This window comes from Microtus pennsylvanicus, chromosome 16 (genome assembly GCF_037038515.1).
Source record: "Microtus pennsylvanicus isolate mMicPen1 chromosome 16, mMicPen1.hap1, whole genome shotgun sequence".
NCBI lineage: Eukaryota > Metazoa > Chordata > Mammalia > Rodentia > Cricetidae > Microtus > Microtus pennsylvanicus.
Window position 1 is genome coordinate 136990 of NC_134594.1, and position 286277 is coordinate 423266.

Below are 286277 nucleotides of genomic sequence, written 5' to 3' on the forward strand. Positions count from 1 at the left end.
CTTAATTAGCACTTACAACTTAAATTAACCAATTTTTATCAATCTACTTTTTGACTTGCCGCATTATTATCTTTCCTCTTTACTGTCCATGTTTTCCCTCTCCATCTGACTGGTGACTTCTCACAACTCTGCCCTTCTTCCCAGCATACTTTCTGCCTGGAAAATCATGCCTATCTGTTCAACTTTTATTTAATAAATCTACGTGCCAAATATTCACAGTGTAAGAAAAGATTATTCCACAACACCTGTGTTTTCATGGGTGTCATTGACTTTCTTGGGTTAGAGTTTTCTTTCTAGTTTCTTTTATAGGGATGAATTTGTAGATATATATTGTATAAAAATGACTTTAACATAAAATATCTTGTTTTATCCAACTACGGTAATTGAAAGTATTGCTAACTGTGGTACTCTGGGCTGGAATCTGTGGTCTCTAAAAGTCTGTGTCTGTATGCCATCTGCCCTAGCCATTCTGGCTCTAAGAGTCTGTGCTGAGAAGTTAGGTATAGTTCTGCTAGGTTTGACTTTATGTCTTACTTCTTATTTTTCCCTTGCAGATTTTAATATTTTTTGTTCTGTATGTTTAGTGCTTTGATTATTATGTGGCAAGGTGATTTTCTTTTCGAGTCCAATCTAGTTCATATATGCTTCATATATCTTTATAGGCATCTCTTTCAGGTTAGGAAATTTTTCTTCTATGAGTTGTTAAAAATATTTCCAGGGCCTTTGAGCTGGAATTCTTCTCCTTCATCTATGCCTATATTTCTTAAGTTTGGTCTTTTTATATTTGCCCAAGATTTCCTGGACATTTTGTAACAGGAATGTTTCAAGTTAGCTTTTTTATTCACTTATGTATCTATTTTTTCTATTATATCTTTAAGCTGTATTCCTTTCTTTCATCTCTTGTATTCTGTTTGTGAAGACTGTGTCTGAAGTTCCTGTTTGAATTCCTAAATTTTTCATTTCCAGAATTCCCTCAAAATTTCCTCAATTTGGGTTTTCTTCATTCTATTTCTGTTTTCATATCTTGAACAGTTTTTATTAATAAATACTTTTTATCTTTCAGAAATTATTTATTTATTTTTATTTTATAAATAAAATGTACATTAGTGTTTTGCCTGCAAATATGTGTCAGTGTCAGATCCCATGGAGGTGGAGTAATGAACAGTTTTAAGCTGCCATGTTGGTGCTAGGAAGTAAACCCAGGTCTTTTGAAAGAATAGCCAGTACTCATAATGGCTGAGCCATCTCTACAGTCCTCAGTCTTGAACAATTTACTTCTAATATTTGTGGGTTTATTTTGACTTTCTTTAGGGTATTTATTTATTCCCTATGACCATCTATTTGTGTTTTCCTGGATTTATTTAGAGGGGTAGGATCTAAGGGAACATAAGGACAGGGGAACATCTACAGACAATTGAAGACAGAAGTTTCTGTTCTGCCCGGTCCTAAAAACATTCAGTCCCAAAGAAACACACAGAGGTTTATATTAATTATAAATTGTTTGGCCTATTGCTCAGGCTTATTACTAACTAGTTTTTACAACTTTAATTAACCCATAATTCTTATCTATGTTAAGTCACATGGTTTAGTGTTTTTTCTTAATAAGGCATTCTCATTTTACTTCCTCTTTGTCTTGTTGTTGATTGCATCCCTGACTTTCTTCTTTCCAGAATTCCCCTATTCTGGTTGCTTCACCTATACTTCCTGCTTAGCTACTGACCAATCAGAATTTAATTAAATCAATATGCGTGACTTAACTAAATTAAAGTTTTACAGTGTACAAGAGAATTATCCCACAGCATTTCCCTTTTTTCTTTTCCAAACAAAAACCCTGAATGTAATCTCCGTGAGTTAGCTTTTTCCTGACCATTATCCATAATAACTTGAAAAAATATGCTAACCAAAGGCAAATAGCCATAATCCACTTGGGAGGAATGTGAGCATAGTTTTCTAAGCTACTTCCTGCTGATGGGGGCACTGATAATCTTTTGAAGACCCAAAGAAAATTTAGGATTATGGTTAAGTCCTATTTGACCATAATCAAAAAATATGTGAGGCTCTTATCTGAGATTCTTCAAGGGGCTTTCTTTATTCAAACCTTATTTTTCTTAACTCAGAATGAATCTGCAGTCTCTCATTACCCATAGAAACAAAGACAAAGTCTTTATCCAAAGTAACATATATTTTAACCTAAATTTTGAAGTCCAGGCATTTTCAAAATATATAGGTTAGATTAATCCAGCAACATATACAATCAAATGTCTTTTAGCAGTTGTTGTTCCTTCCTTAGCAAACAATTCAAAGACAACACAATATCATACAGTATCCAGATTCTCTGTATATTTTCTATATTTACATTTTTTTTGCTCTATGTCTTTTCCATTTAATTTTTGGTTTTAGAAAGAGGGTTTCTCTGTGAATCTTTGACTGTCTTGGATCTCACTCTGAAGACCAGGTTGGCCTCGAACTCACATAGATCAGTCTACCTCTACCTTCGCAGTGCTGGAATTAAAGATGTGTGCCACCACACCTGACTACTCTATTTCTTTTTTCCAAGGACTTTCTCTATCCTTTTTCTTTTCTCCCCCAAGCCTATGCACATTTCTAAACATACCAAAACTGTTTAGAGGTTTTCTGCTGTCTGAATCTCTCTTTACTGTATATCTCCATCCATTTCTGAATAGATGAGCCTTTAATCTGCTAATCAATAAGTCTAAGATTAAAGTTGTAACTTTGGTGGCTGCATCCACGCCATTTCTTAGCATTTTTAGAGTCTAGTTTCATTATGGAGCTATTGGTGGAAGCTAGATTTATTGTCACAACTCTGTGGAGTTTTTAGGTCCATGACACCACCAAGAAGGCTGATATTGGCTGTTCATAAACACCATTTAAGTGTTTGTTGGCACAGATTCTTAAAAGAGCTGCAAGGTTTTTTATCACTAATGCTGAATTAGGAAGCCTCTCTTAAAGCAGCCATATTTCACTGTCGAGAAAAGTCTAAGTTCTTTTTTTTTTTAATTTTTTTAATGATTTATTTAACTATTTTATGTGCATTGGTGTGAAGGTGTCAGATCTCATGGAGCTGCATTTTCAGACAGCTGTGAGCTGCCATGTGGGTGCTGGGAATTGAACCCAGGTCCTCTGGAAGAGCAGTCAGTGCTCTTAACCACTGAGCCATCTCTCCAGCCCCCAAGTCTAAGTTCTTAAATCCTTTTAAATGCCTAATTCTGTAAGTCTTTGAAGTTTTGAAGATTATGTATCAAGCTGAAATATGTCTTTGTATATCTAGACATCCTAACAAGACTACAAGCTGGATTATTGAGCCAGTTCTAGGACATTCTCCAAAGCTACAGAGAAACCCTGTCTCGAAAAAAAAACAACGAAAAATTGACTATCTATTAATCTGCTATTTAAAATTATACATTTTTTTTAAAATGAGCTGTATAAGTATAATATCTTGTAGTGAGCCGGACAGGATCGCCATTACAAGATGGCACCGACATCCTGTCTTGTTGGAAATAAACAACTCTATATTTGGCTATGCCTTTGAGAGCTGCACATCCCCCGCTTCCCACATGCGCAGTGGATGAGGATCCTTGAGCCTATCCCGATGCGGTCTGGTGTCAGCTGTTGGTGGCAGCCAATCACAGGGCAACCCGTGTGCCAATTCCCTATTTAAGCAGCTGCCTCAGTGCCCTCGGCCTCTCTCTCTCTCTCTCTCTCTCTCTCTCTCTCTCTCTCTCTCTCTCTCGCTTTTCCCCTTAGCTTCCTGCTGTCTCTCCCCTTAGCTCCCTGCCCCCTTCGCTTCCTGCCCTCCCTTCCTGCCCCTCGTTTTCCTGCCCCTCTTGTTTCCTGCTCCCCATCAATCAAGGGCACTCCAGTAAAGCGTGATCTGAGTGGAATCCTGATGTGGTGGTCGTTCTTTCTCGCCGGTCGAGAGGTCTGCCACAATATCTTAAACAGGAGTAGAAATATACCCACTATAACAAAATCAACCTTAAATTTTTATCACTAGACCAAAATCAATACCAATGGAAAGTATTCATTTCTATATCGTATCCCCCACCTTTTTAGAAAGAGATTGACTGTAACAATTAACCATTTATACCCAACCCCTTTTAAATAAAAACAAACATTTATAAGCAAACGTTTTTAGGATTTTTGGCAGTTTTTTCTAAAGTGATTTCTGCTGTTTGTTGGACAAAGCATTTCTAGCATTAACAGATACCTTTTGGTGAGTCTTGTTCCATAAAACCACATTAGTGTGGAAGGAATGCAAAGGTTCCCATCTTTGGCAGAAATAAAAGAAGAACATCTTTTCCAAGGTAATATATGTTTATACTCAGATTTTGAAGTCAAGATACCTTTAAATATATATGTTGCTTACTTAGCAGCCCCCAGAATAAAATGTCTCAGTCAGGGAAAAAAATCAAAGAAAACACAATAATATATAATCCAAATTATTTTTGTATTTTCCATCTTTTCCTGACCCATTATGATTTTTTATTCTATTTTTCTTTAATAACCTCAGTTTAGTATTCTCAAATTATTGTTTTATCTATGACTCTGACTATCTTTTATCCTCTGTAACTTAAGCCCATGCACATTTATTATACTTACTGTGGCCCATTTAGAGACGTTTTGTCTTAATCTATCTTCACAGTGTGTCTGTAATCCTTCTCTGACCAGGAGCACTTTCTAAAATGCTAAGCAGGCGTGACAAGGACTAATACTGTAGCTTTGTCTGTTGGCTTCCCTCCATCCAACATGACAGAGGTATGTTTACCACCTCTGCAAGTCATGCTCACTGCTTCAGCCCCATGGATGTATGGGTCTATGTCACCATTAACCAACTCGTAACATCTTGCTCACAAACCACATTTAAGTGCTCTGTAGAAGGACCACCTGAAAGATCCAGAGCCATTCATGCTAACAGTATGAACAAGGAAGTTGTCTCTACCTTTTCTCTTCCCCAAATTTCCCCAGTCTTGTTGCCCCACCTATACTTTCTGTCTGACTACCGACCATTCATCATTTTATTAAACCAATATGAGTGACAAATGTTACAGTATACAAGAGCATTATCCCACAGCATACTGTGTGCTTGCTTTCTTGGCAGGAGTGGTCTGTGAGTGAGAAGAGAGCCCAGATGTTTGTCCCTTGGGTGACTCTAGATTCCTCTTCACTGACACTCAATATTATTCATCACTGTACTCCTCCTAAACTATTTAAATACTGAGGATGTAGTCAGTCAGTAGAATGCTACCTGGCACACCATAGGACCTGGGTTCTGACCTTAGCACCTTCTATGCCACAGAAATGCAGCACAGAGTATTTCATCTTAGTGATTTCAGAGGTGCAAGCTCGGGAATCAGAATTTCAGGCTCATCCTTAGTCTTAATCTGCTCAATACTCACTTGGATATCAGTAAACCTATCTATTTTCTGTTTCAAATATCTATTTCAAAACTACCACAAAATCCAAATTTTGTGTTTTATGAGCCATTATCTCATGTTTTATGAAGTCTAGTTTCCAGGAAAAAACTTTAAAAATTTGTATATGGCTTCATTTCTTTCAAAGCAAAAATAATGTTTCATAAACTAGCAATGAACTACTTGTTAACTGTGTCTTTGTTCTGAGCTGAATATAAGTTAAAAGAAAGACAACATACAAGTTTAATAGGGCACTTTAAAATAAATAAAAATTCTTCATGCATTCCTTCTTAGGTTACTAGGCCAAGTAATGTTTCTCAACCTTGATCAAATACTCCTGATTATCTTTAAAAATAAAGGCTCCAAACCATGCTCTATTCATTTCATGTGAGAAACTCTTCCTCCGTTATCTCAACCCAGCTAAAGCTTGGAAGAAAGTACATGTTTAAGGCATACAGTGATTGTATGCCAGAAGAGCAGGGACTAGAGAAAGCTAAATAAATCAAAGATAACACCTAAAAAAGAGCCAGGTGGAATTACTCGGTAGTCAAGAACATCAGCTACTCTTTCTGAGGATGAAGGGGTGGGAGTGGATTCCTAATACCTACAAAGAGAGACTCAGAACCATCTGTAACTTCAGTTTCAAAGTATACAGTACTCTCTTCTGACCTCTATAAGAATTGTATGCACGTGGTGTACAGACATATATGCAAGAAAAACATCTACCTAAAAAAAATTAATGAAGTCTTTTTTATAAAAAGAAAAACCCAATTTTCAGAAGGATGGAAATCCTTCACCTCTGGACTGGCATAACAAAATAAGGGTGCTTGGGGAAAGCCCAGTGTTTTCCCCAGCTCACCAATCCATTCCAATTCTCAGAAGTACTTTCCCTTTCTTAATAAACTGTTTGTATTTCTATTCCTAACTCATCCAATTCTTTGTCTTGGAACAAAACCTTGGAACTTCAGTTTGTGTTTTGGGACCTAGACCAAGCCTGGTATTTTTTCTTAAATTAAACATAGTTCCAGAGAAATGACCACCAGACTACAAAAATGGCCTGGAGAAAGAGTTTCTAAATTAAATTTACTTCCAGGATGGGACACTGCATTTAGACAGCTGAAGTGTAACATAAAAATACTTGAAGTTGGACCAGTACCAAAGTAGAAGTGGAGGTGCCCTACAAGAGAAATTATATATGCTGAGGAACTAGGCTCCAGTTTTGTTTCTGATACCTGTGATGTTTAATATTGATTGTCAGTTTGAACAGATCTAGAATCACCTAGGAAATAAGCTTTTAAGCATACTGGGATTTGCTTTGTTTAGCTTTGTTATATGTTTGGCAAAAGGATAGAGGAGTCTCTGAAAACAACATGGCAGGCAGAGTGCTAATCCAGAGGAAGCAATAAGTCTTATCCAACACAACTCAGTGGCCAAGATTGGTTGAAACTTCTAGAGTCTGACACTGGGTAGTTTATTTTAGGCATATTTAAGTACAGGACAATTTGGGAAAAAGTTTTCTAGTGATAACTAATACAATCCTGTGTGTACAAGAAAGTTTAAACATGATCACCTCAAAACTCTTGTAAAGTACAAATGACAGCTTCCATAAAAACAGATTATATAAATTAACTAAGAAAGCAGGCTCAGGGTAAGCAATGTTCATGATAAGGATCTAGCATGCCTTTACTATTTCTAAAAGCATACCACTGGTTTTGTGATACCTTTCACCACTGTGGTATCTCTTTCTACATATTTAAGTCACATATATCAGTCATTTCATAACTTCAGCCTGAAATGCTTCCCCTCACTCCACAGTTCTTTTTCATTAGCACATTTTGAGTAGACTCAAAATTTAACCAAGTTATTGTGAGCATTTGAAATTTTATGCTTCTAGGGTTTCAAGTAAGTATAATTTATTTACTTATGAAGCATTTCGTTTTTCCTTAATCTTTTATATAAGCATTAATGTTTAATCTAGAATCAATTATAATCTTTTCCTTGGATGCCTCAGATATTTAATATAACTACTTGATATTAGTACAGTCTTTCTTTTCTAAAATTGGTAAAAGTTGAAGCAAACTTTTCCTGAATTCTAGATGTGTATTGTTCATAGTTTACTAATGTACTGGGCTTATTATAGCAATACATTAAATGAGATAAATTAGATAAACATGCATGATTTAGTTTGTACAAAGCCTTACTGAGTGTGCTGCTTTGCTTCCTATCCTTTAACAAACAGATTTCATTCCTTTTAAACTTTGTTTTCTGGCATAAAGGTTTTTTATTATGGAGAATGATATATAATAAGTAGGGAATATGACATAATAAACTCTCATTATATGACCCAGATTTACCTTCCATTACCTTCTCTACTTCCTTCTCTGCTACCCGTAATGATATGAAGCAAAAAGATAGAAATTTGGATTATTAACATGTTCATAACTTTGTTTAAAGTCGTTAAAACAAATAAAATATGGTCAAAATCTGGTTATACTGTATTTGGACTATCAAACACTATATATAGTTCAGTTTAGCAAATAGCTGTAATATTGCTAAAGCAATATTAAGTGCTATATGGAACTTATAGGGAAATGGAATATAGTATAACAAAACCAGGTATTTGTAAAGGAAAGCAGCAAAAGATGGACTTCCACAGTGACCCACTGACTCTCCCTCCAGACCTATACTCCAGTGCTTTCCACAGACACCAATTAAGAATAGCCTCCTGTTACCAGCTCTCATTGTAGCCACTCATAACAGACTCACTCCAAGTGATCTCATAGGTCTCTCCATCTTGAGGTCTAATTTAATGGTTTCTGGGTGATGGGGCTCTGGGTTTTTATCTCAACATTTCCTGGACAGAGTGGATCAGTGCTTTGATGTTTCTAACCTGGTTTTGGTGTGAACTACAGCTTATTGCCTAAAGCCACCTTCTCTCAGTGGGGCAAACATTTGTTGGTGTCTTGAAAATTGTTGTCAACCTAAGTAAGAAGAAAACAAAAGTTTTCAAAATAAATAAAACTTAATATGGGAAAGCACAGCATTGCAAAAGAAATAATTATGACAGAAGCATATTTTAAGAGATCAAGGCAAGGGAAGGTTTTCAAAGGAAAGTGGGAATTACAAATGATCTTTTACAATATTATTGGAAAAATATATCTTCATATAGAAGAATGAAAATTGATATTTCAGATTGCTGAAGTTGATTTTCAAGTTTGGACCTCAAACTCTGCAATATTTTATAGGAAAAAAAGTAGAAAGTACACTTCTGGAGAAGTCTCACATAAGAACTTCCTGACTCCATCTGTCCAGGAAATAAGACAAACAACAAGTGGAACTTGCTGAAATCAAAAATTTTCTGTCTTTCAAGAAGAACTGTTATCAACTGAAGAAGCAGGCTACTAAATAGGGGCAGGGAATTATTGCATCTGATATAGGATGAGTATCTGCAATATGCAAAGAACTAGAAAAACAAACACCAAAAATATACCCCCCCCCGAAAAACAGCTGTAGAACTGAATAAAGAGTTCTCAGAAGAAAAAAATAACAGAGAACTTTTAAAATATTTCTTGGTCATTTGTTATTTTTTTTCTTTGGCCAACAAATGCTGTCAAAGATATAGGGAATGGAAAACACCCAGAAACTGTTGATGGAATAGAAAATTGGTACAGCCACTATGGAGAACAGTACGCAGTTCCTCCAAAAACTAAAAATATATCTATTATGCACTTCAACAATATCACTTTTATGTATATATGTTGGGAGCTGTGACCTCCCAGATCCTGAATTTATTGTAAACAACTTGTTTTCCTTTGCTCTGATACAGCTTGCAGCTGCTCTGAGCATGATACTCTCAGGAGTTCCTGATGGCAGGAGAGTAGTTTCTGGTGTTTGGCTGGGGCATGGCTATCAGTTAAGGATCCCTATATAACCTGCCCCTAGACACAATCAAGGGGGCATTCTGGCATCAAGGATGACCTGTGTCTCCATCTGCGAGTCTTTGTGAGTTTCAATCTCCAGTCCCTTGCCCGGTTCATGAACTGTATGGAAGCACATAGAGCGCAGATGGGTGTGGTGCGATATATATGTATATCAATGATGCGTGACACTAATTAATCTTAAAAATAAAAACCCAGTGTCAGATATTAGGGTGAAAGTTGAAAGATTAAAGAATCAAAGGAACAGCCATAACGACCTCTTACCTCTCTGACTCCTCAGACCAAACAGGGCTGAGCTCCCTCTTTACCACTTTCTCTCTCTGCCCATCCATATAACTTCCTGTCTCCTGTCTATAACCTCTAGACCTCTATGTTTTTTAACTGGAGACTGCATGTTGGTCGTGGCTGCCCAGACCCGAATAATCACATAGAAACTATATTAATTACAATAATGTTTGGCCTATTATCTCAGGCCTATTATTAAATAATTCTTAAATCTTAAATTAAATAATTTCTATTAATCTATGTATTACCACGAGGCTGTGACTTATTGGTAAGGTTCTGTCATCTTTCTCCTTTGCTAGCTACATGGTGTCTACTTTACTCTACCTATTTGCTTTCTCTATCTCTGTTTGGATTTCCTGCTTGGCTTTACTCTGCTAAGCAACTGACCAAAACATCTTTATTCATTAACTTACATTTTCAGAGGGTTAGAGTCCATGACCACCAGCAAAGTGACAGATTCTTACCATATCATCCCAGAGAGTGTACAGTCTCCTTGAATCTTGATTTTATCCCCATGAGATGTGTTCCAGACATGGAGCTACAAGCAAATTTGTGTTACAATCGATACTGAGTGCATGGAAATTTGTTACAATAGCCATAAAAACAATATATTTACCTAATTAGTTGTGTAGGATTCAAATAAGAGAATTAATATGATTCTACAACAGAGCTTCCCATACAGTGATCATCTAAGGAATCTGAATATTATGGCCATTTACATTTTTTTCTTTCAATATTGATCAAATTATATGTCTAACACTATTTCAAGTATTTAGGATGTAATATACAACAGGCTTGACCTAATAAAGAAGACAGCCACATAGCATGTCACTTCTCATACAAAGTACATTCTGTTTTATAAAAGTTTTTCATATTTTATGGTGCTATAACATTTGGGGAGGGAGACTTTCTGACCAGAGAAGCTTTTCTAAAGCAAGTTGACTCACAGTGGGTAGGAAAGAACTTCTCAGTGAGCAAGTTTTCATGTACTCCCAAAACCCTGTTTTATTTGATTCTCATGCACCAAGCCACTGTTTTCTCCATCCAAACTCAGCACAGGGCCAGATAATACACACAAGAACAACACTTCTCTTAAACAAACTGGTTTGTTTTTTTTTTTCAAATTCGTCAATCTGAAACTGTTTACCCTCCACTGCCAGTAAGGTCAGTGGCCTATGTTTCTCTTTACCTCTGCTCCCTTCTCGGGATCAGCTTCAGGGTTTTCCCTACATGTCCCTTTGTAGCATGCTGCCCTCTTGCTTCATGGGGAATAGGGATCATCAGTAAATTTTTCAAAACTTGAGGTGCATCACTCAATTACTTTTTACAAGCTAGGTCCTTGCACAAAGCAATATTTACGAACGTTGCAGTCTTTCACCCCACCGTAGAGTAGGAACAAGGGGAAATGGAGTCAGATATGTTGAGACCTAGAGTATTTCAACAGTTTCTCTTTTGAAGTTTGAAGTAATCAAATCTGAAGGATACATTTCTATTATTTTAAAAAAAACAGATATATTAGTCATTGGATAATTATTAGTGGCTCCTGCCTCTAATTCCATCTATCAGGAGACAAAGACAGAGGAAAGCAGAACTCAATGAGTTTGAGGCCAACTTAGTCTATACAGCACGTTTCAGGTCATTTAAGGCTACATAGTGAGACCCTGCTTAACCCCAAGAAAAATGTCTTTAGTCAGACACAGTCACCTGCCTATAATCCCAGCACTCAGGAGGCTGAGACCAAAGGCTCAACAAGAGTTCAAGGCTAGTGAGTTCCAGGCCATTCTGAATTATAGATACACTGTCTCAAAAAACAAGCAAACAAAGATACAAAAAAAAAAAACCCAATAACAAAACAAACAGATACAAGCAAAAACATCCGAGCTAGCCCATCTCAATCTTTGAGGTTTTGTTCATTGTTGATAAATCATCTGCTTTGTGTCTATATCATTCAAGGCAGCAAGCAAATGAAAATGAAAAATTAATTGAAGCTTTTCTATCATTTAAAAATTTAAAGGATCCTTCTGTTTCACATTGTGCTGTCAACCTTGGCAGCAACAAGGAAAGATTGAGCTTTCCTTCTTTTGCCTGTGAGTCCTTTGCATGCCAGATTGGATGAGCTGGGTCATGACCTCTGACTGGACAGCCAAAGAAGTATGAAGCAACCCGAGTTTTCTGAGAACTCCATCCCTAAGTAGCCATGAAATGATCGGTAGAACAGAAAACTTGGCAGCACTCACGTTGTGTGGGGCTAAGTCAGTGGACTCATAATGAAAGTCCGGCAGGTGTCCACACCAGTGATAAAATCCCAGAGTTGCACAACCTCCTCTGTTAAAGCAAGCAGGAAGGTGGTCTGACTGCTCTAAAGAGAATGTCCTGCTGTTTTGTACTAACACTCCTGTTGTCAGAGTCAAGGGCAGCCCTTGGTGGTGACTGGTCTTTTTGTAATCCCGTTAGCACACAGATTAACAGTTTTACTGGACCCACAAGAAATATGAACAGGAATATTTATTAGAGGTTCAGAGATATTTCATCCTTGCTGACAGAAATAAACCAAAGTGGGATTAGTAGGAAAGCTTGCCCCTTGATTTCAGCCGTCAGCAACTTCAGAATCTTGATGTTAAATATAGAAGAGACTCCCTCCTTTCACAATTAAGACTCTGAAAAAGGAGTCACAAAAATGATTGAAACATGTGATGTACAAATGCACTGATATCACCAAGCAGTTAACTTAGACATATGATTCTTGTTTATAACAGCAAAAGCATACCCTGGGACTGAAGTACAGACATTCTGATAGACATGCTGCTTGAGGATTGGAAAGGATTTTTTGTTTTGTTTTGCTCTACATTTTCTGAGTTTCTTATATTCCTGCTCACATTTTTTGTCTACTCAATTTGTATTGTTGTATTGTACTTTTTGAGTCTGAGGATTCCTCAACTACACAATTATCCAAAGTTTCCTTGTACATATTAATTCTGGGAAGAGATGTGTTCTGTTTAATGCTCCTGCAAACAGCTGGTTGCTTAGAGCTTCTAACTCTTCTGTAAGTGGTTCCTAAAGCTCAGAGGTTCTCCCGAACTTCTTGCCACACAGCAGCTACATGTCTTCCCATGGATAAAATAGCCTGCATAGTCAATGATTCCTCTTATACTATATATAAGAACTCACTGACACCAGGTGGATTAGTGTTTAACCATTTAATTCCATAATCACTGGGAAGGGTACTATAGTATACATCTGGAGTCCTTAACAATTACTTGATCATGTTTATTTGTTGGTTGGTAGAATTTTCAGGAAGAAGTCACTCTGAAAATGGCTATTCTGGCCATCTTATCCTCACAGTAAATATAAATATTGAGACAAATAAGATACCTGCAGGATCATTAAATGGCTTTTTTCCAATTAGAAGCACACCCTTTCCTCTAGAGAATGAACTACAAGAAGATTTCCCCTATATAGCCTATTTTGGGGGGAAAGTGTCTTTGAGAAGGAGAAGTGAATTCTGCACGATTTCAGACCTACTCCTATCTGCTCTATAGATATGAGAGGGGACTTATTCAAAGCTTTCCTTGAAAGCATCCTGAAGGAGAATTGGGGCACCATATGTTCTATAACTCAGTTTTCTGTATAAAGTTATGTAGCTAAGATTATAACTAGCTGGAACTAGGTTCAACGCTAGAGTACTTGCCTGATATGCATAAAGATGCCTAAAGTCCTATGTTCAATTCCATTAATACACACACACACACACACACACCATTATTACTAGGTTCCAGCATCATTTCAATTAATCTGGAGTCACCCTTATCCCAACATTTTTTGGTATTCATTATTTTCCCACCCTGATTTATTTCTCCCCATACTCCTTCTGACTGACATTATGTTTTTCATTTTTATGTGTTTATTGTTAGTTTCTTTTAGACGGAATGTGAGCTCCATGAAGAGAGGGCGGGAGGGAGAGAGAAATAGACAGAGAGAGAGAGAGAGAGAGAGAGAGAGAGAGAGAGAGAGAGGAAATCACTCCACTTTTCAGACTGGTCTTAAACTCCTGAGTTCAACAGATTGCCATGTGTCAGCTTCCCCAGTAACTGGGACCACAAGCACACACCATCATACCTGGGTTATTTGGTTTATGACTGACATATTTGATATTCAAACAAAATTATCAATTTTTGTTATGTTATTAATTTTTACACAGACAGTTTGGTAAAGCTTCAATGTAGAAATGTCCAGATTTCACAGAGTAAATAAAATTTCAAAATAAAATTTCTATTGGGTGCTTTTATGACATGTTAAATATCATCTTTCGTATATTTAAAACTACAAGTAAGTTTTGTTAGTCTTCTAGAATAGTAAACAGCTGCATGTTTTGGTTCATTTTATCTTAGCTTGTTAAGAACTGGCTTTGGGTGCACCCCTCGTGGTCCTGACTTCCTTGCTCATGTTCTCCCTTCTTCTGCTCCTCATTTGGATCTTAAGAGCTCAGTCCGATGCTCCAATTTGGGTCTCTGTCTCTATCTTGATCCATCGCCAGATGAAGGTTCTAAGGTGATATGCAAGATATTTATCAGTATGGCTATAGGACAGAGTCATTTCAGGTTCCCTCTCCTCAGTTGCCCAAGGTACTAGCTGGGGACATTTCCCTGGAGACCTGCGAGCCCCTCTAGAGTCAAGTCTCTTGCCAAGCCTAAGATGGCTCCCTTAATTAGGATATATATTTCTCTGCTCCTTTTTCCACCCTTCCTTTATCCCAACCATCCCATTCCCCCAAGCTCCCCTCATCCTCCTCTTCACACGTTTCTCACCCCATTTCCCCTAGCCCCCTGCCACCTCACCCCCAAGTTCCCAGTTTTTGCCTGTCAATCTTGTCTTCTTCTCATATCCAGGCGGATGACTATATGTTTTTCTTTGGGTTCACCTTCTTATTTAGCTTCTCTAGGATCACAAATTATATGCTCAATGTCCTTTATTTATGGCTAGAAACCAATTAGGAGTGAGTACATCCCATGTTCATACTTTTGGGACTGGGATACCTCACTCAGAATAGTGTTTTCTATTTCTATCCATTTGCATGCAAAATTCACGAAGTCATTGTTTTTTACCGCTGAGTGGTACTCTAATATGTATATATTCCACACTTTCTTCATCCATTCTTCCATTGAAGAGCATCTAGGTTGTTTTCAGGTTCTGGCTATTACAAATAATGTTGCTATGAACATAGCTGAACAAATGCTGAGGAGCAGAAGGAGGGAGAACATGAGCAAGGAAGTCAAGACCACAAGGGGTGCACCCACCCACTATGACAGTGGAACTGATCTATTGGGAGCTTACCAAGGCCAGCAGGACTGGGACTGAATAAGCATGGGATGAAACGGGACTTTCTGAACATGGCGGACAATCAAGGCTGATGAGAAGCCAAGGACAATGGCACTAGGTTTCGATCCTAATACATGAACTGGCTTTGTGGGAGCCTACCCTGTTTGGATGCTTACCTTCTTGGATCTGGATAGAAGTGGGAGGACCTTGGACTTCCCGCAGGGCAGGGAATCTGGATTGCTCTTCATTCTCAAGAGGGAGGGGAAATGGAGTGGGGGGAAGGGGAGAGGGGGAGGGGAATGGGAGAGGGGACGATGTGTGGGAGGAGGGGGAGGGAAATGGGAAATGGGGAGGAGGCGGAAATTTTTTTTTCAACAACTAAAAAAAAATAAACAAAAAAATTAAAAAAGAACTGGCTTTGGCCAAAATGTGGCAGTGCCTAGGATTTCTAGAAGAATAAAGAGAGCATTTAGAGATGTTGTTTGCCTTCCTGGAATTCATACAATGAAATGAAGAAAATTCAGAGTTACAAACACTGGTGAACCCAACACTAACCGATGACAATTTTTGTTATGTTATTAATTTTTACACAGACAGTTTGGTGAAGTTTCAATGTAGAAATGTCCAGATTTCACAGAGTAAATAAAATTTCAAAATAAAATCTCTATTGGGTGCTTTTATGACATGCTAAATATCATCTTTCATATATTTAAAACTACAAATAAGTTTTGTTAGTCTTCTAGAATAGTAAACAGCTGCATGTTTTGGTTCATCTTATCTTAGCTTGTTAAGAACTGGCTTTGGGTGCACCCCTCGTGGTCCTGACTTCATTTGTGTTTAGAGCAGCCTGACAACTGGGAATTTTTTTTTCCTCCCTGGTTTGCCAAAGGCAAACTGAGTTGGAAAATGTTATTTGCTCTAATGAAATGATTTACTCTTACGCAATACTAAGCTGTGTCAATCAAGCAAATAAAGAAAGAAAGCCTTATTTATAAAATTGCATGCTTCTTATTTCACTTTCTTGCATCTCAGTCTCCAAGACAGAAGAAAAATGAACCTGTTGCTGCTTGGTACTTTTCTATTTTTGAATACTCCCCTAGCCTGGACAAGAGATAAGCACTATTACATCGGAATTATTGAAGCAGTTTGGAGCTATGCTTCTGAAAATGGAGAAAAGAAACTTGTTTCAGTTGACATGTAAGTCACTACTCTTTATTATTTATGAGCCAAATTTATATTATCAACTTAAAAATGAAACTAGCAAGGAAAGTATTTGTTTAATTTGATAAACATAGAAACTACAAAATGCTGACTTGAAAACCAATACTTGTACTGGTTTTCTTTATATTCCCTAGATTTGTGACTGTGAAGCCATGCTGCTCTTCTCCTAGTGCTCCAAGGGAACTGCACTAATTTCTCCCTTGCTCCTGTGGTTGGTCATTCCCTTATCTATATTTTAAATGTATTCTACCTCTGGATGCAGAAGTTCTTCACTTAAAACTATATAAAATTTTCCTAATGGTAAAAGTAAAGTAATACATCAAACATAGAAATGAGATACAGCTTCAAGAAATATGATTCTGTCTAATACTTGTTGGGTGATTCAGGACAGTGAAGGACTGATACTAATCTCTCTCAGTTTCTGAGTCCTTATCTATAAAGTGAGACAGCAAGTACACCTCACAGGACTATTTTAAAAGTGCCTGCAAAGTTCTCAGCACAGCTCCACACAAAATGTGTGTGCACAAAATGTGCAAGAAATGATATGTTCTTACTATCATATCCTCATAGAATACCATGTAACTTCAGAGTCTTTGTGTTTAGTTGCTTTACATCAAGCAATATTCTCTATATGAAGAATAGTAGAGTCTCTCTGAAATTTAGCTAAGCTGAGACCACCAGTTTTAATATTATCTAAACATTTATCAACAAATAGAAACTTGGGATTCAAACAAATATTTACTAGACTAGCAAATGTATTAGGATGGCAAGAGAGCTCAAGTGAGCCAAATGACCAGCAGTGTCTGAGATTGTCTCTTTAAGAACAGCTCTATTATTGAGCCCAATTATGTAAGTACTGAATTATTGATTTTATTTTATTTTATATTCGGTTGAATTTTTTATGGTAAGAAAAAATGCATTACTAATGATAATATCAAATTGTCATTTTACTAACCTAGTATTGTTCAGTATGAAAAGGTTCTGAGCCAATACCTGGCCTCAGAGACACAAATAGAACTTATAATTTTTTTAAAGCCTGGTTTTGAGATAGTGTTTTCTTCCCCAAAATCAGACATATTTTTACAACTTCACTAGAAGCCTAATTTTGTGTAATTAATTGTTTTCATTAGTAAGTATGATGTAAATTATCTACTGTTTTATTTCCAAGGAAAGGAGTCAGACACACTACAAAAGAAAAGAACTGGACTGCGGCTATACCTCAGTATATGGGTTCAAAGCCATGGGTTCAGTTATCAGCAACACACACACACACACACACACACACACACACACACACACCTAAATTAATTAAACAAGGAAAAGTACTGTTCTACTCAATGCTCTACCCACCCTTGCCATTGTTTATAATAAAAAGTCAAGTCAGTCTATTGTGTAAAATCTATAATGCTCTGACCATGTTCCACTGTGGTAAACACTAAGTATAAGGAAGTAGAAGGATAAAGAGAGTTGCTAAGGACTTCAAAGGGTGATTTCTTGACTTCCAATATCTAATGGTATGTCTGCTCCAGCTAGGAAATTAAAGGAAGATAAACTTGCCTACCCCATTATTATCTAATAGGGACACTGAAGGGTGTTCAGAAGGAAAACTGGACACTTTTAGTTCAGTTTTCTTTATGATTTTACCCTCATATTATGATCCATAAGTTTTCTCCCTAATCTATATGAACATTGATTGGTGCTTCAGCAACTTTGCCCATGTGCTAAACTTTACCAGGTGAGTGTGGGAGCAATTTTTTGTGCCCTCCTTTGTCATAAATCAGCAGTGTGTGAATTAGTCCATGAAGCATCGTGAAATGTCACCAGGCATGGGTGGCTCTTCTCCTTGGTTATGGACAAAGCAAAGCAGAAACAAACAAGATGAAGACAAAACTGTGAAAGAGTCTGAAATGAGTGTCAGGTGGAGCATTAGGCTGAAGCTGGAAGAAGAAGAAGATACATTTGAGAGGCAAGAACTCCCTGTGCTATGATGGCTGCTTGGCCGCAAATGTCTGTGAGACAGAAGACACTGAACAAATATTTGTGGATATATGAAAATAAAAGAAAGCTTAGTAGAAGGCAGAAAAAATTACAGGGCATATTATAAAAACTTTTCTTGTTCCTGAGTGGATAGATTCACATGGTAGAATGAATCAGGCAACAGGATAAAATAAGAAAATGGGTCTAGGTGGACTACTAGAGTTAGTGAAATTGAAAACAAGAGCAATGTTAAAGGAGAAAAATTAATAAATTGTTTTTATTCTGTTTTTCTGGTTAGGAAACTAGACTTGCCCTTTTGGAACCAGTTCCAATGTTATTTATTTCCAATAAAGTGAAGCAGAAAATCACATCCTTATAATATAGTCAGTGCTGCCACTTCCAACAACATATAAAGATTCTAAAAACAGCAATTCTTGAAATGAGTAATTTATATTTAAATAACAAAAAAGGTATAAACATAAAAATATCTAGAATATTGTGTCCAGGTTCCATGATTAATATTAAATATGCATTGAATAATTGAATTACTGTTGTATTAAAGAGTAATAGTAATAATGACATTATCTTTTGATTACTTTTGTTTTCTAGTGACTTTTAAGAACCTATGTGTTCTTTAAACCCAAGAACAACTTATCATAAACCCTTTATAATTATTTTAACAGACTTTTGATCAGGAATTGTGACTTTCCTAAAATGCTATAAACACTGACATTTAGTTTTATAGCCTGCTGTAGGCTTGAAGGTTAAATGGTAGAATAATAATATCCTTATGAGCAAACCTAATGACTAAGAACAAACAAAAAATCAAATTCTGACCAAAGAAACAGGCAACAAACTAAGACAATACTGTCCAAAGGTACAATCAGAATTACGCTAATCTGGGTATGCCAACTACAAAATATAAAAGCGTTCATCTTTACTATTATTATATTACCAGGATAAAAGGTGACTTCCCAAATAATGTCTACTGTAAGAAAACAGAGATAATGTTTTTATACAGAAAAAAACTTGCAACAAAGGAAACATTTTACATTAAAACACAAACACATTTGGCCTGTAGCACATGCCTTTAATGCCAGCACTCTGGACACAGAGGCAGGAGGATCTGTGTGAGTTCCAGGTAAACCTGGTTCACATAGCAAGCTCCCAGACACCTAGGATTACACAAAAAGATCTTTAAAAAGAAAAAGAAAAAAAGAGAGAAAGAAAAGGGAAAAAAAGAAAAAACCACACACACACACACACACATTTACATTTTAACAAATTTACCTGGCATTCTGCCAGTCATGGATTGAGCTACCTAATCAGGTCACTGGGTGGCAAATGAATGTTATGTTTCCAGAAGCAACAATAAAACAATACATTTGATTAATTAAAGTGAAAATTTTCTGGTTAGACGTTAGTTAGCAGTTTCTGCTTGGTTGGGCCCACGCTTCACTTTACCATTTACTATCAGATATGTTCAACTTGCACTCCACAGGCCACACATAGCTTAGAGAACAGTTATGAAAGTGGCCCAACACATTTGTAGATGGCAACGTCATTGTAATGTCAAGAGCTTGGACACTCCTTTCAGGTTAAATTATGTTTTAGTTTGCTTATATAGGCACCCAAGTTGCTCTGCCAGACTCGACTGAATGGTTTCCCAAATAATTATTTTAACACTCCCTCAAAAATACTTTAAAAATAGTAAAGGACTGCATGGCTAGTGTCAGGTTCCAAAGACACCCAGGACAACTAACTCTGCTGGCCATTGACATACCAAGGCACAGAGCTCTCTCAGTACCTATGGCCCATCTCTGTTCTTCTCATCTCTCCTCCTACCCTAAACCTCTCTAGCCCAGAGACTTCCCTTCTCTTCCCCCAACTTCTATCTTCTATATAACTCTGCCACTGCCATTTCTGCCTCTCTCTCTCTCTCTCTCTCTCTCTCTCTCTCTCTCTCTCTCGGCTTACACTTGAACTCTTTGCCCTCTTAGTTCTCTTCTCTTCCTCCTCGCTCTCCCCTGCATCTCTCTCCTCTCATGGCCTGGTTCAGTCTGAACTCTTCCAGATGCCTTGGGTTGTACTCTCCCTCATATCTACACTAAGACTCTTATCCTCACACATCCCTAGGAGTATTCATATCATCAAGTTCATTCAGTGAGTTTAAGTCTTACCCAAGGTACATGAAATTTTGCCTCAAATTTTTCTTTTTAAATCTTCTGAAGAAGTACAAAATTTGACTAACAGTTATTGGAAAAATCCATTTACAGTGCCCCACTCCCTGGTTTGGCTAATTAAAAATAAGACACAAGTACATCATACAGGATAGCTTCTCTGGATACACTAATTAAACAATCTTACCTGCTATAACCATTTCCGTTTCTCCTAAGAAGGTTAGTTAACATTGGGTTCCTGTTGTGCTTGCAGAGCTTAGCTATTTTTGATGTATAATTTCACTGAAGTTTGTGCTATATGCCCCTGGGGGGAGTGAGATGTCTGTGAGTAGACCATTTTTCTGTGATTTCTGTTTGTTAAAGGCAATATTTCTGAGATATCCTGCCAAAAATTTCCTGTCCTAATCTCTACAATCTGTGGAATTTAAAGTACTGTTTGCTTGTGGCTAATGACTGTGGGCCTCTCCCAGACTACAAACACTGAATTGTGCCTATAACCTGGCTTATTGAGTAAGCAGATTTTTCCACAAGTCTTCAGGGGAGTGCTCAGCCTGGTATCCCCTTGATTTCAGTGTTGTGATGTCCCAGGCAGGCAACAGACACATGAACTGTCAGACTTATTACTCATCTGTCTGAGAGTTATAAGCAGATATTACTTCATGTTGTTATGAGATGATTTGTTATGCAGTAATGAAAATCTAATGAAGCATTTCAACAAGTGAAATCAAAATTCTTCTTTAATTTTGAGACTTTAGTAACCAAGCTAAAAATAGGCCAAAAACTACTTCAGTGAATTCTGAACTTACCAGTGGAACAGTATTATTAACTAATTATTGTAGCATTAATGATAAATTATCTGCCATTAAAAATTCTGGGAATATGGCTCAGCAGTTAAGAGTACGGGCTGCTCTTTCAGAGGACCCGGTTTTAATTCCCACTACCGACATGGCAGCTTACAACTGTTTCTAACTCCAATTCCAGGGGATATGGTACCTTCATATCAAGGCACATAAAATAAAGATAAATGAAGTATTTAAAAAAGAAAAAATTCTCAGTTCTGATTCTGACTTTACCAGAAATAACAGGAGTCACTTTTTTTTCTTTAAAAATGAAAAAGGGAGCTAAAATGGGAAGTGTGATTTCTGGGAGAGAAATCCATTTTCTATAATGAGTAGAAAGGATTATAGTTGCCAACAGGAAGGACTGAAAATAAATGTGAAGAATTTCTTTGGTTCAAAGACCAAGTATAATTAATTATTGTGGCTGAACATTTGACTGGCAAAGTTTCCACAAGCTTCTAGTAGGTGTTTGACCCTTCGTTCCCAAGCCATGAATAGTCCCTGATGTTTCTTTAAAGGATAGTATTGTACGCAAACAGACCTCCCCGAAGTTAGATATTTCTCAATTAAATAAGGGAAATTTCTCACAATGGAAGAACCAAATGGAAGAACCAGTTTGATATATATGTAAAATCTTTGAGTATATTTTAGCTTCAGATCAATTTTTATTTTAAAGGTCATTTTCATGAATACTCCATCCCTTCAAAAACTTTATCTAGAAAAAACTGGGTCACAAAGCCAAGGCAGAGCACATCCTATTTTAAAAAATGGGGACTGTAAGGGAGACATGCATAGATCTAATCCCATGGGAAGTAGAAAAAGACAAGATCTCCTGAGTAAATTGGGAGCATGGGAACCTTGGGGGAGGGTTATAAGGGAGAGGAGAAGCAGGGAGAGGAGCAGAGAAAAATGTAGAGCTCAATAAAAAATAAATAAATAAAAACCAAAGACAGTGCAGTGGGTGAGTTTTGAGAAATAGACACCTGTTACAGTGTATGGGAACGGGATAGGTCCCTGGGTGCTGTAGAATCATGTTAGGGAAAACATGCATATGGTGTTTCAATAAAGTCTTGAGGACAAGAGGGCTGCTGTAAATCTGGGACCACCAAAAGATACACATAAGCAAGGCATGGTGGATTGGTATCTCTGCTAAATATTATCAGACAGGTCTCCTAGAAATACTGTCAAACCCTGAAGACAATTTATTCTGGGGTTTAGACAAATGTGCTTGAGACTAGTTCAGGGTTCTTTTGGCTGGATGGGAAAGGTGCCATTAGCTGCAGACTGACCTTGCTCCCTGTGGGTCCTTCTTAACACAACTGACGTTTGACCTCATGGGTCTTCAGTGCTGCACAGCCTAGCTATTGTATAAGCATGTATTTATTAAGATTCCTCCTGTTCACACTAATTATGTGGCTTTGAGGCAGAGTTCACCCCAGTATTCTGATCTTTATTCATGAATTTCTTGAAATCTCCAAGTCATCTCCATTTTCTTCTTCTGCTTTGCTTTAACACAATGGAAAACACATAATAAGGTAACACAAGCAGGACACACCACAGCTAGTATTTGTAGTAGGATTTTACTGATCCACAATTGGTGTGTTTTTAATTACTTTATTTTTCTTATTTTCAGTGTAACCATCACACCAAGATGGGTTCGAAAGAACAAGAAATACAATCTCCATAATTTTTCAGTGTACAATTCTGCTTCCTTTGAGAGTCCTGGTGTTTATACAATCAGTTGTCCATATATGGTTCTCTAAAATTGTCAGCCTAGAAGCCCTTAGACAATTCAGAGAAATGTGACTCTTTTACGACCTATTTCCTGCTCACTCTTCCAAAATCCAGCCCCAGGATCACTGCCAAGTGGTGATGCATTCATCTATAAAGCTACCACATGCAGAGATCTGGTACCACGATAGTATCAGCTGAAACCAGAACTTTTTATATTTCTGTCTCATAATGCCAAGGAACTCCACTGCCTCTGCACTTGCTGCTCTCATAACCTTCAACTTTACAGGTCCCCACAAGCCCAGAGTGGCTGCCTGCACCAGAATACACTAGCCTGCTGGTTAAAAAAAATGAAGGGGCTGGGCCTGTGCACAACTCCTCTCTGACCGCAGTCAGAATCATCAAACTGAAGTCAGGAATTTATTTATACATCACCTAACGCATTACTAGATAGTTATTCAGGTTAACATTAGAAAACACGAGGTTAGAATCCTAGACTTTTGAAAATCACATTTTCAACTTCTGTAGCAATTACAAAGCCCCTAAGCAGATCCATCTTTGTCTTGAAACATGGAAAGAAATAAATCTAAACCTTGCCGATGTACTCTCAGCCCAGAGAATGTGATGAAGTTTACTTTTCAGACAGGTTTTCCTGTTCTGTGATGGTTAAGTGGAGCATGGCAAATAAAAGCTGATGGACTATAACAGAGAGCACTTGTTTGTGTAGAAACTCACCAGAGCCAGGATCTAGTTGAGTCCTTCTAAATGGTTGCATGGCACTGTTCCCAAACAAATGCCACTAAAACTAACTTTGTTTAGTATGTAAGAACCAATTTAGGTGTAAATATTAAATATACCCCCTACATATACACTTTTCTTTTTTACTTCCTTCCTAGTTTTATCTATTATATTGATATATTTAGAAGAAATTTCAAATTATTAACTAGCATTAATCAGAACATAACCATTCAATATGAAGAATCTATGGTAATGAAGAATTCAAAAATACATATGATATTTTAAATGGAAAGGTAATTTTTAAATCCATATGGATTACATATCAATTCTAGGACTTTTGAAAGAAATTAAAACAATAGATTGGACTGTGGGGCAAGTTCAATGGGTAAAGTACTTGTTGTACAAGATTTCTGATCCCCAGCATCCAGATAAAGGAGGCACAGCTGGGTAAAATGAATTGCATCACCAGAGACAGCTTCTGGACACAGATGTTGGGAAGCTCACTGGTCATCTGAAATGGGGAGCTCTAATTCATAGGGACCTTCTCTCAACAACTAAAGTAGAAAGTGGTAGAGGAAGGTTCTGAAATAGAGCTCTGGCCTCCACATCCACACCACAGGTGAGTGTGCACTCATGCACACACCCAAATGCATGCATACATACACACAAATCAATAATTTAAATGATAAAATTAATTTAGAGCCACTCAATTTTATTTCATTTCATTTTTGGCACCATGGTGTTGTAAGGTCCTCACAGGTGGTTCTCTATCATGTGTCTAATATGAAACATCTCATATATTAAAATAACAGAGTTAATCAACAGCTCTCCTCCTCATCTTTGGAGGCATTTATACAACAGGCAAAAACTGAATGTTGATGTAATCATTGATTCTCCTAAGTTCTAATATTATTTTCAGAAATGAAAGTTTCTGACGAAAGTGTCTTTTCTCTTGCAGGGAACAGTCCAATCTATATCTTCAAAGTGGCCCAGATCGTATTGGAAAAACATACAAGAAGGCCCTTTATGTTCAGTACACAGATGAGACCTTTAGGAAAACTGTAGACAAACCAGTCTGGCTAGGGTTTTTAGGCCCTATCATCAAGGCTGAAGTTGGAGATAAAGTTTATGTTCACTTAAAGAATTTTGCCTCTAGGCCCTATACTTTTCATTCACATGGGGTAACTTACTACAAAGAACATGAGGGTAAGTTCAGTGTGTGCTGTGGTTGGAGTTTCCCCTGCAGTAGGAAAACCTTTTAACTTCTAAAACTGATACCTTTAGATAGAACTTGTAACCAAACCCTTTAACACCAATCTATTATATAATGGGATTTTAACTCATCACTTTAAGTGCTTTGTTTTTTCTAGTTATATGACTTCCTGTCGTGGGAATGAGTACTGCCTAAATGAACAGATTCTGATAGTGAAAGCCACATGCTCAGATATTTAGAAATTAAATATGTCTAGAATTTGCTTTAAAATAATTTTATATGACTGACGATAAAGTTGAGTAGACTTAAAAAAACAAGAATGTCTTTCAGTCTGCCATTATTAAAGGTGGGTTTATAGGTACACTGAAAATCCACTAACACTTAGAGGAAAATAAAGTTCATTTCAACTTGCATATGTTGGAAAATTTCTAAAATTTAGTGTAAAATTTTTGTTTTCTATAAATACTACACATATACTCACAAATCAGAAGTTTCAGTTATATGAGAAGGTGGTTATTTTGCTTATTCTTTATACCATGTCTGTAAATAGAAACACGGTTTGGTTTCCCAGCCACCCAGACCCAAATAATCACACAGAAACTATATTAATTACAACACTGTTTGGCTGATGACTCAAGTGTATCTCTAACTAGCTCTTACATCTTAAATTAACCAATTTCTATTAACCTGTGTATTGCACCAAGGTTGTGGTATCCTGGTAAGGTTCTGGGTTCTGGTGTCTTTTTCCTTCTGCAGCTAAATGGCATCTGCCTAACTCTGTCTTCTTTCTCCCTGCATTCAGTTTAGTTTTCCTTTCTAGCTCTATTCTGCCCTGCCATAGGCCAAAGCAGCTTCTTTAATAACAAATGGTAATGAATATTCATAGCTTACAGAGCAGAATTCCAATTGGAAGTAGAAACTGTGCTTTGTTACCTGTACACCCAGACTCTAATATTCACACAAAACTATGTTAATTACAACACTGTTTGGGCAGTGGCTCAAGCATATTCCTAGCTAGCCTTTATATCTTAAATTAACCCATTTCTATTGTTTTATATTTTACCACGCATGGTCTGTTACCTCTTGCTTCTTGGGTGACTACATCGCATCTGCCTGACTTCTTTCCTCTATCTCTGCTTGGATTTCCCACCTTGTTATATTCTGCACTGACATAGGCCAAAGCAGCTTATTTATTAACCAATGGCAATAAAACATATTCACAGTATAGAAAGGGGGAATCCCACATCACATGATCCCCGGGTAAAAACTTTTCATTAAATTATAAAAGTTGCAATCAGCCAGGTGGTGGTGTCACACGCCTTTAATCCCAGAACTTGGGGAAACAGAGACAGGCAGATCTTTGTTAGTAACAGGCCAGCCTAGTCTAGGAAGTAAATTCCAGGACAGTCAGAGCTGTTATACTGAGAAACCCTGTCTCAAAAAACTAGATAGATAGATAGATAGATAGATAGATAGATAGATAGATAGATAGATAGATATAGATGTTAGAATCATCCTGAAATATCTACCATGTAGGACTCAATCAATTATCAAATTAGTAATAATTGTTTCTGTGAGGTTATGGAATCTCTGGTTTCTTTATCTGTGTGTACTGAAAATCCAGAGGGCACCCTCTAGGACTCACTATTCCTTCAACTGTTTTCATATGAACCCACTTTCTAACTCCATTACACTGCTTCCAGGTGCCATCTACCCTGACAACACCACCAATTTTCAAAAAGCAGATGACAAAGTGTTTCCTGGAGAACAATATTTGTATGTGCTGCATGCCAGTGAGCAAAGTCCTGTTGATGGAGACAACAATTGTGTGACGAGGATTTACCACTCCCATGTTGATGCTCCAAAAGATATTGCATCAGGACTCATAGGACCTTTAATACTCTGTAAAAAAGGTATATTTTCTTACTGCTCACAAACAGTGTGGGAGATAGTACAAGAAAGCTTGTTTTTCAATTAGTTTTATAAGTTATTCTGTATTGCAGTTGAATAGATAAATGATAAGAGTTAAAAAGAAGGAAGTAAAGTACAGGAAAGGCCTTAATGACATGAAAAAATGGAACAAACCTTTAAAGGAAAATGCCAATGAAGCTAAGATGCTTGATATCAGTTTTCTGTGGGATAGGTTTGCTGGGCATGACTTCCAATGATGGTGTTATATGGAGATACATGACTTTAATATGTCTGACTACCTCAGTGCCACTCCCTAGCAATGGCTATAGTTACCTGTATTATATTGGTAAATATGATAATATTACACTTATTCCTCACCTTGTGAAGACAGCATAACTCAAGAGATTGAAATGTAATGTGTTTTGGACAAATAGTTACCTTCAAATTCTTCTTGTGGTGGCTTGTGGCAATATGTGTGTTCTAGAAGATATGGACACATCTGAATTATAACCTTCTCAGTTTCCAAAAAAAAACATTTAATGCTTTGGTCAGTAGATATATACAAAAATATAAATGCAGTGCATGGGGGCAGGGGTATTCCCTGAGTATTTCCTTAAAGTGGAGTAGCTGGGCTAGATCTGTAGTTTGTTAAGAAAGTGAACACTAAATTTTAAAAAGAAGCTCTAATCACTTAATTTTAAAAAAGTGTTGAATCACATGCTAAAATTTCAGATCTACTAAACTACAGATTTCTATTTCAGATTCTCTAGATAAGGAAAAAGAAAAAGATATTGACCAAGAATTTGTAGTAATGTTCTCTGTGGTGGATGAAAATCTCAGCTGGTATCTAGAAGATAACATCAAAACCTTCTGTTCTGAACCAGAGAAAGTTGACAAAGACAATGAAGACTTCCAGGAAAGCAACAGGATGTACTGTAAGGTTACAAAACATATAGCAGATTAATTCTGCCAAGATTATTCTCTCACATGAATAATCCTAACCTGAGGCCCTAATAACAAAAGCGTGTTGGACATGCAATTTGATATCTGTCTGTCCCAGTTAGAGTTATTATATTGCTGTGATGAAACAGTATGACCAGAGACAAGTATGAAAAGATAGGGTTTATTTGGTTTAACACTTTCACATCACTGTCTATCATGAAGCAAGTCAGGGCAGGAACCTAAAGGGGAGGGGGTCATGCAGAGGCAGTTCTGCTTAATGTCTTGCTACTCATAGCTTGCAGAGTCTCTTTTGTGTTATTATTATTATTTTGTTTTTAGAATTTAGGACCACCAGATCAAAGCACCACCCACAATGGGCTGGGCCTTCCCACAACAATTATAAACTAAGAAAAGGACCTATAGGCTTGCCTATGGCCCTATCTTATGGAGGCAATTTCTCAATTGAGGCTCCTTCATCTTAGATGACTCTTGTAAAGGAGGCTGTGATTTCATTTCCTGGTAGCCCAGACCCAACTAATCTCATAGAAACTGTGCTAATTACAACACTGTTTGGCCAATGGCTCAAACATATTATTATCTAGGTCTTACATCTTAAATTAACCCATTTCTATTAATCTATGTATTGATACAAGGCTCTGACTTACTGGTAATATTCTGGCATCGGTGGCTACATGGTGTCTCTTCAACTCTATTATCTCTCTCTCTCTCTTTCTGTTCATATTTCTTGGCTGGCTTTAATAATTGGCTGAAACAGTTTTATTCAACAACCAATAAAAGAAACACACATAAGAAGGACACGCCACAACAGACTCTAACTTGTACCAAGGTAACACAACTAGTTAGCACACTGTCTAAATACTAGCCAGGTAAAAGTCGAATACACCAAACGTGTTTCTTAATTAAAAAGAAAAATCATCAGTTGGAATTTAATGCATATGTGTTATATGTCTTTATTTATCCTCCAAGTTTATTCTAGAAGCTATTTGAAATAGGACTTTTGAAGTAAAAATTTAAAATTAGATTTAAATTATAAATAATCCACTATCTTTAATAAAATAACTTAAACCACTAATTCTAAAAAGCACCCCCTTAACAAACAATGTTGCCCTCACCAGGACCCCTGTTCTACATCATTTAAATATTTGAGTTCACTTTGTGTCTCCTACAAATGCCTTCTGGCAGCCCATGCTTTTTCTTAATTCTCAGGGACATAAAGAATAACATTAGGTTATTTATTCCTCAGAATTATCTGGTAAATTAAGAATCTTAACATTAGTTACACCAATTTAATTTAACTTTTTAAAAATAATCTTTACTTCCAAATTAGAAAATGAAGTTATTTCCAACTTTCTATATTTGTTTTGTTTTCATCTGACATGAGGGTCTTTTTCCTACTCATTTCATCTTCTCTATTATCCTTCTAACAAAAGCAGATAGTAGAAAAATATCCTCAAATTTCTAGTCTAGATGAACATGGTTTGATACCACTGTCACATTTAGTATATTAATGATCCTTAACAATAATGTTTCTACCCATGAATTTCCTAGGATTTCCAAATTTGAAAAATGACTCTCACTTTCTTCCAAAAGTCTCAGGCCATACTGCTTTTGAATTTTCAAGTCTTCCTGCCATTTCACAAATTTATTCTTCTTTCAAATTTCTTTGAATTGTGTCCTCCAATATTAGAAATATTTTTACTTGGTGTTCTTATTGCAAAAGAAATTCATTAAATCCAAAATGTCCTAAGCAAAAAGAAGAAATTTAAATCATCTGCCTTGTACCTACATGCACAGTTAGTAACTGATTATTAAATAATTTTCAATATTTTATCTTTAACTGAGTATTCTCTATGTATGTATATGGACACATTTATATTTACACATGTGAAAACAATGTAAATACTTTATAAACATCAGAGATCAAGTAAGTTTTATTTCTAATATTGCATTAATCTTCAGTATTGTATTGGCAATGAGCCTTAGGGTAAAATAAGTTCCCATAATGAAAGAGTATGTGATTGATTAGCAATGTCTGGCATGGATATGGGGTGGGGTAATTGCAAGTGTGGCAGATGTTTTCTATACCAAATTGAATCTCTTTCTGTATCACTATCCCAAGCGCCAATGTCTATAAGGCAAAAACTCTAATATTGACTTGCAGCTATAAATGGATATACATTTGGAAGCCTTCCAGGACTCTCTATGTGTGCAGAAGACAGAGTGAAATGGTATCTTTTTGGTATGGGTAACGAAATTGACGTGCATGCAGCTTTCTTTCATGGTCAAGCACTGACCAGCAAGAACTACCGTACTGATACAATCAACCTATTCCCTGCCACCCTATTTGAAGCTTATATGGTGGCCCAGAATCCTGGAGTCTGGATGATCAGTTGCCAGAACCTGAACCACCTGAAAGGTAAATATCTTCACCTCTACTTAGCTGTCACTTGTAAAAGCAGTGTGTATTAATTACTCTACTAGTAGAAGACGGTTGAGGAAAAGCAGAATCAAACAGCTGATTAAGTAATCTGAACACGGAATTATATTAGTTTTATTTTTGTAATGCTTACATCACAATGTAATAAAACCAGGTATCCCTGGGATTTTTATTGATTTTATTGAGCTATACATTTTTTCTCTGCTTTCCCTCCCTGTCACTCATCTCCCATTCAACCCTCTCCCATGGTCCCCATGCTCCCAATTTACTTAGGAGATTTTGTTTTCCTACTTCCCATGTAGATTAGATCCATGTATGTCTCTCTTAGGTCCTCATTGATGCCTACATTCTCTGGAATTGTGATTTGTGGGCTGATTTTCTTTGCTTTATGTTTAAAAACCACTTATGAGTGAGTACATATGACAATTGTTTTTCTGGAGCTGTGTTACCTCACTCAGAATGATGTTTTCTAGCTCCATCCATTTTCCTGCAAATTTCAAGATGTCATTATTTTTTTCTGCTGTGTAGTACTCCATTGTGTAAATGTACCACATTTTCCTTATCCATTCTTCAGTCAAGAAGCATTTAGGTTGTTTCCAGGTTGTGGCTATGAGAAACAATGCTGCTATGAACATAGTTGAGCACATGTCCTTTATGGTACATTTGAGCGTCCTTTGAATATAGACCCAAAAGTAGTTACTGGGTCTTGAGGAAGGTGGTTTCATAATCTTCTAAGAAATCACCATACAGAATTCAAAGGGGCTGTACCAGTTTGCACTCCCACCAGCATTGCAGGAGTATTCCTTTTACCCCACAATATCTCCAGCATAAGTTGTCATCAGTGTTCTTGAGCTTAAGCCTGGGATATTTATAAAGTAATGAGATCTGAAAAAAAATTAATATTTGGAATATAGCAATGGCTCCTGCCATGAAAATATAGTATCACTTGTAGTTTCTCAATGCAAAAATAGAGTTCTGTAAAAGCATATTTACACATTATACTGTAAAGTAGCTTGCTTTTTTTTTACTTGTGTCAGGTAAAACTAACTGTTTTCTTTGTGATGTGTCTGTTCTTTGTCCTAGTTGGTGAATATCATTTCTGTGTCTGTAGCACAAAGTATAAGAACATTCTTAGTTCTTAAACCCTATTTGTGAAATTTTCTCCCAAGGATATTAAACTTTGAAAAACTTACCTCTTGAAGGCAATTCCCCCAAAAGACTATTATGTTATAACATCCAGCCCTCAAAATAAAAGGATGGTTTTATTAAAGTTCTAGTGGTCATGTGACATTGAATCACTGGACTCTCAAGAGGAATCCCATGACAACTGGTTTCTTACTCTGTAAACTCACATGTTTAATGTCCCTTTTTTAAATCATAAACACAATAAAAGATTTGTGTCTGTTTAAAAACAAATTTTTCATCAGTAGTCTGTTCATATGTGTTTGTCATGTTTCATTGTATCATCTCTCTTAATGAGTTCAATTTCTACCTGTCATTCATCAGCAATTGCCACAACTCACAAGAGCCTTCTCTGTGGTGTTTCAGCTGGTTTGCAGGCCTTTTTCCAAGTTCACAACTGTAACAAGCCCTCACCAGAGGCTGACACTGGGGAGAAACATGTGAGACACTATTACATTGCTGCTGAAGAGATCATCTGGGACTATGCACCTTCTGGGACAGACACCTTCACGGGAGACAACTTAACAGCCCCAGAAAGGTAGTGCCCCTCTAAAGGTCATTTCCTTTATGAGTAATGATATGAAGTGTCTATGTAGGGCTTACTGGCCATACATATTTTTCTTCAGAAAAATGTCCATATTTCTTCTTTGCCCAGTTTTGACTTGAATAATTTGTTTCTGTTGGTATTTATTTCTTAGGAGTGCTATATAGCCAGAATATTAGTTCTTCATCAGATATTCAACAGAGGTTTTTCTTCTATTGTGTAGTCTTTCACCCTCTGAATGTGTTGTCAGGGTTTCTGTATTGCCCGTTTCCGGCAGTCATTAAGTCCCAAAGAAATCACACAGAGTTCTACATTAGTTATAAACTGACTGACCCATTAGCTCAGGCTTCTTATTAACTATTATAACTTATATTGGCCCATTATTCTTGTCTATGTTAGCCACGTGGCTTTGTACCTTATTCAGCGTGGCAGTCTCATCTTGCTTCTTCTGTGGCTGGGTCAGGACTGCAGACTAGGACTTTGTTCTACCCAGAATTCTCCTGCTCTCCTTAGCGCAACTCTACTTCCTGTCGGGTTGTCCCGCCTATACTTCCTGCCTGGACACTGACCAATCAGTGTTTATTTAAAATATAATTGACAGAATACAGACCATTGTCCCACACCATAAATTGTGTCATCTGACACACACAGGTTACTGTTTGTATGTGCCTGCATTTCATAAGCTGATACATTCTTCCTTTTCTATCTGCAACTTTCCACAAAACAGAAAAGATAATATATCAAAAGTTATCAGGCACCATTTAGATGATTCAGTGGGTCACAACCAAGCCTGATAACTGAGGACCTACAAGGGAAGAAGAAGCCAGCTGATTCTTGAAAGTTGTCCTCTGATCCTTACCACTTTTACATCACAGCATACACAAAATAAATAAAAGTGGTTATTTTTTAAATGTCTTCAAGATTATATGCCATTAATCAATGCCTGTATATGTGACAGTACTGTTTCACAGAAACTCTGTTTGTGACCCATCTTTTCAAAAAAAATCCCCTTTGAAAAAGTTTAAGAAGTTTATTTTGTGTTACTCCATGTTGGATAGTTGGGCCTGGCTGTGGCCAGGTCTGTGACTCTCATAAAACACAGACTTAAGTACCAGGCAATACTGACATCCGCACAACAATTCCAAAAACAGAATCTCCAACCTAAAAGAGTCTTACAAATTTCAGATTTGTATTTTCATTTTTTTAAATTTTTTATTACTTTAAAAATAATACCAATCAAAACTCCCACTTCCTCCCCTCATTCCACTTGTCTCCCAATACACCCCCACCCCCTCCCCCCACTCCCTCCAGTTCTAAGAAAGGGCAAGGCACTCTGCCCTGTGGGAAGTCCATGGCCCTCCCCACTCCATCCATGCTGAGCAAGGTAAGCATCCAAACAGAGTAGAATCACCAAAAGCCAGTACATGCAGTGGAAACAAATCCCAGTGGCTTCTCAACCTGCCCCAACTTTCAAGCACATTCAGAGGGACCGGTTTGATCCCAGGCTCATTCATTCCCAGTGCAGCTGGACTTGGTGAGCTACCATTAGCTCGGGCATGCTATCTCAGTGGGTGAACCCCTCATGGTCCTGACTTACTTGCTCATATTCTCCCTCCTTCTGATCTTCAACTGGACCTTGGGAGCTTAGTCCAGTTCTCTGTCTGTGGGTCTCTGTCTGTGTCTCCATCTGTCACCGGACAAAGGTTCTATTGTGATATTCAAGATAGTCATCAGTTTGACTATGGGACAAGGCCAGTTTAGACACCCTCTTCTCCACTGCCCAGGGTTCTAACTGGGGTTATCTCTGTGGACTCCTGGGAACTTCTTCAGAGCCAAACCTGTTGCCAACTCCAAAATGGCTCCCTCAATTAAGATATCTCCTTCCATGCTCTCATATCTGTCCTTCATTCATCTCAACCATTCCACTCCCCCAAGCTCTTCCCAACTTCCCTTCTCTCCTCTCCCTCTTCCCTTCCCTCTACCCTCCTGCCCCCCAACTCCATGCTCCCAACTTTTTCCAGGCAATCTTGTCTGCTTCAGATTTCTAGGTGGATCTATACATGTTTTTCTTTGGATTCATCTTATTACTTAGCTTCTCTAGGATCATGAACTCATATCATCATAGGCTCAATGTCCTTTGTTTATGGTTAGAATCCACTAATGAGGGAGTACATACATATTCATAGTTTTAGGTCTGGATTATCTCACTCAGGATAGTGTTTATACTTGCATCCATTTGCATGAAAAATTCACAATGTCATTTTTTTAACACTGAGTAATACTCTAATGTATAGATGTGCCACATTTTCTTTATCCATTCTTCTGTTGAGGGGCATCTAGTTTGTATCAAGGTTCTGCCTATTTACAAATAATGCTGCTATGAATATAGTTGAACAAATGCTTTTGTAGTATGATTGGGCATCTCTTGGGCATATTCCCAAGAGTGGTATTGCTGGATCCTGAGTTAGGTTGACTCTGAATTTTCTGAGAAACTGCCACACTGATTTTCAAAGTGGTTGCATAAGTTTGCATTCCCACCAGCAAATGGATGAGTGTTCCCCTTACTCTGCATCCTGTCTAACATAGGCTATCATTGGTGTTTTTGATTTTAGCCATTCTGACAGGTGTAAGATGGTATTTCAAAGTTGTTTTGATTTGCATTTTCTTGATAGCTAAGGAAGTTGAACATATCCTTAGTATCCTTTGGCCATTTGGATCTGAGAGGTGAGTCAGTGCCCACAAGCCCAGACACCTGGATGCCCCATTATCCGTGACCTTAGAAGTAGGCCAGAACTACAGCCTACAAAATGGGAAAAGATCTTCACTAACCCCACATCAGACAGAGGTCTGATCTCCAAAATATACAAAGAACTCAAGAGTCATCAAAAGAACAAATAATCCAATAAAAAAATGGAGTACAGATGTAAACAAAGAACTCTCAACAGAGGAATCTAAAATGACTGAAAAATACTTAAGAAAATGTTCAACATCCTTAGTCATCAGAGAAATGCAAATCAAAACAACTCTGAGATTTCATCTTACACCTGTAAGAATGGCCAAGATCAAAAACACTGATGACAACGTATGCTGGAGAGGTTGTGAGGAAAAGGGAACACTTCTGCCTTGCTGGTGGGAATGCAAGGTGTTACAACTTCTTTCGATGTCAGTGTGGCGATTTCTCAAAAAATTAGGAAAGAACCTTCCCCAAGACACAGTAATACATCTTTTGGGTATATACCCAAAGGATGCTCAATCTTGCCACAAGGACATGTGCTCAAGTATGTTCATAGCAGCATTGTTTGTCATAGCGAGAACCTGGAAATAACCTAAAAGACCCTTGACCGAAGAATAGATAAGGAAAATGTGGTACATTTACACAATGGAGTGAGTACTACACCGCAGGAAAAAAAAATAACATCTTGAATTTTTCAGGAAAATGGATGGAATTAGAAAACATTATTTTGAGTGAGGTAACCCAGACACAGAAAGACGATTATCACTTGTACTCACTCATAAGTGATTTTTAAACACAAAACAAAGAAAATCAGCCCACAAATCACAATACCAGAGAATGTAGGCAACAACGAGAACCCTAAGAGAGACATATATAGATCTAATCTACATGGGAAGTAGAAAAAGACAAGATCTCCTGAGTAAATTGGGAGCATGGAGACCTTGGGGGAGGGTTGAAGGGGAAGGGTGGTAGGGAGGGGAGCAGAGAAAAATGTAGAGATCAATAAAAAAATCAATAAAAGAGATCCTATGTAAAGAGCCACCTTATTCTACCTCCACACCATAAGAAACCTTTTTTTTTTTCTTTTGGCAGTCACTCGAGGGTATTTTTTGAAGAAAGTGCTATGAGAATTGGTGGCTCTTATAAAAAAATGGTTTATCGTGAGTACACAGACGGCTCCTTCACAAACCGGAAACAGAGAGGCCCTGATGAGGAACATCTTGGAATTCTGGGTAAGTCCAAGCAGAGTACTTGGTTTTTCTTGATTTTCCCAATCTCAGTAGGAAAAGTGTCAGGACCTGCAGCATGATTTCTAGAGAGACGTCAGGTGCACAGGTACCACTTGACACATAGCAGCTCGTTACTTTGCCAAAAGCAAATTATCAGTTTCACATCGTGAAGAGATAAGGAGAACTGTGTAATGATTTAAGTAAATGACTTAGCCAAAAGCGTACTCTCTCAGAAACCAAATGTGGTCTTACTGATGACCCCGGCTGCATCTGTCCTAAAGGTTGTTCCCAGTGAGCTCTGAGATCTTTCATAAATAGAAAACAGTCTAGACTCAAGAGACAGTCTTCCTCTTTATCTACAAACTGGGTGAGTTTTGAAAGTGACTTAATTTTCTATGTTTGTTTTTTTTTTCTATAAAGTGGAGATAGAAGTGGTTTTTACTACATAAAACTTTACTAAGGGTTAGATGAGGTATTAGATATAGTAGGAATAAGATGACCTCAATAAATATCATTATGGATATTACATAAAACATTTGCATGCTAAATAGCTGTATCTTTACTCTATAATTGATAACAATACTAATTTTAGAGTTTTACATTCTAAAACAATATTATCCTTCGCACTCAAGACAATGCATCCTAAACTTACCACGACTGGGCACAAAGGACATGCAGTCCAGACTAGGGTGAAGAATGTGTAGATGCTCCAGATGCTTTTTGAGGTGTGTAGACATTATTATTAGTTTTTGTGATGGGCACGTTTTACTGACTTGAAGAAAGATAATAAACAAATTAATTTCCTTCAACTTCCATTAAAATAGTTCTTGCAGTTCTCTAAATTTTCCACATTGTAACAATAATGGACTTTTTAAACACCAAACTTTCCAACTTGCTACACACATACACCTTGTTCCTGGGATACTTGTCAGGGGACACAGCTAAAGCCAGTAACTGTTGTGCATATTCTGCATGTCACACAACAAATAAAGATAACAAATGTTCTCTTTGTCTCTAGGTCCTGTCATTTGGGCAGAAGTAGGAGACATCATTAAAGTCACATTTCATAACAAAGGAAAATATCCTCTCAGCATTCAGCCAACAGGAGTGAGATTCACTGTAGAAAATGAGGGGACATTCTATGCCCCACCTTCCCACTCTCTGAAGGGAGGTGAGTCAGAAATTCAGTCCTGAGAATGATGAATGACGAATACTGCCCATTACTTTCCAGAATTATACAAACAGCAAATAAACCTTCTTCTTATCCTTTCCAATTAGTTTACAGAAGATTGCTTTCCCTTAATTGGATAACTACTGACAATCCAATAAGAATTTAGTTGGGCTGTATCAATTATACATTTCTGAGAAACTATTGGGAGGATCGTTTTAAAAGTTCTTTTAATGTTAAACTTAGAGACTCACTTTTTGGTATTCGAAAAGTACAGAAAGCTGTAACCAAAAATATTAGTAATCTATAATTCCATAGATAATCATACACACATATACACACATGTATTTGTAATCCTCCTTTCTTTTGTGTATATATAACATACTTGTAATATGATTGAGTTTGTAGTATAAAAATATACTGGAATTATAGTTTTGTGATGTTTGCACTTATAATGTTATAAGGATTTAATTATATGATTTTAATGATATAAAATATTCAATAATGTAGATATACTCTAATACTTTGATATTGAGATTTTCAAATGAAGTTTCATGACTTTGCCATCAATTGCAATGTGACTATAGGAAGCTTATTGAGGCTTTCTAGATTCAGTTTCAAGTGAAAATTTAGATAATTTGCAAGGGATCACAGATTAAGTTTCTCTCAATTCTAGAATCACTTTCTGGTCAGTTTGGTCAGCAGAAAATGAACTGATTACCTCCAACTGCCAGGCAGCATTTGAGCTGATAGGATAGAGGAGACGATACTTGCCTTCAATATTAGTTCTTCTTGGGGGAAAAATGCACATATTCCCTCTTTGTGCACAGAATCGGGCGTTAATCCTAAAAAGAGGTTGGGGGCAGGGATGAGGCCTTCCTGAGTTTATCACACCAGTATGTCAATTGTGACAGGACAACACATGGGGAATGATATTTTAATTGGGATCAAGGGATTTAGAAGTGTATTACAAAATTTAGCCTACTCTGTGGCTCAATAGTCACATTAGAAAACACAAATGTAACCTCTCTGCTGTGACCTTTCTTGTAGGTGCGCCTCATCCTCAGGCATCTTCCCATGTGGCACCCAAAGAAACCTTTACGTATGAATGGACTGTCCCCAAAGAAATGGGACCCACTTATGCAGATCCTGTGTGTTTATCTAGAATGTATTATTCTGGTGTAGACCCCACCAAAGATTTATTCACTGGGCTTATTGGGCCAATGAAAATATGCAAGAAAGGCAGCTTACTTGCAAATGGGAGACAGGTAAGCCCAGGCTGGGGAGAGTGACAATGACTTCCAATCTGTTTTAAATTATCACTGTAAGGAGATTTCTGGTCTTTAAGGCACTGAAGATTTTACAAATGTCTTATTTTAAATTTTCCTCAGATTTATAAGCTCTTTATTATGGTTGGTTAGAGTGGTACACACTTGTAATCTCAATACTAGGCTAAGATGAGGCAGGAGGATCAAAAGTGTGAAACCATTCTGGGTCTCACAGTAAGATCATGCATTAAAGGTGTATTATGCATATTTTTCCATTAGAAATACCTCAAATTTATCAGAAATTGCATTATAGATGGAATGCATAGTATTTTGTGATAAAATTAGCAATAAGAAAATAACCGCTTGATTCATCATTATAATCATTTTATGTTGTACCTCTGAAGATAAGGGATCCTGTCAGGTGATCCAACACAGCGGTAGTTCCAGTCTTTGGGAAGCAGTGGCATAAAAATAAAGAGCTCTAGATATTCTCAGCTACTTAGAGTGCAAGGCAATTCTGGGCTACATGAGACCCTGTTTCAAACAAACAAAATTAAATAGATAGGGTCTCCTAAACTGGGCATGGAGACACATGATGGTAGCCCCAGTATTTGAGAGAGAAAAGGACCACATTTAGCCAGGTATCATGGCACATGCCTTTAATGCCAGAACTTTTGAGGCAGAGACAGGTGAGTGTCAGGCTAGCCTAGTCTGCAGAATGACTTTCAGGGCAGCAGGGGCTATATAGAAAGCCTATCTCAATAAAACAAACAAACAAGGATCACATGTAAGGCTAGTCTGGGTTACTATAGCATGACCTTTCCCACAGAGAAGAGAACAAGTATCTGCTGGTCCCAGACAGACCACTGATGGACCAAAGAAATGATCCTACCCATGTCTAGCTTGGTGAACCAGTAGCTTTACCTTTACTGGAGTTACTTCAGAAGCTCGAGTACCATAAATGTAGCTCATGTAACATTATGTAGTAACATAAATGTAAATCACCCAGAAACTCACCCTAACCTTCAAGTCGACACCTTAGTTGGCCTATTGCATTTTAATAATCATGTTGTCCACTTGAATGAATCATGAGAGAAAGACAAACAGGACTTCAGTATTCTCTTTTCGGAGAGTTCATTTGCTTTGATTCCATGGACTGATTGTCTTCAGAATGACTGGACAGTTTGTCTACTTCATTGTTCATTTTGTTTTAATTTGCCTGAATGTTGTGTGGATCCTTCTCCCAGCTTGTTGTCATGCCGTTTCCTCACTGAAGACGATCTGTGTGGATTATAGATGTCCTTACTGGTTTCAAGGATTCAGAAGTCTTTTTTCCTGATTTCATCACACAGATATTCTCACATTAGGTTTTATCAGGACAACAAAATACCCAAGACAAATAACTTAAGAGGGGTCTACTTCAGCTCTTTATTTTAGAGGGGTCAGTCACAATTAGCTAGTTCCATTCCGTTTTGAGCTATAGAGAAACAGACATGCATATGGTCAAAGAAACCTGTTCATCCTCATGAATAGGTGTGTATGAGACATTGGAAGAAAATAGGGAAGGGAGAAGGGAGGTGGGGGAGGGAGGAAAAGAGAGGGAGAGATATGCTACAATATTCATTGATATGATCTGAGTGACGTTGTCCTTTCAATTGGGCCCAAATTAAACTATCCATTACAATCCAATAATGCCATCAGCTTGGAATTAATCTGTTACCACATAGCTTTCAGGACATTTCAAATCTAAATCACACCTCTATTTGAGTAAATTATGTTTTTAATAGTTTCAATTTGTATGGACAATGTGGGCATGGAGGAAGAAGGAAATTTGAAATTTTAGATGCAAGATGCTCATGTTACCTTACTAAAGCATGAGTCCTCAATAGACACCAGTGAAAACTTTGGTGACCAAGCGGAACCTGTCATGAACCAAATATTAAAGGGGAACAGAAACTTCTGCTGAAATTCCTTAAAGTGGTTTGTACAAGAGAATTATGCATATAGAAATCTTTTGCTTTACTCACTTTATCTTCACCTGATTGTTATTTTGATTTGCAGAAGGATGTAGACAAGGAGTTCTACTTGTTTCCCACAGTGTTTGATGAGAATGAGAGTTTACTCTTGGATGATAATATCAGAATGTTCACAACTGCACCTGATCATGTGGATAAGGAAGATGAAGACTTCCAGGAGTCTAATAAGATGCACTGTGAGTACTACATCTCTTCCACCTGTCAGGCTACTTCACCAGTACATAGGTAATAGTACCAATTAAATCCAAAGTGAGCATGTTTTTTAAATTACTATTCAATAAACAATGGTGCTCTGAAGGCAATGCCTTTAATTTTAAAACAAACAAAAGCCCTCAGAATAACCAGATGTAGCAGACATGTTAATGAGACGAATGTACCTTTTAAAAAAACCATTTAGGAGGCTGGGAGGAGGCAGAAATTTTTTTTTCTTTTCAATAAAAAAATAAATGAATAAAAATAAAAAAAACATTTATTTAGGGGGTGAGGGGAAGGGAAGGAGGAAGGAAAGGAAAATAAAACAAGCCATGTTGTCTGTGGAGGTCATAGGAGAACATGCACAAATCAGTTTTCTCTTCTCAGAATTTGGGTTTTGGTGGGCTTGACAGAAAGTGCCTTTATCAGCTGAGCCATCTGGCTGGCCCTGGAATGTGTTTTAGGGATCCCTATGTCAGCAGTCTCAGCTTTGCCCCAGAGCTTGTTAGAACTACAAATTCTTGGACCCACTTTTGAGTTACTGAATTATAAACACTGCAATAAGTTCTGGGAATCTGTATTTAGCAAATCCTTTAATTGGTTCTGATGGCATGCTCAATTTGAGAATAATGGGTTATATGCTATTCTCATTTGTAACCCATTAATGACAGGCTCCTTTTATTATTTCCAGTTATCCAAAAATTTAAGCTCTTTCATTGTGATTCAAAAATATGAAGTCTGCCATCATGATTTTCACACTTGATTGCTCATCGGAATCAGCTGGCAACTTTTAAAACTCCTAACACCCAAAGAAACCTGTATCACATTTATTTAAGTGATGATGAGCATCAGATTTTCTTTTATGTTTTAGCTAATTTCTATTTGATTAGTTTTCAGAGATGATGGGCTAATTGTTCCAAAGACCCACACCATTTAGAAAGAACAATAAACATTTGCTGTAGCTGTCAGAAGTAAAAATTGTAAAGTTTCAATACAAATTCATAGTTTTTGTTATTTAGATGTTGTTTTTTGTTTGTGTTTTAAGCTAGAATGATTCTACTCACATTACCCAAAATATTTACAATATTACTTTAAATTCTACATTTTGCATTTTGGACATGACAAAATTATTTTCTTTTGGAAACAGCAGTGAGAAAAGTTTTCCTATACAAGACTGTCCCCATTTTCCAAGACGAATCGGGAAATTTTTCATGTAAAACAACGAATACATTCCCAGTGTCCTGACACCCAGGGAAAGCTGTTATTATTTACCTATGTAGTCGCTCACAAACACGACCTTTGAAAGAAGTGAGAAAATTTGCATGGAATCTCATTCCAGCTGAAAACACTGAACTCTCTAGTGTTGTAGGGACACAGCACTTCATGCTCTGTGAACTCAGACCTGCTCCTGCAGCCAGGGTCTGTTACAGCAAAGGCATTTCTGACACAGAAACAATGGGCAGACTTGACTGTGTCCTTACACTAAGAAGTAACATTAGGAATTTGTTTTCATTTAATAGGATATGTTATCTTCAACCCTTTTTCTCCTGCCCCTCCTCCAACTTTTTCAGCTATGAATGGATTCATGTATGGCAATCAGCCTGGCCTCAGCATGTGTCTAGGAGATTCTGTTGTATGGTACTTGTTCAGTGCTGGAAATGAAGCAGATATACATGGGATATACTTTTCAGGAAATACTTATCTGTCCAAGGGAGAAAGAAGAGACACTGCAAACCTCTTCCCTCATACAAGTCTGACCCTTCTTATGAGACCTGATACAGAAGGTACATTTCTCTTATTGGCTAACGTCTTAGTGTTATGATTGCTGTGATGAACCACCATGACCAAAGCAACTTGGGAAAGAAGGGTTTGTTTGGCTTACACTTCTTTATTACTGTTCATCACTAAAGGAAAATGGGACAAGAACTCAAACAGTGCACGAGCTGATGTAGACAATGTGGAGGAGTGTTGATGACTGGCTTGCTAAGCCTGCTGTCTAATAGAACCTAATATCACCAGCCCATTGATGGCACCACCCACAGTGGGCTGGAACCTCCCACATCAATCACAAATTAAGAAAATACAGCTGTATCTTATCGAGGCATGTTCTCAATTGAGGTTCCTTCCTTTCAGATGACTCTAACTTGTGTCAAACTAACATAAAACTAGCCATGACAGTAGATTTATTGGTTTTCTTTGAAAATACTATTGAAAAACATACAGAGCAATGAATTATTTCAATGCCTCCCAAACAGACCTTTTCTTAAGAGAGTAATTGGGTCACTATTGTTGAAGCACACATCAGGTGGCCCTCTTCCTATTTATAGGTGGAGCAGGAGTAGAATGTATGTAAGAACGTGTGTGTATATTTGTGTGTATGTGTGTTTTCCTTGTTTCAAACAGCAGAGTCTCTGACATGATTCCTTCTCGGTCCTTTTAAACATAACTGTGATAAAGCAGGCTAGAAGAAATGATTTCTGCATGTAAGCTTTCCTCAGTCTCTACAGCTTTGATGTGGAGTTGGCATACTGACTGCTTGCAATTGGGTGTTCTATACAATTACTGTTGCCATGCACATTTAGACACATCTGTGGGCCTTGTTAGGGGAAAGAAATTTATTCATATCATGAAAATATGCTAACTTGTTTGTGGCCTCTCTTGATTCACTGTGTGAAACTTAAGATCGGTTAACTGCATGCTCATGAAAAAAAGAAAGAGAGAAAGGTGATGGATAATAATGAGAGATATTCTCTCTTGAGACATAAGCTTTGTGCACATCTATGAGGTTCCAGGTAGATGGAATACCAGATGCCCAGAGACAGAAACACCTCACATTGGATCTTAGAAAAGTGAGAGACTTCTGTCACTAGAGAAGAAGGAGCAGTGGGTAGTGTGAGGATTAGAGCTGTGCTCCATAAATTTGAGAGATAAAAGCACTGATAAAAAAAAAAAGACAGCTGGGCATTGGTGGTGCGCACCTTTAATCCCAGCACTCAAGAGGCAGAGGCAGGTGGATCTCTGTGAGTTTGAGGCCAGACTGATCTACAAGAGCTAATTCCAGGAAAGGCTCCAAAGCCACAAAAACCTCTGTCTTGAAAAACCAAAAATAATCATAATAAATAAACTACCATCAACAAGAAAATATTGACAAGTTTTCTATTTTGCCACTCCAGGGACTTTTGATGTAGAGTGTCTTACAACAGATCACTATACAGGCGGTATGAAGCAAAAATATACTGTGAACCAGTGCAATCAGCGTTCTGAGGATCCCACGGTCTATTTGGGAGAAAGGACCTACTATGTTGCAGCAGTGGAGGTGGAATGGGACTATTCACCAAGCAGGGACTGGGAAAAGGAGCTGCATCATTTGCAAGAGCAAAAGTAACTGTCCAGTCTCAGATTCCCAAATGCTCAACTGTAATTTTAGGTTTCCATTTCATTAAAGAGTTACACTAACCCTTAGAAAAAGCAGCAACTGCATTAAGCAACAGCAATAAGCACGTCCTGAGAATCTGTGCTCATCATTTCTACTCCTCTTGGCATCCTCACAGGGTACCGTCCTTTGACCTTTCCTGATTCTGTGATGTCATTGCTTTTCCGATGGACTGTCACTCATCTTCACACTCAGCCGAAGGGAGAGCAGTAACAGTGTTGCTTATTTTCCCTTCCTGATTTTATTTCTAGTATAATAATCAGTCATTCCATATTCCTAGTTCAGCTGTATGGCTTTTAAATGCATAGCAATTCTTTCTTCTAAGACCTTAAAGGAAAATATATTTAAGGCCATTATGACACAAATGCTGTGAAAAGTTAAAAAATCAGTAAGGATAAATCCAAATAAAGAATGGCCACAGAAACATCAGAAACTTCTGTCTCAGCATCATGTGACGTCACCTGATACTTCTAGGTGTCCCTATGTTTTCTAATTTTCTCAGGCATCTCTGCAGTATCATGTAATTTCATCGTGTGGCCCCATGTGAACATGATCTGAGGGACTAGGGTTAGCTGTGGTACAGATAGATTAATGATCTGGCTAGCAGTAAATAGCTGGATAGTTTAGCTTCAGTGATGAGTGTGGTCTGAGATAGAGAGGACTAAATGTCATTTTTTTGTGTGTGATTTGGATTGTGATTTAAAGAAATCATTAGTTAACTAAAACTATAGAAACAATTGACTAGAAATATATGCTACTTCAGTTCCTATTGACTAGAAATACTGTATTAATTCCTAATTGATTGAATCTGAAGTCCATAACATGTTAGAGAGGAAAATGAGATGACATGTTTTGATCAGTGTCTCTCTTAAGGGACATAGGAACTATGGCTTCTCCAGACAGCATGGATCAAGAGGTCAGCTTAGCTAGGCAAGAAGTCCGGGCGAGGACTGAAGCTGCTCACTAGACAGTTCTCTTTGGATGACACCTCGCTATTTCTAAAGTCTATTTTTTTCTTACTTGGGTTGGAAAATAATTATAAATGAGCATAACTATTAACAAGAAATTTTAATCAAAAACTAAAACAAATAGTAACCTGCATTGATTTTTCTTTTCTAGTATTTCAAATGTATTTTTGGACAAGGAAGAATTTTATATAGGCTCAAAGTACATGAAAGTTGTGTATCGGCAATTTACTGACAACACATTCAGAGAACAGGTGCAGAGAAAAGCTGAAGATGAGCACTTGGGCATCCTAGGTAAGGTAAACAGCCCCGTTTTGCCAGTCTTGGGTTAAACAAGTGATGCCTTCAGCAACAAACATCCATGTATATAGAATGCATGTATCTAGTTCATGTATTAAAGTTATTTTTTTAAAAAAATCATCCAATAAAAAGAGAAGTTTTGTTTGCTGAAGAATACAGATATCACTTATTTCTTTCAAGAATAACATCAATTCATACACTGGTTAAATTACTTATACTTAGCCAGGCAGTAGTGGTATAAGCCTTTAATCACAGCACTTGGGAGATTGAGGCACACAGATCTCTGAATACGAGGTCAGCCTGGTCTGCAGAGTGAGTTCCAGGACAGCCAAAGCTACACAGAGAAACCTTGCCTCAAAAAAAAAAAAAGTATTTTTTTTACTTGATGCCTATAGCATTGGTGAAGTTCCTAGAAATTACCTCCTCACAAAAACCTTAACCAAATTCTCCTTGTTATCATACACCCCTTTAATAAAGAAGCTCAACTATTTATTTGAAAATTTAAGATGTAATTAATCACAAGAAAAGATATATATGGGGGTTGAAAAAACGTTTTTCCTTACAGAAAATCAGGAAAGCTGCCTTCAGGTTTTCAGGATCACAGTAAGGCAGAAAATGTAACCTGCAACCCATGAGGGGCTGAACTCCTTAGCTTTTCAGTACTTTCACAGTATCAGAATTTCCCTAGTGAGATACTTTAGAGCAGTGGTTCTCAACCTTCCTAATGCTGGGAACCTTTCCTACAGTTCCTCTTATTATGGTGACCCCCAACCATAAAATTATCTTGTTACTACTTCATTGCTGTTTTGCTACAGTTATGAATCATAAATATAAATATCTATGTTTCCTGATAGTGAAAGGGTCATTCAACCCTTAAAGGGGTCCATACCCACAGGTTGAGAACCACTGCTCTAGAGCTAATGGTATTGCTGGGGATAACACATACATGTGGCAGGAAACAGCTGCAGCTGGCTGCAGAGCAGAAGCTGGACCACAGGCTCCATCCTTCCCAGCACAACCCTTTGCTAAGAGCCTGGAAGTCTACACTAAACCTTGACAGGAAGCTGTGTGCAGCATCTCCTGGCTTGCCACCAGCTTTCCCTGTTAAATCTCTGACCCTCAGAGAGTTTTCAGGCTGCAGTGTCTCCTGGAACTCTGATAAAAAGATACACTAAGGTCTCCATATTTAGGGAAGCTTTATCTAGTGTTTTTATGTACATCCTCTGGACCAGAAATAAATCATGGATTGTAACAGCTCAAAGCCCTGGGAGGAAAAGAAGACTCCATCCTTCACAGTGAAAAGTTACCTGATTTTGCTTTTATCATTAACAAGAAATTCCAAAACAATAAACTAATTTTCCTTTCACTCCATTCAGGTCCCCAAATGCATGCAGATGTTGGAGATAAAGTAAAAATTGTCTTTAAAAACATGGCAACCAGGCCATACTCAATACATGCCCATGGGGTGAAAACAGAGAGTTCTACAGTTGTTCCAACATTGCCAGGTACTGAGAGCAGAGGGATGCATCATACAGATTTTATAGCCACTCCACAAGTGCCAACTACAAACGAGCGTTGTAAGGGATTACAAAGGTGGAGAGAGAGGATGCAGCGACCAGCCCTGTGTGCGTGATTGTGTACAAGCTTGTTTGAACCAAAACAATTTGCAGAAGGGTTGTAAAAACAAACATGGAAGTAGTAGACATTTACAAACACAGAAGAGTGAATTAGAGAGATGTTCCCTCCACTCAACTAGAATTGAAGTGGCATCTGCTACACTATGGGGTAGAATGTTCATGCACCAGTCTCTCAAACCATGTCTGTGATTTGGAATTTAAAGTTTGGGTATTTGCTTCAGTATCTGGCATATCCCAAGAGCTCAACAGATGTTTAATTAAGATAAAAGTTGAGATAGACTATGTATACTTATTTTACAGGAAAAGGATTTATTTTACAAATTTAACAGTTCCCAAACATATCAAACACAAAAAAGAGAGTATTCTGTAGAATTACTTTTATAAATTTAAGGAAAGATAGAGCAAAACCTTCTCTCTTGACCTTGTAAAAGATAAAAACAAATAATATTGAGTCAATAAAGAAGGCTATGAAAAGACTTAGATAAGAGAGTAGCTGGTGTTATTTTAGGATATTCCGTGGGGCTGGATATTGGTGAAGACTTAAACGATAAGGGAGGTGCAGCTCAGGTAATTGTGGGGTAACATTCTAGGCCATCAAGTGGGAGTATGCTTCATGTCTCTTAGAAATGGCAAGAAGCACACGGAGTGACAGAATCCGATAACAACAGAAGCAGACATAATTGGTCGAAATCAAGTGGTCTCATGGCTTCACAAGGATTCATCACTTCACTGAGGATGATAGTGAGACAGAAGCAAGAAAGAAAAAGAAGGTGAAGCTTGTTCCACAGGGCAGCATCAGTACAAAAACACCTTGAGCAAGGTGCTGAGCCAGAGATATCTGCAGAAAAAAAAGATATTAATAACACCTTCTTCAGAGTAAGAAAAGGTGGATCAATTTCTTCAAACTATGACATTAGAATGACAATCACTCTGGCTTTAGTATGGCAAGTGAATGAGAGCTGCTTAATTCCTAGTAAAGATATGATGACATAAAAAGTGCGGCTGGGTGGAGGTGGTGCATGCCATTAATCCCAGCACTTGGGAGGCAGAAGCTGGCAGTTCTCTATGAGCTTGAGGTCAGTCTGGTCTACAAAGCAAGTTCCAGGACAGTTAGGACTGTTACACAGAGAAGCCCTGTGTTAAAAAATCAAAGACCAAAACAAAAAACCCTTACTATATCTTAGAATTAAACTCCAGGGCCATCAAGATGGTTTAGTGGGTAAAGGTGCTTAGTCTGATAACTCAAGTTCCATCACCAGAACCCACATGGTTGAAAGAGAGAACTGTTACAAACTATGCCAACTTTCATGTGTCTTGTGGTACACACACACACGTACACATACACTCACTATAAGATTAAGAAACTAAATTCCTGGAAAACTTTGAGTACTATTATTTCTTGACATTTTTACTTTCTGGACCACTAGTTATCAATGTTTAATAAATAAATGTATACGCATATGAAACACGTATGTCAGATATAAGTTGAATATAATCAAACATGTAACTCTTGGTTAATTTAGGTGAAATTCGCACTTATATATGGAAAATCCCAGAGAGATCAGGTGCTGGAGCAGAGGATGCAGCTTGTATCCCATGGGCTTACTACTCAACTGTGGATCGAGTTAAGGTAAACTTTAATCATTTGTTTCATGAGGATTCTTCAGGTAGAGAGACAACTGAAAGAAGATAAAGTTAGAGTTTGCCTGTACTCCAATCTATGTCAAAATCCCAGGAAAATAAGTTACTTTGTAACCTATTCAAGTTTATATTTCTAGTTTGTTTGCTTTTAAACATAAAGTTATAATTATCTCATTCCTGCTGATTATTAATAACACTTAATAAAATTACAAACCAGAGTATTTCATTTCTGATATGAAAATATACTAAATATAAAAACTAAGATGTATGGCTTTAGAGCTCTTTATTATAACAAAAGCAATCCTGATAGACAATAAGAACTGTAGACATTGTTCAATAAAATATCACAAAGCCAAAACTCCCTCAACAACCCTCTCAAGTGAGACGGTACTCGGTTCTGTGGAACATAATCTTGATCAGGATCCCTCTGAGTAACTGACATGCCAATGCAGGTGCATGCTGGGCTTCTCCACCAGAAATTTTCAGATGTAAAAGCTAGCACCTTCTGAAAGGGACACTTCCAAAGAGGTCTTTCATCCCCGCTTCATTTTCTCTTGTAATAAAAGTAGCATAAGTGCTGCTCTATACATTCACTCAGGGCAGAACTTTGAACCACTCATCTTACCAAGATAATTTGCTCCTACAATTGCTCAGCTCACTCCTCTCCATTTTCACACTTCAGGACTTGTATTTGTCTCAGCTGCTGCCTCCCAGGCTTCAGACTTTTCCAAGACTGTCAATCAAGCAATATTACTGGACTAAGATGTAGATTTGCTATTTTTCTCTGTTCAGGGTTACTTATGACACTGCCTGAATTTCACTAATATGATACAGCCCAAAGATGATGAGACACAATCTGCCATCACTGACACCTGGCCCCACCAACCTCCTCAGATGTTAAGAGTTAATTGTGGCTTTTCACATGGGTATCCATTAGCATTGTTTCTCCATGACAATGGACAATTCCCTTGACTTCTACTCATATCTTATATTCCTATAAGAGTTCCTACAGCAAAAGGTTTTGTCTCATTCAGCCACAGATGTATAGTAACTGGCTCATCCAGATAAGCCCACAAGCTTATGAACTAAACAACCACCACTGTTCACTCAGGTAGCTCATTAGTTAAGCCATCTTTTTTTTATCTCTCTAAGTTACACATCACCCATATAATCTACTTACTATTCATCATTTCAACGTAATGATGTCAAATATGAAAATACTAAAGTTGTGGCTTCCCTTTGACTTAGGTACCCAACTAAAATCAGTCCTTCCAAAAATGCTGGAATTGTGAATAATCTCTGAAATCCTGACCAACACTTCCAAGATAACTGCAGTTTCTGCTTGTTTTCAGGATCTTTACAGTGGACTAATAGGCCCACTGATAGTTTGTCGGAAATCATACATAAAAGTATTCAACGCTAAAAAGAAAATGGAGTTTTCCCTTTTGTTTCTAATATTTGATGAGAATGAATCTTGGTACTTAGATGACAACATCAAAATATACTCTGATCACCCTGAGAAAGTAAACAAAGATGACGAGAAATTTATAGAAAGCAATAAAATGCATGGTATGAGAAACTATTCTAAGTCACATTCCTTTTCTATTCCTTTTCTATCCCTTTCAAAAAAAAATCATGTTGTAAGACTGTTTTATTTAGAAATATTGTCATGTAAAATTCTGCTCAAAATCAGAATAGGGTTATGTTTAAAATCTTTACTAATTCTTCTCTCAATTCCAAACCCTCATTCCCTTTTAAATAAATTTACAAATAGGATTAATGCTCTTCATATAAGGTAAATTGAAAAATAGCAGTGATATTGGTGAACATGGAAGATCTGTTTTCCCCAACTATAGTGAAGTAATTTCTGTTATATGGACCTAGTAATAATTCCTATGAAGCCATTAATAAGTTTAAACTATTCTGAAATGTATCAATTTTCCTCAGCTATTAATGGAAAAATGTTTGGAAATCTACAAGGCCTCACAATGCACGTAGGAGATGAAGTCAATTGGTATATGATGGGAATGGGCAATGAAGTAGACTTGCATACCGTACACTTTCATGGCCACAGCTTCCAATACAAGGTAAGAGTCACCCACAGCAGTCATTCTTGCTCTGCTTAATATGTTTTAATTTAAGCCAATACATTTCATCCATGAAAAGGGGACATTCAAACAGCATTGCAGTCTCACTGATACAACAGCCTCCTCACATCTTGGGCTCATCCTTACACTTGCAGTTTTTTTTTCTGTTTTCATAGTTCTACTCAGAAAATTCTTTCTTCCTTCCTTTCTTCCTTTCTTCCTTTCTTCCTTTCTTCCTTTCTTCCTTTCTTCCTTTCTTCCTTCCTTCCTTCCTTCCTTCCTTCCTTCCTTCCTTCCTTCCTTTCTTTCTTAAAGATTTCTGCCTCCTCCCCGCCACCGCCTCCCATTTCCCTCCCCCTCCCCCAAACAAGTCCCCCTCCCTCATCAGCCCAAAGAACAATCAGGGTTCCTTGCCCTGTGAGAAGTCCAAGGACCACCCACCTCCATCCAGGTCTAGTAAGGTGAGCATCCAAACTGTTTAGGCTCCCACAAAGCCAGTACGTGCAGTAGGATCAAAAACCGATTGCCATTGTTCTTGAGTTCTCAGTAGTCCTCATTGTCCGCTATGTTCAGCAAGTCAGGTTTTATCCCATGCTTTTTCAGACCCAGGCCAGCTGGCCTTGGTGAGTTCCCGATAGAACATCCCCATTGTCTCAGTGTGTGGGTGTACCCCTCGCGGTCCTGAGTTCCTTGCTCGTGCTCTCTCTCCTTCTGCTCCTGATTTGGACCTTGAGATTTCTGTCCAGTGCTCCAATGTGGGTCTCTGTCTCTGTCTCCTTTCATCGCTTGACGAAGGTTAATATTCAGGAGGATGCCTATATGTTTTTATTTGGGTTCTCCTTCTTATTTAGCTTTTCTAGGATCACGAATTATAGGCTCAATGTCCTTTATTTATGCAACTGACATCTGCAGAACTACCCTTTTATCTAGTGAAAGCAATGTTCCTCTTGAAGATGCTCCCCCCCCCATTTTTAAACTAATGTGCAGGCTACCAAAAAGGGCACATTGCAGAATGTCCATTTTATAATCTGTATTGTTTTCTGTACATATATCATTAATGGGTTTTCAATATTATTTTCATAGAAATATGCCAGTGACAGAGGTTGTGAATACTTGAACTGCCACTACTATTTAAATTCTTTATCAGCCTCCTTTTCTGCTTCTTATATACTCTCTTTGCCTTAGAGTTTCACAAACAAGATAAACTATGATGGATCCAAATAGAAGTGACACTACAGCTTGGCTGCTTTGTGTAGCTCAAGTCTCTGACAAAGAGGAAGCCAGAATCATGGTGTTAGACATAATAGTCCTGACTAACCAATACTCTGCTTCACAACTTCCTTGGAAGCCCAGAGTGCTGAAGTTTTAGGTGAAAACCACAGATATCACTGCATAAAATATGGAGGGGCTCGTTTTTTAAAGAGAGGTTTCTGTTTTTCTAATATTTGGAGCTGGCCAATGAAAGGCTGATAAATTAACTCTAATGTTTGTCATTTTTCTAATAAAGCACAGGGGAATCTACAGTTCTGATGTCTTTGACCTTTTCCCTGGAACATACCAAACCCTAGAAATGTTTCCGCAAACACCTGGAACGTGGTTACTCCACTGCCATGTGACTGACCATGTCCATGCTGGAATGGAAACTACCTACACTGTCTTACCAAATCAAGGTGAATATCCAGGCAGTACCTCTAGGTGTTATGAATGCAATTAAGATTCCTGATTTGTCTAAATACATCTTCCAATATGAAGTACTTGTGAACTGGCAGCCCTGGTGCCTTCTTTCTCTATCTCTAGTGTTGGGCCAGTGGAATATCACTTACTTGCTAGAATGGCATTGGCTGTCTAAGTGTACAAATGGACACTAACTCTGCACTGTCCTCACACCAAAAGCTAGTATAAAGGAACAATCACACTCGTATTTTAGTTTTTAAACAAGAAAGCAACCGTGACTTATAAATGAAGATTTAGAACTTAATTTCTTTAAGAGAAAACATTAACAATTGTTTTCTCCCACATAGAAGAAGCATAAACCAGCCCAGTGTAATTTCAGTTCTTTTTGTGTTGCCAGGACTGTTTCTAAAGGAACTAGGAAAAGCTAAAATTTAAATTCCTTATTCACATATATAAGTACATATATACACCTAGACACACACACACACACTCACTTGCATATACAGAGCACAGAAAAATATACAATCTTTTTGTGAATAAATACCAACAATAAAAGATAAAAAAGCAAAATTCTAGCAATATGGTTGAGAACTGTAGGAACAGAAATGGAAATGTAATTGGAGGAAGTTACATACAGAATATAAAATAATAGAAGCAGTACGAATGTGCTTGCATGTTTATATGTGTGTGCATGTTTGTTTGAGTGCCCATGCATGGGTATGTTTGTATGAGTGTGTGTGTGTGTTGTGGTACTCGGGCAGTAAAAGTTGTTACTGGTAATGAACAGCCACCTAAGACTCATAAAACCAAATAAACTGTTGGATTTAACCCCAATAACAAGACCAAGATAAAAAGTCAATGAGTCTGGGAAAAAGAATAAGAAAGTCTCTACATGGGTGGATCTCAACCCATGGGTCGTGAACCCGTTAGGAGGGGTCGAAAGACCCCTTCACAGGGGTCATATAAGATCATTGGAAAACAGATATTTACATTAAGCTTCATAACAGTAACAAGGTTACAAAGTAGCAATGAAAATAACTTTGATTGGGGTCACAACAACACAAGGAACTGTATTAAAGTGTTGCACCATTATGAAGGCTGAGAACCACTGCTCTAAATAAACAAGCTTGGAGGGCTAGTGAGATTGCTCAGCAGTTAGCAGCACTGGCTGCTCCTCCAGGAGATCAGAGCTCAGTTCCCAGCACCCACATGCTCTTAACCCTCTGTAACTCCAGTTCTGAAACTGTAACTCCAGTTCTAGGGACTCTAATGCCCTCTTCTTATCTCTGTGGGTACAATGCATGCAAATGGTATACCGACATACATGTCATGCAGGAAAAATAACCATACCAAAAAAAGAAAGGAAGAAAAGAAGGGAGGGAAGGAAGGAGGAAGGAAACCAAAAGAAGGGAGAAGACAGAAGGAAGAGAGAAGAAGAAACACTGAAATACTTGAAAACTTGTGTTTGTAAATGATGTAAATGTTTGGAACACTGGATGCTGCCACAGACTGGTCCTGCAAATAGAAACACTGAAGATGGGACTGGAGAGATGGCTTCAGCGGTTAAGAGCTGTTTTGCCAGAAGTCCAGAGTTCAATTTCCAGCAAACACACATTCGTTCATAACCACCTATAGTGGGATATGATCCCCTCTTCTAGCACAAAGGTATACATGCAGATAGAGCACTCAGATACATTAAAAAAATAAATTAAAAATAAAAGAAAGGGCCAAGCAGTAGTGGTGCACACCTTTAATTCCAGCACTTGGGAGGCAGTGGCAGTCAGATCTCAGTGAGTTCAAGGCCAGCTTGGTCTACAGAATGAGTTCCAAAACAGCGAGGACTGTTTCACAGAGACACTCTGTCTCAGGAAAATACACACACACACACACACACACACACACACACACACACACACACACACAAAACAAAACAAAAAACAAAAACACTGGAGAGACTTCTGTGTCTAACAAACCTGAGGGAAGAGGGAGTGGGAGTTGCTGTATAAGGAGAACATGCATTTAAAACAGAAGGAGGAATTAGACAGCAAATAACCAATAGGAAAGAAGAACATGGGAAATAATCTTTAAAAAACTGACTTTCATAAAAAGAAAAGACATTATATAGGACTGAAAGAATAATGGAAAAAGGTCTGAATTAAACACAGAAAAATACAAATCCATGCTTATCAGTCTATATTATCTTTAAATAAGTTTGATAGAGCTTTGGGGAAAGCTACTCAATTCTACAGCTCAGGAAATTATTGCCTTTCATTACACAGACAAAAGCATATAGAAATAAATAAATCTTCTGACATCATGTATCAGGTGACAAGTCTCTTCAAGGAAAAATTAATTAATTAAAAATAGTGGCTATCTTTTATGTCAAGTCTATATTTCTTTTTCCTTTGTGAAGAAACACATAAAGACCTTCTCCAACACATGTAAAAAGCACTATTGTTGAACTATGCCTACTCTGTCAGATAATCTTTAGGATACAGACTATAGTGGTAAAGCTGACTTAATTTTAAATTCCTCAAAGCTGCACTATTCTAGCTAAATAGGCAAATCTATTACAATACGATGATGAATATCTAAACACTTTCATTTGCTAAAGTAGAATTTTTTAAACTTTCTTTGGATATAATTTAAAACATAATAAAAAAAGCTGCAAAAGAATTCCCACAGACCTTGAGTTTGAGCTCATCCTGGTCTACAAGAGTTAGTTCCAGGATGGCTCCAAAGCTTCAGAAAAACTCTGACTTCGAAAAACAGAAACAAACAAACAAACAAAATCAAACAAAAACCAAGAATTAATCAAAGAAAATATTATTTTAAAAATAGAACATATGTAAAGCACTTTTAACCATATAAAACACAGCATTTTAAGTAATCATCTTAAAATTTCTTTCTCCTATAGGGACTAAGTCTGGCTGAAAGAAATGAATTGGTGATAAATGAAAGAACAGAACAGTGATTCATAACAATGTATGTGTCACTGCTGAATAAAACATGATGCTGGATTGGCTGCAAACAGTTAACACAAAGTGAAGCCATGCAACTGTTCATTTGTGAGAGAACTGGTATGACTTAAAATGGACAGATCAACATATACCATGGCCTGTATAAGTTCATTGGGTAACAGAATTGCTTCACATAGTCCATTTATACCTGCATTGTTAGGACTTTGTAAAAAAAAAAAAAGCCCCAAATAAACAAAAAATATGCCAGAAGCTGTCCTTACTACCTTCCCAGGATCACAACAAAGTTCACTGAATTGTCTCCAACTCTTGCCTTCTTAGCAATCACACTAATGAACCATGCAGCAAAGGGGTGGGAATAAGAGTACAGAAAAATAAGAAAAATAAAGACAGCAAGCTGCATTTTATAGAAATCTGAAAAAAATTGTCAAAAAAATGCTATCTGGAAATAGAGAAAGATAGAATCCAATAATATTAAATTAAAAAGATAAAATTCAGATAATAAATTAATAATAAATTAAGAAACTGCCAGTAAGAAGACTAAGTCAAGGTTCCAAGGAAATGAGAGAGCAGTTTTGCAGAGCCTTACTGGACTTACAGTTTTAGCAAGGAGCGGACCATACCACAATCTGCCAAAAAGGTTACTAAAAGGGGGCAGTGTCTAAGAGCACCTCCCATACTGAGTGGCTCCAGTTCTAGAGGACCCAATGCCCTCTTCTGGCCTCTTTGGGTACCTGGATACACACAGTGCACATACATAGACACAAAAGAAATACACATAAAAATACATTTTCAAAACAAACCAAACAAATCAAACAGTGGTGGGGAACACTTTTAATGCCAGCACTCAGGAGGCAGAGGCAGGTGGATCTCTGTTAGTTTGAGGCCAACCCGGTCTACAGAACTAGTTCCAGGATAGCCAAGGCTTTTATACAGTGAAACTCTGTCTCAAAACAAACAAACAAACAAATGAACAAACATGTGAGTTATTACAAAGAAAAACAAGAACATCATGATAGTTTTTATTTTCTCATATACTGTGGTTGAAAGAATAAGAATGCATATATAAATATATTAGAAAGAAGACCTTGCTTGAAAATATGTGAACTCAACCAGTAAAAGCCAGACAAGTACATTCATCTCATTCTGATAGAAGCATGAGTTTTAAAAGTAGCTCAAAAGCCAAGTATGCAGTCTTTCACTGGAGTGAAACATTACATCATTCTCATACTTACGGAAATAAACAAAATAGTAGCCCAAGTAGGAAAATCCGTAACAATGAGGATATTGTTTGAACAGCAAGAGAGGCAATTGCACATACTCATACTTGCGATGTATTTTCTTCCTGTTATTCTGGGGTGGACAGGATTGCCATGCTCCCAACACTGAATCCATGGTGTTTCTCACAATAGAACCCTTTGTTCAGCTTTGAAAATACCTGCATGACACTTCATACCTGGAACAATTGGGAGGTTTGCTTAGACTGAGGTTACCACAAGAGTCATAGTGAGTTCCAGGCCCACATATGATAGAGAGTAAAAAAATAAAAAATAAAACGAAACACATGTAAAGAGATCTTACATCTTGAAGATTTTTTACATTCTAGACAATTAATTGGGTCAGGTTATAGATTAAGTGAACAGCTACCATTCTTAAGGTAAGCAAGTACCATAAACACAAAACTCTTTGGGCTCATTTTATCTGGGACTGAGCACTTAAAGTAGAGTCATTATGCACTGCAAAGAATAACTTCAAGGCAGTGACTTCTTCCGGCTGCAAAACAGGAGGTAGGGCAGGAAAAAGGCTGCAGCACCATCTTCTGGAAGAACATTCAAGAAATCCCTCAGATCCAGTCCCACAGCAATAACTGACAAGGCTTCTGTTTGTGGGGAAAGAAGAATATATGAGTTACAACTAGAAGTCCATTTTCTACAAATTTGCTCTTAATTAATAATACAGAGTTTCTTCAAGTAACAAAATGCTAGAATCATAAATAAAACTCTTTAATCCACATATCGTGACTCCATACTTTCTAAAGCCTTTCATTTTGTAGTTATCTCCTGGAATGAGTTACCAATTCACTGGGAGATTGCTACATTGTTTTAATCAATTTCTACCATTTTCTAATGAGAAATATAATCACATAGATGCTGCTTTTAAAGTTGAGACTGCTGCTAGTGTATAAATATTGTTTGCTAAGACATGAATATCATTCAGGATAAAACATTTTCCTGAATAGGGTCCTCTCAATAATGAGCTTTTCATGTTATTAGTAAGCATATATCATTTGTCATGACCATATACCTTCTAAATAGTAACGTACTCAAGTAAACATTTTCAATATTAAGGAATTTAATTGGGTTGGGAATACTCAGCTGTAGAGCCCTTGTGTAGTGTATACAATTTCCTGGATTCACTCCTTGGCAACAATAAAAGAGCATGTGTAGGTAGATGGTGTGTGTGGGGGGATGCCAAACATTTTTTAAAAAGATAATTATGAATTTTATGTTTCTATTACTTCTTAGTTGGTGATGCCCTATCATAGAAACAATAACTTCAGAGAGCTGAGTAGATAGGTCAGTTGGTGTAATGCTTGCCACACAAGCTTGAGGACCTAAATTCAATCCCCAGAACCCATGTAAAAGAAAGCTAGACATTGCTGCATTCCTGTAGTCCCAGACTAGAGAAAGCAAAGACAGGTAGATCGCTGCAGCTCACTGGTCAGCCAGTTTAGCCTGACTGGTTAGCTGAGGAACAATGACCAAGACTGACCTCTGACATGTACATATAGATGCACACATTTCCTCATTCTACAAAAATGAATAAATAACAAGAATGAACTGTATTTCTGGGAAGATATTTCCTTCCTCCTCTTTACCCATACTCCAGCATCATCTCCCCTGTGTTCCTTACCCATTTGCAGGACTACTGTACAACCCCCTCTATCATCTGTCAATTTAAATCATCCTTCATACAACGGGATGGCCAGTCCACTGAGAAGTTAAAGAACTATGCAACAGGGACACATGGGAAGGACTTTTCGTTGTTCAATCAGATACACCTAGAACAGATGGGTACTCTTCAATGTACATGCTGCATGACTTTAAATATGGGGCTTGGGGCTGGAAATATGACTCAGTGGCTAAGAGCATTTGCCGTTCTTCCAGAGTACCTTAGTTTAGGTTGCCAGCACCCATGTCAGGTGTCACAAAATCCTGTAACCCCAGTTCTAGATTTGTCACCTCAGGTCTCTGAGGCCACCTGTACTCATGTGCACACACTCACATGGAGACACACATACCCCTTCTTAGGTTACCTGCGCTAATGTGCACACACCCATACACATGTGCACACACATACACACACACACCTTCTGAGGTCACCTGCCCTCATGTGCACACACACACACCCACATGTAGACACACATACACAAACATACACACATACCTTTTGAGATCAAACCCATATACAGATAAAACTATATTATTTAGAATAATAAAAATAAATCTTACAAAAAGTTACTGAGTCTTCAAAGCGAGTATCTTCATCTACAGCATACTGCTAGTTTCCAGTGTTCTTTGAGAACGATAATAGGATACTTCTCTAATATACGAGATGATCCTAATAAACAGCAACCACTAACTAGCTTACGGAATTCATATGAAACACCTAAATTGCTATTAATTTCCTATCAACCATGTTTACTTACCTAAACATAGAGACTATAAGTAGTAGCCTAGACATAAGAACTTTTACTTGGGGTAAGTACAGAGCAGTTACAAAGTTAGTAAAAATATCACCACTGTTCAATTCTCTTCTCTCACCAGTGAGGCCTTAATATAAATTATAACTCTAAGAATGAAGCCAACACTTTAAATCTGTATAGTATTTTAAAAACTTCTCCTAACTTCTCATTTGGTTTCCCTTCCTAAATCCCTTAATGTTTTTGTTTATTTAATCCAAAGAGAATATACTAACAGTTATGGTGTGTGGTTCAGTTAGAGAAAATGAAGATAAGAAAATATTAAAATAGGGGCAGAGGGTGATTGAGATGTCTCAGCAGGTAAGAAGTATGTGACCTTGTAGTGGGAGGCCGCTTGTTGGTTCCCGGGTGTTCAGCCCCAAAATAATCACACAGAAACTGTATGAATTAAATCACTGCTTGGCCCATTGGCTCTTGACTTCAATCCTCAGAACTACAAAAAGGTAGAAAAAGAGAACCAAGTCCAAAGTTGTCTTCTGACCACCACATGTGCATCATAGCATATCAACATGTGTGCACATACATGAGCAATAAATAAACAAATAAAATATAAAAATGTAGGCTGTGAATGTGGCTCAGAGGGAAAAGTACTTGCCATGAGAACACAACAACCAAGAACCTCACATAAAAATCCAGGTGTGCTTGGTCGTCCATCTGTAATTTTATTGTGTGGGAATCAGGAGACAGGGAATTCCCAGAGCAAGCTAGTCATAGTAGCAAACACAAAAGGCTTCAGATGCAAAGAGAGACCCTGTCTCAATTCGTAAGGTGGGGAGTAATCCAGGAAAATACTTGAGGTCAACATGAAATCTTTGCAGATGCCTACATATGCATGTGTGTCCAAACACCTGCACATATGTGCATACCACACATATAACTAAGCACACACAAAAATATTACTCGCCTTTATTCTACTATTCATCTATGAGATCATCTAGGAATGATCCAGAAAGAAGTAAATCAACCTGGGCAGTGGTTATGTCTGCCTTTAATTCCAGCATTCGGGAGGCAAAGGTAGGCAGGCCTCTGTGAGTTGACGGCCTGCCTGATCTACAAGAGCTAGTTCCAGGACAGGTTTCAAAGCTACAGAGAAACCCTGTTTTGAAAAACCAAAAAAAAAAACAAAAACAAAAACAAAAAAAACCCCAAAAAAAAGTAAATCTACATACTTAAAATACCCCAGTATATCTAAAATACGTTTACCAAACATTAAAAGTTAATTTCACTGTCAAAATTTTGACTTTTAAAACCTTATGTTTACAATATGTTACAATATTAGATCTTTTTAAAAATAAAAGTAGTGGGCTAGAGAAATGACTCAGTGGTTAAGAACACTGGTTGATCTTGTAGGGGACCTGGGTTTCATTCCCAGTACCCACATGGCAGCTCACTGTTGTCTGTTTCTACAATTCCATGGGAGTTGATGCACTTTTATTGGTCTCTGAGGGCAGCAGGCATACACATGATGTATATACATACACAAAGACCAAACACTCATACACCTATAAATATGCAAACAAAAATTAATTAAAATATAATAGTTCATTATTTCAAAATAATTAACAAATTTTTCCTTAAATAATCCACCTATTCACTGTCATTTCAATAGCTCTGCATTAGTGCACTGGTTCTCAACTAGGATAATTCCGTCCTCAGGTGACACCTGGCAGCATCTGGAGATACTTGTATTTGTCATAACTGGGGTGGTGGTGATACAGGTAGGAGACAAAGATGCTGACTAGCATTCTTAATGGGATGGGGAGGAACCCTTCTCAACACAGATAATTTTCCAAAGCTAAATGAAAAGTTCAAAAAATAATATCACAGTCGAAAGATTTTTCCTAAATGTCTTGTATAAGTCCCTGTCCACCATCTTCAACCTGATCTTTATGTAAGTTTACCCAATATTGTCCTCTAGAGTCAGTTAAGAACTTCTCATTAACTAACAATATTTAAAAACTGGATTGTATATGGCAGACCTAGAACTCAGTTCCAATTCCAAAGAATCTACTCCTGAGTTCTTCTCAGTGGTCTATAGCTGCCAACAGGAAGACCTCAAAGAAACGAAACTCCATCAACAAAGAGCCACAGATCCTTCCCTACAGGGGCTCAATGCTAATAAGGAGGCTGTACCACAAAAAAAGAATAAAACTCTATGCCAGCTCTTGAGATACTGCAGTCTAAATCACACAGAATATTCGGTGTTTGTTTTAGCAGTTTATGAATTATAAAAACCCAACTATTCCAAAGCTACAGAAAACTGGAATTTACATGTTCAAGGTGTAAATCGTTAAAGAACAATAAGTTTTTCAATACTTACAATTTGTTTGCTAAACTTAATTTCCTACATGAAGCAAATTGAAAAGCAAAACTTCTAAACTTCTGTGATATTTTAAATATTGGAATTTCCATGAAAATAATAAACTAAAAGTTTAGAAATGTTAACTTCATAGAACATCAGTTCTGTGGCTATAGATGATGAGTTAGAATCAAGTGTGAGGGGCAACATGAAAGCTGAAAACACTTCAGATGGCTTCTGGGACTTTTGTACCCCACTTAATATCATGGAGACAAACAAGAACTTGTCCTACTTAAAACTGAGAGTAAAATTCATAACCATCAAAAAAGAGAATTTTAGTTTTACCTTTTAAAGACGATAGATAAAGTTGGTGCTTCTCTCCACCACACTTGACTTTCTGACAGAGATCAGGCAGCAGTTTTTTCCACCACAGAACCTATTTTTAGGGCGAATGAAGACATTTTAGTATGCTGCATCTATTCCTCAGATTTCTAATGAGAGAAAGAAGGCCATGCAAGAGAGCAAAGAGGAAAATGTATCCTTTGGCCTCCTTTGGTCACGGCATCACCTCTGTTGCAACAAGAGCTTTATCAGCAGCTAGGCTTCTGATGAAACTCAAACAAAAGGGAAAGCCTTTGACTTGAGGTACACATGCACACATTTATTTTCAAGGAAAAACATAATAGATATGTCCTTTTGTCTTGGTTGGCAAAAAGAAATTTAAAAAGTGCTAAAGCTAAAACTCTATTAATTGCTAAATCAAAAACCAAATACAGGGAAGGTGTATCCCCCAGCCACACACATGTTGCCCTGCCCTTTAAGTACTCACTGATCTCATCTGGAAATAAGGGCTCTTTAAAGATGAGATAGATCATCCCCATGCATTTTAATAGCACCTAAAAGTCCTGAAAGTTCTTTGGACATACAATCCAGTAAAATTACACTAAAATTAACAGTCCTCATTTTGTAGATAAGTCAACACAATTACCCAATCTTATCATCATGGATCAAGACTAGGAACACCATCTGAAATGCATACCCAATGTTCTTCTCTCAGTTCCTGATTAGCATATGCAATGACTGCCTCCGGGCATCTCTCTAGCAATGTGTCTATGCATTGTTCATACTCTTGTAATCTTGTATGGCACAGAACATGAGCACTGAGGCCAGCAACAGTATCTTCTGAGAGCAGCTCCAGAAATGGAATAATGGAACTTACATCAAATGAAGGGCCACAAATGAGAGACTATGAACAGAAAAGTGAAATATTATGGAATGAAGCACCCCAAATTAAAATACAACATACAGCATTTTTTAAAATGATAAGATCCCACTTTGACAAAAAAAGAAAGAAAATGCAATTTTAGAGAGCAGGAATTAGCCCTGAAATACTTGTACTGAAGTGCTAAATAATCTTAAATTTAGCTCTAGTTTTTTTTTTTTTAAAAAAAGTCTGTGTAGTACAAAGCAATCATCTTTAATTAGAACTCTATCCTACGGATATGCCCAACATGTGGTCAGGGATTTATGCTCCATAATGCTTTGCATGGGTACTTGTAACACTGAAAGCCCGTGGGTGGCTGCATGTCCAACAAGAAGGAATGACATTAATAAACTATGGCACATACCTTATGGAACATCACAGAATTGCCAAAATTATATTTCCAAAGGTCAGTTAAGAAGGACAAAACTGAGTCAAAATGTCTTGAGGCAAAATTGTACACAAAGCATGACTAATGCTGTAAAATCCACACAGTGTACAAAACCTTTATAGGAAGATATTTGGCAGAGTACTGCAGTTTGAAGCAGAGATTAGCTTAACAAATGAGGAGGTGGGACAAAGCCCTGTTTTGTTTTATTTTCTTATAACATTTCCCTGTCTTTTCCAAAATTTCAATAAGAAGCATATAAAATGAGTGTACGTGTGATGGGTGTGTAGGTGTAACTGTCACTGTAACACATATGAAACTCAATGATTAACTGCCTTTATTAGTTTGGTCTGCAGCACGTCTATGAGGTAATGTCTTCATAGAACTAGAGAAGGCTCTAGTTTATTCTCTGGGACCCAGATAATAGGAGAGAACTGAGTCTCTCAAGTTTTCCTCTAAGTTAGACATATACTGTGGCATGTATCTCACTGCTCCCCCGATATAAACAGTAATTCTTTTTAAAGTGACTATTTAGAACCTAGTCATTTGCCACCTGATACACAGAAAATGACAAGCACAAGCAGTACTTCAATATTCATAGATTTACTAGTTTTTCCTTTCAAGCAACTTCACTAATTTTTACTCTTAAATTCTATAGCATTTTTTTTATTCTACCATCAAAATAATTTCTATTTTGTCTTTTCCTATTAAGAGATATAGTTATGGCTTAATTTCTTTCACTGTATCTTCTTTTGCTACAGCATCTTCTCAGAGTTACAGGACAATCTGGAACATCTACTCTACATTCTTAATCAGCATGATTATTTTATTCCAGATGTCTACCAAGGAGTGGCCAGGAAAATAAGGTTGGTATCTTTTCTTACCAAGCTGGATAATTTCCTGGCACTAAGATAGCAAAGATGAAATAAAGTAAGGCTCTTCCATTCACAGTATCTCCCAACATACAAGGAGGCACAAGTTGCTTCTCTCCTGACTCTTGATTAAACAGGATAACGGGTGTGGCAGGAAGAGGAAAAGCATGGGTACCAAACCAGAGGTGAAATGAAACTAGTCAGGGAAGCACAACATGGGTTACTTGTAAAGTTTTACTTCCTTTTAGCTATATTGCTAAGAATTTAAAAGTCAGTATAATAAGCAACACTAAGCTATACTTAATCAGGCATGCCCCAGCACCGACAGATGAAGTCTCAGCCAGGTGTAGCATCGTACCCTATACATCCAGTTGTAGTGATATTTCACTTGTATTTTAATAAATAAAACTTGCCTGGGGATCTGAAAAGTAAAAGAGCCACACTGGCCACCCTTATAGACCAGGCAGCAATAAAACACACCTTTAATCCCAGTAGATTCACTAGTTTGCCACAGAAACTAGGGAGTAGTGGTACACACCTTTAATCCCAGAACTAGAAAGGATTATAAAATGGGAGGAGACAACTCTCAGAAACAGTTTTATTCTGAGATTCCTGGAGGCAGGATCACCATTTCAGACTAAGGTCTAGATAAGAGTCGGTGGTTGGCTATCTTGCTTTTCTGACCTTCAAGTTGAACCCAATTTCTCTTTCTGAGTTTTCATTAATTATGCTACATCCAGCACTGAGATATGAAGTCTCAGCCAGGTATGTCATCACACCCTATAAACCCAGCACTGAGAGATGAAGTTCACTGTGGGCAACACTGTTCCCTGGGCAACTGGTCCTGGACTGTATCAGAAAGACAAATTAGAGAGGAACATCCATCATGGTTTCTGTTGTGTTTCCTTGACTCTAAGTGAGTTCCCTGATCGAAGGCAATGTTGCATAGAATAACTAGCAGGAAGTCCTGCCTTCAGGCTCCTGTTGAACTTCTTCCTTATCTTCCATCACTGTGATCTGGAAGTGTAAATCAAATAAACATTCTCCTGTCCTAAGTTGATTTTGGTGTTTTCATAGCAACAGGATCAAACTAGAACAGTAACCAAAAAGAAAATTGAATATATTTTTTAAAAGTGATTGTGGGATGGGTAGATGGCTGGGCAGGTAAGCAAAGCAAATATGCCACCAAAGCCTGATGACCTGAGTTTATTCTCTGGGACCCAGATAAAAGGAGCCAGGTGTGGTGGCACCATACTCTATAAACCTTTTACTGAGAGAGGCAGTATTGAGGAGCCCAGAATTTGGTGGCACCGTGAATCACACAGTGAATTTCAGGTTAACCTGCCCACAAAATGAGACACTATCTCAAATAAATAAATACTCACCAAAACTTCTATCACTGTACTAAAAATGGCCAAAGATCACTGTTACTCTGTAAAATCCTGTTGAGATTGGTTTCTTAGACATCTTCATTTTTTTTTCAGTACTAGAAATCGACTCCACCTTCCTCCTTAACACATACACTATTTATTACTTTCTCCTACCAAGATCTCTCTGCCTCAACTCTGATTTGGTAGATTTCTCTGATTCTCTATTTTTACAGGCAAGTACATGGGGAGGTGGTATAGAAGGGGTAGGAACCAGGACAACCTGGAAAGAGAGCAAGGTATTCACTAGTCAGTGTTCTCTCTAACCTATCAACAACTTTCAGATTTTATACTAATTATTACACAAATATGCCCTATAGTAACTGAGGACAACAGACAAACATACCAACCCACTGGGGGTGGGGAAATAGCCACAATTTGGAAATGCTGTCTGGTGATTCTAAACCTCCAACCTCCTAAATGGGAGCCAAAGAAAGCCTTTGGGCGCTCTGATGATCATGTTTTTATTAATGGCTGAGATTACCTGATCTATGGATAATTGAGAAAGAAGCATAACTAGGGAAAAATTTAGAAAAGTTTAATCAGTATATTTTTTATCTTTAAAAACAAAAATTCCAAGAAAAGGAAAATTGGGGACATTGTGAGAAGAGCAAATCTATGAAGCACAGGCACAGATGAGAGAAAAGAATCACATATCAATGGCATAGAATAGATTTTTAATAGAATTATCGAAAACTCCCCAAACTAAGGAAAGACACAACAATACAGATATAAGAAGCACCCAGAACACCAAATAGGACCAGAGAAGAAATTCCCCATGGAACATCAAATGAAAACACTAAATGTACAAAACAAAGAAGATGCGAGAAAAAAGCCAGAAGAGTGCAGTGCACCCAAAGACCACAGTCGCCAACAGAAGAGTGCTGTGCACCCAAAGACCACAGTCGCCAACAGAAGAGTGCTGTGCACCCAAAGACCACAGTCGCCAACAGAAGAGTGCGGTGCACCGAAAGACCACAGTCGCCAACAGAAGAGTGCGGTGCACCCAAAGACCACAGTCGCCAACAGAAGAGTGCGGTGCACTGCAAAGACCACAGTCGCCAACAGAAGAGTGCGGTGCACTCAAAGACCACAGTCGCCAACCTGACTGCTGGCAAAGCCCAGGAAAACTCTCTGCCATAAGTAAAAGAGAAAGAAAAACTTTTCATGCTATAAATAAGAGAAAAGAATTATTGTCCACCAAGCTATCCCCTAGAGAATACTAGAAGCAATACTTTGTCCTGAAGAGTATAAGTAAATTCAAGATGCCACATAAAGAAACAAATGAAGTCATATCTACAGAAACACCAAATAGGACAAATAACACAGAGGAAAAAAATAGAACAAAATGATAGCAATGAAGAAACTCTTTTCAATACTAAGTATTAGCTTTAATTTCTCAGTCAAACGAGAAAGTTTAATTGAATGGAATAAGTAAAAGAAAAAATCCATCTTTTGTTGCCTACAGGGATTTTAAATGATCACTGAATTATATCTTTGACTGTGATCATAAATGTGCTTTGAAGTTTTATCAGTAGAAATTTCACAGCATAGTACAATTACAATTTTAACGACATCACTGCTCTGTGTGTTGTGGGAGGACAAGGCCCAAAGCTACCTACTATATTTGTACACCTCATTCTCAGACAGTAGCTATAAAATGAACAAATGAGCAGCTAACATGGGAGTTTCAGTATCACACAGAACCTAAAAATAAGAGACAGTGAAAGAATCTTCTTTGGTGATAGATTGTTGTGGTTAACTAACAAATTAATGAGGCTGAACTTGTATCCTTCTGCCTCATCCTCCTCAGTGCCAAATTGCAGGCATAGGCCACCATGCTCAACTCTGGTGATTTAACAGAAGGATGTAGGCCACACAGCCTGAAGTCTGAGCCTAACAATCTAGCCTCTTGACTTTCCTTCCCTAGCCCATCCCCAACTCATCAGCTGGCTCTAAAATTAATAATAATCACGTTGACACCAATTCCAAAGTTTATATCAAGAATTTTATACTCAAAAGCGTAAAGGTATCAAGCAGAATGAAAATCCATAAAGGCCATTCATTGGGTATAAAGAAACACATGCAACACATCCTTTAGCATCTGGATGTGAAGCCACAGAGAAGAGAGCTGTGCGGACAGCACAGGCTCACAAGAGAGCTACTCGCATCAGGCCTCGGGAGTCATGGAGGGCAAGGATGGTCAATGTGCCTGATTTTATCAAAAGTATCTGTGAATTTAGAGAATCCCTAATATGAAATAGTGATTGTTATATATAGCCAGCTACAGTGACTAAACCAAACAAAAGAAAGGCAAAAGTTATATTTGGTCTTTGGACCAATAAGCAGCATTAAAAGATATACACAGCCAGACCTACCACAGCACATGCAGAAACAGTTACAGTCAGAATTCCTATACCATCAATTGTGTCCCACAATTCTTTAGAAAAATTCTCTTCTGGGGTGAGATAAACTGGCTATGTGAACATATTTTTCATAAGACAGACGGTAGTGGTAGCTTAGGTAAGAAGTTTAAATTTTGTTAGGCCACATTAAACAAAACTCAGGCTTACAAAGCATCCCTATATTTATACACTTTTATTTCTCACAGGTGTTTTCAGCCTAAAAACGAGGACAGTTGCACAGTGTCGAATCTTACCCATTTACCTGCTGTGAGACCAGCCTCTCAGCTTAGACGCCACATGTGTCCGTGATTCTAGGCAGAAGCCTATAGATTCTTGCCCCCAAAAGCTATATTCTAAATTAACAAGCCATTTGATATCACATTATATTTAAATTGTATATTATAGTATATTGCATATTTAAAAAATAAAAGAGACATTTTTTTTTACCTGTAATTTCAAAAGGTCTTCTGTGTAATTTTTATCGGCTAAGGAATCAGATGATGTTAAGACATGAACCCATGGATAGACTAAGCCATAATGACTGCAGGCATTTATCTGAAACATTACAGAAATGCATCACAAGTCAAAAATAACAGGAAAACAAACAATTTCTTCATCCACTCATTAAAATCCTATGCCACATCTCAGACTCAGTTACATACTCTCCTGGGGAAAGAAGACTTTTAGAATGTCTTTCCCTGGAAAAGGCAGCAGTTTCATTGCTTCCACACCAAATAATTCGCAATAACTATTTCCTAACATTTTGAAATTTAAAAATATTCAACAGAAGTGCTTTCTAGAAACAAAGAATAACACTGTTCTTAAGACAATTATATTCACCAGGTGTTAGGGGTGCATGCCTTTAATCCCAGCACTGAGGAGGAGAGATAGGTGGATCTCTGTGAGTTTGAGCCCACAGAGTTTGAGGTCTACAGAGCTAATTCCAGGACAGCGAGGGCTGTTACACAGAGAAATCCTGTCTCAACAACAACAACAACAACAAAAAAAAAAAAACCCATGTATTTAAAAAGAATTAAAGGTAACGGTGGAAATGAGTTTTATTTATATCGTTTTGGGGATTACAAAACATCCCTGTAAGGTCTTGATATGATCCCATTGAGTATCCTTTGTCTAAGACATGATACTGGTAACCTTTTCAGTCACTGCAGAGTAAGCACAGCAGTCACGACAACTGGGCTGAAAGAAAAAAACAGGGTAGGATGGGGAGCAAGGGCTGCTACAACTGCCCAAAACACACCTAAAGCTGAGTGTGCCCCTGACAGGAAACAGAAGCACAGTGCTGCTGCCCCTTGCCTCAGGCCTTCCAAAATTCTTCAGAGAGGCCCCCCTTTATTCAGTCCTCCACTAACAAGTACAGGTGAGATAGTGCTCTGGGAAACATCCTTCACATGCTGTGCCACTGCACGGGGGAATAGGGGACTACAGGAGCATTCATTATTTTAAGCGTGTGAAATTTGAGTTAGGGTCCCTGTGTGGACCTGGCTGGCCTGGAATTCCCTTTGTAGATCAGGCTGTCTCGGACCTTATAAACATCTACCTTCCTCTGCCTCCTGAGTAATAGGGTTAAAGGTGTGTGCCGTGACACCTGGCTTCTAGGGGGTAGTCTTTAAATTTTATTTATTTATTGTGTGTGTGTGTGTGTTTGTGTGTGCTATGGGTGTACACTTGTGGGTGCACTGAAACACATGTAGAGATTTGAAAACAACTTTCAGGAGTCAGTTCTCTCCTACTGTGAATCCCAAATATGGAGCTTAGGCCTTAGATGAAACTTGGCAGAAAGGGCCTTTACTTGATAAGCCATCTTAGCGGTCCAAGGTGATGCTCTTTAGAATGGGAAAGTATGTAAAATGTGGGTAACTTCAGGTACATTCTAAGCATTAAACACAAGGTAGAGGCTAGAAAGATAGCCTCAGTAGGCAATGTGTATATATCACAAGAATGAAGACCTGAATTTTGAGTACTAGAACCGACAAAAATGTCAGGTATGACTGTACACATTTGTAATCTCAATGGTGAGGAAGCAGAAGGGAAGATTCTTGGGGCTCTCATGTTAACTAGTACAGCCCAATTCATAGTGTGTAGGTCAATTAGAGACTTTGTTGCAAAAGAAATGCACAGAGTTCCTGAGAATAATACCTGAGAGTGACCTTTAGGCTCTGCACGCAGCATCTGATCTCTCTTTCTAGCTTTCTCAAAAATAAAATAAAACTAAGAACACATTATTGCAGCATGCAGCGTATGCATTTAAGGCACTATTTCATTATCTTACCAAATCTTCTGCTGTTCTCAGTGGTATGGTATCAGGGCATTGCCTCCTAGATATCCTCCAGATGTACTGAGTTGTAAGCTTGAAGAAGAGGTCCTGAAGAACCATGTTGGGGAGACAAGCTACAAGCTGAGCCTCCCAGAAGTCTACCAAAAGCTGAGGAATTGTGTCTTCATCCTTTCCACACAGGACCTTGAAAACAGGGTGCCTCACATAAATCCTGAGCCAGATGTGAAACAGAGCTATTGCTCCACCATGTGGTCGCGTAGCTTATAAATTTGGCTCGACTGCCATGGCAAGAGCAAAGATATAGATATATTCTAGGTTCTGTGCATGAACATTCTGCAGACACATTCTTTTAATCTGTATATTTACATTACAAACTGATTATACAGAAGTCTGTCCTCTGGAGATAGAGACAGAGACCCACATTGGAGCACTGGACTGAGCTCCCAAGGTCCAAATGAGGAGCAGAAGGAGAGAGAACATGAGCAAGGAAATCAGGACTGCGAGGGGTGCGCCCACCCACTGTGATGGTGGGCTGATCTAATGGGAACTCACCAAGGCCAGCTGTACTGGGACTGATGGATCATGTGATCAAACCGGACTCTGTGAACATGGCTGACAAGGAGGGCTGACTGAGAAGCCAAGGACAATGGCACTGGGTTTTGATTCTACTGCATATACTGGCTTTGTAAGAACCTAGTCTGTTTGGATGCTTACCTTCCTAGACCTGGATGGAGGGGGAGGACCTTGGACTTCCCACAGGACAGGGTACCCTGACTGCTCTTTGGACTGGAGAGGGAGGGGGAGAGGAGTGGGGGAGGGGGAGGGAAATGGGAGAGGAGGTGAAAATTTTTAATAATAATAATAATTATAATAATAAAAAGCACATAAAAGAAGTCTGTCCTTTCAAAGACGAATGAAATTCACTTCAGTTCTATTCTTTACTCTCCTTTGGTTTCTATCAGGTCATTCAGAGAAATTATATTTTTAACTGGACAAACCTTAAAAAAAGAATCTGCTTCTTCAATTCCAATTTTACCATTTTTCTGTAAGCCCAGGACTGAAGTCAGAAGCAATCCAGGCTGAGTTTCCTTCAAGTGAATTGCAAGCTCAGTAGGAACAATCTGTCCTTTCCAGTGTTGAATCAACAGCCGAGGTTCCAGAATGAAGCCGTACAGCAGCTTCACCTTCAGGTTCAGAAAGAAATGTTGAAATGAAGTGCACGTGACTCAGTTCACATGTATATATATGCCAATGCACACATCCGGGGAAAGTTGTTAACACTTTATTTCCATTCTTATCCTCTTGTCCCCAAAAAGGAGATTATTTGCTGTCTTATGTAAATAATTTATAGAGAACTAAACTTAGAGATATTCTATTTTGTAAAGAATTTTATATTAGGAATATATATGATTCTCAAAATTATGTAAAGAAAACTCTGATTTTCAGAATTCTACTCATTTCCAAGCAGATGCCCTGGGGCTAACTTCTTCTCATAGCAAATTGTCTCCTGGTATAATGATTTCTTTCCCCTGTTTTAGAAGACATGTTTATACTGGAAACATTTGACCAAGCAGGCAACAATAACAACAAGGCCCAGGCTCTAAAGTCACCTTGATAGTTCAAGATGACCAACTGCGCAATCAGAAACAAATAATTTCAGTTCTGGGTCTCAGGGCTCTCGTGTGTAAACACTTGTGACAACACTGATATCACACTAAACGAGAATGAAATGAAATACCCCATGCAAGCAATTTAGACTAGGCCTAGGAAACGAGTGCAAAATTATCCTTCGTCCCCATCTTTGGCCTATGTCCTAAATGACCCCTCTTTCTAAATAAATAAATAAATAACCTTTCTTCCTTTGGTGCACCATTTAAACATCCACTAGTCCATGGAGTCACTTGTGGTTTTCCTGAGTGGAGAGCATTTTTGACCTATTAGACTCCTATCATTTACAGTTAATATCCTTCTTTGTATACTAAAAAAACCTCAACACCCTATCATGCTTCCAGTGACTACACTGTCAGACCTTACACTTCCTTTGATGGTCAGCTGTGGGTACTGTGCTTATACTCTTTTGTATCAAACATAATATTCTGAATGTATGTGACACTCAGATGATGAAAGCCTCTGCTGATATTTATCAGTCATTTTTCTTTTGTTTCATTTGCCAGTCTAAAATCCCACTTAGAGTGGTCCCCATCTAATAATGTCTATTATCTATTATTAAGAAACCATGAGGTAGGCCTGGAGGTGATGGCTCATGCCTTTAATCCCAGCACTCAGGAGGCAGAGGCATGCAGCTCTCTCTGAGTTTCAGCCTAACCTTGTATACAGAGCATATTCCAGAACAGCCAGTGCATTTATACAGAAAAACCCTAACTCGAAAAGAAAAAAAAACGTAGTCATGAGGTACAAAGAAGGCAGAAGAAAGCCAAGTGCCCTGGGACCGCCTCCAATCCTCTCAGACTGTAGCCAACACCAGGCCTGGTACTCTACCTCTGAGTGGCTCTTCATTTCATTCGAGTACAGGTCAAGATCTCCCATTTTCAAGGCCACTGCTGCCTTGGTCAAGGTCACTAAGACTGTTGAAGATTCATGTGTATCCAGCTTCTTTAAATAATGCAAGGCAGTTGAAGGATCAATATTCTTCATAGAGGGACTACAGAGGACATGAGGCAGTTGCTTTGGCTCAGCCACATGAAATATCTGAGCCACTTTTGCTGCTACTTCCTTTGACAAGTATGAGCAAAGAATAAAAGGTTAGCCAATGGGAAGCAGTATAAAAAGAAAACAAGGAATGTGTGTATCTATATAAAGTCTAAGTTGTGTATATCTAAGTTGATAAAGAATAAGTTGTGATCTAGAAACAGTGTTCATGAGACAACTTGGGAAACTAGAAACGAGAGGACATGATCTATCGTCTGCAGAGATGAGAGGACATGATCTGTCTGCAGAGATGCAATAAGAAAAAATCAAGGAAAAATATATACCAATTTGTGACCAACTTTTCTAACTTCAATCACATTGGAGAAAATGTTATTATATTCAAAAGTCTACAATTTAAAAACTACAACTTAGTTCAAAAATATGCTCTAATGTAATTCAAAAGAAATTTTACTCCCCTTGAAATCTCTAAGTATATGGTATTACAATATCCAACTCTGCTTAAAACACAGAAAGGATTAAAAATAATCTATAATAATGTTTTGGACACTTAAAAAATAGGTCAAATAGAGTTAAAAAAAAACAAAGGAAGGCAGCAACTTGATTCTATCTTTCACTTCGGAAATGGATGTTACTATGGTTGGGCAGGTCCCTCAATCACAACAGATAACACCTCCATGCTAAATACTAAGGAAATAGAAGAAGGCGACCCCTAAACTTTTGTCCAAGTTATAATTCTAAAATCATTAAAGAAGAAAAGAACATATTGATTTTTTTGTTTTAGTGGGGAAAAAAGAAAAAAGTATTTTGAACTTAAGTTCTAAATACTATTTACTAAAAGAAATTATTAAATTAAAAAGTTAAAAACAGAAGCTGTAACAGTATAGGAAACTATACTCACTGCATTTAATTCTTCACCCAGGTTTTCATAAAGTGAATGGTTAATATAGAATATTAATCCTCTCTCATATTTCTGTGATTCACTGTCTTCCATCCATTCCACACGGGCCAAAACTTCAGCCAGAGACAATCCAGACATCTTATAGTATGGCAAGGCGAGGTGGGATTGCTCCGTGTCAAGCCTAAAGAGATAAATTTTAAAAGGCTTCAAATGTGCATTTGAAGTCAGCTACTTAACACAGTTAGTAAGAACACAGGTGATGCTTTCCAAAGAATGAGACACACGGTGCTTTTCCGCTGCCACTGGCAACCATATTTGATTTTATAAAGTCACTCTAATTTGCAGTTTCTTTTTTCCTGAACACAACTAAGGTGGAAAAGCAATCATTTGTCAAGTGAATTTTCATTTTAATTTTTGGTTTTTCAAGACAGGGTATCCCTGTATATCTCTGGCTCTCTTGTAATCTTGTAACTCACTCTGTAGACCAGGTGGACCTCAGTGTCAGAGATCTACCTGCCCCTGTCTCCTGAGTGCTGGCATTAAAGATGTACACCACAACCCCAACTGGCATGAATTGTAATATTTAATATGCCTCTAAAATAATGGCATTTATGGTTCAGCATAGCCTATTTCAGTCATTTATAATCACTTGCCCAAATTAAGTACACCTGTAAAACAATTGTTTAGAAAAACTTTTATATACATGGTTCTCAGAAATAAAAATCTCTATTGACCTTAGTAGTCCTTTGTGATATCAAGAGAGCACAGATTACTGATATTAAAATATCAGACTTAAGTAGGATCAAAACCCAGTGCCATTGTTCTTGGCTTCTCAGTCAGCACTCATTGTCCGCCATATTCAGAGAGTCTGGTTTGATCACATGCTCCATCAGTCCCAGTTCAGCTGGCCTTGGTGAGCTCCTATTAGATCAGCCCCAACGTCTCAGTGGGTGGGCACACCCCTTGCGGTCCTGATTTCCTTGCTCATGTTCTCCCTCCTTCTGCTCCTCGTTTGGACCTTGTACTGGCTTTGTAGGAGCCTAGTCTGTTTGGATGCTCACCTTCCTAGACCTGGATGGAGTGGGGAGGACCTTGGACTTCCCACAGGGCAGGGAACCCTGACTGCTCTTTGGACTGGAGAGGGAGGGGGAGAAGTGGGGAGAGGAAGAGGGAAATGGGAGGAGGTGGAAATTTTTAATAATAATAATAAAAGAAAAAGAAAAAATATCAGACTGCTTCAGTGACACGCCTCTGATGTGGGAGTGCTTCTTTCTATCTGTTGCTTTCATGGGTTAATTAATAAAGAAAACTGCTTGACCTGATAGGGCAGAATTTAGATAGGTGGAGTAGACCGAACAGAATGCTGGGAAGAAGGGAGGTGAGCCAGATGCGATGGAGCCAGTCGCCAGGTCAGACATGCTGAATCTTTCCCAGTAAACCACCACCTCGTGGTGCTACACAGATTATTGAAAATGGGTTAATCAAGATGTGAGAGTTAGCCAGTAAGAGGCTAGAGATAATGGGCCAGGCAGTGTTTAAAAGAATACAATTTATGTGCTGTTATTTCGAGGCATAAGCTAGCCAGGCAGCCAGGAGCTGGGTGGGAATGCAGCCTGCTGCTCCTTCTACATGCCTCCCTCAAGCTAACAGACAAGAAACAAGTACCAAAGCTATCTCAGGTCTTTTCCCTGGTCATGTGCCCCTCAAATCCTGAAAATAAATATAATATAAAATAAAGAAAATAAATAAAGTAAATAAATAAAGCCACCCTGCAAATTCAAAAGTTTGGTAATGGGTTTACTATTTATTTCTCTAACAAACTATGACACTTTCAAGACATTGATTGGGCAGATCATATTCACTTTGTATCTCTATAGCACAGTACCTGACTCTCAACATGCATTTAAGAAATGACTGTAAAATAAATGAAAAAAGTGAGCCAACTCCCAGAAATAAAAATCCTGGTAAGTACATATAAAATTCTATAACAAGGCTTAAAAGGCCTCACAGACCTGCTGTAACAGTCTCCAAGGTGCCCACAGCTTTCCTTAAAAGCTTCTAAGAGCTCTGCTTTCTCTGCAGGCTCCAGTCGACTGCTCTCCATCAGGGCAGCTCTCACTAGCAGATGAGCCTCACTAAGCAAGTGGATACAGCTCTGGGTTTTCACAGTCTTGTAGGTGTTACTGTAGTCTACCTGAAACAAGAAGAAAAATAGGTAGTGTTGCTGAAGAAAGATCACCAATTCCTCACCCTGTCCTCACTCTTAAGAACTTCATTATATTTTGCTAATAAAATTAACATATAGGTATATAAACACAAAAAGTAACTAAATATGTGGTTGCATATTATCTTTGTTTTTTATTGCTGTGATAAAGCACCACCATCCAAGGCAACTTGGGGAGGAAAGGGTTTATTTATTTGGTTTATCCATCACACAGTTCATCACTAATGAAGGCCAATGAAGAAACCTGGAGGCAGAAACTGAAATGTAGACCAGCAAGAACACTGCTTAGGCTTGGTCAGCCTGTTTTCTTGTCCTTCTCCTCCTCTTATTTTTTAGACTTACTTGTTTAATTTTATGTGTATGAATGTTTGAATGTTTTGTATGCATATATGTCTGTGTACTCTATGAATGCCTGGAGGTCAGAAGAGATGCCACATCAGATCCCCTGGAGCTGGAGTTTTGGATAGTTCGAAGACATCATGCATGGATGCTGAGAAGTGAACTTGCATTCCCTAATGTAGCAACAAGTGCTTTTAACCACTGATACATCACTGCAGCCCTCAGTACCCTCCATCTGCTTTCTTATACTATCATGGGCCACCTGCTCAAGGATGGCACTGCCCCAGGGAACATGGCCCTCCCTACAAATTTGCCTAAGGCCCCTCTGATGGAGGAATTTTCTCTAATGTGACTCCTCTTTCCAGATAACTCTCGTTTGTGTCAAGTTGGCAAAAATACTAATCTGGCCCTTTAATAGGACCTTAGCAAATCTATAGGCCAGTTTAATACAAATATGATGACAAACATTATTTTGTTAGTAGCTTAAAGCACGAAGAAATTCCAAATGATATAATAATATTGATAGTGTAGTTATCAAAAATTTGTTCCTAATTTGATAAGGTTTTGAAGATATTTGAAATAATTAACTTTTTCTTGAAAGGTCCATGACTTAACTTTTTCAAACTAAGGACAAAGTTCCCCTGTTGAGTTTCACCTTGTAACTAACAATGACATCTATTTCCATATTCATAATGGGCATACAAAAACCATCACTGGCTAACCTTCTTTATCGACATCATCAGACTTTAGGAGTCACTTTTAGATGAGATCCAACACTTTCCACGACAACGCTGATAAGTATCAGAAACAAGTCAGTCAATCCTTAACTATATTACCAAAACTGATATCACCAGTGAGGCAACAATGGTCATTACCTGCTTCCATAATTTCATATACTAGGAAAATACATTGAAAACTTACCCATCCCCTGTGACCTCAGCGGCTTCCTGAAACACAGACAGAAACTGCACAGAGCAGATCAAAAGGCAAGCCGCTACACCACTCACTGAGAGGATCCTGTAATCCCACTTTGCCCCAAAGCCACCAATCCCGCAACCTCAGTGGCTCCCTGAGACACAGACAGTGACTGCATAAAGCAGACCAAGAGGCGAGTGACCAGTCTCCCAGCTGGACAGCCCAGACTCCTAGGCAAAAGCCGGAGCCCCTCCCACGCCCATCTCAGCTCCACTAGCCAGTCAGCAGGAAAGCTTTCTGCAGGCAGGCTGCTCTACCATCCCACCATCAGACCCTATAATCTACAAGCCCCACTCTGCCGCCAAACACACCCATCCCCCAGGACCTCAGCAGCTCCCTGAGACACAGACAGCTACTGCTCCAATGGCTCCAAGAGAGGATCTCTGAGAAACAGACACCGACTGCAACTATAGGATCAAAAGGAAAAGTTACTGCCTGCACCAATTGAGGAAGAGACGGGTAAAGATGTGGTACATATACACTTTAGAGTTCTACTCAGCGGTAAAAAAAACAATGACATCTTGAATTTTGCATGCAAATGGATGGGAATAGAAAACACTTTACTGAGTGAGATAACCCAGACCTAAAGAAATGAATATTGTATGTACTCACTCATTCGTGGATTCTAGCCATAAACAAAAGATATTGAGTCTATAGTTCATGATCCTAGATAACCTAAATAAAAAGAAGGTGAACCTAAAGAAAAACATATACTTATCCTCCTGGATACTGGAAGTAGACAAGATTGCGGGGCAAAAGTTGGGAGAATGGGGGTGAGGGTAGAGTGAGGGAAGGGAAGATGGGGAGAGAGAAGGGAGAAGGGGAGGATGGGGAGAGCTTGGGGGAATGGGATGGTTGAGATGGAGGAAGGGTGGATATAGGAGCAGGGAAGAAGATATCTTAATTAAGGGAGCCATTTTAGGGTTGGCAAGAGACTTAGCTCTAAAGGGGTTCCCAGGTGTCCAAGGGAATGTTCCCAGCTAGGTCCTTGGGCAGCAGAGGAGAGTGTACCTGAACTGGCCTTCTCCCATAGCCACACTGATGAATATCTTGCATATCTCCATAGAACCTTCATCTGGCTGTGGATGGAGATAGAGACAGAGACCCACATTGGAGCACTGGAATGAGCTCCCAAGGTCCAAATGAAGAGCAGAAGGAGTGAGAACATGAGCAAGGAAGTCAAGACCTCAAGGGGTGTGCCCACCCACTGAGACGGTGGAACTGATCTAATGGGAGTTCATCAAGGCCAGCTGGACTGAGACTGAATGAGCATGTGATCAGACCAGACTCTCTGAATGTGGCTGACAATGAGGGCTGACTGAGAAGCCAATGATAATGGCACTGGGTTTTGATTCTACTGCATGTACTGGCTTTTTGGGAGCCTAGTCTGTTTGGATGCACACCTTCCTATACCTGGATGTGGTGGGGAGGGCCTTGGACTTCCCACAGGGAAGGGCACCCTGACTTCTCTTAGGTCTGGAGAGGGAAGGGGTAGGGGGAGTGGGGGGAGTGGGAGGGAAATGGGAGGGGAAGAAGTGGAAATTTTTAATAAATAAATAAATTTTAAAAATAAAAAAAAGAAAACAGAAAAAAAGAGAGATGGGTAGATGAGATGCAAGAATACATTCAACCATTAAAAGCGCAATATGGCCCCCACCAGAGCCTAGTGTTCCTACAAAAGAAAAACTTGAACATCCCAATGCAGAGGAAGCAGAAGAAAACAATCTTAAAAATCACTTTATGAAGATGTTAGAGACCTTTAAAGAGGAAATGAAAAGAAATCAATAAATCTGTCAAAGAAAGCGAAGAAAAAACAATCAAACAGGTTAAAGAAACAGTTCAAGACTTGAATATTGAAATAGAGGCAATCAAGAAAACACAAACCAAGAGAATCCTGGAAATGGAAAATCTGAGTAAACGAACATGAACTACAGATGCAAACATAACCAACAGAATGCACGAGATGGAAGAAAGATTTCAACCAATAAAGATATAACAGAGAAAACAGATTCATCTCTCAAAGAAAATAATGAAGCCAACAAAGTCATATCATATAACATCCAGAACACCATCTAGGACACCATGAAAAGACCAAACCTAAGAATAGTAGGGATATAAGAAGAAGAAGTCCAGCTCAAAGGCACAGAAAATATATTCAACAAAGTCATAGAAAAAACAATTTCCCAACCTAAAGAAGGAAATGCCTATGAAGATACAAGAAGCTTACAGAAAACCTATAATCAAAACACAAAATATACAGAATAAAAAAAGAGTATAAAGAGCTGCAAAGGAAAAAGACCATGTAACATAAAAAGGCAGACCCATCAAAATAACATCCAATTTCTCAATGGAGACTCTGAAAGCAAGGTCCTGGACAGACATTATGCAGACACTAAGAGACCATGGATGCCAAGCCAGACTACTGTTCTCAACAAAACTTTCAATCATCATAGATGAAGAAAACAAGATATTCCATGACAAAAACAAATTTAAACAATACCTATTCACAAATCCAGCCCTACAAGAAAGCACTAGAAGGAAAACGCCAACCCAAGGAATTTAGCTGTACCACAAAACTCCAACCCAGGGAAGTTAGTTATACCCACAAAAACATATAATAACAACATATATTAATATATATTATATATAACATATAATAAAACATATATAACAACAAATAATCCCACACTAGCAAATCCTAAAGACAGGAAACACACATTACCACCAAAAAAATCACAGGCATTAACAATCATAGGTCATTAATATACCTTAATATCAACGGACTCAACTTATAAAAAGACACAGGCAAACAGAATGGATAGCAAAACAAGATCTGTCCTTCTGCTGCATACAAGAAACACACCTCAACTTCAAAAACAGACATTTCCTCAGAGCAAAGGATTGGGAAAAGATTTTCCAATCAAATGGACCTAAGAATAAAACTGTTGTAGCTATCCCAATATCTAACAAAAAAAACTTCAAACTAAAAGTAATCAAGAGAAATGAAGAAAGACATTTCATATTCGTCACAGAAAAAAATCAATGAAGATGAAGTCTCAATACTGAACATCTATTTCCCAAAAACAAGGGCACCTACACATGCAAGAGAAACATTACTAAAGCTTAAATCGCACATTAAGCTGCACTCACTAATATTGGGAAACGTCAACACCCCACTCTTACAAATGAACAGGTGTGCAAGACAGAAATTAACAGAGAAATAAGGGAACTAAGAGATGTTATGACTCAAATGGGCTTAACAGACATCTACAGAACATCTCACCCAATCACAAAAGAATATCCCTTTTTCTCAACACCTCATGGAATCTTCTGTAAAACTGACCACATACTTGACAACAAAGCAAACCTCAACAGAAACAAACAAAAATGGAAAAACCTCCTGTATCTTATCATGTCACCATGCTTAAACTTAAAATTCATCAAGAATGCAAATTCCTGAAAGCTTACCAACTTATGGAAACTGAATAATGCTCAACTGAATCACTCCTGGGTCAAAGGAAAAATTAAGGCATTAAAGACTTCCAAGATTTCATCAAAAATGAAGGCACAACATACCCAAACTTATGGGACACTGTGGAAGCAGTGCTAACAGAAAAGTTCAGAGCACTAAGAGCCTACATAAAGAAGTTGGAGAAACCCCCACCCTAGCAAATTAACAGAACACCAGAAAGTTCTAGAACAAAAAGAAGCAAACTCATCCATAAGGAGAAGATATGAGGAAATAATCAAACTGAAGGCTGAAATTAATAAAATAGAAACAAAGAATCAATGAGACAAAGAGTTGGTTCTCTGAGAAAATCAGCATGATAGACAAACCCTTATCCAAACTAACCAAAAGACAGAGAGAGAATATCCAAATTAACAAAATCAGAAACAAAAAGAGGGATATAAAAACAGGCATTAAGAAAATCCAGAGAATCATCAGAAACATCAAAAACCTGTACTCCACAAATTGGAAAATGTAAAAGAAATGTACATTTTTCTATATAGGTTTCACATACCATAATTAGATCAAGACAAGATAAACAATTTTAAAAGACCTATAACCCCTAAGGGAATAGACACAGTCATTAAAAGTCTCCTAATCAAAAAAAAAAAAAGCCAGGACCAGCTGGCTTTAGTGCAGAATTCTCCCAGAATTTCAAAGAATAGCTAATTCCAATACTCCTTGAATTGTTCCACAAAACTCCTTTTATGAGGTTACAGTTACCCTTATACCCAAACCACACAAAGATGCAAAAAAAAAAAGAAAGAAAACTACAGACCAAACACTTTCATGAACATTGATGCAAAAATACTCAATAAAATATTGGCAATGGCAAACTAAATCCAAGAACACATCGCAAAAATCATTTGCCATGACCAATTAGGCTTCATCCCAGAGATGCAGGGTTGGTTCAACATATGGAAATCTGTCAATTTAATCCACCATACAACCAAACTGAAAGAAAAAATATATGATCATCCCATTAGATGCTAAAAAAAAGCCTGCAACACAAACCTACACCCCTTAGGATAAAAGTCTTGGAGATATCAGGAATACAAGGGACAACATAATAAAAGCAATTTACAGCAAGCCAACAGCTAATATCAAATTAAACAGAGAGAAACTCAAAGTGATTTCACTAAAATCAGGAACAAAAGAAGGTTGTTTACTTTCTCCATATCTATTCTAAATAGTACTTGACGTTCTAATTAGACCAATAAGACAACAGAAGGAGTCCAGGGGAATACAATTTGGAAAGAAAGAAGGCAAACTACCAACTATTGCCATTCGCAGATGATACAATAGTATACATTAGTGACCCCCAAAACTCTACTTGGGAACTCTTAAAGTTCATAAACACCTCTAGTAATATGCTGGGATACAAGATTCACTTTTAAAAAAAAAGGTAGACTGTAGCTGGGTGGTGGTGGTGCATGCCTTTAGTCCCAGCACTCGGGAGGCAGAGGCAGGCAGATCTCTGTGAGTTCCAGGCCAACCTGGTCTACAGTTCCAGGACAGGCACCAAAGCTACAGAGAAACCCTGTCTTGAAAAACCAAAAACTAAACAAACAAAAAGCCAGAATAGCTAAAACAATCCTGCACAATAAATGAACTTCTGGGGTCATCACCATCCCTGACTTCAGGCTCTACTATAGAACTGTAGTAACAAAAACAGCTTGGTATTGCCATAAAACAGACACGTCTACCAATGGAATGGAATTGAAGACCCTGAAATCAGTCCACACACCTTGAATACCTGATTTTTGATAAAGAAGCCAAATTGGTACGATGGAAAAAAGAAAGGATCTTTAACAAATTATAACTATTATAACTGGATGTCAACATGTAGAAGATTGCAAATAGATCATATCTATCACCACGCACAAAACTCAAGTTCAAGTGGACCAAGAACCCAATATAAATCCAGTTACATTGAACCTGACAGAAGAGGAAGTGGGAAGTAGCGTTCAATGCATTGATACAGGAGACCACTTCCTAAATATGACACCAGTAGCACAGACACTGAAAGGGACAATCAATAAATGGGACCTCCTAAAACTAAAAAGCTTCTGTAAGGTAAACGACATGGCAAATAAGACAAAACAACAACCTACAGAATGGTAAAAGATCTTTACCAATCCACATATGACAGAAGGCTGATCTCCAAAATATATAAACTCAAGCATACCATAAGGACACTTCCTCAGCAATGTTCATGGCAACATTATTCGTAATAGCTAGAAACTGGAAATAACCTAGATGCCCCTCAACTGAAGAAAGAATAAAGAAAATGTGGTACATTTACCGAATGAAGTATTATTCAGTTGTAAAAAACAATGACATCATATAATTTGTAGGCAAAAGGATGGAACTAGAAAAAAACATCCTGAGTGAGACTCAGAAATACAAACACGGTATGTACTCACTCATAAGTGGATATTAGATATAAAGCAAAGAATAACCAGGCTACAATTCACAATTCCAGAGAAGCTAGGTAACAATGAGGACCCTAAGATGGATATCTCTGGGATGGGGAATTAGATGAGATTTCCTGTATAACTGGGGGCAAAAGCTGTCAATAAAGGTGGGGGAAGCAGCATGTGAAATGAGGGAACAGGATGGTTGAGTGGATGGAGAGCAATGAAAGAGAGCTCTTGATAGAGAGAGCCACTATGGTGTTAGGGAAAAATTCCCAAGAATCCACAAAGATGACATCAGCCAAGACTCCTGGCAATAGTGGAGTGGGTGACAAAACTGATCTTTCCCTGCAATCCGATCTGTAAATACTCTCTCTATCATGATAGAGCCTCCATCGGATAGCTTGATGGAAACAGATGCAGAGATCCACAAGCAAGCGCCAGGCCGAGCTCTGTGAATCCAGTCAAAGAGAGGGAAAAGGGAATATATGAGCAAGGGAAATCTACAGAGACAGCTGAACCAAGCTTGTGGAAACTCATGAACTACAATCACCAGCTGTGAAGCCTCCATAGGACAGAAGTAGGTCCTCCATGAGACAGTGGTGGAGTTTGGACTATCTGGGGGTCCCGGGCAGTAGGACCAGGATCTACCCCTGGTGCATGGCCTACTGCCTATGGCGGAATGCCATGCTCAGCTTTAACTCGGGGGGGGGGATGGTCTTGGTTCTGCCCCCAACCTAATATGCCAGACTTTGCTGACTCCCTATGGGAGTCCTTACCCTTTGGGAGGAGTAGATGGAAGGTTGTCTGTGGGAGAGGTGATGGGCGGGCGGGGGGAGGGGTGAGAGGGAGAATTGTGGTTGGAATGTAAAATGAAACTTTAAAAAACTAAAAAAAATACAAGATTATCATGCAGTTTTATTTTTTAGCAGAGAATGTATAAACAGAATCTAATCATGAAAAAACACAACAAAATTATGAACATTTTCAAAATAGATAAAAGAAAAAGTAAATATGAAATTTGTATTTCCCTAAAATGTTAATGTTACAAAATAAAAGGAGAAATTACACAAATATTCTAGATTAATAAAAGCTAAGGGGATATGGTAATTAAGCATATTACCTAATCCTAGAATGGATTGTTGGGAAAGCTATTAAGCCATGGCTGAGTCAACTGACTAAACTAGGTGGGATATGAATCATGAACTAGATAGACACTGTATAAAAATTAAATTTACTGAAGCATATGGCTTACTGTGTTAATACAAGAGAGTACCTTACTATTTAAAGTCAAAAGCTGTGATATATGCAACTACTTTTCAATGGACCAGGAAAAATAACTGTGTTAGGAAAGTGTAGGAGCACACCATGAGGGCAAATCAGGAGGAATACTGACTATAGCGAGTCTGGGTGACAAATCAGGAGGAATACTGACCACAGCGAGTCTGTGTGACAGCTCTAAGGTTTTCTTTGTATTTTTCCCATTCTTACAACTTATCTAAGTTTGGCATTATTTAAATGAAATGTATTTTAATTGCCAAAGATGACTAGGGAGTTGTGAATCTTGAAACAAGACAGGAATGCCACTATAGGTCCCTCACCAAACTGCTGGTATAGACAACCTATTACACTTCAAAGAAAGAGTTTGATAGAAATAATTTTTTCAACTCCATTTCCTGGATTTCTTTGTTAGTGCTTTAGTTTGGCTTCTCTTGCTATGATAAAATACTGGCCAAAACCAACTTGGATGGAGGAAAGAGTTTATTTGGCTTAAAGCTTACAGTTTACATTGAGGGAAACAGGAAACAGGAACTGGAGCAGAAGCCGTGGGGGACACCAGTTCTGGATTTGCTCCTATGGATTGCTCAGTCTGCTTGCCTTTATCACTCAGGACCACCTGACAAGGAAATGGCATTAACAGTGGGCTAGGCCCTCTCAACTCAATGATTAATTAAGACAATACCCCACAGACCTGCCTACACAGAAATCAGATGGAGGAATCAATGAAGATTTACCCTTTCCAGATTATTTATACGTTTGTGGCAAAATAACCAGCACATAGGACTCAAAGTCAATTGCTTACATTAGCTCAGTAGACCTCTTTAAGGCGAGTATGAGTAAGGGGCCTCGGAAATGCCAGAAGCTGAGAAAACATGCTTGGCTGTCCTGATGGAGCCTGGACGCTGTCTTGATGCAGCAAACTGAATGTATAATTAACTAGATCCATTTATTTTCCTCTCTTGAGATTTCCTTAGTGAAATACAAGGGCAGAGGTTGGGCAGTAACAAGAGCCATATCTGTCTAGAACCAATCTCTTACATTCAATTTTACTCTAAATTTCTATGAAAAAGAATCAGATGTCTAAAAAGGTACCATTTCTTTGTATAGCTGAAGTGGTGCAATAGTATTCACAATATACAGGTTCCATCCGGCCTCAGCTACGGGGGAGATTCTTCTCCTAACACTGGCATCTTTTCTAGAACAGAAAAGGATCAGACTTAGGAGACAAGTTATTAATAAACTATAGTTTTCTCCTGTAAATATTGGGTACTATAAAATAATACAAATACATTACTTTCATTTAATTTTCCCTGGTATTTAGCTATTTATATAGTCAGTTTTCATAGTTCACATCACTTCCCATTTACACATTACACAGTAGTAGCACTTACTACTGTCATATACAGGTAAGCCAACTTGTTTCCAATTCTCCAAGACTAAGCCCCCCTACTTGGGGGCATGCAGACCCAACAGCTTTGACAATCCTCATGTCCGATCCCTCTTAATTGTGGTTTTCATGAGTCTAGCATGTCAGGGACCACAAAATCTTAACAGAAACGACATGTAAAGCATTCACATCACTGGGAAATGTCGAAATACATAAGTTTGAGTTGGCTTAAAGTGACATCTCTTACTTTTCTGTGTTTTTTCTTTAATATAAAATGGATTATTCTTTAATATAAAAATATAATAAGCTCTTTTATAACATAAAATGACCTTTGAATAAAAATTTAAGTACTGAAATGCCAAAGAAGAAAAGCAGGGAGAATTTTTGTGGCCAGGATTAACATTAGGCGTTCTATCTATCCCCATAATTCCACAAAGAGGGCTAATCTTTTATATGCTTATCCACAGTACAGGTGGCAGCTACTGAAACTATTTTATAATTCATTTCTTATAGAAGTTCCAAGTTAAATTATAAACAATATTTTAGAGATCATTGTATCTTTATTTTCTCTGGAAAAGCCACCAATCTGATCATTCTGAGTTTTAATTTAAAAAAATAAAACTAAGACACATACACATTACACCAGTTACACTTCATTCCAGAAACTGGCAGAAATGTGCCAGGATAGCAGAATACTTACAGAAGTCTCTTGGGTGATTCTCTTTTCTCTGAAACAGGGTCTGCCTTGGTCAGAAGTATGATGTGGTTTTTAAAATGGCAGATGGCTTTCAGTCCTATGAAAAGCTGTATCCTTAGGGCACACACATCCATACTGACAGGTGGGCAAGCCTAATGAAGGGAAAACATCAAATTTAACCAAGGAATGAAGGTATGTGAACTTCATCTTCAAAAATCCAGGCTTGGGATGTAGCTCAGTTAGCAGAGTACATGAAGCCCTGGGTTCACTCACCAGCATGGTATAATACCAGGGATAGTGACTCATACCTCAGTCAAGAGGTGGACACAGGATGATCAAAACTTCAAGGTTATAGTCAGCTACAAAGTGAATTAAGAGACTAACCTGAGATACATGGGACCTTGTCTTTAAAAACAAACCTACAAAGTCAGTCTGTTCATTTGATTAAAAAATTCTCCACCCAGTTCCTGTTCTTTAGAATACCAACCTATGAATATCAGCCATCACCTATTTTATAGATCTTTTCTGAGTTGATGACTCTAAATACAGAAAGAAGGTCTCACAGCTGGGGAAGCTACTGGAGAATAGTCCCTGAAGACCCTGTTGGAAGAGTAGCTCTGAAATTGTTACCTCAGTAAAATCTCTACTAAATGGCATCTTAGGGCTTAATCAGATGCTATAAAAGACCACACTGTAGCACATAAAGCATATATGTCTTTGCTTGTATGTTTTGCTGTCCCTCACTGTAAACCCCTTGGTTATAAACAAAGTCTTGGGCATCTAACAGCCTGAGACATGTGTTAAGTAAATTGGGAGGATCCAGGATAGTGTTCCACCTCAAAACATTAAATGAAAGAAAATGGATAAGATATGATATAGAATATGAATAGAGTAGAAGAAGCAGAATCTCCAAGGAAAGGGAGTGAAGATTGTGTATACTTTTCTTCAGTTGGGGCTGTCTCAGACTCAACAGCTCCCAAAATGTTCAGATAGCAAGTGGGTGAAATGATTGCATGCTTACTCAGTGGCATCTAGGATTTCAGAACTGGTGAGGCCATGGGGAAAGAGAGCCAGAAAGTGTGAACACCACTCCCTTCCCTCTCACACCTCCTTCAGTGCTGTGCACATTAGAGAAAAGGCACATAAAATCTATGAATCTAGTTTTCCCAGCATCTGAAAACAAACTTGAAGTCAAGTCAGCAACAGAAAATTATGGCATTAGTCAGGCAGGTGAAAAATCAACCCACTCTAGGACATTATCATTATCCAGATACCTGGTGATAGTACTGTGGTAACCACATTTCAGGCTCACTGGGCAGGATCAAACAGCAAGCTGCTATCTAATATAGCCATCATTAGCAAAAAGCACTACCCTCTACCAACAAAAGAGGCACTGAAGGCAGACATAAAGTAACCTGTAAAAACAGGGAAGAATAATTTAGGGCTGCTTGCAGAAAGCACAATAGGTACAAACATGCATTCAGTTAGTTTATACCTTAGAAGTGAAACAGCACAGGTAATGTTACGCAAATAGTGACTACATTGCTGAGAAAAAAAATGCAAGGTCACATGATCATCAAAAACTTGCCTATATTCAGTTATAATTCAAGCTTTTTTGATGTTAAAGATATTCTCACTAAAACAAAAATAAAATTATTGATCTAGCATATCAAGAAACTTTTGAGTATAAGAAATTGTTAAAGGCTTAGAAAATAAAAAATATTGTATTATGATGATAGTAAAAGAAACCACTTTCATGTATTACATTCAATTACACAGTGTTGACTGCACTGTTTTAATAGTTCTATACAACTGTTAACAAACGTGCCCATTAAAAACAAGACTATAATCTGGGTGGTGGTGGTGAATGCCTTTAATCCCAACACTAGGGAGACAGATGCAGGTAGATTTCTGTGAGCTCGAGGCCAGCCTGGTCTACAAGAGTTAGTTGCAAGACAGCTAGGACTGTTATACAGAGAAACCCTGTCTCAAAAAAAAAAAAAGTAAAACTGTATAACCAGGAATGGTAGCTCACACCTGTAATCTCATCAGCACTTGGAAAACATACACACACAGGAGGACTGATTCATGTTACAGGCCCGTCTGGAATACATAGTGAATTCCAGGTGAAATACACAATGAAAAAAAGAAAGTACCTTCAACAAATGGTGCTGGTCTAACAGGATGTTGGTATGGAGAAGAATGCAAATAGATCCATACAAAATTCAAGTCCAAGTGGATCAAAGACCTCAACATAAATCCAATTACACTGATCCTGATAGACGAGAAAGTGGTGAATAGCCTTGAAGGCATTGTCATAGGAGACACTTTCCTAAACAGAACACCAATAGAGCAGGCACTAAGATAAACAGTAAATAAATGGGACCTCGTGAAACTGAAAAGTTTCTATAAGGCAAACGACAAGGTCAAAAGGACAAAAATGGCAGCCTATAGAATGGGAAATGATTTTCACTGACTCTACATCTGAAGGCTAAGATCCAAAATGTGTAAGGAACTCAAGAAACTAGAGATCAACCAAATGAAATAATTCAATTAAAAAATAAGGTACAGATCTAAACAAAATTTTCTACAGAGGAATGGCTGAGAAACACTTATTGAAATGTTCACCATCCTTAGCCATCAGGGAGATGCATGTCAAAATTACACTGAGATTCCATCTTAACACCTGTCAACTTGGCTAAGATCAAAACCACAAATGATAGATCATAATGGCAAGGATGTGGAGAAAGGGGAACACTTCTCAATAATAGTAGGAGTGAAAACTTGTATAGTCACTTTTGAAATCAATATGGCAGTTTCACAAAAAGTTGGGAATTGGTCTACCTCAAGATACAGCTATATCACTCCTGGGCATATACTAAAAAGATAGTCCATTCTATCACAAGGACATTTGCTCAACTATGTTCACAGCAGCTTTATACATAATACCCAGAAACTGGAAACAAGCTCAACTGAAAAATAGATTTAAAAAATGTACATTTACATAATAAGAGTATTATTTAGTTGTTAAAAGCAATTGGTGTCTGTCTATTATGTGTTGCTCTTATTGGTTAATGAATAAAGAAGACTGCCTTGGCCTGTTGATAGGGCAGAACGTAGGTAGACCAAGAAAACTGGACTGAATGCTGGGAGAAGGAAGACAGAGAGGCAGACACCATGGATCTGCCATTGGAGATAGATGTGCTGATTTATGAAGAAGAGTTAATTTAATACGGAAGAGTTAGCCAATAAGAAGCTAGATGATAGGCCAAGCAATGATTTAATTAATACAGTTTCTGTGTGATTATTTCTGGCCTAAGCTTGCAGGGCAGCTGGGATCCAAACAAGTGGGCTTCATACAACAAACAATGACATCATGAAATTTTCAGGCAAATGACTGGAACTAGAAAAAAAATCATTCTGATTGAGGTAACCCAGATCCAGAAAGACAAACATGGTATATTCTCACTTTTAAGTGGATATTAGCTATAAAGTGAAAGATAATCATGCTACAATCCACAGATCCAGAAAGGCTAAGTAACAAGGAGAGCTCAAGGTGGGACACAAGGATCACTCTGGGAAAGGAAAATAGAATACATTTCATGGATGACCTGGAGAGGGAGGAACTGGAAGGAGGGGAAACTGTGGTTGAGATATATGAAAGAAGAATTAAAAAGTTTTTTTTAAAAAAGACTAAAAATAAAACAAGAAAAATAGTAATATATCATAGTTATAAACTTCCCTCTGAAACAATGATTCTTAGCCTTTCTAATGCTGTGACCCTTTAATAAAGTTTCTCATGGTAACTCCAAACCATAAAATTATTTTGTTGCTACTTCATACCTGTAATTTTGCTGCTGTTATGAACCATAATGTAAATATTTTTGGAGATAGAAGTCACAACCCATAGGTTGGAAAACACTGCTCTAAAGGTACACTGTATCTATTACTTGATGTAGAAGGTCCTTCTGTCTATGTGCTGATTTTATTGGTTAATGAATAAAGAAAATTGGCATGGCCTATAGCATGGGAGGAGAAAGGCAGACTTAGGAGAAATCATGGAGTGGCTGCCAGAGATAGACATACTGAAACATTGCTGGTAGGCCACAACCTCATGGTGATACACAGATTAATAGAGATGGGTTAAATTAAGATGTAGGGTTAGCCAATCGATGTAACTGGGACATGTGTTGATTTATAATTTCTTTTTTGTTCTGTGACTACACAACTTCATGTACCATGGGACAAGTCATTTCAGGGCAATTTGAATGCATGCCCTTGAGCTGTGGTCATTCATATTTGTCTCTGAATAAACCATTTTCTTAAAAAAAAAAAAAAAAGAAGAAGCAGTGATTTAAATAATATGGTTTCTGTGTGGTTATTTTGGATCTAAGCTAGTTGGGCATCCAGAAACCAACAAGAGGCTCTTTCCCTCCTCCTACAATTACTCATAACACTTTAAAACACACTGAAACAATCTTAAAAGCTGTCAAATCACACATCAGAAATGCTTACTAGTTTTTATTCAGAACTTCTAATTTAATAAAAGTATTAATTAGGGTTACTATTGCTATAATGAAACATCATGACCAAAAGCAAGATGGTGAGGAAAGGGTTTATTTGGGTTCCCTCCTCTCAGATGACTCTAGCCTATGTCAAGGTGACATTAAGTTAGCTAGCACAAACAATAAAGCCTTTGCAAGCATTCATGTCAACAGAAGTCAGCTCTAACCTTCATTGTAGTATCCATATGCAGGTCCTCCTCATGGGCCACTGCTGCACTGCAACGCACCGTAAAACACTGAAGGCTTTGGCTATGGAAGAAGAGAGATGGAACTAAGCAAAGAGGTGACCAAGAACCAATATACCCACCATGATGAGAAAGACTTCACCAACAAAGTAGAGATGATACTACTGTCACATGATAGTATTTTGATCTGGTTCTCAGAAAGGACAGTGTCACTGAATCCCTGAGGCATGATCGTAGACTACCTCATTCCCATGGAAAACAATCTCAAGCACCGACTGCCATGTACACCCACAGTCTTACTCATTAAGAGCCAGGCTAGCCAGGTTGGAATCAAGATCCTCACTTAACAAACAGCAAAATGCCCCTAACAGCAGCTCACAGAATAAACAGGTGATTATTAGAACAGAATTTAGAATTGGCTTCCTGACTGCTGACTACTCTAACATCTCATAATAAAACTCAACCTCGTTTATGCCATGTGACCAGCTACACCAACGTATCAAAGGTAAAATGAAAATAAAAGACACAGGATTTTTCAGAAATGCCTGTTCACTATCTTGCTTTGAAAACTAGAAAGGATTATATTGGCTGAGGCCTCTAGAGAGTATAACCAACTAGAAAGCAGGTCTCTGACTCCTCTGTCTCCTTCTACAACCCCAGAGTCATTCTGCAGAGTAAAGACACATAAGGACACTTAGAGAGCACATAAACACCTGGAAGTCATCTGTTGAAGAGATCTAAACCATAGCAATATTGATTAAAAAGCTATTTCCTCAGAAATTACACCATATCCATCTTGGAAGCAAACTAGAAACTTGGAGAAATAAACATTAGTTCTCTAAAACTAGGAGAAAAGAACAGGTGTGCCACTTACCTATAAACAGTCCCTTAATACCCTTTCCTGAATCACTCCCACAACTTGATAGACGATGAACTCATCCTCCATAGTGGCAGCTGTCAGTGTTCCAGAAGCAAAAGAAAAAGCCATCCTTAGCTTGACTTTCAAAACCTGACACTAGCTCTCTGGCATGATTCCCATCATGTGTTTATTTTTAACTTCCTCATAGTCAAAGGCTATCAGTACACACAAATGTGAAGAGTGGGAAGATTAGCTACCCTGAAACACTCCTGTCTCCACTCTACAGGACCTGGGAGAATGGAGCCTAAAAATGAGGTAAACCAAAGTCTCATGCAATTGCCATCTCTATTTAGAGCATCAATCTGTATTCTGAGGGTTATGCAAGGTCATATTAGTTCAAGCTGTAAACATTTTGAATAAGAATAGCAAGATAATGGGTAATCTGAAGTAAACCCATTCCTATTTACTACACCTGGGAGGGGCATGAAAGAACATTCCAAGAATAAACCCATGCTTAGAAGGAACTGAGATCACAAGACTCTTGTCTTGTATTCTTGAATTTTTCTTACAAGCACTCAGAATTCTTCATTCTTAGACCCTATTTAATACACTTTTACTGTTAGCATTTTTCCTTATACCAGAAAACAGTAAGGGAAGGGAGAACCCTGGATAAAGGTGGGCATCAGAATAACATACTCTTAGTAGCCTCTGGAATTCTGACACATCCACAAAATTAAAACAAAACAAAAATCAAGGTTGTATGCAGTTAACTATTGGACATTTCTGAAAACCTGGATATCAGCCTATATTGTCTTCCTTCTCCCAATTTTAAGTCCCTTGAACCACATGAGGACCTCCAACTACCAGGATCCAGCCACAGGACACTCTAAATTGGCCTGACTGTTGATCCCTGCCTCCACCCTACAGATTAAAAACCCAAGCTCAGTATTTGAAATCCAGCAATCTTTACCCTAGAAAGCTTCACCCTGAAAAGTTCCAATTCTCTCCCCAAGAAACTCTATTATATAAGCCCTACCTTCTATTCAGTTCTCACCCAAACAGAGGCAGTCACCCTCCTGGTTGTTTCCCCTACCAATAAATCTCTTGTGTGAAGTTTGTTGTACAGTGTGACTTTGTGGTATTCCTAGGCTCCTGGCTGCCAAGATGCCTTTCCATCAAAGCTGTAACCCTTACACCAAAAATGCTAACATTTTTCTTCATTCATCAGGATTCTATCTTCTAGACATAGCTTCAGACTCCATCCACCTATCTGAAATGTTCCCACACAACCTAGCCAGAAGTAATACCCCTCTTCCAAAGACACTTTGTACATCATTAAATCTTAAAATATTTCTCCAAATCTTCTAGTATTTATGCTTTTTAAATGTTTCTCTGGTCATCTCTTATACTGTTGCTTTAGGAAATTCACAATGTATGCATGGTTGCTGGTCAGAAAATCCATGGCAATCCCTCAAATATAACCTAGATACAAAAAAATGAGAAACAGAATATAAACTAGAAGATCCATCCAGAAGGGTGAGTGTGTGCCCCACCGGACCGCCGGATGCCCCGGGAAGAGAGCACAGGTACCCTCCAATCTCCTAAACTTTCTGGCCATTCAGTGGGGGCTTCTGCCGAGCTGCCGCCTTTCTCTTCTTATCCCATCTCAGCTTGCCCCCAAGAATCCCCTCCCTTCTGAGGGGTCATAGGATCCCCCAACTAAGCCTGCTTCAGGGCTGAGGGTCTAGGGACAAAGTGGTGACTGCAACTTCTGCAAGAGTTTCTTTGTTCCACTGAGCCTGCACCTAGCAAGCCTGCACTTTTGTCTGCGAGGTCCCTGGCCAGGACGTATCCCTGATCCTGTACCAGAAGATCCGTCCAGAGGGGTGAGTGTGTGCCTGACCAGCCGGCCGGCCACCCCAGTAAGGGAGCACAGGCACCCTCCAATCTGATAAACTTTCTGGCCATTCTCTCAGGCTACGTAGCCTTTCTCTTCTTATCCCATCCCAGCTTGTCCCCAAGCACACCTTTCCATCTGCGGGGTCCTTAGATCAACCACCATAGCCTACTTTAGGGTGGAGAGGAACTGAGAGACAATTCCAGTGCTGAGGGGACCTAAGAGAGGGCAGACAAAGAAAAACCCCCAAGTACACAGGTAGCCACAGCAAAGATCAGACTAAGTTGCCAAGACTTTCCTAACATCATTTGAAGGCAGAGATGGGCAGGTGCCATGCAAGAATTCCTCCAACAATCTGAAAAGCAACATGACATCACTAGAATTCAGCAGCACACAACAGGAAGACTTAAGCACCCTAATCAAGAAGAAGTAGAAGAAATAGATTTAAACATAAAATTATGAAAGTGTTAGAGACCATTAAACCAGATGTGAAAAACTTCTTTAAAGAATGGATGCAAAAGCAGGATCCAACATTCTGCTGCTTACAAGAAGCACACCTCAACCACAAAGACAGACATCTACTCAGAGTAAAGGGTTGGGAAAAGGTTTTACAATCAAATGGACCTAATAAACAAGCTGGTATGACTATACTAATATCTATCAAAATTGACTTCAAACTAAAATCAATCAGAAGAGATGGAGATGGACACTTTATACTCATAACAAGAACAATTCATCAGGATAAATTCTCAATCCTGAATATCTATGCCCCTAATATAAAAGCACCCACATATGTAAAAAAAACATTAATAGAACTCAAGGCCCACATCAAACTCCACACACTAATAGTAGGAGACTTCAATACTCCTCTTCACCAATGGATCAGTTAATCAGACAGAAACCTAACAGAGAAATAAGAGAGCTAACAGAAATAATGAATCTAATGGACGTAACAGACATCTATAGAACATTCCAGCCAAATAGGAAAGAATATACTTTCTTCTCAGCATCTCATGGAACCTTCTCGAAAATTGATCACATATGCAGTAACAAAGCAAACTTCCACAGATACAAAAAAAAAAAATTAGTAACCACCTGTGTCTTATTGGATCACCATGGAATAAAGGTAGAATTTAACAATAATTTTACTGTCAGAAAGCCTACAAACTCATGGAAACTGGAACAGTCAACTACTGAACCACCCCAGGGTCAAGGAAGAAATTAAAGTCTTCCTTGAATTCAACGAAAATAAAGACACAACATACCCAAACCTATGGGACACTATGAAAGCTAAGAGGAAAGTTCATAGCTCTAAGTGCCCACATTAAAAAAATGGAGAAAGCTCACATTAGTGACTTAACAGCACAGCTGAAAGCTCTAGAGAAAAAAAAGAAGCAGATTCACCCAGGAGGAGTAGAAGACTGGAAATAATCAAACTGAGGGCTGAAATCAATAAAATAGAAACACAGAAAACAATCTAAAGAATCAATGAGCTGGGCGATGGTGGTGCACGCCTTTAATCCCAGCACTCAGGAGGCAGAGGCAGGTGGATCTCTGTGAGTTTGAGACCAGCCTGGTCTACATGAGTTCCAGGACAGGCTCCAAAACCACAGAAACCCTGTCTCGAAAAAACCAAAAAAAAAAAAAAAAAAGAATCAATGAAACAAAGAGCTGATTCTTTGAGAAAGTCAACAAGATTGACAAACCCTTATCCAAACTAATCAAAAGGCAGAGAGAGAACATAAAAATTATCAAGATCAGAAATGAAAAGGGGGACATAACAACAGACACTGAGGAAATTCAGAGAATCATTAGGTCTTACTACAAAAGCCTACATGCCACAAAGTTAGAAAATGTAAAAGAAATGGAATTTTTTTAAGACAAATACCATATACCAATATTAAATAAGACCATGTAACAATTTAAATAGACCTATAAGTCATGAGGAAATAGAAGCTGTCATAAAAAACCTCCCAACCAAAAAAAAAGGCCAGGACCTGATGGTTTTAATGCAGAATTTTACTAGAACTTCCAAGAAGAGCTGATACCTATACTCCTTAATGTGTTTCACATAATAGAAACATAAGAGTCATTAGCAAACTCTTTTTATGAAGCTACAGTTACCCTGATTCCAAAACCACACATAGACTCAACCAAGAAAGAGATTTACAGACCAATCTCTGTATATTGTTTCTATTATATTTAGACCCTTATTATAAAGGGGTGTTGAATTTTGTCAAATGCTTTTTCAGCATCTAATAAAATGATCATATGGGTTTTTTTTCTTTCAGATTATTTATATGATGGATTACATTGATAGATTTGCGTATGTTGAACCAGCCCTGGCTCTCAGGGATGAAGCCTACTTGATCGCAATGGATAATTTTTTTGATGTGTTCTTGAATTCTGTTTGCCAGTATTTTATTAAGAATTTTTGCATCAATGTTCATGAGCGAGATTGGTCTTGGCTCTAGAGGGGTTCCCTGGTGTCCAAGGGGATGTCCCCAGCTAGGTCCTTGGGCAGCAGAGAAGAGGGTGCCTGAATTGTCCTTGCCCCACAATTACACTGATGATTATCTCGAATATCACCATAGACTCTTCATCTGGCAAAGGATGGAGATAGAGACAGAGACCCTCATTAGAGCATTGGACTGAGCTCCCAAGGTCCAAATGAAGAGCAGAAGGAGGGAGAATATGAGCAAGGAAGACAGGACAGCGAGGGGTTGGTCCACCCACTGAGACAGTGTGCTTGTTCTAATGGGAGCTCACCAAATCCAGCTGGATTCGGACTGAACGAGCATGTGATCAAACCAGACTCTGTGAATGTGGCTGACAATGGGGGCTGACTGAGAAGCTATTGATAAAGGCACTGGGACTTGTTTCTACTGCATGTACTGGCTTTTGGGGACCCTAGTCTATTTGGTTGCACAGTTCCTAGGCCTGGATGTAGGGGGGAGGGCCTTGGACTTCCCACAGGGCAGGATTCCCTGCCCTCTCTTAAGGAAGGAGGGGGAGGGCAGAGGGTAAGTGGGGGAGCGGGAGGAGAATGGGAGGTGGGGAGCAAGTGCAAATTTTTGAATGGAAAAAAAAGAAGAAACAGAATATAAAAACTGACACTACCAAGAAGATAAAAATTAAATGGCATCAAACTCCAGTTTAAGAAATCAGTTTTATTGCCGAGTGGCAGTGGTGCATGCCTTTAATCCCAGCACAAGGGACATAGAGACAGGCAGAACTCTGTGAGTTCCAGGCCAGTCTGGTATATAAGAGCTAGTTCCAGAATAGCCAGAGCCATTACACAGAGAAACCTTGTCTCAAAAAGAAGAAAAAGAAAGAAAGAAAGGAAGGAAGAAAGAAAGAGTTTAGCACCAGTTTGAAAACTTAGAGAAAAGCAGGTGAGTCAAAGACTAACAAGCAGCAATGGAGCCGTACCTTGTGATGACGTGCAGAAACTGCGGCGTGAGAACTGCTTGCTGAGCCTTCTCAGGGTACCAATAGACTGACAATAACGCAACAGATTCCACAACCGTGTACAGATAGCCCACATGAGGTAATGAGAAGAAACAGAAGAGACTCAGCAGCTCTTTTTCCTGAGACGAACCTTTTCCATCAGGAGGTAAACCTGCATTGGAAAAATGCAAGAGAGACATGCAATTTAGCCAGAAAATAAAAGGAGAGAATCAATATTGTGATTTTCCTATTCAAACTACAATTTTGATGAGACTAGACTCTTTCAGAGACTACAAGGTACTAAGGGGAAGTAGTAAGAAATGTAAAAAGGAGGAGGTAATTAGGAAAACACCATTTTGCAACAAGTGAACTAAGTTACACTCATTGATGGCTTTAATACTGTAGTGTCCACCAGGACACATGATGGGGGAAGCTTTGTTAATCAATCACCTCTAAGAAGTAAAACCTAACTTAGGCGTGGCTACCTGGAGTTCAGGAATAAAAACTGCGATGGACTAGGTGCTCACTCTCTTTGAATGACTGCTGCAGAACACAGCAGAGCTTGGACTTCCTATTCTTGTGGTGTGAGTTTCCCCTTAAAATAAGTAAAAATATAATTATTTATCTTCAAGCTGGCCTGGATATTTCACGAATCAAGTTAACATTTACAAAAGCAAGGGCTTTTCAAGAGACAGCAAAACTACTTGCACAATAATAATAATATCCTGATCAAGCCTAAATCTCCATCAACATGGTCAGTAAAACACAATTATTCGACATTTGTAACTTAATGTTTTCTAGTATTTCCAAAAAGAAAAAAGAAACAGGAATACTATCTATTAATTTAGCATATGTAAAACACTGCCATTTCAACAAACAATAAACAAAAAACAAAAGTTTTGTATATTGTTACTAAACATTCAAAATCTAGTCTGTGTTTTATATTTATAATATATCTCAGTTTCTATTAGCTATATTTCAAATGCTTAAGGGCAACTTATAGCTAATAATGTACTGAAAAGCATGAATTAAGATCTAATAACTAACTCACTTAAGAAAGTGGGTACAACAGGAACCTGATAAATGATACTGTGAAGAGTCCAATCAGCAAAATTCAGATTAGAGGAAGCTTTGCAGTAAATGTCCAATTTCATAGTACAGAAATACAAAAATAGAAAGACAAGGCTTATTCCATATAAGACACAGAAATCAATCAAGATGTATAAATCTAACCTGTTTATGTACTTCATTCAAACAAATGAACTTTTTCCTTTACAGGAAAAAATCTTTAGAAGATGAGGAAAGTGTGTACCCTGAAAAGAGACCTGATGACATTGTAAAATTTTTACATAAGAAATATTTTGAATTTGTTAAAATAAAACATACTCAGATCCTGTTTAGAGAAATATTAACAGAGAAAAGGTATAGGTGTTGAAATACTCATCAAAATAAACAAGAATGGACCGAGATATTGCCACGTGTAAGTTGTAGCCTGGGATATAGTGGTTTATGGTACCATTTTCTCACTATCAAAATAAGTTTCATATCTTTATAATCAAAGTTTTTTTCTAAAGTCTTCTTCCTCCTTCTATGATACCCATTGATACTGAAAGTCCAATTCTGCACTTTCTACACCTAGCCCAAAATCATCTCCTTTTCTTCTTTCTGGTATGCATATGAGCTCTAGTTGAACAGAACTAATCTCTACATACATGACAATGTTACAATTACATATGTTGCTTCCTCTAATAAAATACCTTACCCAATTCTTCAGCTTCTAAAACACCTACTCACCTAGGACCCAGTTCAAATATAAACCACACATATACAGTCCTTTTTCCATACAATAAATACTCCCTAGGAGCCTGCTGCAGTATTGTCATTCACGGTTCTACAACGATGGCAATGCACAAAGCAAGGTAACTTATTTCACAGAGCCCTCACATTCTAATGATAGGAGTTGGGACAGGTGAAATTACCAGGCACAAGTGAGAAGGAAGCACGGAGCATGCAATAAACCCCCTTAGGTTATTAGAGGGGGCGTTACAGGCCTGGGGAAATCAATGTGCAGGATGGCGATCCAGCTTTTAATAGCTGCCTAGCACAGGCACACAGGGGGTGGACATGGCTATGCCATACGCAGATGATAGGGTTCACGCATGTGTACAAGGGCTTATCTGAGTCATACATGGATGATGCAACCATGCACACACACATGCAATCCACAGGATGTGGATCATGTGGGAGCCATCAGGCACTTCTGCCCGAGTGCTTGTCTCTAGAACCTGGAAGTATCAGCGTTATGTGGTTGAAATCATTATATTCCACTTTTTTGTTTATTATAATAATTTGGGGAGTTTAATGGGTGGAAATGGGGTGTTGTCTCCTGTGACTGCTTCCTACTGATTTTGTGAGCATAGGAGAGTTGAGATGCTTGACCATGTCTTGGGGTAGCTGCTGATTACTTTTGTGTTTTTCCCGGCTCTGCAGAACGGGCTGGCTGGCAGCTTGGACCTTGCAAGATGCTGAAAAGGCAGAACATTATGTCTGGAAAAAATTTTAGATCCTGGTGATTAAGGGAGGAGAGTCCCAAGATGGAAGATACAGGGTTGGGGGGGGGGGGTGGAGAAGGAAATTTTCCAGGGGTTCATGAGGAATGATAAGGGAAGAATTAAATGATACTTATTCTGGGCGAGTCTGGTACATTTAGATAGGTCCTTTTGGCTCCCTGGAGCTGTGTGGAGAAGTGAGTGTCAGGGTCAGTACAGGTGAAGGCAAAGATATTTTGAGATTGAGAGCTGAGAGAAATAGAGAAAAAGGCATCCTTGAGACCTAGAACTGAGAAGTGGGAGGTTCCTGGGGGGATAGTGGAAAGGAGTGTGTAAGGGTTAGGCACTACAGGACGAAGAGGGACCACCGTGGAGTTAATGAGCCAGAGGTCTTGAACCAGGTGATAGGTTCCCTTAGGTTTTATAACAGCAAGTGTAGGAGTGTTAAAGGGAGAAGAGGTGGAGCGAAATAGCTTTTTTCTTAGAAGGTCAGAGTGCCCTAAGTGCCCTAAGGCTCTGGAGAGAGAAGGGAACTGAGCTTGGATAATGTACTTACTAGGATCTTGTAATTGGATAATGATGGGGGAATGGTGTTTAGCAACAGAAGGGTTTGGGGTGTCCCAGACTTGGGGGTTCACCTGAGAGGCTGGTAAAGGAAAAGACAAAATGGGACTGGGAGGTTGGGAAGAATAAGGAGGAGGAGGAGGGGAGTTACTGGTGAGTCTGAAGTAAGGTGAATAGAAGGAGCAAATGAAATGGATGCTCCTACTTTTGCTAAAAGATCTCTTCCCATAAGACGTACTGGGCAGGTTGACAGGAATAAAAATGAATGAGTGAGATAAATACCCCTAAAAACACAGTTAAGTGATGGGGTCTTCTGAGGTAGATAAGGCTGTCCCCCTACCCAACAACAGGGAAACTAGAGGGAGAGATAGGCCCCCAGAATTCCCTCAATACCGAGTATGTAGCTCTGGTGTTTAAGAGAAAGAGGATTGACCATCCTGATACCCATGGCTCCCTGTTACAGATGACGGTTGTGGTTGGGACAAAGGAGCCTGGGCAGCCTCACTCATCTATGGCCAGATTTAGAAGGTCAACTTGTGAATTTTCTGGGTTTGCTGTCTCCATGCCACTATGTGCATGAGGCTAATTGACTGCCCAATATCCTTCCCTATGGCATCTTGGACAAGGTCTCGTGAGACCAAGATGAAGGTTAGGGCATGCTCAGGCCCAGTGACCAGTTCTACCACATTTGAAAAATGGGTCTGGCAGTTCTTGACTCGCAGGGGGCAAGGGAACATCACAGATAGCATCAATTAGGCAATCTGCCACCTCAGCTGGTGGGAGGGCCACGGCTAGCATGTGACAGTGACTGCTCACATGGTACACCTTAAAAGCCAACTCTAAGATTTCTGCCTGCAGGGTCAAGGGGCCTTTCTCCAAAAGTCTAAGTTTAGCCTCAATGTCAGGGTAGCACTGAGGGAAAAAAAATGAGTCATGAGTAATTGTCTGCCTTCCGTGCTTTCTGGATCTAAGTGGTATTGTAACAGAGCTTTAGTGGGGTGTTCCAAAAATGCAGAAGGATTTTCCTTCGCATCTTTTATGACCTCTGAGAGCTTATTATAGTTTACTGATTTGAGGGCAGCCTTGCAGAGACCTGCCAGGAGGCAAGTCAAAAACTGGTCCCTAGCTAAAATTCCTAAGGTTCCTGCTCAGGGACCACCTCTGCCCCCGGAGGGAGTGTTGCATGTGTTTGGTGAATCTCCTCTGCATGTAGTCTGGCCTTCTCCCAAACTTGCCTGTGCTCTTCAGGAAGTAGGTTGTTAGATAGGATCATATAGTTATCATGAAAGGCGAGATTATAAGACTGGGTAATATATTGAAATTGCGTTATGAAAGTGGTAGAACTAGATGTATAGGACCATAGTTTTTGTTATATATGGGAGAGTTCTGAGAGGGAGACAGGAACGTGTACCCTAATCAATCCATCTACTTTGGTCACCTCTCACAACGGAAGAACTGCAGCCAGCTTGGCTTGGTCAGGGCTGGGTTCCATAGCAGCGTGTGAGCATGTGAGAGGAGGGGTAAACGTGGGTGCCAGAGCTGGGTGGCTGTTGCAGCTAGGCACTAAGAGGAAGAATGATCCAGTGGGGCTGATGGAGTAGTTATTGGGGGGAGAGAGAGAGCTGAAGAGCGAGTGAAGGGAGGTGGCAAGGCAGAGGGAAGTAAAGGAGTGGAAGTATCTGTCTGTTGAGGTGGGGAAGGTGTGGATTCCTTAGGGGGTCCAGAGCAGTTGCTGAAGGAACGGGAGTAGCTGCCCTCTGAGGTAAAAAAGACAGGAGTTTGTTAGCTGGGTCCAGAGCAGAAGTGGAAGTTTCTTCCGATGCAGACAGCATAGCCAGGAACATGTGAGCAGGCAAAGAACTTGCAAGGACAGAGGGCTTAGGGTTAGAGCTTAGACAGTAAAAGGCTTGGAAATAAAGACTCCTTCCATTTGCCTGTGCACTGACAATAGTTAGAACCCCCCCCCCCCCAAGATATTGAGATCAAAGGTGCAGGTGGCCACTTTAGATTGTTATCTAAATTGTAATGAGGCCATTTTTTTAGAAAAAAGATGGGCAAGTGTGGGTGTCCATCTGTAGGACATTAAGGCCTGAGGCTTAAAGGCCTCTAAAAGGCATTCCAGGGGGCTAGCTGGATTGGTGGACTTAGATGGCTTGCTACCCATAGCTGAAACCACAAAAACCCATAAAACAGCGACACCACAAGGCTTATAATGGAACGTCTCCTCCTATAGGCGGGGTGTAAATCGGTGGCAAAAACCACAGGTCCTGTAGGAGAGCATCCTCTGCCTACAGGTGAGGTGCTACAGCCTGATTGGATCTGGTCAGGGCAACTCAGAAGCCAGAGAGGCCAGAGGCTGCACTTAGCGGCCTTTCATGGTGTGGGGGGAAAAAGATAAGAAAAAGAAAAAAAGAAGAATCTAGGGACCCTGGGTCCCCAGTCGCAGGAGGACTGACCCTGAATCGTCCAAACATGATTTTAGCTAAGAGATGCAATCCAGAGATGAATGTTAGTGAAGGGCTCAACTGCGGCCTTAAAGACCATGGTTGGGGGCTGTCCCCCCATTTCTAGGAACACCAGAAGATTTCCAGAAGCTCAATGGTCAATTCCTCTGGTTCAAAGAAACAGTTAAGCTGACCAGAATGGGGAAAGCTCACCACTTGAAGCCGGTATGTGCAGAGAAATCACACTCAAGCAAATGGAACACATGGTCGCTGTGGAAAAAATACCCAGTTCCAGATGCTGACCACGGGAGAGGGGCTTGGGGAGGAGAGTCTCCTGAGACTCACAGCACTCTGGCCCGAGTGAGAAGGAAACATGGAACATGCAACAAACCCGCTTAGGAGTTTACTAGAGGGGCGTTACAGGCCTGGGGAAGTCAGTGTGCAGAGAGAGAGGAAGCCCAGCTTTTAAAAGCTGCCTAATGCATGCACACTGGGGGGTTGACGTGGCTACGTCATACGCAGATGATGGGGTTCACGCATGAGTGCAAGGGCTTAACTGAGTTATACATGGATGATGTAACCGTGCATGCGCACAAGGGCTTAGCTGAATCATAAGTGGATGATGCAATCCATAGCACATGGGTCATGTGGGGCCCTTTAGCATCCCCAGGGGCCATTAGGCACTTCTGTCAGAAGGCTTGTCTGCACCTACATGACCTCTAGAATCCAGAAGTAACAGCTTCATGAGGCTGAAATCATTATAACAGAGAACAAACAAGTAAACTAAAGTGAAGAGAAATTTTTTGATGGAGAGAGCCAAGGGTCTGAGTGATAGCTTAGCAGTTAAGAGCTCTTGATGCTCTTACAGACGCCCTGAGTTCAGCTCCAAGCAACAAAGTTGGGTGGCTCCTAACCACCTGTGACATCTTCATTGGCCTCTGGCAGTACTACACTCACATGCACAAGCCCACATTCACACACACACACACACACACACACACACACACACACACACACACAAAATTAAAATAATAGTAACTCAAACTGAGAAAACTAGGGAAATCCTCTGTGATAAGGTGACATTTGAGCTGTGCAATAAATGATGAAAATACACCACTCACATGGGATCAGAATAAAGCATATTCTAGGTCTAGGTAGAAGAAATAATAGATTTTACAGAAAAGGACGTTTGGCATATCTGAGGAAGGCAGAAAGGCTACTGTTGATGGAGAACAGTAAGCAGGTCAGGCTGAGACAAAATGAATCCAGAGGTAGGTAACATTGGCCATGGAATAATTGGACTTTTTGTTCCAGCTGTTATGGGAAGTTCACTAAATGAAAGAGTTGACCCTCTGCCTGGCTACTGGTCCTGTCTGATCTCCAGCGGTGTATCACATCCCCCTTTCCTTTACTCTGGTCCTGTCTGATCTCCAGCCGTGTATCACATCCCCCTTTCCTTTACTCTGGTCCTGTCTGATCTCCAGCCGTGTATCACATCCCCCTTTCCTTTACTCTGGTCCTGTCTGATCTCCAGCCGTGTATCACATCCCCCTTTCCTTTACTCTGCTTTGTTCTTGGCTCTTTCAGTTCCTCAAATAGACTCTCTGCCAAGCTTTGGGGCTTCCTCTACTTAGAATATTCTCTTCTCCTCCCTTTGCTGAACCAAGACTCAGGAAGCTCTTTCTTAGACACCAGCGAAAGTCGAGGTCTTTTACTACAGGCTTTGGCTACCAGGTTCCCTTCCCACAGTGTCTAACCATTTTAGTGTCTAATTTTACCAGAGGGCTCAGTTCCAAGAAGGCTGAATGGAATTGGCAGAGGAAAGGAGGAGGGAGACACGGTCTGAGGGTAAATTGGGATGGCTGCCAGCAGTGTTTATTGAAAAAAGAACACCTAATAGTTTAGCCACGGGAAAGACGGAAAGCAGACTCAATGATTCAGGGACAGAAAGCCACCAATAACTTTAGAGCATTTTTCCTGGGACAAAGGCTAGTATCTAAATGTCTATTGTTCTTCAAGGTTCAGTAACTCTACCAGGAACCCTCATCAAGGAAGGGCAACAAATTCATCCACCCAGAGATAAGAATGACTGCTTTAACCAAGTGGGAACATTCCTCAAGGCCCAGAAGAAGTGGAGACCCTGATCCAAAAGCCTGACCTTGGGAAAAGGACTTCCTCTGGGAACCAGACACTCCACTATAATTTAAGAGTATTTTCATTCCTCAAGGGGATAAGCACTAAGTTGTTTCCCAATTGTGCCCCTTTGTGTCTTAGTTTTATTGTGTGAGCCTGTTCCCCACATAAAGTCCAAAAGTGGAAGGTCCCGATAGATTGCTCTTTTCCTATTAAACCTCACGACTGAGCTCTTGCCCTTAATGGCCTCAGGCTCTGGATCTGGATTTTAGGTGTTTCATACTTGGAATCAGGAGTGTCTAGTAAATCTCTAATTTTTCTGTTCTTGGTGTAATTAGAAGGGCACAATGGGATTCATTGTTCTTTGGTGACAGGAACTTTTTTTCCCAAAGATTTTGTTGTTTTATACATTTTTGTCCTTCAAAGCTCTCATAAAATTTTCCAAGGCATAAGGAAACTCTTAGAATACTGAGAACCATTAAAAATGAAAGTAAAAAGGTGCTGGAGAAGTGTGGTCTGCAATGTCAAAATGCTGAAACTTTGTCAAGCAGCAGTGGTGGTAATGTGGTCCACACCACAATGTTGTCAGTATTTGATGAGAATCTGCTTTTACCATTAGATAACTAATTTCATAAGTGCAAGCATGTAGCCTACTTTTGTCTAGTACTCAGATCAACAAAAGTAGCTACTCAATGCTTACTTAAAAAAAAAAACCTCATAAAGACATTGGATTACAGCAACATTTATATTTTTTCAGAAACCATCTGAAGATGCTGAGCAAGTGCAGAGCCTCTGGTATCAATCTTGGTACTCACTAGAAAAAGTTTTGGGTGCCAGAGTCCAAAACAGTCCAATTAAGTCAGAATGATAATCACCAGCATTATTTTAGCCTAGAACTCAGTAACCAGATGGATGACCTTGAACTTCTGACCTTCCCTGCCTCGACCTCCCAAGTGCTGATATTGGGTGTGTATACCACCACGCCCTGTTTATTCAGTGCTAGGAATCAAACCCAGATTTTATTCACGCTAGAAAAGCACTTGGTCGACTGAGCTATATCACCCATACCAGTATTTTAAGTATAAGTAAATACAATGTACAGCAGTGTCGAAAACTAGTCCTCTGAATGAGTTTCCACTCAGACCACGTTTTCCCACTTTGCTTACAAGACCAACGCCATCCTACAAAAGTCTGTGCCATACTCAGCTGGAACCTAGATAAGACCTATCCTCCAACAGCGCTCACAAATTTCTTTTACTGGGTCCACAGACTATTTCAAAACCAAAACAAACAATCAAAGAAACAAAAGAACGGAGTTTTTTCTGGTCACACCCTCATAGTGTCTTCACTTCTCTTCACCAAAAAAATTTTGATTTCCCCAGGAAGTCTCAGCAGAAGAAGCAAATCTAATGTCTTCACACTGAACTTCCCCAAGTCCAGGCCCTTGTCAAACCTCTCTGAACTCAGCTATACTTACCTGTTTGGTGAATAGGTAGCAGCTGAAGGGAATGTAACTTGATGTTATCAGACAAGACATAGAATGAAATATCAGGAGCAAAACGTCTGTGGGTTTAAGAAGAAAAAGAGGAGAGATCTAATTTCTATACACTTTAAGCAGGTACGTAAATATTAAATGCTGGTGAATAAAAGTTGCTCTCATACCTATATAGCAGCTGCTGAACATTTAAATATTTTGCTTTTTCATCTGCTAATCCTGTGGACTCCAGTTTAACAGATATTCCAGACTGTTCACACTTTTCACCAAGAAGCTCCATGGGTTTTAGGCAGATAACAAAATCTGATTCAAGCTGTGAAGTTTCATTACTGACATCTTAAAAAATAACATTTTAGAGTTTAACAACTATAAGTACTACCAGTCACCTGAATGAATATTAGACATGGCATGTGCCTTATGTTTCTGCTGCTGTGATAAAACATTACGACCAAAAGTCACTTGGATAGGAAAGGGTTTATTGTAGTTTATAACTCAGACCATACTCCACCCCTGCTGGAGTCAGGGCAGGAACTCAGGGTAGCAGCTGATTCAGATGCTATGGAGGGGTGCTGCTGACTGGCTTGCTCCCCATGGCTTTCTCAGTCTGCTTTCTTATACACCCTACTACCACCTGCTCACAGGTGGCACCACCCACAATGGCTAGACCCTCTCACATCAATAATTTATCAATAATGCCCCCCCCCCCCCGAGAGGTTTGCCTACAAGTCAAGTCTTGTGGAGACATCATTTCACTAAAGTTCACTCTTTAAAAATTCTAGCATGAGTCAAGTTGGGGAACAACAACAACAACAAAAAAATGGCAACCAAAGCAAAGATATCTAATGTCATTTAATACCAAATACAAGACAAAAATTAGAAACTCATGTAGGCCAGGTATAGGGACTCACAACTATAATGCCTATACTCAGGATCCTGAGACAGGAGGATTCCTGATTTGAGGCAAGCCTGAACCAAGTGAGTTCGAGGTCAGTTGGAAACATATGGAGATGCTGTCTCAAAAAAAAAAAAATGTTCTTCTTAGAAACCCTCATCTAATACAGTTGCTCCATTACAGACATATAACAAATACATGTAGAAACAAAATAAGCTATGAATAGTCACAAACCCAAAGCAATGTAATAAGAACACCCAAACCTGTTAGAAAAGTGGCAAACCATAGACACTGGGGTTCTTTAGAAAGTCAAAGTCATCATTTACCTTCTGTCTGTTGCAATTGGTTGTTGGTTTTTTGTGGGTGGTGTTTAACTTTCTCTCCATTTGTAGGGTCTGACTCCAGTTTCAGGATTAAGACTTCCAAGTCAGACATGACAGCGACATATCCAACACAAACAGAAATTTCAACAGGAGTGATATTATCTATGTGTATAATTAATGAACGTTCAAAGTCCCACATTGAGAATTCCTCATTAATGATCCAATACTTCAAAGTAAATAAGACTAACTTATTTGTGCAGCCAACAAGTAGATCTCCCTTCATAGGACAACATGAAATGCATAAAGGGTCCTCAGACAGTGGAATTTCAATTATAGACATCTGGTCTCTAAAGCTTTCACAGAAGGGCGCCTCCACATTGTGCCCAACCATTCGAATGCAGACACGGGAGTTTTCAGTCCTCTTACTCCTCCAATTCATGTAAGCACGCAGGAATGTAGTTTTGTTTTTCTCTTCAATTGCTACCAGATAGTCTCCTAAAAAGGAATCAAGATTGCATTTGAATTAGAATTTGAAATTCCACTGCTTAATTTGCTGCCTGAAAATGGAATGCATAACATAAAACAACACATGGATCACCGACTGGAAGGACCAGAGATGCCCTCTAAGGAACAGAGGTATGTGTTAAGTTACAGCAGCCACTCAAGTTCATCCTCTTACTGCAGTTGGAAGCTCTATTGTCACAGCTGCAGCAATATTCATGTAACTTAGAAAATTCAGGTTTTAAAAGAATTAAGGGACTCTTGAGTTTAACAGAATTTACATTTGACATTTCCTTCCCTTTCTAGAGAAGTCACAACTCAGAAAAGTAAGAAAACTAGAGATACCAAATAAAATATAAAGCCAAGTCAATATTCTTTTAACTATTGATTATATGGCATTATTTTAACTGTAAAACTGGTTAAGTACAAAATGAATGCATGTTACCCTCCCCCATCAGTTTCACCCTTAAGGACTAACGTTCACAGTCTGGTGTGTGACCTTCCGAATACTTTCTTATAAACATGGATTACAACAAGGCTTTTTGTCTTTTTTATACATCACAACAATCTATTTAACAATATGCCATTTTTAAATTCATGTTTAACTTAATAATCACATTTTTTGTAACAATACCTGCTTTATGAATTAACAACCTCAAGCATATAGGTTAGCAAGTTTCTTTAAGGAAAAAGGTTCAAGTAACTACACAACGTAAACATAAAATAGAAATCACCTCCAATTATTTAAACAACAAATATATCTTTTCCCCCATGGTGATACACAGCTATCCACCACCCACCATCCCAACATAACATACAGACATGTGGATATCTATAAAATATGTTATAAACACATGTGCCATAAATATTTATTAGTTCACCTATTAATGTAGGGGGATTACCACTATATTTTGTAACAAATAAGCCTATATGTATATAATTTGTTTTTTGTCGGAAATTTATGTTTGGCTACAGACCAAGAGTATTTTAAGCTTTATTAGAAACTGTCAAGATACCACCATAATTAGATAATGGAAGTTCACACTGCCAGCAAAGGTATTTACACATGCCTGTTTCCTACCATCTCAGGGTAAATAGGATATATCCAGTCTCACTTCGGACTCACTACATAGACCAGGATGTCCTCAGACTTGCCATGATCCTCCTGCCCTGTCCTTCCGAGTGCTTATACCATCATACCCACCTACTTTGTGGTAATTTTAAAGTAAGGAACTATACTATGGGATTTGAGTGTATCACTGTGACTTTAATTTGCATTTCTCTGATGATTAGTGTTGTAGAGCCTCTTTTGTGTGTTTTTGGACATTTGCATGCTTTCTTCAGAGAACTGTATATTCCTTTGTTGTATATGCACTGCTAGGGATCAAACCCAGCACCTCATGTGTGCTAGGCAAGTGCTCTGTCAGTTGGCTATATACTCCAGTTCTGTTTGCTCATTACAAAAATAAATTAATGTGTTTTCCTCTCACCAAGTTAGTTTATTATATATTTTAGTCCTGTCTTTTATCAAATATATGATTTACAAATATTTTTTAAATCCTTAGGATATCTCTTTCCATATATTGGTAGAATAGATACATAAAAATCTTTAATTTTGATGATGTCCAATTCAAAATTATTCTTTGGTTGCCTATAATTTTTATATCACATTTAAGTTAGAAAATGACATTTAAAAATAAGGACATTTGTTTAGTTACAATAAAATCTTTTAACTCATATACACTATAAATATATAATGTCCACATATGAAATGAGGTGTCTGTAAGTTGTAGGTCAAGTCCATATTGTATGATTTCAGATTGATGACTGGTTCTGTAAATGCTACCATAGCACTTGCTAAACAGGCCTACTTAACAAGCCTCATTAGCCAACCTATAATGTTCTCTGTAAATCTTTACAAAAGCCCTTCAGGATAAATATCTTTCTTCCAGTTTTGTAATTCAGCACTCTGATGCTCAGAGTATTATTAACAACAACTTGCCTAAGGCAACAGTCGACAAATGATGGACCATCATTTAGTCCAAAGACTTATGCTCATGCTGATAATGGTTCTACAAGGGTTCATATAAGCTTTAAAGGGAGGGCCTAACCTAAAAAGAAATTATGTTCCTGGTACATCATTAAATATACAGGGTGAGGTGGGGGAGGGTCACTGGTTCAGTATACTTGTGCTAAAATGTTAAAGAATAACTTGTGTTGGTTCAATACATACAAGGAGAGTTGTGTGGTTTTCACTTTTTTGCCCCACCACCCACAAACACCTTATAAACACATGTCCCACAGCAGGGCCTTCAACACTGCACAGTTCACTGAGTCTCTCTCTGTCTGTTGGTTATCCTTCCTCTTCACATCATAAATGCAGCCTAAATTCTATTTCCATTATCCCTGATGATGCTAAAAGTTCAAAACTTACCTTCTAAATTGTTACCTACTTTTTCCCTATTTGATGTGGGAGTCCCTTCTGTATGCTGTCAATACCATTGGTTAATAAAGAAACTTCTTTGAGCCTATAGCACAGCAGGGCAGAACAGAGCAAGGGTGGGTGGGGGGAGGGGAGGGGACTAAACTGAATTCTGGGAGAAAGAAGGCGGAGTCAGTGAGAAGCCATGTAGCCCTGTTGGAGCCAGATGGAACTTTAGCTGGTAAGCCACAGCCACGTGGCGGTACACAGATTACTAGAAATGGGTTAAATTAAGATGTGTGGTTATTTCAGGAGTTTAGGTGACCAGAAAACAAACAAGTGGCCAAGCATCCTCATACAATACATAATGTTCTTGTAATCATTCATCATTTCAACTTGATTGAACTAAGAAAGACCTTAGAACACACCTCTGGTTATTTCTTATGAGGACATTTCCAAAAGTAACTAGATCATGAGCACTGCCCTAATGAATGAATGCATTAATTCACTGGTAAATTTAAAATCTGGAGATCTTAATATGGTGAGCGTAGAACTGTGGAAAGGAGTTTGGCTCAATAAAGGGGACATCTGGAAGGAAGATCACTGCTGAAGAGGGAGCTTCCAGAAACTCTGCTTTGCCCTAGTTCTTTCCTGTTACTGCTTCACTTCACTCTCTGGTCACCATGATGTGAGTTCTCCATAACACAGTAGACTCACACCTCTCAAACTATGAGCAACATAAATCTATATTCTTTCAAATTGTTTATGTCAATTATGTCAAACTTCAGGAACCCCAGGAGTGACTTACATAGTGTACACATTTTACAGAAGGAGAACAGCATTTAACTGATTAGGAAGTGCATCTGATGGTTTTAGCACCAAGTGTATGTTGGCGGGGTAGGGGGTGAAGCAAAACTGTCAAAAAGACATGATCTGATCACTCAATTGTATGGTGAAGGGGAAAGTTTTATTGACAATAAGAGAGAGAAAAGCTAGAAGATCTGAAAGAGTTGAGAGCAGAGAGAGAAAGAAGCAGACTAAACCCAGATGACTGGACATGGCCAGGGCTATCTGCAAGAGAGAGAATAGCAGGGGATAGGAAAATAGAGAGAGTAGTGAGAACAGCAAGAGCAGAGAATAGTGAGAATAACCAGGTTCTAAGTAGGACGAGAGCAACTGTGGTGAGGGAAGCCTGAGCTGAAAGGAGCTTAGGTTAGAGAAGGAGGTGAAGAAGGCTCAGACACCAGCATGGACTCTGAAATATGTAACGGGTACTTGTGAGTAGGGACTGAGGGATCCAAGAGGCTAGCCTGGACCTTGATATGCTGACACATACCACAGGTAAATTGGAAAACCATAGATCCCTTTTGCTGGAGGTAAGGGAGATGACTCCTTTTGAACCAGCTTCACAAGTTTCTGAGGCATGTTAGCTTTTATCTCACTGCCAGAAATACCCCTATATTCCTCATTTCTGGATATTTGGACGGCTTTTTAGAGTTTTGGAATTGGGCCTGACAGTAAGAAAAAGAAAATGCTTTGTGCTTGGGTAGAAGATCTATAAAACATTATAGTAAATATAAATACGGAAATTTTTCTGATTTTTGACAAGGGTAGATTTGCTACAGCAGAGGACACTGAGCACTAAGAATATAAATCCCCTGGTCCACGTACTGAGAATATGAACGCAAAGCCAAAGGACAAGTCAAAGGTAGGTTTTTCTGGACATAGGCACAGTCAGGAGTCAGTCTATTAATGTTTGGTCATGCATGGATTAAAAGAAGTTACACTCAAAGGTTCAACTGTGAACTGGAAGCTACCTTTGAGTTATATGGGCCGTGACGCTAATACCATCCCACATGACTCCTAAAGTTCTTTTAGGCAGCCAACTTAATTATAAAAGCATTTCTGTTCTTCAAGGTTTCGTTAATGAGGTTATCACAGTTTAGTGCTAGCCTCCTGCAGTTGGTGTGGCTCAAGTCCTTAGTACACAAGCTGGCCAAGCATTTGATATCCTCCAGAAAAACTTCACTGTGTTTCTGAAGTCCAGGAATGAGAACCTTCTTCTTCTTTTTTTTTTATTCTTATAATTTATTCTAAATAGTTCTTAGGCAGAGCTACTGCAATGGAAGGAACCCAGGAATCAACAGTAATGACAGGCAAGAAAACCACCCATCACCCATTGCTTCAAATTTTAGAATAAAACTCTCTTTAAAAGAGTAAGGCAAATTGTGTAAATATACAGCCCATGTCTTTGTTTTACACACACACACACACACACACACACACACACACACACACACACACTTAAGAATTTGCAAAAGTCAAACCATCAATAAGTAATATATAGAAGGGCTGGCTATGATCTGGAATATTTTTTGAAGGAGAGCATACCGTGAACTCCAGGGTATCATTTTCCCTCTTCTTTCTTTTGTGTGAGGTTGGAGAATTTTTACATTCATATTTTTTTAAGGGTCTGGCATAAGTTGTACCCAGCTACAGGCCTTTAATTCAAGACGTCAGCATTTCCTTGCCCCTGCAGGCTGATGCCTATGTTGAGTGTTTTTTGTTTTGCTTCGAGACAAGATTATCTGTAGCTGAGGCTAGTCTGGAACTCACTAAATAACAAAGGACTTCCTTAAACTTCTGATGCCGCCCCCCCCCCCCCCCCCCCGCCGCCTCCACCTCCCAGATGCTGAGATTACTAGTTGAACAACCTCAGAGAGGAAGCTTAGACCCAAGGCTTCAGACAAACTAGGCAAGCACTCCACCAAGGCGCTCCTGCCTATCTGTGGTTGCTATGACAACTGCACAAAGCACCTTCAGCACTTAAATGCCAGACCCGCAGCAGCCAGCGGAGAAGCTCTAGCCCCTTCCCCACCCAGCGCCCCGCCCCAAAGCCGCTCCTCACCGACTTCACTGTAGGCCATGCGCAACACCCTGCCCAGCGTGGAGAAGGAGCAGCGCAGCTGGCATGACTCTGCTCCCTGCACAGCGAACGCCTCCACCTTGCAGCCCGAAGCCACGAACAGCGCATCCAGACCGCCGCAGCAGATCTGCTCCGGCTCCCGCTGGCAGGGGACTACCTGCTGCGACCCAAATGGATGCAGGTTGTACAACTGCACCATCTCGGCAACTGAACAGCAGAGCGGCTTCCGCAAGCAAGCAAGCTGCTCCGGATCACGTGAGCGCTCTGCCCCCGCCCAGAGTTCGGCTTCTTAAAGAGGCTGTGCGGGTGGAGTTAGGTGCACAGCACTGGGCGAGTGCGGATACCTCGGGTTCTTCTCTTGAATTTTCACTTTACTGCTTCTGGCTGGGTATCTGGAAGCTTGAATGTATTTTATTGGATCATGTGCTGGTTTGTGCCTGGATCAACTTCATGGTTTTACTCTTGTTTTCCCATAGCGTAGCATTTGAGTTTCTGAAGGATGGAGCTGCAAAACCTGAAGTAGGTATATGCCTCCAAACTTAGATTGAAGAAGACATCAGAGAACAGAAAGATTTCTCATGGTCTTAGATAGGTAGGTTTAACATAGTAAAAATGGCAATTTTACCAAAAGTAATGTACAGATTCAATGCAATCCCTATCAAAACCCCAACACAATTCCTCACAGACATTGAAAGGACAATACTCAACCTCATATGTAAAAACAAAAAACTCAGGAGAGCCAAAACAACCCTATACAATAAAGGGATTTCTAGAGGCATCAACATCCCTGACTTCAAACTCTATTATGAGCTATAATAATGAAAGCAGCTTGGTACTGGATTAAAAACAGACAGGTAGACTAATGGAATCAAACTGAAGACTCTGATATTAATCTACATACCTATGAATACCTGATTTTTGACAGAGAAGCTGAAAATATAAAGTGGAAAAAAGAAAACTACAACAAATGGTGCTGGTATAACTGGAAGTCAACCTGTGGAGGGATGAAAGTAATTCCATATAAACCACCGTGCACAAAACTCAAGTCCAAAAGGATCAAAGACCTCAACATAAATCCAACTACAATGAACCCCATTGAGCAGAATGTGGGAAGTAGCCTTGAATGCATCAGCACAGGGGAATACATTCTAAATATAACACCAGTAGCACAGATGCTGAGAACAGCAATTAATACACGGGATCTACTGAAACTGAGAAGCTTCTGTAAGACAAGACACAGTCAACAAGACATAATGGCAGCCCTCAGAATGAGAAAAAAATCTTCACCAACCTCGCATCAGAGGACTAATCTCCAAAATATACAAAAGAACTCAAGAAACTAAAGACCAAAATACCAAAGAATCCAATTAAAAATGGGGTACTTATATAAACAGAATTCTCAACAGAAGAAACTCACTCAAATAGCTGAAGGATATTAAAGGAACTGTTCATCATCCTTAGCCATCAGGAAAATGCAAATAGAAACAACTTTGAAATACTATCTTACACCTGTCAGAATGACTAAGATCAAAAACACTGATGAGAGTTTATGGTAGAGAAGATGTGGAGAAAGGGGAGTGCTCTTCTATTGCTGGTGGGAGTACAAACATCTACAACTGCTTTGGAAATCAGTATGGCAAGTTCTCAGAAAATTGGGAATCAATCTACCTCAAGACCCAACCAGACCACTATCAGACATATACCCAAAGAAGGCACACTCATACCACAATGACATTTGCTCAACTGTATTCATAGAAGCATTATATGTAATAGCTTGTGCCTGGAAACAACATAGATGCCATCAACTGAAGAATGGATAAAAAAATGTGGTACATATACACAGTGGAGTACTACTCAGCAATTAAAAAACATCTTGAAATTTGCAGGCAAATTGATGAACGTGGAAAAAAATTATTCTGACTGAGGTAACCCAGATCCAGAAAGAGATATATGTTATGTATTCACTCATAAGTGGATAGTAGGCATAAAACAAACAATCCCAGAGAAAGTAGGTAACATTCATAGATCTGCCTAAAAAGGTGAAATATACATGAGCTCTTAAAACTTCCATCGATTAACTGATGGAAACAGATGCCGAAAGGCAAATCCAGAATGGTTAGTTGAGGAACTCAACACTGGACAGAGCTCACGGAATCCTATTGAAGAGAGGGAGGAGCGATAACATGAGCAAAGGTATCCAGGTGGTGATGGGGAAACCCATAGAAAACGTTGACCCGTACTAGTTGGAGCTCACTGACTCAAAACTTACAACCAGGAAACCTGCATTTTCCTGAGAAAAGCACAAATGGCCACAGCTGCCACCTCACCTTATATCAACGCTGGATCATGGTTGCCATTTTTCAGCAATAGAGTGGTAAAGTTGTCCTCTTTTATGGCTTTCTTCTACAAAGGGATGAACATTTCTTTAATCACAATAAAATAAGGTGGGGAAGGTAAATTATGTTTTCACTCGAATTTTGAGAACTCAGGATCTCGTACACACCTAATGTCAAGTTGGGAGCATAGGCCCCAGCCCCTCCCATCTATCCCAACCCCTAGGCCTGGTCTGGACTTCAAATCCCAGCAGACCAGGTCCTGACCCCTCCCTGGGGATGGGGTCAGGGCCACTCCTCAGGGTACTTAAGTGATCCCCCAAAAGAGGAACTTGTGGTCTCCCTTTCTTCCTCCCGGGGGTCTTGTTCCTGCAGCTTCCTGGTTCCCCCTCAGGGCCACCCAAGAGGGCAGATTTCCCCTTAAACCTGGATATTTCTTAATTTGGCTTGTTTTGATTTGCGTGGGCAGGGAGCAGGGAGCTCGTGTTAGAAATATTCCTAACACCTAGGTTACTTGGAACAAACACCAGGGAGTAGCAGAGGAAGGGGCAAGAGAGATAGTGGGCATCCCACTCAGGACTCCTAGGAGAGACCCTGTGAGGCACTCCATTAGATACGGCGGGCTAGGGAGAGTCGGACCTAAGGGGGCATCCTTATAGTTTTGGAGCAGTGGTTGAAAGAAGTCTTTTGTGTGGCATAGAACTTTAAGCTAGGTGGCTCACTTTAGAGGCCTCGAACTTTTCCCGCCCTTGGGTCGCAGAAAAACCCGGATGGAACATCCCGGACATTCCCATGGCCTTTGAATTGCAGCATGGGGCGGAGCTTCCTATCGTCTCATATTCTGATTGTTTAGTATTCACAGTTTCTTCGTTTCGATTGGACAATCGTAGTGCTGATCACAAACGTCACTGGCCTCTGGGCCTGTTGCTGGACTTAGCGGGTGTCGACGTCAGGGTCTCTCTCTGGGGTCGAGCCTCGCTGTTCGGGTTTGCTTCCTGGTGTCTGGGTCTCGAAACCTTGAGATTTTTCAAGCGGCTTGAGGGGTCCGGGGCGCCCAGGTACCCCGAGGTCTCCGCGCCCGGCGCCATGTCCTGGCCGTCCAAGAGGTGAAGGGCTGAGGGGGTGGGGCGGGAGGCCGGTGGCTCTGCGCTCCCCTCCCGGGCGTAGGTGCAGCTCCTGTTCCTTCTCGGGTCGCTTGTGGCTCGCGGCCAACTCGGGAATTTGCTGCCAGCACTTCGGGAAATCTTCACCGATCGTGGGGAATCCGAAGCTCTACCCAGTTGGCTACCCTCAGTGCTCTAGGCATTGTTAGGAATTTCTGTTTTAACATCTCCGAGACAGCCCGACTCTGGTGTCTCACAGTAATGTGCACAGACGTGCTAACATACAGAGGAACTGAAAGGAAAACTCGCAAAGGATAGCTCCGTGTGCTTTTAGAAGAATGACAACGTCTAGGAGGCTTCCAGCAAACTTTTAATCATCTTTAATGGTTTTCATGCCCATTCCTGCAATAATTATCCTTAAGATCGAAGTTACCTTTAAAATAACAAGCTGGTGCATAGGTTAGCTTTCTGTGATACCTGAGTTAAAATGTATTCTGTTCTGAAGGAGTAAAAGCAGTGTTATGTTGAAAATATTTTCATAGTCGAACCACCCTTCCACAGGAGGCGGGAGGCAGAGGCAGGCAGATATCTGATTTCAAGACCTGCCTGCCTGCCTGTTCTACAGAGTGAGTTTCTAGGTAAGCCAGGGCTACACAGAGAAACCCTGTCTCGAAAAACCAAAGCGAACAAACAAAAAAACAAAGCATGTAACAATAATTAGTTTTTATAAATGTTTTCTTCATTAGTTGGCATTGAAAACTTTGACATGCAACTCTAGCTTCAGGTATCACATACATTTTAATGTAATATAGTTTTCACCAGAAAAGAATTTCCAATATTTAACAGGTCAGATTATCCTGGTAGCTTTCCTCACTCAGTTCTTTTTAGGCAAGGTAATTTTTAAGTTATATTTGCCACATAACAAATAAAATGGAAGGAAGTGATTGGCCTGAAATACTATTTGATTCTGTTCTTTCAAAAAATACTTGCTTAAATCTGTGGTTTTGATGTCTGTTTTTTTAATTTTTTATTTTTATAGGGATCCTGATTGGAAGTATTTGCAGTCTGTCCAGTATGGAAGCCATGGAAATTTTCCAAGACTTTCATACCCAACTTTCTTTCCACGTTTTGAATCCCAAGACATTATCCCTCCAGATGACTTCCTAAATAGTGATGAAGAGCTAGATTGCGTTTTATTTGGAATTTTGAGAGGTCAAGTTGTTGGACTACGCTATTACACAGGAGTAGTGAGTATGAAGAGATACTAAATAAAATTGTGGTATACTTAATGGTTTTAACAGTAAATTATATTAAATGGTGATATATACAATTAATGTTTTACTTTAAGTGACTGAAATATGTCACTCAAAGGCTAGTCAGAAATACCTTTACCATCTTTGACTAATTTTTTACATTTTTGCCATGCTTACAGTATATAAAGCACTTTTGCCCACACTGTCATTGATCCTTATAATTTCCGAGGTACTCTTCCTTAATGGAAGATAGAGATGGCTAAAGAAGATCTAGATGGTTAAATGGTTTGCCCTAAGTGCGGAAAATATATGTTGAATTTAGAAAGTGACTTTGAATCCATCAGTTATTACTAAATAAGTTAATTGTTTATTTTTGGGTTCCTCCCTTTATTTTTGTAATATGAATAGCTCTTGTTCTTTTTTTCCTATGTTTCTCTTTTCTCCAAATTGAATGTGTGCGCGTGCAAACGCCCACGTATGTAAGAGAAAGAAAAAGGGACAGATTGAGAATATATATATAATTTTTTTCTGGACAGTAATCTTCATTATGGTCATCTTTGTTATTTGGATAATATTTCTAATATCTAATTTTTTACGAGAAAATTTCAAGCATAAAATCAAAATAAGATTCAGAGATTAGCAAGTATTTTCTGTATTTGCTTTATTTTTTTCTTTGGTCTTTTGTAAAAAATAGTAAATGTATCACTTTATATTAGTATAGTTCAGTATATATTTCTTTACAATGCAGTTTGGGGGCTGAAGAAATGACTCAGCAGTTAAGAGCTCTTGGCTGCTCTTAGAGAGGACTAGAGTTCTTTTCTCAGCACTCATGGCTGGCAACTCACAACTCCCTTTAACTACAGTTTCAGAGGTCTGTGCCTTCTTCTGGCACACATGGGTACTCATAATAAGCCCCCACAACATACACACATATCTAAAAATGCAACACATATTTAAAAAAATTAGTTTTTACATTTCATTTTCATTAAAAGAATTAACAATTATATATAATAAGTTATCAATAGTTGGATTCTGTTGACTATTTAAAATGTCCTTATTTTTATCAGGATTAAAACAGGGTTGATGTATTCTCTATGGCTGTTATGGACTATAAGGCTGTTACAGATTTGTGTGTCAAAAACAAGGTTTGTTTTGCGGAATCTTGTTGGTTTTGTTACTTTTCCTTTTCCCTTGTGTATTTACGTTAAAACTTGCTAAACGATTTTTTGTAGTTGTTGTTGGGGGAGTGAGTTTGAGACAGGCTTTAACTTTATAGCCTATCCTGGCCTGGAACTCACTAAGTATTCAGGTTGACCTTGAACTCATAGTAAACTCATGAAGGTCCACTTGTCTCAGCCTTCTGAGTACTTGATGGTTTCAGAACATTTTTTTCAGTATGTATAAACTGAATTAATCAGGGGATACTTTGAGGGAATTCTGTGTTTCCCATTTGTCTTGCTTTTCATTCTCTGTATTTTTTATGTGGGTACATCTCATGTTGTTTAGTAGTTGTAGGAGATGTGCTGTCCAGGAGATTACTTAGGGAAGAGCAATTATTTCTTGAGTTTTTATAAATCCATAATTTTCATTTTCTACTTGAGTGTTTGACTAAACATAAAGTGCTTGTTTCGTGTTTATTCTCTGTATCCTAATGCTGCACACACATGGTTAGTGAAGATTTTGATATCAGTAGGATTTCCTTTCCCACTTAGCTAAAATATAATTTTTTTTGCCTGATGATTAAAAGATATTATTATTATCTTAAAAGTCTAATAGTTTCATTAAGATATTTGTTCTATAAATTTGTTTCATACTATTTCAGAACAATTCTGTGATTATAATTTTAAATGCTTGCTTTATTCCAAAGCTATTTCTTCTTTAGGAACTCCATCTTCTCTCATTTACGTCCTCTCTCCGACTTGCTCTGTTTGCTGTTACCTCTATACTCTCTATATCTGCTGCTGACTCTGAATATTTTTACTATAATTTTTCATTTTTCTATTTTCCCCTATCTTTTATTTTTCTTACCATGTTTTCCCAAATACTTTGTTTATATTTGTGTTATTTTACTCCAGTCTTGGCCCTTGAAATATTTTCTTTCCTCTCGTCCTGTTAGCAATCTATGCTTTCTTCTCTGGGATCTTACTGCTCTCTGGCTCTCACATCCCTTCATGAGTTGTTATATTTCAGGTTTGCACTATTTCAAAATTTATATTGTTTTTCTAAAATTTAATTTTGTGAAGGATTAGTTATAGGTATTAATCTCATAACAGTTACTTATTTTTATCTTAGAATAATCTCTGTAACACTAGTTAACTAATAAGAATATATGCTGATTAAATATTTAGCTCATTTTCCCACAGTATTGTATTTAGGTAATGCATTCATTATTTTAAAATAGATAAAATGCATTGAATTTTCATACCATAACTTACCTTATACGTTCTATACTTTTTTCTATAAATGTACATATATGAATTGAAATCATACATTAATAAAAATAAATCCAAACAGAAAGTGGTTAGTTACACCCATTACAGTTATGCCGCCGTTGTACCTAAGGGTATTTCTTGCCACTCAGTAATTATTCCAATTTGAATAGTTCACAGCTGGCTAAGACTGTTGATAACCCACCACCACTACCACCCCCAGAAGCCTCCATAGCACCTTCCTGACCTATGAAAGCTACTCAACAGGGAATAAGTCAGGACCAACGTCATTTCTCCAGATCCTGTGGCCAGTGTGTGTGCTGTCTTCACACTGTCTTACCATAAAATTCTGGAGGGCAGCCAAGAACCAAAACAATATCATGTATTATTTTGGGAGTTTCTTGAAGGCCAGAATCCTATATCTGACACTGAACTTTAAATTTGTCAACCTAGGGTTTCAGGTATGAGCATAGTTCCCTGTGTAGAGTAACTCTAATTAAACTCTTTTACATAGAAAAACGTCTCACACACATAGTATGTATAAATATATATATATATGTGTGTGTGTGTGTGTATAATTTCTGTGTTATTTTTGTTTTCATGCATCCGTCATGTTAATTATGTCTCGCCTAACCCACCCTGTGCTCTACTCTCTCTCATCCCTCTCCCTAATTAAACTTCCTGTTATTCCTCTTTTCCTCTTCATATCACCTGACTTCTTTCTCCCACTATTAAGCACCCTTTATTGTCCCTTTCCGGTTGCCTGGATTGTGCAGACAATAAGATCCATATATGATTTAGAACATGTAATATTTGTGTCTCTGGGTCTGGATTACTTTACCCAATATAATGTTTTTCTTGACTTGCAAATCTCATTTTTCTTTATAACTAAATAAAATCCCATTTTATGCAGGTACCACATTTTCGCTCTTTATCACTTGATGGACATATAGGTTATTTCCATGTCCTAGCTGTAGTGAATAGAGTAAATAGGAACATGTATGTGTGCATGTGTCTCTGACTCAATCATTTAGGGGCACATATATCCAAAGTTTAGCTATTTGAAAAATGTAGGTAGTATTCTCTTCTTTAAGGTAGACTTACTGTACCTTTCATATCTTATAACTTATTTTTTAATAAGTTTTAGCTTCTTTTTTTCTTCCTTTTTTTTTTAGACAGGGTTTCGCGATAGCTTTGGAGCCTGTTCTGGAACTAGCTCTTGTAGACCAGGTTGGCCTTGTGGCCTTGAACTCACAGAGACCCGCCTGCCTCTGCCTCCCAAGTGCTATGGTTAAAAACATGTGCCCCCACTGCCCAGCTAAAACTTACTAGCTTCTTAATATAAATTAGAAAACTAGAGTAGAAGAATCATTTTAAAATATATACTTTAATATTTCTGGTTTGAGCTGGGCCTCTAGCTCGTTGACAGATTGCTTTGTAGTCTTTACCAAGCCTTGGGTTCAATCCCCAACATAATATAAACTGGGGGTGGTAGAACACATTGTAATCTCAGCACTCAGGAGATAGAGGCAGAATGATCAAAGTTCAGTACTGTCTTCAGTTCAAGATCGTCTCTGGCTACATAGCACATTTGAGGCCAGTTTGATACACGAGACTCTGTCTCAAGCCAGCAAACAAAATACAGAGAAAAACTAACAATAATTTATATGAATGAGTATTCTTGAAACAGTACAAGGAAATCAAACTATTACTGTTCATATTTACATTATTATTATCTTCTTATTTTTACTAGGTAAATAATAATGAGATGGTTTCTTTACAACGAGAGCCTGATAATCCCTACGATAAGAATGCGATTAAAGTAAACAATGTGAATGGAGATCAGGTTGGCCATTTAAAGCGGAATCTTGCAGCTGCCTTGGCCTTTCTCATGGACAACAAATTGGTACAAGTGGAAGGGTATGTGCTTTTAGAGTTTGTTTTAGTAATTGTGATTTTTAGTTCTCTTTGAATATATACACATTTCCTGGGCATCTGGAAGTGTCGTGGCACCATACTTTGGTGTACTTTCAGACATGTTCAATTTTCTTCTTTGACTTTCCTATCTAGCTATCAAACAGTTGTACACTTATTTTCTTATTATTACCATGGAGAAAAACAAACTTGAAATCAAACTTGCAGTTGTACTTAGCTTCCCGCCTCATACTCCTCCAGATTCTGCATGACAGGTATGCCTTACCAGAGGAACTTCTGATGGTGGGGTGTTTTTCCTGTTGTTCGAAACAGGGTTTTGCTGCTAGAGCCTGGCCTTGTACTCCCAACCCTGCCTTAGCCTCCTGTGTACTAGAATTAGAAATGGGCACCTTCATGCTTAGCTCACTTGCACATTTTAGAGTTTTCTTCATTTCTTACTGGAAATAAAATCGAGATATTCTATAATAATAATTTTCTCTCTGAATGCAGAACTTACTAAGAATTGTCTTTTGATAAATGATAGATCTGGCACATGTTGTCCATTGATTGGGACTTAGGAAGTGGCTGCCCTTTAGCGAGGGCATATTCTCTGCCAGCTTTTTCGCCATTTTGTTTCTCATTGTGAGAATTTCATTTTTCATTCTGGTTACTTGTTCTCTGTTAGTATTTGTGATCTTATTGTAAATATTTGGGATAGTTATATCCTAATCCTAATGCTTTGAATATTCATCCCACTTGATTTGGAAGATAAAATAAATGGTTAACATCGCCTTTGCTTTTTCCTTTATAAATTTTTAGTGAACATTAGATGCTAAAACTATCATGTCAGATATATGCATTATTTTGCTTATTTTGCAATCTTGCATGTAAGTTGTCTTTTGTGAACTACGTTATCCTATTATCTCAAGTTTCTTTGACATCCTTTTATAAAAACACCTTTTTTCCTGATTGTTGATTTTATTTCTTTTTCTGTTTTTCAGATTTGCTTAAATAATCCCTTTTTGTTTTAAATTTTTGTGTTTGAGTGATATATTGAATATATTCAGAATTAGTATAAAAATAACTTTCAGTTTTTCATTTTTTTCCCTTTACTATAATAGAGTAGTTCCTTTTGGTGCAAATAATGCTTTTACCATGCCTCTTCATATGACTTTTTGGGGAAAAGAAGAAAATAGAGAAGTGGTTTTAGATCAGTTGAAGAAACATGGATTTAAACTGGGTTCCACCTTGAAAGGTAAGTTTGATACTGTGAGGTTCAGGGATTGTAATTTGTCTCTTTTAGTTTGGTGGGCTAACGTAATGTCTGCAAAATACTTTAAATTATAACTCCTTTTTTAAAATCTTTTGAAGAATTGCTGACGTTTCCTTTTATATTTCTATCGAAATGATAGATTCTGAGGAATATATGAATGTGTTTATTTTGTCACTGTCTAGCCATCATAGATTACTCATACAACATGAGATAGTTAATCATATTGGTCCACCATTATATGTCCAAATCAGAACTTCATGTTTGTAATTATGGATTCATCCAAACACCAAAAAATGCACGCAAGGAGGGCCAATGTCCCCTATTTAATTTTCCCCAATATTAACCTAATTCTTTATTTTAAACATTTATTTTTAATAACGTTTTTTAACAAAAAGAATTGTTTAGTAGGGAGTGAAAAGGAATTTGCTGTTCTCTTAGAATTTATTCAAATAATATGCAGTTATTTTTAAAACGTAATTTTTTTCTTTTGTGAATGATTATTATTTAGCTTTATTTTTTTTAGCTGTAGGGATATATTTCAGTAGTAGATCATTTATATACTTTTATATTCTTTGCAGTTCTGGGACTATCCATACTAGGCAATTATTCTGACACTGAGCTACAACCCCAGGACTATGGGATTTTTAAATACTGTTTGGTATTTACATTTATTCTGGTGCTTAATTTCTTTTTATTTGCTCATTTTATTTTTTTCTTTTTGGAAACTGTAGATTTAGGATTGAGTTCGGAGAATAGTTTGGTCTCTGGAAGATCTGGACCAAGATATAATATGCCAGCTCATGTTGCGGTACAGATGACAGCTGAACAGGTAAGCTTTCTGTTGTTTGTTCATTTTTATCTTGAGTCAAGGTCTCATGTAGATTTACCTCAAAATCATTTTTGTCTTAGTTAGGGTTTCTATTGCTGTGAAGAGATACTATGACCACAGAAACTCTTAAAAAGGAAAACATTTAATTGGGAGGCTTACAGTTTAGGAGTTCAGTCCATGGTGGAACATGGTGTCATGCAGGAAGACAGGCAACTGGAAGTGGTCTCTCACTGGGCATGGCTTGAGCATGTATGAGAACGTAAAGCCCACCTCCACTATGTTACATACTCCAACACGGCCACACCTCCTACTAGTGCCTCTCTTTGGGGGCCAATTTCTTTCAAACCACCACAACTGTGTGGCTGAGAATGGCCTTGAACTCTTGGTCTCCCTGCCTCTGACTCAAATATTGGGATTAGAGGTTTGTCATCATGCCTGCCTCAGGTATGTTTTTATCTTGTACTGTATGTAAATTTTTAGTGATAAAGGTTGCTGCTTAAGAGAACAAGATAAATATGTATGAGCTGGTATTAGTGATCTTTAGTTGTGTTGTTAAAATTATAATGAAAACTACGGTAATGCATATAGAATGTAGATATTTATTTGCAAACATAATCTTAAAAAGCAGTGATAAGAATTATACTCATCCCTTTTAATTCACAGAAACGAACTATCCAATCACACACACACACACACACACACACACACACACACACACACAGCACTTTTTGTATAGAATCACTAAATATCTCATATTTTAAACAATTTCTAAATTATCTGCTATAAATATAAAAGATATGTAGTAGTTAGTCTATTGTTTAGGGAATAATGACAAGGGAAGTCTGCGTAAAGAGGCTTAGTACAGACATAAACATTGTATGACACAATATTTTTGATTAATTACATCTATGAAAAGGAGGATGGGTTTACATTTATGCAGTTATACAGATAGAAAATTATAGATACATTGTATAGGTAATATTTTTGTATTTAAATTTTCAGAATGTCCAAGTGGTAATAAAAAACACTAGACTGTGAAAAGTATTCTCACTCTTCAGTAAGATTGCAAATTCACTATTAAAAAACTTAAAATCTTTTATATTACTGGAATTATTTTGCCTAATTTGTAATCCAGGATGTTGTTAAACCAAGTTACTCTGAAAAAATGTATATGATGTTTGTTAATGTTAATATAAATAATTTGGACCATAACATTAAAACATTTTTATGACTGCCCACCAGTAGTTTTAGACTAAAGCATTCAAACATTTTATATCTGTTTATCTACTACAGGTACTCTTTTTATTTCCCAAATAAACTTTTCCTGAATGTTGACAGGACATGAGCTTGTGCACGGTGGGCAGATCGTAAGCCACTTCTATTAAGCTGGCATGTTGTTTTCTAGATGACTGCTATGTATTCATATGTTAATTTGTAAAGATATACAGTGTAAATTGCTTTAAAACTGAACTAGATCAATTTAAATGATCAGCTAAATTAGCCTAATATTGGATTTACCCTAACAGGACATTCTAATAAGTTTGCCAAAATAGTTTAAATGCTAGCAGAATCATAGAGTTCTAATGGGAGAGAGAAAATTGGCAATTTAACTTCTTTCATGTTCTAGATTCATGAAAATAAGACACAGGCAATAGTTCTCTGCCTAAACATGCAGGGTCATTTGTGCACATGTGTTAGGACTTAAACTTCACTCCTGTCCTTTCAGTATCTTTAGGATTAGGCCTTGTAGAGGGTTGGGCCAATGTTCTCTCAGCAGGCTTTATCTGTGGTCCTTTGTAGCTCTTTTGTATATTTATCTGAAATGAGTACATTTACTTCTATAGAAAAATCACCTTGTAATGCTTTTCAGTGAGTGATTTACTATCTCAGATACTTATTTTATGTATGCTTCATCATTTGACTTATTCAGTGTAAATGATTTGAAACCTATAGATTACATGTAATTTTCACTTTGTTTTTAATCAGCATTTATTATTTTTAAACTGTAGCTCAAAACGGAATTTGACAAATTATTTGAGGATTTAAAAGAAGATGCCAAAACTAATGAGATGGAGCCAGCTGAGGTACAGAACCTATATATTTTTTAAAAAAGTGGTTGTTTTGTATATAAAGTTTTATAATGACTTTGCTTTTCAAGTGTGCAATATACTTTGAGCTTAACCATATTCATAACCCATTACCTTCTCCTTTCTCTCCCGAGTATTTCCATGGAGTGTTTGTTCTGTTTTTCATGTCAGAAAGAATATGTTTGTATTATGTATATATGGATATTTGCATACACACACCCTAGGTTCCCAGTATGAGAGAAAATATGTGATGTGGGTCTGACTTTCTTTCTAGGCCTGGCCTTTACCACAAAATAATAATGATCCAGGTCCATCTATTTTTCTGTAACCCACATAAGTTTGTGCTTTAAGGCTGAATAAAACTGCACAATGCAAATATGCTTCATTTTTTCATCTCTTCATTTATTGACAAATGGCAGATTAAACTTGGAAGAGCTCACTCACAGTAGATTATATGTATATGTAGCTTTCCTAGATAACTTCATATTGATTTTGATAGTGGCTGCACTAGCTTACATTTCCACTAGCATTATAGAAAAATTCCCTTTTTCCTAAGTCCTTGTGAACATTTTTCTGTTTGTTTAAAATTATACCTGTTCTCATAACTTAGTGCATAGCTAAGGACATTGGGCACTCTTTCACATGTATATTGGCCATCTGTATTTTGCTTTTTTGGAAATGCCTGTTTTCTTTATTTCCTCATTTGTGGATAGACAGTTTCAATTTCAGAAAAGGATCCCAGAAACTCAAGAAATTATTTCTGGAACTGACTCATTGAAAACAGTTAACAGACTGCCAAGATAGTTTAGAAATTGGGGCAGTCTCTGCTAGCTGCATGTCTGTTTTAGGGTTGATATATAGAAAATATAAAGAACTTAAAAATATAAACCAATATTTCAAATGTATTGAATTATTAGCTGTCTTAGTAATTTATACATTTAATACTATAAGAAAATAACTCAGGTTCTGCATATGAAAAGGGTAAAGACTGATTATGTTTTTCTTTATGACATTGCATTTGTAGGCTATTGGAACCCCATTGCTTCCACACCAAAAACAAGCTCTGGCTTGGATGATTTCACGAGAGAACAGTAAAGAACTTCCACCATTCTGGGAACAACGAAATGACTTATATTATAACACAATAACAAATTTTTCTGTAAAGCAACGACCAGAAAATGTTCATGGAGGAATTTTAGCTGATGATATGGGTTTGGTAATTTTTTTTTTTTAACTTCAGTTAGGAAAATCTTACTTTGCAATTACCATTTTCTAAAAAGAAATTGTAAAGTGGAAAGATGGGTGCCAGTTTAGGACTGGAGTTTGCTTTCAATGTAGATGTAAGATACATATTTTTAAGTATAGGCATCTAGGAAACCAACAGATGGATCAAAGAACAAAAAATAGTTAAAAATGGGTAATAAAATACAGTAACATTAATGAGTATATAAGCGTATATTCCCAATTTTCTTTACTTACCAGAATTCAGGACAACCTACCATTCATGTGGCTTTTAAAAAGTAAATGATGGTGAGTTTAGTCTCCATCATTGCAAAAAATAGTAGAACGTAAAGAAAGGCCCAGTTATTTCAGCTGAGGAGCCTGCGCCTCATTTTGTGCTTTCAGAAAGAAAACCTTTGGTATCGGTAGTAATGTTGACAACAAGAGAGAAGCAATAGTCTCACAACCTTCTTATAACCTATTTAACTATACTGGTCTATTTGTTTCTTATTCTGCTTCTGCTGCAGACCTGCATCCTCAGCTACCAGAGAATGCAATCATCTTCAAGGACTATGCGGGTGACCCAAGAGACTTTGAGGTTATCTGGTTGGTGGGCCTACCACCAAGCTAAGCTAGAACAAGTTAGCTGTCCCTACAGGTTCCTTTCCTACTAGAATATGGATACTGGCCTCATATTATGACTTTATGTATGACCCCAGCTTCAGTGTCACTAGGTCTGCTGAGAAATTTAGAAATAGTAATAATGCAGGTTCTGAGAAGTTTGACCTGAGTCATGGACAGTTAGACAGGAGCCATGAGATGTCAGATGGTAGCACAAGAAACAAGACAGGTATCATGACAAGTTAGACTGGAGCCATGACAACAGTAATAAAGTAGACAAAGGGAGTGGGACAGGGATGGGGCAAGACCAATAGGCCTGATAAGGTAGACATGGAAGAGGACAGAAAATGGTGTTGCCAGTGCGCAGAGCAGTCTTACATGCATCACAAAAAAGTGGTAAGCGGAAGATAGAGTTAGACCCCATGGATTAGCATCTGCTCCTGGGGCTTCCCAAATAGAGTGAGGCCATGATGGGCAGTGACGCTGAAGCGACCAGGTCACTCTCCTAGCAGTGACCACCCCGCTCATAGGACTGTATTCCTGCTCATAGGACTGTATTCCTGCAGCACTGACATGACCAGGTCACTCTCCTAGCAGTGACCATCCCGCTCATAGGACTGTATTCCAGCACTGACATGACCAGGTCACTCTCCTAGCAGTGACCATCCCGCTCATAGGACTGTATTCCTGCAGCACTGACATGACCAGGTCACTCTCCTAGCAGTGACCATCCCGCTCATAGGACTGTATTCCTGCTCATAGGACTGTATTCCTGCAGCACTGACATGACCAGGTCACTCTCCTAGCAGTGACCACCCCGCTCATAGGACTGCATTCCTGCAGCACTGACATGACCAGGTCACTCTCCTAGCAGTGACCATCCCGCTCATAAGACTGCATTCCTGCAGCACTGACATGACCAGGTCACTCTCCTAGCAGTGACCATCCCGCTTATAGGACTGTATTCCTGCCATATTCCTGCCAGCACTGAGCTTCCTCACTCAGAATCTAACAGGAGGACCGAACCCTGACTCCTCTGACCCCTGGCAGTTTTCTTACCTCCTCTTTCCTTTCTTCCGTTTCTCTATCCTGCAGATAAATCTGGGCTTCATCTCTGTTAGACATGCATCCTACATATGCTCCTACATATTTAACTCTCCATTCCTTGGTGCCTTTAGTAACAGTTTTGTTTTGTGGGTTTTTTTTGTTTTTTTTTTTGGGAGGAAAGAAGATAATGTTATTTGAAATCATATTCTAGTTCAAACACTGGGTATGCATTGGAGCATAGTACATATTAGTGACTGGTTACCACAGCCATTCCTGTGGCTTTGGTCATAGAGCTCTCACTTTGAGCTCTATAACTTTACAGTATCAGGCATTAAATTAAATAGTTTTGAAATATTTAAAAGGAACAATAGATAAAATCTTAGAAGTAGCATATTTTAAAGATAACTCACATATTAGTATTCATAATAATAATAGCAGCTTTCATGAGAATGCTGTCACTGTTCAGTTGTGCAAGTTGTTTTGATGTGTAGGTGCAGAAAGTGGCAACTGACTGTCAAATTGTGGCTTTATTTGGTATGTTGGGATTGTGTTGCCTTTTTTCCTTACAGATAGTGCAAAAGTAATGTATTATTAGTTGCTTTTCTTATCTCTATGATACCATTTCTAACTTTAGAGAGGAATTTTATTTTATTTTTTGACTTTCAGTTCTAGAAGATACAGTCTGTCATGGGGAAGGTAAAGGGGCAGGAATTTAAGTGGTGGCCATTTTGTGCCTGTAGTCAAGAGGCAGACATGCATGCAGATGATAACCCCAGTCTATGGAATGGTGCCACACACAGTTAGAGTGGCTGGCCCTTCCTACCTCATTTACCTAGTCTAGAAATTTTAGTATGGACATATCTCAGAGGTTTGTCTTCCAGGAGATTGTAGTTCCTGTCAAGTTTACAATTAGTATTAATCTCATAAGTATTTTAAAAGCTCTTAAGATGATATCCTTTTAAGATGAAATACTAAAATCCAAGTATTTATTCATTAAAGGTGCTAACCACTAGACAATAATACTAACTTTATTATCATTACAGTTCGTCTGTTCATGTTGTATATTGAATGTTTTACCTGTTGCCCTTTGGAACATGCTAATGGTACATCTGCCACATATGGTGCATTTCGTCATGAGTGTTGCCCCTAAACTTATGAGCAAAGAATTACATTCTTGGCAGTTGCTTTAGTCATACTATAATGTACAAGTTTTGTAACATTTTAATGTATTACTGAAAATTGAATTAGCCCTTACAACAAATACTGTTGTTTTCCTTAAAGACAATGCCTTACACCTTACATTGATTACTTTGAACAAAATTCAGCATAGACACTCCACTCGTCATTAACAATGACAGTTGCTCATTCTTTCAAGTAAAAATAGTATATGAATATATGCAAATATGTATGTAACAACAATTAATGACAAAAGAGGCCATGAATTTGAAAGGAAGATTTGAGAGGAGAAGATGATCTGATTATAATCTCCAAAAGGGGTATGTAGCGGTGCCTGAGGGCTGACAGTAAGATTCTTCTCTGGCCTCCATACGTATGTATACACATGCACCTACACACACATAAATAATTTTGATCTTACATTCTCCTGAAAGGGTATGAGGGTACCAGACTTTGGGGACTGCTTTAAAATTACTACTTTTATTTCTGTGTTACTAACTATGAATACTACTGTTGAAAGTGATTGCCTTCATACGCATATTAGAATTTTTCATTATCTTTACTCTGAGGTTCAGTGAAAGCTGTTGATATTAGTTTCATGATAAAATGATAGTTCAATGTAGAGTGTTAATCATTCAATAAAGTGACATTTCTCTGCTGCTTATAGTCAAACATCTAGTAACTTATGTTAGAAGAAAAATGCTCTTAACTAAGTGAAATACTTATTTTTCATTAACAGTTATATTGTTTAATAATCATACATGCTGTGACTTTGACTGATACTATTTTATTACTTTAAAATATGTTTTGAAATGTTTTCTGGTTGGATTTTAGAATCTGACTATTTGTCTTTTAAAAATACTTTAAAGGGCAAAACTCTTACTGCTATTGCAGTGATTCTGACCAACTTTGCTGATGGCCAGCCTCTTCTCAGTAACAGAAGAGAGAAGAATCATCCCAGAAAGGTAAAGAAAGTGTGTGCTTGGAAGGCTGCTTTACCATAGACATTTCTATATCATTAAAGTACCTGACACCTAATTAATAATAACTGATCTTTTTGAGATGTGATTAATGGTTTTTAAACCACTCATAATGACGCTTATAGAAGTGTAAGTTTTCTTGAGGGGGTGAATGTTTTTAATCAGTACTCAAGGGGCTGAAGCAGATTTCTGAATTTGAGACCAGTCTAGTCTACAAAGTGAGTTCCAGGCCAGTCAAGGGATACATAGTAAGAGTTTAGTTCAAAACAACAGAAATAAAACAAATTAAAAAACTCCAAATATACAAATAAACAACCAAAAAGAGTATAAGTACCATATTTGTCTTAGTTCTGTTTCTGTGAAGAACACGATGACCAGGTTTACTTACCAAAAAAACCATATTAATTGGGAGGTTGTTTATAGTTTCAGAGGGTTAGTCCATTATCACCATGGTGATCATGGTGGGGAGCATGGAAGTACGCAGGCAGGCATGGCAGTGAAACAGTAGCTGAGAGTTCATTAGTGCTGGTAGATGGGAGGGAGGGACAGAGACAGAGAGACAGAGAAAGAGAGAGAGAGAGAGAGAGAGAGAGAGAGAGAGAAGAAAAGAGACATTAGAAATAAACAGATATTCCTGTTCTCAACTGAAAATCCTAAAAGCCTGAATCAGAAAACAGCACAAAGCTGCTTTCTGTATTTTACTTTTCATATACACTAGTTTTCCTTAGACCTTATTATTGAATTTTTAATTTTTTTTTTTACTTTTACTGGTATTTTAATCTGCTAGGATCTCAGATATATTTATTTGTTTGCTTTTTTGTTGATTTTGCTATGAATACTACTGCGTATCTTATTAGCTTTGGGAATTCCAGAAAAGAGAGTATGGTAAGGCAGCCTAATGGAGCTCCAGAATCTTTGTTTTAAAATTTAGTGTGGGAGCGTTTTATTCTAATGTCAATCTCATGTCATGAGTTTTTTTTTTTCCACACTAACATGTATAATTGAAAGCTTTTTTTTGTGTGCATCTGTGTGTTTGTGTTCATTTGGAAAGATTAAGGCCAACTAATTTTCACATTTTTAGTATAGTGGGAGCTTTTCCTATTTTAAGCAAATATCCATATGTACAATTATTTTTATTTTTTGTAATGTTTATACAAGATTTTCCTACCTCTCTTCCCACCCAACTTCATATTCTTTCTCTCAAAATGAAACAAAAAACATAAAAAATGGGACAAGTATGGATTGGTGCAAGAAAAAGAGTAAGAGAAGAAAAAGATACTTAAACAAATCACTGATAAAAGCACATAAAAACATGACGTGCGTTTTGTGTTAGCCAGCTGTTTCTGAGCACGGGTCCTGTCCTGCGATGTGGTTTATATATCTAATTTCACTTTCTTGGAATAAACAACTGATTTTCTTTTTCCTAACAGGAATGAATTGCAAATAGTTTCTTATGTAGGGGTGGGACTTTGTGCCTATTTTCTCTCCCCCATGCTGGGATTTTGTCTGGCTTGAATGTGTGTAGGTCTTATGTGTGCTGTCACTCTTTCTGAGTTCATAATGTGAACAGTATTGTGTCTGGAAAATGCGGTTTCCTTGGAGTTATCTGACTCTTAAGTTGTTCTGCCTACTCTTCCACATAGACTCTGACCCTTGAGGTAAGAGGTTTGAAAAAAACATCTCTTTGTCTGTTGTGCAACTCTTGGACATCAGAGAAACCACAATCCCTTCCCTGAAAGATAGATGGGTATTATCACAGAACTTTTCTTTTTGAGGCACTAATATCAGTAAAGCCACATACATTTAAAAGCATTGTTTGTCATGTCTTCAAGACATTTTTAAGTCTGATATAACAGATATATGCCCTCTAACCTACATGAAAAGTAGTATGTGTGTTTCTCCTGTTTCTTGGGAACCCTGGATGTGAGTCAGCATATGACTGAGGATCTATATCTTGCTTTTAATGCTATTTGTGTAGGCACTTTCTCTAGCAATAAACTGCTGTATATAAGCCAAAAAATAAAAGGAATGAAAAAAGAAAAAAAAAACACATCTCATTTGGAGCTGAATCCTTCAAAATCTTTCACTTCCGTATGTTTACAAGTTGTACCTGTTTATTACCATCTATTGCAAGAAGAAACTTCTCTCTAATGAGAATTGTGGAATGCACTGATCTATGAGTGTAGGAGTATGTCATTAGGAGTTGTTTTATCGCAGTGTTCATGTGTTGGAATAACAGTACTAGGTTTTCCCCTTGTCTCAGGTTCTGGGCTACTTCAGCAGTGCCAAGTATGGGCTCTGTCTCATGGAGTTACTCTAATAACATTTATACTGTCATTGTACTAGTATATTTTGTAAGTGTGTCATTATTGTAGCTTGCAGTGCTCAAAGCTAGATAATAGTGATGATTCCTTTTCTACTCTGCTAGTGTACATAGACCTTCAGCTCCACAAACACTAATCAGTAGGTGTGAAGCTTCTCATCATTTTCAGTCTTGTGATACTGGTGAAAAAAATTTAAATCTATGTATATTTTTACCTCTATTTTCATCATTTTTAAAATAGTGAGAAATCTGTCAGCATTTGTAAGTAGACTTCATTATGTAAAGCAATAAAAAAACTGGTATTCCGTTGAAGAAAATGCCTTTTTACATAGGAATACAAGGACGAGACGGTTAAACTCAGAGGAAGTAATACTAACAACGAGGCTGATGGACTAAGCACAGGTGAGTTTTAATTATGAATATGGGTGTTTTTCTCACCTAAGATAATTCTGTTTTGGGTTTTGTAATATATAAACATTTAGGGTCTATTTTTCTAAAGAATGGTGTGAGGATTGGTAATTAGAAAAGTTTTTGTCAAAGTAATTGATTGGTTATTAATATAAAACCAGTTAGAAAGGTTAGGGAAAATGTTTTTGAGAGAAAAATTTCTCCAAAGAACAATTTAAAGAAAAGAATAATATTTTGTTTTAGAACTTCATTGTATTTAAAAGCTAAAAAGAAATTAGAACCAATTCTGAAATCAAAGAAGGGAAGAGATCTGTGATGTTAGCAGTCATGACCTTTATACTTTAATTTTTGAAGCCAGATTGAAGTAGAGCAAGGCTAAAAATATTGTAGATTAGTGTGAAGAACAATAAGGGATAGAAAACATTCTTTGAGAGTAGAATTAAGTATAATTTTTGCTTTTTTATTTGGATATAGGGGTTAGAATAGTCCATAAGCTTGTGGGAGAAAATGAGAACTCAAGAATAATTACATAAGTTAGCATTCTTAAGCTTGGTAGAATACATAAGCAAGTGGGTGGTGGGTGAGAGGTAGGAAAATTGACTTATAATAGATAATGGCATCAAATTTTCATTGAAAATTAATGAAGTGCTCTGGGAAGAAAATGAGTTTGAATTTAGGCCAACAGTGGTGTATTACAGAACCTGGGAGGACTAAACAGTGATAAGGAAGAGTGCTAATATATTTGAAAATTTAGCCTCTGGGTTTGTCACTGACTATGGAAAAAGACATATTTATTGGTTCATAAAAAATTGAAGGTATATCCCAGTGGGAAAATACTAGTTTAGGAAAAATGCGGAAAGAGTACCAGGAGCTTGAAAGGAGTAAAGTTATTAAAGCTCAATGTTGATTATGGAAAATCTAAGCTTTTTGGAGAGATGGTGCTATTTTCAAACAGCTTGTTTACTCTGTGTGTTTCTTTGAAATAGAGCCTTCTAGATGTGGCGGAGAACCCGTTATTTCACATATTCAGGAGATGAATAAGTTTCTCATATCAGAAGTGTCTAGCTTTTGCCCTAAAAGGTAAAGTGTCGGGGTTTAGCTACATGGCATGTTTGCTACACTCTTCCTCTGCATTCTTGTAAGAGAAAGAGATGAGTATTATATTTCAGTTATAGTTTACTTCAAGTACATTTCCTAATTGCAGATTACTAAATTACAGTGACAGTATAGTGTTATTTTAAAAATGAAACGTAATATTACTCTATAAAAATAATTTAATTCTTAAATCATGCTGCCAACATTTTCCTGCTTTTTATTTTAAAAGTAAAGTAATATTAATCTATACAATAAGTGGTTTATTTTTAACCATCGCTACCACTTTTCCCTTATTTCTTTTCCTTTCTCTCCTCTCTCTTCCTTTCCTCCCTTCCTCCCTTCCCTCTCTTCGTTTCTTTTTTTTTTTTGGAGGGGGGGTTCAAGATGGGGTTTCTCTGTGTAGCTTTGGAGCCTGTCTGGAACTCTCACTGTAGACCAGGCTGACCTGTAACTCACAGAGATCCACCTGCCACTGCGTTACAAGTGCTGAGATTAAAGGCATACGCCACAACTGCCTGGCCACTTGGTGATTATTATTTTTTTTTTTTGACCTAGATTTTCTTGTGAAACATTAAGAGTTTTCCTTTGACTTTTGGGAATGCAGAAAGGAAGGCTTTTTGAAGGATGTGTTTGGAGGATTTAACACAGCTTTCTTTGCTTTGTTCAAAAAATTATTTGTGGAGCATTAACACAAACTAGAATCTAGGGAGAATTTGGATAAAAGATACCATTCCCGTTTGATAATACGTTGAATCTGTTGACTTTATAAATTTCATTTACCCTCTCAACTAGGTGTAGGTACCAGACTTTTGTTATATAGTGTTTTCTCCCATCAGTGTACATGGATGTGATTTTGTGTCTAAATCTCCACTAGTAATTTCTCAGCAGCAGTCACAAAATATGGTGTACTTGATGATTCTGTCATTAATTCCCTCATGAACTGAACTCAAAGTCATTATTTACTAGTTTTCTTTTTATTTAAATTTTTTTCATTTTATTATTTATTATTACACATAAGTGCATGGTTATTGTATGTCTGTGTGCCACATGCATACCCAGTGCTCAAAGAAGCCAGAAGAAGGCATCTACTCTCTTGGAACTGAAGTTACAGACCTATATGAGCTGCCACATGTGAGGAATTGAACCTAGGTCTTCTGAAGATGAACCAGTGCTCTTAATCTCTGAATTTAGCCTTATTTCCTTCTTATGTAAATGCCAAATCTTAAATCTAAACTAGTCATAAGCCTGTGTAATATAACACTGTTGGGTAGACTAGATCAGAAAAAAGGAAATAAATATATAACAAGGAAAATATGTACAAACAGCACCCAGAATATGTACTATATAGCCAATACAGACATGCTTACTTTTCAGAATGATAGTATTTTTAGGTCTTTTGTATATAGTTACATTTATACTATCTAGTTGGTTTTATTCTTATCCCCATTTTCCAAGTGAGGAAACAGACATAGTTCAGTGATTTGCATGAAGTCATAACAAGTTACTAATAAAATGAGAATTAGAATCTTGGTAGTCTAATTCCAAAGTCCTTTGTTCTTAAATGCTTACTACACAAAGTTTATGAAATAATCATATTTTCCCTTTGATAAGAGTTGGATTTTCCCCTCTTATTCCATTTGTAAAGACTCCATTTGTAAAGTGAACTTTATTGGAGAATAGGGGATGACAGAAGTCCTCAATCAGGGACATTGGAGCTAACCCTTAGTTTCTTATTTTTAGCACTTTGATCAATTGTAAATGTCTGCATTGACTTCAATCCACTGCAAAAAGAAGCTTCCCTCACTGAGATTAAGAGCATCCCAAGACTATAGATGTAAACAGATAGTTAAAAGGTAATTTGACAATATGCCATTTAGCAATACAACATTAATAGATTCTACCTTAGGGCCTTTGAACTTCCCAGCCAGAGGCTTTTGATCAAGATTATATTCCCTCTCCAGATCTACCAGTATCCACTAATTCAGCAGGGAGGAATAGGGCTCCTTGAACTCCTCCCCCATGATGACTGACTATTGAGAGGACTAGTGCAGACCCATTGAATCTCTACCTATCTCTCTAAAGCTATTTGTATATGTTCACTTGCAGACTATTTGTAGTCACTTACTGCATGCAGATGCAGACTGTCTTAGAGTGGTCACTTGTGTCTATACAGGTGACTTTCTCTATGTGGTCACATACCTAAGTATAGGTGCAGAATGTTTCTGAGCCAACACTTGTATGAGTGTAGGTAACCATCCTATCTCTACACTGTTAAATGTTTTCTTTGCTGTTTGGATTGGTGTTTTCTGGTGATAGGAGAAGCTTTGTGATATTAAGCTTCCTATGTTGGTTGATCTTTGTTTTGTTTGCCTTGTATCCAGAGGTTGTGCTTTGTGAGCATTGTAACTTAGAAATATCTGTCAGTCTGTAGACGCTAGAAAGGGATGTCAGCAGGGTTTCCAGTGGCAGGTGCCCTAGTTAACTTTTTTTTCCATTCAAAACTTTACACTTCCTCCTCTCCTCCCATTCCCCTCCCACTCCCTCACTCACCCTCCTCCCTCTACCTCCCTCCTTAAGAGAGGACAGGGAATCCTGCCCTGTGGGAAGTCCACCCCCCACCCCCCATCCAGGCCTAGGAAGCTTTGCATCCAAATAGACTAGGGTCCCAAAAAAGCCAGTACCTTCAGTAGAAACAAGTCCCTGTGCCTTTATCAATGGCTTCTCAGTCAGCCCCCATTGTCAGGCACAGTCAGAGAGTCCTGTTTGATCGCATACTCATTCAGTCCTGGTCCAGCTGGATTTGGTGAGCTCCCATTAGAACAGGCACACTGTCTCAGTGGGTGGACCAACCCCTCTCGGTCCAGACTTCCTTGCTCATCTTCTCCTTCCTTCTGCTCTTCAACTGGACCTTGGGGGCTCAGTCCGTTGCTCTGATGAGGGACTTTGTCTCTATCTCCATCCTTCGCCGGACAAAGATTCTATGGTGATATTCGAGATAATCATCAGTGTGATAGTGGAGCAAGGCCAGTTCAGGCACCCTCTACTCTGCTGCCCAAGGACCTAGTTGGGGACATCCCCGTGGACACCTGGGATTCCCTCTAAAACCACATGTCCTACTCTTAAAGAACTAGTGAATCTTAGTGTAGTCCATTGTTCAGACCCTATTTCTACTACTTAAGAACACTGTGCTCTTAGTTGGAGTCCCAACCCCCACTGAGTGATTCTTTCCTGGCTGGGTGGCCAGGGAGGAACAAGCGATTCTTCCCCCAACAAAGTGTTTTGCATTTCAGGACTCAGAATAGTCCCATGACCCTTGTCCTGGGCCATACAAAATGGAGCTTTGCATCTATTTCCGCCAAGTTGCTAGCAAAGCAAAGGTCTTTTTAAATGACTAGACTGATACCTCTGCTCCAGCCAAATACTGAATATGAATATGCGCTCCCAAATTGTTGTCTGGTTGAACTGTAAATCTTCTCAGTGATGTGACTGCTATCAGTGTACTTTCTGTAAAGGCTTATTTTTTGTTTTGTCTTTCGATTCTGCCTATCTCTGATGATTTGTACAGATGTTATACAAATTGGCTGTACATATGTCTGCCCTCCTTCCTTTCTTTTTCTTTGCTACATTATCTTGTACTGAGAGTAGGACTGTCTGAAGTTCTGTTTGTCCTAAGCTGGGGTCCTCATCCTGTCTAGTTGTTCCCAGTCCTCTTTGGAGAACAGAGAATGCCCCAATTGGTTCTTGAGTATTTTAGAATCAACTGTGGACATTCCTGTTCTGTTTATTCCTTATTTCTTTGCTGCTGAAGCTAGTGTTTTCCTGTCATCACCTCCTCTCACAGGAAAAGTGGCTCTAGCAGTCCTTGCTTTACTTCCTTGTAAATTTAACAGTCTGCATGTGGCTGTCATCTGCCGTCTCTTTTTGGTTCTAATGTTCCATCAGTGTTTTAGTTGAACTACTGAATACTGAATTCTATGTGAATGACTTTTCAAATGTAATCTTAGTGGTACTAGATTTTACAAATGCATAAGAGGAAAAAAAAACTTTTAGCATATTTGACTTTTGCTTGGCAAATCAGGGACTTTTTTGAAAGAATTTTTAAACAGTGAATTGGAGTTAAACAGCTTCTGTATTGAATGTGTTAAACATATTGCTTTACTACATTTTATTTTGTATCTTTCAATTTCAGAAGAAAAATTTCTGTTGAGCATACTGAAAGCAGTGATTCAGAGAAAATTGAAACTAGTGAACTGGCACATAAAATGAAAGGTAATACGACTTGGTTTGACTCTGTCATATATTCTGATCGCCTAGTGTGTCCAGCTTTATTTATTTATTTATTTATTTATTTATATTTTAGATAAGCTAAAAAATGCACAGTCAGATACTAAAAGTAGAGTAAAAAGTAAGTGTATATTACATCACAGTGTTTAAATAATCTGTGTGAAGATTTTAAAATGAAGCAATCATTAATTGACATCTTCTTAGTTTGAAAGGTTTTCATCAATAGTATAAAATTTGGCTGCTTTTGAACTCTTCCCTGCATTTGAACTTCTCATGAATTTATCATGTGTTAATGAATTAAGTGATTTAAATTCAATGAATAATTTCAAGTTAAAAATCTAGTGCTGAATATTTAATCCAACTTGAAACAAAACAGTCATTTTCTTCTACTTATAATATCTTGCATAAAACATTGTATTTTTATACAGGTTTGTTCAAGCATTACACACACAAATGCGTGCGCGCGCGCGCGCACACACACACACACACACACACACACACACACACACACACAAGTAATGAACAGGTTTGGAGTTCCTCTGGCAACATTCACATTAAGCACATATAAAAGAATGTTTCCTTCATTTTTATGACATTCTTTATTTTCAAGTCCTATTGTCTTTCTGGTTAGCTGAGAAATACATTTGGAAGACAGCGTATCACCATTGGACTGATGTGAGATTTGGCTGCTTCATACTGATACAGCTTTCTTTCCTGAGAGTTGAATCTGTTTGCATTTATCTGTTCCTACTTTCTCATCTTTTAAGAGAAGTCACTGCTGGGGTGTAATTACATCATATCTTTGAGCTGTAGTCCTACGTTTAGTGTCATAAATGGCATTGTTATTTACCAAATACTATTTTTATTTAATAATATAATCTTCCAAGTTGTAGAATATTGAAGGTGCTTGAGGAGGCAGAGTAAAGAATTTTATGATTCTGTGATTTTTTTTCTTCTTATCAGGATCATCTAAAGTTAAAGAAGATACAACATTTGCTCATGCACTTACTTCATCTGCCCCTGTAACAAAGAAGAAAATGTTGAAAAAGGGTCAGTAATCTAGTTTTCCACTCCCCCCACCCTGTTTTGTTCTAGTAAAGGAGCAGAGTCATTTATGATTGATTTAAAGCTTAACTTGGATGAATTTAAAGACCTAAATTTAGTATGATTATGATTTGCTTTTCATTTAAAAATGTCAATGAGCTTTATTATAATTTTATTTTATTCATAGAAAAACAACATTGCTTTATGAATATGATGGAAAAAGATAGAATTAAGGATAGATGTCTGAGAGAATTGTATCTCTGTGCCTTGGTTTCCATATACAGCACAAAATCTTATTTCTATGGCTTATTAAGCAGTCATGGAAATGCAACAAATAAAAGATTTTTGATGTTAAATGATACAAGAAGATAAAACAGTATGATGACGTAAGAGCAGACTTGCATGTGGTCTGTTTAAAAATGGTGTATTTTACCCAGAGAGGCTAGGTCACAAGAAGGGCCTAAGTGTGGACGCTTGGATTTCCCAGGGAAGGGGAAATGGAGGAGATCTGGTTCAACTAGGGGGTAGGTGGGCATAGGAATTTGAGGGATTGAGTTGGGAGGTGAGCAAAGAGGAGAGTTTTGAGAACGATGACTGGAAATGGAGGCTTTATGGAGTCCAGTAGAAGCTTGATGCAAAAGAAACTTCCATGAGTCTACAAGAATGGCTCCAGTTAAGACTCCTGGCAGCAGTGGGTGCATAACCTGAATGGGCCATCACCTGTGACAACCCAGGTTGTCATCACAGAGCCTTCCTTCATCCAGTGGCTGAGTAGGGCCGATTTATAGACATGAGTCAAACATTGGGCAGAATTTGGGAGTTCTGCTGAGGAGAGGGAGGAGGGATTATATGAGCCAGGGGGGAATCAGGGACATCAGAAACCCCCAGAAACAGCTAGTCTGGCTGATGGGAATTCACAGAATCTGAACAAACAACTAGGGGCCTGCATGGGACCAACACAGGCCCTCTGCATATATTTGACAGTTTTTAGCTTGGTTTGTTTGTCTGTTGGACGCCTGGCAATGGGAGCAGGGCTGTTGGTGCTTTTGGCTGGCTCTTGGGAACCTATTCTTCATGCTGAATTGCCTTGCCCAACCTGAATACATGAGCAGGTGCTTGTTCTTAGGGCAGCTTGATTTGCAATGTTCTGCTGATGCTCAGGGGAGGCCTACTCCTTTCTGAGAGAATATGGAGGAGGGGTAGATCAAGGTGGGGGAACATGACAGAAAGTAAGTGGAGGGAGGGGGTGGGAGGAGAGGGAGGGGCGGTATGGCCTGGATGTAAAATAAATTAATTAATAAAAAAGGTATGTTTTGAACCTGTATGGCTTAGGGGTTAAGAATACATACTACTATTTTAGAGGGCCCAGATTCAGTTCCTAACACAAATGCTTTTAACCCCAACTCCATGGGATATAGCTACTTCTTTCTGACCTCTTCAGGCATACACACACACACACACACACACACACACACACACACTTAAACACATCATATGCACACATATAATGAAACTTAAATCTAGAAAAAATTAATTAGGGAGAGAAAAATCCATCCTGAATGTAGGTAGTTCCATTCCATGGGAAGGTTCTGGACTTAGTAAGGAGAAAGGGAGCTGCACATTTATTTTTCTGTACGTCCTGACTTTGGATGTTGCTGCCTCTATAATGAGCAATATATTCTCAGTTTTAAGGCCAAATAATTTCTTTATTTGCTTTTGTAAGGTATTTTGTCACAAAACTAAGAAAAAATTGGTACTGAGGAATGGTGTTATTGCTATGCTAACCCTGACTGGTTTGTAAGCATTTAGCACTGGTTTATAGAATCAATGTGGAAGGTTTTGAAGCTACAGGCTATAGACATTCTTTAGACAAGAGACTAATGGGCCATTTTGGTGGGAATTTGGAAGATCAGAATTCTGAGAGACGTGAGAATAGTAGGGAATTGGTCCATCAGCTTTCAAAGGACTCTCTTGTGAACTGGGCTAGCGGCTTCTTGTGTTTTATTCTGGCAAAGAACCTGACTTCATTCCGTCTGTGACTTAACCGTTTAGATGTGGCAAAGCATTGATTGACTGATTATTTGGCACAGTAATTTTAAGAAAGGATAACATTTAGGCTGTGCAATGGTTACTGCTCACTGCTCTTACACAGGTTGACAGAGAAAACTGCAAGAGGGGCAAAAAGGTAAGAAAAACATGCAGCTTGGCAAGGAAGACGTAAGAATTTATAATTGAGGACAGCAGAGATAATGGAGAGAGGGACTATAATTGTTACAGAGATTAACAGCATTGAAGAAGAATTTTGCAGCTGTACTGGGATACGAGAAGTACACAGAGGGCAAGACCTTACCCATTGAAGGCTTCAGTTTGTAACAGGGCAGGTGAATTTAAAAGGAGAGCGCCAAGACACAATGCCACTAAAGGTGTTCTCTGCTCCACAGCTGCCACCCAGAGTAGTGTTTGTCAGGGTCAGCCTTAAAAGTACACAGAAGTGGTTGCAGCTTTGATCCAAGGGATCAAGCTACATTTTGAGTTACTATGTAACTTGGAAGTGTTGTCCATATGATGCATAAGGAAAGGTTCGTGGAGGCATGGCAAGGTTTCAAAAGCTGCTGAGGCTGGAAAGTGTGTGGAAGGGCCAGACATCTGAGGGAGGTGTGGGAGGCCTGTGTGGCCTTGGGTAGAGTGCAAGTCCAAGATGTTGGAGATACTACAACCTTAGGATGTTGGAGAGAAAAGCTACAGGGGCTCACAGTTAAGAAATTTGCCTGAGTTTCATAAGAACCTTTGAACTATTGAACAGTCCTGGGGCTATCAAAAAGTCTGTGAGAAATTTTAGAAATGAAATTAAATGAATTTTGAGATGAGCATGAGGGTTCAGGGGCCAGAGTGCAATGTTATGACTTAAAGTGATTTGCTTGTATGTCAAGTTGACAGGAGATGGAATTGTGATAGTTAATCTTTGTCAGTTTGCTTGGGGTTAGAATCACCATAGAAATACCCCTGGTTGTGTCTATGAAGGTGTTTCTGGGAAAGTTTAACTAAGAGGGACAACTGCTCCAATTGTCCTGTTACAGTCCTCTGATTTTTCCTGATAAATAATTACTACTTAATTATTGGCTATCTATCTATCTATCTATCTATCTATCTATCTATCTATCTATCTATCTATCTACCTACCTACCTACCTACCTACCTACCTACCTACCTACCTACCTACCTACCTACCTATCTATCTATCTATCTATCTATCTATCTATCTATCTATCTATCTATCTATCTATCTATTGTGACAGGGTTTCTCTCTGTAGCTTTGGATGCCCTGGAACTCCCTCTGTAGACCCAGACTGCCCCCAAATCATAGAGATCTGTCTTTCACCCCCCTTCACCCCGTGCCTTTTTTCTCTTTTTCAATTCTTCTGGATTTCTGTCTTCATAGATGATGATTGTTAGGACTGTATTTAGATGAATACCTCAGTATTTAAGAAAGCAGGTAAAGTCTATCAACTCCTTGTTCTTCTAGGAGCATCTGTAATGGAGGGGTTAAAGAAATGTGACACTGGAGAGAGGTCAAGAGCAACACTGATCATCTGTCCACTTTCTGTGCTGAGCAATTGGATTGTAAGTCTAATGCCTGTCTGCTTAAAGTGGAATATCATATTTGTCTGTAAGAAAGGATTGTTAGGAATACATATGACCTTCATTTCACTTTCTGTCTGTTCAGTGAATTATGTTTGCTGAACTGAGTGCTTTGTCTTTGAAGGCTTGTATGATTAACTTACTAATTGTATGATTAACCTACTAATTGCTAATGTAGACTTTGATTTGCACTTCTGTTCCTTCCATTCTTGTTCCAAGAGGGACATGTTTATAATTTAATACTCTTATCATATTTAAAAGTTGAATTTGGAAATTGTGAGAATTACACTAATAGTAACCTGTAATATAAAACAATGCACAGCATCACATGTGTTCCTGTCTGCTTGCTTTGGTCTGAATTTCTTTTCATAGATTTTTCTCACTTAATCCTCACCATTTTCAGTTTCCAGGTGACCAAATTGAGAGGTTAAATAACTTGACTAAGACCATCCAGTCAAGTACACCAGAGAGCTCAATGTGGAAAACATTTTGACCCCAGAGTTTCTTGTTTTAAGGCTAAAAAGCCCAGAAAGGCATGTTTTTTCTCCCTGCAGATTGTTTTCTTTTTTAAGAACTTTTTATTGGAATAGGATCTCTGTATGTTACTTGTAAGAAGCATTCTGTTTTATGTCCTTGCTTCATTTTATAATGAAATAGGATTATTTTGGAAGCATGTGAATGTAAATATCACTGAGTGTGAGCTTTCATTCTTGCTTTCTTCAAGGTATCTGTCTCCTGTTCTGTCCTAGCTCAGGAAGAGGAAGTCCTGCTCTTCAGGAGACAATTGCTTTAATTTGCCTTATTCCATTTCCCCACTTTGTTTCTCTGTTCTTCTCCACCATCTCTTGGTTATTCACTCTAGGTTTTTCATAAAAAAATATTCAGGTCTTCATTTGATATACTTCCTTTTGATTGTGTCTCACCTCGAAATTATTGCATTCCTTCCCTGTTATAGATAAGCTCTTGGAGGTTGATGTCTTCTTTATGCTCTTACTGCATTGGCTTCTGCTTCCAGTTGTCAGAATTGCATTGGGATATCCCAAGTGACTCATCATACCTACTCTCTTCTTTTTGATATTATATTTCTCTTTTCTTCTTAATATATATTTTTTTCTTGATTACTTCTTAGGCATTGACTTAATGCATTTCTTCTTCACATTATGTTCTGTTCCCCTCTACAGCATGACATCATTTTGTTTTGGTTTATTTATTTTAAAATAAATTATTCCTTCTCTTGACTTTTTAATGTGGGATTCCCCTCTGTATGTTGTGAATACCATTGGTTAATAAAAAAACTGGCTTGGCCTGGTAGGGTAGAGTAGAGGTAGGTGGGGATAGCTAAACTGCATGCTGGGAGAAAGAAGGTGTAGTTGGAGAAGCTATGGAGCCACTTCTAGAGACAGATATGCTGAAACTTTACCGGTAGGCCACGAGCCTCATGGTAAAATATAAAGTAATGGAGATGGGTTAATTCTAGATGTAAGAGCTAGCTAGCAATACACTTAAGTAATTGATCAAACAGTGATTTAATTAATACAGTTCTTGTGTGATTATTTTTGGAGTCTGAGCAGCTGGGAAACAAACAACTTTTGTATCATTTTTCTCTTGAGGCATATGGGTTATGGTATTTTTTCCCCCTCTCTATTTTTGTTCCAGTAAAGCTATGGTCTTTTTTTAGATGTGTGGTTTGCCTTGGCAAGAGCTATAAGTGCATGCTTAAATGGCAGGTTCAAGGTGAAACTTAGAAATACTGATAGAGAATCATAGTTCCTAAAGGTTTGGTATCTACAGTTGTATTTTTAAAATGGTCAGCTAAGGGGCATAGATCTGTGGTAGACTGCTTGCCCAGCATGGCTAGTACCACATGCAAAACAAGATGAAAATAGATTACTAGATAAATATAAAATTGGTAATCATATTTCATATTTAAAAAACCTGACAGATAAAACCATTCAAAAATTTAAAGCAATAATGGACATTTATTATTATATATTATAATAATCATATAGAACAGTGTTTGCCAACTTTCCTAATGCTGTGACTCTTTAATCTAGTTCCTCATGTTGTGGTGACCTTTAATGACAAAATTATTTTTGCTGATACTTCATAACTGTAATTTTGATATTGTTATGAATCATAATATATTTTCCAATGGTCTTAAGTGACCGCTGAGAAAGGGACATTCAATTCCCGAAGGGGTCATAACCCCCAAATTGAGAGCTTTTTTTCATTCTGAGTTTTATTCTTTTCACAAATATATATTGTTCCATTTCATTGCCACCCATTTGTTTCAGATTTTTTAATTAAAAATTCATTCTCAAATTGAATCTCTTCTCTACCAGGTTACAAAAAAATATTCTCTGTGTTTTTATCTTTATTTTAGATTCTCTCTAAGTTTTAATATTTTGGCTTTTCTATTTTATGTGTATTTCTTTATTTAATCTGTTGTTGAGTCTCATTTGCTATGGAAACTCCCTTTGGGGAAACCTTTGACCCCCATTGTTGTATGTTCTTGAGCTCCGATTTTCCCCCTCATGCTGGAGAGTTCTTTGCACTTTTTAAAATGTCACCTGGAGTCACTGTGTATAGAAAGTATTGTGAATTTCAGGTGAGCACTTCACCCCATTTCCTTCTTGAGCTCTGCTATTCTTTGTCTTTTGGGTCTCATCCTCTTTGTTCTTCTGACTTTCTGACTGCCATTGCTTGGCTTCTGACTCATATACAGTTAGTTGTTCTTAGGAGCTCTAGACTTCTGAGGCAAAGCTGGTTTACATAGCGATCCTAAAAGGAAAAAATAATTATAAAAAAACTTAATGAGATTCTTACTTACTCAGGAAGACCCAAGAATTACCAGAGTGCAGTCATCTTTGCTTTTTCTCCACTGGAGTACTATAACCTTAACTTAGAAAAAGCGTAGTGTGGTTCTTTATTGTTGGCAGGCTCAGTCCCCAAGCACTTTGTTTTTCTTATTGTACACGTTCTCTTTAAAGATACTTAAAGACATCTTCCTAGGTACATTTGTTATCTAACTGTAACTTTAAAATACATGTACACATCTCTTACTTGCACCTGTACGCCAATGTTTATGTTCTGTGCTATACTATATGTCGTCTATAGTAGTGGTTTTCAACCTGTGGATTGAGACCCCTTTGGCAAACCTGTCTCCAAAAATATTTATACTATGATTTATAACAGCACCAAAATTACAGTTATGAAGTAGCAACAAAAGTAATTTTATGATTGGGGGTCATCATAGCACGAGGGACTATGTTAAAGGGCCACAGCATTAGTAAGGCTAAGAACCACTGCTCCATAGTGACCAAATATCACAAATAATTTTCTTTCTCACTTCTTTTCTCTTTGAGTAAATTTTTCTATACTTTTATCACTCAGTTCTTCCAAGGCAGTCATCTGAAGTATAAGGACGACAACACTATCTTCTCTCTTCCTCATGGCCCATACTTAAGTCCTATGTCCTAAGCTTTCTTCCTGTTAACTTCTTTCTCTCATACATGTCCTTTTCATTATTTTCAAGCTTTTGCTATTCTGCTCTTAGAGCTTCAATTCTCACCTTTAAGAATTTGCTAGCTTTATCTCCATAGCATCTTCTTGCTAGTCCTGTCTTGTCTTTTCCTTCCCTCCCTCCCTGCCCGCTTCCTTGCTTCCTTCCTTTCTTTCTTTTCTTGCTCAAAATCATCTAAGTCTGTTGTTTACAAAGAAAGTTGTTTGACTTTTAACTTAAGATTAAAGACATGCTAGATATACCTTTCATCCAAGTGTTTGGGAGACAGAGGCAGGAAGATGATGAGTTTGAGACTAGTCTGGGCTACATAGTAATGAAATGGCTATATAAACAGACTATATAAACATTGGTAGGAAAGGCTAATTTGTGTAACATGTTTTATATGTTTATCAGTTTTACGATTTGACACAATATGATACTTATTAATGTAGTTATCGTTCACTTTAATTTTATATTGTAGAAAGACTGATTTACGATATTCCTGCTGGCACAGCTCTTTGATATACATGCTTGTTGTCTGAGGTTTCTGTCCTGCCTGGTTCCCGCAGTTGTTAAGTCCCAAAGAAATCACACAGAGGTCTACATTAGTTATAAATTGATTGGCCGAGTAGCTCATGCTTCTTATTAACTATTATAACTTATATTAGCCCATTATTCTTGTCTATGTTAACCATGGGGCTTGATACCTTTTTCGGTGAGGCAGTCACATCTTGCTTGCTCTGTGTCTGTATCATGCCTCACCTCTACTTCCTGCCTGGTTGCCCCACCTATACTACCTGCCTGGCTACTGGCCAATCAGCGTTTATTAAAAATAATAAGTGACAGGATAAAAGACCATGCTAAACTTGATACTCATCTGTTTCTTACTAAAATATCTGTAATTTTCTTTTAGGACCAATTTGGACAACATATAAAATCAGAAGTGCACTTGAATTTTTATGTTTATTATGGTCCTGACCGTATTAGAGATCCCAACTTGCTTTCAAAACAGGATATTGTTTTGACTACTTATAATATTTTAACTCATGATTATGGAGTAAGTATGCAAATAAATAAAGCTTTAAAAATATTTATTATGTTTTAAAAATTGTGTGTGTCTGTGTGATAGTGAATGTTGGTGACTTTAGAGACCCCTGTAGCTGGCATTACAGATATTTCTGAGTTACCTGATGTGGATGTTAGGAACAGAACTGGGGCCTTCTGCAGAAGCAGCAAATGCTTCTAACCACTAGCTTTACACTTACTTGAGATACTAATTTGGAAATGTATGTCATTTAGAACATTTTAGGTTAAAATTTTAAATTTGGGTTATAGCTAGTGTTTTATCACAATTTATATGCAAAAAGAACATTTTTTTTTGTTTTTTTAATGATGAGTATTATCAGTTTGAAAATAAACCTTTTGTTTATAGTAGTCATTAATTAAGTTCTCAACTCTTTTCATGAGCCTGTTATTTTCCTTAACAATTCCAGTTATTTTGGACATACTATATAGTTAAAATCTTAATCTTCTAGAAAGAACATTGCCATTTGTATAAAAGAAAGTAAGGTTGTGACATTGAAAAATTTCTTACAAGGGATGTTTTTTCTATCACTGAATCTGGTGCAAAATTGTTCTCTGTATTATACATGACTCAGTAGATCTCTGAGCTTGGAGTAGGAGCTAGCTGCTTCTTAGTGGTACTTTGAGAAACATATTTAGTATCTTGTTCTTTGGTGCTCTTAGCTGTAAAATGAATGTAATATTCTAGACTTGTGGGCTTCACTAATTGTCTTTGGAGTACTTAACAGTACCAGGTACCTAGTAAGAACTGATAGGAGAGATCAGAACTACTATTATTTAACAAACATTTAAGTATTATGTTATTTTCCTGTGCTTTTTGAAACCTCTATGTAATATGAAACCTCAATTTCAGACTAAAGATGATAGTCCATTACATAGCATAAAATGGCTAAGAGTAATTCTGGATGAAGGACATGCCATACGAAATCCAAATGCTCAACAAACAAAAGCTGTACTTGACTTAGAGGCAGAAAGAAGATGGGTATTGACAGGTAATTACAGCATTCCTTTTGTTCTTTTCTATAAATTTTATGTGTCTGTATATTCATATGTATGTGGGCATATATATGTGTGCAAGTGCACATCCAACTGGTGTGCCTTCCTGTGGAAGCTTGATAGCTGTATCAGGTACCTTTTGGATCATTCTTTACCTATTCATTGAGGCATGGTCTCTTAGTTGAATCCAGAGCTCACAATACTAATAGGCTAGCTATCCAGCCAACTTTGGGAATTCTATATTCATCCCAAGCATGGGCATTACAGGCAGGCTGCTATACACAACAGAATTTAAGTGGATTCTGTGGGTCCAACTCTAGTTCCATCATAGTTATGTCCAAGCACTTTATCTGCTGAGCTACCTCGCAGCTCTCATTTTTTTATTAGTTTTTAAATTGATGCCTAAATATATTCATAACCTTAATGTGATAATGATAGAACATTGTATCATATTCAAATTAGGGTAATTATATGTTTCCTCTTTTTTGTAGTAAAAGCATTCAAAATAATTTCTTCTAGCTTTTAGAATATGTATAGTGCATTATTTGTTTTCCTATTGTTAATCTTACTACTGTGCACTGTAACAGCAGAACTTATTTTTTCAGCCATGCTGTACCTTAATAATCATTGAGGAATCTTTTCCCTTCTTTCTCCTCCACTTTTCTTCTCAGCCTCTGGTAACCACTATTTTCTTTCAGTCTCTAAGAGGTCAATTTCATGTTTTTTTTTTTTTTTTTAAATTACGTGTGTGTGTTTAGATTAGAGGACATTGTAGATTAGGTGACAGCCTTGGTTGTTAGTCTTCACCCGTCTCTTTGCTTAAGATAGACCTTACAGCATATGCCAGATTAGCTGGTCTGTGAGCATCCAGGAATTCTCCTGTTTCTGCCTCTCACCTTGTTGTTGGATCCCTGAGTTCACAAATGCATGCTGCTATGTCTACCTTTATATGGTTCCTGAGCATTTGAGTGAATTAAAAGATCAGATAAAAAATTGACATCCGAACTTTGCTACTGTTTTTGTATACCAGTGATGACCATAGTTTTACAAAATAGTGCTACTAAAGATTATTTGCTGTTGCTCGAAGATAATCTTAATTGTCAACAATTTCCTGAAATGCGTTGCTTTACTGTGTCTGATTTTTCCAGTACTATTTTGATGGTCAAATTAAGGATTTACATAAAGAGACAGACAAAAATCTATCAAGTAAAAAACCTTTGTATCATGGATAATCCCCTTTTCTTGTTCCTCTCTTAGCTATTCTTACAATTAATTATCTTAGCATGGAGGCAATGCATTCTACCATGGCGTCCATTATGACCACTATTTTTTCTTTAAAAACTTAGAAATGAGGAGATAAAGGGTGCATAAGCATTGGAGAAACTAGGGCTGTTAATCAGCAGAGTGGTCTCCTCAATGGAAGAAATAAATACCTGTTTTCTACCAAAATGGTTGGGAGTGGATGCTGTAAATAACCTGGTGATCTTTTCTGTAGATCCAGAGCTCACCTAAATCCCTCAGAATGTTTATTCTAGACTCTCCCTCTCTAGCCCTTTCTCTTTAGCTTTGTTTCTCAGCCAATAAGAACCATCCTTACTAGAGATGTCACATGTGGTTTATAGCCTGCTGACCTCCATCTCTTTCAGAGACCACACCAGATTCTAGGTCCTTAAAGCTATAGAACCCATCTTCATGGTCACATGTATTTTGTAAAAGAGTTTCAATATACTCACTCTTTAAATTTCATTGTGCACGTGTGCGTGGGATGGTTGTTATCAGGAAACTGTTTTCCAAAATTATACTGTATTTAAATTTGTCTAAAATAAACCACCTGGTATCAGACTCCAGAAGTTTTGACCCAACACTGGCTAAGTCTTCCTGACCCAAGTTTCATTCGTACCTCACCCTGGTTGTTTTCCTGCTGGCCATGGTGCTTGCAGGGACCAACATACACCAACACCAAATTATGTGAAAAAGAAATCAAGACTGAGGAGATGGCTCAGTGGTCTGACATTACCCAGGCGATGACCTGAGTTAGTGTGTGCCTAGTATGGTGATCAATTTCTTTTTATTTTTCTTTTTTTTTTTTTTTTTTTGATTTTTCGAGACAGGGTTTCTCCGTAGCTTTTTGGTTCCTGTCCTGGAACTAGCTCTTGTAGTCCAGGATGCCCTCGAACTCACAGAGATCTGCCTGCCTCTGCCTCCCAAGTGCTGGGATTAAAGGCGTGCGCCACCACTGCCCGGCTGGTGATCAATTTCAACTACCTTTTGTCTCATTGGGCCAGGGGAATATTCTGCCTAAAGAGCTATAACTCAGTAGTAGAGTTCTTACTTAGCATGTGTGATCCCTAGCACCACAAAATCAATTTAATTTTTAAGAGTTATAATGGTTTCCTGTTTTGTTTCTTTTCTTTTTCTTTCTTTTTTTTTTAGGTACTCCTATCCAAAATTCTTTAAAGGACTTGTGGTCTCTACTGTCCTTTTTAAAGCTTAAACCATTTATTGATAGAGAATGGTGGCATAGAACAATACAACGTCCTGTTACAACAGGAGATGAGGGAGGACTTAGGTAAGTAAGTTTGTGGCAGCAGATATAGTAGCTACAGTTATTGTAAACAGTTGCCACTTCTATTACCATTTTCATTTCACTTTTAACTTTAGTCTCCAAAACACATGGGTTATCAGTGTCACTGCCTCTTAAAACCTAGTAACTTGTGTCTGGAGACACAAGATTTCTGTTCTGTGCACTTTTTCCCTCTTAGCAAAACTGAAAGGAAAGGCAGACCTTTATATTGTCATTATTTGTGACTGTTACCCCAAAGCCATCACAAAAACATTTAACAGTGATAGAAAAAGTTATATCCTTTGATGGTTCACTATGCATTATATTTTGATAACTTACAGTACTTTTTTAGAGGTATTTTGTTTGGTATATAGTATATAGCATACAGTGATCTCAAGATTTAATGAACATTGCATATGGTTGATTTGAGTGGGTACAGATAAAGGCAGAGAAAGGAACGAAAACACTGATGGGTATTTTCCCACATACTTGGCTGCCCTGTTCCTAGAGCAGTGATTGTCTCAATAGGATCTGGTACTCAATGGTGGGTCATAGTGTCAGAATAAAGGGTGGTGGTCAGCATGGAAAAAGAAATAGAGACGTAATAGAGAATTATGAAAAATACCAGAGTACATTCTCTAAGTAAAGATACATGATGTATATGTATTGAATATTTATTTCTGTTTTGGGCAGATACCATCAAAATGTTTCTGATTATGAGTTATAGTGAAAATGATTCAAAATTGAAACTCTTATCTTAGGTGTCAAAACTGGTCACACAATTCCTGAGAACTATTTCTGCTCTACTTAGACTCAGTTAAAAATTGTGTATTTTACTATTATGAGAAATATTCTAACTGGTCTCTTTTTTTAAATTTTGACACTGAGGAAAAAATAGCAAGATTACAGAGCCAAGAAAGACATTTCCCCCTCTTCTGAGTTTGCATACTTTTATTTTTCAGTTATTCACTAACTTATGAAAACTTCATTTGGATTTCATTTTATACCTGTACTTTTTATATTACATTAGATGGGATTTTTTTAACTCATGAGAACAGGATTACTTTGGATAACAGACGATAGGATCTTACTTATTCCTATCTGCACTGTATTTAATAAAGTACCTTAGACTTCATAGCAGCTGCTTAGTAAGAATGCACATATTGTACATTAAGTGGTATAATTGATAAGAAAGTAGTTGAGGAATAAGAGTGTCAATGATGACAACAAAGCCAGAAAAGCTTTGGAAAGTAAGTACATAATATAGGATTATTAGTATTGTGTTGGTACAATTTCAGTACTTTTTTGTAATAATTTTTTATTTGTAAAATATTCTTCTGAATAAAAGCCTAAATAAAGGATTAAAAACGTTTAATTTATTAAAATTATAAATCAATAAATTCTTGTTTTCTGTTCTTTTTTGCTCAACTGATTTAGAGATAGTTATATAATTACTTTTTTTTCCTTTACTTTGACTAGACGTTTACAGTCCTTAATTAAAAGTATTACACTTCGAAGAACAAAGACAAGCAAAATTAAGGGGAAACCTGTTTTGGAATTATCAGAAAGGAAAGTATTTATTCAGCATGTTTCACTTTCAGAAGAAGAGAGAAAGATTTATGAGTCTGTTAAAAATGAAGGCAAAGCTATCATTGGAAGGTATGGAAACAGATTGCCAGGTTAAATTTTTGTTTTTTTTCTTTCTTTCTTTCTTAGCTTCTTATTAGCTGAATTACAGTTTTTTAGACATTTTAGCTATAAAATCTGAAATGTATTGAAAACTATTTTCCTCCTGTGACTTATGCTTTAAATTTTTCTTTTAAAAAGTAGTTGAAATTAATGAAACAATAGTATAATTCATCATGTAATTAATTTCTTGGGCTTGCAAAAAACTAAAGCTTATATTGATTTCTGTCAGTGATGAAGAGCTTGCTCACTTCCATTTCTGAGTGTCATGGGAGTAGACACAGGGCAGCATGCTTCCAGCTTAGTTCCATACTTGTTTTCTCTTTGATAAACTCCTGAACCACAACTTACTTTGGGAGGTTTTGTTTGTTTGTTTTATTTTGTTTTGCTTTTTTGTTTTTGGGTTTTTTTGTTTTGTTTTTGTTTTTCTCTCTCTTTATCTATGATCTATCTATCTATCTATCTATCTATCTATCTATCTATCTATCTATCTATCTATCTATCTATCTCTATCAACTTTTCAGTGTAGTCTTCCCTTACTAGCCTATAAAAACAACTTTAGTACTTCCTGATTCCTTCCCTCTGCCTCCCTCACCCCCTATAAAACTTAATATTTTAAATTGCTTTATTTTATCAAAAATATAAACTCATTTTAATCAATTTTATTTCTGTATGTTAGCTACTTTTGCTTGAAATAGTTTGAGAAGAAGTTTCACTTAGCACTGCTAAGTGATTGAAACTTGGAAATCTCCTTAATTTTTTTTCTTTAGCTTTCTTATTAAATCTGCTTTGTGCCTACCTCATTAAAGTGCCTCTGTATGAAGAGTCCCCAGTTTACAGTCCTCTTTTGTCTTTGTCTAATTCTGATCTCTGTGGGCAGTTGACACCAGATAATGATGTTTCTTGAACTAGAATTATTCACCTTCTGATTCCTAATTCTTTGTGTCATCATTTCCTATTCTTAGATTTCTACACTTTGTTGTAAGTCACGCTAACATATCACCCATGTTTATAATACTACACAGAATACCAACCTACACTGAGAAAACCTTACTTTTTCATAGATGGTTGCAAATTCAAATTGTTTACTTCAAACTTTTAGCATCTTACTCTGTAGATACCCTAGCCTCACAGTGCCCTGGTTACATTTTTTAGTTCCTTCTCAAAGATTTGGGATTGGCATTAGGAAGAGAAATTAATACTGAAAATTGGTGCCTATAAGTCAGATCGTTGCTTTGATAAACCTGGCCAAGTGGTTTGTAAACCTTTGAATTTGTGAAAGGAATGTTAAGGAATTTGAAACTTGGGGCTAGAAAAGCTAGAATTGTTGTAAGCAGAGTGTAATGAGTGAGCCATTCTGGTGGGATTTGAATAAGAATGCTGAAAGAGAACGGTGGAGGCTCAGCTCCTGAAATTTCAGAAAGGAGTGAGTCACTTGGTGTGCTGTTCTTTCCTTTTGCAGCAGTAAAATCTAGTAACAAAAGCAATTTAATGGAATAGATTACTTTGGCTCACAGTTAGAAGTTACTGTCTACCACTACAGGGGAAGTCACAGTGGCAACAACTCTGGGCAACTTGTCACATTGTTGCGTCTGCATGCATAACCAATGTTTGCATTCCATTTTCTTTTCTTTCTTAAAACCAATTCAGGATCTCAGCCTGTGGATTAGTGTTTACCCACACTGAGTTTATCTTCCACACAGTTTAACCTAATCAATATAATCTCCCATACACATACCCCTATAAGCCCAGATGAAGATGTGGATTTAGTGTTTGCCCTGCTGGGTTTTTCCTTTCTATGCTACATTCCTCCCTTGGTAATGGACCTCTTTAGTCTGTGCCATTATATGCTTGAAGTATGTAACTCTTTTTTTTCATATTATAGAGGCTCATGGTTAAATTATTGCTTAGGATTGAGAAGAGACTGTGTACTTAAACTTTCAAAGTGTTAGAACTGCTAAGACTGTGGAGACTTTTGATGTTGGAGTGAATTCATTTTTTTCAAGATGTAGCTTTAATAAAACTACTGTTTTATTTGTTTTATTATAATGAAATTTGGTCATTTCGCCTTCCTTTTACTCCTTCCAAAGCTGCAAGATAATCCTCCTTCTCCCCACCCTTCGCCCATCCGCTCAGATAGGGTAAAGCTTCCCATGGGGAGTGAACAAAGTCTGGCATATCACTTTGAGACAGGACCAAGGCCCTCTCCACTATATTTAGGCTGAGCAAGATAGCCCTTCAAAAAGAATGAGCTACAAAAAGCTAGTTCACGCACTAGGCATGAATCCTGGTGCCCTGCCAGTGGCCTCACAGACTGACCCGCCATGCCACTGTCACCCACATTCAGAGGGCCCAGTTTGGTCCTATGTTGTTTGCTCCTCTGTGCGTCCAGAGTCAGTGAGCTCCCATTAGCTCGCGTAAATGGTTTCACTGGGTAGTCCCATCACGCTCCTGACCCCTTTGCTCATATTATTGCTCCTCCCTCTCTTTGACTAGACTGTGGGAGCACAGCCCCAGATGTCTACATCTACTTTGATGACAATTAAAATAGTTATCAATTTGATTATAGGGGAAAGCCAGTTCAGGCAACCTCTCCACTATTGCTTAGGGTCTTAGCTGGGGGTCATCCTTATAGGTTCCTAGGAATTTCTCTAGTGCCAAGTTTTTTGTTAACCCCATAATGACTCACTCAAGATATCTCTTTCCTTCCTCTCTCTGTTCTTTCCTCATCTCGCCATCCCTTTCCCTCCTGTTCTTCTCCCCCTACCCTTTTCTTCTCCTGCTGCCCTTCCACCCTCCCTGTTCCCCCACCCCCACACTTCCAATTTTCTCAGGAGATTTTTACCTATTTCCCCTTCCTAGGAGGATCCATGTATGTTTCTTTTAGGGTTCTCCTTGTTACCTAGTTTCTCTGGGGTTGTGACTATAGGCTGGTTATCCTTTGATTTACATCTATCTAATATCCACTTATGAGTGAGTACATACCATGTTTATCTTTCTGGGTCTGGATTACCTTACTCGGGATGTTTTTTTTTTTCCTGGTTCCATCCATTTGCATGCAGATTTCAAGACATCGTGTTTTTTAGCCATTGAGTAGTATTTCATTGTGTAACTGTCACATTTTCTTTTTCCATTCTTCAATTGAAGGCATCTAGGTTGTTTTCAGGTTCTGGCTATTACAAATAATGCTGCTGTGGAACATAGTTGAACAAAATGTCATTGTAGTATTATTGCTCATCCTTTGGTTATATGCCCAAGTGTGGTATTGCTAGGTCTTGAGGTAGGTTGATTCCCAATTTTCTGAGAAATCACCATATTGATGATTTTGCACTCCTACCAGTGGTGGAAGAGTATTCCCCTTACTCTGCATACTCTCCATCATAAGATATTGGTGTTTTTGAACTTAGTCATTCTGACTGGTGTAAGATGGTATCTCAGAATTGTTTTCATTTGCATTTCCCTGATGGCTAAGTATGTTGAGTAGTTCCTCAATTGTCTTTCAGCCATTTGAGATTCTTTTGTTGCAAATTCTGTTTAGACATATACCGTATTATTTAGTTGGATTATTTGGAATTTTGCTGTCTAATATCTTGAATTCTTTATATATTTTGGAGATCAGTCCTCTGTCTGGTGTGGGGTTGGTAAGATCTTTTCCCATTCAGTAGGCTGTCATTTCGTCTTATTGGCTGTGTCCTTTGCTTTACAGAGGTTTCTCAGTTTCAGAAGGTGCCATTTATTTATTGTTGCTTTCAGTGTCTGTGCTACTGGTGTTATATTATATGTAGGAAGTCGTCTCCTATGCCCATGTGTTCAAGTTTACTTATCATTTTCTTTTCTATGGGATTCAGTGTGACTGGTATTTATCTTGCTGTCTTTGATCCATTTGGACTTGAGTTTTGTGCATAAGGATAGATATGGATCTATTTGCATTCTTCTACCTATTGCCAGTTATGCCAGTACCATTTGTTGAGGATGTTTTCTTTTTTCCATTGTATAATTTTAGGCTCTTTGTCAAAAATCAGGTGTTCATTTGTGATTGGTTTAATATCATGGTCTTCCATTTGATTCCATTGGTCCACTTGTCTGTTTTTATGCCAATTACCAAGCTGTTTTCATTACCGTAACTCTATAATAGGGCTTGATGTCAGGAATGGTCATGCCTCCAGAAGTTACTTTATTGTACAGAAATATTTTGGCTGTCCTGGGTTTTTTTGCTTTTTGTATATTAAGTTGAATATTGCTCTGTCAAGGTCTGTGAGGTGCTGGAAATTTTGATAGGGATTGCATTGAATCTATAGCTAGCTTTTGGTAGGATTGCCATTTTTATTATGTTGATCCTACCCATACAAGAGCATAGAAAATCTTTCCATTTTCTGATATCTTCTTCAGTTTCCTTCTTCAAAGACAAAGTTCTTGTAAAACAGTTCTCTCACATCTTTGGTTGGTGTTACCCCAAGATATTTTATGTTATTTGTAGCTAATGTAAATGGTAATGTTTCTCTAGTTTCGTTCTTGGCCTTCTTATCTATTGTATGTAGGAGAGCTCCAATCTATTTATTTATTTATTTGAATGGATCTTGTATCCTGCCACATTACTGAAAGTGTTTATCAGCAGTAGAAGTTCCCTCATGGAATTTTGGGATCACTTATGTATATTATCATATCACCTGCAAATAGTGAAAGTTTGACTTTTTCCTTTTCATTTTGTATTGCCTTTATCTCCTTTTGTTGTCTTATTGCTCAGCTAGAACTTCAAGTACTATATTGAGAAGATATTGAGAAAGTGAACAGCCTTGTCTTGTTCCTGAGTTTAGTAGAATTGCTTGAGTTTCTATCCATTTAATTTGATGTTGGCTGTCAGCTTGTTGCATATTGCTTTTATAATGTTTAGATACATTCCTTTATCCCTGGTCTCTCCAAGACCTTTATCATGAAGGGGCATTGGATTTTACCTAATGCTTTTTCGGCATCTAATAAAATGATCATTTTTTTCTTTCAGTTTGTTTATATGGTGGATTACATTGATAGATTTTTACATGTTGAACTTACCCTTCATTTCTGGGATAAAGCCAACTTGATCATGGTAGATTTTTTTTTTTGATGTGTTCTTGGAATCAGTTTGCCAGTATTTTATTGAGTATTTTTACATCAATGGTTATGAGGAAAATAGTCTGTAATTCTCTTTCGTAGTTGAGTCTTTGTGTGGTTTGGGTTTCAAGGTAACTATAGCCTCATAAAAAGAGTTTGGCAATGTTCCTTCTGTTTCTATTTGTGTGGAACAATTTGAGGAATATATGTATTAGCTCTTACTTGAAGTTCCAGTAGAATTCTGCACTGAAACCATAGGACCCTGGCCTTTTTTTGGTTGGGAGACATTTGATGAATGCTTCTATTTCTTTAGGGGTAATAGGTCCATTTAAATCTCTCATCTGTCCTTTATTTAATTTTGTTATGTGGTAACTATCCAGAAAAATCGTACATTTCTTTTAGATTTTCCTATTTTGCTTAGTACACGTTTTTGAAGTATGACATAATGATTCTCTGAATTTCCACAGTGTCTGTTGTTATGTCCCCCATTTCATTTCTGATTTTGTTAATTGGGATGTTCTCTCTCTGCCTTTTGATTAGTTTGGATAAGGGTTTGTGTATCTTGTTGATTATACTTAAAGATCTAGCTCCTTTTTAATAGTTTCTTTGTAATGTTTTCTTTGTTTCTATTTTATTGATTTCACCCCACAATTTGATTGTTCCTGTTATCTACTCCTCCTGGGTGAGTCTGCATCTTTTTGTTCTAGACCTTTTAGGTGTGCTGTTATGTTGTTAGTGTGAGATTTCCCCAATTTCTTTATGTGGGCACTTAGTGCTATGAACTTTCCTCTGCTATGAACTTTCCTCTGCTTTCATAGTGTCCCATAGGTTTGGGTCCGTTTGCCTTCATTTTCATTGAATTCTAGGAAGTCTTTAATTCTTTCTTTATTTCTTCCTTGACCAAAGGGTGGTTCAATTAAGCACTGTTTAATTTCCATGTGTTTGTGGGCTTTCTTAAATCAGTGTTTTTGTTGACTTCTAACTTTAAACCATGGTGATCCAATGAGATACAGGGTGTTATTCCAATTTTTTTTATATCTATTGACGTTTGCTTTGTTAACTGAGTAGGTGGTCAATTTTAGAGAAGGTTCCATGAGGTGCTGAGAAGAAGTTATATTATTTTGTGTTTGCGTAAAATGTTCTATAGTTAAGTCCATTTGAGTCATGCCATCTGTTTTATTATTTCTCTGTTAAGTTCCTTTCTGGCAGTCCTGTCCAGTGGTGAGAGTGGGGTATGGAAGTCTTCTAATATTAGTGTGTAGGGTTTGATGTGTGATTTAAGATTTAGTAATGTTTCTTTTACAAATGTGGGTGCTCCTGTATTTGGGAGATAGATGTTCAGTATTGAGATGTCTTCTTAATGAATTTTTCCTGTGATGAGTATGGCATTCCTTTTCTACCTCTTTTGATTGATTTTAATTTCAAGTCTATTTTGATAGATATTAGGATAGCTACATCGTCTTGTTTCTTAGGTCCATTTGATTGGATAATTTTCTTTTTCCAACCCTTTACTCTGAGGTAAGTCTGTCTTTGAGGTTGAGATGTATTTCTTATATGCAGCAAAAGGATGGATCCTATTTTTATATCCATTCTCTTAGCCTGTGTCTTTTTATAGGTGACTTGAGTCCATTGATATTAAGGTATATCAAAGCAACAGTCACCAAGAATACAGAACTGGGCTTTTTGGTGGTTGTTTTTTCTTTGTTGGAGATTCTCTGAGAGGGTGAGGTTTGGAGAGAGAGGAATGGGGCTTTTGCAGGAGTTAACTGGAAGGAAGTTCAAGTTGAATAATAGCACCATTTAAATCTTTGGATTCTATGTATGTACTCTACCTTGCACATACCTTTAAAAACTTTTTTGCTCTATTTTTAGTTTTTTGTTTTATTTTCTGTGTCTTTTAAATGTCTTTCATCTGCCCTTTATTGGTATTGATTTATTTACGATTCTTCATAACTAATTTTTGTTTACTTAGTTCCTTTCCTTTCATTTGTCTTTGTCAGTAGGTTTAATGTGTCATGATTTGAATTAAATATTTCCCCATAGGCAATAGGGTGCTGTGTCTTTGTTGAAGTAGGTGTGGCCTTGCTGGAGGAAGTGTGTAACTATGGAGGTAGGCATTGAGGTCTCAGATGCTCAAGCCAGGTCCAGTGTTGAATGGAGAGAGGGATCCCTTTGTTCTGTCCTGCCTGGCTAGCTTACACCCGAAATAATCACACAGAAATTGTATTCATTAAAACACTGTCTGGCCCATTAGATATAACTTTTTTGGCTAATTTTTACATCTTAATTTAACCCATTTTCATTAATCTGTGTATTGTCACCTGACCATGGTTTACCAGCGTCCGTCCCAGGCAGGAGATCCATGGCGTCTACCACACTGCCCTTCTTTCCAGTATTTAGTTTGGTCTACTCCACCTATCTAAGTTCTGCTCTATCAAAAGGTCAAGGCAGTTTTTTTTTATTCAACCAATGAAAGCAGCACATAAACAGAAGAACCTCCTGCACCAGCCCAGTGTGGCACTCTCTTCCTTTTGTCTTCTGATCTAAATATAGAACTCTCAGCTACCTTTCCAGCACTATGTCTGCCTGCATGCCACCATGCTTTCTGCCACAACAATAGACTAAACCTCTGAACTGTAAGTCAGCCCCAATTACATATTTATAGATTCTCTTCACAGCAATGGAAACCCTAACTAAGACATAGTGTGACTCTGGCTTCCTTTGTTATAATCACGTTTGTCTTGGGTCTCTGGTGCTGACATACTACATCTTGTAAAATCTCTTTACCTTTGCCATGAACTCATAATGTTTGCTGGGACTTGTTCCATTGATGATCTTAAATCATGGTGTTGCTCACAGTCCTAATTTTTATTTTTTCTGTGGTTGTAATTTTTTTTCCCTTGAGTTTTCTTTTACTGCCTCCTTTGTTCTATGCTGGTATTCAATATTTGATTATCTTGAGTTTTTTCTGGAATAGCTGTTTGTCCAGATACATAAAGGTCCTAGCTATGTCCTAGGCCATGAAACAATACCCAGTTTTTTTATTCATAAGATTAGTGTGAATCCTTCTAGGTTTTATTGATGTTTATACAACAGAGATCAGAAAGCATTATAATTGCTTATAAAATTGAGGATTGTGCTACAGCCTCCCTTCCTCTGTGTGTGTGTGTGTGTGTATGTGTAAATTGTACTAGAAAGTTCAGTCACCATGCATACACCCTATTTCTGTTTTCACATGAGAGGTACTAATTTCTTTGTGTATACACGTCTTACTTTGAAGAAACAGCTGAGGAATGTAGTCAATGCTTATTGATATTTTCATAGCTGATTTTTTTCTTGGTTTCATAAAAGATGGGGTGGCTTTTGATTCTGTCCTCATTTAGAGATAGTGACAATGTTTGACATTTTATCTCTAGGTATTTTACTGATGGTACTGTCCTTGCACACTATGCAGATGTCTTGGGTCTTCTGCTTAGATTGAGGCAGATTTGTTGTCATATCCATCTTACAAATGGCATATCTTCCAGTGGTTCCTCTGGTAAGAAAATGTGATTGGTTCATAACATTACATTTGCTAAATATTTCACTGAGAAGGACAGATTTTTATATGACTTGAATTTGGTCTGTTACTTTGCTATGCCTTGCTTTAATTAAGATTTTTAAAAATTACATCTTTATTTTATGTGTTTGTATATGAATATGCATGGGTGCATATATGGAGGTCAGAGGACAACTTGCAAGAATCAGTTCTTTCTATACCATGTGGGTCCTGGGATTGAGTTAATGTTGTCAAGCATGGTGGCAGATGTCTTTACCTGCTCAGTCTTCTTTCTGACTCCAAAAATTTTTTTTATGAATGAAAGGAAGTGTGATGTCTTTGCAGGATTTCCAGATTATTCAAACTGATTCTTTCTCATATGTTGCTAGTGTATCAGATACTATTTTATGCTTGTGTGATGTGAGATTGCATCTTCTGAATTTTTCTTAGAATTCCAAATATATGTCATGTTTTGCAAATGCTAGAATAAAGATTAAAGACAATTAAGCAAAGTTCTTTATATAAGAGAAAATAGGCCAGGCAGTGATGGCACACATCTTTAAGGCAGGCAGATCTCTGTGAGTTCGAGGTTAGCCTAGTCTACAAGAGCTAGTTCCAGGATAGGCCCTAAAGCTACAGAAAAACCCTGTCTTAAAAAAAAAAAAGAAAAAGAAAGAAAATACTATTCTAGTTACATTACAAACAAAGTTTGCTCTACATGAATTTTTGAGCCTCTTTTTTTTTTCTTCTAGGAAATGATACACCTGAAGAACTGAGAAAGATGTTAATAGAGAAGATGAGGTTAATTCTGAGCTCTGGTTCAGATGAAGAATGTGCAATTTGCCTGGATTCATTAACGTTTCCTGTGATAACACATTGTGCACATGTGTTTTGTAAACCTTGTATTTGCCAGGTCATTCAGAGAGAGCAGGTTAGTTTTTTGTTCAGTGTGGAGTCAGTGTTTGATAGAGTGATACAACTTTCTTTGGTGTGATGAAAACCCAACCTAGTTCAGGGAATGATAATGTGTTCTAATTTCAATTTAAGATTGCACCTTTCACAGTTAATTATTTATGTTGTAATAGGTGATGTATTTATCAAAAATTAAAGTCATTACTTTTTGGGGGTACTACCTTTTAGTCAGTAAATTTCAGATCCTTGTGTTCAATTAAATACATTAATAAAATGAGACAGTGAATTTAAGTTTTATAATAGCCATACATTTTAAAAAGTAAAAAGTAACATGTTTATTTTAATTTAAAGTAAACTATTTGTTATATTTTTTCTTAAACTAATTTCAAAATATGGTGATCACCCTAATCTGGCTTAGGGACCTGTCTCAGGGATCTGATTGACACATACAGCTCTTTGCCCTGTTGAACAAAATAGGTCTAGATTCTTTTGAGGACAATGTTGGAAACTGAATGACACCTTAGGCAATCTTTCAGCTAATGCAAATTAAAAGTTTTTCAAATTGATGTATACCATGCATTTGGAAAAATGCACAAATTACCATTTTAAGCTTGATTAAGAAGTAAACAGAGCTGTATAAACTACTACTTGTACTGGAGTTCAGGTCAGGTTGATCCCAAGTAGACGTATGTGACAAAAAGCCTGAATAAAATTAGCCATAAGGAATGTAGAACTTTCTATACAATACAGAAAATTTAGAAAATTTGTATCTCTATCCTTATGACAAGTGTGGTTCACTCTTTGTTCTTTTGTATATAGCCACATGCTAAATGCCCTTTATGCAGAAATAATATACACGGAGATAATTTATTGGAATGTCCTCCAGAGGAATCGGCATGTGAGAAAAAATCCAATATGGAATGGACATCCAGTTCAAAGGTAAAGTACCCGTGTGCAAATGTTCTGTTATTTCATATTTAATGAGGGAATATCATATAATTAAAATAGTTATTCTAATTCTGCTTTAAGCCTGTCATTGGATATTATTTTGTTGCTACTGACTTGTGTTTATATTTTGTGTTAAACTTAAGTTAGAAAAGAAAGGGATTTGGATTATTATGGTATTTTTTCAGTCTCTATTCTTTTAATTTTGCCTTTTAGTTAAAGTATATAAAAACCCTTTCAATGTTGGAATTCATTCAATGAATGCTGCATTATGTGAACCTAATTAAAATTAGTGTTTGCTAATAAATTTTAAAAACTACAATATTTGGACTTACCTTACCAATTGAGATGGAATCTAATGGATACAATATATTTTTTTTTTCTAGATCAATGCTCTAATGCATGCTTTGATTGAATTACGGACAAAGAACCCCAACATAAAAAGTTTGGTTGTTTCTCAGTTTACCACTTTCCTGTCTTTAATAGAAACACCACTTAAGTAAGTTAAAGTGTTTTTTACTTCACATAGGAGGATTTTGCTCATGTGTAAAATCAAGGTTTTAATGTTTTACCAGGTTTAGTCATTTCATCTTTTTTAAATGATATTTAATGTAACCACAGAACTTCTCCTGTATATAATCTAGTATTTGATAGATGGCTAGATGCATAGTATTGCTTTATTGAGAAATGAAGGAAGGAGTGAAAGTGTAGTCTCTGGGAAAGTGCTTGGGTTTGACTGGCCTTTTACCACATTGATTTAATTAGGGAAGAATTAACTAAATTAACTAAAATGTGTTCACTATTTCATACTTTTTATAGTATAGTATTACCTATCTGTTCTTTTTTCCCCATTAGAGCCTCAGGATTCATATTTACTCGTTTAGATGGTTCCATGACTCAAAAGAAAAGAGTTGAATCAATTCAGTGTTTTCAAAATACAGAAGCAGGATCTCCCACCATAATGCTGCTGTCCTTAAAAGCAGGTGGAGTTGGCTTGAATCTTTGTGCAGCTTCTCGGGTGTTCTTAATGGATCCAGTAAGTACTTATACAGACTTTGCAAAATGTTATCCCCCACTTCCATTTCCAAACAAATACAAAAAGAAAGAAAAAGAAACAAAACCTGTTTGGTGGATGCCTTTGTAGTTACAATAAATTGTGATAAAGGTAACATTATCCTTATTTGCAGTTGAGGAAACTGGTGCACAGAAAAGTGAACAGAATTAAACAATGTGCCCAGTATCATACAGCTCTGTAAGTACAATGTACTTACAGAATTAAACAATGTGCCCTGTATCATACAGTGCTCTGTAAGTCAGATTCTGTGTTTTTAAGTCTCTTCTGAATACATAAAACATGTCTGTGAAAGTGCTTTTAAGATTCAGTAAGCAGCAAATTAATAAGTTCTCACTTAGTGTTGTATGATAGCGACATTGGGATCTGACTATGAATCAGACATAGTGGCTCCTATTGTGGTGCTGCCTCTAACTTGCCTAAACATTAGGTCAAATGCAGTTTTAAAACTCTCTCTTCTGAAACTTAGGAGTTCCTGGAGGAGATTTAAAATGTATATTTTATACATGTATTCTAGCTGATTCAGGTTCAGCTGTCCATCAACATGTTCTGGTTAGTTTTACTAGCTGATAGTGGTTGTATAATTCAGGCTGTAGAAATAAGAGAGCCACAATTTACTCTGCACTTTTTTCACAAAGACAAATAATCTGAGGTTGCATACATGTAGGAGTGTATTTTTCAGAATGTACAGAATGGACTCTTTAGATATAAGCACCATAGACTGGTTTTAATTTCTAATTTGCTCAGTATGCTATGTGGGCCAGGCAGTCCTGTATAATTTCTGTGCATTGATACATTTATGATTTATGATTTTGGCTTGCTTCTTGAAATAGCAGATTTATAAAATGGTAGCATGTAGACATTTTACTAAGATAAGAATATTAGTTATTGGGCTGGAGAGATGGCTCAGTGGTTAAGAGCATTGCCTGCTCTTCCAAAGGTCCTGAGTTCAATTCCCGGCAACCACATGGTGGCTCACAACCATCTGGAATGAGGTCTGGTGCCCTCTTCTGGCCTGCAGACATACACACAGACAGAATATTGTATACATAATAAATAAATAAATATTAAAAACAAAACAAAAAAAAAAGAATATTAGTTATTCTGGTAAGGCTTCCTAGCTTGATGCATGCGTCATGCCTTTTTTTTTTTTTTAAACTGTTTCCTTTTTGAGGATAAATTTCCCAGAGTCATGTTGTACCCACTTCCATGGGTACAAATTACGGGTAGCAGTGGTGAATATTTCCTTAGTGCTGTGGTCAAATCCAAAGTTAAAATTTATGGTTATTGTTTTAGAAATCTTGTATGCTATGTTAATACTAACTAATTCAGGTATAATCCTTTAGTCCCTGCACTTGGGAGGCATAGGCAGGCGGATCTCTGTGAGTTCAAGACCAGCCTGGTCTACAGAGAGAGTTCCAGGACAGGCTACCAAACTACAGAGAAACCCTGTTTCGAAAAACAAAACAAACAAAAACAAAACAAAAAAAACAACAAAACAACAAAAGTTTATTTTTAGAACAGAGTATAAAATTGTTTTTCTTAAGTTGGCCACTGAAGTTATGGTTTAAAAGAAGTGTCGCAATGTTTTATAACTTTTGTAGTAGATTGATTTTTACTGAACTTGCCACACTTTCCAATGTCATTTCTAACTTAAAAGCAAAAGCTAACCCCCAGAAAAATAAGATTCAACAACAAAAACTTGAAAATTTTTTACCTATTCATAGAGCATTCTCTAAATGTTGGAGTAATATTTAAATGGACATCATGAGTTACCTCCTTAATCATTACATGTGAGAATGAGTGCTGTATGATTTATATTGTGAGATAATTTAGATCTCTTTTTTAAAACTACATTTGTATTTCCAGCTTATCATTGTTCCTAAAATAAAATACAGACAATAGGAAAAATTGATTTCATCTCCTGGTATAATAACTTAAAAATATCTGTGAAATACAAGTAATTCATAAAGTTTTTAGAAAATTTTAGCTGATATGTCCTGAAATCAACTCCTATACTGGAAAATATATTACTTAAGTCATCAGCAAATTGACAGAAAAAGTATTTTTTTTCTTAGTCCCCAGGGAATTTATAAGAAAATGATACCTTAAACATGACCTCATCTACATATGATCAGCTAGTACTTACTGTGTTCCTTTACCCCCAAATACTGTTTTCAGGTTTATGTGTCATGTGTTTTGGTATGTGCCTGTGTAAGTAAGTATGTAGACCAGGGAATGATGTTGGCTGTCTTTTTCTTACTGCTCTCCATGTTACTCTCTCAAGATGGGATCTGTCATTGAACCTGAAAGTTGCATTTTGTCCAGGCTTGCTGACCAGTGAGCTAGAATCTACTTGTCTCTGTTCTCTGTCCCCCAACATTGATCCAGGCACTCGGAGTCATGCCCAGCTTCTCTGTGGATGCTGGGGATTTCAACCCAGGTCCTCATGTTTCCACAGCAAGTTCTCATACTACTGAGCCACTCCTAGCTCTTGCTTTCATTTTTAACAATCTTCAAATTTAACTTTTTTTGTAAATTTTATTATTTATATTTATGTGTGTCTGTCTTAAGTGTGCATAGCAGGTACCTGAGGAACCCAGGCAGAAAGCTTCAGATACTCTGGAGCTGGACTTAATGGTGGTTTTGGAATGTCTGAATGGGGTGTTGAGAACTGCATTCCAATCTTCTGAAAGAGCAGCAAGCACTTCAACCATTGACCTATCTCTCCAGTCCCCAAATTTAATCTTTTTATTTTGAGACAGGGTGGAGCTTGCTCTGTGGGTCTTGAACTCATAGAGAGCTGCCTGCCTCTACCTCTAAAGTGCTGGAATCAAGGGTTTGTGCCACTGTGAGGAGCAATATACTGGTTATCTTGACAGCAATGTCTTTTTTTTGAGATTATAATATATATTATATATAATACATAAATTATACACATCACATAATTATATATAATTACGATTATATCAATGATATATATAATTATATATGATAATTATGATATATATTTTAATATATTATATATAATATCATTGTTTCTTTCCCTTTCCTTCCTCTAAACCTTCTCATGTACCTTGCTCTCTTTTCAATTCATGGCCTACTTAATTAATTGTTTTATAAACATATATGTATGTGTATATTCCTAAGTGCATAAATACAATCTTCTCAGTCTGTATAATGTCATTTGGGTGTGTGTTTTCAGGAATTACAGTTTGGTACTAGATAATCCGTTGCTGTGCTCTTCCCTGAGGAAGACTATTTTTCCCACTCTCAGAATACAAAGTACTGTAGTCCTTTGTGTCTGGTTGGAACCTCTTGGTCTTTCCTCATACATATTAGCATGTTAGAAGCTATACCCATAAAGTCTCACCACATGACTACCTGTATCATTTTGAAGCCATTTGGCTGCTACTGAAGAACTCTGTACCTGGGTGTTCTTATTGCTTTATTTCATCATTTTTTTCAGCCTTAGAGAGAACTCATGCACTTTTATGTTTCAGTTTTGAAGTTCAGGTGATTCCACATACATATGTTTGCATCCACAAGTCTGAGAGCTTTTAGGACTTTTGACTACTTTTGAAACTTTTTTGTATTTGTGTTTCATCAGTGGGAAAAGAAAACCTGCAAAGACACTTTTTCATATGGTGGCCATTTAAGCTATCTGAGAGAATGTATAAAATCACAAGGTGTTCTGATCAGCTGGCAGATCATTATGTTGCTGCCCCCATGCCTGTCAGGCCTTTGTTGGGCACAAGTTGAACATCCCTTTTTGAGATGCTCTAAACTTGGATCAGTTCGAGGACTGACTCAAACTTAAGAACGTTTTGGACTTTGGGTTTTTGGTTTATGGATCTATGCAAACATTCTGAAAAATCTGAAAAATTGAATATTAAAACACACGGGCCTTAAACATTTCGGATAAGATGGTTGTAGGAGGTCCTTCTGTCAACTGTGTTGCTTTCATTGGTTAATAAACTGCTTTGGCCTAGTTGACAATGCAGAATTTAGGTAGGTGGGGAAAATTAAACAGAATGCTAGGAGGAAGAAGGCAGGGTCAGAGAGCTGCCGTGGAGCCACCAGAGTCAGACGTGCTGAGTCTTTCCCAGGAAGCCATTGCCACGTGGCGATATACAGATGAATAGAAATGGGTAAATCAAGATGTGAGAGTTAGCCAGTAAGAGGTTAGAGCTAATGGGCCAAGCAGTGATTTAATTAATACAATTTCTGTGTGTTTATTTCGGGGCTAAGCTAGCCAGGCGGCTGGGATGAACAAGCAGTCCACCGTCTCTGCCACAATAAGATGCTAAACTACTGCTTAAGTTAATGGAATGCAGTAGATGGGGAAAAGACCACCTGTTTTCATAGTGATTGGGAAATAGCTTTCTTCCAGGTACATTTGTAATCTGTGTTTGAATTCAATTGGGAAAAGGTGAATACAGCATACTGAGACGAATGACTGGCGCATAGCAGTCATCATATGGTCATCTCCCTAGGCCTGGAACCCTGCTGCAGAAGATCAGTGCTTTGACAGATGCCATCGGCTTGGCCAGAAGCAAGAGGTTATCATTACAAAAGTGAGTTTTTAGAGCTACCTATTTTAAGACTATGTTTGCTTTTTGAAATTAACACAGGTATATATGAATATTACCATGACTGAAGTAGGATTGTGGAGAAAATATAAAACTCACCCTACTTCCTACTCCATAGTTTCACACATGGTCAAAGGTACATACATTCTTGTCATGTATATATCTCAACATAAAAAAATTGAATAAAATTGGATAATACTTTATCATTTATAATATATTCTTTCCCCTTAAATGTACATTGAAGATTTACTCTCTATATCCATTTAGAACGACACTTTCTTTCTGGGGTAATATGTACACAGTTTACCATTCCAGCTGTTATTTTAAACACAGAGTTCTTTGCATTAGGAATACTCTACGATGTGCAGTAACCATCACCATCCATTTACAGAACTTCTCTATTGTACCTAACAGAATCTTCTCTATTTACTTTGTACTCCTACACTTCCCATCGCTCTCCATCACCCAGCCACTCAAACTGCCGTTCCGCTTTATATCTGTGACTCTTAATCTTCATCAGCACCTGCAGACACATATCATGAATAAACAGTCTTCAGCTTTGTAAAAACATCAGTGTTGCCTTCAGAGGTGCTGTACATACATATTTGTGCACATATACCAGTATTTCTTCAGGGTAGATTCACAAAATTATACTTTTGGATTTAGAATTGCTATTTAAATAACTTGAAGTAGCCTTCAGTATGGGCCATGTAATGCCAAATAGGGCAGGCAGGTTGGCCAGTGAATCCTAGAAACTTGCCTGCTACCTCCCCAACATTGAGATTTTTAGCATATTGTTCCATACCTGACTTTTTAAATGTGGGTTCTGCACTTTGGCTTATGTTCTTCTGACTGAGTCTACAAAGTTAGATATCTGATAAAGAGTTCTCTTTAATGTTCATTTTGAAAATTTCATTAGTTATCACTATTATTATTGATAATAGTACACCATTATATCCCACTTGGTGAATATTGAATAGGATTTATTAAATTTATAATTCCTTTGATAACTGTCATCATTAGGAATAAGAAATCTTTCTGGACACATATTAAATGCAAATCTAGTTTTTAAAATGTATTTCAGTAAAGTTCTTTAATACATCTTCTTTTGTTATTGCAGTAACTAGGACATTTTACATTAAAGTGTTTGTTAGGAATACTTTATTACTTCACACCAAATGCTTTTTTAGGATGTTTCTAGTAGAGATCTTGACCAAGACTTGGACATGCCTTTTATTCTTAGGTGAAGATTTTATTACTTTTAAGATTTTTATCAGAAATGTTGAATTTTATCAAGTTTCTTAATTATCGCTTGCCATATTGGCACGTACTTTCTCATGTACATAAAGGCTTTCATTGTGGAAACTTCATTTGACTCTTAATATAATGCTGAATTAAATCTGATATTATTCTAGCTACAGGAATACCTATATAATTTGTGTTATTTTTCTCACGTAGTGATGTGGGGAGTGGTATAACTTCTGTCATTTTAGCCATTTTCTTTGTAGAATAAAATGACATTGAATGAGAATGGGAAGCCATGCTTAGCTCCTACAGATGTTTTAAATATCCTCATTGCATATTGAGAAAGGAAGAGAAAAAATTATATATATATATTTTAATGTGAAATAATAAAATATTCCTATAATACACTGTAAAATTTCTAGTTGCTGCAATAAGAAAAAAAAAGCTGACCTTAAATAATAATATTTGAGCAGGGAGGGGAGCAGAGAAAAATGTAAAGCTCAATGAAAATCAATTAAAAAATAATTGTTGAAATAGCATTAAGTTCATTGTAAACTTACCTGAAGGATATATATGTATATACACACAAGGCACACACATAAGTATGTATGCATATATAATCTTTCGACTTTTAAATGTGGGTATTGCTGAAAAACATTCTTTTAAAGTGGTATGTTTATTCCTTATGACTTTAGTGGGCAGTGTTGTTAGCATGTTAATCCTTTGTGCAGCTCAGAAATAGTCTAATTTTCTTAGTAATGTTTTTTTAAAGAGTATATATATATAAAAAAAACCCTTTCTTTTGTTACCTGAAAAGTTCTTAACCAACTTCATTCATTTTTCTTCTTGAAGTTCATTGTAAAGGATTCTGTCGAAGAAAATATGTTGAAAATACAAAACACAAAACGAGAACTTGCAGCTGGTGCTTTTGGAACTAAAAAACCAGATGCTAATGAAATGAAGCAAGCTAAAATAAATGAAATCAGAACTTTAGTTGATTTATAATTTGTATGACTTTTGTAAGATCGGGTTGAACAGATGCCTAAGTTTTACACATGACAAATACAGATTTAAGAATGAGGTATAGAACATATTCTTTCTATATGGAGCATTTTTTCTATTAATAAAGTGGTATTACTGACATATCTCTTCTATATATGAATCTTTTTTTAAAATGATAACTTTCAATAGCAATAAGTTCCATTGCAAAATGGCCTGAAGGAGGTTTTCATAGAAGTTCTTTTGCTCTCCAGCTTTTCCTAATGCCTTTGCTAAGTATTTTCCTACATCTTTTCTGTATTCCACATCTTCATACTGAAGTGTGGTCATAGCTTATACTTTTGACCATAATGTTAGTTTTTCTTTGATGGAAATATTAGGTTATTCACCAAAGTCTTTAATTGGTGATTCAGTGGGTCTGCCATCCTTGTAAATTATTAACAAGTATGTATACAGACTATAAGAAAGATTTTATTGGATGTTCAAAAGCTATAGTTATATCCATAACCAAACCTTAAATGGAAGACCAAAGTTCAAGGGAGCAAGTTAATTGCAATTCTTATAGCTTCATTGAATTATAATTTATATGTGGTTTGCAGAATGTCTTTAGAAAAAAATAGGGACCTCATCAAAGTTGTGTGTTCATTTTAATGAAGTGGCTCTACATTCATTATTTAAATGTAGTCATAGATCACAAGCCGTAAATAGTCTTGTAGAGGTGAGAGAACCAGTTCTACCCGGTTTGTTTTGAAAACTTAAATAACTTGATTTAAATAGATACTTCTATAAATTGTTTTTATTTGTGTAGGGCTTTTGGAAATAACTTCATAAATTTTCATAAAACAGAAGACTACTATTGTATGTGAGAGGTGTGATAATTAGGTTGGAAGTTGGCTGGATGACCAAAAGTCATTTCAACCCTTAAAGACATCTCAGTCCTGAATTTTGTAAAAATGGCTTTGTGTGTTTTAAATCAGAATTTAATTTTGGAATTTCACTAACTGATCCATACATTTTTCTTACCCCTTTTGCTAATAAGAAAACTTACTAGTTGCCACAGAATTATAGATGACGTTGAGTCATCTTTTTTTTTTAAATATTTATTTATTTTTTATGTATAAATAGTCTATCTGTATGTATAGATAGGCCAGAAGAGGGCACCAGACCTCATTACAGGTGGTTGTGAGCCACCATGTGGTTGCTGGGAATTGAACTCAGAACCTTTGGAAGAGCAGGCAATGCTCTTAACCACTGAGCCATCTCTCCAGCCCCACGTTGAGTCATCTTAAACAAATAAGCAGTCAGGTTATATAATTAGTCATTTTATTTTCCTGTGGATGCTTGAAAATCCAGTTAAGAGATTACTAAGAAATTCTTCATGGTTTATGGTACAGACTGAAGAATATCTGAGATTTTACTTGTGCTACAAGAGATGTAACTGAAAGAGATGTTAGGCACCCTTCTAAGGTGTATGGCATATCGCTCACCCACTACCTGTTATTGCTCCAAGGGAACAGAATTAGCAAGAATCTTCCTAGTTCTATTTCTCATAGTAACAGGTGAGGTAGGCATGGTTTTCAGGAAAACATTTCTATCAGGGTATAAGTGGACTGGCCTGCTAGGGTTAGGAGCCCTATGGGAGATTTTCCACCTTGTAAGACTACAAATCCAGTCTCATTACATATGGAATTATGGTTCTGTAGTACCCACACAGTGAAATTAAGTATAAACTGTTTTTGGCCCAAACAAGAAAGAAACCCACCTTACCTATTTTAATTACAGATAAACTCAGGCTCAGAAGTGGAGGCAGTGTGCTGTGCTTTAAAATATATTCATAGCAATCAGGTTTATCAAGTAATTTTTTTAATATATTAATTGGTATTAATAAAAAGTTAATTCAAGATGTATAAACCACTGGAATGAAAATATTTGTGCTATGCTATTTTATTACTTAGAAATATACTGAAAATATTGTATTTATAATTGTTTCAAACTGGATTTTTCTTTAAATTTAAACTCAATAAAAAGCTAAAAAAATTGCCTTCCTTGGTGTCATCATTTAGTGACTATTTTCTTTTTTTGGTGGTGGCGTACGCCTTTAATCCCAGCACTCGGGAGGCAGAGGCAGGCGGATCTCTGTGAGTTCGAGACCAGCCTGGTCTACAAGAGCTAGTTCCAGGACAGGCTCCAAAACCACAGAGAAACCCTGTCTCGAAAAACAAACCAAAAAAAAAAAAAAGTCTCACTTCTATAAACATGTTGATTGTACATTTTTTTATTGAATCACTTGAAAGTACTGTTACTGTAAGTTTTGTGCAACTATTGAAATTCTCCTTCAGATCTTACTGTATATTTGAAGTTTATATAAAATACACTGATCTGAAATACTGGGTTACATTTAATCTCCTCATTTTAAGAACAATGGGAGTTATTATAATAACTATGTGTAATAAATTGTAGATTTTGTCCTTAAAAACTAAACATTTAAGATTATACATAATCCTATTTAGTTTATTACCAGTGAGTATATTGCTCACAAGGGGATATTGATGTAAGTGGATATTGATCACTTCCATAAATGTCCACCTTATATTTTGAGTTACTGCCTCTTTTATACAATCTTATTAAAAAAATTTTCAGGGGTTTGTTGGTATTTTGAAAGTTGAACTGTCTGGAAACAATTTTGTAAGATTTTTTTCGATAAGGTTTACTTAAGGCATTTTTGAAAGATGAAGCCTCCTAAAGAAATGGTAGACTACTTGGTGACACTGCAGCCATGTGGCTTGATATACCTTATACTGACTGTGTTATGTACTGTTTCTAACTCAACGTCAACAGACTTCACTAAATACCCACTATGTAAAATCTAATCATCATATAAGCTTTTTTTACCTTAAACCTTAACTTCTTACACTGTATTAAAAATAGACAATGAGGCCAAGCGGTGGTGGCACATGCCTTTATTCCCAGTACTCAGGAGGCAGAGGCAGGCAGATCTTTGTGAGTTTCAGGCTAGCCTGGCCTACAGAGTGAGTGCCAGGACAGGGTTTCAAAGCTAGAGAAACCCTGTCCTGAAAACAAAACAAAACAAAAATAAAAATAATAATAAAGAACAACCAACAATTCAGTGCTTGATTTCACAGAATTTGATGTTTATAAATCTTTTCTAAATTAAAAAATATTTCCAGTCATATTTTTTTCTATACACTTTATTTGGATTACATATTGCTTGGCCACAAAAATAGAGGTAGTCTTCTGTTTATTTCTAGCAGACTCATAAGCCGAAAAGAAAGAGATGCATATGACTTAGCCAAATTACCTCGAAGAGGTTTGTGATTCCATTATATGATCTGACGAGTGGCAGAATCATTTCAGTCCTTTTGGTAAATGTTTCTTTTACTAGAAGACCATAGCAACTCATCTACCAGTCTAAGTGTCTCAGATATTTTATCACTATTATAATTTAAATAAGTAAGTTAAGGATTTCTTGTTATGGCTTCTGAGTTGCTTCCTAGTCATTCTTGTCTTAAGGTATCCAAACCCTTGAGTTTTCATTCAGCCACAAAGAGTATGAATGACTGATACCTACAAGATATTACAGAAAAGAAGGACCATCAAATCTTGTTTTTCCCATTCATGTTCTCTTATTTTCTTCAGCTCAATTATATGTGATACCTTGTTTTCATTATAAAAGATTATTTTCGGCCCCATGCTTCACAGCTTGCCACTCATTGCAACACTCTGTTGGTGCTGTGGGTCATTGCTCTAGGGTGACTGAATGAATGCATAGATTCAGGCACCCAGAAGTCTAAAAGACTTATATTTGTATTGTTTTTCTTTATAAAACACTAGAGATCACTGGGTCCACGACTGAGTCAGATAATTCTGAAAGGTTACTGAGTATAATTACTGATATGGCCTCATAATTTTAAGGTTTTAAGAGTAAAGCTCTGTGAATACTCACCAAGGATATAATTATGATAGACTAGGTACCTTTTATTTCACTTTTCTTTACTGATCATATCTGTTACCATCACTGGAGAATAGATTTAAATGTCTTAGATAATTTTTAAAGCATATACCCGTGTGAAGGTTTGTAGTTTTGAAACTGAGCAATTGCACATATTTTGAAAAATTACTGAATGATTTTTTCCAAGGGTGAGGTAGAGAAGTACTTAAACAACCAAGATATGTCAATAAGTCTTTATTTATTTTATATAATGCCACCATAGGTAACCATCAGAGAGCACACTGCAATTTTCAAGTAGACAGAACTGGAAAAAAAGTGAGCCTGCATGCTGCCTTCAGGGTGCATAGAAAACTGGTGAACTAATAGTAGCTGGTAGGCTTATGAATCACTCCACAGTGTTAATAAAGGCTGCTTTAGCCTGAAAATAGAATTAGCTCTCTGGCAGGCTTTGGGCAACTCTAAACTGCAGGTCTAATGAAGGGAACAACAAGCAAACGGGACAGTGTCATATCTTGTTTGAGGTGAGACAGATGGACAGTCAAGTTCTGCACCACTTGGAGAACCACTGTAATAGCTTAACGCTGGCTTTCCTTTACCATACATGTGGGCAACTGAAGAATTAAAGAATTCCCGAAAAAGTCTAGGATTAAACAGCACTTATCCATGTACTTCATAATGTCTGACAAGTTGTCACCTTTTATCCTGCCCACCTTCATCTGAGGAGGTTTGTTGAAAGCCTCTAACAACTATAACAGACTTTTCAACCAGCTTCACATACTAAGTATCAGAAATGTGCCTAAGACGTGGATGTGTCCACAGGGAAATGGCAGTGCTTCTATTGTAGGTAAGTGTCAAGTTTTCTCTTGATGTTATCAAAAGAATCTGCTCCCATGTAATCAGCCTGGCCCTGTTCCCACCGTTCCTTCCTTTCTTCTGAGGACATAGAAGGCTGTGTTGTAGCTGGAGTTTCCCCAATGGACAGGTGTGACAAAGCTCCTGAGACATGCTCCTAGAAAAGAGAGTCATCAGAGGTACCTTAAGAGCTGAACTTCCGATGAACTTAAAGAATGCAATAAACAGAACATGAGAAAAGCCAAAATGAGTCATCATGCAAAAACTGAAAAGTATTACATGAAACAAACAAACAAAAAGACAAGAATACAAGGGCCAACATGATTTTTTTTTCCCCTAAAAAATGAAGACTTCTTGACTTGGTGAAAACATTGGGAGAACACAGTAATTAGGGTTAATGTTTAAGTTCTGCATACCTTTCTACAGAAGCCACAAGAGAAAGCCAGTGTATAGACCAAGTCTGAAAGCTGCAAACAGTTCAGTAAAAAGTGTAAGATGGATGGACAAGGGAACACAAATCTCAATGAATTCTTGATCCATGTGGGCTTGGAAAGGTTGAGAACTTAAACAAAATGATTCCTCAGATACTGTGCTTCACAGAGAACTTACCCAAGAGAGAGACAGTGCACACTCAACTCATTGTTTTTATGAAGGAAAGCTAAGTGGTTTGAGGCTGTACCAAATTTCCTGTTCATGCTTTCATGTGGATTGCAAGTTGCATCTATTCTTGCAGCATCTGATAATTTGCTTGGTTTTAGACAACTGTTTTTGTTTCCCATCTTCACCTTTTCTTGACTTATAATTCTCAGCTCTTGTGTTGTAGAATGAAGGGGACATGCAGCAAATCTACTCTACCTTAAATTAGATTTTTATTGCATATGGCTTGCCAATCAACTAAGTGTACTGTAAAAGACAGTCCGTGCTGACATTCAAAAACCCTAAGCTGAGTTAGTACTGGAACTCTTACTGTAAGAAGAATGAATAAAAATAGGCAATGCTTTTAACAGAAAAAAAAATGGTAGAATAAATTTTCTATACTTGGTACACTGGGATAAATGTTAGAACTGTGTGCAATATATTGAAACTCCCAAGATTTTAAAGGCTTTTTGCTGATGTGTAAAATTATAGATGAGTATTTAAATGTACTTAAACTCCAAGGAGTTTCGGTATAGGGTTTTTACTGACATGTGAAAAACCATTAATCCATGTACAGAAATGTTCTAAAACTCCAAGGAGTTTAGGCACAGAGCAAAATCAGAGTGCAGGCAAAGCAAGAACATGGACATCAGATCAGCCTTGCCTTTGCCTTCTACATGGGTGTTAAATACATGGTCAGTTTATCATTTTCTACCTCATAGCCTTTAAGAGACACGTCCCTAAGGTCAAGCTTATGGAGCTAACCAAATAGATTATTCAATTAAAAAAAATTCTTCCCTCTTCTGCAATCAAATATTATACTTAATTATTGGCTCTAGAGATAAATTCTCATAGAGATTATAGTCTTTTAAACATGGGTTTGAGTCCTAGTTGTTACTATAACCTTTTATGTGAGTAAAATTCCAGACTTCTTTAAGCCTTATCATTTATCTACAAAGAGGGGGGGATATTAACAATAACTTTTCAGTTGAATGAACTAGCTGTATTAAGAGCAGAGAAGGAATTACTATGTTGCTAGCCAGTGCTGTGATTAGGTAGTATGATACAGTACTGATTAAGAATATGCTATTTATTTCTCCTTTTCTGATGCCTATATTGGATACTACCTCATTTATTGATTTGGTTTTTTTGATTTTGGTAACTTAATATGTAAAATAACATTCTTCATCTTCTTCCAATTCATCATGAAGAACAAACCTTTAAAGTACCTTTAAAATCAGAAAACATGCTAATGAAGGTGGTTATAATAAAATTTACAAGTGTCATGTCCCTTCCAGAAAGGGATCATTTCAAGATCTTATGAGAATAAAACAGGAAATTAGAATATTCCTACAGTATTATTTATTATATATTTCTATTGTAATTTTCACACAAAATCCATTTTTCTAAGCAGGTAAATAAAAGATGTAGTTAAAAGTTTGAGGCTCTAAGTCTTAAATGTGATATTCTCCCCCGCCTCTCCCACCCAGTGCTGGAGATGGAAGGTAGGGCTTTCACATACTGTGTAAACATTCCCTTACTAGGCATGCCTAGCCTAAACACTCTTTCTTTGTATAGATTTACAATATTAGGAATCATCTAACCATCAGAATTTTATAGTTACAATGTATGGATATATAGAAGAATTCTGAAAACATGTATTTATTGAAATTTCCCACACAATCTACTTCTACTTTTAGGTGCTGTTATTTCCAAGCTCTAAGATGGCCATAGCTTGCCCCCACACGGTCCTACCTTTACTTAAAATAATACTGAATTGCTGAATTCTATCAAAATACCAAGTTTTAAAAGTACAGCACTGAATTTCCTGAAATAAAAGTGAAAACAAACAGAACCTACCATCATTAGATAGGAAGAGGCATCTTTGACAAGGCCATAGTGTTGGAGCAGGGGTAAAACACTGGTGGTGAAGATGTCCCACCACAGGTTTAGAAACTCTGGGTGACTCACACTTGGGTCTTGAGATTCATATTTGACACTTTTTGTTTGGGAACTGTAAGTGTAATTCCATGGCTTGATTTGTCCGAGGAAGTGCACAACTTTGGCATTTGCACCAAACCTGCCGAATAAACAGGTAGAAAGGGTGAATGGATTGTGAGCATCAGCACCTTTTTCTATATGTAGCCTCAGCTGTGAACCTGCCAGCAGAACCATGTTGTCTGTAGCCTGCCAGTTTACAGAACTGGAAACGTAGGATATCTTTGACAAATCTGTGGCCCAATTTCAACTGGGAATGGATGAGAGCTATCTCTTCTGACCTGCCAAAACATTAAGTAGTAAAATACTTGCTTACAGGGTAATGTAGCCTACTGATATATGTGGAATATGTAGAGTTTGGGTATATATACATGTTGCATAATTATATCAGTGTACTCATACATTTCCTGAAGTATCATATCCCTTTGATGAAAACTTTGAAAATCCTAGCATTTTAAAAATATATAGTACATTATTACCTAAAGTCACCCTACTATGTTGTGATGTTTCTTGAGTGTCAGGTATATTAAAACCCTGCAGATTGGGGCTGGAGATGGCTTAGAGGATAAAAGCAGGTACTATTCTTGGAGAGGACGTGAGTTCAGTTCCCACAACAGATCACAACTGTTCTGTGAACATGGAAGAAAAGTAAAACTGACAAAGCGCCTCCTCAAGGTTTGCTTGCTTAGTCCACCTCATGCCTCTTTTGAAAACAGATGCATGATATCTCAAACTCTTTATTTTAAACGTAGAGTCTTTTCTTTCCATCCTTCTCTCCATCCCATCCATCTTCCCCACTCTATACTTAAATGGATAGAAATCCTAAGGTCCTAAATAAGTAACTATTATATCCCAAGCACTATGTTTGGTTTATGTACACAAGAAGCTTCTTTCCATGCATGAAGATGGGTCACATAAAAATAATCAGTGTAAGGAAGCAAGTCAGGGCCACCAGGGTCACTCTGACATTAAGAGCTACAGGAATTCCAAGGCAATATAGGTAGGCTTACAAAAGAGGCTTTTGCAGGAAGTAAGGATAGGACAATACCTGAGAAAAATAGGCAGGATTCAAGTAATCATTTTCAAATATTCCAGTGATGATGAGGGATTCTGTCTCAGAGATCTGATACGTGTGTGTGTGTGTGTGTGTGTGTGTGTGTGTGTGTGTGTGTGTGTGTGTGTGTGTGTTACAGAAGTGGTGACAGGCCCAGTCTAATCCTAACAGTAGAAACTATGCAAGAAAATTCACATAAGGAAGCATAGGTCTTATTATTTGCCACTTCTGATGCAACTTCCCTGCTTGAAGCCATAGCACTAATTTTATTTTTCTCTATTACTCAAGCCACTAAATCTCAACATACATACTAAAATTTACATTTTCATTAACCTGTACCTCATATAAATGCCATACGTTATAACTTGGTAGCAAAGATGATTAAAATACACTGAAACATTAGGTAGTAACTATCCTTTCTAACCTACTTGTCCTGACAGTTCACAGCTGTATGCCACTGGGAGTCAGCTGACACATTTTTGAAGTACATACGTTAGACTCTGTTTAGCATTTGCATCATACCTCATTTAATTTCTAAAACAACTATATAGGGAAACAAAGGCTTAAAGTTAAAGAAATTGTTAAGGCTCAGTCGCATGGCTGGTGACTGAATAGGCTATCTGGTCTCAGAGCCAATGCACTTTATTAGAACGAGCTATTCTATAATACTCTCAGGATTACAAGGCACTGTTTGTTAATTTGTTAATTCCCCACCTATGGACAGCCAATCTAAGCAGAAAAAGGAATATGTCAAGTGTAGTCAAGGATTCTGCAATAGAAGTCACCAGTAGGGAAATTACTTAGACTGTTACTTAGAAGGATGAAGTTTATACAAAGTTTGTGGAGAAAGGAAAAATAATGGTGTATCTTAGGTCCACAGTGGTCCACATATAGATTGTGTTCAGCATCAATCATCTAAGGCCTCCCCAGCTGCTCTCCTTATCTCAGTCTGTAAAATGGGACTTCAAGCTGCATGTGGAAAAAGGACGTAATGATCCAGCCCATCCTCATAGACTCTCCAGTCCTCTGCTGTGGGCAGGAATGTGCACTCGTTTCAGGTCCTGCCCACAACCTCCCTGGATTCATGTTGGGGACTGTGATCTTCCTCTTAAATGTCAACAGCAATGGTATTTGGAGTTAGCATAGGCCTGCGTCTCATTGTGGTCCATATTCACAAAGCCATGTTTCCCATACTCATTAGCTAAATTACTATTCCTTTTGTAATAAAAGATCCTCTTCCTTTAAAATATTTTCACTTATTCTACCCTAACAGAGGGAAAAAACTGAATCCAATGGATAGTTGTTTTATAGACAAAGCAGTCTTAAATTCTTAATAAACTTGTTTGAAGTAGATGCTAAGATACTAGGGCAGAGTAGTTCTTGACCTTTCTAATGCTGAGAACCTTTAATCTCATGTTGTAGTAGCCCCCAACTATAAAATTACTTTCATTGCTCCCTCGTAACTGTAATTTTGCTACTTATGGATCGTAATATAAATATCTGATATGCATGATACCTGATATGTGACACTGTGGAAGGGTTCTTCAACTTCCAAGCGGGTCTAAAGAGTCTGAGGTATGGGTGATACTGCCTTTCTGACCTGAGGTAATGAATTTCTTGTTACAAGAAGATAAACAGGATTGTGAAAAATAGCATGGCATAATGACCACAGTTTTTGGCAACAAAGCAATCAAAATGTAGGATTTGAGTAGCTTTCCTAAAATGCTAATTGGGGAAGATTATTTAAGGGAAGACAAGAAATAGCCCCTGAAGATTGAGGAGTTTGGAGTAGAGAAAAGCATGGAAGAAGGAAGAATGGTGAAAGACCTCACTGAAAGCAGCCAATGGTTTCTGTTATGGCTTCAGCTGAGGCCAACCTTATTTTGGTGCAGTACGGAGTCAGGACTTACATACTTGAGTAGTTAGATGAACTGCATATACATAATCACTATCAAAATGGATAGCAGTAGAGATCAAGAACAAGAGAACATGTTAGAGATGGTGCCTGTGTTGGTCTGGGCCAACCTAAGGACTCGTGAAGAGTGATGGAGGCAGAGGGGTGAGAAGGTTAGATGGAAAGCAAACTGCAGCTCAGGAATGGAAATGAGAACAAACTTGGCAGTTTTATATTAGACAGTCATAGCAGAGAATGTTCTTGGAAATCATGTAGGGCTATCTTGGTATGAGGAGAAATGCCTGGGTCCCACACGGGCCACAAAAGTTTAGGTGATCCTTCACCTATATTTTAGTATGCCAGCTACAGAGCAGAATATCCAAGGAAGCTAAAGCATTTGTTTATCTGATAGTCTACTATATGAAAATAATGAGCAAAAGGTCTCAAACTCTAGTCTGGTTTTCCAAGGTTTCAATTCATCTGGATACAAGTTTCAGATAATTTTTCACGTGTTCATTATGGTTATGGATGAATGACTTAGAAATCATTTCCTATCCTTTAGTCATTTGTAAAAATCCAAAAGAATCACATCAAAATGAAATAAGACTAAGGTTATAAGTAAAAGGAAATACTGTAAGTCTTTGAGACTTAGAGGGGTATGGGAATTTCATTCAGTAGTAACTATGAGAACGTAACACTCACTTGGCTCCAGATTATGACAAGAATAATAAGGTGGTTTCCTAACATATTCTGGGTTTATACACAAAATCACCAGCTAGGAATTTAAAAAACAAGTTTGGTACAATTGTCTCTAAATTATCAAGAGCCATTTATTCTGACCCAGTAAGGGGATTTGTATCAGCTTGCATGCATTTCTTAAAATAAGTATTCTAATTTTAACTTGATAGAATCTCTAAAGAGTCATCCAGATCACAAGACATAGTTTGAACCCAAGCCAGCAACAATAGTGCTTATGTTAGCTGTTGAAATAATCCCTGTGACCTGGTGTTACCAAAAGATCAGATGGACAATATATGCCTATTTCAGTTCAGTAGTTGGTAACATGGATGAGGCTACAGACCTGTTTAAAACAGAAAGGAACTAATCCAGAAGGGTACACCCAGTAGCAAATTTATCAGTCAACTTTTTATATGCAATGTTCTATGAGATACTAAGGATGAGAAAGCAGTATTTGCATGGTGCTCCTCTGGGAACACACGAAAGATACCAGGCATCCTCTTGCCCACTCTACAATGGCTCATCACCACTAATTCCCATGCCTGTTCAGATTCACAAATGTGGAAACAATTGCACAGCAGCTCTTCCCTCCTACTGATGAATACTCCCTTCCTCTCACCCATCCACCATCAGGAGTCTGGCATCATGGCTCATGCCTGGAATCTCAACACTTAAGAGTGAGAAATTGAAGTGAATATTGTTACAAGTTTGAGTTCAGGGCCAACTTGATCTAGTACAAGTCTTTTTTAAAAAGTCACAGCCAAGTGTCCACTAGGTATGGTTAGTTCTGTAGAGCAGTGATGCACCAAGTACAATAGAGATGTGAAACATAGAAGCATTCCTGTCCCATCCTCAGACTGTTACAAACTACAAACAATACGGCATACTCAGTTTTTCCTTGCCTTCCAAGTGAACCCTCTCAACAGTGTCCTAGAAGTCGAACATCAGCACTCAATGCTGACTTCATAGCTTTGATTGAGCCTTGTCTGCTGCACTGCCTGAGACCAGCATTTCTCCACAAAATCTCATAACGTCAAGAGGAAGACTCTCCTGGGACAGCTTGTCCTCCACCTCTACCAACTGACTGAACATTCATCAATCCATCTGGAGCCTGCACCCACCTACCAGCATCCATACACATATACACAACCATTTCCCTCATGTTTTTGAGGATGAAGTGTCCTGGGCCACTCTGAGCACAACCTTTCTGGGTATACAATAGATCCCTTCCTCAAAGATATCACTCCCAGCTCTCTCCTCAAGTTCTCTGCTTTATTAAAGACATCCCTCCATATGCCTTTCCTGTTGCTGGAAATATATTGTAATACCTTCTCTCTTTACAAAAAAAATATAATACTTTCCCCACTCAACTACCATCACCTTTCTGTTCCTCGTTGAAGCAGGTACCTGGGAAAGGCGTGTACATTTACAACCTCCATTCCCTCAGACTCACTTCGTCCAGGATCTCTCCTCCACCTCGCTACTACATGTACATTTGCTGAAGTCATCAGTGATCTTTACACTGTGTGTGCAGTACCATCTCTAAGGTGTCATTTTTATCTACAACAGCACTTCACATAGAGTGTTCCTTTCTCTTGGAAACATTTTCATTGTGAGGCTTTCTACAATACCACGATTTCCTGGGTCTCCTGGCATCCTGTTCCAGGTCTTTTAAAGCATTCCTTCTCCTCAGGTTCAGTCTTCAGGAGTCTACCAATTACTGGTAATTGGGAATTCTACCAATTACTAGTCCATTGATTATATCATCTTATGTTGTGGCTATGAACATTTTATGTGCTAGCAGCTCTAATAGTCATGTCTCATTCAGACCTATCTCCTGAATGTCTGACTCCTTTACAATTAAATTTATTTTTTGACCATTCTACAGATATACATATGGCCTTCTGATGCTCTCATCTCCTACTGTCTCTTATTTCTCCCCCCTCCCCTATACACTTCCCTCTTCCCCACAAATTTGCCACATTCATGACATTTATTGTTTGGGGACAACCCACTGAGTTTGGTCAAAGCCATCAAGACTATGGGTTTGGAGCTATCCTATCCACTGGATCCTGGTCAGCTCATTGTGTGCACACCTAAAAATAATAACTCCCTCTTCCATAATCTCTCATTAGCCAGTAGTTCTGCAGTAAGGGGTAAAGCCCCAAGAGCTTTTTTCCCTTATTCCTAATTTGACTAATAAATTCCTGCAGTAGTATAAAGCAATACTAGGTGATTCTATACCTTTGCTTTAGACATGTTTTATATAGCATGATATGACCTAAAGAGCTATCAGTCAGTGGATTAAAAAGAAGTTTAAACTGGCAGCAACATGGTGACTTTCAAAAGATTAATGGTATTTTTCCTAGTACAATGCACAAATCAAAGTCTCTACCAAATGAATAAAAAAGGCTTTCTAATTAGAGAAAACAAGTTTTAATCCCATGGACACACACATATCACATATGCACTGTGGAACTCAAATTTATATATATACATACATACATCTATATTTAATTTGAATATATATGTATACACATATGTGTATGTGTATATCTATGCATATGTTATATTATGTAAAAACTATAATTAAAAGCCAACTCTAAGCTGGTAGTGGAGGTGCACACCTTTAATCCCAGCACTCAGGAGGCAGCGGCAGGCTGATCTCTGTTAGTTCGAGGCCAGCCTGGTCTACATGAGCTAGTTCTAGGACAGGCCCCAAAACTACAGAGAAGCCTTGTCTTGAAACAAAAACAAAAAAGCGAACTCTACCTTAAACATTATGCTAAGCACAGCAATATTTTGTCCAGAAACACATTTACAAATTGTCTCCTAATGCATACAATAAATATTGACTTTAAAATAACAAAGAAAGCATTTTTGTTCTCAAATAATGCTAAATAGAATCTTCTGAAATATGCTATTTTCGGTTTTCAGAAGCTATGTTTACAAAAGGTGATGAAACTCCTTAGTCTTTTTCCTTTTTTTTCCCTAGCCAGATGATATGCAGAAAGGCATTAGACTTACTACTCCATGGCTCAAATATATGTCCATTCCCATGAGGCCATCTGAATTGAAATTATACGCAATAGTACACATTTTTAAAAATGTGTGTGTGTGTGTGTGTGTGTGTGTGTGTGTGTGTGTGTGTGTGTGTACTATGGGAGGCAAGCATGGGCCAGAGCTACTCAGCCCGGGGGAGCACCAGCCAGCCATTCTGAACCCAATGTGGGCTACTGATTTACAGGTCTCTCTGTAAAAAGCTATGGTGGCCCAGGGTTTTATGATAGGCTAATTCAGTCTAAAAAAAATGATTTTAGCTTTGATACAGTAACATAAAATATAAAAGAAATGGAACTACCTACATCTTGTTATCCCTTTCCCAATGTAAGGAAACAGGGAAATGTCTATGAAGCTAAGTCTCTGGAAGAAAACCAACCAAAAACATTTTCAGTCAGAGGGAAGGGAAAATGAGCTCTCAAGTACGGTTTCAGCATTCCTACCCAGGCAGCAGAGGAGATAAGGTGTGACTTTGAGCAGTCATATGACAGAAATGAAGAACTGGCCCTACTGTGGGCAAGCTACCCTAGGGTAGCATAAACTCCTGTCAGCCTGAAAGCTGACTGACTATTGGATGACTGAGCCTGATTTCCTTAGTGTGCCATATACTCAACAGAAATGGCAAAAAATCAAGGATCTTGCCAGAGCCAGCATCATGCACTGCACAGGAAGAGGACATTATGACCATTTAGATCTCCAGCTGTGTTTGGGAAATTCACTTAGAGCACATGAAACAGTGGGGTTTTTGGGCAATATGGACCAAAGCTCTAGCAAAAATAGTCCTTCTTCTTCCCCAGCACTAAGGCTAATCTCTCTGCTACTGTGGTAAAAAACACAAGCAGTGCTCAAGCAAACAAAGCTGTCCCAGAAAGGTGGAATCTGTCTGACACTGGCAAGTAAGATGGAAAGCAGATTAGACTAAGCCTCAGGGAGCCAGAAGCTTCAAGAACATCAAGTTCATCATGTTCAGGAACTGGAGCTAAATGGACGATGTCAGATTCATGCCTCCATGTGGTGCTCACTGCAAAACACCTGCTCACTACAGAACCCAGAGCACTGATCATGCCATTGAAAATTCTTTACTCTTACATGGTTTTATTATACTCATTTTTTCAGTTGGATTGTAGCAACTGCTCTACTATAGACAAATCCAGCTATTGGGGGCCAAGCTATCATTCTGTAGGAATACTGCTTAAGTATCAGAAGTAGTTATGAGCCAATGAGGATTAAAATAAATCAGATCCATAATGGCATACAACACAGATTGTGTTTTACAAACCCAAGGAGTGAAAAGACATTTATGGTCTTGTTGATGTTAAATCCTGATCTACTTGCTTTACTCATAAAAGGGGTATATTTAAGAGTCTGCCTATCTTATCATAGACAGAGGAAAGAAGTGATTGCCTATCAGAGATATGCAAGGAAACAGTGAGAGAAAACCACAAAATACTTACAATCCTCATCTGGAGATGCTCACAGAGTCTTCCCCAAAAAGCACTGAAAAGGAAACATTCCTGACACAAAAAGTCCAAACATGCTCATTACTGTGCTGCAAGATGTACAGAGAAGATTTGGATAACGAGATATGAGGGATAAATGCCCCCTTTGTTCTGCTCACTCAAGAATGCCTTTGCCATGCAGGGATGGGAAAGACTAGCTCAACTCCCAAAAGAGCCTCATTCATATCTTTGCCCTGACAGCTAGGCCCCTGCAAAAGGAGTCTGAATCATCCTCTCAGTTCAACACAGATGAGTCAGAAGCTAAAGAACAGGTCTCAGGCCTTCACAGTTTGATAGACACTGCAATGGGGTGGCACAAAATACCTTTTGTGTTCAGTGCAGGCACATTTCTGATGGTTACAGCTCTCAATGCTCACAATAATTCCATAGAGACAACGAAGCAGAACAGGTCAGGCTCGAGCCTAGAATTAGTAACTGTTAAGTGGCAACTTCAGGATGTGATCTGAGTGCAGTCAGTTGCAAACCACAGTAGCTGCTACCTCTTCTAAGTCCACACAAAAACTTTGTGAAAGATGAGGGGAGAAAGAGGGGGAAGGGAGATCACAGCTCAGCAGCTAGTGCAGGGGATAGGTTTATGCCTTGTCTGTGGACTCCATGTTCTGTTTTCCAAACCAAAACAGAGAGGAACCCTGTTCCAGAAAATAGAATGTCTCTGAGCTGCTTCAAGTATAGAGCAGTAGGTAATATCAAGCCTCTCAAAATTGCAGCCATGTTTCTTACAAGAGCAAGCTTTCCTCAAAGTACCCACCTATTCTTTTTCCCCAAAAGGCAAAAGTCCACTCCCCTGCGCTCACCATAATTGACAACAGTTAAGCTGTCTGTACTTACATTTTAAATGCCGGGAGGTAGGAGTATATTGAAATGCTGCTCAGGTTATACACAAATGGCAGGTGTTTCCTGATATCTGTCGTTGCCCAGTCACTAAAGTATGAATTCAGTAGGCCCTGGTCTCCACCTGAAAGTAAACAAACAGAAAAGAATTATTATAGTTTGTAAACCTCTAAGGCAGTGCAGGGATTTTACAGAAATATATGGAAACCTTAAAATAGATACTAATTCTGTTTTAAATAATTCCTAATTATACCCTTTAGGAATTTTGGTCGCAAATGGCTATTTTCTGATTTTTTTCAACAAATACTTAAGGTATAGCTACCATATGTACACATTGTACCAGGTGCTATGGAGGCAATGCATAAGACGGATATGGCCATTGTCTTCACAAGGGTCTAAAGTGGAAATATGCTGATACTAGCAAATGAAAGTTTAAAAAATGATCACACATGGGGTCAGGGCACAGAAGAAAAAGGACAAGCATTATAAGGGTACATGGGTAGGGCTCAGAAAATTTCCAGAGGGGAGCTGTACCTGAGGTCTACTGGGGAGTACTTGACAAAGGCAGGAGACCTAAGCAGCAGAAGAAGAGGTAGACAGGGTAGAAATAGCACATACAGCACAGAGGAATGCAGGAACATGAGGCTCCAGAAAGACATGGAAGAGACCTAAGTAAAGGGGTTCTGAGGCCGTGAACAGTTCAGAAGAATCACAGTATATCAGTTTTCAGATGAGATTTTAGACTTTTCCCCTAAGATAAAAGAAGAAGAGGATGATGATGAAAAACCATCAGGGGTGTGTTGCTTACCTGGTCTGGACAAGTAGTAGCCAGTCATGGCTGTGGCTACAGTTAGCCATGAAGTACCTGTTCAGCCCTTGGGGCCGGACTCTATGTGTTCATTGAAAAGTGAAGACAGGGCCATTCATTTTAAAGGAAAATAAGTGGGCATGCATGGTGGCTTTTGCCTTGAACCCCAACCTTTTGCCCCTAGTTCCCCAATTGGGGAAGCTAAGGTAAGATTGCTTTGAGTTTAATGTCTCCCTGCCAGGCCAATCTAGGCTATAGAGTCTCAAAAAGAAACAGAAGCAAAGCAGGGGTGGCAAACAAGACTCTCAAAATACAATCTTCCTTTGACGTTTCTACTTTATTTCCTGAGAGTTCAGAAAATACACATAGAACCAGAGTTCTTGAGTAGACATGAGGTGTCTGTGTGTGGTAGGGGAGACATATGGAGTATGTGCGTGTGATGCAGAGAGACATGGGCTCTGTTGGGGGGGGGCACATGGGAGATGGTGGAGGAAATGAGTCATATTCTAAGTATGCAGCTAGCATCTGTGTATTTTTATCCTGTCCTGGGTCTGCTTTGTGTCAAGCTCCAGTATTCTCTTTCACCATTCAAAAAGCCCAACAGTTTATCTGTGCTATTTGGTTTCCTTTGGACTAGAAGATTTCAAAGCTATGGATAGAGCCGGGCGGTGGTGGTGCACGCCTTTATTCCCAGCACTCTGGAGGCAGAGGCAGGCGGATCTCTGTGAGTTCAAGGCCAGCCTGGTCTACAAGAGCTAGTTCCAGGACAGGCACTAAAAGCTACGGAGAAACCCTGTCTTGAAAATCCAAAAAAAGGAAAAAAGAACAAAACAAAAAAAAAAAAAAGAAGAAGAAAAGCTACGGATATCTGAGTAACTTTAAGAGATAGTAGTAAGATCTGAGCTTCTTATTTAAAATCCAAAAGTGCCAATCCCCACTATGTATATCTTGTTCTTTCCAAATGCCATCCATCCAATTGACAAATCAATGGCTTTCACTTAGTGAACATCTGTGGAATGTGTTCTCTGAACTGGAACTATAGGAACCTCTGACAGGTCCCATTCCTCAATAAACAACTAAAACGAAAATCAGAAATGTAACAGAATATGCTGCACTATTTCAAAGATACATGGATTGAATGGTTATGGCTCCCAAACAAACATGCTGAAACCCTAATCTCCAAGAGGAACTGAATTTACATCATAAAAGAGTGGTCCAGGAGGCCTTTCACCCCTCCCACTATTTCAGGTTACTTCAGAAAGACAGCGTGTGAGAGCAGAATGTTGGCTCTCTATAGACAATCTACTTTCATCTGGACCTTGGGCTTCACAGCTTCCAGAACTAAGAAATGAAGTCCTGTTATTCACAGGCCCTTGGTCAATAGTATCCCTAAACTCCACAATAAAAGAGCAATACAAAAGATGTTCCTATCTATATAGACAAGCATGTATTATGAGGCACAGAACATTAAAAACAGTAACTACACCATTCAGGGACTTACTTTGTTTTTCAGAAAGATCACAAAAATGAGAGCAAAACAGATACTGATGTCCAAGGACAGGGATATGCAGTCTTACAAAGTTTCTTTTCTAAGTCTCTAAACAAAGACTGAGGAAATGTTCATAGCAGCTTTATTTATTATAGGGAAGAACTAGAAATAGCCCAGATGTCATTCAGCAAGTATATAAATATAACCATAAATAAAATGTCACTCAGAACAAAATAGCAAACGATGCATAGGACACTTGATGCATCTCAAGAAAACTATGCTGAGTGAAAACCAGCATGACTCCACTTACATAACCTCCGTGGAGTGATAAAACCATAGAGGACATATTTGTGGTTGCCAATGACAAAAGAGAACAGAGAGGAAGCTTTATGAGTATCACGAGGAGCCCTGTTCTGTTCCTGACTGTGGTAGTGCTCACAAGGTACATATGTGGTAAAATGGAAGAGAAATGCATCTATTCAGACATACAAGTCAGTGCATAAGTAAAATTGATGAAACTGGAATAATCGTGATGTACTGAATCAATGTTAATTCCTTATTTTAGGATTATATTATAGTTATATAGGAGGTTGTCACTGAGGGTAATGGGGAGGGGTATAGGGAATCTCTATTATTTCCTACAACAGGATGTGAATCTATAATTCACTCAAAATAAAAATAATGTAGAAGAAATCTTTAATAAATAAATAAAATAAATGTTAAAAAAATAATGTAGAATAAACTACAAAATACAAAAGTTTAACAAGGGTCAATGTAATTAAAATTGCAAAATACAGTAAGAAACTGTTAGTCCTTTGATTCTAAATTCTATAAAGACAAAGAGTTTGGCTCTTTTTGCTTATCACTGTCATCCCTCAAATGTCTTAAACCCTGGAAAACTATTTCCTGAACTAATGCAAGAATCTTCTAGACATTCCACATCAGAGAAGATGAAAGAACATCATACCATGGAGGGAGAGTAAATTAAGCTGCTCACTCATAGTTATTATTATACCAATAAACCAACATAAGACCATCAGTCCACTGTGTATTATAAAGATACATAGCTGCATACATTGTAGTTATAATGAAGACAGAGACATTAAACATATAGGAATTAAAAAAAACGAGCCATTATATTAGGGGGTTGATGAATTATAGATATTTATCCCTCATTTTTTTTTATATTTTTGTAACCCAAAAATATCAATACACAAGAGTAGGAATGAGAATTATCCTAAGACCTTTTAAAGCATTCTTTATGTATTCTCTTTACTACCAACAGAAAAGTATACATATAAATAATAAAACAAATCAATAATAGAACCCTACAATTCACCATCCAGGAGAGCATGAATGTTACCTTCTGTGTTCTGTGAAGACACACCCATCCAATTTCATTGCCCTTCCGACATGGTAACTTTAAGTTATAATTGCAAATGAAGCTCACAGTTATTATACATATGTATCCCCAGACAATATAAACAGTTGCTCTTATTTTGAACTTTAAAAAACCACTTTGTTTCTCACACTGGTTTTGTTTGATTGTTGGCATATGTAGGGATCAAACCCAACACCTTATGTTCTTCAGGAAACCATTCTATCACTGAGCTACATCCTTGACTTTTTTACTGCCTATTTATGCCATGGAGATTGTTCACTGGTTAAGGGTACTAACTGCTCTCCCAGATGACCCAGGACCCAAATCCCAGCACCCACATATATCTCACAATTGTCTGTAACTGCAAGAACTGATACTCTCACATAGACAAACCTGTAAGTAAAACGCCAATGAACACAAAATAAAAAGTAAGTAATTTTCAAAATATTCTTAAAATGAATATTAGTTATATATATAAAGCATCAAAAAAATCCTATGAATGTCTTACTAGCATTCTCATGTCCAAATCTGACCACTGTGAACTTGAGAAATAAGAGTCAGAGCTGCTTGCCTTGGTCAGCAGCTAGCTGGTGGCCTCTGGTCACGACAGGCGGTTTCTGCTTTGTCAGAGCCCTGCAAACATAACTAGTTCATTAGCTGAGGGGAAGCTGAGGAGCACCAAGGCATCAGAAAACAGGACAAAGGGCAATAAAGTTGAGGCGATGAATCAGTGGTGTCTTTTATGCTGGCAAACCTGAAATACTCAGTAAGTGCTACGGCTACTGGAGATATGAGGTTTACCAGGCAACAATGGATTAACCCTGCATGACTTAGGAAAATTCAGGCCCTTGGCCCAGGCATTCCTGCATTTCACCAGCATCAACCCATTTAAACCAAGAAAAACTAATTTAACAACTCATGTTATAGCTCTTTCCACTGTAAAAAATTTTTAAAAAAGTAAAAAGATTCTTAATGACAAAAATATATTATATAAATGCCATAAGACACTGATGTTAGCAAGAATTACACATTCCCAGTCTGAGGAAGGGCCTCCAGGTCCAGAGTCTCCTTAGCATGCTGATCCTGACAGAGCCATGACTGCATAACTATCTGCCAAAGCACCCACGAGCTCTCAAATACTGTAAGTTTTAGAAAGACCAAAATCAAAACCTGTGCTATTTAGGACTATTCTTGCTTCTTCAACTTGGTATCCTGATTATATTAAAGGTTAAAATAATTTTTGAAATATCGAGTGAATGAACCCATTATAGAAATGCAGGTGAGAGCAGTAACATCCAAAAACAGCAGGAAGTTGCTGACAGCTGCTGATTTTGAACGACAGTCTCTTTGGGCTGTGTAGATCAGAGTGAAGGAACACAGCTACAGAAGACCTGAATCTCTTTCACTTTTCTATAAAATTACAATGGCACTAGAGGCTCTGTCTACTCAGAAAAGTGAATTTTAAGTAATTAATCCATAACATGGGTAAGAGAATAACTATTTTTTCTGTTTCTCTGGAATATTGTAGTATGGGATAATTGGGAAAGAAACATAACAAAACAAACAAATCAACAGCAATAGTCCTCTCTTCCTTCTTCTGTACACTGAGTCATATTTGACAAAGACTGGTCAGCCTTGGCATTGAGACCAGCTCAGAGCCAATAGGCAAGCTACTGTTCTGAACTTTTAACATGGTGGATTCCCACGGCTACTTAGATGGCAGGGCCCAAGGTGCATCCCTCACAGTACTGTAGAGAAATGAGAAGGTAAAATAGCTAGACTGAGAGTCTGCAGGCACATAACATGTTAGTTCCTCCTTCTGTTTCTCACAGGTCCTTCATTTCCCGTTACAAAGCTAATGGCAGACAGACGACTAAGAAAATGGCTCAAGTGTAGAAGGAGGAAAAAAAACAGCTCTTAAAAAAAGACATATATGTACTTATTTATTTTGAAATGTCTCAATCCACTGTTTTTGGGGACTAAGTACAGTATAAATCCAGATTAACTACAAAGATTAGATAAGGTACACCAAATCTGGAAAGCATTTTAAAACATGATCAGACTCTAAGGATATCAATGAGAATTGAGAACCTGCAGGGATATTAACTTTCCTACAGATTCTAAATTCAGCTTTAAGTAAAATCAAACCTAATATTCTGCCACAAAAATGCATTCTCTACTTCCTCCAAAATTTATTATAAACACAAGTTCCAGTATATAAACTACAAGTGTAGGGTACTTTGGTTAAAATAAATAAAGCAAGTATCAAGATTAAACAAATAAACAATAGGGCTCCAGATTGAACAATATGAATTATTGTGTTGAGTTTTTAAACTAACACATACAGATACACAAGCAGCCTTAATTTAGAAGTCTTTCGAGCCACAGGGGAAGAAAGTACATTCCAGAATTTGTGCAGACTGCTTTCAGATTTAGAGTTCAGTCTACCAGCTTCACATCATCTGATGAGTGCCTGCAGTTGCATGATCTCTTTCTCTTGTTAATAGGCTTGAACTTCATCTTCTTTCTATGAAATGCTTCTGTACTGTCCTCTGAAATCTAATGAACTTTCACAGTATTGTCCAACTTTTCAGAAAACTTTAATGAAGAAGCAATTTCAAAACAATTTAAAAACACAAAATACTTAAGACTTGCCTTTATGGAAAATTAGATGCTAGTCATGAATGAGGTATGTAGTCACTAATTCTAAATTCTGATACTCCAGACACCTGGGAGAAACAAGAGAAGTCAAGTATAGTTTGCCATATTAGGATTGTTCTCCTGGCCAAAGGCAATTGGTAGAGGATGTGACTGAAGGCTGGTGATTAGAGGAATAGCAGGCACATTCCTTGTCATCAGAAGGGCTTAAAAGCAGCTTCAAAAGCTTAGCCATCATCAGCCCATGTGGCTTGTCAGGGACACCATGCTCCAATCTTTTGAATGTGAGCAAGAGATTAAGCAAGACTGCCAAGATACTCAGACAAGTACAATCACCTGCTAACACACTTTCTGTGATAGCTGATATGAGAAATGGAAAGGGAAATCCTGGGGTATCAGAAGATGTACACAAGAGAAAGGAGCATCTGAAAACATTTGCCTCCACACCTATGGCATGACACCTAAATAACAATAAAATTTGAGATACAGTTCCTCTGTGTGGGCTGATCTGGAACTTGCTCTGCAGACAAGGTTACCCTTGAACTCACAGAGGTATGCCTATCCCTCCTGAGTGGTTGGATTAATGGTGTGTGCCATCACGCCCAGCAACAAAAATATTTTAAAACATTAAAAATGTGTTCATAAATTGGGCTGGAGAGATGGCTAGTAAGAGTATGTGTTGCTCTTCTAGAGAACCTGGGTTCAATTACCAGGACCCACATAGTGATTCTCAACTATGAGTAACTCCAGTTCCAGGGGATCTGATGACCTCTTCTGATCTAGCTGGGCACCAAAAACACATATGATACACATATATACAGAACAAAACATTCATACACTAAAAAATAAACAGATCTTTAAAATTTTTATGTATGTAAAATATATTAAAATGCAAAACAAATCATAGTTACTGCCAGCAGATGGTTGTTATTTATAAGTAAATATTTTATTGGTATTATGTATAAGTTCCATTAATCACTGTCAAATAGGCGCTGATCCAAGTGAATACACCTGAGACGGGCCAGCTGCTAAGAATGGAGTGACGTTTTATGTAGTAAATAGTAAGGACTACATAAAAATCCACACAGCTCAAGTGGAAAAGGCTTTTTAGTTAAGAGTACTTAGTTTACTATTGAATTTAAACATGCTGAACAGCCAACTGTTTAACTTTTTCACTTCTAACACCAGGAAAAACTCATTCCCTTGCCAGGAGCAAGCGAAAAGAAGGCCAGTGTCTGCAAAGCTGCAGTTAAATGATGAACCATGTTAGCAGAACAGAGAGAATCTCAGCGGTTCAGGTCCTGCAGAAAAAGCAGAAGCACCTCCCAGAAGAACACTTTGCACACAGGAAAGCTACTTAACAACGAACCTCCAACTCCTAGTGCCTCCACAATGTACAGGGCAGCTTGGTTTCCAGCTGTTAACAAATTTCCTTTTAGTTGTACCCTGCATAATTCAGTATGATATGTGACTATTGGCAGCTAAACTTTCAGCCACAACATTAGAAGCTAGATTCTTTTTATATGATGAAAATCATGTGACTTTTAGGCAGCTGGCAGGCCATCAGATATGTTTTAGAATCTGATTCTTTTTCAGAACTTGACAGTGGTTGTGCTGGCTTTCTGGAAAGATTAAATTTCCTTCAAATAGAATAAAGGAAGTGGAAAGAGCTTCACCTAAAGCAAAAGTTAAGACACACAGTGGAGTTCTGCTAAAATCACTCCCTTCTTTATTTGCAAACACACTGTCTTCAGTGTAAGGAGAAGAAATGTTCTAAATGTGAATATTACCACCTTTCCATTCTATTCATGATAGGAAAATTATAGCAGCTAGATGCAAATCAGTAAGGTGACACCCTTTCATTTATTGGACCCAGTGAACAGTTAATATTTTCTTAAAGTTGCTTAAACAAGTCTCTCTCTCTCTCTCTCTCTCTCTCTCTCTCTCTCTCTCTCTCTCTCTCTCTCTCTCTCTCTCTGTGTGTGTGTGTGTGTGTGTGACTTGTTAGTATGGGTATGCACATGTGCATGTGGAGGTTCAAGACTGACATTTGGTATGTTCTTCAATTGCTTACCACCTTTCCTTTTTTGAGACTAGGTCTCTTCTCTCTGATCCTGAGGCTCATCAATTACACTAGGCTAGCCTGTAATAAGTTCCAGAGATCCTCCTGTCTCTAATCCCCCTATTGATGGGGTTACAGAAACACCCCAGCACTCTAAATTCCCTTTAGCTCCTTACATGCCTTGGGAAACTAAACTCAGGTCTTTATGACTACAGGGCAAGCACATTACCCAATGATCAATCTCCCCAGCCTGGCTGGACTTCTCACAGGTACAGTGTGTAAGACGCGGACATAGAACAAGCTTTTTAACCTCAGCACTGTTGATATGGTGGGTTGGACAGTTAAGTGTGAGGTACTGTCCTATGCACTGCAAACTATTCAGCAGTGGCATCAGCTTCTAACCTTCAGATGCCAGTAGCAAGCACAGGCTTTGCTCAGCTGTGACAACAATCATATGTGTCCAAGAAGCTGGAATGCTGAGGCAGGATGGGCTATGTAACTAGTTTAGATACATGAGATGCCCTGTCCCAAGAAAACAAGTAATCCAGAAGTTGCCACACATCCCTTGGTTTGAGGTGGGGGGTGGGGAACAGGAGGTACTATGCGGAATCATTCCTAGTTGAAAACTGCTAGCTCAGGATGTACATAAGCCAAATAGTGAAACAAGACTGAAATTTAAATTATCTGTATTCTTTGCAATGAAATTACAAATAGCTGCAAATCCCAAATCTTCAGGCAAATTACTATACAGAATTTGTTCTCTATGAAGAAAAAACAAAACCAGTCTTATTGTGTATAATTTGAAATACTGTGAAGTTTCAAGCTTGACTTTAGCAATTTAACAAGTTCAGCTTAACCTTTGAGACATTTCAGATTTTTTAACTTTTATAACTAATTAACAAAAATGAATCTTTGTATATCTGCCTTCAACCACTAGCACTGAAATCACAGACTAATCTTGTACATGGTAGCTGGGAATTCGAACACAGGTCTTTATTCTTGCATTGCAAGAGTTCTTACCTACTAAGCCAGCTCCCAAGACTCAAAAATGAATCTTCTGTTGATACCCGGGGCTGAATTATAATGAGAAAGGCTAGTTCAGCTTATTCTGAAACACTCATTTACTTCAAATCCAAGATATGTTCTTAGAAGAGAAAGAAAGAAGCTTCTGGAGCGGGGGGTCCTGCTACAGTGCGCAGGCTTCTGGCCATGATCATGTTTCCTGCTTACAACTCTGCCACAGTGTCAAATGTCTGATACAAAGTGACTACTGTATTTGCATGACTGAGACCACACCAGTTCTCCTATGGCCTTAAGACCACACATCTAGCCTATCTCCAGAACCCATCTTCATGGATAAATGACAGTGCTTTAAAAAGAGTTTCAATGTAACTATGCCTCATTGTGCATATAGAATTGTGTTACATCAGGAAATATTTTTCTAAATTACACTCTAATTAATATTTCCAAAATAAACTACCCAATTGTCAACACTCTAGAAGTTTGAACCAGATTTTCTTCTTGCCTCATTTGGATTACACTGCCTGCCCGGGGGTCTTCAGAGACCCCCACAGAGGCCTATACCACATACAGCCATAGATATAGTTATTATGCACTTAGTCAGTGTACACTCATGAAGATACCATTTTGCTCGATACATAGACTTTTAGAAAAAATGACACTTTGGAAGTAGAAATGTAGAAATTATTCATATAAAATTTGTTTTTAATGACTTACTAAAGAATGGCTACCAAATTATCAGGCTGTTTTTTATGTTCTCACAGACATAACACTGGATTCTTGTTAGCAATGACTGCCAAACAGTTTGGTATTATACTCAGATTTAAAAACAGAAGTTGTTTTTCTTTCTTCAGTGTTGGGGATTGAGAAAAGCAAGCTGCCACTGTGCTTGACCTTAGCCCTAAGACAGAAGTCATTCCAAACCTCACTCTAGTTTAGATAAAATAAGTCACTTAAGGCATCTACATGGATCTGGAAAAGTACTTACCTAGCATGACAGAAGCTTGGTTTGATTCCACCACTGAGCAGCAAACCCAGTTGTGGTGATGAATGGCACTTGGGGAGGTAGAAACAGGAGGATCAGAAGTTCAAAGTCATTCTTGGCTACACAATGAATTTGAGATCAGGCTGGACAATGTGAGACTCTGTCTTAAACAAAACAAATAAACTTTTCTATTTTTGTTTATGTTACTCTGATGCATTCACAAAAAAAAATGTGCTTGAGTCTGTGTATGTGTGTGTGTGTCAGAGAAAGGGGTCTTACTAATAGCTTATCAAATACATGATAGCAGATACATACCATCAAAACTACCTTGCTCAGAAGCAAGGCGCAACAGCTGGTTGTATGTTTCAATTGAGGGTTGATAGACAAAGACTCCAGAATTGAAGCAGTCAGGCCACCCTGGATCTGGTGCTGCTGACAATTCTTCTCTTTCAAAAAGATCATCAATATTTGAGAGGACCTGATTCAAGAAAGAGAAAAACAAAGAAAGGCATTACAAGAATGCTTTGCTTATGCACACCTTCCTAGGTTCTCCCTGTCACCCAACACAAAAGATGGTTACATATGTAAGGCAGCCTGAGATTACTTCCCTTCACTCCTTGACACTTTTTATAATAGTGGTTTTATTTGAACAAGTCTTGACAGTATTTCGCAAATGAGTGACAGGTCTCTATTATTATGCATATCCTTTCAACCCTTAAAGTCACACTCACCAAAGTATCTGCATCCATGAACACACATTTGGAATACTGAGTAAGTGACCAGCAGTGGAGTTTCGTCAGTGTGATGCCCAATTCAGGCCTCTTCATTAAAGTTAGATGAGCAGAATCACCACTGTCCAAGACATCTACCATGATGACTTCATCAAAGACAGTCTCTAAAATTTTTCTGTAAAAATAAATTCCAGAAAATGTCACATAGAATCTTTTCAAAGCACATGACCTATTTACTCTAAGACTGTTCCATTACAGCCCTACCCATCAATCATAAGACACTCAGGTGCTTTGTCATTGGTGTTGGGTCCAGCCTTATGGGGTCCATACTTTCCAGAGGAGGGAAGTGTGGATTGAGGAAGAAAATAGATAAGAGACCACAGAGTCAGGAGGGCATCCAGTGAATACTGTGACCCATCTCAAGTTTATTATTCGAAGTTCTTATCTACCCCAATCCAAAAGGGGGGAAGGCAAAACACTTCCTTGCATGATAGAACAAACAAAGCAATTTCCTCCTCACCTCTCATAACAACAAGTAATCATACCCTAAGTCAAAATATCCTTTTGTCAAAGCAAAACATCCTGTATCCACACTGTAGGACAAGCATCCTGTTCTTTTGCGTAACCTTGAAGGAGCAAGAATAGGTTTGAACTCTCTGACCTTTAGTCAAAGTGGAACAGATTCATTTGTGGGCTCCAGCATATCATATACCGTATCCCTTAAATATGTCTTGATTCACCCCAGAACATCTACGTTCATGTGCACATATAGTTAAATCCATGAAGTAATGAAACTGTTTATGGTTCAATTTGTCTTAAGAAATTATCACAAAAGAATTTTCTTTCTTATTGTGTTACCGAATACCTGGCATGCTGTGAAAATACCTTTGAAAAATGTGAGCAACATTTAGGAGTATATCTCTGTAAAAGCCCATGTGTTTGACAGTGACATTTTATTGGAATTGGCTTGACTGGCTTTTGCATATTTTAAATAAATGGTGCTGGATAATGGCCATATAGTATATGAGATAAAGCCTATAACTAATCACTTCTCCTAGAGTAATAAACCAATAATTTCCTGTGTCTGTACTGCTTAGATTTGTTGTTGGTTTTTTTTTTATTTTTGTTTTTTTGTCAATTTGACACATGCTAGAGTCATCTGGAAAAAGAGAATGTCAATTGAGAAAATGTCTCTATCAGACTAGCTTCTAGGCAAGTCTGTAGGGGCATTTTCTTGATTGCTGATAGAGGTGGGAGGGTCCAGACCACTGTGTGTGGTGCCAACCTTGGGCAAGGTCATCCTGAGTGAGCAAGCTAAGAAGTAAGCTAGGAAGCAGAGTTCCTTTATAACCTCTGCCTCAGTTCCTGTCACCAGGGCCCTGATTTCCCTTCATGATGGACTATCAGTTGTAAGTCAAAATAAACTCTTTCCTCTCCAAGTTGTTTTTGGTGATGGTGTTTATCACAGCAAAAGAAAACATACTAGAAGACTGTGGCAAGGGAGATTAAAAGGATTAACTATGAGATCTTCGTTTTGGAACACAGTGTAACTGCTCTTAATAAGTGTTTAGCACTTACTTGGTCATAATTGACTCATTTTGGCCTGTGAGATTTAAGAGTTTTCAATGTTCAAAATTACCCAAATGTGTGTATGTGTGTGTGTGTGCTCATATATTTGAGTGAACGCACACAAGAGCATGTATATGTGGAACTCATTGGTCAATCTAGGGAATCATTCCTCAGGAACTATCTGCCTTGTTTTTTTGTTTTGTTTTGTTTAGAAATCTTTTCTCATTGGGATCAGGGACTTACTGACTAGGTTAGGACAGGGGGCTAGTGAAGTCCAAGGATCCACCTCTCTCTGCCTGGTGATGGGATTACAGACATACAGACAAGCATCACCACCATGCACCACTATGCAGATTTTTAGAGCGGTGCTGAGGATTGAACTCAGGTTTGCATGTCTTTAGTTAATCAAGTAGGCACAACACCTATAGGAAAAATAAATGATACAAACATTTAACATAGGCACAACACCTAGAGGAAGAATAAATGATACAAACATTTAACATAGGCACAACACCTAGAGGAAGAATAAACGATACAAACATTTAACATAGGCACAACACCTAGAGGAAGAATAAATGATACAAACATTTAACATAGGCACAACACCTAGAGGAAAATAAACGATACAAACATTTAACATAGGCACAACACCTAGAGGAAAATAAACGATACAAACATTTAACATAGGCACAACACCTAGAGGAAAATAAACGATACAAACATCTAACACAGTCACAGAAGAAAACTGGTGGTGCATTTTACCTCTCCCGTTAGATTAAAAATACATTTTACCTCACAAAGTAAACTTGTTCTTTTTTTCTTTTTAACAATGATCAGTGGTACCAATGACTTTAGGGGATCACGGTAGTGGGATTCAAGATTAAATCTGGATGTTACACAGTTCTCAGTAATGGAAATATTAGAAGAAAGTTTTCTGGACACTTTTCAAGAGCTATTTAAAATCAGTGTCATTAATGTGGAAGATACATATACATGCATATGCACATATGTATAACATCTTGTTTTTAAAATGTAAGGTATTCTCGATTTTTAAGAAGGCTTGGTAACTGTCAAAGTAACATTAAACAATGCTGCTGGCACACCAAGATATTTTTAAAGTTAATACCCAAATATCACAAAGTTGAATTCTAACTATCAAAAGGAACTAACCCAATCAATAAGTAAGCAGCTTGTGTCTCCTAAAAAATTCTGTAATAGTTTCAGAAAGCCTAATAAAAAGGATTTTATTCTAGCATATGTAAAGATCATCAGGTGACAAATGTCAGCTGAAAGTGGAGAAAACTTTCCCGAAGATTTCCTTCTTTACGGGAAACAATGCAATTCTAGCTTCATTTGGGGAAAGGAGTGCAAGTAGAAATAACAGACATAATTTGGCAGGCTCACCCTCAGAAGACTTAATGAGGGGGAAGTTCTCTCATTCCCAAATAGAATTAGGAAGACAGCGGTCAGAACGACACCTCCCAGGAGGAATCCTGGGACATCTCCCGAAAGCTAGGAAGAGATTTCAAATTCAGGAGTCTTTAGCCTAGCATCACATATCTGTGTCTACCTAGTGTTCAGCTCCCTAGTGACCACTGATTCCAGAAATAGGGAAAGGATGTTAGTACCCTAATGACAAAGAGACAGGCAGGTAATCCTCACCTCATGGATTCTGAGACCTGTGGGGTGATGAGTACAACCATCCTCCTGGTAGTTCTTTGCTGTTTCAAAGATGAGCCCAGGACAAGGGCACCTTTGGCATAGGCATCGTTTGTAGTCAGCGTCACAAAGGCCTGATCTTAATACAAAGAAAAAACCATATCTCAGCTTTCCCCAGGTCTACTTTCAAATAATAGTTCAGCAAAATCATCTCCTCAGAGGTCAACTTTCTGTGTTAGTGAGGCAGCAGTCCCTTTAGTGGGACAACTCAAGCAGCCATCTAGGACTAGGCCAAGACTGCAGTTTAGCAGGAATGCCAGATAACCTTCAAGAGGCTCATCAACCACAAATCTCAAATCCCAGTTAGAGTCTAGACAAATTCTTAGATTAAACTGTAGTTTAACACAGGGTGAAGCTTAGGAAACTGGTAATGAGGACACAAAGCATATGTCCTTTCCTCTATAAGGTCTGATGGGTGGTATTTTCACCCAAGCAAGAGCTCTATTACCTACCACCCCAGAAAGTAACTAAGCTTCTGCTTAGAGTGAGCCTCCCACAGTAGCCTTCTCTCTTAGTGACCAATCACTGTTGATGAGCTTAGAGGCAAGCTCTAACAAATCTGTCTCTTGCTGTCTCCTGTGTCTCTCTCCTCTCTTCTCTTTCCTTTCCTCTCACTCCCATGCTTCTCTAAGGATCCAATCCCCATGCTTCTGAATTCTTCTACATATTTCACAAGTGTTCTACCAACAAGCTACATCCCTAAATCTGATTATTTTGAGATAGGGCCTAGTTGTGTAGACCAAGCATTTGTCCTGCCTCTTCTTCCCAGGTACTAAAATTACAGGTATGAACCATAGCCAGGCGCCACTTCTTTGGGACAATGAGCCATATGCTACCCTCTCCCATATTCTCTTGCTCCCCTAACAGAGACATGAACATACATGCCAATTTCCCCAAAGCCCCAGCATGTTGGAGGCAAACATGTATTCTTTCCCCTCTGAACAATCTTCATTATACCAGACTTTAAGATTTTTTCCAGGCTTTTCTTGTGATCTAAGGGGATTTTAACATTAGTTGGTTAAACTTTGGCAGTGGTCCTGTCAAGAAGAAAGTTGGGAGATTTTGTCACTGTCACTCTCTGACTCAGGTTTCCTCATTTTCCAGTGTAGAAGTTAGAAGCAATGAAAATTCATCTGAGCAGGGAAAGTGTTGTAGGCTGTCTGGTGGGCCAGTACATCCCCCAGTAGCTGACCTGAGAGCCATTTTTACTCATACTGTGGGGCCAACTTTCAGAACAAGCCATCACATAACTGAAATGTAGAAAGTTGTGAATTCCCAGCTCCAGTCAATTATATTCTGTAATCACAGCTGAAGCTCATGTCAACCTTGGCCTGTACTTGCTTCTGTTATCTTCAAAACATTTGGAGACACTAATGATTCAAAACCATTTTGCCCCAAGAGTACTTAATCTGAGCACAATGAATTAGGCTTTAAACCCAAAGTGGCCCAGAATTCAGGAGGTGGAGGAAAGTTTTATATAAATAGGACTCAGAAGTTACAGGTGACAATGCTTTGCTTCCCCAGATTAAATTAATAAAAGAAGAGGTCAGATGTTATAAACACCAAACTTAGCTAATCCTACAAACGGAAGGGAAAGACCAATGACAGCGAGGTGCTTTAACCTTCAGATGGCAGGTCAGTCGCTGTCATAGCCCATGCTACACCTTAAAGTGCGTGGAAGAATCAGTTACCTCTATGTGCCCAGTCCTGGGGGCACATTCACCCAGGGCCAGACACCTTGCAACGCAACAAGTGGCACCAGGGCCTGCTCAGAGCGCTAGCCGGCTCCTGTGTAGCCGCACCCGGCCCCAGAGGCCTAAAAATAGGCTCGGCGCGGAGGCCAAAGCAGGGCCGCAGCCCGGCGTTCCCGCAGGACGCCAGCAGCTCCCTGACTCAGGAGCCCCGAAGTCAGGGCTCCGGGCGACCCCACCGCGCCCCGCGTCGGCCCCACCCCGCCAGGCCTTCCCGGACGCAGCAGGCGGAAGCAGCCGCTCTGCAGGCTGCTGGCTCAGCTGCCCCGGCAGCTGCAGACTCCCCCGGCTCCCGAGCTGCCCGGAGCTCCCCGGCGCAGCAATGCTGCGGAAGCCGGTCACGCAGGCGTACCTGTCATAGTGCGGAGGGCCGGGTTGGTCGGAGCAGCCGGGTGCCGGGGAAGGACCGCGGCTAGCGGGGAGGGCGGGAGTCCGCAGCCCGCCGCTCTTATAGTGGCCGTCACGTGGCCGCGCAGACTCACGCTCAGGCCGCATCCTCCGCGGTCCGCACCGCGGGCGGGGCAACCCTGACAACCCGCGGGCTGCTGTGCCCAGAAAACACCTGTTGGGGGCTGCTCTGCCTCCAGTCCTTCCAGGGCCTGGGAAGGGAAGGGTCAGAGCTATGAGACTTGTGTCATGAAAATGAACGGTTATGAACCTTCAACTGACCAAGCCCCCTGGCAAGTCAAGTGGGTTGCAGTAATTCATTTGAACTGCCTAAATAGAAGAGATTGTTTACTTCTACTCACTCTTTTTCTTCAAACAGACGTTGGAAACTTCCCACACTGTCACAGTAGTTTTGTGGCACTAACCTATATACATATATATATATATATAATCCTATATATAACCTATATATCCTATATATATACATTATCCTATCCTATATATAACCTACACACATATATTATATATACATTTATATATATATGTAGTCTTCGTGCTGGTTGTTTCAATCGATTAGTTAAGTGTTCTATCTAACCATTTTATTTACCAAATCAAGGGCGTAGAAGTTAGGTATTGCCGTATACCTGTCAGTTTCTAGATGGTGAAACCCGCAGGCTTAGAAAAGTTTTGTTTCTTTTTGTTTGTTGTTGTTGTTGTTTCGAGACCGGGTTTTTCTGTAGCTTTGGAGCCTGTCCCGGAACTAGCTCATGCAGACCAAGATGAAAAGTTAAGTTACTTTGCTATGATAATAAGCTGTAAGTAGAGAGGCAGGGTTTGGACCGCAGCAGTTTCAAATTAACACACTGCCTTAGAAAGCTCTGGAGCCTCTGGCATACTGGTTCTGGATAACAGGTACTAAATTCCAGTAATTCTGTTTAGGTAATTCAGTTGTTTCAGCTAATCTGTTTCACAAATCTTCAAAGTCAGTTTGTCATTTCAGGGAGAAGTTGAGAAATAGCTTTCTAATGTAGCCACACCTTGCACAATTTTCCATCACACCCACTCAGCCAAAGCACAGTAGTGGATCAGCAATGATGGTTCAGTGCTCTGAGAATCATCTCTCAATAATGAATGGTGACCATATCAGTTCAAAATGGGAAACAGACGTGAAAGGGTAAGTCAAGGTAGCATTGCAGTCCTCAAAATAGTTCTTAACTTTTGAGGACTTGCTTCATTTCCAGTTTTGCAACTTTATATTAGTGCAGAAGCATTGAACATCATCAGAAACTACTTTGAATTTTGGTATTTCATTGGCTAGTGATATGCAATACAATATTCTTCCATGATGCTGGACAGCTGCACCAGCTACCAGGGAGAGGTGGGATCATTACAGCAAACAAATAAATGTTGCTCTTTTGCTAGGCTGTGGTATTGGATGAAAACTGTAGTAGGATATTCTAGATACTCACAAAGGGTCTATGTGGATATACAGTCCCATAGTAGTCATAAACATGGGGCCTTGTCTACAGCACTGCTCCTTGAGATGTGGGCCTAAACCTTCTTCCCAAGACTTAACCTGAGCACTTTTTAAGACATAAACTTTGGCGCTTAATTCCAGATATTTTAGAGTAGAACCATTTTTGAAAACTACATTCTATTTTTAATTGATATGTATTAACTTAGTACATTTGTGTGGTAGTGTTTGCCATTTCAGTAGGAATTATAATATGTAATTATCATAGCATATCTATTACCAAATACGATTATTTTTCTTTTATTGGCAATGTTATGGCTCAAACACAGGGTTTTGTATACACTAGGCAAGTGCTGTACCATGGAGCTATACTCCTATCCCAAAGCTAAGGTAATTATTTTTATTATTGTTTGGTACGATTCCTGACCTAAACTGAATCCCTCCTTCAGCTTTCTGAGTCAACTCCAGGAATGCACATGGGATCAGAATCTTAAGGTCAGAGCCCAAGAACTGGTTTTTGAAGTGTTGTTCTTCAAGAATCTCTCTTGTTTCCTTCCTAATCTCTCCATGTCTACTGTGGCTTGAAGGCCAATGGGCATGTGAGGAGGGACCTCCCAGTACTTGACATTAACCTTATTTTCAGGAAACAGAAATGCAGGGCATAAAGAAAACATAGTTTTCCATTTACTCAAATCTTGTATGCTTATGAGAATTGCACTTTTTGTGAGCTGTAAAGGCTATGCTTGAACTATACTCGAGTGGAAGAAGGGAGACAGAAGTAGGTGCTTCATAGTCTGAGTTGTTCTTTTCCAGAATAACACATGGGCCTTTTTTTTTTAACTCAGGATACCTCTGCCATCAGTATGACTCTTGACCCTTTTCTGCTCCCAGCTGAGTATCTCAGTGTGGGCTTTCCCAGGATACAATATTGGAACTCAGAAGGAAAAGCCAAGAGGCACAAGACAACAGGAAAGTGAAGGAGTTGGACTTAGGAACAGCTCCTCTATTTTTATGTAATTAATGATATATTTGCAAAAAGTTTACAGATTTTACTGAGCTAGTTCCAGGATAGGCTCCAAAGCTACAGCGAAACCCTGTCTCAAAAAAAAGAAAAAATAGTTACTGGGTTCTTGTTTGCAAGAACCTTCACTACAGCTGATAAAAACAAATTACTTGCCAGATAATGCTACAATTTTAGGACACCCCAAATAAGGATGTGAAAGACAACAATGTATTTATTTGGGAGAGGAGTATTTGCAACTTTGTATCTTACTATATTAGCACTCCGATCCCTTCGTCAAACCTAAATAGACTTCTCATAAAACCATTCTTTGGGCTATTGATATGGATCAGTGAATGAAGGCACTGCCATTCCTAAGAACCTGCGTTCAATACCCAGGAACCACAAAGCAGGAGAGAGCTGACTCCTGTAAGTTGGCCTTGGATCTCCCTAATCACGCTTTTTGGCAAGTTTACACCCTCCCTGCTTCTACAATATACTAAATAAATACATGCAATTTAAAAATTAAAGCACAGAAAAAATATTTAAAATTCTATTTATGAAAGAACGTTTTTACATAAAAAATAAGCTTTTTTACATAAATAAATAAGTCTGAAATCTACTGATGTTTTAAGTTTTGCTTAATCTTCAAGTCTTGTTGTAAATTATTCTCTTGAAACATGACCTTAGAAAGCCACAGGATCATGGATACAGCCATTGTAAAGACAATAAAGTGCACATCTCCCTTAAGAAGCCTATTCTGTCACTTGGGCATTCCTTGTTCTTGTCCCTAACACTACTCTATTAATCCCATGCTTAAGATATATGCTAAATTTTCTTTTTTTACACAAAGATTAGCTTACTTTTATTTTATGTGTGTGTTTGCCTGCTTGTATGTCTATGTACCATGTATGTGCACTGCCCATGAGGACAGAAAATCAGGGTCAAATTCCCCCTGGAACTGCAGTGGTAGACACTTGTGATTACCACATTAGTTCTGGGAATCTAACCCAGATGACTGGAAGAGCAACCAGTGCTCTGTAGCATGAATTCTAATTGATATTAATAATAAAAACCCAGAGTCAGATATAGGCATTAATGTTAAAGATCAGAGAAGCAGAGTGACCAGTCACTATCTATGCTATCTTTGCTCAGACCCAAGGAGCAATCCTGTCTCTACAAATCCTCAGACTGCACCTCCAGATTGCATCTGAGCTCTTGTCTACTTATATTCCTTTCTCCACCCAGCCACATCACTTCCTATCTCTACCTTCCTGGTGCTGGCATTAAAGGTATGAGCCACTACCGCCTGACTCTGTTTCTCCTTGAGAGTAGATCAAACTCATGAACGCATAGAGATCCATCTGCCTCTGTCTCCTGGGTGCTGGGATTAAAGGTGTGTGCCTGGGCTCTATGGCTAACTAGTGGCTCAGTTCTGTACTCTTTTCTTTAGTGATCAGATAACTGAAGTTTGTGATCTTATTTGTTAGATCACAAACAAAATATCACTACAGTGCTCTTAACCTTCCGAGTCATCTCTCCAGCCCCGAAAAATACGTTTTAATCACCTTCAACTCTGTTTCACACTGATTTGTTCTGAAGTTCTCCTTTGTGGTGGATCCAGGGATTTGGCTTCACTTGAGTCAAGGTCACAGCAGCAACATAGAGCCTTGCCTACATCCAACTGCTTGTGACATTACCACTTTGCACAGAATATGGACATGTTGAAATTGCTGTTACAATCATCTTCCACATGGTATTACAAATAAGGGATCCTGTTGCCTGAGTTATCTCTGCATTGAGTTTCCATTGGGTGAGGTATCAAAATCTTTAAACTGTAACATGCATGTCAATTGACTGGAAATCCTCTTAGAATATAGATTTTTTTTATTCAGTTGCTTAAGGTAATTATCCCAGATAATCTCTAGATCAACTTTGTAGACCAAATTTGTATAATGAGATGACAAACATTTTGAATTATTAGACAATGGAAAAAATATGTAGATAAATTCTGAGATCTTAATGTACTGATTTTCTTGTGAAAAATTGAGCTAGCAAATTAATAAGGATTGAAGTTATATTATACATGGATATGCCTAAGTATTAACTTATTAAAACTATGTTGAAGGAAATTATTTAGCATGTTTTATTCTTGGTTGTCATTTTGACTATGTCTGGAATTAACTAAAATCCAAAAATGGAGATAGATCACACCTCTGAAGGATTTTTGCATGATAGAAAAATCCATTTTTAAGCCATTTATATGTATTAAGATAGAGTTTCACTGTGTAGCCCTGTCTGTCCTGTAAAACACTTGTGTATCAAGCTGACCTGGAACTCAGAGACCTGCCTGCCTCTGTCTCCCAAGTGTTGGGATTAAATGTGTGCTCCATCTCTGCCCAATTTTAATCTGGATCTTGAGGTTGGAAGACATATCTTTAATTCAGATCTTGTGGTGGAAAGACACGCCTTTAACCTGGGCCACACCTTCTGCTGGAAGCATATATTAAGGACATGTAATAAGGAAGCTATTGCTCTTTGCTTGCTTGCCCTCACCTTGTTAGCAATTTAAACCCTTAACTAGCAGTAGAGCTTAATTCTTCAAAATTCCAGCATATACTGAAGATTAACACAGACATCCAGGCTTGTGAACTGAAAAACTACTGGATTCTGGAACTTTCTGTTCATAGACTGCCATTGTTGAATTTAACTGGACCACAGTCTGTGTGTCATTCTAATATGTATGTATGTATGTATGCGTGTGTGTATATATGTGTGTGTTTGTGTGTATATATATAAAGAGCGAGAAGAAAGATTCATTCTATAAATTCTCTTAATCTAGAGAACTCTCAATAATATAGATTTTGGTACAAGAAGTGTTTCTAGGGCAACAGAAGTATAAAGCTGAATCTTTTATGTATCTGACATAGACTTTTCAATTTGCAAACAACTATAGTTACCCAATCCTCTCCAGTTACTGAAGTCTCTCCGGAGAGCTCAGCAAGTACTGATAGCCCATTGTGTGTACTAGTTTAAAAACTTAAGGCGATAAATATATTTGATTATTCTGATTCATCAATTGGAGGCAACAATGGACTTGGTAACTTTGTATTAAACGTTTGACAGCATGTGGGAAAATGAGGGAAATGATGATTTTTTTTTTTTTGCCCTTGGTATCTCTGGATAAATTGACAAAGGAAAAGAATGGGCTTTGTGATAAAATTAACCAAATTCTAGCATGGAAGGTGAAGGACAACATTGGACTTAGTGAAAAAAATCGGCTCTCTTCAGCTGTAAATAAGCATTCTAAATGTTTCTAAGCGTGTTCTGGAAGAGAATCTTCTCTCCAGCAAGCACAGAACTCAACTTGTAGAAAATCAAACAGAAACCCTCACTATATGGTTAGCTGAACTACAGCAAAAATTCAATTTCTGAGGGTGTTGGTGGTTAAAGTCGGGGCCATAATTGATAAAGAACAGGATCTTGTAACTTCAGATAAGGATGTTTGGAAGGATCCTACTGAAGCTGAGAATTTTGAACTCTCAGATTCTCAAAGGTTTATCTTACCTGAAGAAGTCTTTCTACCCTCAACTCCACCCCCTTGAAATGTTGCCTTTTTCATCTCTGAGGAAATTAATCCTTCATTCTCAGCTAAAGCCACAGAAGCCTTCTCTGAAGGCAATTCTAGGCAAGACAATACTGATGTCGCTCAGAACCCCCCAATAGTTGCCTCTAGGCTTATAACCGGACTTAAGATAAAACAGGCTCCTAGAGGAGAGGTAGAAAAAAGTGTAATCAATGAGAAGGTATGGTACAGTACTAAGGAGCTTAATGAGTTGACTAATTCATTCAAGCAGAAGTCTGAGGAATATGTTCAGGAACAGGTTTTAAGATTGTGAGATGAAAGTGGAGGGAATATAAACAGGATCAGGCTGAGTTTATTGATGTGGTCTCTCTGAATGGAGATTCTAGGTTTAATATGGAAACTAACACAGGTAAACAGTGTAAAACTTAGTCTGAATGGTTGACTGAAGCATTTAGTACAAGATGGCCTGCTGAAAAGGAGTTGGAGATGTTTGAAATTAGTGATTTACAGCTGATGAAGGGATTTTTAAGGCTCAGGGAAATTACAAGGCTAGAGTAAGTATGATGTGTAAATCCTAATCCTCCACAGTGGGAAGGCCCAGAAGACATGCCTTTTACTAATCCTCTAAGACACAAAAAGGCGAGAGGGCACCAGCATGTTAGATAAGTTTTCTTGTTGCTCTTTTCCATGTGCCAGACATAGGTTTGGCGAGACTTCTGCTCCATTGGACAAATTAAATGCAATGGTAAACCATGAGGTAGCAGAGGCCTAGTGGCAGCAATTGACTTACCAAGAGGAAAGGTGATTGCAATTATCACAATGGGCAACGTAGAAAAAACAATGTTTTTAATGGCCTAACCCATAAGGGCCAACACAGACAAGGTAAATTTTTTTTTCTTCTTCTTTTTTATTGAAAGAAAAAAAAAAGAAATTCCCGCCTCTTCCCAGCCTCCCATTTCCCTCCCCCTCCTCCCACTCTTCTCCTCCTCCCCCCACTCCTCTCCCCCTCCCTCTCCAGTCTGAAGAGCAGTCAGGGTTTCCTGCCCTGTGGAAAGTCGAAGGTCCTCCCCCCTCCATCCAGGTCTAGGAAGGTGAACATCCATACTGGCTAGGCTCCCACAAAGCCAGAACATGAAGTAGGATCAAAACCCAGTGCCATTGTCTTTGGCTTCTCATCAGCCCTCATTGTCCACCATGTTCAAAGAGTCCGGTTTTATCCCATGCTTTTTCAGTCACAGACCAGCTGGCCTTGGTGAGCTCCCAATAGATCAGCCGCACTGTCTCAGTGCGTGGGTGCACCTCTCGTGGTCCTGACTTCCTTGCTCCTCCACAGCCTCTCCAGCAAAGGCTATCATTGGTGTTGTTGATTTTAGCCATTCTGACAGGTGTAAGATGATATCTCAAAGTTGTTTTGATTTGCATTTCTCTGATCGCTAAGGAGGTAGAGCATGATCTTAAGTGTCTTTTGGCCATTTGAACTTCTTCTGTTGAGAATTCTCTGTTCAGTTCCGTGCCTCATTTTTTAATTGGGTTAATTAGCATTTTAAAGTCTAGTTTCTTTAGTTCTTTATATATTTTGGAGATCAGACCTTTGTCTGTTGCAGGGTTGGTGACGATCTTCTCTCAGTCAGCGGGTTGCCTTTTTGTCTTAGTGACAGTGTCCTTTGCTTTACAGAAGCTCTCAGTTTCAGGAGGTCCCTTTATTCAATGTTTCCCTTAATGTCTGTGCTGCTGGGGTTATACATAGGAAGCGATCTCCTGTGCCCATCTGTTGTAGGGTATTTCCCACTTTCTCTTCTATCAGGTTCAATGTGTTCTGACTGATAGTGAGGTCTTTGATCCATTTGGACTTGAGTTTTGTGCATGGTGATAGGTATGGGTCTATTTTCATTCTTCTACAGGTTGACATCCAGTTGTGCCAGCACCATTTGTTGAAGATGCTTTCTTTCTTCCATTGTATGCTTTTAGCTCCTTTATCAAAAATGAGGTGTTCATAGGTTTGTGGGTTAAAATCCGGGTCTTCTATATGATTCCATTGGTCAGCTTCTCTGTTTTTATGCCAATACCACACTGTTTTCATTACTGTAGCTCTGTAATAGAGTTTGAAGTCAGGGATGGTAATGCCTCTAGAAGTTCCTTTATTTATTTATAGGATTGTTTTGGCTATCCTGGGTTTTTTGTTTTTCCATATAAAGTTGATTATTGTCCTCTCAAGATCTGTGAAGAATTTTGATGGGACCTTGATGGGGATTGCATTGAATCTATAAATTGCCTTTGGTAGAATTGCCATTTTTACTATGTTGATCCTCCCAATCCAAGAGCAAGGGAGATCCTTCCATTTTCTGGTATCCTCTTCAATTTCTTTCTTCAATGCCTTAAAGTTCTTGTCAAATAGATCTTTCACTTCCTTGGTTAGAGTTACCCCAAGATATTTTATGCTGTTTGTGGCTATCGTGAAAGGTGATGCTTCTCTGATTTCCCTCTCTGCTTCCATATCCTTTGTGTATAGGAGGACAACTGATTTTTTGGAATTGATCTTGTATCCTGCCACATTACTAAAGGTGTTTATCAGATGTAGGAGTTCTTTGGTGGAGTTTTTGGGGTTGCTTATGTACACTATCATATTATCTGCAAATAACGAAAGTTTAACTTCTTCCTTTCCAATTCGAATCCCCTTGATCTCCTTATGTTGTCTTATTGCTATTGCTAAAATTTCAAGCACTATATTGAAGAGGTATGGAGAGAGTGGACAGCCCTGTCGTCTTCCTGATTTTAGTGGGATGGCTTTGAGTTTCTCTCCGTTTAATTTGATGTTAGCTGTCATATTGCTGTAAATAACTTTTATTATATTTAGGTATGACCCTTGTATACCTAATCTCTCCAAGACCTTTATCATAAAGGGATGTTGAATTTTGTCAGATGTTTTTTCAGCATCTAATGAAATGATTATATGGTTTTTTTCTTTCAGTTTATTTATATGATGAATTACATTGATAGATTTTCATATGTTGAACCAGCCCTGCATCTCTGGGATGAAGCCTACTTGATCATAATGGATAATTTTTCTAATGTGTTCTTGGATTCGGTTTGCCAGTATTTTGTTGAGGATTTTTGCGTCGATGTTCATGAGTGAGATTGGCCTGTATTTCTCTTTCTTGGTTGAGTCTTTGTGTGGTTTTGGTATCAGAGTAACTGTAGCTTCATAAAAGAAATTTGGCAATGACTCTTCTGTTTCTATATTGTGAAATACATTAAGGAGTATAGGTACTGAGTCTTCTTGGAATTTCTGGTAGAATTCTGCATTGAAACCATCTGGTCCTGGGCTTTTTTTGGTAGGGAGGTTTTTGATAACAGCTTCTAATTCTTTGCGACTAACAGGTCTATTTAGATTGTTCAACTGTTCCTGGTTTAACTTTGGTATATGGTATTTATCTAAAAAAGTGTCCATTTCTTTTACATTTTCCAGTTTTGTGGCATACAGGCTTTTGTAGTAAGATCTAATGATTCTCTGAATTTCCTCTGTGTCTGTGGTTATGTCCCCCTTTTCATTTCTGATCTTATTAATTTGCATATTCTCTCTCTGCCGTTTGATTAGTTTGGATAGGGGTTTATCAATGTTGCTGATTTTCTCCAGGAACCAGCTTTTTGTTTCATTGATTCTTTGGATTGTTTTCTGTGTTTCTATTTTATTGATTTCAGCCCTTAGTTTGATTATTTCCAGTCTTATACTCCTCCTAGGTGAGTCTGCTTTTTTTTCTAGAGCTTTCAGGTGTGCTGTTAAGTCTCCAATGTGTGCTTTCTCAGTTTTCTTTAAGTGGGCACTTAGTGCTATGAGCTTTCCTCTTAGCACTGCATTCATCGTGTCCCATAGGTTTGAGTATGTTGTTTCTTTATTTTCATTGAATTCAAGGAAGACTTTAATTTCTTTTTTTATTTCTTCTTTGATCCAACTGTGGTTCAGTAGTTGACTGTTCAGTTTCCATGAGTTTGTAGGCTTTCTGGGGGTAGCATTGTTGTTGAATTCTAACTTTAATCCATGGTGATCTGATAAGACACAGGTGGTTACTAATATTTTTTTGTAACTGTGGAGGTTTGCTTTGTTACTGAGTATGTGGTCAATTTTCGAGAAGATTCCATGAGCTGCAGAGAAGAAGGTATATTCTTTCCGATTTGGGTGGAATGTTCTATAGATGACTGTTAAGTCCATTTGATTCATTACCTTCATTAATTCTCTTATTTCTCGATTAGGTTTCTGTATGATTGACCTGTCCATTGGTGAGAGAGGAGTGTTGAAGTCTCCTACTATTAGTGTGTGTGGTTTCATGGCTGCCTTAATTTTTAGTACTGTTTCTTTTACGTACATGGGTGCTTTTATATTAGGGGCATAGATATTCAGGATTTAGACTTCATCCTGATGAATTGTTCCTGTTATGAGTATCAAATGTCCCTCTCCATCTCTTCTGATTGATTTAAGTTTGAAGTCAACTTTGTTAGAAATTAGTATGGCCACACCTGCTTGTTTTTTAGGTCCATTTGCTTGATAAGCCTTTTCCCAGCCCTTTACTCTGAGTAGGTGCCTGTCTTTGTGGTTGAGGTGTGTTTCTTGTAAACAGCAGAATGTTGTATCCTGTTTTCGTATCCAATCTCTTAGCCTGTGCCTTTTTATAGGTGAGTTGAATCCATTGACATTAAGTGATATTAGTGACCAGTGGTTGTTAACTCCGGTCACTTTTTTGGTAGTAGAGTTTGTGTGTTTCCCTTCTTTGAGTTGTGCTGGTGAAGGGTCTCTAGATGTCTGAGTTATTGTGGTCATTGTTGGACTCCTTGGTTAGTGATTTTCCTTCTATTACTTTCGGTAAGGCTGGATTTGTGCCTATGTATTGTTTAAATTTGTTTTTATCCTGGAAAATTTTGTTTTCTCCATTTATAGTGAACGAAAGCTTGGCTGGTATAGTAGTCTGGGCTTGCATCCATGGTCTCTTAGTTTCTGCAGAACATCTATCCAGGACCTTCTGGCTTTCATGGTTTCCATAGAGAAGTCAGGTGTAAGTCTGATAGGTTTACCTTTATAAGTAACTTGGCCCTTTTCCTTTGCAGCTCTTAATATTCTTTCTTTATTCTGTATGCTTTGTGTTTTGATTATTATATGGCAAGGGAATGGTTTTTTTGATCCAGCCTATTTGGTGTTCTGTATGTTTCTTGACCCTTCATAGGTACATCTTTCTTTAGGTTGGGAAAGTTTTCTTCTATAATTTTATTAAATATATTTTCTGGACCGTTGAGCTGCACTTCTTCTCCTTCTTCTACTCCTATTATTCTTAGGTTTGGTCTTTTTATTGTGTCCCATATTTCCTGAATGTTTTGTGATGAGAGTTTGTTGGACTTGCTGTTATCTTTGATCAGTGCGTTTATTTTCTCTATGTTATCTTCAGAATCTGAGATTCTTTCTTCTATCTCTTGTATTCTGCTGGTTATGCTTTTTTCTGTAGTCTCTATGTGTTTACCTAGATTTTCCATGTCCAGCCGGCCCTCTTTTTGTGTTTTCTTCCTTGTCTCCAATTCAGTTTTCAAGTCTTTAACTGTTTCCATTATCTGTTTGATTATTTTTCCTTGGTTTCCAGGGTATCATTCACTGCTTTATTCAATTCTTCAAACTTTCTGTTATACTTCTCATCCATTTCTATAAGGGCATTTTTACATGCTGTTTAAGGACATCAATCACTTTCATAAAGTCCATTTTTTCTACTTCTTCTTGATTAAGGTGTTCATGTCCTCCTGTTGTGAGGTTGCTGGGTTTTGGTGGTTTCCTGTTGTTTTTCAGATTGTTGGGTGAATTCTTGCATTGGCGCCTGCCCATATCTTCCTCCCCTAAGGATCTTCTTTTACAGGATCAGGTCTCCTTGCCCACTGATGTACCTTCCCAGTGCTGGCTCTTTAGGTGCCCCAGTGATGGCTCTCCTGGTGCCGAGATCAGCTCTCTGTGCTGGTTGGGTAGCTCATAAACAAACCTCCTACCTTGTTTGCTGCAGACATGCTATTGGAACAAAGGAATTCCAGCCCGCCCGGCTGCCCTCCGGATTCGATCCCAGCGCCCAGACAGGCTGAGCTGGGTGATGTTATGTGCCCAAAGATAGCAGGGAGTCAGAAGTGGGGAGGGTTCTGGATGCAAGCTGGGTGAGATAGGAAGAGAGAGTCAGTATGCAGGAATATAGGCCCTGCAGGAAGTAGTTCCTTGTCCCTGGCTGCTGCCAAGGGTCAGGAACTCACTCACCCCAGAGATGGTTCTCCTGGTCCCCAGATCAGATCTCCATGCTGGTTGGGTAGCTCATAAACAAAGCGCCTACCTTGCTTGCTGCAGGCAGGCTATTGAAACAAAGGAATTCCCTCCCGCCCGGCGGCCCTCTGGATTCCATCCCAGGGCCCAGACAGGCTGAGCTGGGTGCTGTTATGTGCCCGAAGATGGCAGGGAGGCAGAAGTGACAAGGTGAATTTTATAGTGGCAAAACTTCTATGGATCTTCGGGACTGGCTGATCTCATGGGGTTTCCAGGCATGAAATAGGTAAGAAGCCCTATTGATTTTCTGTTTTATCTGTGCAAAAAAAAAAAAAACTCAAACAAATGAAAGAAAGACTGTATTGTATCTTGGCAAAAGGTAGTCTCAGTCAGTGAATCAATTTCCAGACTTGAACCAATTTACAGATCCAAAACTCATTGAATGAAGGGGTAGCCAGGTACCTCTGAGAAAGGATCCTGATAAGACACCTAGAAGTTTTAAAGTTACCCTTTCTCCAGTTCTTCCCCAGAAGGACATACAGCCTTTTACAATGGTAACTGTATAGCGGAGGGAAGGAAACAATCAGACTTTCCAGGGTCATGCGGAATTAGAAGCTGTCATCAAAAACCTCCCTATGAAAAAAAGCCAAGGACCAGATGGTTTCAATGCGGAATTCTACCAGAACTTCCAAGAAGAGCTGATACCTATACTTCTCAATGTGTTTCACAATATAGAAACAGAGAGTCATTGCCAAAGTCCTTTTATGAAGGACAGTTACCCTGATACCAAAACCACAAAAAGACTCAAGCAAGAAAGAGAATTACAGACCAATCTCACTCATGAACATCGACGCAAAAATTTATCACAGACCTTGAGAGAACAATAATCAACTTTATATGAAAAAACAAAAAACTCAGGATAGCCAAAACAATCCTATACAATAAAAGGACTTCAGGAGGCATTACCATCCCTGACTTCAAACTCTATTACAGAGCTACAGTAATGAAAACAGCTTGGTATTGGCATAAAAACAGAGATGTTGACCAATGGAATCGAATTGAAGACATGGATATTAATCCACAAACCTATGAACATAAAGGGGTTAAATCAGCTCCCTTTAGAGGGCGGGGTTTGCCTCAGGCGAATCCATGCCAATAAAGGGTGCGCGGAGAGGCGGCTCGTCCCTTTTGTTCCTCGCTACCTGTGCTACGCTGGAACTTTGGTTCAGTAAGTTTAACAATAAACTGGTAAATATTCTTTGATATCTGCATTGCCTTTATTTTGTGCCGGTACATCTGGCGCCTCCCCCGTGGGGCTTTGCCGAGAACCGGCCCCGAACGGAGTCTCTTGCACCCCGGGGTCGCTGCGGCGGTCTCTCTGGGCGCGCGCGGAAGAAGTTGAGATTCTGAGCAGTCTCTCTGGGCGCGCGCTGAAACAGCTGAGACTCTGAGCGACTCGATTTTCCCTGCTGCTTGTTAGAGTATCAAGCAGTGAGTTTGATATCCACAGAGCCTTTTTAACAGCGCCTAAGCCTCTGTTCCGAGCCGCCCCGGCCAGATTTCCCGTGCGCAACCGCCCGCCGGCGCGCGCTGCCTGTGTCTGCTCCCCCTCCCACCACCCCCACCGCCGCCAGCGCTCAGGTCACGTGACAGCGGCCTGAGAGCCCCGGCAAAAAATACTTATCAGCTTGGTGTCTGTTTCAATTTTGTTTTTGAGTCCTTTTATTTCAGATTTAGGACACGTGGATTCAACTGGGCTCTTTCGCCACCACTGGCAGGAACCAGTTATTACAGGTAAGAGAACTTTTTCTTTTCTAAATAATGTCTGACAACTGGGTTGATGGGATGATTGATATTTGTGACTTACTGTTTTTAAAAAATTATGTTGGTACTGTTTCTTGTATATTGATATATTGAATATTGAATGTGAGTGTTCCTACCTCTATTTTGGTATAAGAGTATGCTTATATTGTATGGATACATCTATCATATCACAATGTACATTTCTACCTCTGGTCCTATTTATGTAATAACATTGTTTACATTTGATAAGTAATGACATTGTTTACAAGTGAAGATCATTGTCTTCATACATTGCACAATTGTTTATTCCCTTAGTTTTCAAATTAGATAGGTATTGAGAATTACATGTTTGTCATATTATTTTTAGGTTAATCAGGTTTTTTAGATACATAGAGATTATTTTCAGTATAGATAGTATAATCTTCAGCCTCTTTGAAGAGCTGTAGAAAATGGCCTTTAATCTAACCTAGAATTATGTGCCATTGAGACACAATTTACTCCTGGCAACACCACTCTACTCCCGAGAGAACGTTGAGCACCAAAGACACTCCACTGGGAGCTTGTCTTCCTGGCAGAACTGGCCTTTGGGTTAAGAAAAACCCATACCTCAACTACTGACTAAGATATAAACAGGATTGTCTTATCTTGCCAAGACAGGGTAGGATAATCCTAAGAAAGTTCCTTGCATTTGAGAATGGTATGTCAGTTATGTTAGGCCTTAGCAAAAGTTGGTTGACTCAACATTACAAACGAGATTTTGGGTGATTGCCCAGGCAGTCAGTTGTCTCTGTCATTTGTTGCACATTTTGGATATCTCTTTTTTGTTAAGTAATATTTACTCCCTTCTCAGATCTTTGATGGAGTTGAAGATTATTTAATTGTAGTTACTCTTTAGCAAAACTTTTGCTCTCAATATTGTTTGTTATATTTATCATTTGTTATTATTGTTATAGTTATATTTGGTTTAGTTGTGTCTTATTTAGACAAAAGGGGGAGATAAAGGGGTTAAATCAGCTCCCTTTAGAGGGCGGGGTTTGCCTCAGGCGAATCCATGCCAATAAAGGGTGCGCGGAGAGGCGGCTCGTCCCTTTTGTTCCTCGCTACCTGTGCTACGCTGGAACTTTGGTTCAGTAAGTTTAACAATAAACTGGTAAATATTCTTTGATATCTGCATTGCCTTTATTTTGTGCCGGTACATGAACACCTGATTTTTGACAAAGGAGCTAAAATTATACAATGGAAGAAAGAAAGCATCTTTAACAAATGGTGCTGGCATAACTGGATATCAACATGTAGAAGAATGAAAATAGATACATATTTATCACCATGCACAAAACTCAAGTCCAAATGGATTAAAGACCTCAATATAAATCTGATCACACTGAACCTGATAGAAGAGAAAGTGGGAAGTTGTCTGCAACACATGGGCACAGGAGACCACTTCCTACATATTACCCCAGTAGCGCAGACAATAAGAGCAACATTGAATAAATGGGACCTCCTGAGACTGAGAAGCTTCTGTAATGCAAAGGACACTGTCACTAGGACAAAAAGGAAACCCACTGACTGAGAGATCTTCACCAACCCTGCAACAGACAAAGGTCTGATCTCCAAAATATATAAAGACCTCAAGAAACTAGACATTAAAACTTTATTTTAACCCAATTAAAAAATGGGGGTATTGAACTGAACAGATAATTCTCAACAGAAAAAGTTCAAATGGTCAAAAAACTCTTAAGGTCATGCTCCTTAGCAATCAAGGAAATGCAAATCAAAACAACTTTGACATATCATCTGTCAGAATGGCTAAAATCAAAAATACCAATGATAGCCTATGCTGGAGAGGTTGTGGAGTAACGAGAACACTCATCCATTGCTGGTGGGAATGGAAACTCGTGCAACCACTTTGGAAATCAGTGTGGTGGTTTCTCAGGAAACTGGGAGTCAACCTACCTCAGAATCCCGCAGTTCCACTCTTGGGAATATACCCAAGAGATTCCCAAACATACTCCAAAAGCATTTGTTTAACTATGTTTATAGCAGCACTATTTGTAATAGCCAGAACCTGGAAACAACCTAGGTGCCCCTCAATAAAAGAATGGATAAAGAAGGTGTGGCACATATACACTTTAGAATTCCACTCAGTGGTAAAAAACAATGACATCTTGAACTTTGCATGCAAATGGATGGAAATAGAAAACACTATTCTGAGTGAGATAACCCAGACCCCAAAAGAGAAATTGGTATGGACTCATTCATAAGTGGATTCTAGCCATAAACAAAGGACATTGAGCCTATAGTGCGTGATCCTAGAGAAGCTAAATAAGAAGGTCAACCCAAAGAAAAACACATATTTATCCTCCTGCATATTGCAAGTACACAAGATCGCCAGGCAAAAGTTGGGAGCATGGGGGTGGGGATGGTTTGGGGGGAAGGGGAGATGGGGAGAGAGAAGGGAGAAGGGGAGGATTGGGGAGAGCTTGGGGGAATGGGATGGTTGAGATGGAGGAAGGGTGGATATAGGAGCAGAGAAGAAGATATCTTAACTAAGGGAGCCATTTTAGGGTTGGTAAGAGACTGGACTCTAGAGGGGTTCCCAGGTTTCTAAGGGGATTTCCTCAGCTAGGTCCATGGGCATCAGAGGAGAGGATGCCTGAACTGACCATCTCCCACAGACAGACTGATGAATGTCTTATGTATCACCGTAGAACCTTCATCAGTTGATGGATTGAGATAGAGACAGAGACCCACATTGGAGCACTGGACTGAGCTCCCAAGGCTGACTACAGGTCACAAAGACAGGATAGGGCTCATTGGTGAATCTAGGAAGTCATGTTTGTGGGAAGCCATAGAGGTGACAGTAGGGTACATCAAAGCAGTGGCAGCATATTTCTGCAATCACTACCAGATTCTTAGTGGTATTGGCAGTTCCCTTGGGCCGGGAGAGAGGCTGGGGGCTCCAGATACAGGATTCAGTCATATTATAGAAGAGTTTCTAGGTCCCAGAGTTAAGTCCAATACATTTCCCTGACCACTGCTGCTGTTCGCATGCTGATGGTTTTGAAGAGGTCCTGAACTAGAGTCAGGAATAGTTGTAAACTGGCTCCTGAGAAGCTATTTTGTCTCTGTAATGGATCTTCTTTCTTCCAATTCCATTCCTGCACCAAGTCTCAGGCAGGTAGTGGTGAGAGAGGTTCTTCAGGAAGAACTGGAACCTACTGGATTCCCCTTTCAGGAGTGCAGCCCACCCAGTGAGGCTCACCCATGTCTGGATCTATGGGTTTTGACTTTTTTTTAACTGTATGTTTTTAAAGTAACTTCCTAAATTCAATTTTATAGCCCATTGCTTTGAATGCCTTATGTAGATCAGAAAACCTACATCTAGTCAACTTTGCAACTTCAAAACATTCTGCTCAACATTTTCATGAAAGGCAGAGTTAAGCACTTTGTAGTCAAATATCTAGTGGATATCCAGTGTTCAGCATCTTTTTCCCTAGGAAGGAAGTTGCTAGACCCTATCACGTTTGAGTAATTTTGTTAATGGCTTGGCATCTTGGGAACTTATCCAGCATGCCTTTCAGAGACATTCAGACACATCCAGGAGAAGTCAAGGTCATGAAATAGAGCCAAGAATATTAAATATTTATGCCCCTGTGTAATTTGGCTACAAGAAACAAAACCAATTTCTGGCCAGCCTTTAGCAAGATGAACTGACAAATGCAAAGATGCACATTTGAAGAGAATTCTCAGTCTGAAATCTTGGTCAAATCATGTACACCACATTCACACAGACATCTTGTAAACATTCTGCATGCGAGAAAGATGAAAGCATTTGATAACAGCTTTTTGAAAATCAAAGACCAAGGAGTGTTCTGGTTTCTTTAACTACCAGAAGAGAGTTCTTTATATAGTGCAAGTCACTCCTAGCTGCTAAAATCAGCAAGACCTCATTTTGGACCTAGATATACTGAGAACAGCATTAGAAACATGGGGCAATAAGATGCTGGCATATCTCTGAGGACTTTTGTTCATGTACTTTGTGTTTGAACGGATACTAGCCCACCTGAGCATGGCTCTGGCAGGTCTTGCCTTTTCTTTCATTCCCTCTGCCTTGCTAAGAAGCATTAGATTACATTCCTTAACCTAACCACCAAGGCCTATCCTCTTATTTGGCCACTTTTTTCTCCTGAGGCTGAGTACCAAAGTCCAGTGATCAAAGGCCCTTTTTGGTTCACCTAAGTAACAGCCCAATTAAAATCAAACAACTCACCCTATCATGGGGTTTCCCATTTTACATTTTACCTTTATAAACGACCATTTTTCTGTTTGTCACATCTGTCTCCATTTATCCAGGGAGAGATTTTTGTCCCTTTAGGCCAATACCCCCCCCTTACTTCCTCTTGTTCCCTTCCTCTTCTTCCTTGTCCCTTTTCTTCTTTACCACCAAACCTCCCCTTCTCCTCTTAAAAAGTATACCTGTGAGATCATTTGTTGCTGTTTTTCTGACAGAAAAACACTTTAACTCCCCCCCCCCCCCCGCTTAATAAAGTCTCTTCGTGAAAACAGGCGTTTGGGTGTGGTTTTTGCCTAATCTGGGATATGAAAAGAAGCCCTTGCTATACAGGAGTCCCCTTCAGCTTTTACTTTTAAAGAACGAGGTTCACCAATATATAAAGTCAGATTTTTCTAAAGAAAAAAACGCTTTTCAAAATTATATCAGTTTTTGTTAATTTTCTTTCTCTGGATATTTTCCTAATTAGTTTTCTGTCTTGTTTTACTCTCCTTTCTTTTTCTTCAAGAATCACAACCAGAAATTATTAGTTATCTCTTAGTTCATCTTTTTTTTCAGAAATACAACTTTGTTTTATTATTTTTTTAAATACATTTTACCCATTTTTTACAAGTCTTCTTGTAATTTTTCCAGATTCTTAACCTCACAATAATAACGCCAAGGTTTTGTTTGTTTGTTTTTCTTTTATATACCATTCCCAGTTCCCTCCCCTTTTTGTCCTCCTACTTCTCCCACCTTCTCAACACCCCACCCCCTATCTACTCCACAGAGAGGGTGAGGCCTCCCATGGGAAGTCAGCAAAGTAGTCACATCACTTGTAGCATTACCAAGACACCCCCACCCTTATCAAACCTGAGCAAGTTATTCCTCCATAGGGAATGGGCTTCAAAGATTCAGTTCATGCACTAGGGATAAATATTGGTTCCTCTGCTAGTGGCCCCACAAACTACCCAAGCTGCACAACTGTCATCCACATTCAGAGGGCCTCTTTTGGTCTTACACAGGTTCCCCAGCTGTCAGTTCAGAGCTAGTGAGCTCCCACTTGTTCAGATCAGCGGTTTCTGTGGGTTTCCCCATCATGATCTTGGCCCTTTTGCTCATAATATCACTTCCCCCTCTTTATGTCTGGACTTCAGGAGTTTGGTTCAGTGCTTATCTGTGGATCACTGCATCTGCTTTCATAAATTACTGGATGAAGGATGTATGATTACAGTTAAGGTTATCATCAATCCTATTACAGGGGAAGGGCAGTTAAGGTACCCTCTCCAATACTGCTTAGATTCTTAGCTGGGGATATCCTTGTGGGTTCGTGGAATATTCTCTGGTGCCTGGTTTCTCACTGACCACATAATTGTTTCCTCTTTCAAGGTATCTCCTTTCCTGTGCGTGCTTGTTCTCTGTCATGAGGGAACTTCCTGATCCCTCATGTTCTCTTTCCTGTACCTCTTCTCCCCTCCCCACTCCCTTACTACCCTCATCCCTTCACCATGATACAAATTTACTAAAGAGATCTTCTCTACCTCCCCTTCCTGGGGGAATCCATGTATGTCTCTCTTAGAGTTCTCCTTGGTTCCTGTGTTTTCTCGAGTTGTGGACTGTAGGCTGATTATCCTTTGCTTTATGACTAATATCAATTTATCAGTGAGCATATATGATGTTTGTCTTTCTGTGTCTGGGTTACCTCACTCAGGATGTTTTTTTCTAGTTTCATCCATTTGCCTTTGGCTTTAAATTTCAAGATGTCACTTTTTTAAAACTACTGAGTAGTACTCCATTTTAGGTTGTTTCCAGGTTCTGGCTATTACAAATAATGCTGCTATGAAAATAGTCCTTGTAGTATGAGTGTACAGCCTTTGGGTATATGCTCAAGAGTGATATTGCTGGTTCTTGAGGTGGATTGATTCCCAATTATCTGAGAAACCACCATAGTGATTTCCAAAGTGGCTGTACAAGTTTACACTTCCAACAGCAATGAAGAAGTGTTTCCCTTACTCCACATCCTCTTCAGCATAGCCTTTCATTAGTGTCTTTGATCTTAGCTTTTCTGACAGGTATAAGATGGTATTTCAGAGTTGTTTTAATTTGTATTTTCATGAATGCCAAGGACATTGAGCAATTCCTTAAGTGCATTTCAGTCATTTGAAATTCCTCTGTTGAGAAATCTGTTTAGATCCTATATAAAATAGGATTATTTTATATTTTGACATGTAATTTCTTGAGTTATTTGTATATTTTGAGATCAGCCCTCTGTCAGATGTGTAGTTGATGAAGATCTTTTCCAATTCTGTAGGTTGCCATTTTATTTTTGACTGTGTCCTTTCCCTTACAGAGGCTTCTCAATTTCAGGAGGTCCCATTTATTAACTGTTGCTCCCAAGGTCTGTGCTACTTGTGTTGCATTCAGGAAGTGGTCTCGGTACACATGTGCTCAAGGCCATTTTCCAGTTTCTGTTCTATCAGGTTCAGCAGGACTAGATTTATGTTGAGGTCTTTGATTTATTTTGAGTTGAGTTTTATGAATGCCAATAGATATAGATCTATTTGCATTCCTCTACATGTTAACTTCCTGTTATACCAAAACCATTTGTTAAAGTTCCTTTTTTTATGTTTTTATCTTCTTTTTCAAAAGTCAGGTGTTCATAGGGGTGTGGATTAGTATCAGGGTCACCAATACAATTACATTGGTACACCTGTCTGTTTTTGTGCCAATACCAAGCTGTTTTCATTAAGTAAGAGATGGTGATGCCTCCGGGAGTTCCTTTATGTCCAAGATTGGTTTTGTCTATCCTGGGATTTTGTTTTCACATAGGAAGTTGAGTATTGTTCTTTCAAAGTCTGTGAAGAATTTTTCTGGGGTTTTGATGGGTATTGCATTGAATCTTTAGACTGCTTTTGGTAAGATTGCTATTTTTACTATGTTGATGCTTCCTATCCAGGAGCATGGGAGATCTTTCCATTTTCTGTTATCTTTGTCAATTTCTTTCTTCAAAGACTTAAGAGTCCTTTTCACACAGGTCTTTCACTTGTTTGCTTAGAGTTACTCCAAGATATTTTATGTTGTTTGTGGCTATTGTGATGATTCTCTGATTTCTTAGCCTATTTATCATCTGTATATAGGAGGACTACTGACATTTGAGTTAATCTTGTATTCTGTCACATTACTGAAGGTGTTTATCAGCTGTAGGAGTGATGTGGGAAGGTCATAGGTCTATCTGTTGCTTTCATTGGTTAATTAATAAAGAAACTGCTTGGCCTGATAGGTCAGAACATAGGTGGGTGGAGTAGACAGAACATAATGCTGGGAAGAAGGCCAGACACGATGGAGTCAGCAGCCAGGTCAGACATACTGAATCTTTCCCGGTAAGCCAGCACCTCGTGGTGATGCACAGATTATTAGAAATGGGTTAATCAAGATGTGAGAATTAGCCAACAAGAGGATAGAACTAACGGGCCAGGTAGTGTTTAAAAGAATGCAGTTTGTGTGTTGTTATTTCGGGTTTAAAGCTAGCTATGCGGGAGCCAGGCGGGACGAAAAGCAGACCCGCTTGCCTCCTCTCTACATAGGAGTTCCCGGGTAAAGTTTTTGGGGTCACTAATGTGTACTACCATATCATCTGCAAATAGTGAAAATTTGACTTCCTTTCCAATTTGTATCCCTTTGATCTCCTTTTGTTGTCTTATTGATGTAGTGAGAACTTCAAGCACTATATTAAATAGATATGGAGAGAGTGGACAGGTTGTCTTGTTCCTGATTTGAGTGGCATCACTTTGAGTTTCTCTCCATTTAGTTTGATGTTGCCTATTGACTTGCTGTATAATGCCTTTATTATGATTAGGTATGTTTCTTGTATACCTAATCTCTCCAAGACCTTCATCACAAAGGGGTGCTGGATTTTGTCAAAGGCTTTTTCAGTATCGAATGAGATGATCATGTGTTCTTTTTTCTTTCAGTTTGTTTATATGGTGGATGACATTGATAGATTTTCATATGTTGAACCATCTCTGCATCTTTATGATGAAGCCTAATTGATCATAGTGGATGATTGTTCTGATGTGTTTTTGGATTCAGTTTGCCAATATTTTTTGAGTATTTTTGCATCAATACTCATAAGGGAGATTGGTCTGTAATTCTCTTTCTTAGTTGTATCTTTATGTGATTTGGGTACCAGCATAATTGTCACCTCATACAAATAGCTTGACAATATCTTTTCTGTTTATATTGTGTGGAATAATTTGAGAAGTATTGGTATTAGGTTTTCTTTGAAATTCTGATAGAATTCTGAAATGAAACTGTCTGGTCCTGGACCTTTTTGGTAGGGAGACTTTTGATGACTGCTTCTATTTCCTTAGGGGCTATAGATTTATTTAAAATTTTGTCTGATTTTCATTTACTTTTGGTATATGATACTTATCCAGAAAATTGCCCATTTCCTTTAAGTCTTCCAGTTTTGTCTAGTACTAGTTTTTGAAGTATGACCAGATAATTCTCTGGATTTCCTTAGTGCGGCAGATTAATGCTCTTGTACCCTGTAAAGATTTGCCAGGCATCTTGATTTAGTTAAATGTTAATTGGTCAGTAGACAGGCAGGAAAGTATAGGCAGGGTGACCAGACTAGTAGAATTCTGAGAAGAGGAAAGGTTCAGTCTGCAGTCGCCACGCAGAGGCAGAGAAAGCAAAATGAAAATGTTGCACTGAGAAAGAGTCCCAAGCTATATGGCTGAACATAGTTAAGAATTATGAATCAATTTAAGTTGTAAGAGCTAATTATATTAAGCTTGAGCTAATAGGCTGAATAAGCCTCTCTGTTTCATTGGTACTGAACAACTGCTGGACCAGGCATGATAGAAACTTTGAGTTACACCTCATTGTCTGTTGTTATGTCCCCCTCTTCATTTCTGATTTTGTTAATTTGCTTATTCTCTCCCTTCCTTATGATTAGTTTTGATAAAGGTTTGCCTATCTTGTTGATTTTCTCAAAGAACCAACTATTTGCCTGATTGATTCTTTGAATTGCTTTCTTTGTTTCTATTTTATTGATTTCAGCCCTCAAGTTGATTATTTCCTGGCATCTACTCCTCCTGGGTGTGATTGCTTCTTTTGGTTCTAGCGCTTTCAGGTGTGCTGCTAAGTCTGAGATTTCTCCAAGTTCTGTATGTAGACACGTAGTGCTATGAATTTTACTCTTATTATTGCTTTCAAAGTGTTACATAAGTAAGGTTTTGCTGTGTATTTATTTTCATTGTAACCTAGAAAGATTTTTATTGTCTTGTTTCTTCTTTGACCCAGTGGTGATTTAGTTGAGCATTGTTCAATTTCTATGATTTTGTAGGATTTCGGCAGTTAGTGTTGTTTAATTCTAACTTTAAGTCATGCTGATCTGATAAGATACAAGGAGTTACTTCATTTTTTTGTATATGTTGAGGTTTGCTTTGTTACCGAATATGTGGCCATTTTTTGAGAAGGACCATGAGGTGCTGAGATGAAGGAATATTCTTTTGTGTTTCAGTGAAATGTTCTATAGATGTTTGATAAACCTGTTTCAGTCATAACTTCTGTTTGTTACTTTACTTCTCTATTAAATTTTTGTCTGTCAGTCCTCTTCAGTGGTGACAATGGGGTGCTGAATTCTCCCACCATTAGTTTATAGAGTGTGATGTATACTTTAAGTTTAGTAATGTTTCTTTTACAAATGTGGGTGTCCTTGTATTTGGGATATAGATGTTGAGAATTGAAACTTCATCTTGATGGATTTTTTTCTTCTGACTAATATGAAATGTCCTTCTTCATCTCTTTTGATTAATTTTAGTTTGAAGTCTATTTTATTAAATATTAGAATAGCTACAGCAGCTTGTTTCTTAGGTCCATTTGATTGGAAAATGTTTCCCAACTCTTTACTCTGTCTTTGAAGTTGGCATATGTTTTTTGTAGACAGTAGAAACATGGATCCTGTTTTTGCACCCATTCTTCTAGCCTGTGTCTTTTTTATAGGTGAATTGAGTTTATTGATATTAAGAGATATTAATAATCAGTGATTGTTGTACCGGTTATTTCTGGTTTTGGTGGTGATGGTGGTATTGTGCATGTGTTTTTCTTCTTTGGGTTTTGCTGGTGTGGGATTATCTATTGCCTGTGCTTTTATGGGTGTAGTTTGTTTCCTTGGGTTGGAGTTTTTGTTCAAGTTTTTTCTGTAAGACTAGATTTGTAGACAGTTATTGTTTAAGTGTGGTTTTCTCATGGAAAATCTTTTTTTCTCCACTTATAGTGATTGAAAGCTTTGCTGGGTATCATACTTTGTCCTAGAATCCATGGTTTCTTAGTGTCTGCAGAATGTCTATGCAGAAACTTCTGACTTTCCATTGAGTTTCCATTGAGAAGTCAAGTATAATTCTGAGAGCCCCGAGTTTATATGTCACTTGGCTTTTTTCCTCTGCAACTCTTAATGTTCTTTCTTTATTCTGAATGTTTAGTGTTTTGATTATTATGTGACAAAGGGATTTTTTTTTTGTTGGTTCAGTCTATTTGGGCTTCTTGTACTTTCATAGACATGCCCTTCTTTAAGTTGGGAAAGTTATTTTTCAATGATTTTGTTGAATATATTTTTTGCACGTTTGAGTGGGACTTCCCCTTCTGTCACTATTACTCTTAGGTTTGGTTTTTTTATGGTGTCCTAGATTTCCTGGATATTTTATGTTAAGCATCTATTAGATTTAACATTTTCTTTGCCCAAAGAATCTATTTCCTGTATCATTTCTTCATCACTTGAGATTCTCTCTTCCAGCTTTTGCATTCTGTTGATTATGCTTGCATTTGTAGTTCCTGATTGTTTACCCAGATTTTCCATTTCTAGAATTTCCTTGGTTTGTGTTGTCTATTTTGTTTCTATTACAATTTTTAAGTCTTGAACCATTTCTTTCACCTGTTTGATTTTTTTCTTGGCTTTCATTTCTTTCTTTAATGGATTTGTTGATTTATTCCAATTTTTTGTTTGTCTTTTCCTCTACCTCTTTACGTGAATTTTTCAATCCCCCCTTTAACAACCGCTAACATTGTCCTTAAGTTATTTTTAAGGTCATTTCTTCTTATGGTTTATCTGCATTGGGATATTTATGTCTTGCTCATGTATGAAGACTAGCTTCTGGTGGTGTCATATTGCTCTTTATGCTGTTGAATGTGTTCTTACACTGCTGTCTGCCCATTTCTTCTTTGAGTGAGTGCAGTTGAGGCCTGTGCTGCAGGGAATCCCTCTGAGTCCAGTTGGTGTAGGTGGGGCCTGTGTCTTAGATGGTCACTCTTCCTTCAGGTTCAGATGGGTCCGTGCCTCTGGTGGACACTGATATGTCTCTGAAGCTCCACCAGGTATAGGCAGATCCAAGGCTCTGGTTGGTGCAGATGCCATGGGGATTGTTAGAGGTTTGAGGAGGCTGCTCCCAGATCTCTGGAGCTTTGCTGGGGATGGTAGGGCTTAGGATGTGCCCCCAGAGCCTAGGGCCTAAAGAGTAGGGTCCTCTGGCCTGGGTCCCAGACATTCACCTCTCCAAGTCTAGGTGGATCGAAGGCTCCAGTGGTCTCAGATGCCGTGGGGTTTTTTTTGGGGGGGGTCTGGGGAGGTTGCTTCCAGGTCTCTGGGGCTTTGCTGAGTAATCTGATAAGATACAGGTGTAGGACACAGGATGTTCCTTTAGGGACTAGGGCCTACAGACTAGGACTCTCCAGCCCAGGGACCCAGACACCTCTTTAGGTGTGGGTGAGGCCAAGGTGTTCACAGATGTTATAGGGGGTGTTTGGTGGTGGGAGAGGATGCTCTCAGGTCTCTGGGGCTTTATTGGGTTGAGGTGGGATATGCCTTCAGGTTTTAGGGCCTAGAGGTTCGGGCCCTCTAACCAGGAACCCGGACACTAACATCTTTAGGTATAGCCAGGGTCAAGGCTCCGATGATGATCTTAGATTCCCTGGGGGAGTCTTTCCGGGTGTGGGGACAATGCTCCCAGGTCGCTGGAGCTCTACTGGGTGTGGGTAGGGCATGGGACGTGCTTCAGGGAACTATGACCTAGAGAATAGAACCCTCAGACACTTCACTTTCCAGGTGCAATCAGGGCAAAGGCTCTGGTGGTCACAAATGCTGATGTGGATGGTAGGGGATGTAGGGTCTGCTGCCAGGTTTCTGAGGGTTTGCTGTATGGAGGTGGATGATGCATGTTCCTCCAAGGCCTGGGCCTAGAGAGTCGGGCTTCCAGTCAGAGACAGATACCTACCTCTTTTCTTTTTTAATTTTGAATTACATTTATTTACGTGTGTGTGTGTATGTGTGTGTGTGTGTGTGTGTTGGTGTTTGTGTGTGTGTGAGAAAGCAATAAAGAGAGGGAGAGGGAGAGAGAGGTGCCATGCAGGAATCAGTTCTCTCCTTCTAACCTGGGATTTGAATTCATGGCTTGACTACTTTTGACCTTACCGCTAAACCATCTCTTGTTCCTCTTTCTATAGGGTACTTACTTTATATGTATGAACCACTATTGTTTTATATCGAGAACTCATGTTCTGGATTTAAAACAGTTCCCAATGCAGCAAGGCACTCATTTTAGTGACAGCCCTTATTTAGAAGTAGAGTGACAAATCCAGGCACAAACTAAGTTATTCTGCAGATTTTCACATGTGGAGTTATGGAGACTGTCCAGGTGCTGAGAAGAAACTGATGCTCCAAGATACTGTAAGCAGGCCTGGCCCTGGACATATGCACGAATGTCTGATTGTTGTTGAGTTCACCGTATTTTGTCAGCTGTGGAGAACACCCTTTGCCATCCCACTTGTCAGAGCAAGGCAGATACTTGTCAACATTCTTTGTCAGCTGAGGAGCTGACTGGGGAGGAGAAGGGGGAGAGAGGGAGGGAATAAAAATGTTCCTAAACATATTTTAAGGTAAAATAAACTTTACTTTCCTTACTGAAGTCAGGTTGGATTCAGTAATGACAAGGAGAATGACATGCAGGGAAGTTTCAAGGGCATTTCTTACTCATTGAACTGCAAACAAAGCCTGCATATGTGCAAACAGTACACTGACTGCAACTTTGAGTGTTGGTTGAGAGCAGATACTGGGGCAAGAGCTCTCAGACTAATCTGAATTGAACCAAGCTGAAACTTTAAGCATTTTGTTTCATAGAGATCCATGCATAATGTCACATTCTAAAGGCTGTTGTTCCTTTATGGGGTGCCCTGCCTTATCTCACGTTTGCTACGGCAAGACTCTTCCCAAAAGCTAGATAGCTGATCGCCATATACTTTGAAGTCTCCTAACAGCTGCTTCCTGCTGTGGCACATTCATAACATCCTCAAATGCCTTGGCAGATGTTTGTTGCCTCAGTCATATCAGTCCCACTAACTCCTTTAAATACTCAAATTCTCAAATACATTCAAATCCCTAACACTGCAATTTGGTGTTAAAAAGCAAGTGTTAAGACAAATAGAAATTCTTTCTCCATATTTTATTGACATATGATAATTATGCATAATAGTGGATTTAATTATGATACTTTCACATGTGTATGTAAAATATTGTATTCATATTCACCTGAGGCTTTCTTCTCTTTTCCTCTTCCACTCCCAATGATCTTCTTCCTCTTCACAAGCAATTTCCTACTTTTCTGTCATTGTGTGTGTGTGCGGGGGGGGGGGGGGAGGATTCCCATCAGTTTCATTAGAGATGCTTAGAGAAACGTGAGTGAAAGATTATCTTACATAGTAGGCGCCTTATTAATGGCCCTTTCCTCTTTTTCTCCCTTTCTCAGCAACAATAAACTGCCTATCGGCCTCAGGAAAAGGCAAAGCTTTGTGAGCCCCTTCCTTCTTTCTAAGGGCTTCCTTTTTAAATAGCAGATTGTTAAATACATTTACCCAAAAAAGGACAAAATGCATGCATGTCTATAAATTTGTTTTTAAACTGAAGGAGGCAATTTTCCAAGTGACTTCCTTTTAGAGGACTAAATACAGAACCATCAAATCTGCAGAACTACTCATCTATAAACCGGCAATCACCACACCAGAAACATGAACATGGTATCTTACGTTAACAAAGAAACTTTAATAAAGAGCAACATTTAGCTCTTTTTGATGCAAAACTCAAAATAGACTTTGGAAAATATATGAATAATATTTATCATCCTTACACTGTGTGTGGATGTGTGTGTGCACCCGCACACGCGCCTGTCAATGGGAACAAAACAAAGCAGAGTGGAATGAAGAATTAACAGAGTGTTTTTTGGAAATAATTTTCACAGTATAATTATTAAGTGGATTGCTAAAGCTTTGTGAAATTATATTAATTAATTCTGTACCTTTACATTTTAGAAAGAGTGCCAGCATTTTCCTTTCAGAAGAATTTGGAAAGATTAGAAAAGGGTAGTTGCCAATTTGATTACCTTTCTAGTAAGAAGCAAATGAGGACTCCATGTGACAGAAATTGTGTGCTCAGCCTATGTCCTAGAACACATTTGTCTCAGCAAAGCTGAATAGTTACTTTTCTTTTCAATTTATGTTGTTTTTCCTTTAGGTAAGTTAAATAAAATGTTTCATTAAAAGCTCATATATATCAAAAAATCTAGTTAAAAAGAACCAACCAATATATTATTTTGTATTACACACTCAATGCTGACATGGCTCATGTTCAAGCATTCCTTATATCTGATGGAATAAAGCTAAAATCTTTTTTTCCCTTTTTTAATTAATTTATTTTTTTATTGAAAATTTCCACCTCCTCCCCTCCTCGCACTTCCCTCCCCTTCCCCCACTCCCCCTCTTCGTCCTCCTCCCTCTCCAGTCCAAGGAGCAGTCAGGATTCCCTACCCTAAGGGAAGTCCAAGGTCCTCCCTGCTCCCCCCCAGGTCCAGGAAGGTGAGCATCCAAACAGACTAGGCTCCCACAAAGCCCGTACATGCAGTAGGATCAAAACCCAGTGCATTGTCCTTGGCTTCTCATCAGCCCTCATTGTCTGCCACATTCAGAGAGTCCAGTTTGATCACATGCTCCATCAGTTTCAGTCCAACTGGCCTTGGTGATCTCCCATTAAATCAGTCCCGCAGTCTCAGTGGGTGGACGCACCCGCCGCTGTCCTGACTTCCTTGCTCATGTTCTCCCTCCTTCTGCTCTTCATATGGACCTTGGGAGCTCAGTCCAGTGCTCCAGTGTGGGTCTCTGTCTCTATCTCCATCCATCGCCAGCTGAAGGTTCTATGGTGATATGCAAGATATTCATCAGTGTGGCTATAGGATAAGGACAGTACAGGCACCCTCTCCTCTGCTGCCCAAGGAACAAGCTGGGGATGTCTCCTTGGACCCTGGGAACCCCTCCAGTGTCAAGTCTCTTGCCAACCTTAAAATGGCTCCCTTAATTAAGAAATCTACTTCCCTGCTCCCTCATCCACCCCTTCTCCATCCCAACCATCTCATTCTCTCAAGCTCTTCCCATCCTCCTCTCCTCCTTTCTCTCTCCCCTTCTCCCTTTATCCCCACCCCACCCCCACCCACATGCTCCCAACCCCTGTCCATCAATCTTGTCCACTTCCAATATCCATGAGGACAACTATATGTTATTCTTTGGGTTCACTTTCTTATTTATCTTCTCTAGAATCACGAATTATAGGCGCAATGTCCTTTATTAATGGCTAGAATTCACTTATGAGTGAGTACATACCATATTCATCTTTTTGGGTTTGGGTTACCTCACTCAGGATAGTGTTTTCTATTTCCATCCATTTGCATAAAGCTGAAATCTTATCCACATAGAGGTAATAATGAGTTGTAGGTGGGCAGTAGTGGTGCATGCCTTTAATTCCAGCCATCAGGAGACAGAGATAGCAGGTAGTGAGTTTGAGGTCAGCCTGGTGTACAAAGTGAGTTCCAAGACAGACAGGACTACACTGAGAAACTGTCTCAAAAAGCAAAAACAAACAAAGGATGAGTTTTATTCTTTTGCCATCAGAAAAAAACATCATTCTTTTAAAAATTATTCAACTTTCAAAATGAAATTTCTATTTTATATGTATACAATTGGTTTATTTTGACTGAAAAATCAAAAGATTCAGACATCTGAATATTAGGAGTATAACTTGCTTTACAGATCTTAACAATGGGATACACGAGTTGTATAAAGTTTCTGGACATACCTCTTTCTCTTTCACATTGTCTAAATGGTCTAAATATATGATTAGGAAAAATTAGTCATTTCATAATATTTCTCAGAATCAAAAGATATTTTTGCTGTTTTTGAAAAAGATTTCAGGCAATAATAAATGTGTGTCTTGAACAAATGCATTTGTGAGAGATTTAAATTTTTACTGCTTCCTGATTAGCTGAGAATAGTTAATTCCAGATTTTGCACAGATGAAAGTATATTACACAGATATATCAAGGATTATACATTGGTTTTGCTTAGCCAACAGTTCTAATATCTTCCCTCATCACTGTCTTCAGGAATCATACCATGCAGTTTGGGGTATTTCTTTATCAGTCCATTTGAAAGTAAACAATATTTCTTCTTTGAAATTTGGCAATCAAATGCTTCCTGCCTTATAATACAAAAACATGTTACTGTCAAGCATTAGGAACATGTGTAATCTGAGAATGTAATTTATGAAAATCTACTTGTCCTTCCCTTTCTAATTTATATTATGATGAGGAATTCAATGAGCTCACATAATGAGATGTATACTTCAGGAACTTTCATTCATTTAGTCAGTATCACTGAGTTCCAATTCTTTTAGTTTCTCTCTAGTTGTTTTTGACATCAGAATCTGCACAGGGCTGGGGAGTGGAGGCACAGGCTGATCCCTAGGACTTATTGGTTAGCATACTTAGCAGACATGGTGAGCTTCAGCACAGTGAGAGATGACATTCTGTCTTCAGAACTATGTGGACAGCTTGAGTTGTCCTCTGGTCATTACATGCATATGCGTCCATCTACTATGAACAGATGTGTACCTGTACACAATAAATCTGCACACATGTGGACACATACACACAAGCTAAACAAAAGGTTATACCTATTTTTATTTGTAAAAATTCTTGCATAATAGATGTCATGAATTTGGTATAATAGGTAAAAACAAACGATATAAAAATGAATGCAGGTCAGAGACGTCAGATAAAAATATGACACTGGTCACTGTCAATCTGCTTCTTTCTCCCAGCATTCTTTTCAGTCTACTCCGCCTACCTAATTTTCTGTCCTCTTAAAGGGCCAAGGCAGTCTCTTTATTTAACCAATGAAATCAACACAAAACAGCAGACTCTCACATCACGAATGCACAGTTCCTGGTTCCCATAGCCATATCTGGTGCCTGGTGCTATGCTTCCCTACCACAATGGACTCAGCCTCTGGAACCAGAAAGTCTAAAGAACTCTTCCTTTTTGGTCTTTCCTTGGAGTAGTTAGGAAACAACTAACACAGAGAACAAAGACTTTTCATCAGAAAAATCTAGTTTTGGGCTCCCACTTGACAATTATTTGTTGAAAGATTTATCTAAGCAATGAAACATACCAAGTTTTGCAAATTTGTTGTGTGGATTAAATATAAAATTTAATACATTAGAAGAGAAAATTAAAAAAAAATGCAAAGAAAACACAATAATATACATAATCCAGACGCTTTGTGTATATTTCATCTTTACTTAAAATAGGCTTATTTTCCTGCCTTTTCTACAAGTATAATATTTATTTTATTATCTTTACTGCTTTAATTTATGACTGTACTCTTTTATATTACATTTACTGTCTCTTTTTTTTTCTTTTTGTTTTCTCTCCCAAGCCTATGTACATTTTTAAAACACACTGTGTCTCATTTAGAGGTCTTTTATGTCTGAATCTGTCTTTATTGTGTATCTGTAATCACATTATGACTAGAAACACCATTTTATTAAAATGCTAAGCAGGCTTAGTTAGGGCCAACATGGCCTGCCTACTTGTTCTGCTCAGTCCAACATGGCAAGGGGCATGTTTGCTGTCTCTAAGAGCCATTTTTTGGTGCACAGCAGGTCTATGCTACCATTAAGCAAGTTGTCGCACAGACCCCATTTAAGTGCTCCATAACTGGACCTCCTGAAAGAGTCTGAGCCATTTGTGTGGTGAGTCTGGAATCTGCAGCTTTTTAAAAAAGAAGCTGTGCAGTTTTTACTGCACCTCCCTTGCAAACAGAGCCTATCTGAAAACTTGCTGCTAGCAAAAAACTGCCCTTGGCTCCTGTTTTTGTGGGTCTAAAAGCCTTTAAAAAAACTTTCTTGAACTTTATGTGAAAATTTTTTCCCCATTCTCGTGCACCAATTTGTAGTAGGATGACTGCTTGTTTGTTCCTGGCTGCTCAGCGGTGAAATAATCATACTGAAACTGTATTATTTAAATCCCTGCTTGGCCAATCACTTAAGCTTACTGCTAGCTAGCTCCTATATATTTGGTTAAGCTATTTCTATTATTTTATATTTTACCATGAGAATTGTGGCCTACCAGCAAGGTTCCAGCTGGCAGCTCACATCTTTCCCCTCTGGTGTCTCCATGGCAGCTTATGACTCCGTCTCCTTTCTCCCAGCATTCAGTTTAATTTTTCCTCCTAGCTCTGTTCTTCCCTGTTATAGGCACAAAGCAGCTTCTTTATTAATCAATGGTAATCACAGGATTATGGCAATGGTAATGGTAAAAACAGAGGGGAATCCTACATCAATGTTCAAATATTCTATGGTCTACCAAACAGATGCTAGATGGGACAAAAGGAGATGGTAGTTACAAATGAAACAGAGCATGAGATACCTTCTGCCAGCATCCAAATATATCCTGAGATCACAATTCCTGTGAGTGTCTGTGGTTCTTAGATCAGAGGTGACAGTACGCAGATCTTATACATCCCAGACAAGGCATCAGAATTCAGTTTACTTTTTTAGTTAGTTTTAGAGACCACCTGAGGGATCAGCATGCATCAGAAATTTTCATTTACACTTGCAACTAAAGACAATCAGAATCCAGAAGGAAAAGGAGATAGGTCTGTAGGACCCATTGGGGTTAATTTTGTAAGAAGTGGATGAAAGGAGTGGTAATCAGCACAGGCAGAAGATGCTATCATGCTAGGACTTGATGTAAGGAAGACTTGATATTAAGGGGCTTGCCCATGGAAGGACAATATAAGGAGGGAGACTGCCCAGACTACCGTGAACTCATTTTCAAAACACTGTGACTCAGTTAATTTCTTGTTGTATTCACTACAATATTCCAACAGTTTACTTCTTGGACTTCCTTGTAGACCACTGAACTTGAGATCCAGGCTGGATGGAGTTCATACTTGCTTTTCTTTAACCTAGAACATTATGAAAATGCAAGTCACTTGGGAGGCTAGCTGTGGAGGCTAGCTGTCTGGAGAAATCAGATCACTACTGCCCTGGAGAACTGTGACTGTGCCGCTTAAGTGGATATCATAGATAAATACAGAGACATTACACTTTCTTTGTGAAAGGTCACATATCTGTCTTACAGAGATTAAAGTCTTCATTGTGCCACATGACTCATTTTTCCATTTTTACCAATCTTGTCCATTGGTAGAAAGATTATGAAACAAGAAAGAATCATTCATCATTCCAGCTTTTCTCAAATTCTGAAGGTTTGAGAATTATCAGGCCTGACAATGGTCAGGAGTTGTGTAACAGCTTCACCTTGTGGATGGAAAATGTAATTGTTAGAAGCTATTCACATCCAAGAGTGACTTCAGTGAATTGCTGAGTTTGGGGATAAAGTCTCTAAAGACACAGTCAAGATTCAGTGAGACCATGGGAGTGGCACCCTACCCGTATAGAACTGCTATCTTTTAATAGAGTCTTCTTCCCCTCCCGTTCTTTTTCCTTGCTGTCTTACCCCCTTTGTTCCTTTTCCCTCTCTCCTTTTCTATCATAATTCCTCACAGACATAAGGTTGAAGCAGCAGCAGCTGGTTATAAGCCAGCAGGAGTGGCCTTACCAGATACTGACTATATCAGTGAGAAAATATTGTTTTGTTGTTTATAGCATTTTGATTTTTAGGTCAACTCTAAGATACTCAGTCTCACTTTTTATTTGCAACCTCTGTGGATTCTGTTCTGTGAACTTGGAAGTTAAGAGCAATGAAGATCCTATTACTCTGTTTGGTCTGCTGGCAGATGAAATACAATCATAATTAATCTTGATAATAAAAACTCAGAGTCATATATTGGGGTAAAAGCTGAAAGACCAGAGAAGTAAAGAACCAGCCACAGTCACCTCTTACCTCTCTGACTGCTCAGACCAAAAAAGGCCAAGATCTTGTCTATGCCCCTCCTTATCACTTCCTCTCTCCACCCAGCCTTATCATTTCCTGTTTCTCTGTAGAGAGCTCCAGATCTCTATGGTTAACTAGTGGCAAGCTCCACCCTCTGATTTTCAGGCAAGCTTTATTTGTCAGAAGACAAACAGAATATCACAACAGGCAGAGACAGACTTTTTAAATAAAGGACTTGGCATGAGTAATGCACAGTCTGATATCAAAGGACTGTGATGACAATGGATAAGATGTGAGGGAGAATACAACAGTCGCTTATGTGGGGAGAGTGCTGTCTTTACTTAATGTTTTAATTTTATGTATGTATGTATGTATGTATGTATGTATGTGTGTATAAATGTGTGTGTTTTACTTGCAGGCACCTATAGGCAACATGTTTGTGCCAGTACCACAGAGGCCAGAAGAGAGTGTTGAGGACTCTGGAACTGTGGTTACAGAGAGTTGTGAATTACATGTGGGTTCTAAGAGATAAAACTGGGTCTTCTGGAGGAGCAGCCATTGCACTCTCTCTCCAGTCTAGAGATAACAGTACTTAAAACATTCACCCTCTGGCTCTCCAGGAGGCATTGCACAGTGACTACTAGCTAAATCGTAATCCCCCAGTCCTCCTTCTCCAGGGCAAGACTCCAGTCCCAAGACTGGACAATGGAACAGGGTTAGCTCCCAGAGCTGTTTTCACCATGGAAAACAATGAAAGCTGCCCTTCCCTAGCACTCATTCTTCTACTACAGCCATCATTTCTGGTCCGCATGATTCAGTAGTTATTTTATGGTGAAACCCAAAAGGTGAGTCAGATTTTCAGGGTGATGCTTCTCTCTAACGGTTAGTTCCAGGTCCCCATCCCTCTCCACTTCAGAAGCTGTGTACGGTTCTGGTTGGCCCATCCTGCACCTATAGCACAACTCCTAGTCATGAGCAGTGGAATCTTTCCCACAAAATATGAGACTACAAATAGGCTTCTGACCCATACATCATCTCTACAATGGAACTCTTACCCCAAATTCCTACTGTCTGCCCAAAGTATGAGCCTTCACTCTAACTTTTGCACCCCACATGATCACACATTACTTCATAGTGTTAAAGATGAGAGATGTTTGATGATTGAAAGTTATTTTGGTTTTCTCATATTAACATTGACACTGACTGAAAGGATTACGCTTCACCAAAATGACTACTTGGGGAAACTGACAGGTTGGAATTTATTTAAAACTGAGCTTCAGTCTGAGTCTTATCTAAATGTCACACAAAGTTACTTATTCTTATAAACAATCATGGCTCTTCATAGTATTTATAACTAGTGTCTATGTGACTTCTTCCTGTGAATTACCACTGGGGTGGAAGGCTCAGTCAGTATCTTCAGAAATGTAGCCTCTGATAGGTTGACTGCCCATGGTACAATTAGTGGTCTTATATTAATACATACATTGGCAGCATAGAGTAGAATCAATAAGATTTAAAGTGACGCATGGAGTTGGCAAGAAGAAGAGGTGGAAGAGTTATGGGGGTGTCTCAGCTAGGGTTTTTGTTTTTGCGAAGAGACAATATGACCATGGTAACTCTTATAAGGAAAGCATTTAGTTGAAGGGACACACAGTTTCATAGATTCAGTTCATTATCATCATTGCGGGGAGCATGGCAACATAAGGGTAGACATGTTGCTGGAGAAACAGCTGAGAATCCTACATCTTGCAGGCAACAGGAGGTCTGGGTGGTATCCTGGGGCAGTTTAATGACCCAGTATACGATCTCATTAGGTGTAAAGTTACATGTCTCAATTCTTGCATTAGAAATAATGGTGAGATAAGAAGCCCATAGTGGAATCAGGATGGACCTGCTGGACATGAAGTGTGATTTCTAAGTTTAAATTTTAACTGTATTTTAAAACTCTACTAGGTAATGAGTCCAGTTGTCACGGGGATAATGACTCAGAAGGACTTCCTGTGTCTTTAGTTAAAGGCCAGAAAAGATTCAATTTCTGTGCTGGATCCTTTTAGGACCTTGAACTATACCCCAGCCCCCAGGATAAGCTGAAGGCTATAGGACCCCTCTTTAGGGGAAGTATTAGCTAATGAAGAAACCTAAGTTACATAAAGTTGCTGAGTGTAGCCCATTCCCACACCCAACTTCCCCTATCAGCTGGGTGATATCAGATAGGTAATATTTCAAGCAGCCCCTGCAGATAGCACAGGGTCAGCAGATGTCTGGAGGACATAACCAGGGGGGCTGTCTATCCCCCTTAGATACTCATAGCCTATCAGGAGCTAACAGCTGAGCTTTACCTCACCTTTAGCCAATTGTGATATAGGATACATAGTTTTATATTTTGAGATTGTAACCTTGTGATTGTGTTGTGTTTTTTGTCTTTATCTACCCCAAACAATAGTAGATGGGGTCCTTCTCCCTCCATCTGCTGTGTTAGACTGTGAGGCAGAGTACCCATGCTAGCCTGTACTTAATAAATGAAACCTTGCTTTTGCATTTGGAAGTGTGGCTCCATGGTGATCTTCTTGGGCACCCTTAGCCACCACTGTTTCTCTTCTTTTGGTAACCAAAGTGAGTTCAAATTAAAAAAGAAAGCCCTTTTCTAAAAATTTCTAGCTCATCTACATTGTCCTGTTCTCTCATGGAAAATTCTACCCTCTCCTTAATAATTTCTCCACACACTTTTATGACTTCCGGCTTATTGTGATTCTCTCTCAACTCTGTTAACCTTTTTGCTGTCATTCTTTTTTTTTTTTTTGGCAGGGTTTGGTTTTTCAAGACAGGGCTTCTTTGTGTAATATTCCTAGCTGTCCTGGAACTCACTCTGTAGACCACACTGGCCTTGAACTCATAGAGATCGGCCTGCCTCTGCCTCCCACGTGCCGGGATTAAAGGTGTGCCCCGCCACTGACCAACATTTTTTATCATTCTTATAGAGACTGATGGTTTAGGATTTTGAGGGTTGTGCTTAAGAACATTGGATTTAGGATATTGTGCTGATTAGTTTTGTTAACTTGACACAAACTTGAATCATCAAGAAATAAGGAGTCTCAGCTGAGAAACTGCCTTTATCAGATTGGTCTCTGGGTATGTCTGTGGGGCATTTTCTTAATTAGTTATTATTGATATGGGTAGAATCATCTCTCAGCAGGTGGTTATGGGTTTGTATATAAAAGAAAACTGAGCAAGCAAGTAAACAGCATTTCTACATGGTAATTGTTTCAGTTCCTGTTGAATTTCCTGACCTGATGGTTCTCAATGATGGGCTGAAACATGGCATTGTAAGCAAAATAAACCCTTTTCTTCCCAAGTTGGTTTTGGTTAAGTGTTTTATCACAGCAATGAAAACAAACCAAGACAGACATCTTGGTTTAATATGGAATGATTTTATAGACTAATTTAATTTTACAGCTTTCCTTTTCTTTTTTTTTTTTTAGTTGTCTTATTCACTGTTATATTGCTATGAAGAGACATCATAACCAAGGAAACTCTGATAAGAAGAAAGAAGCATTTAATTGGGGACTTCCTTACATTGCAGTGGCGTAGTACATTATCATCATGGTAAGAAACATAGTTCTAGGGTCCGGGGGCTGCTGGCCCCACCGCCGCCCTCTCGGAGGCGGGCCGGGCAGACAGCAGCGGCCATGTTTGTGGCACGCAGGATCGCGGGGGACCACAAGGAACTCATCCACAAAGTGTCTTTTGACTTCCACGGGTGCCGGATGGCCACCTGCTCCAGTGACCAGAGCGTCAAAGTCTGGGATAAAAGTGAAAGCGGAGATTGGCATTGCACTGCTAGTTGGAAGACACATAGAGGATCTGTGTAGCGTGTGACATGGGCTCATCCTGAATTTGGACAAGTTTTGGCTTCCTGTTCTTTTGACCGAACAGCGGCTGTTTGGGAAGAAATAGTAGGAGAATCAAACGATAAACTTCGAGGACAGAGTCACTGGGTGAAGAGGACAACTCTAGTGGAGAGTAGAACATCTGTTACTGATGTGAAATTTGCTCCCAAACATATGGGTCTGATGTTAGCAACCTGTTCAGCAAATGTTATAGTAAGAATATATGAGGCTCCAGATGTTATGAATCTCAGCCAGTGGTCCCTACTGCACGAGATCTCATGTAAGCTGAGCTGTAGTTGCATTTCTTGGAACTCTTCCAGCTCTCGTGCTCACTCCCCCATGATCACCGTGGGAAGTGATGACAGCAGTCCAGATGCCATGGCCAAGGTTCAGATTTTTTTAATCCAATGAAAACACCAGGAAATATGCAAAAGTGGAAACTCTTATGACCGTCAAAGATCCTGTTCATGATATTGCCTTTGCTCCAAATTTGGGAAGATCTTTCCATATCCTGGCAATAGCAACCAAAGATGTAAGAATTTCCACATTAAAATCTGTGAGGAAAGAACTTATTTCTTCTGGTGGTCCCACAAAATTTGAAATCCATATTGTGGCTCAGTTTGATAATCATAATTCTGGAGGGTGAGTTGGAACATTACAAGAACAGTACTGGCGTCCTCAGGAGATGATGCCTGCATGAGGTTGTGGAAAGCTAATTACATGGACAATTGGAAGTGTACTGGTATTTTGAAAGGTAACGGGAGCCCAGTAAATGGGAGTTCTCAACTGGGAAACTCAAATCCTTCACTAAGCTCAAATATTCCAAATCTTCAGAACTCACTAAATGGATCTTCTGCTGGCAAAAAGCACAGCTGAGTTGTACTTGTAGCTAGCTGGAGTAATTTTGCTGTTTGGCTGCTTGTTGCATGCACACAGGAATGGAAATCAAATTCCTTTTCCCCTTTCCCAGCGCTGTTTGATCTCTCCCAAGATGCACCAGAAGCCTGATCACTACTAAACACAGTCAGAAAGGCCTTTAAAATTGCAGTGTATATAATTTTTTGTACAAGTCAGTTTACCGACACTATAAATAGAAGGGCTTTTTGTTGAGACATCATCACCAAAAATTTTTTTTGAAATGTTCTTTAGACTAACTTGGGCTTAAAAAAATGGAAAAGATTGCTACTATCCTCATAAACTATTGGGAGGAGGAAAAATACAATATTATTCCATTTGGAGAATATAGGGGTATGTCTTTTATTTTCTAAAACAATAAGCTAAAATGATGAGTTTTTATAATTTTAATTTGAAAATTGAACAAATATTTTTCATAAAGATTGTCTTGAGTGCTAATTTGTTCACCTTTTGTAGAACTGCTTTATAGGTGATATTATCTACACAACTGGTTTTTCTTGTAATTAAAAATACTAGTAAAGGAGCAGATAATTAACTTAGCACCAGAGTTCAGATAAAATGGTTTGTAGCTAAACATCACATTAGCATTTGCTATAGTTTTTTTTTGGTAGTAAAATAGTGGAAGCACTTTTAAATTTTCACCCCATACTCAGTAAAGAGATGGCTGTTTCTGTTATGTGAGTGAATGCTGATGGTGTGCTTCTATACAACTTGGTTTCCTTTTAGACAATTTGGAAACAGAAGAAGAGTTGACATTTTGCTGAAAATTTGCATGCAGTTGAAATTCCATGTCTCAGGATTTTTAATGTGTTGTTTCAATGAACTCCTGTCTTCTAAAACTCTTGACTTTGATAAAGTTATGTACCTTTTTATTTATTAAATTGCATACATATTATGGGTAAGTTATAAGATGGCAGAATAACAGACTATAATTCTTTGAGCCTTTTTAGACACCAAACCTGTAGCGATTCTCAGTTTTTTGCAGGAAACCAAAACTGTTCAATGATTATATTTTTCAAAAGCATGTTGCAGTAGCCAGCTTTCCAGTGTGAGAGCGTGTTCGGGTTTGTTCTCAGTATCATGTGTGCACTAAACAGTTGTGCCTGCTGCTGCAGCAAATACAGCTTTGCTCCAAATGGAAGGCACATTAGATTTGTAAATTATGGGATCAAATGAGAGATTAGATAAGGCTTTAAATTTATAAAATTAATGTCTCTGTAACATATGTACTGATAATTTTTTGGCATTTTAACTTTAACAGATTTTTTTTTCTCCCAAATTTTTATACTTGCTTAAGCAACCTTGATTTAAGTGAGAGTCTTGATTTATACTATTATGTTTCATTGGTTTTGGCATGAATATACAAGCTTTTTTCCATTTTTTTCTTTCCAGCATGTTTTCTCTTCTTTGGTTCTCTTTGTATTTACTGTTTTTCTCTTTTTCTTCTGTTTCCCCCTCCCTCCTTCCCCCTGTTGTTTTTGTTTTGGTGTTTTGTTCCTGTCTTCATTATTTCAGATATTTCTTTCCCCCTCTGGATTCCCCACGGGCTGGATCAAGATGGTCCAGTTGTGCCCAGCTCCCTCCTCCTCCTGCTCCTCTGGTAGAGCACTTTTGCGATGCCGACGCTGCCAACCTCCAGTATCCTCACCCTCGCCGAGGGTACCTCTCTTGGCCTCTTAATCCCTTACCTAAGAATGAATGGGTTTAAACACTGACTAAAGGCCTTGTTCAGATGCTTGTAAATGCTTTTATTCTGGGCTGCTTTTTTGTTTTTCTTCATTTTCTTTCAGAAGATCCTTCTTATTTAGGGCATGTCTTGCATGTATTACAACTGAAGTATTTGGAACCAAACTGTCCTGCACCAGGAAATCCTGGCTTCACTAGTTGGTTACCTCTGATGAGATGAGCTTCAAAAAGAGCAACACTAACTGTGAAAGATCCCTGTATCTGATTCACAGTGCCTGTCGTGTAAATTCTGTGTGGAGTTGTTACTGTAGAGTTCAGTTTAGCCTGTTTATAGGAAAGCTTATTGTGAACTTCACTCTGCATTTCAGACACTAAGAAATGTTTTTAATTTTATAGGTTGATGTTACAAATGCTTGTAAAATAAATCATTCCTGCGTATAAAGCAGCAAATCATAAGGATATTTTTGTTTTTTAAATGAAAATGCCTTTCATTACTTGGAATTACTATTTAAAGCTTTTGTAATTATTCTCCAAGTAGATTATTTAATAAAAATATTTTAAAGGGGAACCCCCCTCCCCCCCCCAAAAAAAAACAAAAAAAGAAACATGGTTCTAGGGCAGTTGCTGAGATCTACTTCCAGATATGCAGTCAGAGAGAGAGCGGGGGCGGGAGGGAATGCTGGGTTTGGTACAGGTTTTTGAAACGTCAAATTCCACCCCCACCAGTGTTTAAACACCAAAACTATTTAGTAATATTGTTCCACTAGGAGTCACTGTGGCCTCAGTGAAACCAGTCCAATCATGCCCACAAACTATTTGGCTACATAACTATGACTATCAAATGTCTACCTGAAGGTTCCTCAGATCTTTCTGGTAATCATTATCAGAAACAGTAGACATACATCAGTTTCTGGAAGGCAGTTTCTTCCATCAGAAAGACAAATGTTATGAGACTATTTAAAAGACTTTGAACCCTTCACCTCAGGGTAGGAGTTTCAGCTCATTGTTGTTATTTGTGACACAAGGGCTCCATCTTTTTGCAATGTATATTGAACTATTTTGTGATGAACTATTTACAGCTTTTTGCAGTATGGTCTTTTGCTCATTTCAGCTATTACATTCCCACTCTTCCTATGCATTTCTCTCAGTCAGAGGTAGGTGGTAGACCCAGGAATACCACCCCTGAAAAAAAGGAATGAATGAAGGAGGCATTCAGGGATATTCTCAGGCCAGGGATAATATAGGATACTGCTGTGGGACAATGGTCTTGTACCATGCAAAGATTTGTCACTTGTATTGGTTTTATAAAACACTGACTGGCCAGTAGACAGGCAGGAAGTATTGGCAGGGTGACCAGAATAGGAGAATTCTGGGAAGAGGAAAGGTTCAGTCTGCAGTTGTCACCCAGAAGCAGAGTATTATGATGAGAATGCCTCACTGATAAAAGGTACAAAGCCAGGTGACTAACACGGATAAAAATATGAGTTTATGTAAGATGTAAGAGTTAATTAACAAGAAGTCTGAGCTAACAGGCCAACCAGTTCATAGTTAATATAGGCCTCTGTGTGTTTCTTTGGGACTGAATGGCTGCAGGACCAGGCAGGACAGAAACCTCTGTCAACAATTGGTGCCAGTGTGACCAACTAAATCAACCGAAAACCTAAAAGAATTCTCATTTTGGGGGTATGATGCTCACAACCTACTTCAAGTCTGGAGGCATCTGTGCTCATTTGGGATCAAGAAGAAAGAAGCTGAGACCATGCCCATGGCTCAGCACTCTCTGCCTGGGCAGGCAACAGATCAATTCTGTAAGGCATGAGCAGGCAGGACAGCATGGTGGATTTGGGCTGCCATACACAGAGGTATTTCTAGACCACACAGTGAGTTGCATGGTAGATTTAGCTTTTATTTAGATAAAAAGGGTTTATGTGCTGCACAATCAGAGTTGAGGTTAGTGAGGATAGCTCCCACCCAGCAGTGAACTGCCTCTGCCATATTGAAAGCCTGAGAGAGGCAGATTCAGCATCCAACATTATCATTTTAAAAGTGCTCCTGGATTTCCCTGTGTGCTAACCTGCTGAGTGGGAGCCTCACCCAGGAGCTCTAAGTGGACAGACACTCAAGGGCCAAAAAAGGCTTCTCTCTTGGATGGACCACAGGGCACACTGGGACAAAAGGTCTGCTCTCACTGTCTCCCTCTGCTCTCCAGGCTCCACCTAGTGCCCTTATTTCATCTGTCCAATAACTTGGAAGGGGAAGAGAAGACTACTATAAAAAATATGGATGGTGTTTTTTTATTAAAATGGAAAAGCCATTTTATTTGGTAAACTTATAGTCTCATTTCCATGCGATTTCTCTATGCTAAGGCTGTAATATATTTGCCTCATTCTTGTATTAAATTTCTGGTTCCAAAGCCATCCAAAAAACACAAAATATAAATACACTATTTTAAATTCTACAGGATATTTTGGGCATGATTCACTGTAGTTTACATTTAGGGACATGTAGATGCTACTTTTTTCTACTTTGTAAACCACAAGGCGTGGGAGGCTAGAAGAAAGTTTAGATTTTGAACTTGATGAATTGCTCACTGTAAAAATTAAGTGAAATATTGTCTCTATCCCATCTTGAGATTAAATGAAAGTACCAGAATTTATATCACATTATTTGTAAAAATTATAGTAAATTATAACCTTTCAAATGTTTATATATTGAACTTGAGGTTTGTGGCCTTTAAAAATAAATCTGACATAGCAACTATAGAAAAAAATAAAAGTGCTCCTGATCAGAAAATTATTACAGATATTCAGTAAAGACAAATTCACGTGTAAGATGGTATCTCAGAGTTGCTTTGCATTAGCATTTTCCTGGTGGCTAAGGATGTTGAACATTTTAAGTGTCTTTTGGCCATTTGAGATTCTTCTGTTGAGAATTATCTGTTTAGTTCTGTATCCCATTTTTTAATTGGGTTATTAGGAATTTTAATGTCTAATTTCTTGGGTTCTTTATATATTATGGAGATCAGTCCTAAGAGGATGCTCAAACTGGCCTCGCCCTGTTATCATACTGATGAATATCTTTTTTTTAAGTCTGTGTTTACAAAAATTTATCATCCGAATCCACATTTCTGATCAGACTCCAGTGCAGGGGAGAAAAACTGATGAATATCTTAAAAATCAGAACCTTCATGTAGCAACTGATGGAAACAGAGGCAGAGAACCACATTGGAGCACTGAACTGAGCTCCCAAAGAACAGTTGAAGAGTGGGAGGAATGAGAATATGAGTAAAGAGGTCAAGATCATGATGGGGACACCCACTGAAACAATCTACCTGAGCTAATGGGAGCTTACCAACACCAGCTGGATTGGGAAGGAACAAGCATAAGATGAAACTAGTTCCTATGAATGTTGACAGTTGCATGGCTTGGGAAGACTGAGGGACCACTGGAATTGGCACCAGGATTTATCCCTACTGCTTGTACTGGTTCTTTGGGAACCTATTCTCTTTGGATGAATACCTTGCTCAGCCTAGATACAGAAGGGAGGGCCTTGGACCTCTCCAAAGCAATGGGTCTTACCCTCTCTGAGGAGTGCATGGGACATGGGGTCGGGAGTAAGTGGAGGGAATTGGAGGAAGGAGGTAGTGGGAACTTGGATTTGGTATATATAATGAAAAAAGTTTGTTTCCTTTTTAAAAAAAGAAAAAAGAGAAGAAAAAAGACATTTAGATGTAAAAGACCTCTAAATGGGTCACAGTGTTGGATAAATGTATGTAGGCTTAGGAGAGATAAAAGATAGTTAAAAAGTAAATGATTTTAAAAAAATAAAACAAAAACTTTAAAGACACAGAGTATAGACAGTCATAGATTAAAGGAGTAAATATAAAAATAAGCCATGCAAAGATGAAATATACATGGAGGATCTGGATTATGTATATTATTGCATTTTTTTTTAATTTTTCACTGTGAATGAGCTAAATACAGAGAGACATCTCATTGTATAGGTGGTTAAACTAAACCAACATATATATTTTAAAGATTTCTTGACTTCAAAATTTAGGTCTGAGGATATGCTGCTTTGGAAAAGAGGTTCTGCTTTTGTTTCCACAGAGGATGAGAACCTGTGGATTCCTTCTAGACTAATATGGTTTGATGGACTAAGAGCCCCTAAAAATCTCTTTTAGAAGCTGATGACCCAGATGACATTTCAGAGGACCTCTGATGGAGTTTTCTCTGAGTGATACATCCAGAACAGCCTCAAGACTATTGGTTGAGATGATCAAGCCTCACAGAATATTCTAATCAGAACTTGATCATATCCTAAATTTTCTCTAGGTCCCCATAAGATTATCAGCAACCTCAATAAGCAGAAAGTAGTTTTTTTTCTTTTGGTTTTTTGAGACGGGGTTTCTCTGTGGTTTTGGAGCCTGTCCTGGAACTAGCTCTTGTAGACCAGGCTGGTCTCGAACTCACAGAGATCTGCCTGCTTCTGCCTCCCGAGTGCTGGGATTAAAGGCATGCGCCACCACCGCCCGGCAGCAGAAAGTAGTTTAAAAACTATACCCAAATTCCCAAAAGTAGATTATGGATATTTGTCTTTGTTTAGAGTATTGATTATAAGTTGTTATGGATAATGGTCAAAAAAGCTAAATAAAGAAGATTAGATTCAGAGTACGTGTTATAAAAAAAGGGAGGAAGGTATTATGGGACAATGTCCTTGTACCATGTAAAGATTTGTCACTTGTTTTGGCTTAATAAAATACTGATTGGTCAGTAGACAGGCAGGAAATATAGGTGGGATGACTAGAATAGGAAAATTCTAGGAAGAGGAAACGTTCAGTCTAGTCAGCACTCCGACACAGAGGATGCAAGATGAGAATGCCTCACTGATAAAAGTTACCAGGCCATGTGGCTAACACAGACAAGAATTATGGGTTAATGTAAGAGTTAATTAATAAAAAGCCTGAGCTAATAGGCCAACCAGTTTATGCAGGCCTCTGTGAGTTTCTTTTGGCTTGAAGGGTTGAAGGACCCAAAGAGGAAGAAACGTCTGTAAACTGGATGCAAATTTCCATGTACTTGTATCCCAGAACAATAAATCACACTCATAGCTAGAAACAGAAATAGATACAATTATTAATAAAAAGGTAGACAGCTTCTAATAATGGGAGTTAGAGAATAAGTTGGGGAGGGGTGCCATATGTTCAAGAAGATACAGGGATTACGATCCTTTATAGGACATTTACATACTACCCGGCTCACCCTCATTTGGATATAGTTGTTGTGTGATACTTTGTTTGTTTCTGATCAATAAAGCTTGTCTGGAGATAATAGGAGAGAGAGCTAACCACCATTTAACTATAGAGACAGGGCAGTGGTGGCACACTTGGAAGGGGGAGACAGGAAGATCAGAAGTTCAAGGCCACGTGGACTACAGGAGATTGAACCAGTCTGAAGGAGAAACAGATCAGGGCAGTGGTGGTGCATGCCTTTCATCCCAGGGAAGTGGAGACAAGAGTATAAGGTCAGTAGAGATAGAGACAGGATGCCTGCCTCCATTCAGTCTGAGGATTCATAAAGGTAAGAAATTTCACTGGTGGCTGCTGCTTTGCTTCTCTGATCTTTCAGTTTTCACCCTAGTATCTGAATATGGATTTTTATTTAATAAGACTAATTAGGATTCCCCTTCATATATGTCTTGTTCTTCTCTTTTCCTTTTTCCCTTTTGTTTTTTTTTCCACATAGGATTTTTTTAAAGATTTATTTATTTATTTATACAGTATCCTGCCTGAAGGCCAGAAGAGGGCACCAGATCTTATTATAGGTGGTTGTGAGCCACCACATGGTCACTGGGAATTGAACTCAGGACCTCTGGAAGAGCAGTCAGTGCCCTTAACTGCTGAGCCATCTCTCTAGCCCTCACATATGGTTTCTTCGTGTAACTCTGGCCCTCCTGGAACTGGCTCAGTAGACCAGGTTGGCCTTGAACTCAGCAATTCACCTTCCTTGTCTTCCCAGGTGGTGGAATTAAGGCCTGTGCCACCTGCCAGGCTTCATTTACTGTTCTTAATCATGTTCCATTTGTTATGTGTAGCTCAGGTGGGAGAAGGGTTCCTTTAGTTTTTCCTCTATCGGTAGTCTCACGTGCTAGGATAAATTGTGACTTTGTTGAACATGTGACTTCCTTAGGAATCATTGAGGACATTTTTCTGTGTGACTTTCTGGTTTGTAGAATTTATACTGGCAATGTTCCAACATCTGAGTCTTCACAGGTTCTCTGAACAAGATAATAGATAACCCACTACAGAGTAGTCTTTCATTGTCACACACTTAGTTTAACTGGGAGCAAGAGCCTCCAAGCTGTCCATTCTTTTAACTATTACATTTACTATGTTTGGTCTCCAAGTTTGTTTTTGAAAATCCTGCAGGTCATTTATACTAACTAGTCTAAAAGAACAACTTAGACAGAAAGCACATCTGATTTTTCCCCCTTTTGATAAAACAGACCCACTTAGAGGATGATAATGAATCACAAATTTTCAGTTATTGGTCATTTATTTTAAAACAATTGACTTCAACTTTCTGGTGGTATTGTACAAGGCCAAGATAAGATAATTAAGAAAATGCCTTAGGAAGCATTTCCTAAACTGAGGCTTCTTCCTCTGATGACTCTAGGTTGTGTCAAGGTGACATAAAACTAGCTAGTACACAATAGGATTTAAAGTGAAGAAATAATCTTCTTAATTAGTGATCAATGAGGATGGTCATGGCCTCTACATTAGCTCCTGCCTCTAGGTGCTTGAGTGAGTTTCTGTCCTGACTTCCTTTGTTGATGAATAGCACTGTGGAAGAACAAACTGAAAAATCCTTTTCCTCCCCAATGTGCTTTTTTGGTCATGGTCTTTACTTGTAGCAATGTAAACCCTAAATAAGACATATTGATTTCTTTTCTGTTGTATTCTCCATAATTGGGAAAAATTAATTATCAAAGCCTTAAAAATGATCTTATCTTGAGAGCAGTTACAACAGTGGTTCTCTAACTTCCTAATGCTGCGCCTCTTTAATACAGTTAAAGTTAAAAGAACAACTTAGACAGAAAGCACATCTGATTTTTCCCCTTCAACCATGTCTGAGACTTCCTGTTCCCATCATCCTAGCAGACATCTTGGAGGGTGGAAAGAAAGCTGGGGTTGTAAAATGAATTCAGTGGTATGGGAAAATCTAGGGGTGCGGTGGTTTTTCTGGCACCCAGTGGGTTTAGGGACCACATAAACTTCATGATCTAGACAGAGGCTCCTCCCAGATTCATAGAAAGAATCGCTTGAGGGGAAGGAGACTGACCAACCAAGGAGACATGTTTTGCTATCTGCAGGTTGTGCAGAGACCTCCCAGGATGTAGCTTTTGTGAGTTGTCCCCTGTGTTGAGTCACCTGCTTTTGAGTCATTTCTACTCCTATATATATCCCCTCACCAATACTCCAGCTAATCATGCCAATAAATACTTATTGGTTCATTAACTGGGATTCCAGTGCAGTTGTTACTTTAGTCTGTCACAGGTTCCTTATTTGGGGTGAGTAGACATGTGTGTACATCACTGTGAGTGTCACCTCCCTTGGAAACGTTTGTCACACAATATGGACAAGTACAAACGAGTTTGTGTCTACTTCCTGGCCAGCTTAGCAAACAGTATAGGTGTAGATCTTAGTTTGGAGGGCACTCACTGATGTTTCCAGGCTGTGTCTCAGGACAGTGCTAGTTTTTTTTGTTTTGTAAACTTGACACAACTTGAGTCACCTGAGAAGTGGAACTACAACTGAGAAAATATCTTTATCAAATTGGACGGTAGGCACATCTATAGGGGCATTTTCTTCATTAGTGATTGATGTGGGAGGACCCAGGCCACTGTGGATAGTGCCACCCTCAGCGGGTGGTCCTAAGTTGTATAAGAAAGCAGGTCAAGACCAAGCTGCTAAGAGCATTCCTCTATGGCTTTTGCTTCAGTTTCTGCCCTGACTTTTTTTCATGATGGACTTCAACTGTAAGCTGAATAAAACATTTTATTCCCAAGTTGCTTTTTGTCATGTTGTTTTATCTCAGTACCAGAAAGAAAACTAGGATGGAAGGCATTTTCTCCAAAAGCACTGGACTATGAGGTTTATGCCTCTTTATAGGTAATTTATATAGCACCTACTTCTCTCACACATGGCCTTTACTGACCCATGCTCTGGTGTGTGTGGCCCAGATATTCCTCTCTCTGTCTCTGTCTCAACTGCCTTCCTTTCTCCTCATTCCCCCTTCCCTCCTTCTCTCCATATAATTATTCTGCAAAAATGGAAGCTACATTTCTAGACTAAGTGCAGACAGGGCATCAGCAATAGCAGTAGTGCAGTGCAAGTAGGAGAGCTGTGAGGAGGTTTATAGTTACAGAACAGGGGTTTGTCTGGATGGTGTGTAAGTATTGGATAACTTGGTTTTCTCTTACAGTAGTTTTTAGACTAAAGATATATTTAATTATAATTTGAGTTTATAGACAGGAAGAGATATGACCACTTTGATTAAGAAAGACCAAGGCTATGATTAAATATCAAATTTATTCAAATTTTAATTTTATTTTACTCCAAATATAGAACATTTATTTTCTGTTTAAAAAAATGGGGGCACTGAAGCATATTTAAATAAGTTTCCTGCTTTGGAGGCAGCCTCAAATCCATCTTTTCCTGTTTTCTTCACTGTAGTCCCGAGGAATGTGTTAGTAGTATGTTACTCCCCGGCCCTCAAGCCTTACTTTCCCAAACCCATTAAGTTTGAATTTTAATTAATATCTTAAGACATCAGAAGCTGTCACAGGCATCAAAATCAAGCTTCTTAAATAGACCATGTATCAGAATATCCCGATAGAAACAATATGTATTAAACTCAAAATAAAATGTTATTCCAATAACATTTAACCCACCATGGCAATGAGTCTTCAACAATAAAAGAGTTCATTATGATGAGTGTAGTGGCATTAGATAGCATTAATTTGTTTTTCATATGCTCAACTTGACTTTTAACTGTAATATGGAAAGTAAAATGCTGTGATATAATTGGCCCTCAAAAATGCTGGATGACAAATCCTACCCCAGGTCGAGGGATGTAACTAAGTTTACTTGTCACGGCAGTCATGTTCAAAGGGTCCTCTTTCCGAGTGGTTGAAGCACACACGGAATGTGTGATGGCTATTCTTGGTTACCAATTTGACTATCTCTGACATTAACTAAAACAAACAAACAAAAAAGTGGAGGGCATACTTGTAGGGATTTTTGCTTGATTTGAAATAGAGAGATCCACTTCTAATCCAGATCTATGATTGTGGGTCCTGGTGAGCTGCAGGTCTGGAGACCTTTTACTCTTTGTTGTTACTCATCAAATAGCTGCATATTGCCCAACTCTGTGTTTGACTTAACTTTGTATGATCATAAAACCCTTTAAGGATTTGAGCTTCCACCATCCTAGAGGCTACGAATATCCTAAAGTATTATATGAAGCCCACAACAGAGATTTTATTTATTTATTTATTTATTTATTTTATTGAGAAAAGGAAAAAAAAAAAGAAAAAAAGTTTCTGCCTCCCCCCAGCCTCCCATTTCCCTCCCCCTCCTCCCACCCTTCTCCCCCTCTCCCCACCCCTCTTCCCCTCCCTCTCCAGTCCAAAGAGCAGTCAGGGTTCCCTGCCCTGTGGAAAGTCCAAGGTCCTCCCCACTCCGTCCATGTCTAGGAAGGTGAACATCCAAACTGGATAGGCTTCCACAAAGCCAGAACATGTAGTAGGATCAAAACCCTGAGCCATTGTCATTGGCTTCAAGAGGTCACAACAGAGATTTTTATGCTCTGCTCTGGACTGATGACCTGAGTCCTACAAACACTTTTAAAGAAACACCAAAATTTGTGACATTTTTGCTTTATTTCTAGAAAAATCTTATGAATTTGTTACCATATTAGAATGTTGTATTTGGGACAAACAGAATTTGTGTTCTTTTTCCATCGTCACTAACATTTGGCTCCCGAATAAAACTTTGTCTTTAATTGAGCTTTGTGGTTTTGTATCAATATAATCTAAGGGTGTCTTCTCTCTCTCTCTCTCTCTCTCTCTCTCTCTCTCTCTCTCTCTCTCTCTCTCTCTCTCTCTCTCTCTCTCTCCCTCTCTCCTGTAGTCCTTCCCTTGGTCTACATGACTTTTAGTCACCAACTTGCATTGGCTGTATTGACTGGCCTTCTTTGTATGAACTGGGAGGGCAAACTATCTCAGCTGTGTTTATAAATTGCCAAATGGTGTTGTAGAAGAAATTTTTCGATGAGTAAGGTATTTTTAGTTAAATGAACACTGTACTGAAGGAAACTGGATTGCTTGCTTAAAACTCTGAAATTCATCTCTCCATGAATTATTTTATTCCTTCCATTTTCTTTGCCATTTTGAAGATATGAACAATGTTCACTTCTATCAGAAAAATATATATTTGAAAGGCAAATTATGTATTTTAAAATTGAGAATACAGTTTCCTGTCATTATATAACCATTGACATCAATATTTGTTAGATTTATATGGCTAACAAATAAAACTATTGTAAGACTATCAAGATGATTGGACTATTAAGACTAGTTAAGAAATCCTGGGAACTTAGTTTATTAAAAATGCCTTTGTAAAGCATCAGAATGTAATCTGTTTAGTTTTCATTTTGTTAGCACATGGCATGAAGGAAGTCAATCAGATTCTGGAGAAACAATGTTTTCATTTCTTTCCCATGCTCACTACATATCGCTTCAGAGTATTTAAACTGTGTTTATTATAAGGCTAAAAAAAGAAGAAGAAACATAGTTCAATGCATTTACTCAAAGTTCTATTGTTTTGGTGCTATTGGAAGTAAATAAGAACATGAAGAAATCAATGCAGGACTTCATGAGCAAGGAGAGGATGGATTCAGGTGATGCAGAAGTTTGCCTTTTCAGGGAAAGCTTCCCTGAAAGGATTAATTGTACATTCCAAACCAAAGGCAATTCATTAGGAAGATTGCTTGAGAATATACTTAGCAATAAATTTTACGCAAAGCATGGTTTCCTTGCATGTTGGCTTTATCTGGGATTCTGGAAGAAGAAAACCAAATTTGCCTTTATCACGGAGCTCAAAGGCAAATGTGTGCTTGATGCCTGCTTTGTAAGCCCAGTCTAAAGAAGAACCTGATGTTGGATCTGCAAAACAGAATCAGTAAATATTTCATTAGAGGCAAGATTATTGTTTGAAGACATGGAGATTGTTGATGCAGAAGAGATAGCTCAGTTGGTAAAGTATTTGCAGTTTAAAGATTAAGTCCTGAACTTGGATTCTCAGCACCCATAAGAAAGTCAGATATGCTGGTTCATGCCTGTAATGACAATGTGTTGATAGGATCCCCATCCCATCAACCATAGGATTGGTTGACCATCCAGTTTCGCCAACTGGTGAGTTTCAGTTTCCATGAGTGGCCTTGTCTCAAAAAAATAAAGTATAAAACAATAGAGAAAGAAACCCAGTGTTGGCTTCTGGCCTCCAAACTCAACACACACACACACACACACACACACACACACACACACACACACTCAAAATTGCATGTGTAAAATTAACAAAGAAGTATTTATATGTATGGGTAATTGCAGTAATGTCAAAATAGTGTAAACAGTACAGAAAGCACTTACAATCTATCATATATTTTAAATATGTACCACATTCAAAACTTTTAATTTTTTCTGTCCTTTATTACTTTAAAAATTAGTGTTAATATATAAAATGATTTCATTATGAAATTTTAATATACATCTGCCTTTATAACTTTTTCACACTTTTGATATTTTGTCATTTATGCTCTCAGAGAAAATCATTTAGAGTTATAAGACCAAGAATATTCAAGTTTGTTACTTTAAGGATATATTTAATACTCTATTTTTAAATTTTATATCAATTTTTTGAAACTTTACTAAAGTTGTTATTATTTGGAAAAATGCTTAAAGATATAAACATCTATAGAGAGGTTGCTCTCAATGTGTATGTGTGTATATATTTACAATATGTATGAAAATGCATGCTAACTATAGATGCATACACATACAACATACTGTAAGTGCATGTATGTATTTTCCTTTATGTCATGCAATAGTACTTTCGTGTGTGAAATCACTGATGTTTTATGATACACTTAATTGATACCAATATTTTAAGTTTGGAAAAGAAGAATTTAAAGATTTTATAAATACAGAAGGGATATTTGGGTGGGAAGGGTTACAGTTTAATTATTCAGTAGCTACTTATGGTCACTCATATGCCCAATAGACTCTACATGGGCTGAGCACAGTAATGAATCTATCTAATTCCAATAGTACAGAGATTTAAACAAGAGCATGGTGTGAGGCCATTGTGGGATACATTGTAAGGCCTTACCTCAAACAGATAAAAAACAATGCCCAAAACAAACTTAAAACAGAAACACACTACCTAGTCAACCAAAACAAACCCAGAACAATACATTTATTTGTCCAAGAGAGGGCAGGCAATACAGGGCTACCAAGGTGACGTGTGGTTTCAGGATCTTGTAATTTAAAGGAGAGACATAAGGGTAAAAACCTTAGTGCAGAGCACAGCTGTAATCGCCACAGGAAAGGAGGACTACTTGGTAAAGATTTGCAAGAGAAGCAATGTTGTGCTTGGTGAGCAGGACTCAGACATGTCAAATTCCACTTTCATTATGTAGAACATATTAGGGAACTAAAGAAAGAGAAATATAGAAAGAGGTGGAAGTAGAGAAAGACATCATTCTGGCAGGAGAATACCAACAGTGAAAAATCTATGCGCATTTTACGGACCTGTGAGGTCGGTTTGGGCTGGAGTTAAATAAGCAGTGAGTGGGAAATTTTGTAAATGTTATAGGTTCAGACTGTTTTTTGAGAAGCAATAGGCACTTTCATATTCTTTATACGATATGCAATAAAAAGCCTTGGTGAAAAAGTCTAGACAGCAAAATGGTAGGCACCATGAAGTGAAAGGCAGAGAGAGCTAGAATAGAGACAACATGCCAGGAATAGCAATGGGGTAATAAATAGCCTAATTTGATAAAACTATCTAAAATTTCGATCTATGTAGTGGGGAAAATCTGTATTGCTAACAAAAATTGGGTGAAGTAAGGAAATGGGAGGACCAAAGAAGAGAAAGGAGGTGGCATTTGGACTTATTAGGGAGACATTCGGGAAGGAGGATGGGGAAGTCAAACTGTTACTAACCAAGTGTTATGTGCAGAGGTGATGTATATATACTTCGGATTATTTCCTTGTTGGTGGATGGATCTCTGATTTTTCTCTGATACTATCTGATATTTAACATAACTTCCTCTTTCATTTTGCTTAATTTTTATCCTTTTTATTTCAAGAAGTCTATATAGTTAGATTACAAATCAGCTTTTTATTGTTTTTATTCAGCTATATAATTTTCTCTGCATCCCTCCCTTCCTTACCCTTTTCCTCTACTCTCTCCCATGATCCCATGCTCCCAATTTATTCAGATCATGTCTTTTTCAACTTCACATATACATTAGATCCATGCGTGCCTCTCTTAAGGTTCTCTTTATTGTCTATGAATTGGGGACTTTTTTTTTGCCTTATTTCTAAAAGCCACTTATGAGTGGCTTTACATAAAATACATATAATATTTATATTTCTGGGTATGGGTTCCCTCACTCAATATGATGTTTTCTTGATCTATTATATGCCTGATAATTTCAAGATGTCATTTTTTTCTGCTGTGTAGTACTTCATTGTTTAAATGTACTACATTTTTCTTATTCATTCTTTGGTTGAGGGGCATTTAGATTATTTCCAGCTTCTGTCCATGACAAATAATTCTGCTATGAATATAGTTGAGCACATGTCCTTGTGGTATGACTGAGCATCCTTTGCATATATATCCAATGGTACTTCTGGGTCATAAGTGATCTCAGAAATTCTACCAAGGAACTTCTACAACTCATAAATGTCTTCAATAATGTAGCAGGATAAAAGATTAACTCAAAAAAATCAGTAGCTCTCCTTTACACAGATGATAAATGGACTGAGAAAGAAATTAGAGAAATATCACCCTTCATAATAGCCACAAATAAAATATCTTGGAATAATTCTAACCAAATAAATGGAAGACCTATATGACAAGAAGTTTAAATCTTTGAAGAAAGAAATTGAAGAAGACACTGGAAAGTGGGAAGATCTCCCATGCTCTTGGGTAGATAGAATTAACATATTAAAAATGGCAATCTTACCAAAAGCAATCTACAGATTCAATTCACTGCCCTTCAAAAGCAGTCTACATATAGATTCAAAGCAATCCCCATCAAAATCCCAGCAAAATCCTTCACAGACCTTGAAAGAACAATAATCAACTTCATATGGAAACAACAACAACAACAAAACCAGGATAGTCAAAACAATCCTGTACCATAAAGGAACTACTGGAGGCATCACAATCCCCAACTTCAAACTCTTCTATAGAGCTACAGTGCTGAAAACAGCCTGGTATTGGCATAAGAACAGACAGGAGTACCAATGTAACCGAATATCAGTCCACACACCTATGAACACCTGATTTTTGACAGAGGAGCAGAAAATATAAAATGGAAAAAAGAAAGCATATTCAACAAATGGTGCTGGCATTACTGGATATCAACATGTAGAAGAATGAAAATAGATCCATATCTACTACCATGCACAAAACTCAAGTCCGAATGTATCAACGACCTCAACATAAAGTCAGTCACACTGAACCTCATAGAAGAGAAAGTGGGAAGTATACTTGAACACAATGGCAGAGAACACTTTTTAAATATGACCCCAGTAGCACAAACATTGAGACAAACAACTAATAAATGGGTCATTCTGAAATGAGAAGCTTCTGTAAAGCAAAGGACATGGTCAACAAGACAAAATGGCAGCCTACAGAATGGGAAAATATCTTCACCAACCCCACATCAGGCAGAGGTATGATCTTCAAAATATACAAAGAACTCAAGAAATTTTCCATCAAAAGAACAAATAATCCAATAAAAATGGGGTACAAACCTGAACAGAAAGCTCTCAACAGAGAATCTAAAATGGCTGAAAGACATTTAAGGAAATGCCCAACATCCTTAGTCATCAGAGAAATGAAAATCAAAAACAACTCTGAGATTCCCTCTTACACCTGTAAGAATGGCCAAGATCATATTTATTTACCTGTAACAGGAAGAATGGATCATCGGGAAAAGAGACTATGAGTCAACACACACACATACCATAGATTAAGGGGAAGACATTACTAGAATTGAGACAAGAACAAAGGAGAGAAGAATCAATTAAGTAGATGAAACTAAATGTTGCCTCTGCCCCAATTAATTCTTGTTTTGGCAAAGATTATGTTGTGGAACAGAACAGTAGATGAAGTAAGCTATACATTTCTATTGATTTAATAGTTTGTAGAAGTTCATTGCGATTTGTTCCACAAACTGTCCTAACGCAGAAGACAGGCAATCCTGCCTTTCAGGTGCACATATAATGTAGAACCTCTTGCAACAGCTGGAATTTATAATCTACAAATTTGACAACTTTATTTACTAATAACATAGACATAGATAAACAACTATAGTAAATGAGAGGTAAAACTTACACATTGTTGATGCTATTGGACCATAGGTGTAACGGGTTTCATATCTAGTTGAGAGAACATCAGTTGCAATTCTTGAGACCTTTAACTAGGGAGAAAAGTGAGATTGGATTACAAAATACTATATGAATACATTTTTTAGGAGTTAAAAACCAATTTTATAGGTTATTTAGTACTGGAAGATCAAAATAATGTAAATGACTAGGTAAGAATATTATCAACGTGCAATCAATCAATTATATGGAATAATGTTGCATTTTATCTTTTTCTCTTTATCCCTTTAAAAAATAGTTTAAAGATTTATTTATGTAAGTATATAAATGTTTGAATGTTTTGCCTATATGTAGGTATGAGCATCACACTGGTGCCTGGTGCCCATGGAGGTCAGAAGAGAGTAACTGGTGTGAGAGGGCCTTCTGTCTCTGTGTTGCTTTTATTGGTTAATGAATAAGGAACTGCTTTTAGCCTATGGCAGGGAAGAACAGAACTAGGCAGGGAAAGCTAGGCTGTATGCTGGGAGAAAGAAGGGCGGAGTTAGAGATTAGCCATGGAGCCACCGAAGACAGATGCTGGGAACTTTAGCCAGTAAGCCACAGAAGCGTTGTGATACACAGATTAATAGAAATGGGTTATATTAATATGTAAGAGTTAGCCAATAAGAAGTTAGCACTACCAAGCAATAATTGAATTAATATGGTTTCTGTGTGATTATTTTGGGTCTAAGCTAGCCAGGCAGCTGGGAACCAACAAGCAGTTCTCCTCCAACCTGTAGCTGAAATTACAGATGGTTGTGAGCTACCATGTGGGTGCTGGGACTCAAACTCTGATCATCTTCAAAAACAAGTGCTCTATACAGAGAAACCATCCTTTTAGCCTGGTGTGTCCTTTCTTTCAGATTCTCTTTTGGATTCATATATTCAAAAATTATTTTCTTCCATCCCTTTCTCTGTAATAAGTTTTCTAATTGATACAAAACTTTCTCTACTTGTGTAATAGAAGAAATGTAGTTGATTCATTTTTTAACTCTTCATTGACTAAACCTGTATGTGTCATGCATGTGTGGGAATCTAATATAGAATACTGCATAACAGCCAGACACTGAACTGCATCTCTAGTATAGCTTACTCATCATTAAAATGGTCCTGTTATATTAGGGCTTCTCCTGGCATGGCACTTATTCATATTTAATCAGTTGTTTGTGGTAGGAAAGTAATCGTTGAAATAAATGCTAATCAACACAGTATTTAATATATTTGAACTCCAAAAGAATGCTTTCCATTGCTATGTATAAATGTATTTGATTAAGGAATTTATTTTACTTAATATATAGATAAATATGCTGCTGTGTAAAAACTTTCAATTTACTCAGAAAGACTTGCTATATATATCTGTGTGCATTTTCATCCTTACCTTCCTTTCTGTCATATATGCAGCTGCCTTGCTGTATCTGCACAAATTCAATAACTTATGGGTTCAGTTTCTTAGCTAGATTGGATCATACGCTACAGTGCAGTTACAGAACACTAATGTATTTTTTCCATGTATAGATGGAATTAATGGTTGCTTGAATCTCAGATTTAGCTAATATTAAATGCCACTGTAAAGAACACAATTCATTGTTTAACAAAATGCATGCTAAAATTTAGAAAGATGTAAATAAACATATTAAGCAATGTCTGTACTATGGTTATAAATGATCACAAGAGAATCTAATAGTTTTGACTAACTGGAATTCATTTTGTTTTACATGCAGTTTTACTGTTGTGAATCAAAACCGTGCTCATTCATGTTGTGCAGTCCTTCAAGATTTTCTTTGACTTTCTCCAGAAGCAGTGCTCCTTTATGTTCTATATAGACTCACTGACAAAAATGAATAAATAAAATGTAATAAAATTTTTAATTAAAAAAGAATACAATTGAGTGATGTTGAGATAAAAATTATGACCCAAATTTCTCCTAAGTTGTTTTGAAATGTCTGAGCCACAGCATTAACTATGTCTCCAGCTACTATGTAATTTGGGACACCAGACCTTGTATGCTGCCCATATTTTCTTCTACAGTAATTCAAGAGAGTTACCTATGTGTGCAGGTTAACTATGTGATTATGGTGTTCTTCCTAAAGCTAATATGATCAAATAAGATGCAGAGAAAGAAAAATAATGTTAAGTGGATCACTGATTTGAAATGATATCATATTCTTACTGACAGAGCACTATAATATTCTTGTGTTTTCTATATAGCAGAAGAATTTATTTTTTCAGATTATTAATAGGGAAAATTATCTTGGATCTCTTTCTGTCTGGTGTCCGGAGGTTAGAACTAGCTGTCTCTGCTGCTCAATTAGGCTTTTACCTTGAATGGTTTTATAGTATAACCCAAAGAAAGTATTAAATACTATTGTATTAGAATTCTATTTTACTGCATATATTAGAATTATATATCTAGATCATTCAATATTAGAATTCTATTCTGGTTGGTCTAGATTCCTTTTCCTTATAAAAATTTTCTTATAATCACATATAATATTTTATTGTGTTTATAACTATCAAACAAAATATTTAAAGATTTAACTACAGAGTAAACTTCACTAGCCTTAATTTTTTGGTATTTAAAATGTGAAGTCCTGGTGTGGTGGCAAAAGTGAATTTCTAGGATTTGGGAAGCTGAGGCAGGTTAGATGGTGAGTGTAAGTTGAGGCTGGGTCACATATTGAATTCAAGGCCAGTCTGAATTACATACTAAGACTTCATTTCAAAACAACCAACCAAACAAAGTGAAACCATTTCAGCATATCTCAAAGCTGTTAAAAAATAGATTCAAAGTTAATGATGGTGTAAATGTACACATGCATATGTGTACGTATATGTATATGTAAGTATTACATACCAGATCATCATAGTTGGGTGGCAGTTTGGATGTGTAGCCATACGGAAATAGTAGCACTTGGGAGTAGGAATGAAAGGTGATATAAGCCTTGATTGAGTTCTTATGTCTTCGAATGAAGTTAGTGACAGCTTTTGTCTCTTTTTCAGACTCTGCTGCAGGGCCCCTGTATACATGCAGGCATGGGTTTGCAGTGTTTGAAGAAGCTACAGAAGAAATGTGGATGAGATCACAAGGCACTGTCCACTAACACCACCCCTGCCTCTTTTGGTTCACCCAAAGTTTAAGACATGAGATATCTCCGGTTACATGGTCATTAGAGGTTTTGTGGACATATGTCCCATAGACTGTGGAAATATTCTTAGCCTTATTTGTCATCCTTTTTCAGGTTATAGTAAAAACACAAGCATCCCAAGGCTTAGAGCCTAGATCTACACCAGTTTCCATTCAACCCCAGCTCTGACTATTGAGAACTGGTGTAAATCTCCTGTTGTGAGCCCAGGTTTCTTCAGTTTCTTTCAGGAGAAGTCTGTCTATTGATTAAGGATAACTGCTGCCATTTCAATATTCATTACAGTAGAATAGAGTTAAAAGGTATGAAAAGCTCCATGTTAGCACCATTGGCTCAAGTTCCATGCTAATACATTGGCATACATTAAAAAGTCTTTGAACAGAAAACATACATATAGAAATTAGTGTATTGAATTTTTTATTTTCAAGTGTTTTATAATAAAGTTTATTTTTTTTAAAAAAGGTATGGTCACTTTTTACAAACCAAAGTAGGTAAAAATGCACAAATTGGGGCAGAGGTATGGTCTCTTTAAAGTCGGCAAAGATAAAATTGTGTGTGTAGAAATGAATGCATCTTCTGAAGTAACAGGTCTAACTGGTCACTATATTCCTAATACACTTTTTAACTGCTCTCATCCCTAATTGTTCTTCATTGAACAACTGAAGCATCATTACTTGTATGTTGGTTTTAACCACTGGTATTTCTCAACTTCTATAAAGTTAAAAAGTGGTAAGGCCCCAAATCACCCAAATCACCAAAATATCTGTTTGTGTGTGTGGTTTTTTTTTAATGTTCAGTAAGAGGTGGCTCAATAGATATGCAACATTTTTTCCTGTTTCCTCCCACAGAAAACCTTCAAAATCTTTCCATGGTACTGATGATTATCTTCTATTTAAGAGGTAAGGAAATCAACATTAACTCAGGGGATCTCTATTATTGCTGAAATAAATAGGTAGTTTATTTAAACTCATGGTCTAAATGCAAAATCATTTTCTTGACAATAAATCTGCAACTCACAGTTCCATGAAACATCAAAGTTCCTGTTGAGGTCAGTGCCAATGCAGGTAGAATTCTTGTTCTTGGAACGGTTTTTTCTCCACATTCGGTCCTGCCAGAAGGGACATCAGAGTGTGGACACATGTGCAGTGTTACCATCTCAGATTCTCTCAGTGTGTGTCTACAAGTTTATTTGAAATCTCTATAGATAACCTGGTCTCCTTTATTACAAAGAAATGCTTTCTTACAATATCTAATTTTTAGACACAATTTTTAATCTTAATGTTTTTAGCATTGATGAAAATTTTCCATAAGTTTATGGAAAATGGTTGATTAGTTTTCTGTATTAGAAAAAGACCATTACCTGACTTGGAAAGAAGCAAAACATTCATATTATTTTAGTAATACCCTTGCAAGCAGAACATTACAGTTGATCAATGGACAGAACATAAGAAATTTGGGAATGATCAGCCCTAAACAGTACTTTCCTAAGTGGGATACCTGTATCATACCTTTCCCTTTCCTAGGGGGAAGAGAGATTGGAAAGAATGTGAAGAGCCAGAAGAGGTGGTTGACAACAAGAAAACTGTTTTCTAGACACAACTGGGCAGACACACGTGAACTCATGATGACATGACAGCATGCACTGGATCTGCACTGGATACATCAGACAAAAGTTCAGCATCAAATGGGGAGGTGGGTAGGAAGTCTCACCCTAACTGAGGAGCTATTGACATTTGATTGCTGCTGGGAAAAGAGAGTCAGTTTTCTTTAATGCTACTGGGTATATCAAGCACTCCAGGGTAAGGCCCATACTCCAGAGTAGTCGGCAGATACAAACTGGACTCCATGTTTTTTGTTTGTTTGTTTTGCTTCGTTTTTTAAGACAGACAGAAAACATGAAGTTGGGTGAGTATGGATGTGAAAGTGATTCTGGAAAGAGATGAGAGTAGGGAATAAAGAAGATAAACGTGTATTGTATGAAATTCTCAAAGATTACAGAAAAAATAATTCTTAAAAATCTAAAAAGTTACTTTTCTGAATTGGAATCAAATAGTCATCCAAACCTTAAACATAATAAACAACAATACATGTGCATTAAAATCAGTGACTAATAAATTTCTTAAATGCAACAAATGTATATAGAGCAGTACCTGAGTCCATGACCAAATATACCCATCTACATTGAATACAGGCAGAACGTAAAAAGTCATCCGGTCCAAGAGTTTGGTCATGATTCTGTTTTTTCCATAACTCTTAGTGGCCTAGAGGGGATAGAAAGTGAGGTTGCTATTGAGAAAGCTAGATCCTATTAGCCATAGCTACCACTCTTAGAGTTGTTTTCCAAGGTTACAAGATTTTAAACAGTTTTAAAAAGTACATAAGGATAAATGACCCCTATAAATTATAGGGAAAAAGCACTTAATAAATGTAGGGACATGTACTGAAATGAACATTCTTCAAAGGTTAATTTAATTATCCATAATAGAAACTGCCAGATGTAGCCTGTATAACCACAGAAAAAATACAGTCAAGTGGAAGGGGATAATGCCAGGTACTTGATAAGGTCTTGTGTCCCTTAAATAAATACAGCTCAAATCTGTGAACCTAGAGAGAAAGGAACATTGGAGAAGATTCATAAATATTTATAAATATGACTGAAGAAAAATCATTTTCTGTGCTGTAGATTCAACCCAAGTTCTTGCACATACCAAGCATGTGGTGTGCTGTTGATTCATACTTCCAAGCCAGAGAAATTCACATGTGCATGCGTGTACAGGTGTGTTGTGTACACCTGGGAGTGAAGCCCAGAGATTGACAGCAGATTCAGATGTCTACCTTAATTTTTCTCTGTTCTCACTGAACTCAGAGCTTGAACATTTAGCAAGAGTGAATGCCAGAAGAACCCAAGGATCATTTGTCTCTGCCTTATCCGAATCCCCTCCCCCAGGGTTAGGACTGTAAACATGCACGTTGCCCATTATGTTTTACATAGACACTGCGGGTGGAATTCTGGTCTTCATGCATGTGTAGCTAGCACTTTACTGACTCAGTCATCCTCCTGGTCTCAAAAAATTAATAAAAGTCTCTGGCAATAGTATATGCTTCCTAGCAATCACAAAACATTGGGTTCAATTTCTAACAATATTGATAAAACAGAAATTTAAATGTCACAAATTCAGCCTGTCAGTGTTTCTATTTTCTGGCATAAATTCCAACAATTATATGAGCTTTCTGTAGCTATCAAAATTCTCAGAAACATAAACAAACAAAACCCCTCCCCATTCTTGGAAAATTCCTCTCAGGACATGTGCATGCATATGTGTGTATGTGTTTCAGAGACAGAGACAGAGACAAAGGGAGAGAGAAAATGTGTGTGAAGATCTCACCATGCAGCCCAGAACAGCGGCAATCTAGTTCTTCTGCACAGCTGTCCCAGGGCTGAGATTGACAGCATGTAGGAAATTCCTTGCAGTCATAGCGCTTTGTCCTTGTTTGTTGCTTAAGAGGGGGTTTTGGCCTTTAGTTGGAATTGTCAAAATAATCAAAATTATAAGTCAATACTATGCAGCATCTTTCCTAGTGAATGTATCTGTGGGTCCAACAATCAATGCTGTGGGTGTTCCAAAGTGCTATGTGAAACAGTTGGTGAAGAAAGTTTAAATAGGATGTGTCAAATACATTGTCAGTAGATATTCAGAAACATACAAACTAGATCTATTAGTATAATACAAGCTGTTTCTCAGTTGAAAAGAAGTTAAGTAGGAAAATCCCAAGTTTGTATATGACCAATGAAATAAGTTAAGCAAACTAAAAATTTATGTTCTGAGTTTATCAAAGAAAAATTTTCAGTTTATAGCATAAAAGAGGTATCAGATATAACTGCAGGATAAATGTCAGTATTACAGCTAAAAGAAGGTGTTTTCATTATCATAAACTTTCAAGTAGAGTTTAAGGATTTATAAAATGATGAATAAAACTCAGGCCTGTATGTGCTGCCAGAGGAAAATGGATATTTCTCTAATTAGGTGGAACATCACACTTTTGGAAAGGAATGTTGTCAGTCAGTAAAGTCTGGAGACCAGTTAGAGAGTAGCTGATTGTGATTGGTTCACTTACCTGATAGACAAACCACTGACAGAAAGCTGGGGAGACCCATTCTCGTGCATGAATGCCACAGTCCATGAAGATAGCCTTTGCTTCTCCATCTTTTTTCCCAATCTGTTAAAATAAGGGATTATTTTGCATTGGTTCACTTTTTAGTTTCTTATCATTCAGTAATTCATATTCTCAAACAATTATTTCCCTTGTCTGTTGTTGAATATGAACCATGCTTATGCTTACTGTCCTCAGGGAAGATGATGGCAGCTATTCTATATATACATGATTCTTATCTATTACAGGACAATTTTTTTTCCAAAAATTTTTCCAAGGTTTCAAGTGGCTTTTAAGGTTTTCTAAAAAGCAAACAAAACAAAAACAACACAGTCAGGGGATAGAAAGATAGTTAAAGTACTGCACCGCAGTGGGTCTGAGTTCTGTTCTCAGAGCCCATATCTAGTGACTTGCAACTGCCTGGAACTCCAGCTCCAGGGCAACTGATTCCTCCTTTTACTCCCTTGGATGCCAACATTCACATGTACATATTCATATGCAGCTGTCCAAGCAAATACATCCTATTAAGGATAAAACATATCTTCAGAAAATGAAATATAGTGTCAGTGAGAAGGCTCAGTGGATAAAGGCACTTGATGCTAAGCCTCATGACCTGAATTCAGTCTTTAGGATTCATATGATGAAAGGGAATAACTGACTCTGAAAGTTGGCCTCTGTCATCTACATGTTCCATGACATGCATACAACGACACACATGTACACACGAACACACACACACAAGTAACAAAAAATTTAAAACCTACAACCTCTTCTTGGACAGGATGTCACATGCATACCTGTAATCCCAGCACTCCTGAGTTTCAGGTCAGCCTGGGGTATGCAGCAAACTCAAAATTGTATCAAAAAATATCTATGTACCCACAAAAATAAAAAAGCAACCACACTATATATTGTTTCCCTTACTCCATTGTTAATGTTCTGTGCTAAGAATTTTAAAGATAGTTCAGTTCATAAACTGGAAGCATTCAGCCTGGGGTGTGGCCTGGTACTGTATGTTAAGTGGCCTGGTACTGTATGTTAAATAAGGTACAGGATCTGCATCTGGTATTTGAAAGGTTTCTGTTTTAAACCGAGTTCAGATTTAGTTTGGGTGGATGGAGACAATGATTAATGGAGATATATGATATGGATGCCTTCCTAGTTATTAATGAGCTTCCAGGGAGCAGAATCTTTGTGTCTACAGAGTCGGGTAGTAGTTGAGTGGTGGTTCCTTCATGAATCCTGAGCTCTGATAAGCTCTGGTCTTACACATGCGTGATATTTAACTTTTTCATCATGATATTCATTCACTAGTTTCATTCCATCTCAATAGATTGGAAAGAGGTGTGTAGACAGGGACACTGCAAACCATTATAACAGAGTTATCCTGTGAAATATTTCTTGGTTTGCTCATTATGAAATCTCTAGTAACTGCATATTCCTGTTTTTGATTGCATCAGAGAGTGTAATATATGTTCTTGAATTGATATCCAGAGTTTAAACTTACAAACAATGAAATGATTTCCAAATTTAAATTTATCTCAGCTACCACTAAGTGACTTTTGTGTTCATGTTTTAAGACAACAAGCTGATCGATGGTTCTTGAATTATTTTTACCTTGAGAACATATAACGGATTATCTTCAAAAGTTGATCCAATTTTGATTCTTGAGACCATTTCAGGATATTTCTCTACAATTTTTTCAGTCCAAGAAACAATCTTAAGAAGAAAATCAAATTCAAAGAATTAAAATAAAGGAAAAGTGCCTTGGGCAAAAGAACACAGTCATTTAAAAAAGACTATACTAGGCATTTTACACCATACCTTTCCCCAGTCATTGTATTTTGCATAGCTGTGCCTGCCTGAGACTTCATCAGTCACATCAAACTGTTTCTCAATCTCTTCTTGTAGATTGTGTATCAGAATTCTGTTTGACAGCAGGATGATAAAACACATTTATCACATGAATATTTTATCACAGGAAAGAGAACATTTATCTTTCATTTGCAGAAAAGTGCCTCTTCCTCTCCTCTATCTAAAACAAATCCCATTTCCTGATTGCTCTGCCCTAGTCATCTCCTTTAAACAAGTATTGTGTGGCGTCTGTTCCCCCATCTATCTGGGCTATGTATACCATTATTATAGTTCTGGATTCATGTTGCTATCCAGAACTTATAACAACCTTGCCCAGAAGTAAAGATTATAGTAAATGTACATTATGCATGACATTTCAAAGAATTTGTATGTAAAATAATTCACTAATATGGTTGATATTGCTTATATGCTTAAATAGTAATATTTGCTCTATATTTAGTTAAATAAAAGTAATTATTTCTACTGCTTTTTTCACTTACAATGAACTAGTGGCGTGTTTGAAACCACACATCTGACTCAGACCGTATCTCTATAATGGACCTAGCTTCCAAAGTACACACAGGCACATCTATATCACACAGGCAGCAGTGAGTATTCTCATGCACAAATCTACTAAACAGATTTTATTGCTTAGCTTTTGAAATCTAGGGAGAAAGTCGAATAACAACAATGATGGCAATAAAACTGGGAATTCCGCACTTAGCACAAACCAAGTATTTTTCTAAACTTTTATGCTTATTAAGTCACTTCATCTTTACAAGGAATTCTTACCCTCATTTGACTGATGACAAAACCTAAGGCACAATGTTTTCAAATACGTTATCTAATGATAGAGCTAGAATATGAGTGGCTAGGGTGATTTTTGAGGGGGTAAAAAAGAGTCAGAAAAAGTCATTGAGAGGGTGAAACTGTTGGGGTCAAAAAGCTTATGCTTCCACTTCAATTTTCATCTCTTCTTGCATCAACTCATCTCACTATTTCCAAGATCTTATAGATTGGAGTATTTCTGGCCACATAAGGTCTGTCTGTATTGAAATTTCAGTGTTGACTTTTCTCTCAAACTTCTAAACACATCAAACTACAAACTCTTAAATTTTCTCTTGTTCTCTGTTCTAAATGTGTTTAACATGGTCCAGATTCTGTTTTATATACATTGTTTGATCCTGTTAATATTATTACCATATAACAAATAAGGAAGCTATTGCTCAGAAATACTATATGCTTAAAATCTGTAACTTTTTACATATTCATTTGTTTATTTATTGAGTGTGTGCATGCATATATGTGTGCATGCATGCGTGTGTGTTTTGTGTGTGTAGAGGCCAAGGAGGACTTGTAGGAGTCAGTTCTCTCTTCTCATGTGGATGTCTGAGACCAAACTTAGGCAGACAGATACATCAGTAAACTCCTTTACTCACTCAACCATGTTGTTAACCCCGTAGTTAAAGTATCTGTGTATTTGGAGTTGGGAATTAGAATCCAAAATACTTCAACTTTGTTTCAACAGTGTTATTTTCATTATGTGCATAAATATTTTAATGTATTTTTTTATTTGTGGATTTACTGTCCGGGGGGGGGGGCTTGTTGTTAGCTTGTTTTATACAACTGGTATGTACTCCCTTGATGACTATGTTATAGCAGAGCTATTTTACAAATATACTTTTAGATTTTATAAAGTTGGATTTTGATAGTTTCCTAATTGGGTTACCATGTGCATTGAGCTCTGGATTTGCTGACATGGATTTCCTAATGTCTGAGAATATCATACAGTGAAAAATAAACTTTATGGTATAGACTTGTTCTCTAGAGAGAGGAAGAACATCTAAGGGCCTTCAGTTCTCCATTGCACTGAATGTGTTTGTGTGTGAGAGCTTATGTACACAAGCACATGAATGACCTTTCCTCTTCCTGAGCTAATGAAAGGAACCAACCCTGTAGAATCAGTCACTCCTCATAAAAATCCTGTGAAATATCTCCTTTAATATCACATTTTAAATAGTGACAAATAACCGACTTGGATGAGCCTGGGCACAGGCAGTTTTGCTTCAGAATGTTTTTCCTACCACTCCCCTATTCATTTTTATTTTATTTTTATAAACCATGATCTTTATCTCTTGCAGCCAAGCTCACATGTCTAAGAAATAACAGCTGTATGCTCAGAGTAGGAAGAAAAGTGAATGGAATAGCACTCTAAGTAAGTCATTAGCTATATCTGATTGAGACAAATATTTAACATGACAGATTTACATTTGAAACATAAATTTGTATCTGGATGAATATTATTAGGTAATCAAGCATTGACCTAAAGTGTTGAATGTCACTGTGTGAGTTTATATACTTGTACCTTGCAATTCCATATAATCTTGTGGAGTTCTTATTATAATTTTATTCTATTGTACCATCTAAGTTTTATTGAATTAACAGCTTGCTTCTGAATTAATTTTTATGAATAACTTTATTTTCTAATTTTAATTTTTGATCAAAGAAAAGAGTGCTAGTGATTATCTCAATGTAAAAAATTATTAAAAAGACACATATGATTTTAGCTGTGATTGAAATGTGGTATCTGCCCCCCTGGCTCCCAATTCAGTACGTGTATTTTTCCCATTTGCCAGTCTGCTTGGGCTTCTTAGTACAAGTACATACTTATTATTTTTACTCTGTATTTGATCTTTTATGACTTTGTAAAAGTATAAATAAAAAAAGAACTAACATGCTACTTTAAAATCAAATCAGCTTTAGTAGCTTAATTTTCTGAAAATTAAATAATACCATGCGTAGATGCCTTAGATTGAATAATGGTCTGTGTGCTCTGTTTCATATAGAGTGTCTAGGCTAAGCGAATTACTGTTTCCAGCCAATTTCTGCAGCTTTAGTCAGCCAAGCCTTTTTCTTAGAACTCTCCTTTGTTATGGACTGACATCAAGTAATACACATAATTCATATGTAAATAAAATTATGTACTTGGGTACAGAATTTTAAATGTTTTTTTGTTTTTACTGATAGCTTTTCATATTTATATTTATGAGGAAGATATTTAATTACCTGGCTTCCACATGTCTGAAACTAAATTGAGACACTTTATAGAAACACTGTAGTAAGTAGATAAATCTAATTTTAGTAAATAGTTTAGCATTTTGCTTCTTGATACAGGAAACAAGAAACCCTCTGGGTGTCAGATGAAGTGACACTTGTGAGGCTCTCATTACAAGGCCACTTCAGATAAGAGTCCTGCAGGACCCAAGAGGGGAAGGACAGTATCTGATTAGATGCATGATGTCAGCCCCTTGCCTCAGTCTTCCAGTGGTTCACATCACCATCTATGGTCATGTCAAACATTGTATATTTTGTCTGCGTTAGAAGAGTAATAAGGAAAATAGAACTCTTCATTTTTGACCCTGCTGTTCAAACCAGATTATCTAGAATTTGCCTGAGCACTGTTGTGTTTTAGTTTGGGCTAGTTTCTTTGTGAAAATTAAGTAATACTAAGAACTGATATCAGGTCTTTATCAATTATGTAAACTGAAGGATGTAGCCACTGAAGCAGAAATCAAAAGTCAGAGTTTGGTTATGTAGTAAATCTATATAGAGAGACTGGAGTGGTATACGGCTCATGGTTGTTGTTCAATCAATTATAATTTCCTTTTACTGTTCCATGAGGCAAAATAACTTACTCCTGTAACTTTTGTTATTTGAGGTTCTCTCTTTTGCAGTTTAAGTCTTGTTTTATTGCTTTGCTTTCGTTGAGGTCAATTTTTCTCTCCCAAAGAATGAAGTTAATTTATTGATTTCTCTCTCTCTCTCTCTCTCTCTCTCTCTCTCTCTCTCTCTCTCTCTCTCTCTCTTCTCTCTCTCTCTTTCTCTCTCTCTGTGCATGTGAGTGTGAGAACGAATATTTTTTATATATCAGTTCAATTTAAAAAATAAGACAGTGCAGAGTATTGCAATTAGTCCATAAATCCTGACCTGTCATCAGTTATGATGATATGCCCTTCTTAGGCTGCCCTGCTTGTTCACATCTGTGCCCTCTGCTTCTGTAGGCTGCTGCCATTTATTCAGATCAGAGCAAATGTAAGATGGAGACTAAACTGCCAATAACCCTATCACCTCCACAAATGTACTCCAATAGTCTGAAAGAAACTGTGAATTTTATCTTCTATACATAGTACTTTAGTGTTTGGCAGTCCCAATTTTAAAAGAGTTTCATTGTATGGATATAACTGTAAAATATTTTACTGAATGAGGTAACCCATATCTAGAAAGACAAATACCAAATTTTCTCTCCTACTTGTGACCCAATTCTTTAGATGTGAGTAGATCTGGAATAAATGCAGAAGCCTGGAAAGTAGAAAGGGAGAGGAGGATAAACAGGGAGAAGAGCTTAACCTGAAGAGGTTAAAGGGAGAAAGCAGAGAAAACTAAAACACTAAAATACTTGAAAAAGCTGTAGAAAAGCATATTGTTTTATTAGCTTATTAACAAAACCCTAAGTTCCAGACAAAGGAAACATCTCTTCATGTTGTTGGTCAGGGATTACAAGTTATACCCTTCCAAGACAATATAGGCTATTCTAAGGTAAGACCTATTGCTGAAGACACTACACACTTCAGACACATGACTTTCTGGAACTACCTGGAAACTTTCTCCCTGAGGATTAGATTGTATAATATCAGAAGATGTATGTAAGCTTCTAATGGAGAGAAACAATCAGCAGTCATACATGTTTGAAAAAAATCTATGAACCATAGCAATGATCATCTGGCAAGATATCACCTAGTAACACTTTTATCTTCCTTCCTGTCTTCCATTTTTCCACTTTTTATGGTTGTTACTATTTGGTTTTTTGTATAATATCAGAAGATGTATGTAAGCTTCTAATGGAGAGAAACAATCAGCAGTCATACATGTTTGAAAAAAATCTATGAACCATAGCAATGATCATCTGGCAAGATATCACCTAGTAACACTTTTATCTTCCTTCCTGTCTTCCATTTTTCTTTCCTGCACTTTTTATGGTTGTTACTATTTGGTTTTTTGAGACAGGGTCTTTCTATGTATAGCAGGTTGTCCTTGAACTCACAGAGATTCTCCTGCTTCTCCTTCAGAGTGCTGGGGTTGAAAGCATATGCTACCATACCAGGCCACTGGCACTTTTATATTGAGGATAAACAATAGCTTTCTATTGGGCTTAAAGCCAATTCAGTAGAAAGCAATTCATTACTGATACTGTAGACCTAGTCAATTCCTATGGCTAGAGAGGTCATAGAACCTACCTAGAGCAGTGGTTCTCAACCTTTCTAATGCTGTGATCCTTTAATGCAATTCTTCATGTTGTGGTAACCCCAAACATAAAATTATTTTTATTGCTACTTCATAACTGTAATTTTGCTACTGATATGCATTATAATGTAAATAATTTTGGAGACAAATGTTTGTCCAAGGAGTCACAATGTGCAGGTTGGGAACCACTGCCCCAGAGGAAGATTTATTACTGCTACTTCTTCTAAATCACTATAGCTTCTAACTACATTCTAAATCCTTAGATTTAGACTTAGCTCACCAAAGAAGCTTCATTTTGCAAGAGATGGAATCTTGCAAAGATCTCAACTGGTAAACTGTGGGGTGACCAGCCCTAGTTTGGACATCTAGGATACAATCTTTTCAACTAGGTTTTGAGGACTTGGAAGAGAAGGTGTAAGAACTGTAAGAACTATAGGATCAGAATTTCTGCTGAAGGATGGTGACTTCGAGACACAACCAGTTTTCTGCACCCATGAAATCCCAACAATATAATTGTCTACACAAGGTTTGCATAATGACCATAGCAGTCAACACACCAACATGGATGGGACAAACTTTGCTAGTTAAAGAGCTACAAGAAGTCTATAACTGCTGAATGAGAGATGATCACTTTTCTTCAGGGAAGAGGCCCTTGATAGGTTATATAGTCCTATGTGGTCATCCCTAAATACATGTACCTATGAACAATGCTAAGTGATCTCAGCAAGGATGTGTGTATCAATAATTATAGAAGATGACATCATGAATTCCAGAGGCTGTGGATGGAATGACCCTGGAAGAGTTGGAGGATGGAGAGAGAGGGTAAGAAATGACGGAAATACAGTGTACTCATGTATAAAATCTACCCTCAAAACCTGAAAGATTTGTAAAACATCCCCAAAATTTCAAAGTTACCCAAACTCAGATAATGAAACATAAATGGATATTTCTCCAGCACTTACTCATAGTTCATTTTATGTTGTTCCAAGATAGACTGGATAGTTTGAGAATCCTTCTCACTAACTCGGAAATCCACTGTCATATTAGCAGCGACATCATGAGTAGCATCTGGATACCAGAAATCAAGCTGTGGAGACAAGCCCATTGTTAGCTCTTGGTTTGTTTGTTTGATAAACATGTACATATTTAAAAAGTTGAATGTGGCCATGCACACCTGTAACTTCAGAATGGTGGGGAATAAAAATATGAGCATTTCCAGGGCTTGTTGGTTCCTGGGTTTAGAAAGAAATATTTTCTCAAAGAAAAAAGACAAAGTGATAAAAAACATTTGAAGATTTCTTCCGGCCTCTGTTTTTAGATGGGTATCATACATGCTACCCACACACAGGAGAACATGCACTACAGTAAACACAGATATTACACACACACTGACCACATATTAGTCACGATAAAATGGTGGTAGAGTTCTGTGTAATGAATAAGGTAATAAAAAATTTTTAGACAAATGTATTTAAAAACTATTGAATATCAAGGAGGAAGAAAGAAAATTATACTAACTAGAATTTTAGGACAATGCGTTTATCAGAGAAAATAGAAGAGACAACCACTTTAGTTAATCTCCCTTTACTTCTATCATTCTGGATGTGAACAAAATTATTTCATAACTGATTTAACCACAATGGGCTGTAATCCAGCTTTTATAATTTTCTGACTCCTCCCATGTATTTCTCTGTGAATTCTGGAATTTCTGGAAGGTTTGAATTTGTCAAGAAGATATACTTTATTAGCCTCTTTTAATTTTATTATTTTAGTAGTACATCCTTGATCAAGTCAATGGAACTGATTGTTTTTTCAGTGTTCCTTAAGGAAAAAAATATGGCCATTAGGATTCCTTGGTGAGTACTGTGGATATAGTGAGGTGAATATGCATTCTTAGACATCCTGAGATTTCATAAGAGATGGTTTCCTCTTTACTATGTTCCCACAGCTGAGAATCTCAGCAATTTGATGAATAAGCAGACAAGGAAAGCATTTTGGTTAAAATAGAGAAAAAACAATTTCATGGTTCTTTAAAATAGCTGTCACTTTTGAAGCCAAGTGAATTACAAATTCCCAGTCAGGGGGATGTGAAGGAGATGCTCAGTCTCTACCACCACACTCCACCTCCGAGATGTGAAGAAGATGCCCATCTCCACAATTATACCCCACCTGGGAGATATGAGAACAATATCCAGTCTCTATCATCACTACAAGATTGAGGCATGTCCAAGTCACCTTTGATGTCTCTTAGTTACATTGCACGTTAGCTCTTGTGCAGTCCATTATGGGACAGCATGAGATTTTTATGAACCAATCAACATATCTGTTTACTTTGAAACATCATCTAAGTTGGACACATCACCATTACACAGGAACAAATCTGTGTTAAAGCAAGAAAATATGGGGGAGGAATTTTAAGATCAAAGAACTGTTATGGACATTTATTAAGCAGTAGATGCAGAGGTGGATGCCACAGAAGTGTCTTACAGGGAAGTTATAAGAAGAGGTTTTGTGTGGCAGACAAGCCAAATATGCATATTTCCACCATGTTAGGTAACAGCAGAGAAAGGGGAGGGTGTCCTAACAAAAAAGAGCAAGGCAGATTTGAGTCTTGTAGAAACAAGAAGACCTAGCCAGATAAAAAAAATATATTAGAGAATAACATTTCTCATGAGAAAACACATACAAGATGGTGAAATTGTGATGTCCATGAAACAAACTCTAGGGTCAGGAAACAGAGAGCAGGGTCTTGTGCTTGATAATAAAGAGGCTAGCCAGGTGTCAAATCTTGGAGGACACTGGCTAAACCAAAACCCACAGAAAATGCTTTAATAGGTTTTTTCCCAAACAAAACCAGAAGCCTGTGATATCCATTGTTGTTGCTGCTGCTGCTGCTGCATGCAAGTTTATAAGCTGTATTACAGAAGAAGAGGTCGATGCCCCATGAGCATCTGAAACTCGCCTAAAGCCACAAAGCCAGGTTAGCTTGGATTTGAACCCTTGCATCTGGCTCTGAACGACAGGCTGTCCTCAAAAACATTTTAAAATTAGGAAGCACAGATGTCAAGTTTTAAGATTGTGGAAGGTGGAACTGAAACACTGGATGCTGGTGTGCTAGAAAAGGGACACCAGAATTGCATAAGAGGCAGGAAGGACTTGCCATTGACAGCACAGAGGAGGTGACCGTGTGGGTGTGAGGAATGCTCAGGAATTAGAACTGACAGAATTCAGCTGATTTGACTGAAGAGATGAGTGTCACTAGAATGAAAGCCAGGCTTGGTTCTGGGTTTAAATCTGATTGTAATTTTGGCCATTTAACTTACTATCTTTTTACTTCTGGTCTAGTGTTTTAAAGGTGTTACATTGCAAATCTACTGGTAAATATAAAACAGAAGGAAGATGACTGGGACAAAGAGTCTTGTGTAAAAGAAGTGGCTGAACCAGTGATAGAGAGTGTTCCCTTTTCTGTTGGAGTTTAAGGAACTGCTTTACAGTTAAGAATTTCTTTCGAAAGAGGACCCACTCTTGGCAAAGAACTTTACAGTCATCAGTTTGTACTTGAACAGAAGTCTCCAGGAGACATCGGAGCAGATACTGGGGTGGGCTGATGCAGAATACAGACAAGAGGGAAAGGTGCCAACAATGTCCCTTGATTTATATATTTATTAAGAAGTGATTGCTTGTGAATCTGGAAGGAAAAGCAGTGAACTATTGAAAGAAAATAAAGTAGTGTATGATCCAAATGGTGCCTGTCATCTCTACTTGTTTGTCAGTCTTTGGTGTCCCTGTGGTCATTGAAGAGAAAATAAAAAGAATATCTCTTACAGAATAGAAAAGAAAGATGTAACACTCTTCTGAATGTTTTACCTCAATGGTTTGGGTCAAGTCCTTCAAGACGCTTGCTTGCTTTCCATCCTGAGGCTTCACTCGGAATACCTTCTCCCTTCAAGTAAGGAAAAGACAAAAATCAAAGAAGCAAAAATAAAGAAATAAATAAACAAACTAAAAAACCAAAAACTAGTAAAAAAGACAAACTAAACAAAAACTGAGTGGATTGTAAAGACATATTCCTTCATTTTCTTCTCAGCCAGAGACTGGATCAAAGGAAGGCAAGTTTACCTGTCAAAGCGAACACGAGCAATCACAAGTGTGGTAGAGATCACAACCATAAGCAAAGAGAACTTCATGGTTGTTCTTTGTTTAACCTGACCCTTCTGCTGGTTTTATACCTCAGCTTTTATCTCAAGGAGCAGCTGATTTCCTCTAAGGGACGAACTGTTCTTCCATCTCATGTTTTTACAGTTTTACAGTTGGAGGGTGGGCAGGCATGTGAATATCCAGGCTTCTCTCAACGGGTTTTTTTTTTTTTTTTTTTTTTTGTTTTGGTTTTTGGTTTTTCAAGACAGGATTTCTCTGTGTAACAGCTCTGAGTGTCCTGGAACTGCTTGATAGATAAGTTTGGCCTCGAAACCGCTGCTTCCCAAGTGCTAGGACAAATGGACACCTGCTTTTTTCTACTTTCTTGATTATAGGAAATATATACTTCTTAGGGAAAGAATGGAAAGAAAATTACTTTAGCAGGTAAATTGCCCAGAGTGATAGGATGGAGCTATCATAGAGCTGGAACAGGAACTTAGTTTTGTTTGTTCTAAAATATTAGCTTCTTAGTAAGCTTGAACTGAACAGCAGAAAAAAATCAATTCATATGTTTAAATGCAAAAAAATATTAATATAGTTAATTTTTATGTGTATGTGTGGAGTGGAGTTTGTGAATACCATCATGTGTGGGGGACCAGAGGACAACTTACATAAAGAACAGATTCTATCCTTCCATCATGTGGGTCCCTGGGGATTGGAACTCAGGACATGGGGCTTGGTGGAAAATGCCTTTACATTGAACTATTGAACTGGCTTCTATCTTCATCTTAAAACTTACAATTATAATCTCAAATGAATTTGGGGGACTGCCAGAGAAGTTTGATGCATAGTCTTAAGTAATAAAACTTTATAGAGTTACAGTTTGTTCTCTTCTCTTCTCCTCTCTTCTCTTCTCCTCTCCTCTCCCCTCCTCTCTCCTCTCCGCTCCCTTCCTCTCTCCCCTCCCTCCCTTGCTCCCTCCCTCCCTATCTCCCTTCTTCACTTCCTCCTTCCTCTCCTCTCTCTCTCCCCCTTCCCTTCTTTCAGGTAGCAGAGACAAGTTATTGCTATGTAGCCTAGGTTAGCCGTGAACTCAGAAGCTTCCAGCCTCAACCTTATCAGTGCTGGGATTACAAGTGCATGATACCATGTTAAGCTTAATTACATATTATAATTATCAAAATAATATTGAAAGATGTCCTTATTATCTGAGAAAGAGTTAATACTCCATACAAGAGTTTCATGTGTTCACCCAAGAATCTTGTCTAAACTCTAAAGATAAGAACAAGGAAATTCTTCTAAATGCTTTTTTTTTTAAATGTCTTCATTGGTCAAGGTTGTCAAGGTTAGAAACTCTCAGAGCAAAGGCTTACTCTGTTGCTTTTCCCTGAAGAAAACTAAAAAGGAAAAGTTGTTTTTAGATTTAAACCGATACAAACTCAGAATGGCTCCTATAAAATGGCTCCTAAACCTCTGCTGTAGCAAAGAGAGCAGGATTTTGCCTTTGCTCCTTGTCAGTAAAATAAGGATGCTAAAAAGATGCTGATGAATGATAGTGTATGTAAGGGAATTGGCATCTGGTAAAGGACTATGCAGTGAGAACTCACCTTCACGTGCTACAAATAGAGATTTGCAGCTGGCACTGTCAGGGAGGAACTGATTGGTATCAACACGTATTATGTGGTAGAATCAAGTAGAGACAGTAGTAAGCTTTAGGGGTGAAGCCTCTGAATTTATGTTGATGTCTTCTACTTCAAGAAATGGAACAGTTTTTTTTCTAGGCACTTTATCTCAGGTTTAAAAACCTCTAATTGATCACTGAAAATAATTTTACACATTATAAAAAAGAAAGAAATCTTCTTTAATTCTGGCAGTCTAAGGTATTTTTTGAAGTTTATTATTATTATTATTATTATTATTGGTCTTAAAACTTTGCCACCAAGCGTGATGACCTGAGCTGGATCTCTGGGAACCACAAGGTAGAAGGGGGGACCTGACTCACCTAGGCTGTTGTGAGTGTCCGAGTTTTCCTGGTGAACAGTTGGGAAGAGGCTTGATTTTCCTAGGGATCCAGATGATTTGAGGACAGTGGTGATCTCATGACAGTGCTCTGATAATAGACTAAGTGCACTTTGCCTGTTGACAACTCCATGTTTCTGATAATAGACTAAGTGCACTTTGCCTGGTGACAACTCCGTGTCTCTGGGTAATATTTTGGCCCATCACCCATTCAGTGTCACCGCCCCCACCCCACCCTGCCAATCCATTTACCTCGAAGCAAAAGGACAGCAGATATCAAGAATACTCAGGAACTCAGAATTTGTTATTCCTTGGTGGGCAGAGTTCAATGTAGCCTCCTGTAGCCAATTCAAAGTTTATAAAATGGCTTGTCCTACGTGGAGAGCAGGAAGAATAGCTGTGAGAACTCATGTTATCTCGAGATGGGCGGTGTCAGACTGTGGTATTTCACAGGATAAATGAGTCTCCTCAAATTAAATGTTTAACACTTCACATAACAATAAGGTTTTGTCCTTTGGAGCTTCAGGCTCCCGGGATTTCATGGCCATGCTCATCTCTAAGCACATGCTAAGATATTGCTTCATTGTTTGTTCTCTGACATTATCACCATCAGAGGAATGTCATGGAAAATGGAAGAGAAAGTTTCTCCTGAGTTAGCAGAATCTTTCTAAAGATTCTCCTTATTAAATTTAATTCATTGAACTGCCAGAATTTCTTTAGATTTCTCACTACAGAGTGCACTGAGAGAAAAAAAAATGAATTAAGTTGTACTTGTTGGATTTATTATTTTTTCCTATGTTACTGGAGTTAAACTAAGGGATTGGATTCTGTAATTAAAAATAATGTTGATTGATAGATTGTGTGCATGCAGAAATGCAGTGTGTGGAGATCAGGGCACAATTGTGTGCAGCTGTTTCACCCCCTTCCACCACGTGGGTTCTAAGACTTTGTAGAAAGTGTTCTTACCTACTAAGGTGTCTCTAGTTCAGAATGGAGCAAAGTCAGCAAAGTACCTTGTACACGCTATAGAAAAAATTTGTCTTCATTAGTTTCAGACAAAGGTAGCATTTTTCTAAACGAATATGTAAGTGTGTGAGGCTGGAATGACTATCTGCTCCAGTGAAACAGCTTGATAAAATTCCACATGGCATCCAAACGAACTTGTTAAGTTTTCAGGTTTTTTAACCTACAAAATCTGTCTTTGATCAATTTATATGGTTCATTTACAAAATCAGGGGAGTACATATCACTGGGTGTTAGATATACAGACATTACATAAGAGGGACCAGAAAATATACTGCTATTTTTAAATCATATCATGACAGACAGTAATTTAGCATAGTCAATAATGGTTATTTTGAGAGCTTGTAGCAGGAATGGCTGTGGTGTGAAACCGGGCTCACCAAGTGGAAGAGGTTAAAAGAGGAAGAAGAAGCTTTCTCATGAGCTCAGGATGGGTGTTCATGCATGGGCAAGGATAAGAAGGGATGGGTCATTTCAGCAAGAGCTCACTGGAACGATGTATTGGAAAGGAGTGAATCAGACTTTTGCATTTCCATTTTTTGATATATCTTAAATGCACGTAACTCTTAGCCAACTACCAGTTAATTTTCATTAGAAAGAAAATTATAGCAAAATGGTTTGAGTGTAGAAAATCTCAAATACTCATACTCCTGACAATATTTGCATGTTTGCTTTCTTATTCCTTACTATCCTTAAGTTATCTTGCCAAATTTTAGAAGAGTCTACATGTATTCTTTGACATTTCAAAAAGCATTCGGGTTAAGACTTTGGAAGGTTCTTATTTGTCTTCATGATTTGCATATTTTGCTTTGCTGCATTCTTTAGTTAGGCATGGGTATTATTGGCCAGAGGCAAGGTAAGAGAGTGTCCTGTGGATCAGGAATTATATGTCATTGCAGAGGAATTTCACTCATAACTTCAGCTGAATTAACTCTCAAATTTACAACAGCAAGCTATAACTGAAAAAAAAAAGATGAGGGAGAACTACTTATACACATATATGGGAATATACATAACATACATATGCAAGTAAATATATATTCAAGGGGATTTACTTTTTGCACTTAAGGATCTCTTTCAGCTTAAATGAAGGATTGCTAATTGCTTTGGTGATTGATGAATTTAGCAGTTGTACTGCTGCCATCTCGTGGACTATCAGGGCATTAGTCAGTCTTCGGCTTGACAGATTTTCCTCAATCTCAAATGCCTGTGACTTTAATTGATTTTTGTATAAGAACATTTAAATTTTAATATATTATGTTCATATTGTATTGAATATAGAATCTTATTTTCCCTGGCACTACATGTTTTTCTATAAAACACTCTCAAATTATAAATTAGGTATATATTACTCTACTTTAAAAATTGAACTTGGTGTGATATATGTTAGTCCACTTTTTCCTAATTCCAGAAAATATCAATTCATGTGTGATGCATAAGTTGTGGACTGTCTTTTATCTTTTTTATTGAACCAGCTGGTTTAGTGAGCATCTTTTGTCTTGATTTCAATATGTTGGCCATAATTATCTGTTCTAAGAAGACTGGCAATGTCATTTAAAACTCATCTTTTTTGTAGTTTATCATGATTCTCCATGATTCTAAGCTCAGTGCCTCAAATTTCAACACAGATGTTGGCTCTGTGTGATTTAGTTTTTCTCTCCCATTCCATATCTACCCATGCCCTCCCTGCCAACTCTCCCATTTCCTTACTTACTGACTTTCTTCCATTATCTTTAGAATGATCACAGGAAGTTGTCTGCCAATTTGTACAACTTATTGTGACTCATTTACCCATACTTAAC

The 286277-nt window shown here is 38.1% G+C and overlaps 5 protein-coding genes and 1 pseudogene across 14 annotated transcripts; 3 read left to right on the forward strand and 3 right to left on the reverse strand.

The window, feature by feature from the left end:
- Window positions 1–15992: 15992 nt before the first annotated feature.
- Cp (ceruloplasmin) lies at window positions 15993–68004 on the forward strand. 2 transcript variants are annotated; one of them, XM_075950963.1, is made up of 20 exons: window positions 15993–16168; window positions 24616–24863; window positions 26574–26783; window positions 27543–27716; window positions 29906–30160; window positions 31730–31901; window positions 35734–35873; window positions 36889–37041; window positions 38089–38306; window positions 40368–40518; window positions 42106–42318; window positions 43708–43915; window positions 45087–45226; window positions 46609–46737; window positions 48393–48499; window positions 49863–50079; window positions 50458–50597; window positions 52105–52267; window positions 63722–63826; window positions 67871–68004. In XM_075950963.1, the coding sequence occupies exons 1-19, from the start codon at window positions 16023–16025 to the stop codon at window positions 63823–63825; spliced, it is 3288 nt and encodes a 1095-aa protein (XP_075807078.1). In that variant the 5' UTR covers window positions 15993–16022; the 3' UTR covers window position 63826; window positions 67871–68004. The 2 variants fall into 2 exon arrangements, with proteins under 2 accessions (XP_075807078.1, XP_075807079.1); XM_075950964.1 differs by lacking the exons at window positions 63722–63826; window positions 67871–68004 and adding an exon at window positions 55189–55501.
- Window positions 56258–113810, reverse strand: Hps3 (HPS3 biogenesis of lysosomal organelles complex 2 subunit 1). Of its 5 annotated transcripts, none has more exons than XM_075950965.1 (17): window positions 113544–113803; window positions 107716–108207; window positions 106665–106833; window positions 106480–106565; window positions 97295–97484; window positions 91089–91170; window positions 86360–86508; window positions 85365–85467; window positions 75541–75722; window positions 73529–73709; window positions 72460–72693; window positions 70959–71144; window positions 69955–70143; window positions 68112–68219; window positions 62351–62557; window positions 61657–61747; window positions 56258–57128 (listed from the first exon to the last, which is right to left on the reverse strand). In XM_075950965.1, exons 1-17 carry the CDS (start codon window positions 113758–113760, stop codon window positions 57001–57003), a joined length of 2994 nt encoding a protein of 997 aa, XP_075807080.1. In that variant the 5' UTR covers window positions 113761–113803; the 3' UTR covers window positions 56258–57000. The 5 variants fall into 5 exon arrangements, with proteins under 5 accessions (XP_075807080.1, XP_075807084.1, XP_075807082.1 ...); XM_075950969.1 differs by having other exon boundaries at window positions 106665–106810; window positions 113544–113799; XM_075950967.1 differs by lacking the exon at window positions 72460–72693 and having other exon boundaries at window positions 113544–113808.
- A 2990-nt stretch (window positions 113811–116800) lies between these two features.
- Window positions 116801–172985, forward strand: Hltf (helicase like transcription factor). 3 transcript variants are annotated; one of them, XM_075951085.1, is made up of 25 exons: window positions 116811–117000; window positions 118037–118244; window positions 122433–122599; window positions 123715–123848; window positions 124598–124695; window positions 126705–126779; window positions 127807–127998; window positions 131717–131812; window positions 134483–134552; window positions 135545–135638; window positions 139843–139922; window positions 140014–140058; window positions 140901–140987; window positions 144505–144602; window positions 149036–149179; window positions 150059–150197; window positions 152635–152770; window positions 154244–154423; window positions 162955–163076; window positions 163829–164007; window positions 164808–164927; window positions 165320–165432; window positions 165789–165969; window positions 170502–170582; window positions 172695–172985. In XM_075951085.1, the coding sequence occupies exons 1-25, from the start codon at window positions 116981–116983 to the stop codon at window positions 172845–172847; spliced, it is 3012 nt and encodes a 1003-aa protein (XP_075807200.1). In that variant the 5' UTR covers window positions 116811–116980; the 3' UTR covers window positions 172848–172985. The 3 variants fall into 3 exon arrangements, with proteins under 3 accessions (XP_075807201.1, XP_075807200.1, XP_075807202.1); XM_075951087.1 differs by lacking the exon at window positions 116811–117000 and adding an exon at window positions 119318–119395 and having other exon boundaries at window positions 118159–118244; XM_075951086.1 differs by lacking the exon at window positions 140014–140058 and having other exon boundaries at window positions 116801–117000.
- A 4045-nt stretch (window positions 172986–177030) lies between these two features.
- Window positions 177031–206066, reverse strand: Gyg1 (glycogenin 1). Of its 3 annotated transcripts, none has more exons than XM_075950520.1 (8): window positions 205920–206066; window positions 203760–203895; window positions 200529–200703; window positions 200113–200275; window positions 189392–189518; window positions 180160–180379; window positions 178080–178130; window positions 177031–177820 (listed from the first exon to the last, which is right to left on the reverse strand). In XM_075950520.1, exons 1-8 carry the CDS (start codon window positions 205924–205926, stop codon window positions 177647–177649), a joined length of 1053 nt encoding a protein of 350 aa, XP_075806635.1. In that variant the 5' UTR covers window positions 205927–206066; the 3' UTR covers window positions 177031–177646. The 3 variants fall into 3 exon arrangements, with proteins under 3 accessions (XP_075806635.1, XP_075806634.1, XP_075806633.1); XM_075950519.1 differs by having other exon boundaries at window positions 203760–203890; window positions 205920–206043; XM_075950518.1 differs by lacking the exon at window positions 178080–178130 and having other exon boundaries at window positions 205920–206044.
- Window positions 206067–244321: 38255 nt separating this feature from the next.
- On the forward strand, window positions 244322–247439 carry LOC142836300 (nucleoporin SEH1-like; annotated as a pseudogene).
- Window positions 247440–257097: 9658 nt separating this feature from the next.
- Cpa3 (carboxypeptidase A3) lies at window positions 257098–281483 on the reverse strand. Its single transcript, XM_075950531.1, has 11 exons — window positions 281416–281483; window positions 281164–281239; window positions 278259–278383; window positions 271966–272068; window positions 271759–271860; window positions 270106–270207; window positions 268140–268250; window positions 267007–267097; window positions 265701–265903; window positions 262818–262902; window positions 257098–258349 (listed from the first exon to the last, which is right to left on the reverse strand). The coding sequence occupies exons 1-11, from the start codon at window positions 281481–281483 to the stop codon at window positions 258162–258164; spliced, it is 1254 nt and encodes a 417-aa protein (XP_075806646.1). The 3' UTR covers window positions 257098–258161.
- Between the last annotated feature and the right edge of the window lie 4794 nt (window positions 281484–286277).

Excerpts from the sequence above, each read along its gene's own strand:
- Gyg1 (XM_075950520.1), bottom strand. Across the intron at positions 200,704-203,759 it reads CAGGTCTCAGAATCCATGAG|AAAAATTTTAGAGACTGTCT; the intron begins GTGAGGATTACC and ends TTATTTTTACAG. Across the intron at positions 177,821-178,079 it reads CTTGTGGCTTCTGTAGAAAG|GAGCATGTCTCAGGAGCTTT; the intron begins GTATGCAGAACT and ends TCTCTTTTCTAG.
- Cp (XM_075950963.1), top strand. The coding sequence starts at position 16,023 with ATGAACCTGTTGCTGCTTGGTACTTTTCTATTTTTGAATACTCCCCTA. Across the intron at positions 24,864-26,573 it reads TTACTACAAAGAACATGAGG|GTGCCATCTACCCTGACAAC; the intron begins GTAAGTTCAGTG and ends CACTGCTTCCAG. Across the intron at positions 26,784-27,542 it reads TTTAATACTCTGTAAAAAAG|ATTCTCTAGATAAGGAAAAA; the intron begins GTATATTTTCTT and ends TTTCTATTTCAG.
- Hltf (XM_075951085.1), top strand. The coding sequence starts at position 116,981 with ATGTCCTGGCCGTCCAAGAG. Across the intron at positions 122,600-123,714 it reads AAATTGGTACAAGTGGAAGG|AGTAGTTCCTTTTGGTGCAA; the intron begins GTATGTGCTTTT and ends TTACTATAATAG. Across the intron at positions 127,999-131,716 it reads TAGCTGATGATATGGGTTTG|GGCAAAACTCTTACTGCTAT; the intron begins GTAATTTTTTTT and ends AATACTTTAAAG.
- Cpa3 (XM_075950531.1), bottom strand. The coding sequence starts at position 281,483 with ATGAAGTTCTCTTTGCTTATGGTTGTGATCTCTACCACACTTGTGATT. Across the intron at positions 271,861-271,965 it reads AATACAATGACTGGGGAAAG|ATTGTTTCTTGGACTGAAAA; the intron begins GTATGGTGTAAA and ends TTTCTTCTTAAG. Across the intron at positions 267,098-268,139 it reads ATATTTGGTCATGGACTCAG|GACCGAATGTGGAGAAAAAA; the intron begins GTACTGCTCTAT and ends CCCTTCTGGCAG.
- Hps3 (XM_075950965.1), bottom strand. The coding sequence starts at position 113,760 with ATGGTGCAGTTGTACAACCTGCATCCATTTGGGTCGCAGCAGGTAGTC. Across the intron at positions 72,694-73,528 it reads TGGGTGAAGAATTAAATGCA|GAAGTAGCAGCAAAAGTGGC; the intron begins GTGAGTATAGTT and ends TACTTGTCAAAG. Across the intron at positions 57,129-61,656 it reads TTATCTATCGTCTTTAAAAG|AAGCCTTGTCAGTTATTGCT; the intron begins GTAAAACTAAAA and ends CCCCACAAACAG.